Source organism: Squalius cephalus (genome assembly GCF_949319135.1).
Source record: "Squalius cephalus genome assembly, chromosome: 18".
Classification (NCBI taxonomy): Eukaryota; Metazoa; Chordata; class Actinopteri; order Cypriniformes; family Leuciscidae; genus Squalius; species Squalius cephalus.
Genome location: NC_137139.1, coordinates 15,575,967 through 15,855,722, shown reverse-complemented (window position 1 = coordinate 15,855,722; position 279,756 = coordinate 15,575,967). Strand labels below are relative to the sequence as shown.

Genomic DNA, 279,756 nt, shown 5'->3' with positions numbered 1-279,756 from the left:
TTCATATGAGATTTGAGAAAAATTTACATTTCAATGCTTTTGCATTCTTTCACAAAATAATTGAAATAATTTTTTCACCTCTCATCTCATATTTTTTTCCATCACCATGTCTCTAACATGCATTTTGAAAATAGATAGTGTGAATTTTCAATTCATGCCAGTTAAAAAATTTCTTAAATGAAATGCGCCCAATGCTTGAATTTTCTATTTCTGAACTTTGATTTTCAAAAGTATAATTCAAAATGATATGATCATTTTTAATCTGTTATATTCATTATAAACTTATAAAGAAGAGCAGATATACATTTGTTCCTCTATTCACTTCCCATTAACCATCTTTTTATATTATATCAAACACATTAGGCAGCTCAGACAAATCCAATTATTCTCTAAAATAATTCAACGCTATCTCACGACCAATTCGTACGAATTCGTACGAGTGATAAAAAAGTGGCTAATTCGTACGAATTCGTACGACCTCACTCGTTCGAATTTGTACGATTTGTCTAAACCCACGTGATGGGTAGGTTTAGGGGCGGGGTCAGGGGTAGGTCATTCGTATGAATTCATACGAATTGGGCAATTCGTAAAATATGTACGATTTAGCAAAAATCGTACGAGTGAGGTCGTATGAATTCGTACGAATTAGCCACCTCGTAGAATTCGTACGAATTGCCGTGAGATCAGGCTGAATAATTAGCATAAATCTAATGCCAAAACTGTCCATTACTGTCAGGTAACCTAAAAAGTGTGTTTCCTGTTATAACATCTAAATTAATAAAATGTTTTTGTTCGATATATTATTTAAAATGACTTAAGTGGCCGTTCACACAGAACATGTTTTTGCATTCCACTTTGCAGCTTTTCCATTGTTTTTCTAAACATGCGCTAGACGGACGCGTTTGACCTTTTGCGCTAAAAACCTGCAGCTCAACTTAAAGAAAATCTACTTTCAAAAAATATGTAGACCATTCCTTTGCTCCGCATCTCATGTTTTTAAACGCAGAATCATGTTCTCTGTGAATGGCCCCTTACTTCACCTGACTGCATTAATGCACACCGATGACAGTAATTTTAGGCTTAGATCAAGTAGAAAAAACTTCTGCACATTAGCAGCTGCACATTTCCCTTTTTACACCCATCACCCACCCTCTGTGCATAATAGCTCTCTCATCTTCCCAAAGGCAAATGCCAGGGCCATTATATTTCAGAAAATGATGACAAGTCCTCATAGATAAAACAATAAATGTGGCCTTTTGTGGCCTGTTCCTGAGCTGCCTACTGTACTAATGGAGCTGATCCACTTCTCATACACATAAAACTCCATTTTCCTCTCAGTGCGATTCTGTGCGGCCTGAACTCTCATGCCTCACCTTGCATTTATTCATAGAGTCGAGAATATTGATGAAGTGCTCAATGGGGGGAGAAATTGGCTGAATGCAGCCGTCTAAGACTGGATGAATTGCATAGGTGTGGAGACAAGAAACCAAAGGACTAATTTGTGGTTTTCACATGGATGTTTGAGAACGTTTAAACGTGGTTACTTCACATTCTTATAAGATAAATCAAAAGCAATCTTTACATTTTTTACACATGCTCTTGTGTAACATGTAGTTTTAAACACATGCACATCGGTTTGTGTGTGGAACTATGTGTAACGTTAAGAGTGAAGGTCTTTAACTTTCACATCCTCTTGAGTTAGATGAGGTTAAGTGATTGTGTTCAACTGTTGTTGACCGTGACCCTTCTCAAAGAAGAGAGGCAGGCCAACATCCCATCTCATTAAGAGGTCGGCCTTCCCGACCCAACCAACTTTCAGTGTTTCTTCTATTTTTATAATATCAGGAGTGATGGAGATTGGTCTGCTCTCTTTCACATCATTGGCAAACATAACTATTTTTATATTCTCATTTTTACTCGCACGAAGTTAATGAAGCTCATTGTGAAGTGTGAAGTTCATTGTAATCGCAGCTGTTTAATGCCTGCATTTTTTCTCTAACAGCTGTGCAATAAAGTCACCCAGAGCACAGCAGTGATTTCAGCTCATTAGACTATAACGATAATGTTTAGATGAGCAATAAAAAATACTTACATGTTTGCATACAAACCCAGACCGGGAATAACAGTTCCCTGTTCCTCAGTTCCTCAGTATATATATTTTAAATCATATATATATATATATATATATATACACACTACTGTTACACTGCTCATATAAATAAGCTACACTGTAAGAAAATGTTGTAGCTCATTATAAAATATATGCTTCTTAACTATCTGGTTTTACTTAAGTGATGCATATTATATAATGTGACTAAATTAACTGGACTATATTGGGTTACACCAATGTAAGTAGTTTTTAAGGGTCACATATGGAAGAACTAATTTTTCTAGGGTAAAAACTATTTTTAAATAAATGATGGGTTGACCACAAATATTTAGCTGTGAAAACTGTCTATAAATCACTTTAAGTATAGTTATTTCATGCTACCAAGAAACCAGAGATCAGGCATTGCTTTATATTCAGGGCAAAGGTTGAATGCATCCAAAATGGTTACTAATTCAACATTAGTATGTGTGCGTGTGTTTATGTGTTGGGTTCACTTTGTGTTAACTGGCATATCTTTACATTCACGCTCATTGTTACAAGTTGTTAACACTCAAGTGCACAGCTTTCTTTGCGGTCCCAGCCTCCCCAGTACAAACAAGGTTTGTGTGTGTGCGCAAGTGTGTTATGATTTAGTGTATGTGCCCTATATGAGTGTGTGTACAGCAGGCCTAAAACAATGGCCCTCTCAGATTACATCTCTCTGTCTGTGGAGGCTGTAAAGGGGGGCAGGAGAACTCCCACCGGCTAACCCTCCCGCCTCTTCTGTCCGGGCCAACGCTCTGATTGGCTCAGGCCAAGTATATATTTACAGCATGGGTTCACCAAAACTCACTACAACTTTCAAACTCAGCACAAGAACTATATACCGTCTGGAGGGCAGGAGTAACAAAACACTAACATCTGTGGGGATTTTATACTTCTGAAACATCCAAAACAAAGCCTTTTCTAACTTTTCCTTTTTTTCTCGCTTGTTTTACGATTCATTTCATTTGTGTTAGTGGTCAGTCTGTATTTAAAGTAACTTAAAGTAGCATAAAGGCGTCCTGGTGTTTCTTCCATCCAAAGACAACAGCTTGCTTTAACCGTGGTGGTCTTGCTGGAATGAATATATCTGAGTCTAGTTGCTGTCAAGAGGCCAGTTCTCAGCCCAGCCAGGTTGTGGAGCGCGGGACATGGGGTGCCTCCTCCAGCACTCCGGGCCCTGACCGGGGACATGGTTTTGACCGCAGCCGGACCACAGAGCTGGCGCCGGTGCCCGGCTCTGGAACGCGGACGGGGTCCCGGATCGGAGGGTCCGCTGCAGAGGCCAGGACGGGAAGCCCGGACTCAACCCGACCTGGAGCTCTGACCTTGGGCTCCGGTGAGGGGAAATCAGGGGGGGAGTCGAGGATCAGGAGGCCGATGAATGCCTTCATGGTGTGGGCAAAAGATGAGCGCAAACGTCTGGCCGTCCAGAACCCGGACCTGCATAACGCCGTGCTCAGTAAGATGCTAGGTAAGACATTCACTGTGCATCATGGGGGTTATGCTGGGGTCATACTAGTACTTCGGCAGGGTGCAATGTCACAGACGGAGCATATTTGAAAAGGGGTGTTTCAAAGTCAGGTTAAGAGTTAAAAAAAAAAACATTAATTGTCTGAGTTGCCTAATTTTTACAAATAACAAGTAATAAAATAAAATATTAAAATATATAAATTGATATAAAATAAATACTTTATTTTAAGGTGTCCTTGTTATGTTGAAATTATACAATGAAGTACTGAGTAATATTAAATAATAACATGTATTTACTTTAGGGTTAGGGTTTGTTTTAGGGTTAGTTGCATGTAATTATGCATAATTTACTGTTATTACTACAGTAAGTACATGTAACATATGTAATACAGTGTTGCCTGTTAGGTTAACATGAGGTTAATAGATTAATCATTTTTGGTCTTGGTCTTAAAATACTTCAAATTGCACTGAGTCCAGTAAACATCTTTAGAAAAGGTCCATAAAATGAAGGTCATAGTGAATATTTTTTGATCATTTTTGTATTTATTGTTAAAATTCTACTCGTGTTGCACAAAATCACGTACCGATTTGCATCCTGATACTTCTACAATCAAGCTGTTTTGTCGTTTAATCTAACTACAAGCTAAATGTTATAATCATGCAACGTACTTGCATTCAGTTTATTACTGTAAAACTGAACTGAGTATGCAGCTCAGATTATAGATGAGAAAACAAGCCTTGGGCACACATGAAGAAGTCATTTAAAAAGTTTGGGAATCTTGCACAATATTTGTATTTGGCTGTTTCTCTGGGAGACATTTTGATGTCCTTATTTTTTGAAATATAACAGGGCTGCGGGAGACACACAAGCTGCCGATTGTCTGCAGCCATTGACCCATTAATAATTCAAATACTACAACCCAACCCTGTGTGCCCAGCACCAGTTACATGTAATGATTCGCTCATGTCACACACGCTTGTCAGCTTGTGTTACGTACGTCTACTTTCGACAAAAACAAACGCTGCTGCAAATGTTATCATCGTGACAGCTCTTTTAAAAAGTTGTGCATGATTATATCAGTATATTGATTCCGGAGAGCTTAATGAAATACTTTTTATAAATAACCAAATGAATCTGACTCAATAACCTGGGACTTGTTTGTTTCTATATTTAATTAGAACAATTTCGATAATATTGTAGTGTTGAAAATCATATTTCTAAACCACTAAATCAAAAAGTAGCATGACTCCTGAAGCATTAACACTGATGTTTTTAGGTCAGTCCTGGAAGGCTCTGAGCACACTAGACAAGCGTCCGTTTGTGGAGGAAGCTGAACGGCTCCGCTTGCAACACCTCCAGGATCACCCCAACTACAAATACCGTCCTCGCCGCAAGAAACAGCCCAAGAAGATGAAACGAGTGGAACCGGGTCTGCTCCTCCAAGGCCTGGGCCACGGAGGTCCGGGACCCGGAGACGCCTACTCGCCGCACCGCCATGCCCATCATCTGCTGCCCCCTCTGGGACACTTCCGAGACCTCCACCACTCTGGAGCTCCAGAGCTGGAGAGCTTCGGCCTGCCGACGCCAGAGATGTCCCCTCTAGACGTGTTGGAGGAGGGAGGCGGAGATTCTGTGTTTTTCCCCCCTCACATGCAGGAAGATGTAGGTCTGACTTCATGGATAAACTACCACCAGCATCCAAACCATCAGACTGGCCACCACCCTCACCACAACTCCCATAACCTCCAGCATTCCCACCCACACCTCAACCAGAAGTCTCCGCTGGCCTGCCTCCCACTGCAGGAGAAATGCCTGGTGGTCGAGTCCACGAACCCTAACAGTCTCTACCCCAACATGAGCCTCCCAGAATCCTCCAAGGCTCCTCACACTCCCACACCTACAGGCTATTACGGTCAGATATACGGGAGCAGTCAGCCCCAACCCGCCTTCACCTCTCATTTGGGCCAGCTGTCTCCTCCGCCCGAGACCTCGGCTGTGGCTCAGGTCGCTCCGCCCTCTCTGGACGCTGTGGACCAGCTGGGACCCTCGGCTGAATTCTGGGGCGAAGTGGACAGGATTGAGTTTGACCAATACCTGAGCGCGAGCAGGACTCGATTGAGCAGGAACGCCCCTTGCGAGGAGAGCAGCGCTTTGATATCAGCCCTGTCCGACGCCAGCAGCGCCGTCTACTACAGCGCATGCATTACGGGATAAAACTGCGAACTCCACGCAGACCTGAAGTCTGGTGCACATACGAGTCTCAGATCTTTTGAATTATTCGAGTTACCTTCTTCAGGGAATCATCTTGCCCCGTTTCACGAATCACTGGAGGTTACTGAACTCTATACATGTCAAGGATGGTTCTCACAATATAGACTTCACTAAATTGCATTTCACAGTATGACTAGTCATTTCTGGTCTTGATAACCTGTACTTTCTGAGACTGTGGTCGAATTTAACCGATAATTTTGCTGACTCCATCCAGCTACTGTATGCTTACGGTCTCAAATGAGGGTACTGGGACGTGGAAGTCAAGAATGTGAATATTTTTTGCTATATATACATATGTCTTTCTATTTGCTTTTTATATTATTTCTATTTTTATAGACATTTTATATAAGGTTGAATGAAAATACGTTTTGCACTGGGTATGTGAAAACCACTCAAGACTCTTTTATATTGCACTTAATATCTTTCAAATACACTTTTCCATGACATCTGAAGTATTTCGATCTATTGGCGACTAATTTATCATGCATTCTTCCCTTTTTTGTGGCTGAATATGTTTGAATTGGGACATGTGGACATGAAATTTTGTAATCCTCTTAGCACTTGAGGAACATGCTGAGTTGGTAATAACTCTCCCCCTTTTGGTAATAATTATCTTCAAATAAAAAGAGTTTGCAATAAAAAATGTCTCAGAGCTATTAAATCAAAGCAATTAAATTGAAAACACACAATTGTATATAGTATTTAACTAACACACTTTCCCACACCACAGAGTGCATGTGCTTTTCTAGACAGTTTTTTCTTCTTTAAAAACGTTTTTAATTAAATAAATTGTATTACACATCAAAATGTATCAATGCATTTTTTTTTTTTTTTTTGCTAAATAAAGTTGTCACTAAATGTTGGGTGCTTGTCAAAATCATTACACATGCATTAGGTGCATATTTTCCTGATTTATGTAAAATGGTGATGTGGCTGCAATTGTTGTTGCCTTTTGAGAGAAACAGAGAGCGAGAGCATGAAGGGCCGCAATGTTTAAGTTGTAATCCAGTCTCGTCTCTCTGATTCCCTCCTCCAAGATTTTTGATCAGCCACAAAATGAGTTTGGCTCTTTAAGCTATTTTTTCCCCTAAAACCACGGACAAAAAGAAAACATTTTCGACTGAGGAGAATAAAACTGAAACTGTCTTCTCTTATGTCTTCATACAAAAAAAAGGCAGCTCTGAGATTAATGAAATGCTCCCTCATGTTGATTCATTCAATTCTTGAGAACAAAAAGATTGATATAAGAGTGTTTTTCAAGAGGGAAATTACTCTTTCCAAAGCATTTACATTTCAGTCAGGATGCCTAGTGTGTGTGTGTGTGTGAGTGTGTGTGTGTTCTTTACATCAAATGATACATTTCATGTGTTCTTTTCCCCCATATCATGCTGACTATATTCGGATGTCTGTTGAATGACACACCACAGATTCGCTTGCCAAGACGTTAAGTGGTCTCAGTTAGGTCCAGGTCAGCTGTCGTGCGGTAAAGTTTCATCCCGCCAATTAATTAGACATAAAATTAGCAGGAATGTCAAAACAGAGGAAGATCCTGGGGAAACTGGGGATGTTGGGATAGCAGGAATCTGTGTGTTGGAGAATATCTCCCTGCTTGTGCAGCAGGGGGAAGGATGTTAGAGGGAAGAGGAGCTTTTTTTCACCCCTGACCGGCTCCCTAAATGGAAAGAACAACACTGACCGATCATGCAGGTCCAGTAATTCTGAAGTCCGATGTGCAGGTCAGCAAAACGACGTGTATTTTGAGCTGCGCTCTATTTCGTGTGTGACAGCAGACCAAAAAAATGCTACTCTTGTGGTCGTCAATGGAATTGCGCCTTATCTTTCACAGTTTATGGGTTATTGGCCATCTGTGGCTTTGTGAAGGCAATGCCCCCCTGGTGATTTTTTATTTATTTATTTATTTAAAAACAATTCACATTAAACTGATTGTTAAGTTTTTGACTTTTTTGAAAGGATAAATAAGCAAAACTCAACTCTGCAGGCTTCAGCAATCTCAAGTTTAAAACAATGTTTCAACTTAAGCTAACAGACCTCTTAAGTCTTTGTATCTCATTATCAGTGAACTGACCAGTGTTTGTTTTCTAAGATTTGGGGCCTAAAAATAAAGAGGTTCAAAGCATTCTCAATGCCTTTGAACATTTTTGCTACGTTTTTGCTTACACTGTTTCTACACCTGCATAGTTCTGATAGAAGAGCTCCAGACAGAAAAATTAGGATGTTTTCAAGTTGTGTTGATCGTGGTTACAACATCCAAATAAAGTTCTCTTACGATTCAACCTTAAAACTGGATATCGTACGTTAAACAATAATATTTTATGTACAATATTTGATTATAATTTATTATAGAATAGGCCTCCCTTTATAAATTCATTCAACAAAACTTGTATCACGTATCTGTTGAAATATTTAGTAAATAGACTGATGTAAATCTCACAAATCTAAAATATACTATATATCACATTAACGGTTCCCCATATTTCAAATATGACCGTAAAATGACTCCGACTAGTCGGCTTTACAGAGATTAAACCACATATGGATGCACACAAAGCTTATACCCAACTATATTTTGAATTATTGTTGCATATGTTTATTTTTTGTCACACTTACTGTGAGTCAGTCTGGAACCCTACTATGCTAATATTAAGAATATAAAGGCTTATTGAGGAGAGGCATGCTATTTTATATATATATATATATATATATATATATATATATATATATATATATATATATATATATATATATATATTAAGCCTAGTTGTCTTTTTTAAATATATTTTAAAGTGATTAGATGTATAGTTTTGGCTTGGTAAATGATAAAAAATCATTTTAATAATGCTGTAAACTTACTCAGTACATTGAAAAGGGACCTGAATCCTCTGTATCTCTTTTTTCCCCAATTAAATTACCTCAGAGCATGCAGACGTCATGCAATGTGTTCATCTGTTCGGAGGCATATGTCTGATTTTTGGGAACGCAATGGTGTGAGACAGTTCGAGGAGGCAATTATTCCAAATCATTTTAATGACAGACTTTGGCTAAGGCATTTCAGAATGACTAAAACAGCATTTTATATTGTGTGCAATGAGATGAGGTTCTGTTTAGTCCACTTATCACATGATCTGTTGAGGCAAAGTCGCATGGGTTTTTTGTTGCGCATCGAGGAATTGGTTTAGTAAATGTGTTTTCGTAATGGTTTTTGTGCATGTCTTCTTATCGGATAATACAATTATCCACCTCATCTCATAAGTTTTTTAGGTTAGACTTTATTTCGATAGTCCACTATAAACATTCCAACCCGATCTCACGGCAATTCGTATGAATTTTACGAGGTGGCTAATTCGAGGAATTGGTTTAGTAAATGTTTTTCCGTAATGGTTTTTGCACATGTCTTCTTATACAATTATCCACCTCATCTCATAAGACCTCAATTGTACTCAATTGACGCTAAATCGTACATATTTTACGAGTTGCCCAATTCGTATAAATTCGTACGAATGACCTTCCCCTTGACCCCGCCCCTTAACCTACCCATCACCCGGGTTTAGACAAAGCGTACGAATTCATACGAGTGAGGTCGTACGAATTTGCAACTACATGCTACATACATTTTTTTTTCATTAATTTGCAACTACATGCCAACCAACTCTCAGAGTATTAGACTGTTGACATGTAGTTGAAAAGTAATGTCGGTTGGGGAGCATCAAAATAAAGTGTTAGCAGATATTAAGCAAACAGTATTATGACTGGTAGTTGACATGTAGTTAGTAGAATGTCTAAAGTACACTGAAAATAAACTGTTACCGTTTTTATGCACATTTTAGTATTTTATGCACATTTCTATCCAGCATTTTTTAAATGCAATATCCCAAAATGCTCATAAAAATATGTGGTGTGTTTTATGCGTTTGCACACGCGGGAGTGTTAGTGATTTCATGTGTCAGTAAGTAAGAAGGCGAAAGATCTTGACCTGTGTAAGTGTTTTATTATTGCAGCTGAAGAGTGCATGTGTGTGTGTGTGTGTGTGTGTGTGTGTGTGTGTGTGTGTGTGTGTGTGTGTGTGTGTGTGTGTGTGTGTGTGTGTGTGTGTGTGTGTGTGTGTTTTCTTCGCACACTTGCTTCAGCTTTTCCATCAAGCTAAACAACGGACTCTCCCCAAAACCCCGTCCAGCAAACCTACCGCATGATGTCATCTGTATATTTTCTGTTTCTTTCCTCCCTTCTTCTTCTTATCAGGAAGTGTGGCCCCTTACTATACCCTTACTCTTCCCCTCTTGGACAGGAAGTTGCTCTGCCTTCCCTTCCTGTGTAAGCAGCAGGACGTGGCGCATATGTGTGCGCGAACAAACATGCGTGTACCCGTAAATGCGTAAAGGAACCACGTATCTATTACGGGACACACTGACTCTGTTTACACCTGGTAGATGCATGATGTAATATGCATTTTATATTATATATCATTTTTGATATTTTTTTACTAGTGGGTGCAGGACACTGAAGTACAATAAAGTAAACTGTGAACAATTTATAAAAATTTGGGACCAAAAATTATTCAGACACTTTGACCTGACCATGTTTTGCTTACTTGTTTTTTCTTTAATTGCAGATGCGACCTTTTTACACCACAGACTGAACAAAATTAAGCATTGCTTGGTAATTGGTTGACCTAAATTATCTAATTGTGTACTTAAATTTTTACAGCTGACAGCTATTCAATTCATTTGTGAGACAGTCTAACAGAAAGATGGCCAAAACCAGTGAAATATCATCTGATTTGATAACTCTGAATTCTTGTATATATATAATGAGCTGCCTTTGTTACTCTGGCTGAAAGGATAACAGTATATAGTGAGATGGGAGAGACTGTATGGAGGCGGGTTTAGCGTAGTGCTGTGGGGCTACTGGCCTATTTACCCTAGCGGCCCGGCACGCTGTTAGCCCTGGCTCGCACTGGCACGACAGTGGAAAAGCGGATGGGGTCACTGACAGGCCAGTCTAGAGCTCAGAGGTGCAAGGAAGCAATGTTACAGTCAAAATCATATATTAGCTTCTGCTACTTCTCTACAACAATATTTGAAACATCTTGAGATCATTAGAAGGATATATTTGACATTTTAGCACTGATAGTCCTTTAAATGTTGCATTGAATAACTGCAACTTGATCCCAGTGAGTAGGTGGCTTTTTAATAGAATATTATTCCAGAGACAGCGCTAGAAAAAACAAAACTGCTGGTCGCTGGTTCCTGACTTCCTGTGTCCAATCTTTATTGTTAAACTGGAGCGTAAGTCTCCTCTGACTTTTTCTTTCCTGAACTGTCGGCATAATTTACGAGCGTGGCTGTGCACAGGCCTGGTGGTTTGGTGGCCTTGGGTTTGTGTGACCAGTGGGTTGTGGGTTCAAACCCAGGACAGGACGGTAACTGTGACCCAACCAAATGGACACATGCCATTCCAGTCTGAGCTTCAAACACAGGTTGCGATAGTTACAGTTAGAACAACCTGCTAAGACTTCATTGGCTATATTGGTGGTTATATAGATTGCAGACTATCTGATGCTTTAACACATTTGTATTTTTTAGTTCCACCTCCATTGGATGTGAAATATGTGCAATAAACAGGACTGTGCGTTTTTACAGTTGTAGTTCTACAATTTATTGCAATTAAATGATGACTGTATACTGAGACTTCACTGTAGGTCCAGGAAATTACTGTAATGTAGCAGTGCTACGCTGTAGAATTACAATAATTATCTGTCTGCATTACAGTAATCCTGACAGTATGTACACAGTGTTTAGGTTCTCAGCAAGTTCCCAGCATTTTTTCTATTTGCTGATTTATTGTGCTGCCTCTCCCCCCTCATCATTCTTTCAACCAGTGACTGCTCAAAATTTGCTCAAAAAGCTGATTTATTCTGGAATGAAACAAGTCATTGAATAATTGATTTAACCATTTAAAAAAAAAAAAAAAAACATTGAACCATTCTGGAACGAAACATCACTACTATGTGTATGTTCTTTTTAGGTTTAAATGAACCTGCCCAGAAAATACACTTATTTCTTCATAAAATATTATATCATTGATATAATGTTCAATATTGCAACATGTAGGTGCTAGTCTACACATGTAAAGTTGTAATTAAATAATAATGATATAATTAAATCACAATCACAAATAATAATATGATTAAATCACAATTAAAGTTACCTTTTTTTCTCTCATGCAACACAGTGCTACCAATTGTGTTCTGTAATGCTATTAGACAAACTGGAGAAAATAACTGATAGTAAGAAATAATAATGGTGTAATGGCATAATGGTGATTTTAAAAGAAACATATATTTACATGATTATCAATTTTCTCAATTTCACATGATACAGTTATTTTAAAAAAAATGTATTATTATTTGTTATGACTGTAAGTGAACTAGCTTGCATTTGTGTTACATTCTGAATAATGAACACAGAATATTTGAAGATATTACTTTAAAAATGTTGGCAATTGTTTACAGTGTGCTCTAATTGTCAAAGTATTGCAGTCGATTGTGTTATTTCAAGACAAGCAGCACTTGTGAGGGGCCATTTTCTCCATGGCTTTCTGCAGTTTCCATGACAGTGCCATAATTGACAGTGCAGCGTCTGTGAGACGGGCTGCTGACCCGGAGTGACGCCTTGCTAAAGATCGGGGAGCGAGCCAGCAGACTAAAACAGCCCTCATAAACGCTTCGTTCTTTTTTGGGGGTTGTTTTGGGTGTTTTTGATGTTTTTTCTGTTTCGAGGTTATTTTTTCCTTTCACACAATTCCCCTTCTCAGGTTTCCATTTTCTCTTTTACAAACATATCATTGTGAGTCTCCATGTCTGCAGAGTCAAACAGGACTTGGCCCTGAGAGTGAGTGTGTGTGTGTGTGTGCTCTCACCCACACACTCATCACATACTACTAAAGGGCTAGTCACTGCCCTGGCCCGGAGGTTATGAGGGCAATGTCTCCACTTGGTCTTTGACAGGGTAATTTTAATTGTTGACTCTCCATACACAGTCAATCACACACACACACACACACGCACGCACACACACACACACACACACACACACACACACACACACACACACACACACACACAGTAAACTCACTTCCCTTTCCCAGGACCCACAGTCTCTTAACCCGCTGGTGCCATGCGGCCGTTGTGTAACATCCACCCAGGCTCTGTATGTTATTTTATTCCTTTCTCATCCTGCCTGTTATTTGCCATCCATATAATTATAAAAAACAACTCTATGCTCTTGATGAGTGATGTTTTTTTCAAGTCTCTGTGATGTAAAGACACTACCACTTACTCACTGATTTATCCTCACTGTGTTAAATGGCTGTTTCCGTAGCAATGTGACAGGGCTCTGCAAACTGAGGACAAAACTCTTTTTTGTTTGCATTAAGTGGTTTTCTCTGGGAGAGAAGAAGACAGTGAGACCGCAAGTGTGGGGAGTGGCCATGAGCCAAGATGTGGGGGGAGGGTGGGGGGTAAATGAGGGTAGACAACAGAAAAGAAAGAAAGAAAGAAAGAAAGAAAGAAAGAAAGAAAGAAAGAAAGAAAGAAAGAAAGAAAGATTCAAATTACAATGAAACAGTCAAACCAAAAAAACACAAAACACAAAAAGAAAGAAAGAAACTATCAAACAACAAAACAATCACTAGAAGAAAGAAAGAAAGAAACAGAAAACAAAAACAAAAAGAGACTAAAGATCAAACAAACAATAACAAAACAAAGACTCAAAGAAAGAAAGAAACAAGCAAAGAAATTAAACCAAAACAAGCTAAAAAAAGAAACAGTCAAACAAAACAAACAAGAAAGAAGAAAAAAAGAAAGAAACTAACAATCAAATAAACAAACAACTAATCAAAGTCTCAAGCAAGCGAAGAAATTCAACCAAAACAATCTAAAAAAAAAACAGTCAAATAAAACAAACAAACAAACAAACAAACAAGAAAGAAAGAAAGAAAGAAAGAACAAAAGAAAGAAAGAAAGAAAGAAAGAAAGAAAGAAAGAAAGAAAGAAAATAAAACAGACTCAAAGACAGACACGAACAATCAAAGAAATTAAAACGAAATTAAAACAAAAACAAACTAAAATGAAAAAAGAAAAAGACAAACAAAACAGACAGAAAAAACATAAGAAACAAACAAACAAACAAATCCAAACAATCAAAGAAATAAACAGAAAAAGAAGCAGTCACACAAAAAAGAAAGAGAAATGTACAAAAAAGTAAACACTCAATAAATAAATAAGCAAAGAAAATATGAGAATTTTCAGGAAAAGCTGTTTTAGCTTTCGTCTTCTTGCTCTCTGAATATCTGCACACAACACACACACACACACACACACACACACACACACACACACACACACACACTTTGAGCTTCAAGCTGCATGGCACTATAAAACCTTCCTTTTTGTTGCTTTCCAAATCTATTTTCTGATTTTATTTTCACATGAAAAGTTTGTCAGCATATTCCACTTATTTATTCTTAATTTACCCCCAAAAATGTCTGGAAAGTTCCACCCAAAATTGAATGCGACAGGAAAACAAGATGAGGAAAGATGTTGCTTATGTGTCGCTTGTGAGTCTCTGAAGCGAACCACCCACTCCAGCGCTATTCGGCACATCAAAAAGAGCTTAAGTTTCTGATGGAAAGCCAAACATTTCCTATTCCTTTTTTATGGTCTCTCTCGTCTTCTGCAGCTCTCTCTCTCTGTGTGACCAGCATGTGAGGAAGCATGAAGCTACACAGCAGGGATCCTGTTCCCAAGATGTTTGCATTTACAGAGACATTTACATATTCAGTTAGATGTTCACCTTCCTATACTGTTATACTGAACATCAGAATGTTCTTTAAAACAGCCCTCTTGCTTTTGTGATATTGCTTAAATGTCAAAAATTTAAGACACTGAGTCGTAAATACAAATAAAGGTGAAATTATTCTGCTTTGAAATGTGCACATTGTCACCTGTAAAAATGTGTGTGTGTTCATTCGTATAGCAGATGACTCTGTTTCCTCTCCTTTGTTATTCCAGTTTCTTCCTGTTTCACACACTTTCATTTCACACTCAAAAACAGATTTAAAGAGAGGGAGTGAGATCAAAATATTTGTCAACGGGTTATCTGAAAAACAGGTATATCAAATATAGGTATATAGGTATGACAGGTATATTAGAAAGCCAATGTATTGTCAGTGTCTTTGAAGCCATGGCAGATGTGTGATGCTAAGAAAAGGCATTCGCTGCTGCTTTACTGTTAGCACTCAGCACAACATTTCCTATTTCTCAGTCTGTTCCATTTTTCCCCCAGTTGGAGGATGTTTTTTCCTTTTCCTGGTCACGTATTACTCAACATCACTGCTACCTCAAGGAGGTATTTCCCATTACTTTGTTAACTCAAATGTTCATTATTAGCATTGAACAGTGCACTGTTAAACCTCTGGACAAAACAAGGGCTACATCCGAAAATGCGTAGGCCTACTAAATGTAGAGTATTATGTCCGAATTCACAGTATTCATACAGTACTTTCATATAAAGTACCCGGATGACCTACTTCTGAAGTGCGGATCTGATGGACACTTTACTATCCCATGAGGCCACGGGAGAGGTGAATGGCAGTGCATAGACACAACTGATGCCGTAAGTCACATGACAATGACGACGTGGTCGTGGCGAATATAGTATGTCCGAATTACACACTACACACATTCATACTATATACTGTAGAATGTACTTTTTTAATGTTAGTAAGTACTTATTCAAAAGAAGTAGCTACCTAGAGAGTATGCAATTTCTGCCGAATATAATGCAGGCCGACATTTGTAAAATTGGGATTTAAAGAGAACACATGTTCAAAAAAGAGTTTAAAGCGCTACACAAAGTTTTTATGTGTACACTAGGGTCAGATGTGTAGTGTGCGTTATGTAAGTACAAGGTTCTCTCATGAAACTCTAGATGGCGCAGGCTGATAGGTTCTTAACTCAATCTGTTTGCAATCACATCGTTCTCTATATAGGGCACAGCTGATTGGTTCCTGCTATATCAGTAGCCAATGAGCTCTCTGCTCAACCTTCATATACTCCGTCAGCATTTGCTGTTGCGGTTTGCAGCACGCTTTCAGAAACCCTCCACCTTCCCCAGCTCCACCTGTATAGATCTGCTTTGGGTAATTCATGTACAGCTGCAGCGTGTCTTTCTTGCTCACAGCAGTGTGTCGTGCATGTATTGGCAGTAAGTCCCGTACTTACTCTGCAGCAGCAGCAGTGTAGCAGATCTGTTCTGCCAAGACCAAATATATCAACATTGTCATATCCATTGCCATGCCAAACACTCCGAGAGTTGTCATGACAGAAATGTAATCATCAGCATAGTAGACTTGTACTAACGGTGCATACTCAGTACACCCAACTCGCACATGTAGAGTTGTCAAAAGTACCGACTTCGGTACCAAGTCTGTACTGAAATTTAAAAAATGTGACGATGCCAGCATTTCCCTCTAGCATGTTAAGCGCTGTTGAATAGATTCTTAAACAACTCTGATTGGCCTTTGTGTTGACGCACTCCACATATATGTCTCTGATTGGCCATTGTGTTCACACACTGAATATATATGTCTCTGATTGGCCATTGTGTTCACGCACTCAACATATATGTCTGTGATTGGCCATTGTGTTGACGCGCTCAACATATATGTCTGTGATTGGCCATTGTGTTCACGCACTCAACATATATGTCTGTGATTGGCCATTGTGTTGACGCGCTCAACATATATGTCTGTGATTGGCTACAAAACATGTTGTCTTTGACGCTCTTCATAGAGCGCTTACACAGATACACACGGGAGTGTTTGAAAGAGGCGTCTATCAGTGGATCCGTCTATCAGCGGATATATTAGGAATCCTCTGATAGACGCCTGCTTTTAAACGCTCCCGTGTGTCTAAGTAAGTGCTCGGTGAAGAGCGTCAAAGATGTCATTGTTGATCTTTGTAATCAATCACAGACATATATGTTGAGCGCTTCAACACAATGGCCAATCAGAGACATATACACTCACCTAAAGGATTATTAGGAACACCATACTAATACTGTGTTTGACCCCCTTTCGCCTTCAGAACAGCCTTAATTCTACGTGGCATTGATTCAACAAGCTGCTGAAAGCATTCTTTAGAAATGTTGGCCCATATTGATAGGATAGCATCTTGCAGTTGATGGAGATTTGTGGGATGCACATCCAGGGCACGAAGCTCCCGTTCCACCACATCCCAAAGATGCTCTATTGGGTTGAGATCTGGTGACTGTGGGGGCCATTTTAGTACAGTGAACTCATTGTCATGTTCAAGAAACCAATTTGAAATGATTCGAGCTTTGTGACATGGTGCATTATCCTGCTGGAAGTAGCCATCAGAGGATGGGTACATGGTGGTCATAAAGGGATGGACATGGTCAGAAACAATGCTCAGGCAGGCCGTGGCATTAAGATGCCCAATTGGCACTAAGGGGCCTAAAGTGTGCCAAGAAAACATCCCCCACACCATTACACCACCACCACCACCAGCCTGCACAGTGGTAACAAGGCATGATGGATCCATGTTCTCATTCTGTTTACGCCAAATTCTGACTCTACCATCTGAATGTCTCAACAGAAATCGAGACTCATCAGACCAGGCAACATTTTTCCAGTCTTCAACTGTCCAATTTTGGTGAGCTCGTGCAAATTGTAGCCTCTTTTTCCTATTTGTAGTGGAGATGAGTGGTACCCGGTGGGGTCTTCTGCTGTTGTAGCCCATCCGCCTCAAGGTTGTGCGTGTTGTGGCTTCACAAATGCTTTGCTGCATACCTCGGTTGTAACGAGTGGTTATTTCAGTCAAAGTTGCTCTTCTATCAGCTTGAATCAGTCGAGCCATTCTCCTCTGACCTCTAGCATCAACAAGGCATTTTTCGCCCACAGGACTGCCGCATACTGGATGTTTTTCCCTTTTCACACCATTCTTTGTAAACCCTAGAAATGGTTGTGCGTGAAAATCCCAGTAACTGAGCAGATTGTGAAATACTCAGACCGGCCCGTCTGGCACCAACAACCATGCCACGCTCAAAATTGCTTAAATCACCTTTCTTTCCCATTCTGACATTCAGTTTGGAGTTCAGGAGATTGTCTTGACCAGGACCACACCCCTAAATGCATTGAAGCAACTGCCATGTGATTGGTTGATTAGATAATTGCATTAATGAGAAATTGAACAGGTGTTCCTAATAATCCTTTAGGTGAGTGTATGTTGAGCGCGTCAACACAATGGCCAATCAGAGGTGTTTAAGAATCCGTTCAACAGCTCGCAAAATACTAGAGGGAGATGCTGGTATCATCACATTTTTAAAATTTCAGTACCGACTTGGTACCGAAGTCTGTACTTATTGACAACTCTAGTACCTTTAATTTTTTGCAATAATTAGTTTGTCCACATGGTGGCAACACTGCACACTAGCGGTGTTTGAAGCAAAACATTGAAGTCAATTTCAAACCAAACAGCTTTCTGTTGGTCAATGTGGCAGATTCATGTGACCACCTTGGACATGAGCGAAATTTGTGTGTAATGTGTGGCAAATTGTGTGTGGTAACTTAAAGCATTACTCCTGAACGCATGGATTACTTTTGAAATGACTGTATTTCACCGAGCAACAGTAAATGTGACCGCAGCTTAAGTGTTTGCGTCAAAACTGAAGCAAACTTTGAAAGCAGCCAATGTTCCTTGTGAGCCTGATGATGAAATAAACATAGGCCTACATTTGGCATTTGATAGGTGTAGGTGTTATTTACTGTACCTGGTAGGCTATACATACTGTGTTCTATATTTAGTTGCAGCTGTGAAATGCGATGTTAGTGGGTGAACATAAGGGAATATTCTAGTATAGTGTTATGGGTACGGTTGCTGTGCTGGATCTCTTGGTGTTAACTGACCTGAAGAAAAAGCCTTGGCAACACACCATCTATGAATGATTCAGACGTCAATAAAACCCTATAGACCCATCGCTATTATTCTCACACACCTCCCAGTGGAGTATGTTTGTGCGTGTGTGTGTGTGAGGTTACCGAGGTTCTTTTGTTGGTCCGCAGAGACAGCTACGAGTTTGTATGAAAAACAGGAAACAGTGCTCATGGTGATGCAAAGAAACAGAAGCTTAGGAAGACGGAGAGAGAGACAAACAGCTGAGGGACAAAGAGGAGTGTGTAGAGCTCAAATCACTGTTTGTGTGCGCTCACATACTGTCATTAAAGGCATATCAAAAATCATTTAAAAAAATTCTGGGGGGTTGGGTCAAATATGGACGAACTTTGAATTTTTAAATAAAAATTTAAACCCAATGGTTGGTGTATACTTGTAAAGCATATATTATTATTATTATTATTTTAAAGAGACAGTTCACCCTAAAAATGTAAATTCTGTCATAACTTACCCTCATGTCATGACTTATTTTCTTCTGAAGAACATTGGGATTCAAACAACAATGGACTGCATTGACTTTTAATAAATAAAAGGCAACATGAAAATCTAGCTTAAAACACATTTTAGTTTAGGACTTATCATATTCATGACGGTCATGATGGATCCTCCCTACGATATAATTTCCTATTTTATGTTTTATTTTTAGAGGTCCAAGCACCAAAGGTGTCCGGGCGTCAGAGACTGTTAGTAAGAGAGATCTCAAACTTGGTGGGATAGTTCCAAATCCACTACTTACGGATTGCATTTAGAATTATTATCAAAACTTATATAGCCGGAAAATTCCATCAACGACAGAGAAGTGTTGTCATAAATGACGTAAAATTCTAAATCCTAAAGACCTTGATTCACTTGTTCAGGTTTGTTTGATTATTGGAGCAAAAATAAAAAGTTATTTCCTCTAAAATCCTTCTTCAACAACAAATCAGTTAATCATTTGCCCTCAATGACATTCTGAGGAAGCATTTCATGAATTTATGATTGAGTAATGGCTATGGGATTTCAATTGGAATGTCAGAGGAATGCCTTAATGCTAATATTGCCACATGTCTGATAGTTTTCTGAATGGTTGAATAACTTCACATGTAAAACATTAATGAATAGAAATGTATTTATAGAACCATTTTACACTTACAGTATCCAGAATTTAATGTAATTTGCACAACAACAAAAAAAGTGATCACCAAAATGCTTTAGATGGAATGTACAATGCAACTTAATCATTTTTCTGCATTGGTTGCACGAAATTACATTGATTTGTTGCACAAAACTGCTTTGCTGTGATGAATTAAAAATGAAATTTAATTCAGAAATCAAAAGCGTGCTCATCATAGAAGAGGTGAATTTAATATATATGTGAATAAATATAGATCCAGACAATAACTAACTACTAACTAACTAAATAAATGAATCAACAAGACATATAAATTCATGTTTTTTTATTGTTTTATTTATAGAATACGTTTGGTTATTCTTTGATTCATGTGCATTTACTATAAATTAAATAAATAACATTAACATATATATAAAATATGTACAAAACAGATAAATAAAAATGCTTATGGTATATGAAGACAGAAGATGTTTTCCAGGTCTCATATTCCTGGCTGGCAGATGCTGATCTCAGTGGTTGTGAGCGTGCAGGGCTTGTTTGGAGACACCGACGGTCATGGGTAATGTGGACAGTGAGGTCAGGAAGGTTTGGTCTCTGTGGTGTTGAATCTGTTTCTAATGGCCGACTATGAAGTGAGAAAAGCCACATCAGCCCAGTGGAACGTCCTCCAGTGGTGCACCAGAACCGCTTTATCTCTGTATATCTGACACTACCTTTCTCTCCTCCTCCCTCTGAAGGAAGCTCTGTGGCGTGGCGTGTTGCAAGCGGGAGCCCGTAAGAGCAGCCGTGCTGACCTGTTGACCACAGACCGGGCCGTCCCGGAGCTCTGTGCTATCTCATTCACACTGATTATACCTCACACTGCCATTAGAACAGCTGCCGGACGACTGACCGCTTGGACAGATACTTGTTTGTGTGTGTTCTATCTATTGATTCCACATACACACTGCAGCAAAATTCGCTTGACACTCCACTTAATGTGCTTAATCCAGTTCTTTCCATACACTACCAGGGCCGGATACTCTTATTGTGACAAAATACATTTTTGGCCCTTTCTGCACAACAGAGACAATATTTTATACAGTAAATTTAGGTCATTTATATAGTGTTTGTGTTACAGGTATAGCATTAGAGTGATAGGCCTACTAATAGAATTATAATACTATAATATTAGAATTAATAATAATAATAATAATGATAATTTAAAAAAAAAAAATTATTTCCACGTGCCTAGAATTCCTAAATCCGGTCCTGTATATACTATCACTCAAAAGTTTGAAGTCAGTTTGATTTTAAATACAAAACTTTTCAGCAAGGGTTAAATTGGTACGAAGTAGTCAGGGTATAGGTCATTCGTACGAATTCGAACGAATTGGGCAACTCGTAAAATATGTACGATTTAGCAAAAAACGTACGAATTCGTACGAGTGAAGTCGTATATGAATTCGTACAAATTAGCCACTTCGTAAAATTGGTATGAATCGCAGTGAGATGGAAGGTTCCTGCAAGTGAATGTTACAAGGAAGGTGTTGATTTTATGATTTTAGCTTGAAACTTGTTGCTTCCTGTATTAAACGGAAATTTATTCGTACAGCAGGTGTTTTAGTCTTTTTATCTCTTTTTCACACACACAATCCTTTGTCTAAACAGACACACACAAGCCTTTCCTGAGGGTCTGCTGACAGGATGTTCTCCCTAGACCCAGCGACAAACTTTACGGGAAAACACACACACATGCACAAACACACAAAAGCGACCATAATCATCTGGGGTGGCCTGCACAATCTTAAAACTCTGTTCACAACAGCTGCTTGTTGTTTTACCGTACAGTTATTGATGCTTATTGATTCATATCGTTCCAGCCGCAGTCTTACACCTGTTATACACATCTTTTTTGATCTCACGATGCCTGTGTGTGCTGTTTCACAATGGAGCACATCTATATTTGATATTATGTCTAGACAGTGTTATCACAGCTCCTCATCTCAACAGAAAGGAAGAGGTGTGCAGAGACTATACTCATTACTTTCGTGTACATGTGTGAGAGAGGATTAATTGATTGCAAGCATAGATTTGTTGCGTAAACTATCATGTGTAGCCACCACTAAAATTCACAGGGCCTGGGACGTTATTTTTATGTTGCCTTGGGTCGAATCAGTCAATTTCTTCAAAGAAATCCATATTTTTTGTCTTGATTCCAATAAAAATATCTAAACATACTTAAAACAAAATAAATGTTAAAGCAAAATTGTGTGATCAAATTAATTTACTTATTTATTTTCAGTAAATTGTTATTATTTAAGTAATTCACTTCCGATTAAAAAATGTGGGTTCGGTAACTCTTTTCTAATGCTCAACAAGATATTAAAATACAGTAAAAAAAGCACTATTGTGAAATATTATTACAATTTTAAAATGCAGTTTTCTATTGTAATATATTTAATTTATTCCTGTGATCAAAGCTGATTTCCAGCATCATTACGCCAGTCTTCAGTGTCACATGATCCTTCAGAAATCATTCTAATATGCTGATTATATGCTTAATATTTATATGCTTCATATTTTTGTGGAAAATATGATACTTTTTGGGATTCTATGATGAATACAAAGTTCGAAAGAACAGCATTTATTGTAAAATAGAAATTATTTTGTAACAATGTATAATATTTACTGTCACTTTTGATCAGTTTATGGTAGAGTTTATGCTAATATACACAGAGACATGAATAAAGAGGTTTGATCTTGAAAGGATACTTTGAAAAGTGAGGTCAGGCAAGACTGGATGAAGATGTGTTTTTGAGAGAGGACCGTGATGGACTGCTCTCCCCAGCAGAGGGAGTTCTGGGCCATATGGTGACTGTGAGTGTGGCATACGGACAGAGTGGACGTTTCATCACCAGTCCACATTCATTATAGTTGGACGTATCACACAACTTCTACACATTCTTCTTTTTTCTTTTTCTTCACACTCTCAGTTATTTAGTTTTTTTCATCGTAAACCTACAACTGCTATTTCGATTCCTCTCTGACCCGAAGTGATGGAGAGAAAGATCTTACCCTTTTGGCAGTATGCCACTCTGTCTCATTTGTCCTCTCTGTCTCTCTCTCAGTTGTTGTGTTATGTTGTGTTGGACTGGACAGGCAGCTGCAGCAGAGCTGATAAGAGCTCCTGACCTTGGCAGATGGAGTGACTCCTAGAGAGAGCTAATCATAGAACTTCCTCCTCCAGAGAGCGAGAGAGACGGAGAGAGAGAGAGAGAGAGAGAGAGAGAGAGTGTGTGTGTGTGTGTGTGTGTGTGTGTGTGTGTGTGTGTGTGTGTGTGTGTGTGTGTGTGTGTGTGAGAGAGAGAGAGAGAAAGAGGGGGAGAGAGCAGGTGTGCATTCTAATTTCAACCACAGTGTGGCAGCATCTCAGTGTGTCTTACATGTCCAATTTATATTTCATTGCACAAATACTCTACTGTTCAAAAGTTTGATGTTAACATTTCTTTTAAAGAATTGAATACTTTTATTCAGCAAGGACACATTAAACTGATCAAAATTGACTTTTATTTCAAATAAATGCTTTCTGTTTTACTCTCTATTCAATACATAATCCTGAAAAAAATCTTGTACACAAAATATTAAGCAAGAACTGTTTTCAAGATTGATAATAATAAGAAATGTTTCTTGAGTAGCAAATCAGCATATTAAAATTATTTCTGAAGCTTCATGTGACACTGAAGACTGGAGTAATGATGCTGAAAATTTGCATTACAGGAATAAATTACATTTTAAAATATTAAATAGAAGTTATTTTTAAATTGTAATGATATTTCACTATTGCTGTTTTTTAAATAAACGTAGTCTTTTTTTTAAACGTAAAAAAATAAAATAAAAAAATAATCATACCAACCCCAAATTTTAAAACAGTAAATGATTGACTCTTTCCCCGCCAGCGGTTTTTTTTTTTTTTTTTTTTTTTTTTTTTAATCATTTTCATGGTTTCATGGCCCCCAGAATATTTTGTTGTATGAATATCTGTATGCAATAGATATAAAAATAAAGAACAGACCCTCTGCTTTTAAACAAAAATGCTTCATGCATTCTTTTTTTTATCAAAACTTGAATGTGGGTAAGTTTGATTTAAAAAAAAAAAGTTACAATCTGAGCAAAAAGCAAAATCCCGTTTTTGTCAAAGACTAGGCCTACGTCAGATAGGGATTCAGAACTATGATCAAAAATGTAATGGAGTAGATCGAGTCCATCAACATCCCTAATGCTTGCACAGTCCTATAACTCGTTATGGGTTGACACTTCAGTAACATTAGGTAGTTTTGATTTATATGCTGTTTAATGTTGATCATTTATGCATAATATGATTGCATATGATATTGCATTCTGCTTCTTCTTCGTATGCGTTTTGAGATTCAGTAGTCTTTCAGAAGTTGGGGAATAACGCCCCCCCTATAATGTTGGAAATGTCTGTCAATGGCGGGGAAAGAGTTAATAAAATAGATAAAAGATCCATTGTATTATCTGTTCCTCACATTTTCCTGAAGGCCGCCTGTGAGTTGAGCTGTCCAACACCCTTTGCTGGATTTATTTAATTTATTATTTAATAAAAAATTGTGATTCCAGCCACACATTACACACACACACACACATGTATATATACACACAAACAACACTACCCTCATTCCTCATTACCGTAATGAAAAATACACATAAAGTAAGTGTCTTAAAACACATTATTGCGTAAATATATATGATTTTACTATATTAATATAATGAAAAATTGGTTGTTAAAAATAAACAGGACTTGATAGGACTATAAGACAATAAAACTTGAATGGACTGTACTTCCATCACTCTCAGACTCATTTTCAGTTACAATTTTATGTGACTGCAGCAGGGACATCGACACCACACAATCTCATCTGAGCTGTGCAGGTAAATCTCACTCTTTTGTCCTCTAGACTGGAGGGTTTAAGGTTCATAATTCTTCCTTTATGACATTACTGCGGGATGTCTGTTAGTTTCTGCATGCCATTTGAAGCAGTTTACATGGGTGCACTATGTACGGATGTAGCACAAGCCATAATGATATCATTCTGCTCATACATCACATATCTCTGTTACACAGTGTTCATACCCATGCTGACCTGCTCCTTAATAAAGACACTTTCTCATCCCTCTTTTTTTACTGTCACCTCGTTTCCTCATGTCAGCCAAGCAAGTGCTCTCTCTCTTTCGCTTTCTCTGTCCTCCTGGGGTTGCCTGTGAATGACGATAGTCTTCTGCTTCAGTGCTTTGATGAGATTTTGTGGTGTCGTTGTCACTGCTGCAGTCACACAATCATCCGTGAGCGTATATGTGTTTGCCTCTTTTCATTTCTTTCAGTAATGTCACCCCGCTTGCCAGATATTGGATCAATGTGCAACATAAAATTCAGCTTTAACTGCAAAGGTTGTAACATTGATGGCTTTGATCAATACTTGTGTTTGTTGTAAAAAACACAACCTTACGGGCTGATTTCTTTGCCATGCGAATTCTAAGCATTTCCCATTTGAAATCCTGAACAAAAGAAAACATTAAGAGAGACTTACAGTTGAGATCTTTACGTAGTTCTGCTCCAAGCTTCAACAAACACAGGGCTTCACAGCAAAGACTCTGATAAACTCTCTGAAGACTATAATCCAAGACCTTTGAATAATATATAGTTTACTATTAGTATCCATTCTTAAACCCATAATGTAATATATAACTGACATAATATTTTCTCTATCAATATCTTCTTTAGTCTAAACTCATTCATCAAAATGTCTGTGGCAGTTGAGTGCCATCCAAGTTATTGTAGAAATAGTCTCATGTAGCCTGACTTCTTCCAGCCGAGAACATAGAAAACACAGCTCATTTTGTTTTTATATGAGGTTAAAGAGTGGGTATTTCTGAGATAGTCCATACAATAATAAACCAATGTGGACAGACTGGGTTTTACTATTTACTATTTTATCGTAAAATAGGCCTACTCTAAAACATTTAGTTAACGTTTTAATTCGTGACAGGAACAGCAAGAGCAATGGGAAACTGTGGGAAGAAAACTGGTATAAGGCTGTTCCAGTTCATTAAATGCCAGTCTTATACAGTATATCCATGTTTGAAAAGTTACATCAAAACAGCTTTACCTTGTGGCATCTCGTCTTTCAGACATTTAAGTTTCAACCCGTCAAGCGCATAGCTCGACCACAGTCTATGCTCCACTGACTCAGTGAAGCACACGGTTACTTTTACAGATGACAGCGATGTCACGTCGTGTTTCAGTCCTGGTCGCACGTTCGTACGTTCGTTTGGCTGGAGGTGAAACTTCCATGGTGGCGCGGTCACGTCGTTCGCTTTGAGTGTATATCTGGTGTGAATGCTGCGTTTGTAAAAGGCTTGCGTCCCAAACAGACGTTAGCTGCGGCGTATATGTAAACAAAAATGTAAAATGTAAGTCTACATTTACCTATTTGTTGTACAGTAATAATTTGATATGGATGTAATACAAACCTTAATTTCATTCAGGAAGTTTCCCCTCAGAAACTTTTCTTACAGAACACCAACTGACCGTTGACAAATGTATCCAGTTTTAACCAGTTTGACTACCCAACATTGGTTTACACTGATCTAGCGCTGGGTAGGTATGTGAGGGGGTTCATCATTGGTATTGACAATAGCTAAAAATGACCCAGCAGCTACAGAAAAACTACACAGGACCTGGGTAAAATGATTAAAAAAATAAAATTAAAAAAATATTCATAAAATTACCCAACAGGCTGAACCCAGCATTCGGGTTAAAACAAAAACAAAAAAATAACCCAGCAGGATAGATAGATAGATAGATAGATAGATAGATAGATAGATAGATAGATAGATAGATAGATAGATAGATAGATAGATAAAAGAAAAGAAAAGAAGTATTTAATTGAAGGTGGTAGGCACAGGTTAGTGGCTTTTATTTAATACTCTTCAGTTAAAACACTTAGCTCTGAGTGCATGTGTGTTTTGTTCCCTCATGTAATCTCTCACATGCTGAGATGGTTTAACTGGACGAAGACACTTTTGATGAACCAGCAGCATCAGTTCTGGGCAGAGCCCCCTACAGCTTGCTTGAGTAATTAAACTAAAGGAATTAAAAAGGCAAATGAAAACAGAAAATGAAATAAATAAGGGAGCAATAACCGCCACTCAATAACGTGAGAGTGCTGAGTGTGGAGTCCAGGAGGTGTGCGTGTTTGGCGAGGAGAGCCGGGAGACTATTTTCATTAGGATATAGGCCGGAATGATGCAGAACTGCTGACTGGGGCATCCATAGATTCCTAAAGCTAATCTTCCTCACTTGATAAAAACTTCTCCCTCTGCTCTGTTAACGGCAGTTCATTGCGCTCAGCACTCCTCCCTCGCTTTCGCTGCCCTTCTGTCTTCCTGTCTCGCTATTTAACACTCATACTGCAGTGCTACCATATCCTGCCTCTACAAAAGGCTCTTGTCCATTACAATTAGTCATTCTGCTTTATTCTTCATCACCCTCTCGCATTAATCTCCTTCTCTTTTCTTCCAGGAATTATACTCTCCCTATAGAAACATACTTCATATAAACCTATGCCTGATGTGTAGCGTTATTTTGATGTAAATAGAAATCTACAATGTGACAAGAAAAGAGTCATATTATAATTAGAGTAGTGAGCTCTGACAACTCAAAATATGTATAGCCAAAAACATTTAATCTATCACTCTTAAAGTGCAGTGTGCAGTAAAGGCTAGCAAAAGCAAGCCAGAGCAGAGTCTGCAAAGCGCTTTGAGAGATGGCCTTGGTGGAGGGTGGAACGCAATGCTTAAAAAATGACCTCATGTCTCAAAGCGCAAAACATTACAATAATAATGAATGTAAACAACTTATTCATGGTTTTTGTTAGAACTCAAAGCGGTTTTGTAAAGGTGTGTTCACGCCATGTCGGAATTACCGTAATTACTAGATTCCGACTTTTAAAAAAGTGTTCATGTCATAATATAACTCAATTTGTAATTACAACTTGTAAACTTTGTGAACTTTAACAGTTCACTCAAAAATTATGGTTGAACCACAGGTCGCTTAATTGAAAAATTCCTGTCATTGACGTAATTTATCAGTGGTGGAAAAATCCGAAAACCATCTGTCATTTTGACAGATTACACTTAGGTCAATTGTAATTTGTATCTGTAATTCTCACCCGTGACCACTTGGTGGCAAGTGCGCTCTTGCTGACTATCAAGTTTATGGTCAACTCAACGAATGAAAGGCTATTCTGAGTAGCCACGTATACCTGACATTGTTTACAAGCTGTTTTATTCATGTATTTCTGCTGTTGAAACACTGATTGAGCGATTACATGAGATACATGTATGGCGTCATTTTTTAGTCAAATGTCATGAGCGTGTAAAGCCCTATTCGCACGGGATTAGTATTACCTGGCGACCTCTAGTAATTTGTAATAATTGCGGAGGTTGTCTGTGATCTTAATCCCGTGCGAATCGGCCATGTCTGTAATTTGTAAAGTAAAAATTCCCCCGCAAATGACCTACCATATTTCGGCGAACACCGAGGTCCTGTGATAATATTAGTCCCGTGCGAATCGGCATCTCTGTGATTTAACAGGGTGTATATAATTTTTTCAAGGTTTTTGTTTCTTGTGCGCTTTTTTATCCATCTTTCGTGAAGAATGGAGGCTGTGTTGGAGTGTTCTGATAGTATTTTGGGTGCTAGGGGTCATATCGCTATACACCATGATACGATACAACTATACAATTAGCAGAAAGAGAAAGCTGAAAACCATGATTAGATGGAGATGAATGACTTATACATAGGCGTAATTTGCGGGTGGGACATGATCCCCACCACTTTTGAAACATCTCGCGGCATGTACGAATGTACCAATACAAATAAATAAAACATCTCCAGTTAACTAGCAGAGCATTCATTTAGTTCGTTTGTAAGAGGCGATCTAGCGCTGAAATGTGTTTTTTAAATCAAGTGATCAAAGTGCTCGTTGCCGCTGCGATCAGTGGCGCGGATACTATATCTCTTGTGGCTCGCGTCTTCACTCGGACGCGCGCTTCAATCCGTTGTGGAGACTCTCTATTCGTCCCGGTGAAATTACAAAACAAAATGCATACAAACGTATGCTTGCTTGATATACAACCACTGATAAACATAATAAGTTTTGATGAGAAAAAACAAAAAAAACCTATACGAGTGTGGATTAGAACCCAGAACCTGACACGCTTGGCAAAAGTTCTACCACTAGACTATTTTAATACACTTTATCTAATGGATTTATCCAATTTATTTAAATCGATTGCTGGACATCGTAATGTTATTGTAGCCTACAGGCCTACATCGATTTATGATTTAGCATTCATAAATCCCCCCCTCCCCCGTTAAAACCCGTCCCACCCACTTTTTAAAACAAAGTTACGCCACAGCATATAGCAGCATGCGGTAAGGAACATTCTTCTGTTTATATCATACAGCTAGACCTATAATAACGACAAGTCATTTCCGGGAGATAAGTCAGTAAATTCGAGTAAAATCACAGGCTTCGGTTATCCCGTGCGAATGCACCACACGAAATTCAGACGTGGGGGGGTCATTTCTAAATCACACGGTCCCCAGATAATACTAATCCCGTGCGAATAGGGCTTAAGACATGCTCACGAGCACATTATGTTATTTCACGCGCGCAAAAATGAACCTTCAGCTGGCATGATAAAAGTACTCGCGCACAAATTCAACAACCGAGAGGTGTACAGGTAGCTGCGAGCGAGCGCCTGGCATACTCTCATAGGTTAACTCTGCTTGTACAGTGGAATCCTGCTCGCGCGCAGTGGATTTCTGCTCGCGGAGTGCTGTTTTGCTCGCACAGTGGATTTCTGCTCGCTCAGCTGATTTCTGCTCGCTCGAGTCTACATGACTTTTGACAATTTGGGGGCGGAAACCAAGGAGGGCACTGACCCTCTTATGATTGGTCACTTTCATCATGGAAAATCTTGGGAAATCCTAACCCCGCCCACCTTCAGACGCAGCGCGAGTCACTCAGCTCGTTCTGCTACTCCGGCTATCTCTGTATATTTTAGACAACGAAATATGTGATAAAACACCTTACTAACTATTTTCGTTTTCATTTAAAGAAATCTTAAACATGATAGCCACACAAATGTGGTTCATGCAACGCGTATTGATTATATTCACTGCACATAACGTTTGCCTATTAAAAAAAAAACTAAATATAAAACACAAACCTGCCTCTTTTCGTTTTAAATATAATATAAAAACATTAAACATTTTAATATGGTCCAGGCAATATGTGCATTTGTACTAAACAACAGATTTTGCAGTAAACAACATTACAGTTTTTAAATTTTTAAATACAATTATTACAATTTAAAATGACAAAACTCAACCCAGTCTCTTTTTGTTAAATTTCAGTTTTATCAATATTAGCCATGATAAAAGTATAAGTAAAAGGTATAAGAAGCTATAAGCTACAAATAAAGCAAACAATTCAGTCAAACATACAAAGTCAGCGCTCTTGTCTAACCATACAACGATGACCGGGCGCTCGGCACTCATGTACCCCGCCTGGAACAGCCTTTCCTCGGTTATAGTCTTTCTGACGTTCGCCGCTTTCGCTGGGGTCTCTGTAGTGGTTAAACATGAGATATAATTCGTCTTGTGTATATCTAACGGGCGATTTTTGGTCTCGTGAATCTATAATTTATTCCCTGGCCATTGTGGCCAATCGTTTTGGCTGAGGGGAAGTTTCATAACTTTATAAGCTATTTAACATTACCGTTGTATGGTTTTACTAGAGCGCTGACTTTGTGTGTTTGACTGAATTGTTTGCTTTATTTGTATAGCTTCTTATACCTTTTACTTATACTTTTATAATGGCTAATATTGATAAAACTGAAATTTAACAAAAAGAGACTGGGTTGAGTTTTGTCATTTTAAATTGTAATAATTGTATTTAAAAATTTAAAAACTGTAATGTTGTTTACTGCAAAATCTGTTGTTTAGTACAAATGCACATATTGCCTGGACCATATTAAAATGTTTAATGTTTTTATATTATATTTAAAACGAAAAGAGGCAGGTTTGTGTTTTATATTTAGTTTTTTTTTTAATAGGCAAACGTTATGTGCAGTGAATATAATCAATACGCGTTGCATGAACCACATTTGTGTGGCTATCATGTTTAAGATTTCTTTAAATGAAAACGAAAATAGTTAGTAAGGTGTTTTATCACATATTTCGTTGTCTAAAATATACAGAGATAGCCGGAGTAGCAGAACGAGCTGAGTGACTCGCGCTGCGTCTGAAGGTGGGCGGGGTTCCCAGATAGCAAGGTGACATTGATTAAATGTTGAAATTCCATCAGAATCATCATTTTGGTTGAGGTTGAAAATACAATGCTAAATAATATTGGATCAATGTTGAAAAATCAATGCTAAAATAATATTGGAACAATGTTGAAAATTCAATGTTAAAATAATATTGAATCAATGTTGATAATTCAATGTTTTTCGGTGTTGAAAAGACAAACATTGAATCAATGTTGATAATTCAATGTTTTTTAATGTTGAAAAGACAAACATTGAATCAATGTTGATTTTTGGTCAGCTTAAATTTCTCCACTGGTTGCCTAGACAATCCTAACATTGGTTGCCAACCGCCAATCAGATCGAAGCGTGGATAACAGTCAACAGAATTCAAACGCAGCTAACAGATTTCAAGCGCGAAACAGACAGACGAAGCATTCGGGCAACGACAGAGTGATTTTTAGAGGTAAGTTAATCTTAAATCTCTAATCTTTCATTTCTCATTTTTATGCATCTATATTTCTTACAACTTATTTGCTTTTCCTGGGTGAGTCGGAATGAACTGCTATGTTAAATTTATTAATAACATGAACAAACCAACGGCCGGGATTTTCCCATATTGAATTTCAATTTGTCTTTTACCAAACGTCATCGTGGGTAAAACTAACAGTGGGTAAATTGTTAATTTTCATTCTTGTGAGAACTAACCCTTAAGTCAAAAAAGGCGCAAAGAAGCGTGAGTTCATAACGTTAGTTGGGCACGCAAATGGGAGACGACGGGCACGACAGCTAATATAATTTTTGTATTCCAATAATAGCTAGCTATTTATTTATTTTTATCCATGATGATATAGCGTTTCCAGAACTTCCAAAAATGGGTAAAAAATATAGAAATAACAGCTGTAATAGGGTCTATACTAAAATTAATTAAGTAGTAAAATAAATTCAAATGATTTTGAATTCAGGGTATTTTTCAAAATTTCAAGTTTCACTTAATTTTGTAGTACATTTGTCATTTATAATTAGTCATATTTCCAAATATTTTCTAATTGTGTTTTGTTTTGTTTAGATGCCTTACAACAGCAGGCGGCAGAGGAAAAAGGAGGCCTCAGAGCCTCAGAGTTTATTTTTTTATGTTTCGGTACAAAGATGGCTCCGTTACGCCCCTGAACGGCTTGGGGGTATTGCTCGTGGTGGAAACCCCTGAGTTCATTAGAATTACGGTACGGTATTTTACCCAAGTAACGTTAGAGGTAAGTGTGCCTATTAGAGCAGCCCCTTCTCTGCCTACGTTTTAATTGTTTTAAAACCTACCCATTTTATTTAGTATATTGATTATTTTCTTTGGTTGGTGTTATTAATTTATATCTGAGTTCTGATTTCTGTTCTAGTTCTTTTTTTATGGTTACTCAGCTATGTTGCTCTTATTTTTGTTTTATTTTATAATGCATGTTATATCTTTTTTTTATAGAATGCATGCTATATTGTTTAATGTTGTTCTTCTGTAAAGTACTTTGGTCTGTTCTAAATGTGATACATAAATAAAATTTGAACTTGAAATATTTATCAGAGTAATGTTTCATTCTTTCTTACCGTAGTAACTTACTGCACTGTTTTTGTCTTTGTCACCACAAAATGCATTTTACAAATGAAATTTCATGTTCAGTTTTGGGGGCATAAATAAATACATTTGCTAAACTGAAGGATGTAGTTTACTTTGAATGACATTTTGATTAAAAAACATATTTAATTGCAACCCAACTGTTACTCCATAACACCTACATGGTTTCTGTCTGAAAGGAGTCATTTAAAAATGCACAGTACAAGCATGATAAACTAGCATAGAATCTTGCTGTACATGAAGTAAGATTAATTTTATGTTGATTCAATGTTAAATAAGTGATTTAATTATGGTTGAAATAATATTGATTTTATGACCATATTGATTGATTTTTCATCGTTGATATAACATTATTTCAGGGTGCAAACCTGATGAAAAATCAATGTTAAATTTCAACATTGATTCAATGATCTTTTGGTTAATGCATAAACATTGATTCAATGTAGATTCAATGTTGGTCTGCTATCTGGGTTAGGATTTCCCAAGATTTTCCATGATGAAAGTGACCAATCATAAGAGGGTCAGTGCCCTCCTTGGTTTCCGCCCCCAAATTGTCAAAAGTCATGTAGACTCGAGCGAGCAGAAATCAGCTGAGCGAGCAGAAATCCACTGCGCGAGCAAAACAGCACTCCGCGAGCAGAAATCCACTGCGCGCGAGCAGGATTCCACTGTACAAGCAGAGTTAACCTATGAGAGTATGCCAGGCGCTCGCTCGCAGCTACCTGTACACCTCTCGGTTGTTGAATTTGTGCGCGAGTACTTTTATCATGCCAGCTGAAGGTTCATTTTTGCGCGCGTGAAATAACATAATGTGCTCGTGAGCATGTCTTACACGCTCATGACATTTGACTAAAAAATGACGCCATATACATGATACGGATTTCGGTAAATTGGACCGTATCTTTCAACATATTTTCTGGTGTTCATTCATGTTTATTTCACTCTGTAAGGTAGGAATTAAAATAGGAAGGAATTGATCGCATTCACTCGCGGCGCTGAGGCGCTGGATCTCTCGCGCCACATTAAAAAGTGCCAAAACAGCATTTATTGTTTGAGTTTTGGACACATAATGGACATAATTTAAAAGATTCATGATGCAACTTGAAAAGTTGACCCACAGACTCTGTTCAACTTTCTCTTCATAAATAAATAAATGCATAATCTAGTCTATATGCTTGTCCTGTAAGTTTGTGAATAAAAATTAAAATGTGAACAAAAACAGAGTCTATTAAATGGCTTATTATCATTATAATATGAAAATTAAAATGAGTGGTAGGCCTAATAATAGATTATGACGGAATTTTGAAAAAAAAAATTCAAGTATAACGGGACCTCGTTTGAACCCTCATGTTATTACACACTTGTGTTGTGTGATTGTGGAACACAAAAGCAGAAATGTATCTGAAAAAAAGTGAAGGGAAAAATACAATGAAAACATCATATAAAAGTCCATTTAGCTCATGTACTGTCTTCTGAAGCCATAGTTTTGTGTGTGGAACAGACTGATTTTGAAGCTAAAGGGTTGTGATGTGGCCAATTGCCATTGATGATATAATCATTAAAGATCATACAAAATGTGACTCAACTTTGGATCTGTTAATCAGAAAGTGTGAATCATTCTTTCCAGAGCTTGCCAACTAGCAACACAGCTAAAGGGTTAAGAGCACATTTGATTGAGAAAATAGATGTGGTACCAACAAGCTGATATACTTATGATTGCTGAACAGATGTGACTCGTTTGGAGTTAATACATTGTTTAGACTGTTTGATACAACAACATATAATTCTGCACCATAGATCAATACTTATAAATTACACATCTCCCCATTTATTTACTCAGAAGGAGGGTCACACATTACATTGCTGTGTCCATGTGATGGTATAATCTAAGTGCTGAGTAAAACAAATAAAACAACATTTACTTAAAATGTAATAATTTGTAGAGTTAATTAAACATTCTTATTTGTGGTGCTTGCTAAGGCAGGAGTCAATATTATTATTGTTCAACTTATTATTGGTGCTGGTAAAAAGAAAAGGAAATATGGTAATATGTTTGGTATGCCAATGGTATGTCTGTGTTGTGTGTTCTGTTTTATCTCTTTAGGTAAGCTAGGACTGAGTAACGTGTGATTTTAAAAGCTCATCAAGAGAGCTGAAATGACCTACGGTTCATGTTGACAGCCAATGCTGCGTTTACACTGGCAGTCATTAAATCTCTGAATATCGTTGAGTTTCTTGCGACCTTCAAGTGGAGTCAGAAATATCATATTTACGAGTTCCAACTATGTAAATGATAAAGCAAAGTTATATAGTGTAATAATAAGTGTAATAAGTTGACTCATGTCCAATGTGAAACATGACTAAAGGCCCGTTCACACCAAGAACGATACCTTGATAGCTATAAACTATTTAGCATGCATGCACACCGACAGATGATAACAATCTGTTAATTATAAGCACGTGCTGCTATGTCATCTGCCACTTTAATGCTTGAGCTTTTTAAATGTTGTGATATTGATATTCTGTAATCTGCAAGTTATATACTAGTTGAAAAGATATGTTCCTCTTAATATAACCATGAAATCAATATATACAGTTCTTATTTCTTATGAAATTGCAGTATTTTTTTTTTTTTACGTGCCCTTGTAATCTGTAATCAAAATAACTTCCCTTCCCATAATCTCTTCTCTTCTCTGATGATGTGTTTATTGGCGCAAGGGCGGGACAACCTGTCACTCACATGACATCACAGCAATAGCAAACCACAACCATCCAATCAATTCCTGATGGGCAAAATCAAGTCCCGCCCAGCATTTTTTCTTGTAATAGAAAGAATTTAACTCGGATATACTTCACAATTATTAGGGAACAGTAGGCTTGTTTGAGATGACCAAAATCTGCGCATAACCGATCACTGGTGATCACCGTGAGATGCATGCCAGTTAGAAATGTGTCCAAGTGTCGATATTGATCCTCGTTTTATTTCTCCTTTTGTCCCAAAGTCTGCTTGCCATGGTCCATAATGTTTGAACGAAACAACAACAGCGTGAGCGCACCGCTAGACGTAACGCTGTTCTCCACGTCTGTCACCATAGTTACTGTGGCAGTACAAGTGGAATCCATAACGCGGATATTACGTCTTTGACAGGCGACAATGACCAGGGACGAGCCATTATTTAAAATCTTTGGGAACTTTTGGGATATTGTAAGTACACAACTGCAGAAAATATATCACACTGTGCAAGTGATTTTTGGATATTTTATTACAAAAATCTTACATATTGTACCTTTAAAGTAAAATGATTGATAAACACGTCTTTGGAATGGAATTAAATAACAAGTACTTTGGGTGTTTTGCTCATTATATTCATTTTCATATGAAAGCAACAGGACTTAAATTACATCCAGTTTATCATCAACACAGCGCATGAGTGTTAATCCCGCGATATCCATCTTTGATCTCGTAGGTGTCTGATCCACTGCGAGAAGAGAGAACTGTCCGTCTTCCCTGCACTTTTTTCACTCCTCCCCTCACTGCAGCCGGTTACTCTCGCGTACATTTCAGGCGAGGCGCGGCACATCTCAAACAAGCCTAAAGACTCGAAGATAAAACTGACTTCCGTCTCGTGCCGACTTTAAATAGTTTCCATGAATGCTATAAAAATCTTTTAACAGATGTACTTAATGTGCCAATCTTTTTTATTAGAACTAATTAATATTATTTAAAGCTGCAGTCTGTAGTTTTTCCTCTTTGTCGCCATCTCTGTTCGAAATCTGCAATTGCAGTTATTCACGGAATTATCAACTTTATGTGCATTGTGCCTCGACACGGCACAGCACGGATGAATCCAATGTTTTGAGGAGATTGTGCGACTGTCAGTCACCGCGCCGGTGTGGATACTGTCATTCATACTTTTTGGAAGTATGACCAACATAAGAATTGTCACCGTTGTCACTGGTGATTGTCGTTTGAACCTTTCTGAATCCGCCATCAAATTGATAAGTTTAATATATCAAGTGCTGTGAGAAAAGGCTACAAATCTCCAACAACCTCACACGCAATATAGCCTACTAGCCGAGACACCTTATTTATGTGTACAGATGTGACGTAATGACGCAAAAACATGCTCGAATTTCCCCCGGAAATCCACCAGTACCACTGGAATTAAAAAAAATATTACAAGCTTACCGTTTTGAATTGAGCTTAGGCAAGCAGATTTGAACACTGAACACTGGCTGGTTATGTAGGCTACTTGCTAAAAAAATTATTTTGGATCATTTTAACCCAAAAAAGTTACGGAATGCAGCTTTAATATAAGTGCATCAGCAAACCCTAACGCCATTAAAAGTCATTGTTAGTAGCTAGCTAAATACTTTTTCAAAACGGTATCTTAAAATGCTTTAAATAATGTGTAACTTGGCAAGCTACACCTCCAAAGTCAATTTGCTAAAGGTTTTCTTTACACTTCCAAACTTCTGTTTTCTTTGTGTCTTTCCTCTATTGGATTTTTTAGAGCTGACTTCAGTCGCTTCGTGGCTTTTCTTCCATCTCCCCCCAATGTAAGCCTGTTATGGCAGATCACCAGATCGGTGTGGCAGCAGTGGCTTGGCAGTCGTCTTACTGGGGTGAGAGGACCAGACAAGCGGAGAGCGGGCATGGCAGCTGACAGCCTGCACGAGATTCCTGCCACTGACATTAACAAACTGAGCATTTCAAACACGAGACTTGCGTAACGTCACATGCCTTCAAGCAGTAGAGTAATTAGTTTGGGCACATATCACGACCAACAGCCACTTAGAGAGCTTGGACTGTCGTATATGTTGGAATACATTGTATATATGTAAATTGGCACAATATCGTTAATTCATTCATAGTGCTGTGTGGATCACTGAGACCATAACTTAAACGTACCTGTGACATGATAACAGATGTGCTGACTCTTCACAGTGTATAGCTGTCACTAACAGAGGAGGAGACGCAGATTCAAATACTGGTTCTTTATTAGGGGTGGGAATCTTTAGGCACCTCACGACCCGAATCCGATACTGGGACTTTTTGTCATCAACTTTTTCAACTTTTTGTTGTTTTTTCTTATTAATTAATTTACCGAAATGTTTTTTTTTATTATTATTTATTTAATTACATATGTAATTATAAGTAGGCTACTTTTTAAAAAAAAAAATTTTTTTTTATTTTAAACATATAAACTAATATAGCTTCAAAACATAATAGCAAGGCGTAAATAATAAAGAGGAAGAAAAAAAAAACATTACAATAAACAAAGAGTGCTTTCTTTATTTAAAGGGGTGGTATAATGCCCTTTTCACAAGATGTAAAATAAGTCTCTGATGTCCCCAGAGTGTGTATGTTAAGTTTCAGCTCAAAATACCCCACAGATATTTTTATAGCATGTTAAAATTGTCACTTTTTGAGGGTGAGCAAAAACGCACCGTTTTTGTGTGTGTCCCTTTAAATGCAAAATAGCTGCAGCTCTCAGCACAGGGTGCGGAGCTTCAAGAGCTCCTGTCCTTTTACCTCACACAGACATGCACTGGAAATGTCAATGTTTATGTTCAAACCGTAGTCAGACAATGATGGAGAGACTCAAGAAGAAGTGACAACATGTAGAAGCAACAGGACGTTTCTGAATGGTTAGTTGATGAATTTATGTAGCTTATGTGTAGTTATCTTCTAGTCATTGATTAGCATATTCTGTCATGATAATCTATAAATCTTGTTCCCGGGGGCGGGGTTTATGTAAATGATAGGGTTAGTGATGTCACTAACCCAGGAGGAAGCTCGTGTAGTCCCTACCAGCTATTTGCTGTAGTCCTTAAAAAACGATTTCTTTAAAAGCAAATATCTCCCTTTGCTTTGAACTTTGAGCGTTGTAACTTTGCAGATGTTGTTTATGATCAAACAGCAACATTACACACTAACTAAAGTCAGAAAAGTGAAATCATAATCAACCACCCCTTTAAGAGTATCTGAATTTTTTCCATTCAAGAGCTGTGAGTGATTTTTCTCTTCCTCAGCTTTACTGTTGTAAGACATAACTGACTGTGTTTACATTCATTTAGCAGCATAAAACCATTTGGAGATGCAAGTAAGTTTAACCACTTACAAGGAGTCGCATGCGCAAGCACTCTTCACAAAGCGCACATGAGCATTTGAAACTGAAAGCAGCATTTTGTCAGTAAGTTTCATATTTTTAATATAAGCCCACTGCATTATAAATTACATAAATGATGCCTTCATATAGCATTTGTAAGGACTGTCGGGCGAGACCGCACACTGAAAGCGTAACATCAAGCAAAGTGCATGAATGATGCCCATGCAGTGCATATGATGTGCAATGAATCCCGTGAATGTCCTTGTAATTCGCTTCAACCTTTCTGAACTTTATGTGATTTAAAAGGACGCACACACACATAGCGGAGCATAACAATCATTGCTTTCACATCCGAACATCAGCATGATGAGACCCCACGATACAGTGATGGAAAGCTGAGGAGATGAATTTGAAATTCCGCTGACACAAGAACCAATATAGTCCGATCGAATTAATGCTAGATGTTTTGCTTTAAATTACAGACATGGCATCTGAGAACCATTTCTCATTTTTCTCAGTTATTTTGGTTTATTTCTAGATTCAATCATAGCTCGTTCACGTAGGCTACTTAGAGCACGTTCGCACATGCGCACTGTAGCGGCCCCTCGGCGTCGACAAACGAGACAGAGTTTCGACGGGTGCTTAATCTTCTTTATTCCGCTCGCTTTGAGCGCCATTAACCGTGACTTCGATAAACGTTGTGTTGTAGCACCGTGAAACTACATAAAGAAACAATATACTCATAAATAAAAAAACATATGTACAAATGACAGATTACTTAAACAAATACACATTTACAGATACCCAAAAGGCAAATAAATTATTACATACATGAGAAATTAACCAAAAGAGCTCGACAAATAACACTTGCCATACGAAATTATATATTACTTTAAAATACAACATGCAAACACACAATAAAGACACATACCTCGCTCCGCTTGCCAAAGGGGTACTAAAAGAACCAAAACGTAAAGTGCATCCACCTTTTTACAATATATATTTCAAAACTTTGTAAACACCACGTGAGAACCACAATGTGCTCCTCGTCCGCACCTCTTTCTTCTCCCTGAGTTACAGCTTACGTTACGTAGAGAGCGTGCGTGCGCGCACACAACACGTTTAAAGGGAAACACACACATACATATTTTGCGGTCATTTACACTCCCACCAATTATGAAATGATGAAAGAACAGGACAAACTGTGAATGAATCAGAACATGATTTCTGAACATCAATATGACCGCCTTCAAACAGTATATGCATGCGAAGTCTAAAATGTTAGGTTTTATAGAACTTAATTACATGGTCTGATGCAATGGAATCACAAAGCAGTCGTTGATTACTCATTTTCAATAAGTACCACCAATTTTTGGATGGGCCTTTCAATGACTGTGGGCTTGGAGCTTTGATTTTGTTTTCGCTCCCCTAACTGCAACTTGACTCGCCTTACAAGACCATCACTTCCTTCACTGGTTCCCACCACTCGGCCTAATTGCCACTGACCTCTGGGAAGCATATCGTCTTTGATGATTACAACATCATTCACTTGAAGGTTACGACGAGGAATATGCCATTTCTGACGTGCTGCAATGTTGAGAAGGTATTCCTTCTTCCAACGACTCCAAAATTGTTCGATTAGGTATTGAACTCTGCGCCATCTTTTAGTGGCATACACATCTTGTTTTACAAACTCTCCTGGAGGTGGAAGAGCAACATCAGACTTCATCATTATCAGATGGTTTGGGGTCAATGGTTCGAGTGAATTTGGATCATTAATCCCATCTACCGTTAGAGGGCGGCTGTTTACAATGGCCATTGCTTCATAAAACAGCGTTCTGAGTGATGCGTCATCAAGCCTGCCTGGGCATAAAGCAAGTGTGGCATTGAGTACATTTCGCACAGTTCGTATCTGGCGCTCCCAGACACCTCCAGCATGGCTTGCAGAAGGAGCATTAAAGACAAACTCGCATTGCCTTTCTGTAAGAAAGATCTCTAAGGCGTTGGTGTCAATCTCTTTCAGTGATTTTGCGAATTCATTTTTAGCTCCAACAAAGTTAGTGCCGTGGTCACACTGAAGTTTGCGAACTGCTCCTCTGAGGCTGATAAAGCACCTTAGGGCATTGATAAAGGAGTCTGTAGATAGGTCCTCAATCATTTCAATATGGACTGCACGAGATGATAGACAAGTGAATAATAGGCCATATCTCTTAAGCTCCTTACGAGCTCTCTTCACAATAAATGGCCCGAAACAGTCCATACCACAGTACGTGAATGGAGCGGAAACCTCAACACGTTCTCTGGGAAGTTCTGCCATACGCTGTTCTTCAGCTGGTCGTCTGAGTTTCCGACATTGCACACACTTGTGTATGAACTTGGCGACGGACTTACTGCCTCCAATGATCCAAAATCCATTCATTCTTAACTCCATTTGAGTTTGGCTTCTTCCCTGGTGACGAACTTTCGTGTGGTAATATGACAGAATTAGTTTAGTGATGTGGTTACCTTTTGGAAGTATTACAGGATGTTTTAGATCTTGACTGAGAGATGAGTGTTTTAGCCTCCCACCAACACGGAGGATGCCATTGTCCAAAATAGGATCCAGAGGGTACAGTGCGCTTGAATTTGGTAGAGCTTCTCCTCTTTCAATTATTTGCATTTCTTTTGAGAATGCTTGCTGCTGTACAAGCTTGATGACCACCTTAGCAGCTCTTTCACGTTCTTCAACTGTCACATGATCACCGTTGTACATCTGTTTGTGGCCCAATCTGTTTATTCTTGCAACCACCCTTAGAAGCATAGACCAAGAAGAGAATCGACTTAAGCGACTGAGGATGTCTGCTCCGTCTCTGACTGAGGTCACAAAGGTTTGGACTAATTTAACTTCAGGATCACCGACAAGCAGGTTCACAGGTGTGTATGGTGTTGCATTTACTTCCTGTTCCCACAGGAATTTGGGTCCTGATAACCACATTGATGTAGAGATGGCAGACGCATTAAGCCCTCTAGATGCATAATCAGCAGGGTTATCTGTTGTATTTACATAACACCAATGACTAGGATCGGTGACATCTCGAATCAGCTGCACTCGATTTGCGACAAAAACATGAAACCTACGGGCTTCGTTGTTAATGTATGCTAAAACGACCTGCGAGTCTGTCCAGAAGAACTCTTGGTCAATCTTCATTTCCAGCTCATTTTTCAGCATGACACTCATTCTGGCAGATATGACAGCGGCTGAGAGTTCTAACCTGGGAATGCTTATGACCTTTGTAGGTGAGACCCTGGCTTTAGCCATCACCAGACTGCAGTGGACTTCACTCTTGTCATTTTTGAAGCGGAGGTAGGAACAAGCACCATATCCTACATTACTCGCATCAGAGAAGTGGTGTAACTCTGTTCTGACTATGTCACTGAAGGTATGTGGGTGATAACATCTTGGTATCAATACTTCCTTGAGTTTCAGAAGATCGTTTTTCCAACCCACCCATTGAGAACGCAAGTCATCAGGAAGTTCGTTGTCCCATTCAGTACCTCTACGACACAGTTCTTGTAGGATACACTTTCCCTGTAGAATAAATGGGGCGACAAACCCAAGAGGGTCATATAGAGAGGCTATAACAGACAGAATACCACGGCGAGTCAATGGTTGATCCTTAAGGTCAATGCTGAAACTGAATGTGTCATTCTTTGTTGACCATTGAACGCCGAGTACGCGTCCAGCTGGTGTTGCTTCAAGATTAAAGTCAAGAGGCTTTGATGTTGTTGCCTTTTCTGACGGGTTTAAACAACTCAGAACGTCTTCCTTATTTGAGTTAAATTTGTGAAGCCGTAAACCTCCATGTTTACACACTCTTTGAGCTTGCATTATTAGTTCTTTGGCTTCACTGGTTGAGGGAACGCTGGTTAACCCATCATCCACATAAAAGTTCTTCTCAATGAATGCTGAGGCTGAAGGATAGTTAACCTTGTGCTGCTGTGCCAGGTACTTTAGGCCAAAATTGGCACACCCAGGTGAAGACGTGGCACCAAAGAGGTGGACCGCCATGCGATATTCTTGAGGCTCTTTCTCCAAGTCTCCACCCTCCCACCATAAGAATCTCAGGTAATTGCGTTCATCAGGTGGGACGAGAAACTGGTGAAACATCTTCTCTATGTCACAGGTAACTGCTACTGGCTCCTTTCTAAAACGGCACAGCACTCCCACCAAGGAATTGGTTAGATCAGGCCCAGTCAGAAGTGTGTCATTTAGAGATATACCACGAAACTTTGCTGAACAATCGAATACCACCCTCAGCTTGTTTGGTTTCTGAGGGTGGTACACCCCATGGTGTGGGATGTACCACACTGTCTCTCCACTTAATATAGCTGGAGCTTGTTCTGCATCACCCTTGATAATCATCTCTTCCATGAAAGCCTTGTAGTGATCATAATACTGTTTATTGGACTTGAGCCGTTTCTTTAGGTGTTGTAGTCGAGCAGTTACTAGCCCTTTGTTGTTGGGTAGTGAGGGTCGGCTGCTGCACTTAAATGGGAGAGGAAGCTCGTAATGTCCATTATCCTTCTGATGAATATTGGCACTGAGGTGCTGTATGAAACGAACATCCTCTTGTGACACACATTTATCCTCATAAGCTTTCTCATTGAAATCTGACTCAAGAATTTTCAGGATATCATTGGGCGATGGGACAGGTATTTCCTTTACTGCAACACGGTGGACAAAACTCTGATTTCCTTGTCGGTCAAGGTGTGGATTAGACAGGCCTATAATACTCCACCCAAGCACAGTTCTTTGCGCGAAAGCCTCATTTTCACCACCTATAATGGCTTCCAAGGGAGCTAGAGCAGATGGGCAGTCAAATCCAATTAAAAGTCCGACTTCACAGTTCAAAAGTGGTGATAGCTGACTTGCTAAGTGTCTGAGGTGACTCCACTGAAGCGCTGTGTGCTTGGTGGGAATATACGACTTGTCCACTGGAATGAAGTCTCTTGTGTATGCTTGCTGTAGTGGTATAGAACTTGCAGATTGTAGTCCTCTTACTTTAAGTCCACAGACTCTCTTACTGGCAGTGATCGTGTCAGCAGCTGTCATGGTGCTGAGCCTCAATTGCACAGGTTGTGAGACAACATTCAAACTTTCAAGAAGATCTTCCAAGATGAAACTTGAGTCGCTCTGGGTGTCAAGTAGAGCATAAGTTAGTACTTCTCTTTGGGGTTCGTCCACTGTAGAGATGAAAACTGGCACAATGCTGGAAGTAGCAGGAGAACATTGAGTAAGTGCGTGGGTCATGACTTTATGAACTTCCTCATTCGCTTGAACATTCGTAGATGCCCCTTTAGGGTCCTTTGAAGGAGCTTTATCCCTTTCTTCATGTAAGCAGGTAGGATGACTTCGACCACACGTACCACATGTATGTCTTCTTCTACAGTCTTTACTCATGTGTCCCTTTCTGAGACATCCAAAACAGAGGTGGGTTTCATGAATGAAGGCTTTCTTTTCTTCAATAGTCTTTCCAGCAAATGTAGAGCATTGAGCAATGTGATGTTTTTCATCCTTGCAGAAAAGGCACGATGTCTTTGGCTTAGAGATGTACGTCTCTGGTCTTTTTGAGCTTAAGTCGTTCACCTGAACCTTTGTACTGAGAGCCTTAGCACGTTTGGGGAACCTTTCATCTGTGTTCCTTTGATTCACAAATAGCGCAGAGGTTATAGGGTTACAAGCTATTTTTGCTTCCTTTTGCAGAAATTCTGTGAAGCATTTGAAACTTGGATAGTCACCTGATGTGTCTAGCTCTTCCACCACGATTCGGTTCCACATTCTCACAATCCATTCGGGGAGTTTCTTTAACAGCTTGTGGTTTTCTTCAGAATCATTTAGGATGGCTAATCCTTTTACGTGAGGAATTGCCTCGACACAACCTTGTAGGAAATCTGTGAAATCTCGTAATGCCAGTGGGTCATTTGCTCCAATTTTGGGCCATCTCATCAGCTTGTCTCGAAACGCTCTTTGGATGACGAACGAGTTCCCGTACCTTTCCTGTAACACTTTCCAGGCACCTTGATACGCATCCTCAGAATTTCTGTAGAAATATCCCTCCACCGCTTTGCGAGCTTCCCCAGCAAGGTAATTCTTCAGATAGAACATTTTTTCACCAGAAGGAAGAGGTTTTCGATCAATGAGGGCCATGAATGACATCTTCCAATCTATGAATTTTAAAGGGTCACCAACAAAGACAGTGGGTTCTGGAACTGGCAGCCGATGTGTGCTTAGTGAGTTTGCTATTTCTTGAGCTAGATTTGCAGTGTCCTGAGGTGTTGTAACTTTATATCCTTCACATGATGCTTGCTGAGGTAGGAACAACTGTGCTTCCGGGTTCAGTTGAGATGTAAGCTCTGTCCTTTGGCAGCCAGTGTGAATGCTAGGGCCTTCGTCATCTTCACAGCAATGAAGGTTGCCTTCCAAATTGTTATACACTTTGACACGAGCTGCTGCTACTTTAACGTCTTTGTCAACTTGTAGCTGTTGTAGCCGCTTCTTTTCCTCAACTAGCCTTAACTGCATTTCAGCCTCCTTCTGCTTTATGTCCGCTAACATTCTTGATTCACAAAGCTTCCAGTCATGCTCCATCTTATCAAGCTTAGCTTGTTGATTGTGAATTTCTTGTAAAGCTTTAGCTTGTTCTAGTTTCGCTGCAAATTCTGCCTGTGCATCAGCACGCTTACTTGAGACTTTAGAAGTCTTTGATTGGTTATCGGATCCCAGTGATGACTCTGAAACGACTGTGTTTGTTACTGTACATCCAAAGACGGATCCATATTCATCCTTATTCAGCACCTGCCTTACTCTTTCCTTCACAAGTTCTTCGTTGTAACTTTCATTAAATGTTTCCTGTCGTTTACTGACAAGATCAGTGATCTCTGCAGTTAGTGCAGCGCAGGCATCCATACGTTTAACAATGTCTGGAGTAGTAGTGTGGTTACGCAGAATCGGTTCATAACGCTGATAGACTGAATCATGTCTGCCTTGAATGTCCTGCTGTATTTGCTCCAGGTCTTCACGTGTACAGAATGTTTTCAAATTTGATCTAGCCTCTCTTGCAGCCTGCTTCCAGGACTCATATGTCTTATGGAAGGACCTTTCCTGTTTCTTTGCTTCGAGCTCATGCATCTCTCGACCTTTCTCTGTTAAGCTTCTTTCACGTGAGCTTGCTCTGATCTGTTGCACTGGTGAGTTACTTATTTCTTCAGCTGGAAGTGGCATCTCCTCAACTGATTCAACTTCCTTTTCAGGTGGGTTTTCCATGGCCTCTTTAATGTTGTTTGCTTCTTTAAACTGGGCAACTTAAGCTATAAGTGATACCATTTCCATCAGACCTCTAAAATGTAAGCACTCAAAATATTAGCAACGAGAATCAACACAAATGCAAACTGTAAACACTTTTAACATTTAAATATTTCCCTTGTAATAGATCAGAAATTTCAGTGTTTACAAACAGTAATAAAGTTAACTGTACTCTTTGTGTATGACTTTTTAAATGTCCAAGATAAATCTTCAACAATCAACGTTCAAATTTAACACACAAGTTTTTTATAGACTTTAAATAATCAAGTAAACTTGAATATTTTCTTGTGATTTGACATATTCAATTTAAATGTCTCTTGTAGTTTTATCCTTCAATTTAATAGTTCAAAAAAAATTCTTCTTTCCATTTGAACATGTCAACTTACAGAGTTCCAATGAATGGATGCAGCTCACGTGGGAATACGATTTAACTCACAGTCTCAATCTCATCTGTAATGGTAAACGGTGCCTTGCTACCACCTTGCGATCTTTCCCTTTAAGCAGTTATAATGACGTCACGATCCGCTGTGACTGCGCAGACGTCCGCAGCGCCGTGCTGATCCTCGTGCGGCGTTGTGATGAACTCTCTCGAACAGGGCAGCAGCGAAGCGATGCAGTCCCGATAAGCGTCGAGTTTCACTGTAGCGGCCCCTCGGCGTCGACAAACGAGACAGAGAGTTTCGACGGGTGCTTAATCTTCTTTATTCCGCTCGCTTTGAGCGCCATTAACCGTGACTTCGATAAACGTTGTGTTGTAGCACCGTGAAACTACATAAAGAAACAATATACTCATAAATAAAAAAACATATGTACAAATGACAGATTACTTAAACAAATACACATTTACAGATACCCAAAAGGCAAATAAATTATTACATACATGAGAAATTAACCAAAAGAGCTCGACAAATAACACTTGCCATACGAAATTATATATTACTTTAAAATACAACATGCAAACACACAATAAAGACACATACCTCGCTCCGCTTGCCAAAGGGGTACTAAAAGAACCAAAACGTAAAGTGCATCCACCTTTTTACAATATATATTTCAAAACTTTGTAAACACCACGTGAGAACCACAATGTGCTCCTCGTCCGCACCTCTTTCTTCTCCCTGAGTTACAGCTTACGTTACGTAGAGAGCGTGCGTGCGCGCACACAACACGTTTAAAGGGAAACACACACATACATATTTTGCGGTCATTTACACGCACTCTTCAAAAACGGGTAAATGCCATTTGTATGTATTCTAAATAAAATATATAGATTGTACTGAATGTTAGCTTGCTTATTTGGCTCAAGATAATGATTTATTGAGTCCACATGTCATTCAAACAAGAAACTATGCTTCTAACCACAGGTCGAGAGCTGTTGTTCCAACCACACAACTTTACGATGCTGTTTGCGAATGTTCGTTGGAACTATGGTTTCGGGAAACACTGACTCATTGAACTATGCTGATAACGACAGAACTTTCGACCATAGTTGGCTAACCATGCTTTTGGGAAACGCACCCCAGAATGGGACCGAGATCTTGTGCATGTTGCCCACTTGGGTCCCTAGTACCAAGTGCAATCCTACATGAAATCCATCCGGGCAATTAACATGGGGCCATCATGGAACTCGCGGACAATCCTATGGGGACCTTTTTTCAGCCCATTTCATACCCATATGGGCCCCACATACAAATGTTGGCTGGGCATTAGAGAGAGAATCGGGATAAATTGATGCATAATTTTTTTTTCTCACACCTCTATTCTTTATTATATCGTGTAAACAAGGAATGAATCACATAAGCAAACTGTAGCAGAGAAAGTCACTGAGTCACCACTTTCAATGAAAGTCTCTTTGTCCTTTGGAGGTTTAAGGGATAGAGCTTGTAGCTCAGAGAAAGACAATAAGGATCGAGGCAGGTAAACAGAGGTAAGTCCATACACACAGTGAGTGACGAGACCAGACCTGATCCTGAGGGTAGGTGAGGTGAGTGCTTATGTGTGTGTCTTGAGGTGATAATCAGTGGCAGGTGTGGGTGATGGCTGACTGAGTGCAGGTGAGAACCAGGATGGATGCTGGGAAATGGAGTCCAGAGTGTGTGTGAGGGAAGGAGGACCGGTGCACTCATGACATGGACATCTTGAACATATCAGTGTTTCCAGCTAAATGCCATCCTATGTTTACTCTAAAATCTCATTCAAGAAGATACATTTAAACTTTACATGTTGTAGTTGTTCACAAACATGGCATTTGACATTGACAACAATGTAATGCTTTAAATGTCTGAAATAGTATGAATGAGATTTTAAAGTTATAGTGGAGAGGCAGATTTTCAATTCCACACGCACTTATATTTCCAGTGACCCGATGACCTGATGAAAATATGAATTTTAGTAATGAAATCCTCTAGATGATTTGAATATGGCTTGACTTTTGAATCGAGTACCATGTAATGCTTTGGTACTGCAGAACAGAGTTTGCTAGTGACATATTCTATGAGTGAATTTGATGTAATAGGACGCACACACACATAGCAGAGCATAACAATCATTGCCTTCACTTCCGGACATCAGCATGATGAGACCCCACGATACAGTGATGGAAAGAGCTGAGGAGATGAATTTGAAATTCCGCTGACACAAGAACCAATATAGTCCGATTCAGTGGTCATATGTTTATGCCAGAGGGGTAAAAAAAAGCAGATGAAAGGAAGGTGCAAATGTGAGGCTTCTCACAGCAGGCTCTTCACACAACAATAAGTCTCACAGCATTCATCACACAACTGCTGGCAATGGAAACAGCAACATAGGAAAGCACTGACACACCTAAAAGAAAACTTTGATTAATGCTCATGTACTCAAGTACTCTGACCGCTCCAAACAGCCCATTATTCATACAGATGTTGGTGCATGTCTGCTATAGAGACGCAGTCAAGTCACTCATAAAGCTTTAACTGACACAGAAAAGGACAATTATGTCTTCTGAACCAAAAGGGGTGAGCTATCATTTACTGGACAACAGTATCAAAGGATTTTACACAGCTTTTGTGAACTTGTCTTTGATTTCACTGCATCCTTCTGACTGTACTACCAGGGTCAGAGTCTGTTCTGTGTCAAAGCGGATGCCGTATATCTGATTGTACAGTAATGCTAAGCGTTATTTATCTCTGTTGGAAGTTAAAGAGCCTACCCTGCAACTCTGCCAGTACGAATCCCAAAGCAAGCTAGAACGCTAATTGACTTAATGGAATAAGTGTAATTAGGTCTGCTGCTCATTTCTTACGGTCCACGAGCGATGCTTCTGGACTTCCGTTCTGTCAGATAAGGAGTTTTTAAGTTGAATAAAAAAAAAATCCATTGAATTGATTTTTCACCAATTCAAAAATCATAGGCCTATCCTTGTTTTAATAGCCATTTAAAGAGATACAGTAGTTATCCAAAAACCAAAAAGATGGTTAACCATGTTGTTCAAAATTTATGTTTTCATTTTATCTGTGAAACACAAAAGGAGAATTTTTGAAGAATCTTTGCACAGCTCTTTTCCATAACATGAAAATAAACGCACAAAAAGCACAATAATGTCACAATATATGTTGTCAATATGACTTCAAGTCTTCTGAAGCCCCATGACATAGAGGAAAGGGTTGAATTTTAGTGGAACTCTTTATATTGCTGCTCTCAAATTTCATTCTTTATTTTGCAAATTTGTGCACAATTTATTCTTCTTATTCTTATTGTTTAAAGTTTTATGATTCTCCCAGGGATGCCATGTCTGTGGTTTTCTTGGTTTACTTTTAAAATGTTGTTGCAGGTTGATCAGAACAAGATCCTACAACTGTAAATTTAATTTTCAAATAATCCCCCACCAAGGGATTTTGTTTATTGGGCACACAGATTTGGCAACCCTGGATCTTTTCCTCAGACTGAGCTATCATATGAAGCTATGTCTTCCTGAAGACTTTGATTAGGCTATTGTCCAAAAGACGTTTTGGTCACCATGACTGTCGTGTCAGCCGATATATGGAAATGGTCAAATTTAATATGACCAAGTGTGAGTCAACATCCACCAAAATTGCTTGAGCATTAGGGATGGTACATTAGATTTACTAGAGGGGGGTGGTAACATGCAGAGAGAGCGCGAGTTTGTGCGTCCTCCCCACTAATCAATAAACCATTTACAATCATTCACCACAAAAGCACAAGTGCTATCATTCTCCATTTATTAACCTGAGAGCACATGGAAAATATACAATGCATTAAATAAGCTGCGATGGATTGGCTAGTTTTAACCAACTGGTGCTCACCGCAGATCTAAATGACGTCCAGCTACACCTCTCTGGACATCATAGGGGATTAATGGGTGATCTATCTATCTATCTATCTATCTAACCAATACAATTGCAACTGATATGAACAATATTCTAAGAATTATTTAAAGAGTGTGCATGCTTGTAAAAATTGAATATCTTTTTGTTTCTTCGTGGGCACCCATGGAGAATTAGCCTTCCAGGTTGGCCTACAAATGACGTCACAAATGAACAGCTCTGTTAAATTAATGAATTATTCATCAGTAATTTCAAGAGCAATTATTAAAACTGCACTTTTTAATTATGACTGTAGAGATTTATTAAAAACCAGCTAAAATAAAAATGTTTTACCCTAAAGTAGTTAACTTTTCCCCCTAGAATGCATAAGTGGGTCTAAAAAATGATAAACAGGATACAATTTAGCTGCATTTCTTTATAATACTGCAAAGAAATAGCATTAATTCAAATAGTCTCACATAGTCATATGCATATAATAAGGTTTTCTGAATCCTAATAGCCCCTTTAAGGGATAGTTCACCCAAAAATGAAAATTTCATTTATTTCATGTAGAAAAAATAATTTACTCACCCTTGTGTTTTTCCAAACCTGTATGAGTTTCTTTCTTCTGTTGGACACAAAAGATATTTCAAGAATGTTGGTAAACTACTATGGAAGTCAATGTGTGCCGTCAACTGTCTGGTTACCACCATTCTGCAAAATATCTCATTCAGATAATAATAAACTCATACAGGTTTGGAACAACATGAGGGTGAGTAAATTAAGACAGAATTTTCATTTTTTGGTGAACCATCCCTTTAAATTACTTTCTATTTACTGTCTTATTACTAAATATAAATCTCCACATAATATTTCCCATTGTGCAGTATTAGACTAGATGTTTTTTATTATTCTTTTTTAAGGAAGATTAAGGAAATCCTGGAATGTCAGATAAAAAAAAATGAAAATGAAAATAACATTTTTGCGTTAAAGCGCAATTATTCACTAAGTTTAGATTAAATATGGTTGGATCAAGCTGTCATTCATTTTCATTTCACTTAGGTAAAATCTGCATTTTCACAGCTTTTGGTCGTTTATAATAAAAAAAACATTTCACAAGACCCAGCATATCATTCCAACGAAATGTTTGTGAAACAAGGCTGATTGTATCCCAGCACAAACCAATTATATCCCCGAGGTCTGTCCGTAGCCCCCCCCCCCCCTCCCCCCTCCCCCCCACTCCCCCCTCTCTCTCTCTCTGCTCTCGCTCTTTCTCTCCCTCTCTCCCAACTCTCCCATGAGCTTTCGCTCACACTCTCCAGCACACACACCACATCCCCCTCCCCTCTCATTGTACTTCGCTTTCCTTTGCCCACTCTCTTTCTACAACAAACATGGCCGCTAAATCGGATGGAGCAGCCGTGTGTGAGAGCGCTTCACGGTGTCTGCTTGGCCCTGAGCAGAGCGCGGCTCCGCTGCACCCTCACGCCGAGAAGCGCTTCTCGCTGCTGGACTGCTGCTGGGTGCTGTGCGCCCTCCTGGTCTTCTTCTCCGACGGAGCCACCGACCTGTGGCTGGCAGCGGACTACTACTTGAGGCGGGAGTATTGGTGGTTCGGGCTCACGTTAGTGTTTGTGGTGGTTCCCTCCGCGGTGGTTCAGGTGTTAAGTTTCAGGTGGTTCGTGTACGATTACTCGGAGATGAGCGCGTCCCCGACTGGGGACGGATGCGATTTCAGCACCAAGGACAGCGACCGGCGGAGAACCGTGCCTGCGAACGGCACGAGGAAATGCTGCAGAGTGTGCATGTGGCTCTTCCAGTCCGTCATTCACATCTTGCAGATCGGACAGGTCTGGAGGTAAGATGCATTACATCTAATACCCAGAACTTCTCTTAGAGACCATACGCGCAAGCAGAGCAGTCAGTGCTCATTTTCATCCATAGTGTCTGTTTTCTTGGAATGGATGTTACTCTTATTGTGGCTCTCATGCTTGGTGATGCTTTGGGAACAGATGGAAAGAGCTGCATCCTTGTCTGTCTACATCCCGACTCGCTCCTCTAGGCTGCGTGTCTTTGCCAGCATACTGTAGATGGTGTGCCAAGGTGGACGGAGCACCCGGTGCCATCTCTGGTGGCCCCATGGTCATGTCACCCTCAGGTTGTGTTGAAGTGGATGTTGTATTCGGCTTATGTTTGTCCTTTGGAGCAAACCATAAAGTAATAAGAGCAAATCAGTGGCCAATAAATGTGCATTCTGATTCTGAATACATCTGCTATGTGCACTGGCACCCATTTGTGTCCAATAAATAAAAACGAAATGAAATTTGATGCAGTGACCCAAACGGATTCTATTTCATATTGTCTGTATTGTATTTTCTTTTACTTTGCATATTTTCGTGGATGAGTATGCAACCTGCTCTTGTCATTAAGTTCAATTTAGACAAGAGACAATGTAATTTGACCGGACCCACAAACAGTTTTTTATTTGATTATTTTGTCAATTGCATTTTATTATTTGTGTACCTATCCGGGTCCTATCAGAACAGTTGAACCTCTGCCCTATAAAAAGAGACAGTTTCTGTTTGTACTTTACCAAAGCAGCATGGTCAAATCTCAGTTCACAGATTTAGAAATCATTGAAAAGTCTGAGCCCTCTTCAGACAAAATGGGCATTGTGCAACTCCACAGGTTCATTATTGGCAAAGAACAGGGAGTACAGACAACTTCCATGCTGGTTTTCTCCGGGAAGGATCATAACTTATTCTTGCATTGTCTATCTTCATCGCTGTGAGCATCATACGCTCTTCGAGGTGACACTGTCAAATGTAATGGGGAAACAGAATAGAAAGATGTTGTTTTCTTTATGCTTTTATGGCTTTTGTGCTTCTTGAGGCCTGGAATGGGCATGCAGCGCGTTTGTGAGAGACTCCAGACGGGCACTTGAAGGACCGAGCAGATTTGTTTTGCTAATGACAATTGAGCTCTACAGGCACTGCTGAAAGCACCCTGAGGAAAGAATGCTTTTCCCTTGTCAGATGCTCCTTTCCTTTATTCCAGAGCAGGGACAGAGGAAGCGATTCACTCCCACATGTGTGTGAGTGTTTTACTGGTATTTAAGTTCTGAATTATTAACACAGGGCCGAGGAGGACTGTGTGTCTCAGTGATTATGTGGGAGAGGATATAGCATTTCCTGCCATCATTCTCCACAACAAATTCCTGTTACCTCTCTTTCCTTCTCTGTCTTTCAACATCTCTCTCTCTCTCTCTCTCTCTCTCTCTCTCTCTCTCTCTCTCTCTCTCTCTCTCTCTCTCTCTCTCTCTCTCTCTCTCTCTCTCTCTCTCTCTCTCTCTCTCTCTCTCTCTCTCTCTCTCTCTCTCTCTCCCTCCCTCCCACTTGAATTCCCTAAATATGATTTATTATTGTGAACCGTTATAAACAGAATGCTATGTGAGTGAATTTTTGCATGGGTTGACGTGTACAGTATGTCTGTGTGAAAGAGGGAATTTTCATTTTCTGTCTATCAGCCGTGACCAGATCCACAAGGAATCTGCACCTGAAGAAGTCCTCCGGAATCTCAGATTTCCCAGCATCAACTTCGCCTTTGTGTGCTTGTTTATTAAATATTTGTGATTTGCCTGTTTTATGACAATATTTCTCAACTTATTTTATTCTTTTGTACTGTACACCCATAGCCCCATCAGTAAGGCTGATTATCTATTATTTTATAACCGCTTCTACCGAGATGTTGGTTTCTGTGTATACATATATATGTGTGTGTGTGTGTGTGTGTGTGTGTGTGTGTGTGTGTGTGTGTTAGTAATCCCCACAAAGATGGCCCGAAATCCTTGTCCTTGTGGGGACATTGTTTGGTCCCCATGAGGAAAACAGCTTATAAATCATACTAGGTGATGTTTTTTTGAAAATGTAAAAATGCAGTAAAAATGAGTAGGTTTATGGGTGGGGTTAGTGTATGAGAATAGAATATCCAGTTTGTACTGTATAAAAATCATTATGTCTATGGAAAGTCCCTTAAAACATGAAAACACAACATTTTTTTCAGTATATGGAATCTCCTTGGGTTCCCCTGTTGGGAATCACAGTTGTTTAGAGGTGATATACAGGTCTGATTTGAGAATGTGTGTGTGTTCGTTTACACAATATCATGTTACATTAGGACATCTGTGCAGTGCTTTATTGGTCTATTTGTTATTTGTGAGTGGATGTTTCAGTTGTCTCAGATGAAAGGCACATGACCTGAGCTCAAATTGAGATTCATAGAAACACCTCTATGGATAATTTTGAATATCAGGAGTCAAAAGTCCAACATCTAGCACAACTCTAGCACTCAAAAAGAGCAGATTAAAGACGCATAAAGCAACTGAGAACATTCAGCTATTGGAAATTCAGGAGCGATCAATGCACACCGCTCACATAAACCAGAACTGGAACAGCCTGAATCAGCTGCAGAGAGCTGGAACTAGATTTACAAAACAAGCCAAATCAACAGAGTCATCCTCGGTGATGCTGAGAAGAATGTGGTGTGATTGCAGCTTAGTACAGTTGCTCACAATGATGGAGATCATATGCTCCTTTTATATTGGTCTACTCTTAGATCACTGAATTGATCATGGTGATTATTTCTATCTATCTATCTATCTATCTATCTATCTATCTATCTATCTATCTATCTATCTATCTATCTATCTATATGTGTGTTTGTGTATATATAGCAGGTTGTACAAGTGACAATTGCCAACACTGTAAACAGCAGTAAAATGTATAAAAAGAGCTGCATAACTGAATTCTACAAGCTAAAATGCATTTGAGATGTATTCACTTTCATTTTGTTTTGTCATACGACAAAAAAAAAAAAAAAAAAAAAAAGATTTTTAGCGTTGTACACCATTAAACACATACTCTATAAATGTATTTTCTACCTAGGCAAATAATAACACTAGGGAGCAGGGAGGCTGGAGGCTGATAGTTTAGGTTCCCCCTTGGTTGAAATCGCGGGGGGCCCAGGGGCCCCTAGGATCTTCACCCCCCTTTCATCCCTCTGGCGACAGCCCTGCTAGGAAACTGTGGCAGCACACTAATATTTCACAGTAAACAGACTGACAGTTTAAATTTGAAGTGCAAGCGATTTTAGACGTTTTAATGAACACACCAACAAATAAAGTGAGAAATGTGCAATGTACAAGAAACTGACTGGAAGGAGACAAAACTGTTTTTATATTCTGTATTACAAACATAACTAAAAATACAACCAAAAGTTAAAAAAAAATTTTTTTAAAGCTGATAGAAGTTAGTTAGTATTAGCTGCCCACTCTTGATTTTCATCAGCCTCCTCAATACCCTAGCGTACATGTAATGTAGCAACAGCAAATGATAATTATTACAGTTGTTAATTATTAAAAATGACTTCTCAAAAAACAAACCTCTTTCACATGATTTGTGTGACCTTTATCATTGATAATGATAAACATTGTTTGTAATTCACATTAATTTCACATGATTTGATTTCTATTGTAATTTATCATTTTTAACATTGACGCTTACTGTATGCAAAACTAAATATATTATCCATTCTGTTCAAAGGTTCGGGGTCTGTAATTGTTTTGTTTTCTCTTATTTGATCAAAAATACAGTAACAAAATTATTATTATGATAAATTATTACAATTTAAAATGTAATTTATTCCTGTGATGAAAAGCTGAATTTTCAGCATCATTACTCCAGTCTTCAGTCACATGATCCTTCAGAAATCATTCTAATATGCTGATTTTCTGCTCAAGAATAATTTCTGATTATTATCAATGTTGAAAACAGTTATAATATTTATGTTGAAACCATGAAGCATTTTTGTAGGATTTTTTGATGAATAGAAAGTAAAAACATTTTTTTAAATGGAAATCTTTGTAACATTATAAATGTCTGTATACTGTAAGATTGATGGATTTTATCGTTCCCTTCAATATGGACTGATTCTGCATTGTACGGCATGGTTTGCAACCCTTTGTACAGCAAGTGAGTCACTAGACTCTTAGGCTACATCAAGTTTTCATTTTCTTAAAAAACACATTTTGCCAAGCATGAAGTAAAGACTTAGTTGGACCTGTTTTAACACCCTAGACACACACACACACACACACTCAGATGCACTCAAGCACAGAGCAGCTGTTGTGATATGTGTGTTGCAGGTGTGTAAGGCAGTGGAGTGTATCCGCTGGGCCATTAAGGGAGTTGATGGGGATATTCTCACCGAGCTGAAGGCATTACACCGCTGCCGGAGTGCGTGAGGAGCATTTTAAAGCAGAAAACAACTCACCCATCTCAACTACACACCTCAAAGTGACATTTTCCCAGGGCCCGGAATGGAGAAAATAATTCCTCATTAGATACGGCCGTCATTAAGAACAGGTTAGAGAATGGGTGGGTTGTCTTTTGTCTCCTCTCCCCTGCCATCCCTCTATCCACTTGTCAGTCTCTCCGTCTCATTCCCTTCCTAAAGATCCTGATGCTGTCTGTCTTGTCAGAGCTGACCCAGTTCTTCACAGCAGATGCTGGAAAAAATACTCACAATGGAGCGACAGACACACTGAGTGTGTGTGTTTGTGTAGGGGAGAGAGAGAGTGTTCACAGGTTTCCTAAAAACAGCAGCTGAATATAGATTACGCTGAGCGCCGTTTGTACTGTATGTGAATGCCTCTGTACACCCATCTGCTTGTCAGAGTGAGTTAGAAGCCCTATTCGGACGGGACTAGTTTAAAGGTAGTTTTCCGTGGTTTTTCAAGTATGGAGACGCTTGAAAAAGCATTCAGTTGCGTTCTAGACGCTGGGACAAGTCTGTGGCAACTCAAGTGTTTTCCACATACCAGATCAGAAAGAAGATCGACAGCACTTGTTAGAGGCACGAAACATCTTTTAGCGCTAAGTGCCTATTACCAACACAATCCAATCTGAAGTTAATTAATACATAGTTCGACCGGACATAACTGTTTTATATATATAAATATAGGTTGTTTGCGCACGTGATATCAGGAAGCAACGCAATACGCACATGACGGCAGGAGGGTGACGGCGATGCACAAATCGAGTCACTCCTCCCAGTTCTGCTAGTTTTACTCAGATATCTTATCCCGTGCGAATTGGCCATTAATATTACAGACGTCCTGTGGTAAAATTACATTACTCCATCTACCCTTGTAAAGTTAATCCCATCCAAATAGGGCTAAAGAGAGTTTTTGGCAGCAGATGTGTGGGAGAGCAGATTTAGGGACTGTACTTATGTCCAGGGATGTTACTTCAACTTCGGCTCCGACAACAAACAGCACATTTACAATATTGATTTAAATACTGGGTGTTTCTAAGAGCTAGCGGGTACTTCCTCCCAGGACTTATGCTCCAACTGCATTTGTGGTCCTACTCACACTGCTCCGAGAGGGATTCGAACCAGCGTCACCGGGGTGGGAGGTGGGCACGCTAAAAAGGATGCTAAAGACAGCAAGCCTCTACTGTCAGTTGCAAGTGTGGCTATTAAGGCCAGGGGAGTGAGGTTTACTCGCACAGCTCTTTGATTGCTGGCCTCCATTACAGCAGCATTAAAGCATAAAAGTTGTGATAGTCTTTTCTTCCCTATTGTGAAGTATATCCGAGTAAATCTGCTTCTTGAACTAGAAAAAAATGTAGGACGGGACTTGATTTTGTCCATTGAGAATTGGTTGGATCATTGTGGTTTGCTAATGGTGTAATAACATGTAGACACATACAAGACTTCACAATGAATGGCTGAGTGAACAGGGTTTATATAGGCTGGGCTAAACAAGGTAATGAGAAACAGCTGTAGACAATCATGGATGATGAGGCCGGGCATGAGTTATGGGTAATGCAGTCCTTGATGGAATGAAAATAGTCTGGGGTGGAATACCCTTTGGTGGCTATCAAGGGCACTCCAGTTGGTGATAGAGGCACCTTCACAATTAAGTTATAATAATTGGTCCCCTTGTTTTAGCTAAATCAAAACGAGGGAACAAATTAGTATACGTGGCCATGATTTAGTAAAACGAGGGAACTTATTATTATATTTTGCGCACAATTGACTTGAAACAAATGCATTTTTTAGAAAAATGACCAAAGCGCACTTTTAAAAGTACTTTTACTAAGTACATAGCCAATTCATATTTGTATAATTCATATTAATATTTATATTAATATAAGCTATACACTCACCTAAAGGATTATTAGGAACACCTGTTCAATTTCTCATTAATGCAATTATCTAATCAACCAATCACATGGCAGTTGCTTCAATGCATTTAGGGGTGTGGTCCTGGTCAAGACAATCTCCTGAACTCCAAACTGAATGTCAGAATGGGAAAGAAAGGTGATTTAAGCAATTCTGAGCGTGGCATGGTTGTTGGTGCTAGACGGGCTGGTCTGAGTATTTCACAATCTGCTCAGTTACTGGGATTTTCACGCACAACCATTTCTAGGGTTTACAAAGAATGGTGTGAAAAGGGAAAAACATCCAGTATGCGGCAGTCCTGTGGGCGAAAATGCCTTGTTGATGCTAGAGGTCAGAGGAGAATGGGCCGACTGATTCAAGCTGATAGAAGAGCAACTTTGACTGAAATAACCACTCGTTACAACCGAGGTATGCAGCAAAGCATTTGTGAAGCCACAACACGCACAACCTTGAGGCGGATTGGCTACAACAGCAGAAGACCCCACCGGGTACCACTCATCTCCACTACAAATAGGAAAAAGAGGCTACAATTTGCACGAGCTCACCAAAATTGGACAGTTGAAGACTGGAAAAATGTTGCCTGGTCTGATGAGTCTCGATTTCTGTTGAGACATTCAGATGGTAGAGTCAGAATTTGGCGTAAACAGAATGAGAACATGGATCCATCATGCCTTGTTACCACTGTGCAGGCTGGTGGTGGTGGTGTAATGGTGTGGGGGATGTTTTCTTGGCACACTTTAGGCCCCTTAGTGCCAATTGGGCATCGTTTAAATGCCACGGCCTACCTGAGCATTGTTTCTGACCATGTCCATCCCTTTATGACCACCATGTACCCATCCTCTGATGGCTACTTCCAGCAGGATAATGCACTGTGTCACAAAGCTCGAATCATTTCAAATTGGTTTCTTGAACATGACAATGAGTTCACTGTACTAAAATGGCCCCCACAGTCACCAGATCTCAACCCAATAGAGCATCTTTGGGATGTGGTGGAACGGGAGCTTCGTGCCCTGGATGTGCATCCCACAAATCTCCATCAACTGCAAGATGCTATCCTATCAATATGGGCCAACATTTCTAAAGAATGCTTTCAGCACCTTGTTGAATCAATGACACGTAGAATTAAGGCAGTTCTGAAGGCGAAAGGGGGTCAAACACAGTATTAGTATGGTGTATATATATATATATATATAATTGAAATAACACTTATTCAGGATTCAAAATTAATTTTATTTGTAAGAATACCCTTATAAATACTGCTTAACCTTTTTTTTTAAAATAGCCTATATATAATAAATAAATACTACTACAAATAATAATGATAATAAATTCACTCATGTATTTTGACGTTTGGGTTTGCTTATTGATGGCTACACCACTTGGTCTTTTTAGAATCCTTAAATCAAAACTTTTGTTGGAAATGGTATTTTGCATTTTTTGCAAAAACACACGAAACTGACATGAATAAAACTGTATTTCTAAGAGCTTGGCACATGCACATTTTATTTTTTAGGTTATTTTTCTTTTTTCAACAACCATGGACATGGTTATCAATCATTGGCCCAGCTTCTTTATGGATTAATTCTGGCAGGCCATCAGAGATCACAGGATGTGTTTTGTTTTATGAGTACACATGGGACGTGGGGTCAACTCAGCTGCAGTGAAACTTTATGATGCGTTCGGTTTAAAAGGCAACTCATGAATGTTTGAGTGTATATGAGGGGTGACGGGTTATTTATTGTCTCAATCTATCAATCAAACAGCAATCTGTGGCTGGCAGAAAATTACTTTTTTATCTAAAACAAATACGTTTATTAAAATTAGAATTTTAATGAAATCTCTCTTGATTGTCCTTGACTGATAAATAGGTTATATTTCAGATTTTAATATCCCCAGGTGAACGCACATTGATTTACCTGTTTGCTATGATGGTGTCTATTTCCCCTGTGCAATTACACCTGTCAATCGTATTACTGTGATCTGATTGGCTGAGGCAGTTCTGGGCAGCTCCACCGTTTTGAACATCTGGATTGGCAATGACCGTGGGTTAATTATGTTTACTCACAGAGACGTTTTTATACACAACCAGAGAGCTTTTTTCAGGTTTTATAACGTGATATATTGTAACCTGTTTCATGATGTAGTGATAAAAAAGTTTAATTTGTTTAAAAGATGGTGAAGAAATGATGCCTTGCTCTGTCAGCAGGTGTTGACAATCACAGTGTCCTAAAGAACCTTGAGGCATGAGAGCAACTCTTATGTATTATAAATCAAGCGCTAGCTGTTCTCTGTGTAGAGATGTGGAGTTGTGCATTGTGGGGGAATTTTAATTTCTGTTCTGAGTGAAAGATTTCCCCATTACAGAACGAGTGTAATAATGTCACATCAGGAGAAGAAGAAAAGAGAGCCCCCTAGGTGCGTAACCTCTCTTTGACTCAGTTGCTTGCATATTCATGTATGATATGTATATTCGTGCTGATCAGGGCAGAAGTTTAATTGAGTCTGCCACTGATTCTGTCTTGTTTTTTTTTTGTGGACTGCTGAAAAGCCTGAGTTGAGAATAGATGTGACACTGGGGTTATCTGTGAGAGTCAGCTGTTAGGATATATGGAGGATAATGTGCAAATAAGGATGTTACAGACTTATGTAACCAGACTTTTCACTATCAGTTTATTCTGGTCAAGAACTACGCTCCACACAGAACCCCATAGGATTGTTTTCCAATGTAAACATGCACTAGATGGACGTTTTGACCATTGTGCCTTGTATTGCTGTTTTTGCAGCGCCTCACACCTGAACGCTGCATTTTAGATGCCGTGACAAGACAAAAAAAAGTTCTTTTGACTTTTGACTTTGGATCGGTCACTGTGATTTTGCCAAGTAAGACATGGATCAACATGGATCAACATATTTTGTTGGTCCTGGAACAACATTCCTGTCCGACAAACATGTCTGGGTTTATTTTTTTTATAAAATGTGTCCATAATTGAACCAAATTTGGGTTTAAACAACCCAGCATTTTAAACTTGTCCCTCGAATCTGATTGGTTGATTGGAATGTTGTACTTGTTGAAATCAGGGGCACGTTCAAGTTCAAACCGGTGTGCAACATTTTGCTACGGTGTGTAATGGGGTTTGAGATACGTTTTCTCTTGTTTGGTGGGTGTGTCAAAAATGTCAGCCCAATCAGCAGCAACATGTCTATAAACAACGCGGTATTAAAGAGACAGCTCGTACAATGGGTTCAAGTAAAGTCATTTACTTGGTTTACAAATGTGTCCGCTGCAGCTCGGTATACGCAACAATTGAAGATATTAGAAGACAAGTTTGTCGTTTGAGTTTTATAGTAAAAATATAGCATATCAATGATCAGATTTGGAAAATAACTTTATTAAAGAACCGCTATAAAGCCAAAACAATCTCTGTTACCTTAAATTATACGTTTGTCTCTGTAAAGCTGCTTTGAAACAATCTACATTGTTAAAAGCGCTATAGCCTATATATATATATATGAAGATGACTTGACTTGAATCAGCAATAATGATAAGCCTAATACTCACAATAAAAATAATAAGGTCATATCATAACACAGTCTCGGAGGTAAGAATTGGTTTATCCTTCACCTGAAATGTTTGTCTTTTCATCCTGAAATGCGAGGCAAATGTTTTCACAAACCCCTTCACTCGATTGGGATGTTCTCTTTTATTCTGGACGGCAAGGGCAGTGACTGTAACTTCAAGCGTATTTTACAGTATTAAACACGTATTTATACCGATTTCATCAGGCTCCGAAAATTCTTCAAAAAGAATATAAGAATGACCTTCTCAGCTGCCATAGTTGCAACTCTTCATCAGAACAGGGTGTTCAGCGCACCACCATTTCCGTTTAAAAAACTTTTTGTCGTGGCTGAACACAGCCCAGGGCTGCGTTCAGCCCCGACAAAACGTTGCACAACGTTTTTTAAACAGAAACGGTGATGCGTTGAACACACTGTTCTTATGACGCAAGAGTTGCAACTATGGCAGCTGAGAAGGCCATTATTTGTGTTCTTTGTGAAGAATTTTCGGAGCCTGATGAAGTCGGTATAAATATGTGTTTAATACTACAGAATATGCCCGATGTTACAGTTACTGCACTTGCCGCCCAGAACAAAAGAGAAAATCCCAATCGAGTGAAGGGATTGCTGAAACTGAAATGGAAGCACACATCTTACCTAATTCAGACTAAAACACATCTATTTAGCCTCACATACTGACTTTATTTGTAGTTCATACTGTTTTAATACCCTGTATTTTCTTTCTCATTTTTAGGAAAAGCACTTAATTACCATTTTTTATTTCTATACCAAATGTCATACACTTGCAATGAAGCAAACAATATAAACAACTACATCATTATGTTATCATATTTTTACAATAAAACTTACGACAAACATGTCTTCTAATATCCTCAGTTGTTGCGTATACCGAGCTGCATCGAACACATTTGTAAATTACTTTCCTTGAACCCATTGTGCGAGTGCACTTTAATACCGCGTGCTTTATATACATGTTGCTGCTGATTGGACTGCAGTTCTGACACACCCACCAAACAAGAGAAAACGTATCTCAAACCCCGTTGCACACCGGTGCACGCCGTTTCCAGGAAACATGACGTTCAACCCGGAAAACCGTAGCAAAACGTTGCGCACCGTTTTGAACTTGAACGTGCCCCAGGTTCACTGACATGGATCACAACTCATCAGTGTCAAATTGGTCAAGAGTGGACCAATCGCAAGAGGCTGGGGCGGGGAGAGCATTGTAAGCGTGTTTAACTTTTGCTCTCCATTCTGAATGACATGTAAAGCATCCAATCAGTTTGTTTCGATTTTATGCGCTGTTTAGGGGAAGGCTAATTTGAAATATATTACACTACAATAATAGACTGTTGTGAAAAATAATAAACATAACAAACATTTGTAATAATACTACAGATGTCTCTGCTAAAAAAGAAAACACTGAAAAAATCATGAAAAAGACTTTGTGTGGAGAGATGACATGATCTTTCAGAAATATTCTTATATGCTGATCTGATGCTCAAGAAACATTTCTTGTTATCATCAATGTGGTAAAACAATTGTGCTGCTTAATATTTTTATGGAAACGTGATAAAAAAATTTCTGGATTCGATGACCAATTAAAAATGTTCTTTAAAAAAAAAAGTAAAAAAAAAAAAAGAAAATGTTGCCATATTTTGGCAAAGTTTATTTCATTCAAAAAACAGCAGAATATACTGTTCTGAACGCTATCTCACGACCAATTCGTACGAATTCGTACAAGTAATTAAAAGGTGGCTAATTCGTACAAATTCGTACAACCTCACTTGTACGAATTCGTGCGATTTGTCTAAACCCACGTGGGTAGGCTTAGGGGCGGGGTCAGGGGTAGGTCATTCGTATGAATTCATACGAATTGGGCAACTTGTAAAATATGAAAAAAACTTGTTCTAATTCGTACAAGCGAGTTCATATGAATTTGTACAAATTAGCCACCTCGTAAAATTTGTACGAATTGTCGTGAGATCGGGTTGATTCTGTCTGGTTTACTTGAATGCCCCAAATAAAACTGTTTTTTTTTTTTTCACTAACAAGGTACCTTGCAAATTCGGAAGACATGTTCTCAGAAGTTGTTTAAAGGGGTACTTTTATGCTTTTCCACTTTTTCAACTTTAGTTAGTGTATAATGTTTCTGTTTAAGCAAAGTAATAAAGCTCAAAGTCCACTCCAAAGAGAGATAATTTATTTAACAGAATCCACTTTCCAAGACCTACAACGAACGGCTCGTTTGGACAACACGTATTTTCCTGGCTTTGTGAAATCATAATGTTCCTCTTTACATAATCAGGTAATTCGCAAAAAAAGCGGACCTGGCCTGGATGAGCTGCTGCTATGTCAAAGAGACACTGTTTTCTCCACAAATAAATTTTTTTTTGACCTTCCTAAGGCTGACGAACTGGTTCAAATTGTGGTTAAAATTTATTTTAAACACTGTTCCTGAACATTATAATCCTGAAGTTTATCTGTGTGCTGCACATTTTACGGAGAACAGCTTCCAGAACCACAATGCAAGCTATACGCACAAAAGCTTCTCCTGAAACGGAGCAGTTTTCACTTCCAACATCTGACAATCTGTTGTTTGTGGATCACAACTTTTAAGTATGTCTTATTAATTGTAGTTGCGTTTTCTATTAACAGTTAAGTTTTATGCTGTAGCTACTCTCGCCTGCTAGCCAACATTAGTGTTGATATAGTGTTTACTGTAGCTTTTGTAAGCTCTCGTATTGTAAGGCTATTCACCGCCTATTAGGAAAATTAACCATGGTTTTCTGATTGATTACTAATTGTATTACTGACAAATTTCATGAATAAATGGTGTAACATAGTATCTAAAATGTATTAGATGATTACAAAAAATACTTGCTTGCAAAGACCGTATTTGAAATCCGTTTTGGATGCTCCTCTTGTTCGTTAACATTGTCAGGGTCTGAATCGGACTCGAATTGGTTTGAAATCGCCGCCATCCATAATATTTACACTAGAGTAGAGCTCACAGTTATAGAGGGGCGGGACATTTCCCGAACACGTGCTAAGCGCTGCCAATCACAACACACTGGGCCAGCTAACCAATCACAGCACATTTCGTATTTCGGAAGGAGGAGCTTCATCGAAAATGACATGTTCTACCAGACTGGGGAGAGGGGAGCTGTAATCATGTAAAATATGTGAAAAATAATGTGTTTTTTGAGCAATCAAGCATGAAAACATATTCTAGTACACCCCAAAAACAAAATCAAGACTTCGTAAAAGGACATTATAGGACCCCTTTAAAACCAGCCAGTCAGATCGGAGATGCTGATTTTCATATAGTGGCAATTTAGTGTGCTGTACGCATCAGCTGCCTGAAGCTGAAACTACAAAACATTGCAGCCCAAATGGTGCAAACACTCTTCAAAACACTCTTTGGCACGGCTTCATTCAGGTCCATACCACAAATGCATCATAGTGTAGTACAAAGGGTTACAGATTTGTCCCAATGAGCAGTATTAATAGTCATGCTTTTCTCAGCAAGCACCACTAATTATTTCCAACAATAAGGCAGAACACAGTGCCCATTAGTCATGCTATTGATTCGACATAACGTTTAAAATGACCAGAGTCCCTAGTTCACACTGTCCTCCACTTTCATAGTCTGATTCCTCTAAAAAGCCTCTGATTTAACAATTCAACTACACGCTCTCTCCGGCCCCCTGATGAATGCATTGAATTCCTTTTTTTCTCTTGCGCTCGCCTCATTTTTCTCCACCACTTCAGAGGGTCAAGGATGAAAAATGGAAAACAGAAGAATAGCCTGTTCCAGTTATTTTCCTGAGCAGCCACAGAAAAGGCTTTAGGAGACGATAACTCCGCAGAGGTGTGACATCCCGAAATAATGCCACTATTTCCACAAGCCATAATCAGCGGATTTCACCAGCGCTTTTTTAGCTCAGTGTGTCACAGTATTTAGAGTTTTACTCACAACACTGTTTCTTTTGTGCACTTTAAGAAAACTGTGTCAGCTGGAAACAAAAGTTGGTTGTGAAAGGAAACCAAAAGCGTCAGAGATAGAGTTTCTTTCCTGACATCTTAATCTTGATCTCGCAGTCGTTGCGCTTTGAACCGCTACTTACCACAAGTGCAGGAGTGTCGATTTAACAGGCGGCTTTATTGCAGGTTGTTTGAAAATATGCCGTTGTGAGATATACATTGATTTATATATAAATATAGTGGGTTACACATATATTTTAAGAGCGGGGAGGCGATACAAGGCGGGAGAGTTATTCCCAATGCTGCAGAGTTTGCTGTGGAAGCATTTTCACAGGCCAAACAATACAGAGTGAAGAGTCTGCATTTCACACAAAGCCACCGCACTCCCACACATACACACACAAAACACATAAACACACATGCAGACCTGCAAACTTTTGCTTGCACATGGACATAAAAATGGATATTCAAAAGCATGGCATTTGGTTTAGCCTAAAAAAATGACATATAGGCCTATATACAGTACATTTATAACTATGGCATATGCTGTAGGGTAGAGAAAGAGTAATTGTAACACATTTTTTGCTAATTTCTTCATTCCATGTTTAGTCTAAAGGCCCGCTCACACCAAGGACGATAACTATAAAGATAACGATAAAGATATAATTCTAAAAATCGTTCTCCATATTAAAGAATAACAGAGTTCACACCACAACTATAACGATAAAGATATGAGGAACGATATCGTTGGGATCACTTTCAGAACGATTTTTTTCCAGCTGTCGAACGATAAAACACTGACAGCCAATCAGAATCCATTCTAATTTAAAGGTCTCGCGCATTTAAAATGGATCTGGATCATCCGGGCGCGCGCGTGCTTAAAATAAAAAGACCGTTATCGGTCGCTGGTGTGGACGCATTTATAGTTATCTTTATCGTTATCTTTATAGTTATCGTGCTTGGTGTGAACGGGCCTTAAATCTTTGAGTATATGCCTTTAGCAGTCATTAAACATCTTAGCAGTCATTACCTGTCAATCAAATACAGTATATGACTTCAGAATTATTAAGTATTAATTAAATCTTTTGGAAAGGGAATTGAATTGTGTTTGCACAAGCCTGATGGTGCATTCAAGTATTATGTTAAATCTATTGAGTTTTACAACTATCCTTTTCTACACAAAAAGATTTCAATGCATCACTGTCTTCTGCCTTCAGAAATGTTTTTAATTCTGTGATATAACTAAATATAAGCCTGCATTTCCATCATCTTATGACAATGTTTATATTGATTACATTTGAATTCTGTATTATTCAGTCAGTATCTTCTTCAGCTCTGTCCTGAATTGTAACGAGTTTCCTGTCAAATTTGTCTGTCATAATCAGCAGGTTTTTAACAATAATTAGTGTGACGCATATGTGGCTGTGAGTTTTACTTTATTTAAAAATAAATTACTTTTCTGCATCAGATGTTTTTCTCCAAATGACTTGCATTGCATTCAAGGTATGCTTTTTTTTTTTTTTTTTTTTTTTTCATTCATGGGAATCAAACCCATGACCTTAGCGTCACAAGCGCCAAACTCTATGTTTGAGATAGAGTTTTGCAAGCACCTCTCACATTTGCTTTAGAACATTTTTAATATATAGTTTCTTTCTAATTTATTCATCAGCAGAAGTAAATACAAAATTCATGTACTGTTGCTATCAAACTTCATGTGGATGTGTTGTACAGGATGTTGCTTGATCTAATTAAGTTTTGGGATGAATCACTGCAGGTTTCTCAGGCAGAATAAATATCATAACATTCACACAGCATACTAACATAACCCTGAGCTATAAACTACATGAAAAATGTCAATAATCAATTTACTGCATTTGGATGATATTTGCCAGTTGCACAAAATTCGATTAGAAAAAAAAAAATTCTATATATATATGAGTGTGTTTCTGTTTCACCTGTATCAGGTTTCCCCAAACTGATAAGCTGATGAAATGCAATTAAATGTAAAATTAAAATAATTTTTAAAAATAAAATAAAAACAAAGACAATCAAATAAAACATTTACTAAAATGATTAAATATTTTATAGTGTACCTGCAAGTCATTTGATCATTTGTTGACATCAGATAACCATGAAACAGTTATTTTACTATTATTTATATTTTTATGTATTTATGAATATTATTTACTATTACAATTGTTATTGATAATTTGCATCAGCTGTTATTTTTGTATTTTCAGTTTCACTTTAATTTCAGTTTAATTTTTGGTCATTTTGTTATTGACATTTTTATTCGTTTTATTTATATTTAGGTTTAATTTATTTTTATTTAAATTTTAGCTTTCATTCCGTTTTACTTTTTATTTATTTCCATTTAGTAATTTCCATTGGTTACATTTATTTCAGTTAGTTAATTTAGATTCAGTTTTTCAAAACATTTTTTAATATATATTCAGGTTTATTTAATGGTACCCTGTCGTGAACATGCAAATATGTTGTTAAATTGAAATATTAACTTACAATCTCAAGTGGTTTAAAAAACCATTTGGGAATCCCTGACCTACATTATGGAGAAGAAAATGTCCGAACAAAAAAATGCTGTATAAAAATGATCAGTCTTAAGATTTTCAAAATGCCTTTTTTGCTCATCTAACCTCAAAAACTGTCCCTTTATAGAGAAAAATGGTTCTCAATGTTTGAAAATTCATTGAAAGAGGCATATGGATGAGAATATTGGATAGCAGCTTGCTGCAGTGGGGAAGAAATGAGATCTCACTGGAGCACAGAGATGACAAACTGTGCCAATACAGAGTGAAGTCAGAGGAGACCAAGAGCGAAGCTGCCATATTTAGTTCATTGATTCTGTAAGTGACGTACATCGTCTGCCTTGGCCCGAGAGCCTGAGACGTCTCAGGGCAGAGAGGCAGTTGATCAAGGAAGATCTCAGTGATACTGCCTTCTTTTCCGTCAGTCTATGATGTTCTTGTTTTGTCCTGGCAGCCTGTGCAACCTATACTATGTTCTTCCAACACTTGAATGTAGCAAATCGGTGGAAATTCAGCTTCGTTGCTGCCCTGTCTCATTTGCTTTAACACTGAGATGAAAGCTCTCTAATCAAAGCACCAGAACTGTGACAGAAAAAGAACGATGGAAGGGTAGTACGGTTCAGGCATTCATATGAAACACACACACACATGTGTGAGCGCTCATGCTGCAGGCATGAGAGTAGATCGAGGTGGAAACCACACTGGAAAACTGTTCAGCTGAGCTAATTAACCTCTCTATCTCTCCTCACACACACACATTTTCTGAATTTGTAACTCTGATGTATTCTGACCTACTAAAGATGTCACAGCATTCGCTGGTTGTGTGGAAATGGGGAGGTTTTTTGCTGGAACCGCTTCTTGTTATTATACACTATTAAGGAATGAAGTATTTGCTAAATAGCGCTTAAATCAAACAGTATGCGCCTGTGTCTTATCTTGGAGTGTCGCTTTTCAGCCTCTCGGCACTGCTATGCTTGAGAAGATAAAATAGCTTATGGCTAATTACAAGAAAAGGTTCTTGTCAGTTTTCTGCCAACAGTGCGAACAGTGAACAGTGATGTATTTTGACTCTAGATTTATTATTACAGCATAGAGTCAGCGACAGGGAAAAGCGAGGTGATGTACTGAACCATGCAGAAATCGATATTCATAATGTATATTGTATGTAATATATATTGTAAATGTGAATATCAAATCATGTAGAGTTTAGGGTTCATATTTACAGTATATAGAAAAGTGAACATATTTTAGTATTAAGAACAGAAAAAATAGTCACGGGTGAAACTATTCTACAGTCCTGGGCAAAAAAATGGGCAAAAATGGTCAAATGTAATAATAGTCTTAACCATTTTAATTACAAATCACTGGTCAGGAAGTTAGCAAGAATTGCAGAAATACTGTAGATAAAGTAACTTAGCACAGAATAGTCTTCCCCTTTGTATTCTTTAAATGTTTAAGCCGTGTGGGTAAACTTACAGACAGATTTTTGTGTTGTTAAAAAAAAAAAAAAAAAAAAGGTCTCCCAGGTCATTTGTTTAAAAATAAAATATTTTATCAATGTGCTGTGTTTCTGAAGTGAGATATTCAGTAGGGCAGGACTTGATGTTATTATTCAAGTCCTGCCCCACTGAAGCAGCAGATGGATATTTGTGCAGAAATTGACATCCATGAACAATATTGTATCAAAGGCAAAACATAAAATAATGCACAGGTTTCCAGTGCTTCCAAACATGTCACTACAGCTCCTCTTTTTCTCCGCAAAACATTTCTTTAGTGTACAAAGATCTGTCAGCTGGGATTGGCCTTGTTTGCTTGTGATATAAAGGCAGGCATAGTTTTCCAACGGCCCCGTTTCTAAATCACCTCAGTGAGAGCAGCACCAAACCTCTCCACGACCCATCAAACGTGCGTGCGTTCAGTCCTCGCCCGTCCCAACAATCTTCTGACACGCCGAGCATGACCAATAACTGACATCTCAATCAAAACACATTTACTCAAAATATGTTCTCCTATCCTGAGACAGACAGTCAGACAGAATAAAGGACAGTGATTTGAAACCTAAATTCTGTGTTGCTGGCACAAACAGTTCTCTTGAGTGTTGATTATCAAAGACAGAAATGAACTTCTAATTGAGTCTAAAGGAGAAGGCTAATCAAACAAATCGAGTGAAGAGAAGGAGAAAAGGAAGAAATTACACTGAATTAGATCAGTAAAGATTGTACAATAGTAAACTAGACTAGAATTTTATGAAATGTGAGTGGTGCTTTTTTAAATACTTGGGTGGTTGCCAGGGTGTTGCTATGCGGTTGCTAGGTGGTTATATACTGGCTCAAGTCTACAAGACTTTCTGGTCTATAAATATGGCTTATTCAATGTACACTACAGTTAAAAAAATACCAAAGTGGTAAGATTTTTTAAAACGTTTTCAACCTGTGCTCAACAAGGCTGCATTTATTTGATCAGAAATACTGTAATATTGTGAAATAAGTTTTAATATCTTTTAAAATGTAATTTATTCCTGTGATGTTAAAGCTGAATTTTCAGCATCATTACTCCAGTCTTCAGTGTCACATGATCCTTCAGAAATCATTCTAATATGATGGTTTGCTGCTCAAAAGAGAATAATAAATGTTTATCAATGTTGAAAAAAAGTTGTGCTGCTTCATATTTTTACGGAAATGGGATAGATTTTTTCCAGGATTCTTTGACTATAATAGGAAGCTCAAAATACTATTATAATATACTGTAGCATATACTAAAATAACACTGGTTTGTGTTTAATGAGACATTAAATAATTTTTTTAAGAATCATTTTCACTGATTCGTTAAAGCTGGTTCACAACTGAAACCAGTCTCACTATGCTTTATCGAAATATCTACAAATAGGAATAACGTTTGAATCTGTCTGTAGTGATTAACATTAAAATGGACTAAAACCAGCTAGTTCCACAACTGAAATGTTTTTTTTTTTTTTGTGAAAACCGCTGCCCTTCATTTGTTCTCTAACTGGCCTCACTTTTGTTACATCACCCTCTTGTTACGACAATCATGTCCTAATTGGTCAGGTAAACTAATCAGGGGCATGTGAGACGTGATGTCATGTGGCAGCAGCCATTTTGTGTTCTGACCCTGCTGAAATCACACCATATGCATGCTGGTGTCCCCACCAGGTTATTTACCAGCCTTATACCATGACTTACTAGAACTTACCAGCATGGAAATGCATGATGTTGAAGATTCTGATGTTGATAGTTGAATGTTGCATGAACAACTTAAATTATGCTAGACATTTCATCTTTTGGGTGACCTGTCCTCCCCACCATAACACAGACAACTCTTGTCATCTATTTTGTGGAGTCTATCAACATCCTGCAAGCTTGTGTTTAAAACCTACAACAAAATCAGTAGCGCCTTAGACTCTGAATGATTTGATTTCACCAGTCCATTAAACACAAATAGCGGTCCTATTCATCACTTGCTGAGAATGGTAGCAGGCACTTCATCTCAATAAGCAGCTGTAGACCAGATCTCACCCCATCCAATAACAAGCCAATGACACCAGGCCACCTGAAACCAACAGTGATGAGCGAGTACTGTATAAAGTGTGACCATAGTCATGCAGAGTCTATGACTCTTTTGAACCCATTCTCTTTAGTTAGCATTGCTTGTACAGAAGCAATAATAACTAAAGCAAAAATATGAATAAATATATAGGAATATATATTTATGTGCACACAGTACCATTCAGAAGTAAAAAAAATAATAATAATACTTTTATTCAGCAAGGATGCATTAAATTGATTAAAAGTGACAGTTAAGACATTATAATATTACAAAAGATTTATTTATTTATTTATTTATTTTTTATGAACTTTCTATTCATCATAGAATCCTGATAAAATGTATCATGGGTTCCACACAAATATGAACTATTTTCAGCATTGATAATAATCAGAATGTTTCTTGAGCATCAAATCATCATATTAGAATGATTTCTGAAGGATCATGTGACACTGAAGACTGGAGTAATGATGCTGAAAATTCAGCTTTGGCATCACAGGAATAAATTACATTTTAGCATATATTCAAACAGTTATTTTTAATTGTAATAATATTTCACAATACTGTGTTCCTGTATTTTTGATCCAATAACATTCTTCAACCTCAAAATCTTACTGGCCCCGAGCAGTATATGAAAAAAATCAAAATCATAAACCAAACGATTCTAATAAGTAAAGCTGTATTGATACCCAGTCCTATTTGCACATTTTTGAGTTGAGGAAGATGAGGTGATCATATCATTATGCATGTTTGGTTGCAAACATTGGCTCATTTTGTTTGATTCGTTTCTGGACAACAAAAGACAGAACAGAAACAATTACAGAGAACAGAAAGCCAGAAAATATTTGGACTTATTGCGGGAATGCTTATATTTCCCTCTCCTTCGCTGTATCTGAGGCACCTATGATTAAAGCTTGTTCACTTTATACAGGAGTCATTGGCTTACATTACAATAATGCATGTGCATAGTAGCTGACTATGTATGCACAAGTGTGTGTACCGTAGAGACCATTTTACACTTTGAGTTGAGGATTAATAAAAGAGTTAGTAAAACTAACCAGAACAGCTGGCAACCACCTACAACAACATTTTTTATTTTAGAAAAAGTGAAAAATAGTTCTTATACATTACTACCTATAGACTCAAACTTTTTTTACTGAATAACATGTTTTTAAAAAGTTATTTCTAAATGTGTGCTTCTTTCATTCCAGCTTAACACACACAATATTTGCAAATCAAACAGCATGCAATTCTTGCTTTGCAATTGCAAGGGTGTATTTATCCCCAGTCACAGATTATTTTTATTTATTTTTTTTTAATCTATCTGCCAATCATCTGCTGATAAAATAATCACTGGATTTTCCAGAAAACAAGTCAAGATATTCAGATTTTTTTGGAGCCATAAAAACAAGTTAACAAGTTATCATGAGCAAAACTGTATATTCTGTGTTTCTTAGTTATGTCATTTAAATATTCTTTACTTATTTTATGAGATGTAGTGTACCCGAGTGTGTGTGTAAACTCTTTAATGTGTGTGTCTATGTATTGAACCAATTTGCATAAATATGTATACTTCGTTTATTTTAAGTATACTTAAGTAAAGTTCAAGTGTATTTTTAATTATAATTTATGTAGTACTTTAAAGGAGCTGTATGTAAGAAATGTATTTCAATTAATCATAAAATGGCCCTGATATGTCACTAGACATTAAGAAATCATGTTCATTTCAAATACTTATATCACTGACAACAGTAGTATGGCTAGGATATTGTCATTTAAAAAGTGAAGTTGCAGCCCTCAACTGATGTTGATGTTGTCATCTTGTGTTTTGGCCTGAAGCGCCGCCCTCCATCTATCTACCAATCACGAAGTCAGTAGTGTTTCTGCATCCGGGTTGCCAGCTCTGCTCTAGTTACCACAGCTGCAGCTACAAACTGCAGCCTACGTTCCTGCTGGATCCTGCAGCCTATCTGGCAACCTCGAGTCAGGGGGAGGGGGAGGGGATACACCGCTCTATACAGTAATTTGAAAGTGATTGCAGTACCAGTTTTGGCCACAATCTTACATACAGCTCCTTTAAGTATGCTAATATCAATGTTCTGTACTAGTAGTATACTTGTAAGTGTACAATTTCAATACTACTTGGTACTATCTTGGCCCACTTTCTAGTGTATAAAAGTATACGTTTAAGTGTGCCTTAAATGTAACAGTAGTAAACTTTGAGTACACAACTAGTTTACAACTACGTTTTTCGTTTGTACTGCAACTATATTACCAGCCAACAATTTAGTCAAATACTTGTAGAACACTTTTTAGTTTATGAAAGTATACTTTGAAGTATACTTTCAGTAAACTACTGGTTTAGTCGTTTTATACTGCAAGTACACTTGTAAGTTTTCTTTAAGTGAATTATCCTTTTCTTTAAGTGAATCATCATTCTTATAGTTTGCTATTTACATATTATTTTTGCACTTTTTACTATGTTCTTATTTAGGTATATTTTTTATACTTGAAATTAACTGTACTTTAAGTAGATTTAAAGTAAATTCATTTGTACACTACCAGTGCACTACACAAATATTCACATACTAAGAATTAGGATCATATCTGTTTTCATTATAAATCAATATTTTCAAACAACGTAAGTTATAAGACAGTATGTAAAACTGTGTGAAAAAAAGTATCTAATAGGCTACTCAATCAAAAGAGTAAACACAACAACAAGCCAAGTTTACTTAGAATACTTGATTATACTTCTATATATAATAGTATATAAGTATATCTCGATAAATAGACTGAGTACATACAGTATAAAGCCCAAATATACTTAAACTTGTCTGTCAAGTCAAGAATCGTTAAGTATAATTGTATATATATTTCTGAGAAGTGCATAAAAAGTAGACTGTAATTGTAGTTTCCTATTTTTAGTTTAAAAGTATACTAATGGCACACTTGAATAAACTTATTTTTTGTTAGGGATTGCAGCTAATGAGAATTTAGATAAACAAGTGCCTGTAATTTCTGACACCAAATAACAAATTCTAAGTTGTTAATGAAATGGAAAATATAGATGAAGACACGAATGTTGGTGTTGCTGATGGTGTTAATGCCAGCGGACCCCATGATTAACAAGTGGAAAGTACAAACATAAAGTTTCCTCCGACTACATCAACACAGATGAGCTAATGGCATTCAGCCATGTGTTTCCTTCACTAATTTGAAGCCCCTCTAGTACTTAGTTCAAACACAAACACACACTTTCCTAATGTCTGCTCGATGGGCCCTGCTTGTTGATATTGTTCTGCTCTATTAACTCAATAATGATATATCATAAATCAAAGAAGTGATCGCCATGTTTTGTTTCCCCTGGTAATTATTTCACCCAGCTCCCAGTATGTGTTTGAAAGCACAAATAGCTCTCCATGATGAGTCAATTACTTCAGCACAACACCCCACTCTCTCTAACGGCGGCACTATTTAAATGGACAGTGAATAATATGCACATTTTGCCATTTTCAACAACAAATCATTTCAGAGATGTAACTAATATTCAAGAATTATACTGCACGATGGACATAGAGCAAACATTCTTGCCACTGTCTTTCATCACATGTGTGGCTTATGTGAGATTCATTGTGTTTTACATATCATTTTTGCAGTTATTTACTATTCAGCCCCTTGGGAGGTGAACATTTCCCTCTCAGAAATGTTTGTATGAACAATGCCTTTAGATAGTTTGTTAGTTTTATGATGATTTTGTGTCATTTTCAAAGTTTGAAAGCTCCAGTCCCGATTCATTGTAATTGCATAGAAAAGAGCTACCAGTACATTCTTCAAAATGTTTTCCTTTTGTGTTCCACAGAAGACAGTCATACAGGTTCGGAACAACATGAGGGTGAGTAAATGATGACAGAATTGTAATTGTTAGGTGTTTTAACTATCCCTATAACATATTTTATGTCCATCATGCACCTTTGGCTAATGCAGCAACTATCACTCAGAGACTGTCTCAAAATCAAGCCACAGAAGTTCATTTTTAGTAAGATCTCAGTGGTAAGGAAGAGGTCCCTGCTGCAGCCTCTCAGCCCTAACTGAAAAGAATGGACCTGTGAAACTAGACACTGACACAGACAGCCTCATTTCCTGGGATCTAATAGCGCTCAGGTGAATAATTGTGCTGATCGATGGCGATATACTCCAGCCTCAGCTCCGCAGAGTAAAAAGGGAAAGATTTGGCTCTACTTCAGTACTGAGAAAATATTTTTCACTTACAACCAGTCTAAGCTTTTTAAGCCATTTCCACACAATGCGCATTTCAGTCCTTGAGCAGCTTAGCAGCATTTTACACGTACTGCAGCTATCAAGTTATATTCATTTAAAGTGCACCTATTGTGCTATTTTAAAGGTTCCTAATTTTGTTTTCTATGTCTCCTTCAATAGGTTTACATGCATCCAAGTTAAATAATAATAATAATAATAAAAATAAAACAGCAGCAACTGTATCTTTAACTTTAACTAGATCTATTGTGATTAGTCTACTCTGTTCGGTCTAATTTGCTCTGATTGGTCAAAAGGCTCAGTCAGTTGTGATTGGTCTACTCTGCTCTAATTGGTCAGATGGTTCAGTCAGTTGTGATTGGTCTACTTTGCTCTGATTGGACAAAAGGCTCAGTCAGTTGTGATTGGTCTACTCTGCTCTAATTGGTCAGATGGTTCAGTCAGTTGTGATTGGTCTACTCTGCTCTAACTGGTCAGATGGTTCAGTCAGTTGTGATTGGTCTACTCTGCTCTGGTTGGTCAGATGGCCAGTCTATTGTGATTGGTCTACTCTGCTCTGATTGGTCAGATGGCTCAGTCGGTCTACTCTGCTCTGATTGGTCAGATGGCCAGTCTATTGTGATTAGTCTACTCGGCTTTGATTGGTCAGATAGCCATTCTGTTGTGATTGGTCTACTCTGCTTTGATTGGTCAGATAGCCATTCTGTTGTGATTGGTCTACTCTGCTCTGATTGGTCAGATGGCCAAGTCTGTTGTGATTGGTCTATTGATCTGATTGGTCAGATGGCCCAGTCTGTTGTAATTGGTCTGCCGCTTACAGTGCGTATCGGAAAAGAAATGGCCATTTCCATATCTGAATTTCAGCTCTTCTTCAGCACTTGTATTCACTGTGATACAAACAGTAACAATTGCATCTGTTTTACCATATCATTTGGAGTCCTCATCCTTTGGTTGTGCATGCAAAGTGGAGTTGCTTTGGCAGCGCAGAAAACAGTGTATTCTCATGTCGAAACACGAACCAAACTCTTCCAGGTCTCAGCTACAACTACAGTGTTTGAGGGCTGGTCAAAGTAGACATTGTTCATGGGCAACCATTGAAGACCATATGATAACATTATGGAAATTTGTTACAAACCTATTTGTTCGTGCATGAAGTAAGACTGGAATTACTGACGACTCGTTTCAGACAGTTCAGAATCGGTTCTTTCTATTAGGAGACAATAGCTCTATATCGTGCACTTTGATCTTTAAAATATTGCAGACCCTTTACATTCATAAAAGGTAGCTATATTACACTACATAAAAGGTAATATAGGGGCATAATAGGGGCACTTTGATATATTCATTCGGTAAGATATTGTTTGCTCTTTTCATCCAGTTCACTGAGAGTTAATACTAAGTGATTAAATAAAATATTCTTCTCTGCTATCTATCTGCACCTGCTCTTCATCCTGATGAAAAGGTACACACATTTGTTTGGTTCTTTTTGAGATGACTGCAGTAATGATTGCAATACACAGGTCTTAGGGAACAGATGGTGTGGTTCACAATTAATTGTGAACAGGTGATTGATGGAGCCATGTCAGTTTGTTTAGTTTGTGGGCTCTTGGTGATCCTAATGTTGTGAGTGCTGTATATGTTACCATATGTTAGTATACCTAAATTAGCATAGTGGCTTGTGGATATTGTATGAATCAGCCATTAAGGAAGTCAGGGGAAGGTCATTTAAAAGGCTAATATATATTTAATTGTAACCACATTTGTGTTTTGTTAGAGCACATTTTTGACATTGTCTACTTAGGCTAAAGTTTAGTCAAGTGCAAAAATTTTATTGTATAAAATGTGCAGTTGTAGTGTACTTCAAATAAATTAATAAAACAAAAGGCTACTTACAGTAAGTGTACCTAGAGAGTACACTTTCATGATTGTTTCATAACACACTTAAGTACACTTACATTAAGTGCACAAAATTGCTTTTTGTAAGAATGTCAAATTAAAAGTTTTACTTTTAGGTGCATTTTAAATAATTGTTTAAAAAAATCTTGTTTCAACACTTATGTGTTAACTAACATCCTAAAGCACATTTAAATTACTTGACTTTAATTTTAATTTTGTTATTTAATATTACATTTTATTATAATTCAAATGTACTAAATTGCAACTTTATCACACAATGTGTAATGACAAATATATTTTACATACAAGTTAAAATGACGTATAAATAACATTAAAGTATATTATAGTTTACCATAAATATGTGTCAGTACATTCAACAGTAAACTTAAACCATTTCAAAGACAATAGATGTGAAATAACATATAAAGATTTAATATGGGTCAAAAAGCACTCTAAAGTTAATTTATTTAACATAAAGTTAAACTATAATATTTTCATTTGAATGCAATTGACATGCAATTAAGTTTCAGAAAACATTACATCAGTTTATTTTAAAGCATATTTTTCCATAATAAGTACTCTTATTAAAAGTACACTTATTTTTTACACATTTGACGACATGCTTAAATTATATTAACATGCCATAAACTGCATGTTGCAATACTTACATTTAGCGTATGTTAGCCTTGTAGTTAGTGGATATTGTATGCATTTGCACTTGGCATTGAGACTATATATATAATAGCTTTTATCAGCGATATGAGTTGAGTAGGTGCTTCAGTTTTCCGAGTGTTGAGAGGCAATCCAGAGGATCACCAGTGAGGTGAAGCGCGTCCAAGGGCACTCACACAAAGAGTAATGAAGCCAAGAGGGATGTTGACGGCTAACTGTACTTGAGTGTGTGTGTGCAAATACAAAGGTATGTGAATGCAAACACGTGCTTCCAAACCTGCATGTGTGTCGGAGGGGAAGTCACACTGTGGTTGACTGGGCAAATGGGCCAGCAGCTTCAGGAGAGACAGCTGATTCATACTGAGTGGCACTGAAGGAAGAACTATTTATAGATGCATACACGTAATCTCAGCACTTCAGATATACCTGCACACACACTCACACACTCTGCCACTGACCAACTGAGTTAATACAACAGTTAAAACGGATGAAAAAATGCTCTCTTCTATCCCAACATAGAGACATCACGGAATCAAAATTTGTGATTTTGTAGCAAATTAGTCCTCAATATTAATGAAATAATTATTGCAAATACACACATTTAAAATTGAGTGTTAAGAAACTTATTTACAAACATCAATTCCCAAAAGTTTGGTCATTATTTTTGCAGTTCTGTACTCACACAGGGATCAACATATTGGCATACATTTTGTTAATTAACTGAGATGTAAAATACTTACTTTTATTCTCTTTCCAGATAGATGTGGAAAGAAATTGAGTGAGAAAGAGAGGCTTTTCACAAACACACACCATCTTGCAAAAGGACACATTTGAATAAGATAGTCATTGTGTTCGGAAAATTACATTGGAATTACATTGGTAAAAATACCTCCGCTTTAACAATCACATAACTATAGATAGAAGTTTATATGACAGCCAACATCAAGCTTTTTTTTTGTTTTTAAAAAGCATTAAGGAATACATCTATTGGAATACTGCTGATTCAAAATCTATGCTTAACTTAAGGAACACAGTTCTTGCTTAACTTAAGAATTGAACCCATGACCTTGGTGTTGCTAGCACCATGCTCTACTGTTTGAGATACAGGAAGGCTATACAATCAGATTCCTTCTGGGGAAAATTTAAATGGATATGCTTTTTTTTTTAGGGGGGCGGGGGGGGGGGGGGGGTGAAAAGCCTCTCTTTTCATATTTCCTTTTTTTTTATATTTAGTGGGGACAATGATTTTTATACTGTACAAACTGTATATTATATCCCCTAACACGAACCCAAGCCCTAAACCTACCCATCAGAGAAAACTTTCAGCATTCTTAGTGTGATTTCTAAGCTGTTTTCCTAATGGGGACCAAAAAAATGTCCTCACAAGGACACTGTTTTCCTCATAGGGACACATTTTGTACCCATACACACACACACACACACACACACACACACACACACAGCAAGGTAAGCTGACCATAGTGTGATTTGTATGCTACGTTGATGCATGTATTTGCTCATCCTGGGGATCAGAGCTGCCATACGGCCAACCAGAGATTTCTGTATCCATGGCAGCATCCGAGTGAACCTTTTATCATCTCGGCAAACACATGCACACACAGAGCACACACCACATGCAGGGGTGTTAAACTTTCTATGGCTTTATCCATTCAGTCCAGAAGGCTTGCTATGAGAGTCATCCATCTATCCATCCATCCACCCACCCACACCCACACCCACACACATAGTCTCGCTCACTTTCTAAACATGATACAAAGCATTATTATTGTCATGTGTTGCATGATGTGACATAACCAGTAATCTATATCTTGCACCTAAACTAGGTTTAGTGACATTTTCCTGCACAGTAATATCAATGAGGAACTGTATGTAACACTTTTGTATCATAACAAATCAATTGAAAGATGATGTAATGAACATAATATAATTTTATGTTCAGTATATAATCAATCATAAATTACAGCCAATCAGAAGGGCTTGTTGGCAGGCTCAGTCCGTCAGAAGTTTGTCATTGGCCTATTCTTGTCATTCCTCTACAGAGAGGAGACCACAGCAATCTTCCAGTGAAAATGGAACACACTTGAAGATCAAGAGAGCGGTAAATTGATAAGTTAAGAGGGATCGTATGAAATATAGATTGCAGCTGAAGTCTTGACTGAATAAGTTCAGATTTAGGACTAACAGTGCTTATATTTAAGTCTAGTAGAGTCGGATAGGCTTATGTTCACTTTTGCACTAATTTAAAAGGATTCTTTAAAAGGAGTCTTGACATTTGTTTGATGGAATAGCATAAGCTAGCTAATCGGCTAGTGTTGTGCTAGGACGCAGTGAGTGTGCTTTAGAAATCAGAAATGGTGAGAGAATATTCTGCTTGGTAAATCTTTTGTCTTCAAACCAAACTTGGGTCTTGAGTCAACAAAGTTTAAATCCCGTCTGGCTGGCGCACTTCCCATAATGTTTATGCATCTTTTGTGGCTGATCGAATGCATTCAACAACATGAGCGTTTACAGTATGAAAGCAGTCTGGCCAAATGTGTTATTGACCACCTCTGGAAGTAATCGAAAGTGGACAAGCTTTTTAGACCCCATTTACACCTCAATTTAGCGTCATCCACTTTTATATTGTTACATTGTGTATGTGTATAACTTTTGTATTGTGTATGTGTATAATTGTGTTTTTTATGAGAAGCTAAAGGAGAATTTCCACATTGGAGGACAATAAAGTCAAATCAATCAATCTACGAAAATGCTTCTTAATACCATGTGTAAACAGGGACTAAGAAAACACAACGAACAAGAAATGTTTAATTTAACAGTCTAAAATTTTGGTGATATAATTTTGTATTTAACATAAATGAAAAGATATTCATATTGGTTGCAGTAATATACAGTAATATACAATAGAGTATCTATATAAAGTTGTTGGGCCCTTGGTGGACTTGATTCAGCGGGTGGACTGAATCGTTCATGACAATGAGCGGTCTGCGAGTCAGCCACAATCTGTTTCAGGCAGCAGACCTGGTCAGGTTTAACTGAGCGATGTGATATTACTGTCAGTCCATAGGAGGCATGTGAGCGTAGTATGTGTCACTGTTTGTATTGGCCACCTGTCCCTCTAATTTTCCATCTGTCTCTTTCTCTGTATGTCTGCCTGCTGTTTTGCTTATTCACTTGTCATCCTGTCTATTGTAGCTTGAGTTTATTTGCCCTTCAGTCAGCACATTTGCCTTATCAACTCTCTTTCTCTGCATGCTATGGACCTCAAACAGGCCTGTCATACTGGACCAGGACGTTTTTATTGCTCACAGTGTATGTCATTGCTGTCCCCCTGTATGGCTAATGTCATACCTGCGACTTCCAGTGTGAGAACGCTAGGTGCGCTTGTGCTGCCGCTTCACGCTGGTACCTGACTGTTACGTTTGTTTTTGGATATGTTTTTTTCTGGGAATCGACATTCTTGGATTATTTCCTGGACTACTTTACACTCTCAAAAACTTTTGGATAACTGACCCGGCAGTCTCTGTGATCCTGTCACACAGATCGGCTGCGAGCTTTATCTCTTTATCTTTTTGTGGTGTCAATCCTTGTTGTGGTTGGGTAGCCTTCCCTTCTGTGGATTCTGGCTTACGTTGTAAAACCGATAAAATGTTGTGTGGGTCACATTGGTCATCACTGGTCATGTCGTTGCGTATCCACTTGCGGGTTTTGTTTTTTGGTCTTTTTGTGCTGTTTTTGGATGACGTTAATCAAATTACTTTTCCCAAGATAGCTTTACAATTTTCTGCTGCTCAACTCAGAAGACCGCTTGGCTCTGGACACTTATAAATGGTGTGAACAACTTGGAGTTTTACACCGACCTCACTACATACACTGTTCGCGGAAGAAACTTCGGATTTATCACTGCTCGTCTTCAAATAATATTACAGTTGTCTGTACCAACACCCGTGCTTTGGGTAAAACACAGCAGGAAAATCGACTTATCAACTTTGAAAATCTAAGATCATTGTGTTTTGATCCCGACACTCGGAATCGCAGACGCGCATCTTCAGACTTGCGATGTGCGCTGTTGAACACTCGCTCTTTAACTGATAAAGCATCAGTGTTGAATGACATAATCATTGACACAAACCTGGACATGCTATTTTTGACGGAAACCTGGCAGGTGCCTAATGACCTTATCAACTTGAACCTTTTAACACCACTTGGGTACATCTATTTCTCTCAACCGCGTCTTCATCGTAGAGGTGGAGGGCTGGCTGTAGTTTGCCGTGAGACTATTAAAATTTCCAAGATCGAGTTTCATGATGTTGCAGCATTTGAATACCTAGCGCTGAAAATGACTGGCCAAACGTCACTGTAATCTTAATTTACTGACCTCCAAAATTTCCCTCTTACTTTTTCTCTGAGATTAGTGAGTTACTCTTGTCTATGGTAGTCATTCATCTGTTATTTTGCTTGGTGATTTTAATATACATGAAAACACTGCAGAATGCAAAGAATTGACGTCTGTGCTGAACTGTTTCAACTTAACTCAACATGTAACTTTTGCTACTCACTCCAGGGGTCATAGACTGGATCTCATATGTACATCTGGCTTATATAATATTCTTGATAGTGGCTCTGACTTTGCTTTCTCAGATCACAAACTCATAAACTTCAGTTTTAGTTTTCCAACATCTATATCACCACTGAAGAAAATGCTCACCTCTAAAATCAATTCTGTGAATCCATCTTCTTTCTCTGTTTCAATAAGGGCTTCAACCTTGTCCAAACGTTTACTATCTAACTGTCCGTCAGAAATCTGCTGTATTTACAATAATGCTTTTTCTCAAATACTTGAGAGGCATGCTCCTGTTAAAACTAGACTGGTTCCATCTACTCGTGCCTCACCCTGGTTCACTCCTGAACTTCAGACGATGAAAACTGAGGGTTGCCGCCTAGAAAGACTATACAGGAAAACTGGACTCATTGTGCACTCTCTGGCTTTTAAAGAACATTTGCTCAACTACAGTACAGCCCTCAACGATGCAAGATCCTCTTATTTCTCCTCTACCATTAGGAATTCCATGTGCAGGCCCAAATCACTCTTTGCTATGGTTAACAAACTCACTAATCCACCACAACATGTTATTTCGGGCTCTGGGGTGCTTGTGAATAGCTTTTCCCAATTCTTTTCAGACAAATTGAAGTCAATCACTGAATCCATCACCAAAGACACCCCTCATACAAGTGACTCAAATATTCATTTGATGTTATCTGATTCAGCTCACTCAACAAACTCTCTCTCTGCTTTTACTCTGACTACTCCTGCTGCCATAAGTGATTTAATTGTGAAGTCGAATTCCACATCCTGGCGGCTTGCTTAAGATGTGTGTCCTCGAGGTTGCACCCTTCATAACACAAATGATAAACTGTAGTGTGGCTTCCGCCATTGTCCCAGCAGAATTAAAAATGGCTGCGGTGACCCCCATTCTTAAAAAAACAGGCCTTGACCATCTAAACATGGACAATTACAGGCCAATATCTAATTTAACATTCTTAAGCAAAATCCTTGAAAAGGTTGTGGCATTGCAATTGCGATCTGAACCTTTTCAGTCAGGATTTCGCCCATCTCATAGCACTGAAACTGCTCTTCTTCGGGTGGTTAACGACATTCTTTTGTCTGTGGATTCAGGGTTAATAAACATACAAGGGTATAGATCTGCCACTGCTTCGGTTACACAAGGTGTTCCTCAAGGTTCAGTTCTTGGCCCACTATTGTTTATCATCTATATATATCCACTTGGTGACATCTTACGCAGGCATGGACTTCAATTTCATTGCTATGCTGATGACATTCAAATTTATCTTACCACCTGCTCCGATAGGTCATCCCTCCCTGACTCACTCACTGCATAAATTTCCTCAAATTAAATAATAAAAAAAAAAACTGAGATATTGGGGATTGGCTCTGCTGCCTCAGTCAAAAGGATGGACCTGTCCATGGAGTTCATGTTAAGCCTTCGTCATCTATTCGTAACCTTGGTGTCTTATTCGACTCAACTCTATCTTTTGGCTCTCATATTTCTTCTCTTGTTAACTCTTTTTTCCATCTTCGTAATATTGCACATCTTCTCTCACTTTAGCTGATGCTGAAACCTTAATTCATGCATTAATTACATCACGTCTGGATTATTGCAATGCTCTATTTCTTGGTCTGCCTTATTCTTTTAATACAAAGTCAATGAAAGTCATCATATAATGATTATAGATTGTAAAAAATGACACCTTTATTTAATTTCATGATTAATTCTGTTTCACTGTCAATCCCACTATCCCCTATGCAAGACTTGTCTTGCTCCCATAAATAACACAATTGGAAAGGTCCACTACTGCTAAACGAGAAGAGCTTGAAAGGAGAGACTGTGAGTTTTAGAGGAAAGAAGAGAGTGAGGAAGAAAGAGCGAGAGACAGAGGAAGAGAGATGATGAGGGTTTATGCATAGAAAATGTAATGACACTCATTAAACACTCAATAATAGTTAGTTCCAGTCCATAAATTTGATTGGCTGAGCATTTTAAGAGTTACAGTAGAAACGTGTGCTGATATGTCACATTTCTGCAATGATTAACATTGTAAATCTCACAAACTTTTTTCAAATTTAAAAAAAAAATTTAATATGATGATACTTTGTGTTATATTACCCTGACATTAAATAACAACAACAACAACAACAACAAAGTAACGCTGCATTAGTGGTGGGGATTAAGGCAGTTGGTGGCAAATAAGTGTCTGTCTTTATGAGCGAGTCATTGAATCACTCACTCAGCCGATTTGTTCAAACACTCTGATTCATTCAGGGACAAAACAAGTGACTGTTTGTATGAGTCATTGACTAATTCACTTAACTAAAGTGATTAATTCAAAAACCATGGCTGCATCCAAATATGCATACTTCCCTTCTACTATGGCGACTGGCGAGATTCTGATGTGTGCATCAGATGGACATTCTACTATCCCTTGAGGCCAAAGAGAGGATTTGTGAATGATATGAAGCGATGCTGGTAGGTCACACGATTATGACAACATGATGGATATAGTACATCAAGATTACATTCATAATACACACATTCATACTATAAAACATTTTTTTTTAACATTGCAAAGTGAGTACTTTGTGTAAGAGTATGTGATTTTGGACGCAGCCCCTACTGTGTTGCTGAGAGATGTTATAATTAATTCTACTTTGATTGTGTTTGGAACTATTTTCGTCAGTGGCAAACAAACTAACCAGTATTATCTGAATATAAGTTACCCAATTTTAACTTCTTGATTCTTGAAATGTTTTGTAAAAGCAATATCATACGCACAAATCTGCTGTTGGTTTGAATATCATCTCCAACACTAGACCTACAGCCAGGTGATAATAAGAAAAACACACAAAAGTGATTTAGCTTATTTACTTTTATTCAGCAGCACTATTTCGTCTTATCTCAAGGACGTGTGTGTGTGTGTATGTGTCTTTGGTCCTAAATGAGAATTGATTTTAGTCTTGTCTGTGACTGACCTACTTGTCACTTCTTTTTCACAATATGCCCATTCAACACTGTGACAGCTACTTGGCAGTCTGACTTTTACACACTTGCGACTATGATAGACCAATATATAAGTATAAACACGTGATCTAATGCAATTACTGACGTGCTTAACACAAACATACTATGCAGTGCACATTTACTTAGATGTGTGCAGCTTTTTTCATGTCTGATTTATTTTGCAAATGAATGTGTACGGCTCACAGACAGATCCTATCAGAGCTGAAGAGGTTGACAGCACACATTGATCACTTGCCCTCGATCCTCCTTGTCTCTCTCGCTTTAAATACCTGTCTTTCTCATTCTGTCTTTCGCTTGCTTGGTCCTTCTCTGACTTTCCCGCTCTCTGATGCCCCCTTGATGGATAGATCTTTGGGTTTTCTAATGAAAAAATAGATGACTCTAACACACAAACACTGGTTGGTTTCATCAAAGCATTAGATGTTGAGAGTTCCAAGCTCTTCCTTTATTGCTTCACTCACTCACTCACTCTCTTTTTATCTTGGTTTTCTGAAATACCATATAATATGAAAACACCACGGAATGGACACGATGTCATTCAGTATCATGTTATATATCAAAGTACTATCTTTTTTTGGACATGTACCATGGTAATACCGTGTATTTTGATCATATTTTTTTTCTTTTCATTGGATTCATCCTCTCCACTAACAGTTTTTGTTACATATTACCATGGTAATGCCACATATTTTTGGCATCTATCAAGGTACCATAGGTACAGTATTATTTAGGTTAGAGAAATATTTAATTTCCATGGCAAATTGCCAGATTTCTGGACATGTATGCTACTATGCATAATACCATGTTTTATCAAGCCGAATTAATTTAGAATGAAACTCTATTAAGTATATAACAATATATATTAGGATATAACAAATATTATAGTTTTTTCCCCAAATGCTTTGACATGTCTAATTTAGTCAGTCGCATCTAATTTACTTTAAATTGAAAATTTTGTCATCATAAATTGTCCAATAAACTGAAATTAAGTAATCAAAACATTACATTTTTTCAATTTTACATGAATATGGTATCATTCAGTACATATCAAAGTGCCATGGCATTTCCATCATGTAAAATCACATTATCTTACAACCACATTACTATAGTAAGGGCCATTGAATGGTGGATGCTTGCGAAGAGCAGCCACGCTGGAATGTGGAGGACCTGTGCAATGTTTGAGGCACAGCTATATACCTGAACAGCTCCTCTGGAACAGCTCAGTTCTCCAGACATGTTAATTATTAAAAGAGCAAGTATGCCACCACTCTCACATCTCCATGGAAACAGCAGAGGTCATGGTAGCAGATGACATCAAGTGGCAGACAGCAGGGATAAGAGGGAGAGAGCAAGACGTGGAGAGACAGATCAAGACAGACTTTGGCAGTTCATATGTCTGTGGTTGAGTGCTAAACCAAGTTTGCCCAGTCCCACAGAGAAAAACTAAACCAGTTCAGTCTGATCAAGACCACCGATGCTGTCACTTAATACTCCTCTTTTAGGATCTGTAATCCTGCTTGTTGGCTTTGAGAGAGGATTATGGAGCCTCTTACTTTATGATAGCATGCCATATGTAAATTTGGTGCCGCTTTTTCCCGGTTTGGCTTTTAATAGTAGATAAATATGAAATATAATAGCTTAAAGGGGTGTTCTGACTTCAATCAATTTGAGTTTCACAGAGAGTTTAAAGGGATAGTTCACCCCAAAATGAGCATTCTGTCATCGTTTATTCACTCTAATGTCATTCCAAACCTGACTTTCTTTCTACTGCAGAACACAAAAGAAGATATTTTAAGGAATGTTTCAACTGTTTGTTTCTGCACAATGAAAATCAATGGGGTCCAAAACAACACTGAACCCCACTGACTTTTTTTTTCTTCAAAATATCGTTTTTTTCTGTTCTGCAGAAGAAATGAAAAAGTCACATAGGTTTGGAACGGTGAGTAAATGATTTAATTTGTTTCATTTTCTATCCCTTTAAGCAGAGAAAGTAAGCCATTGACTGTGACTGTGCAACAGGTTAAAAGAAATGCATAAAGACTCAGATCTGACTTCCTGCTAGCAGCAGTGTGCCAGTTATAGAGCTCACTACTGCTACTGAATCAAAGCCTGATGTCTCTGCTGCTGCCTGTAGCACTAGTTCAGCATATTAGTTCAACTTTGTGCGCCACTGGTTGATGTTACCCACAGGCATCATACATTTGCATACTTGCTAAATATCTTGCTTTAGACTTGCGTTTAGATTTAGGACTTGTATATTTAACATTTATTGGACTGAACATGTATATTTAACATTTATATATTTATATTTAACATGTAGATTAGATTTAGTTTGTATTTAAATATTTACTTAACCCTATAGACATTTTTAAAGAAATGATTAATGCCCTCTGATAGCACTGATTAGTGTGTGTGTGTGTGTGTGTGTGTGTGTGTGTGTGTGTGTGTGTGTGTGTGTGTGTGTGTGTGTGTGTGTGTGTGTGTGTGTGTGTGTGTGTGTGTGTGTGTGTGTGTGTGTGTGTGTGTGTGTGTGTGTGTCATTGATGTGTAACATTCTATATTTCCAGTGCATTTTAATGAGGGAAGAGCTAGGGTGGGAGAAAAACACTGTGGCTAATCCCGTAAAGACATTTTGCGCGTCTCTTTGTTCCAGACCACTGGCCTCACTAATTGGAAAGATTTGCTCTGTCTGAGAGAGAACTAGATAAACTATTAAGGAGAGAGAATCATACCATTTTAAAACCAAACCGTCACTTGACCTTGACTCTACAGAGGGTTAAGTTAACTTTGGAAGTAAAGTAAACTCTTTCCGCCAGCGAGTGACTTTCTGATAACCTGCTGTTCTGAAATCTTGTTTGATGATGTCACCAAGCCTTCTGTCTCCATGGCGATAATCAGTGTTTTTGATTGGCAGGCGAGCAGCATGAGAGAAGGGATAGATGGACAGATTGTGGGCTTGAGTGGGATTGTTTCACAAAGTTGGTCTTTGTTCCGTTCTCTCAAACATGCAAGAAAGTGACAACTGAAGAAGACAACAGAAAAATGAAGATCATTTTGAAGATTGAGTCATTTCAGCTTTACATAGTTTGACATGATTTTTCTCTTTTTCTCTGTCTTTATCGCTCTCCAGCTCTTTGTTCTTCTGAGTTTTGTCTTTGCTGTCTGGGCAGAATAGAGGGAATGAGACGGACAGTGAAACAATCCAAAACTTGAGCTGCATATACAGTACTCACTCACTCATGCACTAATACACATATTCACCATAAGCAGGAAATAAAGTATGAAAATGGCATTAGATACTGTTTAGGGTTTATAATAACACTGGAAAAATATAAAGTGATTTTTTTACCCCCCTTCATTCATATCCGAATATGATTTTTCTTACTAAATTTACTTCTATTTTCCGCTGTTGGTTCCTCTTTGTTGGAGAAAATGGAAAATGTATAGGTTATATGTTCCCCTTTTAACTCCATTCCTTAAAAATAGCACTGGTATTGCAGAGGCTTATCTCTCTCTGGAGCGCTGAACTTTATGAAAGTGTAATTCAAAGCCTCATGGCACAGGACAGCTGTCAATCAGATTCTGGACTTCAAGTCTCAATCTTTATCGCTATGCTTTTTTTGACAGTGCTGACTACTGCTGACCAGTGCTGGACAAGACAGAAAGAGAGAGACAGTGGTACAGCAAGAGAAAGTGAGAGAGTTGATGTGTATGTGTGTGTGTGTGTGTGTATGTGCGTGCATCACATCAATAAACATTCCTGAAAATGTGTTTACCTGCATGAGAGAATGTTGTGCTGTGCTGCTACATACATAATGCATGCAAAAGCAACTCTGCATCTAAGTAGGAATATTTTTCATGCATTTTTGCTTTTTAATCATCACTTTTTTAACCATATACTTCTCAGGGTTAATATTTTGAACAAACCCCTAATCCTTAGTATTATGCTTTAGCGTGTGTAACATCCTGCACTATTTGTGTTACGGATGTGAGATGTGCTATTCATTTTCCAAGTGACTGATGACTTTTTCATGGTAGACAGGGAAAAAAATTCTCATCAACTTTAATGGAAGGACCAGAACATCATATACTTGAGGGCACCTTTTTTGCAGGTACACAAACACCTGACAACCACCCAGAATGCTCTAGTTTGTGGCAACACATTTGTGCACAGACAAGCACCACTCATATTTTCTTCAGAAAAACTAGTCTAATTGTATTGACCCTGACATTGCAGCTGACCCTTCGAATATTTTATTAAATTGTGTATTTCTAATTTTCATTATAGTATTAAAAGAGCAACTAGGGTTGGATCGTTGTGATTGGCTGCATTATGTTTGTCCAATTAGTTCCATTTTGTGTGATTGGCTGTCATGTGACTCGTGGGATATCTCTGTATAGATTAACTTTGCCTCTGGCTGATTTATTATGTTTTAAAAACACATTTTAATCATCTTGATGTGAATACATTTAACTGAGAAAAACCATCTTCAGTGTGTGTCTGTCCTGTTTTGCTATCTAATATCTAGCTTTTTTTGTTTTGTTTCACAGCTCGAGGGTTTGATACTGTGTAAAATTTGATTAGCTGGTAAAGTTTCATGATTAAAAAGCAAAAATGCATTGACCAACAAACAGCTAATCTTCTCTGGTGCTCTTCAATTGGCGGTCAAAACTGAACGATTTTTTTATTTCAATGAAATGAATGTACCATATTATAATTTGATGATGTTTTTTATTTAATATTTTGTATTTTTAGGGTATTTTATGGTACTAAATTATATTTATGCTGTAGTTATAAATCCATTTACTCACTTTTTGAGCATAGTTACATTTTCAACTTTAACTGTCGTAAATATATATATTTCATATATTTCAAAAACACTTTTTACTCTAAAACTGCAAGAAAATCAAAGCCATAAATCTAAACAAGTTGTGTTCCAAATTTGAGCTTGATATCTCAAAAAATTAGCTTTCAGTAAGATTTTGTTTGGCCGTAGTACTAAAAGTTTCCACTAGATGATATTCGTCTACCATTTATTTACAATGCGGTAATTTTTTACCACGAAGAAATACATTTGAACTTGACTTAAGTGCACTTAATAAAATAAACTTGAAGTATACTTATTTTTTGTAGGATGGCTATAACATAGAAATGTCAATATATCTAATGTTAGAAATAAATGACCGTTATTACGTAGACGAAATGCCAGAATATTTTTTTGCAGAGTGAAGGAAGAAGCCTGTGGTTTGGAGTAAGAGCGTAATGTTGTAATTCATGGAGCTGTGCAGGTGCGTGCTTGTTTAGGCTTACCAAAGGAGGGCTGGACACTTTTTCATCTGCCTGTTGGCAGAGAGAGATTTACTGCACTCAGGTTTATGTATTAATGTATTGTATGGATGCCATCACCTCATCAGCTTCTTACTCAAATCATTTTAAAATGACGCAGTGGTGAAAGAATGTTTGCACACTCGATATTCACGACATTCACTGTGTGCATTCACTGACATCACATTAGGGAAGAAACTGACACACACATTTGTTACTGGCAATAATATTGACATTATTTATGAATTGTTTTTGACGTCTCTGAATGTCACCAAAGGAAGTTTTTCTCTGATTCAGCTCACTCCTGAGGGAAGTTTTGTTCCTAAACTATAGCTAAGTACACACACTAAATATTGATGATGTTTCTGAACTGTAATTACTTAGTGGGTTAAATTTACAGTTTAAGTAAAGTCATTCAGACAGTCACTCACCTGGGTTTAGTGTATAATCCATGGCTTAAACTGGACTCTCTCCATTCAAATGGGATAATTACCCTCATTTAGTTAAACCACATGCAGCAGTTTAGTTTTCTAACTGCTCGTTTTCTTTCTTTCTTCCTCGCTCTGAGTACTTTATATCTTCCATTAAAAGTTATTGCAGCTGTATAAAGCATCCTGACAGAGAACTTTCCACTTCGAATTACGAAAGAGTTCAAACAGGTCAAAAAACACAAGAGAGTCCCATTGCTTAAGAGTGAACTTCACAAAGACATCTGGGTCATGTGTCAGTACAGTATTGAGAATCAGGGCGTCTGGAGACAATTTTTTTATTTTTTATTATTAAAATCTGCATAAATTTTAAGTAATATTTCAAATTTGATGATGTATATATTCTACAATTTAAAAAGTATAGTTTTTTTAGCATTACATTAATGAGAACTGAAGGGAATGTCACAATACAAAATTATATATTTGTAATTTTCATTTCAAAATTTTTTTTTGGGGGGGGGGGCATAAAGATATTGGTAAAAACAAAATATGTTTTACCTTAAAAATATTTTAAACAGTTTTGAAAGTAGTTGACTACACTCAGATCTACTGTATTCAAGTTCCAAGGAAATTATGTTATTGCTCTTTACTTGATGGTTACGCCACATGACATTTTTAGATTTAAACTTTTCTTTCTTTTTTTTAAATGGCATAACATTTTTCAAAACCATATGAAACCAACATTTCCCAAGAACTTAGCTAGAACTTTCCAAGAATTTGTCATTAACCCATAAAATTGGCTTAATTTTCTTTTCATCTTTTTTTTTAATTATTAATCTTTAGTTTTAAAACTCATAAAATCAAGTAGAAATTAGAGAAATTATGGTGTCAAGTGAAAAGAATGGAAACAAAGATCTCGATATAATGACAGAAGAGTTCACTTGAACTGAAATTTGTGTGTGTATGTGTGTGCAGACGTGTATGAAGCTCAGGTGTGTTTAAAGAGGGCTTCATTTCTGTGTGAGGAGGATTATATTTGCTTCTTGCTATGGATAAACATGTTGAGTAAAATGTTTTCCTATTCAAACCAGGACAGATTTCTTTTATTGAAGCTCAGTGTGACGTTTGAGGTAGAATTGGCTGATTTCTTATTCAAAGCAGCCATAATATCATTGAATATCTTGTCAAGTCCTTTCAGTCAGGCTTTAATGTGGCGGCAGCTGTTTTATGTATGTATGTGCGGATGTGTGAATGTGAATGAGAGTGAGAGAGAGAGAGGCTCTTCACCTAGAACCCTGCGCGCCAGCTGCATCTTCCCTGCTTCCGTATTTTGTGGGCTCTAAGCCTCGTTTAGTGTAATTAGCTGTATTTGGCTGAGTTAATGAGTTCCCTCTCCATTCTGGATACTTGTTTTCAGAGGAACTCTGTCAGTCAGAAAAAGACTCTACCTGGGTATGGCAGACTCCATTTGGTGTGTGTGTGTGTGTGTGTGTGTGTGTGTGTGTGTGTGTGTGTTTTTTCTGGCAGTAAAAACCTCCCAGGCCTCATTCACACTCAATATGAGCATTAATCACGCTAATTACAGCAGCTCTACCCTAGGGGTTGCTGGGATGGTGGAGGACTAAGGTGGGGACAGGCTGATAGACAGGAGATGTTAGTCACGCTGCTCGTTGCTTTGCAATGCTAATGGAGTCGCGGGGAACTTGCCATCCTGTCTTTGAAGCAGCATGTGGCTCATATTGAGTAAAAGCAGAATAGCATTAGATTTTTCCATCCTTGACTCACTCTAAATTGAATCATTTACTTGCGCAGATCATGATGTTAAAGCAAGCCACAGTATGCACAGAACCATCTAAGACCAGCCATTATAAAAATATAATTCCCCCTCGGGTCAGTCCATATGTGTATCTCCACAGGGTTTCTCCCTACAGGTAGGACATGGCCTCAGTAGCGCCCTTTCCATTAGATTAGGGATGCTTCCCCAGTGTTAACAACACTGGTCATGACTAAAAAGAAAAATGGGAAGCCGAAGCACTCTTCCCAGTAGTCTCAGCCTCAGACGCCACGCCCACGGACTGCTGGCTGAACGTCTGATGCATATGGCACACTTTTCTGGAAACACTTCAGGAGTTTCGAACTCGTCATCTGATTGGTTGAATTCTACAGGATGTCTGGGTGACGTGCGTGTCGCGTTCTTTATCGGTCCACCTGGAAACAAATGTCGTGACGCCAAAACCGTGGAAGAAGAAAGCTGTCGTGTTTACAACTGTAACAATGAGCGCTTATCTCAATCAACTAAACGCTGGATTTTCAAAAGTATGTGAAGTTCGCGGAACCATTGTTGCATTAAACTTGCACAACGTTCTTGAATGAATTATTTATAGATGAACGCCGGTCTGTTATTGTAGGGACTCAACATTATATTTGCACGCCCCTAAAAATGATGCAGAACAAAACAAACTGTGATTGGTTGCGTTACATCTCAGTCAAACATCCTCTTGGGCGGTCCTTGGCCAAGAAAAGTTGTGATAGAGTCCAGACCTTCTGTCGTCAGTCTGAAGGTCTGGCTACGTGAGACTACCCATGAAGAAACATATCTAAGGAACAGTAGCTATGACCGTCTCCATGGAAAGCCCTGTCCCTTCCCCCCCGTTGGTTGGAAAACTATCACTGGGGGCTTACATACAGTGCTATGCATAAGTTTAGACACCCATGCTAAAGTTGACTAAAAAGAGGAATAAAAAATCATCTTTTGGAAATTGAACTTAATGCCTTAATTAAAAAAATTAGGAAAAATCCAACCTTTAAGGACACGAATGAATAATGTATCGTAAATAAATAAATGTTCTTCCTTAAAATACAGGGTGCATAAGTTTGGACACCCCTATGTTAAATTCCCATAGAGGCAGGCAGATTTTTATTTTTAAAGGCCAGTTACTTCATGGATCCAGGATACTATGCATCCTGATAAAGTTCCCTTGGCCTTTGGAATTAAAATAGCCCCATATCATCACATAGCCTTCACCATACCTAGAGATTGGCATGGTTTTATTTCAGTTAGCCTAATAGCTGGTTTGATTTGCATTGAGAGATGATCTTATGGAAAGTACTCCATGCCAATCTCTAGGTATGGTGAAGGCTATGCGATGATATGGGGCTATTTTAATTCCAAAGGCCAAGGGAACTTTATCAGGATGCATAGTATCCTGGATCCATGAAGTAACTGGCCTTTAAAAATAAAAATCTGCCTGCCTCTATGGGAATTTAACATAGGGGTGTCCAGACTTATGCACCCTGTATTTTAAGGAAGAACATGTATTTATTTACGATACATTATTCATTCACAAAGAAAATTGGTGTCCTTAAAGGTTGGATTTTTCCTCATTTTTTTAATTAAGACATTAAGTTCAATTTCCAAAAGATGATTTTTTATTCCTCTTTTTAGTCAACTTTAGCATGGGTGTCTAAACTTATGCATAGCACTGTAGGTCACTGGATAGATTACAACTTAAGAGAGCAGCTGTCGAAAACTGCCAGTTGTTCAGCTTGCCAGTATCTGCGTCTCCAACACTCATAACACAGTTCAGTAGTTGTGGCACTTTCCATGGGACCCCATTTGTCAGTCATTGACATAACGTTGAACATGACTGACAGATAGGGAACATCTTGGTTATTGTCATAACTCTCATTCCCTGATGAAGGGAACCTCCTGCCTCAACCCTGAATTATTCAATGGCGGGGACCATGTCTCGGCTCTTGAGCGGATGCCAGCCGCCATCTTATATACCCGTATGTACGGGGGAGTAGCTTGGCATGCAAATTCCACTCACCAGTTCCATTGGCCTCGAGGTGATTGGGGCTCCCAATTGACTCTTCATTGGTCATTCATCGACATAACATCTCTGTTCCCTCCATCGGGGAACGAGGGTTACGACAGTAATAAGACGTTTTTTCAACAAATTTTGCACATATTTTAGAGCATGCACTTTGGAATCCCTGTGTATCTGAGAGGCGATTGATGTGCTTGTGTTTTTTGATTCCACATGTTCACAGTTTGGCACAAGTGTTAACCTTAAACACCCACACCAGCTCTCGTTCCAAATGGGAAAAAAAAAAACAGGTCATACCATCTTAAGCAAGGATGGATTATTGACCGAGCCAATGGGGCCAATGCCCTGGGGTCACTGACTGCAAGGGGCCTCCAGACTCCTGGAAACAAGCCACCACAGATGTATTATCGATATAGATAGATGAAGAGCACTTGAACGTGTGCCAGTGAGCATCGCCACAGTGTGAAATAAGGAAAAAAATGAGAAATGTTATCTATTCTAAGCAGTACTTTTGCAGCTTTGGTGTTGTATAGAAGTTTTTTTTTACAAATGCTAGGACACATTTCTCAACACTTAGGTCACTTTTTCAAAACTCTTCACACAGTTATCAAACTAGCCCCTTAACGCCTACTGTCGCGAATTTGCAACAAACCCCTTCCATTCAGACTGCAGGCGAGATAGCGTGTGTTTTCCCCCAATGCCTGTTTGTGCACATTCGATACATACCTAGGAACCTTTTGCACGCACTGGTTTCTCGTAGGAGCGGTCGGAGTGGGAACTACATCCGGTTCACGGAAGCTAATATTTTGGTTTGCAAAATCCGCATATCAAGGGCGCAAATGTGGAGAAATTGCCCAAAATGAGTTAAGTTGTGCTAAGATAAAAATATGTACCAGATTATTGATTGCTTCTATAGCTATGTTATTCATATAGACTTCATGTGACGAATATTTTTTACGTACTTTGTAGATTTCGGTTTGTAGCAAATTCGCGACATTCGTCCATAACGGCTGGATTGGGCTAATGGCTACATATAACAATGCTGTATTTAGATGGTTTCAGCCAAAAAAAATTTTTTTTTTTTTTTTTTTTTTCACAAAAAATAGCATGTTAAGATATAACACTATAAGAATATATAATGTATGCACTGGAGAAACAAGGAAAGCGTTAAACAGAGTGTAACATGGAATGTATAAAAACTACTGTCAATGTTAGGGAGTAGGAGAGTGTTTTGTTTCTTGCTGTTGTCAAGATTCATTAATTTGTCAATTAAAGTTTATAAGTTCTAATAACTTTGTGCCATGAATAAAATCTACATACCTGAGATGGGAAAATGTGTTTTATTAATTTTACCATTTTGTAAAAAAAATTACCCTAAATGCCTGTTGTCGCTAATTTGCAACATACTTAAATTTATATCTATTCTATATGGTATAGACAAATTAACAATCTCAACTTAATTTAGCATCAGCTTGGAGCCAGAAACACACATAATACATTTTTTTATTTAATTGTAAATAAATTCAGGCGTCAAGGGGTTAAGTGCAGCAGGTCACCCTCACACTCGTCAGCGTGGCTGTCCATTGTTGTTGCATCTCCAGTATAGTTTGTTGTTGTTGTTAATTTCCTAGCACATGAGTAAAAACCAAAGTAGACTTTGTGCTTAAGGTGAAATGGAGGTCTGAGGGTTGTACACTTTAATGAGGCTGACTGAAACAGCAGGTTTTTGCACAATGCAAGTTCATTCCCTCTGTGTGTGTGTGTGTGTATTGCCATCACATTTAAAACTGCACAATAAATGTAATAATCATTCGAAAGTCAAATTTGATCAAAACATTGGGTTAAGTAAGTAGACGTAGTTTCAGCACATTTTCAGTGTATAGAAGTTTGACTTGTGGGTCTGTAGTAGAAAATTGATGCTGTGGTTCCAGACAGGACCAGTGGCTAACTATGAGAGCAGAAGGGACAACATGGCACAGATGCATTGCCTTTAGTGCTCCCTCGGAGTACTCCCCATAGACCTGGAGTGGGAGAACTGGAAGATGAAAGGAAAATTATGGATAAAAAAAGGATTAGGAGGGAATGAGAGCAGCATTCGGTTCCTAGAGCTTCCTGTTACTTCGGTTTTAATGCAACGTTAAAGGTCCAGTGTCGCAATCACATAAATGCCACAATCACAAAAAATATGTTATGTCTGATAGTGAAAGACATTTATTTTTTTTTTTGTCTAATACAGATTGCAGGAAATGAGCCGAGCTGGACTTGGCTGAACCAGTGAATTTTAGAATTCTTTATTCTTTATTGGAATCAACTGAATTAGAGATCTTCTGTTGATTTCAGCTTTGAGAAATTCAGATTCAATTGAATTTGATTTGATTTTAACGCATTCCTTCATTTCTTTACACAGCAGATGGCACATCTGCTAATAGACACCCGATAATAATGCTGTTTACTGCTGAAATTCGGACGGCGTTAAATAGTGTTGACTGTAAGCGTGTTAGACAAGAATGCTTCTCGGCGGTCTCAACAGGGACAGGGGTGCTAATTACTGCAGAGGATACATTAACCACACGCATACATGCTCAGTTTCTCTTTCTCTCTCGCTCTCTCTTTCTGTCTCTCTGTATAGTTCCTTAGATGGAACTCTCTGCTTTCCTTCAGGTCCTGTGTATAAAGTAATCAGGGTTCACTATGCCAGAATCAATGCGCAATGCAATTGAAGTCCTTCATACTGTAAAGCTTGGCTGCTTTAGTCTCTTCTCTTTTGTTCTCAGGTTCATCTGCAATGTGTTTCACTGCTACATGTTCTTCCGATTCTTCATCAGCCTCAAAAAGGCATTTCTCTAAGATATATTTGTAGAAAAACTAGATTCTTGCTGCATCTGAGGTGGTTCTCTGATTTTGCTCAGGCTTCATCGCTCCAAACCACTCCAGAGCCCTGGAGACCTCAAGATGAATTCATCCTTTTGATAATGGATGTGCTGGAGCGCACATGCTGGCTAAATGTCTGTCTGAGACACCACACACACACAGACAGCACAAATTGTAACATATTGTTTATGATTGTATTTTTTATTTCGCATGTCTTTGCTTTCGGTTCTGTCTTTCTCTTCTCTCTCTCTGATAACATTTTTTACATTCACTTCGCATGGAGCACTTGGCAATGGATCATCTCAAAATCTCCCATAGTGCTATACAGGCTCAGTTCCCTTAAAACCTTTAGCCTATCAGAGAGGAGCATGAAATACAATATTTGGCCCCCATCGCCTATCATGAAAAAATCCCTCCCATTGCAGGCTGAAAGTGTAGAGCTCGGGATAAAGTATTCTTCTGCAGCCTTTAGATAATGTAGCTGGCCTGAACCTGGTTAGAGCCGAGATAAGAGCGAGGTAGAAAGAGAAAGAAAAATAGAACAGGATTGAGAACAAGAGATTGAATTGAATCTGAGAATTATTTAATTGAATAAATTCTACATATTTCCATAATACATAATTTATTTGAATCAAATGAATTCACAAATTCTGCAGATGATTTTGAGAGTTCTTTGATCAAATCAGTGTTGAATTGTTTAACTGAACCAATTGAATTTCAGAATTCAGCTTGAAAGTGCAATAGAAGAAAGATTAAAGGAATAGTTCACCCAAAAATTATTATTTACACACCCCCAGGCAGTCCAAGAAGTATTTGACTTTTTTTTTTTTCCTTTAGCCGAAGAAACTTTTTTGAGAAAAACATTCCAGGATTTTTCTCCATCTATTGCAAGTGAACGGGGGCTCACCGTAGTCCATTTTTGACTGTCCAAAATACATTTTTAGGCAGCTTCAAAGGGCTCCACATGACCCCACACTGAAAAAAAATATTTTTGCTGCTTGTTCAAATTGCTTAATTAAAATGAGCTTAAGCAACACAATTGCTATACATTTTGTCCTAACCTAATTTGATTGTGTTCAATCTGCTTAAATATATGTAAAATTTAAGTTTACTTAATCCGTTAGTGTTGGATTACATTAATGATGTGTGTTGCATTAACTGAAACTGGGCGGTGCTTGTTAGTTTCCAGCATGCTTTGCATATGGCTGAATTAAGAGAGAATAAATGTTGAAATTAAGTGTTATTTTATGTGTTCCAATTACATTGGAATTATTAGAACCATTTAAATTACAGTGGGTTACCATTGTGATGAAAAGTGGAGCATTTGGTTAGGCTGTGGACTTCTTCTACTGCTTTGGCTGAAAGAGTATGTAAATCTTAGCATTTAAGATGCCACTAAGTGCTAATACTAGCTAATGGCTAGCAATAGTCTATCAAAATATATGAAGTCTTAATGGATGAACGAATGTATGAATTTGAATGCCTGGCAGGGAGCCTTTTAAAATTCACTTTGAGACTACATAATTCCATGATGTTGAATTTACAAGAACAAATTATGTTTAACTTAATTGATTCATGTGGAACCGATGTACACTATTAAATCATGTAAATCCAACACACAATTTTTTTCAGTGCAGGCAATGAATAAGGGTTTTCTCTAGCGATTTTTCTGAAAAATATAAAAATGTATATACTTTTTAACAACAAATGTCCACCTTAGTCCAGCTCTGCGATGCGCGTCCACCCAACCTCTCGTGTGACGTATGCACGTTTGGAGGGACACACTTCAAGTTGGCAGCAAAACTTGCCCCCAAATGATGATTATTTATGTGACAAGCAGGGGTGAAAACAGAGCGAGGCTGTTCGAGTGGTGAGTCCGCACCACACCAGTCTTGAGTCCCACGGAGGAGCTCCGGAAGGATAAAAGGAGGAGTGACGAAAGTGAAGGATGAGAGAGGACTAGACCTGGACTTTATGTTGTTGTTTTGTTTTAGTTTATGCGGTAGTAGTCCATGAGGGGCTACCGCTTTACTTTTGTTTTGTTGTTTGTTTAATTGGTGATTAAAAATACGTTGAACGGTCGTCGGTTCCCGTCTTCTTCTTCCCTGAGCCTTTAACATTACTCCAATTCAGTTGAACTAATTGAGAATCGAATTGATTATTGAAGTAAATAAATCAATTTGACAGTGAAAAGGAGAAAGAGATTGAATAGAATTTGAGAAATGAATTTGAAAATTGTCTAAAAGAGAAAGAATCAGTCATTCAGTTATCTTTGTCCATGGACACATTCAGTGCATCCTTTCTGAAAAAGAAAAAAAAAAGAAGATGGCTCAAGCTTGTGCTCACCGCATTGACCGTGTGTGTGTATCGGGTTGTGTCTTTTTCTTCTCCTGCCAAAAGCTGCTGACAGGTGAAAAGTGCTTAGTGCCACTCTCCTGGTGTCATATTGTGATGGGCACTTTGACAGTCAGTTCGCTCAGCTCAGCCAAAACTTGTTTAGGTATTAGACATGTCTCACCTACTTGCCATTCAACCAGGTTTCCACCAGAATTTCCCCACAGTAGTTTGAATTTACCATGTAGTAATTTTGTCATTTTACAGGCTTTTTTATAGATTGGCCAAAGAGAGAGAAAACCCTCCTTTCAAAAAAGCCACAACTCAAATGTAACAACATTTAATGCCTACCTCATTAAATATTCATGCAGTTTGTGCAAGTCACAGAAACTGTCACACTCACTCACACACTGTGTTTAGTTTCAGTGTCTGAGGGGACGAAGTTAAAAATGTCAAAAACAGTGATGGCAAACGCATTAACTGAACTGATAGAGAGGCAGTATTGTTTTTGTGTTATATTTCAAGAAATATAAGACAAATAGCTGATTTATGTAGCAATGTTTCACATATGCAAATATTCAAACAGGTTGCATCATGTTCATGTCCAATCAATGTTATTAACCCCATGAATATGCAAATAAGAACGTTAATTTAAATAAAACCAATATCATTTTCTAGCAGCAGTGTCAGAAGTTATTCTCCTCAACTGGAATTTATTTTCAGCTGCAGTTTTTACCTTAAGGCATGTTTTTGGAACCATATAAGACACAGCAAATACTTCATTTGAATGAATTAATTGGAATTCTAAATCTAAAAAATAAGTGCTCTGCTAGAGCGGACTTTAAAATCAGTCCAAAACTCTGTTAGATTACACAGTAGAAAGCTGTATGAAATAACAAACAGACAGCAAGGGAAAACAGTGCTGAATTGCAGAGAAAAGGCGGATGAGAAAGGCTGAGCATCCAATTAAACTAAATGGTAAATTTATCAGTCACTTTATACTGTCACTAATACAAATATATTTGGAGAAAATATTTGGCCCAGTGTTTGTTTTATGTGTTTGGCTGGTAAATCAGACTTCTGCTGTTGTTTATGCATTTTCAAAATTGTTAATTTTTCATGTCATATGTGTGCATATTGCTGGGCTTATGCAGTTCTTAGTAATATCAAGACATTTTTGTTTGTACAGTAAACCATTTTGGTGCATTGGTGGGATTCCACCACAGCAGAACAAAACATTGTACTAAATGCTTCACTAAATAGGCCTGAATGTTTGAAAAAGTATTAAATACATTTAATTATTGAATAATTGGCATTTTGAAACCCTGGTTAATTTCTGACCCTTACCTGCAGTAGTCCAACTGTTAATGTATATCGTCATTTGACCTTTAATTACTGAACCTAAATAACGACTTGACATTTCCCCTCTGCGTTTTTCTAGGTACGTCCACACCTTGTACCTGGGAGTGCAAAGCCGTTGGCATAGCGACCCGGGTCAGCGTCATTTCTACTGGCGTCTGATGTTCGAGAGCGCTGACATCAACATGCTTCGGCTGCTGGAGGCTTTCCTGAAGAGCGCACCTCAGCTTGTGCTACAGCTTAGCATCATGATCCACAGCAACCACATACTGCCCCTACAGGGTGAGATAACACACACACACACACACACACACACACACACACACACACACACACACACACACACACACACACAAGGTTTCCCATGAGATGCTTTTAGTTGTGCATATATAATGGGAAGTGTTGAGAACAAGAGAGAGAGAGGACAGAACACTTGTGCGATTGTGCTTTGATCGTCATGACTTATTCATCTGGCCACTCCTGAGAAGAGTTTTGCTTGTGATGAATTAAACAAAACGTTTAACATGCTCCACTCTGTGCGATGGCATATGAAATGACTCTGACACCTCAGAGACAATATATAAAATAATATTATATATATATATGTTAATATAAAAAATTATATATATATATATATATATATATATATATATATATATATATATATATATATATATATATATATATATATATATATGTATACAGTGCAATGCATAAGTTAATACACCCATGCTAAAGTTGACTAAAAAGAGGAATAAAAAATCATATTTTGGAAATTGAACTTAATGCCTTAATTTAAAAAATTAGGAAAAATCCAACCTTTAAGGACACCAATTTTCTTTGTGAATGAATAATGTATCGTAAATAAATAAATGTTCTTCCTAGAGATTGGCATGGAGTACTTTCCATAAGATCATCTCTCAATGCAAATCAAACTAGCTTTTAGGCTAACTGAAATAAAACCATGCCAATCTCTAGGTATGGTGAAGGCTATGTGATGATGTGGGGCTATTTTAATTCCAAAGGCCAAGGGAACTTTATCAGGATGCATAGTATCCTAAAAATTAATTTAAAAAAAATACTTAAAAATAAAAATCTGCCTGCCTCTATGGGAATTTAACATAGGGGTGTACACACTTATGCACCATGTATTTTAAGGAAGAACATTTATTTATTTATGATACATTATTCATTCACAAAGAAAATTGGTGTCCTAAAAGGTTGGATTTTTCCTAATTTTTTAAATTAAGGCATTAAGTTAAATTTCCAAAATATGATTTTTTATTCCTCTTTTTAGTCAACTTTAGCATGGGTGTATTAACTTATGCATTGCACTGTGTATATATATATATATATATATATATATATATATATATATATATATATATATATAAAATAATCAACAGTTTAATAATAAAAATGATAAACAATAATAATAAAAGCACACTACCATTCAAAAGCAAGGATGTATTAAATTGAATAAAAGTGAAAAAAAAAAATATATATATATATATATATATATATATATATATATATATATATGAAATAAATGATTTACTTTCTATTCATCAAAGAATCCTGAAAAAATTAAGTTTCCACAAAAATATGAAGCAGCATAATTGTTTTCACCATTGATAATAATGAGAAATGTTTCTTGAGCATCAAATCATCATATTAGAATGATTTCTGAAGGATCATGTGACACTGAAGACTGGAGTAATGATGCTGAAAATTCAGCTTTGACCAAAGGAATAAACTACTATTTTAAAATATATTGAAATAGAAAACATTAACAATTTTACTGTTTTTATTATATTTTGATTAAATAAATACAGTCTTGCTGAGCATAAGAGACCAATTCCAAACGTTTGGATGGTAATGTATAAATATTTTTTTATATATATTTTATATTCTTATTATATAGAAAAAGATTTAATGATGTATAAATCATTAAAGTAAAGTAAAAAATGTACAAAAAAAAAACATGGGACTTCTTTGCTTCCTCAGAAGTCCACCACACACCACTGGGAGAGAGAACAGCACTCAGGAGACAAAAGATGAGAGCAAAATGATAGTCAGCAGAAAAAGACGAGAAGATAGAATGAAAGAGAAAGAGAGAGGGGGGGGGGATAAGGTGTATAGCAGCCGGACGGAGGGCTCAGAGGGACACGCTGTTGGACTGAACAGACTCAGAGATGTTCTGATCAATTCTGGGTCATGGGTTTGGTTTCCAACTACCAAACAAAGGCTTTTCCTTTGTTTTTTCATCTGATCTCAAGGCCCTGCCTGTCAGTCTGACTCAGACCTTTGACCTTTACATTGTGTCAGCGAATTCCATTTGAAAGAGAGCATCTGTATGCCGCACTCACTGTGGAGAGCAGAGCACTTGAAGTGAGCACTGAAGGGTGCAGTCTCCTATTCTATGGCAATGCTGTTTTATTTAATGATTCTGATGGGATGATTATTGTTTTTCTATAACTGCACTGCTATGAAGTACAGTAGAATCTAGTTTGTTGAGCACATTACAGTTTCACTTAACTATAGTTACTTAACTAACGTACTCAATGTTTAAAAAGGACATATATGTCCTTTTTAAACAACTAAGCTTCAAATGAATGGACCTACTAGGAATATTAAAGGCACAATATGTAAGATATTTGAATACAGTATACAAAAATCACTAGAACAATGTGATATATATATATTTGTTGACTTGTGTACTTACATTATCCCAAACGTTTCGAACGTTTAAATCCAGAGAAATCAGCAATCTTAACCAGGACAAGGACCATGTCCATGTCATTGCGTCGCCTGTCAATGAAGTCATATCCGCGTTTCCCTCAATTTCCAGTTTTTCACGAGTTTGTTTGCCCATATCTTTAAGCTAATAAGGTTTAGCGTATTTGGCTTGCTGTCCGCAGTGGAGGGGCTCGAGGAAGCAACGTCAACTCGAGCTTAGATATACCCCCCAGTGGGACTACTAATGCTTGGATGATGAGTATGGTAACAAGATGCCTAATTATGTTGGTGGAGTTGGGGAGGTGGAGGGATGCTAAAATAGGGATGCCAATTGCTTTCCATCGGCTGTGGAGGTGAAGACGACAACTCCCATGTATCTATACGCTCATTCACGGCATCATCAAGCTACGCCTTTGTTTTGAACAAGCAACCTCTAGTGGCGAATTTTACATTTTGTCCCTTTAACAATATATTCGCTGTGATTTTCCTGCCCATAACATTGTAGTGAGCTTCGGGAGGGCTTTTAAAATGCTTTTTATTGATTGATTTTTTTATATACAGTATAAGCTTCCTAAAGAACATAAGTTTCACATTCTTGCAAGTTTTAAAAGCATTAAGATGTTTTATTAACTCTGATTTAACATACCTCTTCAGAAGCAAAAAAAAGTGGAGTTGGTTTGATTTATTTACGTGAAATTCCGATCTGCGCATCACTAATATTTTATATTATATTATATTATATTATATTATATATATATATATATATATATATATATATATATATATATATATATATATATATATATATATATATATATATATATATATGTACACACACACAGTATATATATATGTGACCCTGGTCACATGGGTCAATTTTTTGAAATCGAGATTTATACGCAAGCTGAATAAATAAGCTTTCCATTGATGTATGGTTTGTTAGGATAAGATAATATTTGGCCGAGATACAACTATTTGAATGTCTGGAATGTGAGGGTGCAAAAAAATCGAAACATTGAGAAAATCACCTTTAAAGTTGTCCATTTATGTTCGCGACTGTGCTGCATTCACTCACAAAAACAAATGTTTTATATATTTACGTTAGGAAAGTTACAAAATATCTTCATGGAACATGATCTTTACTTAATATCCTAATGATTTTTGGCATAAAAGAAAAATCAATAATTTTGACCCATACAATGTATTGTTGGCTATATTGCCACAGATATACCCGTGCAACTTATGACTGGTTTTGTGATCTACTGCAGGCCTGTTACAAAAAAAGCAAAAGACAACCATTTTTTTCCTAGCTACACTGTAAAAAGTGAATAGTTGTATCAACTTAAAAAAATTACTTCAATTGGTAACACCTAAAGAAATTAAGTTCTCTCAACTTAAATTATCACGTTTTATCGTGAAAAACGTGATAATTTAATTTGAGAAAACTTAATTTCTTTAGGTGTTACCAATTGAAGTAATTTTTTTAAGTTGATCCAACTATTCACTTTTTACAGTGTAAAAATACTGTAATAATGTGAATAAATCACTTAATGGTTGACAACCAGAGCAGCCACAGGTAATCATGAACACTCTTCTCTCTCATACAAACCCACACACACAGAAATGTGTTTCTCTAATGCTTAAAACAAAACCAAATTGTTACTTGTTCAAACACATTACTTTCAAAACATAGGTGATGCTTTTAAACTAGTAATGGCGGCTTGGGCTGTTTTTAAGCAAGATGGTTATTCACTAGCATAAGAAAGTAATTCACAGAAGAGCATTTTAGAAAATGAAACAACACAGACATGGAATGCAAATTAACAGCACTATCAGTCAGCACAATTCATTCTTTGTGAATTCCCAATTGTGTGTTTTAAGGTCTTTGAGGTCTTGTAGAGAGTCTTTGTTCTTTGAGGACTTGATTGTAACTGCCATGTAGTCATTTAATTCAATATAAAGCACAAACACTGTTATTAAAACGCATTATCCAAACATCTCCTGCACTTTCTTCCACCACATCATGTTAAATGCAGGTGCAGTAGCAACTTAAACTTCCCTCTTTCTCTCTCTCTCTCAGCACTGGCAGTGCTGGGCTTTAACTTGTCTTATCCCTTTCTCTTTAAACTGCATTCTAATCTGAGACAGTCTTTGTGGCAGTGGGCTTGCGCTGCGTCTGATGTTTGATTTAATTAAGATTGCCAGCGCATTGCTCCATGAGAGCCTCTGAAAAGAGGCCGGGAGAGAACGAGGAGAGCATGCGGGCAAGCTGGAAGCGGAGCGGGAAAATGCAGACCAATGCTTTGAGATCTGTGCTAATTAAGACCTCACTTAATCTGGATCTGAACCAAATGAGTTGCTCAGAATGAGGGCTGAGAGAGAGAGAAAAAGTGAGTGAGATACAGAGGAAATGAAATGCAAGAGTAAACACTCAATAAAAAAGCAAGGGTCAGGCTTGTGCAAAATGAAAAATGATTTATGCTAGTGGTTGACATAGTCAATATATAATTATCGCCATCAGCTGATACGTTTTTCTGTTTAGTTGATGAGCGACTTTTATTTTGACAGCGCTAAGAGCACCAGTGCCTGAGCGCAGACTCATCCTCTGTAATAGCTCCGTTTAATAAATTAGTATTCAGAACTGTTTAACACAGAAAGTAAATGAAAAAGTATAATTTTTAGCATGTTACTTTCTATTATAAGTAGTGTGTATGTATATATATATAATATATAAATAAACATCTCCCACATTCTTCTGGCCCACATACCACATGGATGATGGCGATAGCAATAGTACCACATACCACATGGAGTGTGGCTGGCAATAGCATGCATATCTGGGCCAACTATGGCACATATGGCTCAGTTCTGGCAGCGGCAAAGGTCACATGGGCCACACACAGCAAGCCACAACTCAGACTTAAACCGGCTTGGGCTGCGTTTCTCGAAACCTTCTTAACTCTACGGCGTTCTTAAGTTACACCTTAAGCTGTACCTTATCGTTAATACATGTTTCCCGAAACGTTCTTAGTTAAGTATACATTATGTAAGTCATACGTTCAGAAGGTTGGTCTGGACCTCTCTTAGCTTTACCTTATCACTGTTGCAGGTCTATACGAAAATAATTCTGAAGTTTTAATACACCCAGACAGTGTTCAATTAGGCTAATTCAAGTGTTTTCATGCAAATAATAAAATTGTCATTACACTGATTGTTGTTAGATTTTTAATTATATTATCCAAAGGTACATCAGCTGGCGAACCATTAAAGGCTTAATAGTCTATTTAATGGGAATGATTGTGGTGGGGAGTTTGCTCAAACTATGGCAGCGATACAGCGAATAGTTGTTCTAAAAGACGGCGCCGTCTGCGGAATGCTTTCAAAGGCCAGTGAAAGCATTCTGTCAGTTAAGTCCTTTTAGGATGCTATTATTGTTTATCATGGGCTCGTACCGTATTTTAAACATTTACAGCGGTAAGTCAGTGATTTTATTGCCATCCGAATCCATAATATCAGTGTTTTTTCTCACCCAACCCATGTAAAAATCCCTGCCCATGTAAACTTTTGTTACTCAAATGCCGGAAAGTATTTACAAGAACACTATTTCATCTCAACTCCACCTCAGCGAACAAAAATGGGAAAGAGAAGAAAGCACGTAAAAATTTTGAAATGGTTATTGTGGCAGCAATATATGATACAATTTTAAAATATGTAGGTTAGGCTATTATATATGGAAGCTTGTTTCCGCCACAAAATAAAAAAATAAAAAGATAATTGCGACTTTTTATCTCACAATTGCGAGTTTACATCTCGCAATTCTGACTTTATTTCTCAGAATTGCGAGATATAAAGTCAGAATTCTGAGATATAAAGTCAGAATTGCGTGAAATAAAGTCAGAATTCTGAGATATAAAGTCAGAATTGCGAGATATAAAGTCGCAATTGCGTGTTATAAAGTCAGAATTCTGACTTTTTTTCTCGCAATTGCGACTTTATATCACGCAATTCTGACTTTATATCTCAGAATTCTGACTTTATATCTCAGAATTCTGACTTTATATCTCAGAATTCTGACTTTATATCTCAGAATTCTGACTTTATATCACGCAATTGCGAGATATAAAGTCAGAATTGCATGATATAAAGTCGCAATTGCGTGTTATAAAGTCAGAATTCTGACTTTTTTTCTCGCAATTGCGACTTTATATCACGCAATTCTGACTTTATATCTCAGAATTCTGACTTTATATCTCAGAATTCTGACTTTATATCACGCAATTGCGAGATATAAAGTCAGAATTGCATGATATAAAGTCGCAATTGCGTGTTATAAAGTCAGAATTGTGAGATATAAACTATTCTAAGGTAAAAAAAAAAAAAAAGTCCGTCTTTTTTTTTTCCTTAGAATTGGACTTTATATCTCACAATTCTGAGAAAAGATGTCAGAATTGCGAGATATAAACTCGCAATTGCGTGATATAAAGTCAGAATTCTGAGATATAAAGTCAGAATTCTGAGATATAAAGTCAGAATTCTGAGATATAAAGTCAGAATTGCGTGATATAAAGTCGCAATTGCGAGAAAAAAAGTCAGAATTCTGACTTTATAACACGCAATTGCGACTTTATATCTCGCAATTCTGACTTTATATCTCAGAATTCTGACTTTATTTCACGCAATTCTGACTTTATATCTCAGAATTCTGACTTTATATCTCGCAATTCTGAGAAATAAAGTCAGAATTGCGAGATGTAAACTCGCAATTGTGAGATAAAAAGTCGCAATTATCTTTTTATTTTTTTATTTTGTGGCGGAAACAAGCTTCCATAATTATAGGCTATTATAGTTTGGATTATTTTTTATAATATCCCATGAGTCCTAATAAATGCAATTTCAACTATTTCTGAAGTGCTTCTTTTATAAAGAACACCGCTTTCTCACATAATGCAGTGAAACGGCCCCTGCACGAGAGAATAATTGAATCTCAAGCCATTGATAATAACCAATTCAGCACCATCGCCACGGACAGCACCGGGTAACGTCGCATGTTAGAAGGTATATCTTAAGCAGCTTCCTAAGGTATGGTTCGGGGAACACGCCTAGTAATCGTAAACCTTTTGTTAAGTTATACCTTAAGAGTCTTAGTAGTGCGCTAAGAGACAACGTTATCGGGAAACGCAGCCCTGATGTGTGTGGGCCAGAACTTAGCCATATGTGCCATTTTTGTCCCAGATGAGGCCCGGATATGTATGCTATCTGGGTAGGATTTCAGCATTGGCCAATTAAAAAAAAATCCATATTAGTCGATTACTAATTTGAACCAGGATCAACAATCAAAATTCATAACTAGAGCAAGTGTGTTTCAAGTTTTTATCTGTATATTTCATTCTCACCTGCTCCAAAAAATTAACCAGCACGGTCCATGCGCACATATTTCACCATGTCTTCTTCTAATAAAATATATGTGCAAAAAGGACACTGATACAGATGTACGTCTGATCATGAATGCGATGACAAGATGGATTGTTCTGATACACCGAAGACAATGACGTAGGCCGAAAATTCAAAGAAGAATGGACAAAAAAAGTAACTATGCTTTTATTCTCACTGTGTTAAACTGATGTGTCATGTATTCATACGCTGTAGTGCTCGTAATGTAATAAAAATATTATTAGACCTTTTAAATGTTCTTGCTCGTTTTTAGACGGATAGCTCTGCAAAGTTAAAATGCTGATTTGTTGATATTTTTAAGAATAATTTAACAAAACGTATCGTATTTGATTTGTTCGTGATAGTTAATAGTCTCTAATGATACGATTTTTGTGAGTTTGTTGTCATAGGGTTATATTTTTAAAATACATCAAGGTGCCTCCAAATCTGTTGTTTGTTTGTTTTTCTACGCTCATATTTACATATTCAGTCTGATGAAGTGTTGGCTTCCTTCTTCCCTCCCTCTACACTCCCACTTTTCCACAGCTTTACACACCCATTATTTGAGGCTTTTTCAAATCAGAGGTGTGAACAAGCCGTGCTAAAACAGGGGGTTTCATGACACTTTAAATGGGTTGAAGTAAGTGTGTGTGTGTGTGTGTGTGTAGTAGGACAGGAGAGGAATCAAGCACCAGAACAAAGCCAATCTGCCACGACCCACCAGATACACAAACATGTAGTGGGCTGTATTTAAGAGCTGATCCCCATGATAACATCAGCTCAGTCTGGAAGCCTCCTGAGATTGCTGCACATCTCTCAATCACACACACTCACACACACCTCCTCTTCACCTTTTCACTCTACCTTGCGCTTTAGGGTACTACTCGCAAACACAATATAAAGCGCCTGTCTGTCTCCCTGTCAGCAAGTCAAACACACACACTCACACTCAGTCTCTCTAGAGAGACATCCTCTCAGGCAGTTGGGGAACAAGCCCTGCGATTTGTTGTCTCAGCAGGTGTTGTAGCTTCTATGAAATATTATTTGAAATCTAAAACAAGAGCAACAAACGTTACAAAACTTTGAACCATTTCTTTTTTCCTGCCATCACCCTTGAAAGAGCAGCTCTCGCATCTCTGCCAGCTCACGTCAGTTTGTGTTTCATAAGAGCCGCCGTGATGTCTGGAATTAACATCGCTTTGCTTCTTTGCCTCGTAAGAATATATTCTCTCAAAATGTATCCGTCATGATGCAAGGTATATTCGCACATTCATATATTATGAGTCCAGAGAGGCAAGCGACATCAATTAGGGCCTCAATTATTCATGTTTTGAAAGTTAATTATTCAATCGCATGTTCATTTAGCAATGAATCATATCTAATTAATTATTGAAGGCAGAAGTCTGAGAATGTGGAAATGTAGTGATTCTTAATGATTTTGATTAGGTTTTATATTTAGTACTTGCTTTTTACAGGCTATTTAATTGGCTACTGCTGTAGAGGATCTTCATGCAACACTCGGGTTTCTGCCTGTTGTAAAATAAAAAAGAATTTCATTAAGTTTAGTGACAACATGTTACAAAGCTTCCATGGTACAATAACCAGTAGCCTATACTGTTTTTATTAGTGCTGGACAAATTTCACAATTTCAATTCATAAGCTTGTGATACGATTCCGATCTTCATTCAATATCAATTCATTTGGATATATATCAAGTACAGTAGATACATGTATCAAGGAAAAAATCTCTCAACTAATGCAGTAAACATAAGCCCTGTCAGCTGGTATTATTATTAAAGATTCAAATTAACAACTAAAATTAATAATAGCTATCTTTGACGTGTAAATCTGCTTTGTGTGCACAAATACTATATGCACAGGTGGGGGTCAGCAGCTTATACCGTGACCTTGCATGATGTGTGGTACATTTTTGTGATTAAAACCCATACCTTGTCAATATGTGTGTTCGGCCCAGATCCGGCCCACATCTGGTACGTGTGGATTCCACGTGTACCAGATGTGGGCCGGATCTGGGCCGAGACTATGTTGCTGTCTGGGTTTACTTGGGCAGCGTGAGAGAGTGAGACTCTCATGCTATCACACGTGCCTCATTTGCCTCATTTGCCTCATTTCTGTATACATAAGATACCTACACTATATACTGAGCTATAAACTAACCTTTTAGACAGACTTAAAATGTATTTTCAAGGTTTTATAACATCCATTTACATTTTGTGCATCATTTCTACAATTTGTGCGGTTTAAATGACTGTTCTTTCAAATGACCTGTCATTTTCACACTCAGACCTGAAATCTGCTGTATGCATGTGTGTGAATGCAAACGCTTCTAGCTATGCAGGCTTGATTTCATGCATCATTGCCTTTGCATTTCCTGCTGAAAATTTTAAAAAGAGCTGGTCACCAGCATGTGTTGTTTTGTTTGCTGGACCCCAGCATGGGATCCTGTTGTACATGGGATCCAGTGGTTTAGCATCATCTATGGCTAGTTTAATGTCATGGTGTGGCAGCAGTTTGAAGGGAATCTTGCCGAGCATGTTAGTTAAGAATTAGTTAAATGGTTGACATTTATACTGCTACATGAACAATAGCAAATCCTGTTTAATAGCACAGACATTTAAAGGTAACTCCATTGACCCTAGAGTAAGGTTTGTTACCAGCACTGTAACGCAAGAAACATCTATGTAGAACATTGCTAGCAGTGCAATGGCCAAGTTTATTATGCATACATTTGTAAAGTTTTTTCTGGCTTTATGCTTCATTACTTAAGCTGTCTCTCTGTATATCTTGCTCTGTCTCTGTAGGTCTCTCTGCATCTGCCTCATTGGTTTCACTCGCTTGGATGATCGCTTCCTACCAGAAGGTTCTGCGCGACTCTCGTGACGATAAACTCCCCATGTCCTACAAGGCTGTGATTGTTCAGATGCTCTGGCATCTCTTCACCATCGGTGCTCGAACCATCGCCTTCGCCCTCTTCGCATCAGTCTTCCAGCTTTACTTCGGGATCTTCATCGTGGCCCACTGGTGCGCCATGACCTTCTGGATCATCCAGGGCGAGACCGACTTCTGCATGTCCAAGTGGGAGGAGATCATCTACAACATGGTGGTGGGCATCATCTACATCTTTTGCTGGTTCAACGTGAAGGAAGGCCGTGCCCGCTTTCGGCTGGGTGTGTATTGCTGCGTGACCTTGGTTGAGAATGTCGCACTCACCACCGCTTGGTATATTCACAGGGGACCTCGCACTTTGGACTTCTACGCCCTGATCGTCGTATGTGTGGTTGTGTGTAGCTACGCTTTGGGAACGTTCTTTATGTTCGTCTATTATTGCCTGCTCCACCCAGACGGACCCATCCTGGGCGCTCAGTGGAGCTGTAGGGAGGAGGGAATGGGGGTAATCGGCCTGGGAGGCGTTGGGGATTTGGGGACACCCTTGCCCCAACCGGACGTGGTTACTAGCCCTCCCAGAACACTCCAGAGGACTAATGGTGGGGATCGGGAGATTGGGGCCGGGGATAGAGACAGTTGCCTGCCTGTGTTTCAGGTAAGGCCTCCTAGTGTTCCCCCAGCTTCTTCCCCACGTCCATCAAGAACTGAAGGTCCCGTTATCCGCATCGACCTGCCAAGAAAAAGGTACCCGGCCTGGGACGCCCACTTTATTGACCGTAGGCTGAGGAAGACCATCCTGGTGCTAGAGAATACGTCTCCTGTGACGCCCCGAATCCAGTACCAGAGCTTCAGCAACCCCAAAGAAGTGACGGAGTACGAGACTACGGTATAGTGTTGTTCATACCTCCACCTTCCATATGGCATTTCTATGCAGAGGTGAGACTCAGGAGGCAGATACCACCATGAGGTTACGGTCCGATCCTTGATGGTCGGCATGGTGCTACACGGTGGGACCTCAGCATGTTTGGCAACCGGATGCCTGGGAACGCTTGACTGGTCCAAGAGTGCACATCAGGCTGGATGGGAATAACGTGGTGTTTACATGACCTGCATGGGAAGTGAATCTAGGAAGGGGACTTAACTTTCTGCCTATGCACTGAACATTAGAAAAGAGTTTAACTGACAGTGATGTGAAGAAGTGGACATTTGTAAAATATAGATAAACTGACCAATCAGTATTTCTCAGGTTCATCCTGAGTGACTGTTTTGGTCTAAGTTTAATGTTTCAGTGACCTGAAAACAGTACAAATTGTGTATTATTGCTTCTGTGAATGGTGAGGTTAGCGAGTTCAATCAATCATCCATTTCCTCAAAAGAGTTCTTCTGTAATTATTGACTTATTTATTTATTAGATTTATTTTTAATGACTCTGTGGCCATGTCTTTGATATAATTCTTCTAATTGAATATTCATAAATATATATTATCTTTTGTTATATGTATACAATAGAATGGTGCCAGTGTGTTGGTATGAATGTTTTTTTTTTTTTTGTGGGGGGGGGGGTCTGTATGTTTGACTGGTCATGCTGCATTGTTTATCTGTAAAGATGAAGAAAATATGTCATATAGTAAGACAAAAAGTTGTGATCAAATTGTAGTTGGACAAAAATAATGCTGTAAAAAAAATTATTCAGATGACAGCCTCGAAAAAGTAAAAAAATAATTGCATATGCGTGTTTGAGTATTTCATGAAAATGTTTTTGGGACATCTGGAACCAACAAACTTGCAAACGTCTGAGTGTTTGTGTTGCATTTCGCACAGAGAGAACACAAATGATTGACAGTGAATTCTAATGGTGTGTGTGAGCTCTCTTTACAGTAACTAAAGCAGCGAGTATTGGTTTGCTCCGTCCGCAAGCCTCAAAACCCTTTTACATCTGTATGTGTTCATTTCACTCATTATTTTGTTATTTGGAAGGGGCGGCCATTGCTGTGGTTATGATGATTTTAGATTCTGAATTGATGGGGGTTTTGTGGTTTGGCAATTGTGATTGCTCTTCTTGGCCATGAAAAGCTGCACTTAATGACTATTGGGGACAAAAATGTGTGTGTGTGTGAATGCTTACTTGAGAGAAAGAAAGACTTTTTTGTCACCTCATAAAATGTTAAGATCTCTTTTTAGTTTAACAGCTTGTCCTACTCAGCTCTGTTCCAGGGCTTTTTTGAGTAACGACAATTGTAAAGAAATCACCCCAATAACAAAACCAGCAAAAGACATCAGCTGAAGTTTTTCTCTCTCTTTCTTTCTTCGTCTGTGAGGTCTTTCTTGCTGCTTTTATATTTCCATTGCCTGGTTAAATACCAGGCAGAAAAGAAAAAAAAAAAGAAGAAAAAAAACAGAGTCATGGTCGGTAATTGCCAAAGGCAAGAATCCTGCTGTCCAGTCTGAAGACACTGATGGAGAGCAAATGATGCTTGGGGGCTGTAATCACGCTGTCTCATAGTGGGATGTTCACACTTACAGTGATTTTATTGCAGGAGGTTGTGGAGTTACTGTGTTGTTGTTTGCAAAGGCCGTTCCCTTCTGCTAGATGCTTTAACCTCATTGGTGGTCTGCACACCTTGCTCAAATCTGATCTCATTACTGGTAAAATAAGATGATTCTAATTTCAAGTCAAGTCCAGTAAAAACTTCACAAAACAGCTGAAGACCTCTTCCAGGAGCACTTAACTAACTAGCCTTTGAAGAAGTCAGCCCTTCTGCACTCTAGCATTGAACTACTCTGATACTTTGGAAAGTTGGCATAGTGGCACTACTTGTGTAGAGTTTGCCTTTCGATTAATTCCTTCTGCTTGAATTATTCTCACTCTGGGTAAAAGTTTCTGATTAAGGAATAAATTTAAATGTAAATGTAATTTGACAAGGCAAAAAAACAGCTAAAATTAATTCAGGAGTTTGTAGAAATTGTCACAGTCATCATAGAGTGTCATGAACAGGATGAACAATAAGCAATGAATAAATTGAAATGCTAACAACTTTTGACATGAATTTCCATGAATCTTTGTTTAATTATAGCCCTGTACATGGGCATAAACAAATCTTATAGATCTGCAAAATCGCACCTAACAATAAACAAGTTTTACAGTATCACTGTAAACTACAAAATGTCACATGATGAATCACATCCCATTTCTTGGATCTCTGAGAGTTGCTGCTCATTTGCATAATCACGCCCATATCACAACACCAACAGTAACTATCATTTGTTTTATTATTTTACTTCTATTTGATATACTTCATCTGCACATTCTGAGGATCATGTTATGTTTGAACCAGACAAGACCAATTCAGATTGAGTTGACTAGACTCTCTCCGACCGGATCATTGAATCAGTGCTTAAAAGGTGCAGTAAATGATTTCAGAGAAACATTGTTGATATTTGAAATTCAACCCAAACAAACACGCCTCCCCTCCTTGCTCCGCCCCCAAAATGCATGAACAAGCAACCCAGACAGCAACATAATGTCGGCCCAGATCCGGCCCACATCTGGGGCGACACTGTGTTGCTGTCTGCAAGAGTGGATGTCTCTTTATCAGTGAAACTGAAGCAAAATAATGCTTCATGAAAAATAAAGTGAAGCCGACAAACGAACAACAAGGAAGAACAAAAAATGAACATGCAGTACACAAGAGTATATTCAAGCAAAAGTTTGTTGTTAGTCGCCAGCTGCACACCAGCTCCAGACAAACAATGACACTCAAAACTGTCCAGTTACAGCTAACATTACAACTTGGTTCTGTGAAACACAGCAAAAACTCTCAATTACTGTACGTACAGATCCTGAGGGCCATATTTACTAAACGGCAAATTAGCGTGAAAGCGCAATTCCAAAAAAGCGCCGATGGGAGTGGAAAGTTCTGCGCATGATCTACTGATGACACGCAAATTAAAGAACAATGACGCAGCCGGATCATTTCCATAATGACCAACGCAAACTACCAAGAGCAGCGCAAATTAGCGTCTAGTTTAAGACGTGCTTTTGGCGGGTTTAAATAATGGAGCAAATACCAGTAAGTTGATCCTTTCACAGGTTGCCATGGTAACGGCAGGATCATTAAGCAGGGCTACAGGTATATGTGCTGTGTGTGTGTGTGTAAGTGTGTTTGTAGTCTAAGAGCTTTTCAATGTGGCCCCTCTTCTGGAAACTGACCCACCATTAACTCTCCTCCCTTCTCCACTCATACCCTTAAGGGGGTCAACAGTGACCTCGTCTACTGTAACAAGCGCACACACACACATAGAGGACACGCACAATGAGGCTCTCCAGGTCAACAGTACACTCAAGAGAAAACCCTTCAGGTACCACATGTACAGTACATGGCATGCAATGCAGTATAGCATTTGCATTATCTTTTATATTTCTCTAATATGATGTAATAGCTTCAAGTGAAGGAGGATATTCCACCGGCTGGACTTGAATATATAATATTTGAGTTCCATAGCAGAATGAAGCCAAATCTGAATGTGTGTTTCAGTGAATTATAAAATGCTTTTTAAAAGGCTTTCTGACCAGCGCATGAAGGTCAAATTCAACCTTGAGCATCAAATCCAAATGTTAACACTTTTTAAAGTGTATTGTAAATTACAGGGTTAGCTATTGGCAAGATTTTAGTCAGGCTGCATTATGTATAAAGGAGCCTAAAACAACGCCTATAGCTATTTGACTAACAATATTTTCCCAGCCTGGGATCTGCACAGCCTGGGTCACATCAGCAAAGTATTGTCCTTCAAAATAAGACTAAGAACAATTATTAAGAAAGTTTTGATTGCACAATGACTTCAAATGCACTAGTACACTGCTTACTCCTCAGCGTCCCCTATGTCCCAGATCATCTGCCTTTGATTTTCAGGGTCTGTTGGCCTCTGTCCCAGTATGACATTGGGTTTATGTTCCCTCTTAAACTGAGCTACCAGTACGTTCCCCTGGGCTGTTTAACAATCCAGATCAATCCAAGCACAATGTCTCTGACAAACTGCACATTTCTGCATGACTTTAAGAATAATTCAACTTACCCTCATGATAAAGTTTCATTAAATCCCTCTATGTCATAGGGTGTGGAAAAAAACTGCACTGTTGCACTGCACTGTACAATCAAATAGGCAACTCTCTCAATTCGACAAAGGTAAACAGGCCAAAAACCTGCCAATGCTAATTTAACTCTAAGACACTGTTCCTCTACAGAGTATAAAGGATATAACCATAGACTGTGGATATAACACAGGTTTTCATCCAGCACAAGGCAATGAGCGAGCATGCCGTCTCTCTGCAAGTGATTAGCTATCTTCCAGTGTTGCCTCACATTGAAGTGCCACTCCCCATTGAAGCTCAAGAGCTGAGCCACATTGCCTCCTAGTGGATGCTTTGAGTAACTGCGAGTAACATTGATATGACTGAGCTTTAGTGGGTAAGGTCAAATTCAAACCACTGAGAATTGTGTTGATTATTTTTTTAGCACTCTGGGAACATAGTGAAATGTTGTAATTTCTTCTACATCAGGGGTTTCCACAAACCCACAAATATGATCATCCTCATGTTAGGGACCCCATCCTAAAAATTCAAATGCATCTATCTTTTATAAACACCCAATTGAATCACTGAAAATGAATATTATAACTCCAAAATTAGTTTACATTTTTATAAATTTAATACTGTTATATATAGGCCTATTATTTATTCATTTATATTAAAGGTACAATATGTAAGATTTTACATCTGTAATAAGATATCCAAAAATCACTTGTACAGTGTGATATATTTCCTTCAGTTGTGTACTTACAATATCCCAAAAGTTCCCAAAGATTTTTAATTTCGGAGAAATTCCAATTTTAAATAATGGCTAGTCCCTGGTCATTGTCGCCTGTCAGTGACGTAATATCTGCATTATCCCTGGTTTCCACTTGTACTGCCATAGTAACCATGGCGACAGATGTCAACAACTGCATAACGTCTAGGGTTTGTTTCGTTCAAACATTATGGACCATGGCAAGCAGACTTTGGGACAAAAGGAGAAATAAAACGAGGATCAATATCAGCGTGGCGTTTTCGAGATGCCGAGAGCTCCGCGTCCACGACTAACTTCGACTTGACAGAACAGCTTGTAAAGAAACTTTAAAAAAAACAAAAAAAAAACAAGGTGTGAACGAATCGGGACGTTTTTGCCAGGAATGTCAAAATTTAAGGATGTGACATTTACGCGCATTCCCGGGAGACTACACACTATGACACAAATTACAAATTAATGTGTAACGTGGTATGTGTAAATGTCTGAAACCTAAAATAAATATTATGTGGTTGAAAACTCTTAATAGTTGTGATATGACAAGCGCTGAGTGCGTCCGTCTCTGGCTCATCGCCAGCCAAAGCGCGAATCGTGATTCATCATGCACATTTGAATTTAGCAGTTGATCACGTGATGCACAATCACACCGCTGTGATCGTACACGTCAACGGGTTAAATGTGAACAAAAGCCTAAATTCAGTCTGTTCATCATATAAACAATCGAGTCTCTTCAGAAAAATTGGACTAAACCGCTCAATTCATATGGATTAGTTTTACGATCTCTTTATGAAGGTTGAAGCATCAAACTCTGTCAGTTGCGTATCTGTCATTGGAGGTAACTTAGCCTATAGAACGCTTGTGATTTACCGCATCAAAAATAACTTAATTTGTGTTCCGAAGATGAACAAAAGTCTTACGGATTTGCAACGACATGAAGGTCAGTAAATAATGACAGAATTTTAATTTTGGGTTAACTATGATGTAAGGCTTGTTTACTGAAATCATGTGACTTTTGGCCATTTGATACGCAATGGTATAATAAATTATGGCGTCAAATGGTGGACAAAACATATGCAAACGCATAAACACAGTGCGCAAGTGAATTACAACAGTGTGAGCACTAAATAAATGATTCGCAAAGGATTCGAAGCTTCAAGAACCGTGTTTTGAAAGCTCCCATCAGCTCCCTTTCATCGCAGTGCTGCCTCTTGTATGTAGAGTTAGCCTACTTGTTTACAATTTGCAGCCATTTCCCCCACAGCATCTCAGTGCTGTTGCTTGTTTACAATTTACAGCCATTTGCTGTTGTCTCAGCACCGTTGATGAGCTTCTTATAATTGAAATCATTTGCTACTCGTTATAGTGACACACAACTTTTTGCTGTTTCGTTTTTGGATAATTGTGTAATTGAACTCTTTATGCTGTTCAGGGTCTTGTGATAAATTAAACCCAGTCATATTAAAGTTCTTTAGACACAAGCCACTTTTTTTATATTTTAGTCAAACACATTTTACATAATGTTACTCAGCATTTGGGTCACGTTGAAGTGCGTCCACAGTGCTGACATGTTCACCTGTTAGCTTATCCATGTTGAGTGCACAAAATAAATGCAAACAGTCAAAACTTGACATCAGTGAAGTGATCATTAAAAGTGACCCTTCAAAACCATTTCGACCAAAACCGAAAACACTTTTTTGTTTTGCTGCTGAAATGTTGGAGCATCACTAGTTTTCTTTCTTTTGCTACTTGCAGCCGTTTTTTGTTGTCTCAAGTCTATTGCTAATTTGTTTTGTTTTTTTGTTGTTGTTTTTTTAGATACTAATTTGTTTCTTAGCACTGTAGCAGAAAACACATTATGATTAACAATAAGGGTCAGAGAGAGGGTGAAAAATGGTTATAAACCAAACATATGACTCTTAACACTCTTTGTGTGTGCATGTGTGCGACCCCATTTTGTGTACTGTATGAGTATGTGTTATCAGTACTTTGAGAGTGGAGGTGCTGAGGATTTTAGATCAGACTCTCTGGTGGAGTTTCCTGTCCAGCAGGAAGTGTGTTTCCTGCCCAGTCATGCCTGGCTCCAGAGGGCTGAGAGGAGATTGGGCCTGTCCTAAACAGTCACACACACAAACACACACTCTTGGACACAGCTAGCCATCGGGCTGGTCAATATGGACTATGAGCCCAAGCGAGCCAAGAAGGTAAGTTGTTTTGTCACATTATACATTGAAACTAGCTGGATGTGTATTTAGGAATATTTGTTTGTTGCCAAGTATGTTGTGTATTCTATGTGAACCTGATCATGTGACAACTTATGTTTACATTTGCATGTACTGTATGTGTGTACCACATCACATGATATGATCAAATTCCAATGTAGGATGATAGCTGTGCCAGTAATGCTGTTTGCTGTGGTGTTTGCAAAACGCGACAACTCATTTGGAATTTAATTTCTTATATGCATGTACATTGATAGAGGCCTATAGTTTGTTGATTAAGAACATATGAAGTTTTCTTGAATATTACGATTTTACTTGCTTTACAAGCAAATTATCAGACTTTTATCAAAAGTAAATTACAGCGCACTAATTGCAGAGACAATCAATCGTAACATTCCCTTCTCCATCCCTAATCTTTATCTGATATGCCATACAAATGTTTTCATATTCATGTACACAAATTCATTAATCTTCGTCTTAATCTTCTATTGTACAGTTTTGCGTCCACGCATGAGTTTTTTCTTCATCAAGAATCTGACTGAGTATAGATTTGATGCTCAAGAAATATTTCATACTTTTGAATTATAGTGTATAATTTTCTATCACACATATACATCAACTCAGTATATTTACATTTTATTACATTTTTATCTTTCATTGTTTCATCTGAGGTGCAGAGCCTAGCATTCTTCTTTTTTTTTAAGTGCTGATTGCTTGAGGCAACAAAATATCCCAAATGTTTTAAAATATTTATATTGACTGTGTTCTTTTTAAGTAGAAAAAAACCCCAAAGGTATCATAATGTGTACCAGAGAGAGTTCAATTATTCTATATGGCAATATGCAGTGTGCTGGATACCAATTCTTCTGAGGTTATGTTTCCAAAGATTGCAGTTCTGAGCCACATCTCTGTTCAAAGCGTCGTCTCAGAGGACTGAAGCTCTCTGGTGTAACTGTCGTAGGCCAGTAAGGGCTGTGTGTGTAAACCTCACTCCCCTGATCTCAAGAGGCGTCCTTGTTAGCGCGCCCGCCTCCCACGCCAGAGACCCCAGTTCGAATCCCGCTCGGAGTGGGTCAAGTTACACTGGCAGCAGGACAAACCTGAACATAAACTCAAGAGATTTCCTAAACAGATAACTGTAGTCTGAAGGCTACTGCATCCATATGCAACATCATCAGTGGCATCCTGTGCTGATCAAATCAGGAAAAAAATACTAAAGTTTGAGGATTTTGAAACATTTAAAACGAAGATATTGTAGCGTGAAATGGAAAACAAATCTGCTCTATTTCTGAGCCACTAATTAGATCGCAAATCCTCTGAGCCATGGGACACTACAGTATAAGAAGGCCAATTAAAGCTTCATATTGTCTTCAAAGGGTTCACTTATTATGTGTTTCTGTGAAAAAATCATTGTAGCTTAAGTTAGTAATGGAGTTGTGTTTAAGTTTAATGATGGAGTCATGGTTGATGGAATGATTATTTTGTATTGCCTTCTCTTAAACTGAATGCATTTTAACTAACACACTGAAAGCAGTCGTGATGATTGATAAGCCCCATTAGATTACACACCGTTCCCGGCAGGATGTGATTGATTCACAGCTTTACGCATTCCTTACATATTTTACTCTTTTCCTCACACGCATAAACACACACCTAGCCTACTGAATAAATCAGCAGGTTGTCAGTTGGTCATGTTGTCTCTAATCTGTCTTCCACGTCGAACAGCTGTCTCGCTGATGATGTCAAAGTTGGAGCAGCAGGCTGATGTGTGTTACATCATCATAAAAGCAGATTTAAACAGGCTTTCACAAACCGACGTCAAGCAAGTGAACTTAAATTCTACGCATTGTGAAGACTTTTTGTGCATGCTCATGTTCTGAATCATTTCAAATCTGAAAAGGGTTCCTGTAGTGTTACTAAAACAAAACTTGCAATATATGGACTTTTTACTAAGAATATACAGAGTTTTTTTGTACTTTGCTTTGGATATGGAAACCTGTTTCTGCCTGAGAGTAAAAAATATATAAAGGAACTCATGCTATAGGCTATTGCAACTTTATATCTCACACTTGTTATTTTTTCCTCATAATTGCACCTTTTATCTCTCGTTGTCACTTTATATCTTGCTTTCCTCTATCCAATCTCTTCTCTCAGGGATTTGTGTCTCCGATAAAGCGTCTGGTGTTCCCTAAATCTAGCCGGCGACAGGCGGACAAAGGCAGTGTGTACCGTAGACCCCTTCACACCGTCCCCCTCTATCCACCCGACTACCTCATCCACCCAGAGAGACTCATCTACGATTATGTGGAGAAGGAAGTCAAGGTTAGTCTGAAAATTCAAACATATCAAAAATAACACATTCACATTAGACTTTTGTGAATGTTTGCAATTGTTACCAACAGTTCCTGGGACACCTGACATGGGTGTCATGTTCCCTGAACCCATCGAGCAGAGACGAGCTGCTCCAGCTTCTGGACACAGCCAGGGTGAGAGCGATTCCTCAAACCAGAGTCATTGTAATGTTGTTTTTAGATTCAGAAGATGGCATAAATTATGCATTCTGTCTCTCTCTTTCCATCCATAGAAGCTGAGGGTTTTGCCTCTGAAGACCAGTGTTGAACAGGACTCTATTCTCAGTCTGTCTGCTCGCTGTCTGCTGCTTACGTGGAGAGACAATGAAAAACTGCTGCTGAGAATCCCCACACATGAAATCGCCGCAGCCTCTTACCTGCGGGATGATGCACTGCACCTACTGGTGCTCAAAACTGGTCAGTAGGAAGGTCAGGAAGGATGAACATGTAACATACCGGAGTTTACCCTGGTTACCATCTTTTCTGTTTTAATAAATAGTTGTAGTAAGAACAAATGAATGCATACAATTGTAAATGTCTGTTTCTTTAGTAGAGTAGATTGTTCTTAATTTGACATTCATTTATACATTTTAGGGATACAGTACATTGCATATTTCTAATTTACCTTTATTTATTTATTTGAAGCAGATAAATATGGGAATGTAATATCAAAGTCTGAGACACAAAACAAAGTTTAAGGCCTTGGCGCTAACAACGCCAAGGTCATGGGTTTGATTCCCAGGGAACACATTAACTGATAAAATCGATACCTTGAAGTAGGTCACTTTGGATTAAAGCATCTGTCAAATGCATAAATTTAAATGTAAGTGAGACATTTAAGTGGTAATTGGTTTGAATTTCCAAGGTAAGCTTTTGAAATAAATAATATGCAGGATGGGAGGGATCTTCGTTAATGTATTTGTCTTCTCAGGTCTGAATGTGGACACTGTACTGGCTGTTAACAGTCTGGAGAACAGGCCCACTGGTCTGGAGAGCCGCAGACAAACTATAAGCAACACTGACCCAAGGCCTGCAGGGGGCACCATGGAGCGCCGCCACACCATCTGTGGTGTGGACTGGAAGCTCTCTTCCCGCCATGAGCCCAAACAGGGTAGCGCGGGTGGAGGAGGTGGGACTGGGGGCGGAGGAGTTGGGACTGGGGGCGGAGGAGTTGGGACTGGGGGCGGAGGAGGCGGCGGTGATGGTGGCAGCCTGGAACGGAAGCGCGTGAGCGGGAGTTGGGAGCGTAGGCAGACCAGGAAGCCGTGTGGAGGTAGCTGGGAGAAACGGCCAGTGAGTGGCAGCTGGGACCGGAGACCTGTAGGGGGCAGCTGGGAGCGTCGGGGAGGTGGTGGGGTGGTAGGAGGTAGCTGGGAGAAGAGGCACGGGACTGGAGCTAAATCAGGTGGAAGCTGGGAACGGAAACACACGCCAGGTGGGAGCTGGGAACGCAGGCAGGCTTGCACGGGAAGCTGGGAGAGGGGAAAGTCCTATGGCAGCTGGGAGAGGAGGAACCATAATCCTCTGGAGCCCATGCCATGCCCTGATGCCTACTGCAACCTCATCATACTGGCTGTGGAAAACAGGGTGAGGTTAATGAGCCATTTGGATGGATGGATGAATGGATGGATGGATGGATGGATATATTATTAAGCAATACTTGTGGTTGGATTAATAAGCAATGGATGTTCATTGATAAATGGGTTAAAAATCCATTAATATGGATGGATGGAAATTTTCAAAAGTGGTGGATGGATTAGGAAGGGTTAACAAGAAATGTCTGGATGAAAGGATAGAAGTCAGGGATGGGTTAAAATCCATTAATGTGGATGGATGGATGGATGAGTTAATATGTAGTGGGTGGGTAGAATGATAGATGGAGGACAGGGTTAAAGGGATGGGTGGATGGACAGTGGATGAAAGGGTTAATGGATGGACAGATGAAAATGTTAAGTGATGGATGGATGGATGGATGGATGGGTTAACAAAAAAGTCCTGGATGGAAGTGAGGGATGGGTTAAAACTCCATTAATGTGGATGGATGGATGGATGGATGGATGGATGGATGGATGGATGGATGGATGGGTTAACAAGAAAGTCCTGGATGGAAGTGAGGGATGGGTTAAAACTCCATTAATGTGGATGGATGGATAAATGGATGGAATGAGTTAATATGTAGTGGGTGTGTAGATGGATAGATGGAGGTCAGGGTTAATAATGGATGGATGGATGGATGGATGGATGGATGGATGGAAGGAGGGGTTAACATGAGATGTCTGGATGGAAGTGAGGGATGGGTTAAATGCCATTAATGTGGATGGATGGATGGATGGATGGATGGATGGATGGATGGATGGATGGATGGATGGATGGATGGATGGATGGGTTAACATGAGATGTCTGGATGGAAGGATGGAAGTGAGAGATGAGTTAAATGCCATTAACGTGGATGGACGGACGGACGGATGGATGGACGGATGGATGGACGGATGGATGGACGGATGGATGGATGGATGGATGGATGGATGGACAACACAAGCTTTCAAACCTTGTTTTTGTGGCATTTAGATAAATACATAATTGCTTTTGTATATATTTAAGATGATTATGAAGAGTGACTTTATCTGTGTAAGTCCTATTCAGTGTGTGTCAGCATCAGGAGTAAGAATGCTCCCGGTGAGCTGTAGCTGTGCTCCTGCTGACGAGATGAGTTGTGTCAGCTGTGATGTAAACACTGCGCTCAGAGTAGACTCCCCTGTGATGTAATGCCCAGACTTATGTAACAGCATGCTGTGTCAGTGATCTGTGCGCCTCTGTGTGTGCCTGCGGACATTAATATGGATGGGATTGTGTTGACCCACATTACAGTCTGGCTGCTTTTGTGGGTGTGCAATATATGTATCTGTGTGAGACAGAAACGCAGAAATGTGAAAGCATGTAAATGTTGTATGTGGCTGGATCCCTGTTTAGCACTAGAAATTTGATTTTCTCTTTATTTGATTCTTGTATTGATCATCTATACACACACAGGATTCTGCAGAGGAGTACTGCGCCCTCATCTGTCAAATGTTTCAGATCATCTATGGACATCAGACCATTGAATGTGTCGACAGGGCGGGATATCACTACACCATGCCTGAACGCTATTGGCTGCAGAGGAGTGAGTGACAAGCCAGTTAGCAGGCGTTTTTAGCCTTTCATCAGGGGCACAGGCCTCATCAAAAAAGTGTTTTTAAATCCTGTTTTGGATATAAATGGATATAAATTGTCTTTAACTGCAATATAGAGTTGTTCAGAAGCTCGTGTCCTAGTAAAAAGGGTCTAGTGACGCCCTAAATTAATCCCATTTGGAAACTATTGATTTAAATCAAGGGTTTTCAAACTTGTTGATGCCAAGATCCCATGAATATGATGATCCTTGTGAGGGACACCTTCCTTAAAAAAAACATAAATTATGAATGAAGACAACATTGTTACTAAATGAAATAATTGGACTTTGAAGCAAAATATTATCTGTAAAATATTTACTTTGTAAAGTTGTAAAAGTATATTTTTTCTGCTCAATATTAAATCATAATATATTAAATTTATAATAAAATTATGTCTGTTTTTCTCCATCAATTCTTGTCCAAGGTGACAGCTGCCTTACTGACATGACATATGGCTATGACACAGACTTCAGCTGCTGCAGTTCATAGTGAGTGTCTGTTTTATAATTCGCAAAATCTGTTTATGAATTATCATTACATTCTTGCACTCTATTAGGTTGTACATTTTGATTTTATGAATTGCCTTCTCAGTCACTAGCAGCTCAAAAGCTATTATAAAATAACAACCCTGTCTACCATTGTTTGGACAAACAGGTAGTCCCATCACACCCATTTTTTTGATTGACTAACATATGCTGCAGTCTGTTTTTTGCCTATTTTTAAAAAAAACCTATATGTATTTGAGATAGAAGGGGGTATGTGCAGTGTTCAAAATTGCTTTGAAGCTCTGTCATATCTGACTTCATGAACTGTGCATGTGTGTTATCTCTCCACACAGTGATGGTTCACAGGAAGCATTTGATCCGTATTATAGTGAGAACTACAGTGAGAGCTCATCTCTCTCCTGCCATGAGTCACGTCGAAGCCTGGCCTCCACACACAGCGACCCTGAGCCCTCTAATGCCAGTTTGCAGGAGTACATGATCATTGTAAGATGCTTACGCACATAAAATTATGTAATTATGTAAGGACAGTTCTACTAAGAATGAAATGAAAATGCCATCATTTACTCTCCCTCGCAAACCCATTTAAAGTCCCCCTGTAGTCAGTAATTTTATCCCTTAAAACTCATCTTTGATCACCAAAATTACATATTTAAACATTTTTTCCTTGAAAATCATGCCTTAAAATAGCTTGAATGTAACTCTAGGCCCTTGCCTCGTTTAGTATACGCGGTTCTATGAATATGCAAATCAGCCCCGCCTCCTCTCACTCAAACCAGCTCAGAGATCCACTGGTTGACGATCACACGTTGACCTGATTGGTTACAAGGTAGTTTGTGACGTCAGAAACACCAGCGATTTTAAACCACGTTTTTGAGACTGTCTTTGGTTCACTGCAGTTTTAAGCAGAAAATACTCAGCAATGGTGTTGTTGACTTATGAATTTGTACATGGTTTGTCTTAAAGCATATGAAAAACACCACTTAGACATATAAACAATATTAAAATCTTTTAAAAACACAGGAGAAATCATCATAAAATTTCTCCATAACATTTGTGCTACATTTCAAGTCTTTTAAAGCCTTTGTGTGAGGAACAGACTGAAATTTAAGACAAACATTCAAAACTAACATTTCATTAGCACTTCACAAATAATCAAGTTATTATTATTATTGTTATTACCAATTTATTTTAATTATTAGTTCAGGGGTTTATTAGTTTTACAGTATTAAAACAAGTTTAAAATAAAGAATCTCACAAATCTAGATCTTATATTACATTGAAATTCTTTGGCTGGTGCTAAAAAACATAAAATCAAGATGTACAGTGAAATAATATTTCCTAATTTATAAAGTTAAGGTATAAGGGAAGGGACAGGTTCGGTGGTATATGAAGGTTTAAGGGTGAGTTAAGGGGTAAAAGGAAGGGTCAACAGTGTAAAAAGAGATGTAATTACAGAAATTAGTGACAGCTTTAATTACATTCAGGTATTTCTTAAACAATGTAAAAACGTACACAATAAGTGCATTGTATCAAATTATTAATTTAAATATTACATAGTAGGTAAAGACACCTATATATATATATATAGTGGGACCAATGTGTTGTTTTACCAATACTCCCAGTCTGAAAACAAGCAACTTTGGGAGGTTGAAATAACCTGAAGATGAGTGAATGACGAGCATAATTTTCATTCAGGGATGAATGATTTCTTTCCCTGCAGTTATCCTTAATAATTTTGTCTCTTTGTTGTTCTGTTGCATTGTTTTCTCATTGTTTAGTTGAGGAGCAAGCTGACGCCTCAGGAGATTCAGCAGTTTGCTCTGTTCCTGAGAGAATACAGACTCGGTGCTCCGATAGAGCAGTTCTGCACTGACCTGCTGCAGCTCTATGGAGACTCACGCAAGTTCCTGCTGCTTGGTGAGAAACACACAATACAAAAGTCACCATTCTCTCTCTCTTTCTCTTTCTTTGCTGCTTTTGAACAATTTGAGTGCCTGTTTAAATTCTCAAGGGGCTTGTTTGTACGACCGGGTTTATTTCATGCTGAGATCCTCTCTTTATACAAGTCATATTTCAAAAGTCATGAATTATCAGAACTGGCATTGTATTCAGGGTCTGTGTAATTGCTGCCTGTCTATCATTAGCTCATTAGAGGGATTAGAGTAACATAAAGCCTAATGAATAGTCATGAGCACCTTGCTTGCACTGGAGCAGTCATGGCCTGACAGCCTTTCCAACAAAATCACACTTTCACAGCGTGACAGAATTACAAAACTCACTAAAACAACACCAGTCGCTGTGGAAAAGAAACATGACACAGACTATAAATAGCTCTATGACCACGATTCACAACTATAAATAACTACCATCCCAAATATATCTGTGTCTAATACATATTTAGAATATGAGTCATTAAATAATTCAAATGAATTGTACAGTATTCCCACTGCGAGGCAAACTTGTCCAAGTTGATTAAAACACCTTGTGGATACGTGAGTTGGCAAAGGATAAAGCAACTCGCAACAATAGTGTACGACAGACACAATTACATAACACTCACTGAGCCACTTATACCTCATCTATCCTGACACTCAAGCAAAAGGCTGAGTCAGCTTAATACTGGTCTGAATGAGTGTGAGACTGTCCGCTCTTTGACTGCAATCACCATTCAGTATTGTTAGTGTCAGTTGTCAGTTGCAGTGCTGAATGGAGACAATTCATCACAAACATGTTTGAATGCAGTCACATTCTCAAGGGAAAAAGCAGTTGAAATGGAATTAGTATGTTTATCTGGTCTAGAGATCTCATAATGTGAAGTGGATTTGTGTGTGTGTGTGTGTGTGTGTGTGTGTGTGTGTGTGTGTGTGTGTGTGTGTGTGTGTGTGTGTGTGTGTGTGTGTGTGTGTGTGCCCTTGTTTATATTACATTGTGGGGACCAAATGTCCCCATAAGAATAGTAAAACTGCCGTGCAAAGGCAAAAGACCGTAACTTCGTTTTTGGTCGAAAATGAGTTATTTATATTTTTGGCACATTCAAGACCTTCTTTATCATGTGGATAAGTATCTTGAATCAATTCCGTTTATTTTTCGAGAAAATAATGATTTGTCTTAACAGTAACTTCCAAAAGCCCATGAGAAACCAAGGCAGAACACCGTAACATCAGTTACCGCTCTTTGGCTTTGTTTTGGAACGCTCAAATTACGAGTTACGGTGCTCTGCCTTTGTTTAGCCGCGCGTCAATATGAAGTTACGGTGCCGGTGTTTAATCAAATAATGCTACCTACCAGGTTGTAAGGTTATCTGCCTTTGTTTTAATGTCCATTAAAATTAAAATTACGGTGTATCCTGTGTACTTTGTACAGCTGCCATCAGTCGCTCTAACTTCTGATGTCCTCAGAGCGGTCAGAACATTTAGTATGGTCTGCTCCATCGACAAACGTGCGATATCGATCGCGAAGGATTATGCAGAGTTGACAGAAAAACGTTACACATTGCCGTATCAGATGAATACATCCATGAATACAATTAAAGCTCGCAAACTAGCTGGCAGAGTGCCAAAACTTCGCCTTCAGCCCCGCCCTAAACGCGGTTGAGTCAACGCTGGACTAATAGGAGGTATTTTGTCATGTCAAATGTATTAATAATGCCATCAGAATGCAACCAAAGCACAGGATAGCAATAAGTAGATGGCTATAAATAATTGTAAATCATACAAAATAAATGCCATGATCACTAGATTTTATACAGGTGTGTACAATAATGATTTTGTTAATGGTGATCAGCAACTAAATATTGATAATGTGGAAGTTACTGCCTTTTGCCTTGGTATGACCTCTCACTTTTTGCTGACAATACAAAGGCAGAGTACAGTAACTTTAAAATAGTGGTCAAAAGTCAAGTTTGAGCTCAAGATTTTTTTATGTATATAATTTCCATTACTAAAACATCTATTTGCCAAATTTCCAGTGTCCTACCTATAATTAATTAAGCGGGACAACTAAAAATCTTTAAAGTCATTTTTCTCAGTTCCACACTCTAGCGACTTAAGGTCTTTTGCCTTTGTAGGGCAGAAAACCTCACCTACATTGTGGGGACCAGCCAGCGGTCCCCACTTTTCAAAAGGCTTATAAATCACACAGGATGAGTTGTTTTGAGAAAGTAAAAATGCAGAATGTTTCCTGTGATGGGTAGGTTTAGGGGCAGGGGCAGTGTAAGGGGATAGAATGTACAGTTTGTACGGTATAAAAACCATTACGTCTATGGAGAGTCCCTACAAAGATAGTGAACCAGACGTGTGTGTGTGTGTGTGTGTGTGTGTGTGTGTGTGTGTGTGTGTGTGTGTGTGTGTGTGTGTGTGTGTGTGTGTGTGTGTGTGTGTGTGTGTGTGTGTGTGCCCTTGTTTATATTACATTGTGGGGACCAAATGTCCCCATAAGAATAGTAAAACCTCACCTACATTGTGGGGACCAGCCAGCGGTCCCCACTTTTCAAAAGGCTTATAAATCACACAGGATGAGTTGTTTTGAGAAAGTAAAAATGCAGAATGTTTCCTGTGATGGGTAGGTTTAGGGGCAGGGGCAGTGTAAGGGGATAGAATGTACAGTTTGTACGGTATAAAAACCATTACGTCTATGGAGAGTCCCTACAAAGATAGTGAACCAGACGTGTGTGTGTGTGTGTGTGTGTGTGTGTGTGTGTGTGTGTGTGTGTGTGTGTGTGTGTGTGTGTGTGTGTGTGTGTGTGTGTGTGTGTGTGTGTGTGTGTGTGTGTGTGTGTGTGTGTGTGTGTGTGTGTGTGTGTGTGTGTGTGTGTGCGTGCGTTTGGTTTATATTACATTGTGGGAACCAAATGTCCCCACAAGGATAGTAAAACCTGAGATCACCTCCATTGTGGGGACCAGCCAGCGGTCCCCATGAGGGGAATGGGTTAATAAACATACTAAATTATATTTTTTTGAAAATGTAAAAATGCAGAAAGTGTTCTGTGATGGGTAGGTTTAGGGGTAGGGTTAGTGTAAGGAGATAGAATATACAATTTGTACAGTATAAAAACCATTAAGTCTATGGAGAATCCCCGCAAAGATAGTGAACCAGACATGTGTGTGTGTGTGTGTGTGTGTACCTACATTATGGGGACAAAATGTCTCCACATAGATGTCAATATCTGAATCCATGTCCTTGTGGGGATATTTTTTGGTCCCTATGAGGAAAACAGCTTATAAATCATACAGAAATATTGTTTTTTAACTAAATTGCATAAAGTTTTCTGTGATGTGTAGGTTTAGGAGTGGGGTTAGTGTAATGTAAAGTATAAAAATCATTATATATGGAAAGTCCCCAAAATATGAGAACACGGCATACCAGTTTTTTTTTTACCACACATTATGTGGTAAATTATGAAATGTTTAAATAAAAATTACATTTTATTATACTAATATATAATAATTCTAAAAATGATTTTATATTATTTCTAAAAACATGTATACTATTCATAAGTTATGCTCACCAAGGCTGTGATTATTTGATCAAAATTACAGTAATATTGTGAAAAATGTTGAAAACATTTGTGCTTCTGAATATTTTTCAGAAAAAAATCAGCATTCATTAAAAACAGAAGTTTTTACTGCCAATTGTGATCAATTTAGTGTGTCCTTGCTGAATAAATGTATTCATTATTTTATTTTTTTTAAATCTTACTGACCCAAAATGTTTGAATAGTGATTTTTTTTAAATATAAAAATCTTTATAATGTATTTATTTTAGTTAACATTTTATAAGACAATTATTCTCAATTATAATCCAACAAATTCCTACTCTCTAGAATACAAGACTATGGTGCATTCTCACGTATTTCCTCTCCCCTGTAACCAGGCATGAGGCCCTTCATTCCAGATAAAGACGTAGGAGTGTTCGAGACATTTCTGGAAGACATTGGGATCCGAGAGGGTGGGATTTTGACGGACAGTTTTGGCCGGATCAAGCGTAGCATGAGCAACACGTCGGCCACAGCAGTCCGTGACTATGATGGCTGGACCCTCCCCTCCGGGTCCCAGGATTTTAACCGCAGAATTGATGACATCACACACAACATTGAGGCTTTGGGATTTGAGGAGGGGAATGGAGACATAGAAGAGGAGGACTATTACCTGTGAAACGTACAGAAAGAACTGAGAGAAATTTTATTAGGAAACCTTTCAAATAGTTAAACATTTACAGTATATGCACTTTATTAGGCCACTAAGTTGCCGTTCATGAAAAAAGTCTTTGCATCAGATTTGCATTTGTAAATCTGCGTATTATTTGCATGCAAGTTTGGTTATGTTTTGTGTGAATGATTTACAAAAGAGCTTCAGTGCAGTGAGCAAGTGCCACAAAAGAAAACAAGAAATGACATTATTTGGAGAAAAGGTCACTTAGATATAAAAGAAGAAAATGAGAAATATGATGATGATGATGACAATGATGATGATGAAGAGTCTGTTTCCACCCAGTGTACAGCACACAGTAACCTGCTGGAGCCGAAGGGTCATTGACAATGGCTGATGTCTGCAGGGAGAACAACTCAGCCTTGACATTCTTTCCAGTGACAGTCACCTTGCCACAATCTGATGCCCTTCCCCTCTCTACCCTCTTGTCTGTGCCAACCACAGGCGGTTGATGGGCACTGCGCCCAGCATTAGGGGTTATCAGAATGGAACATACATCTGTCAGGCTAAACGTTTGTTATGTAATGAAACCAGACAGAAGAACAGGCGGGCCAGGCAGGGTTTGGATTAAAGTTAAACCTATTCTCACACCCAAATAATCTTAGTACACAAACCAGCAGGGGACAACTGGGAACAAATTTTTCTCCCAGGCCCTGTGACAAGGGGTCAACTATGTCCTCTGTGGAAAAGCCTAGTCATTGAGTCAGAGGATGGAGAGCTGATACATTATTACATCATATACAGCCTTGACTCAAAAAATGACTAATTTGGAGACTTATAGACTGTTATAATTATGTAAAACAATCTAAAATATAATAAAGTGAAATATTGTGATACCTAAAATGTGATTTGAAAGGACACATTTTGCTACTCTGCAATGAGGCATTTAAAGTAAGACTAATATCAGTCGGCTTTAGATATAGGCATTTGATCTATGAATATGAATATTTAAAATAAACATAACAACAAAACAGCAGAAACTGCATCAGCCCTTTATTTTTTCTCTCTCCTCTTCCTCACAGAGCGCGCCTGATGCTTCATTTCAGACGCTTTAGGACTCATCAGCCAATCAAATTCACGCATGCTCGATCTATTTACTAAAATCCTGTATTCCAAGCCAATCAGATAAGAGTGGGCGTGTCCGGATGAGTCGCGGCGGGGTAGAAACAGAATTGAGCATCAGCGGACGGTTTATTTCACTCGAGAATGGCGGCTGCTGCGTGCAGTCCGCAGAGTTCACTGGCCCCATGCACTGGCAAACTGCACAGAGAGCATCTGCGGAAAAGTAAAGACTCGCGGAGGAGACAAGCCGCGCTTTTATTTCTCACTAATATATCCCTGGACGGACGGCCTGTGCGGAGCAATGCGAGTGCAGCGGGACCCCAGCATGCCGAGTTTCAGTGCGCTGACATCGGCGCGACTGTGAACGAACTGCCCGCTGCTGCTGCTGCTCCAAGTGGTGATGGGACCTTCTCCAGCCTCGCTGTGCCCAGACTCGGGCTGCTCAGTGTCCCGCCCATCCTGGTTCTGCCGTCGGATTCTGAGTTCAGTAACGTCGGGAGCACCGAGGTGTTCCTGGAGAGGGAGAGAGGCTCGTTCTCCTCGCAGAATAACCTCCTGTCCCCGTGCAGTCTGCAGCCCACTCCTCTCGGGGCGCGGAAGTCTCCGACGCTGCTGTCCGTGCAGAGCTGCGGCTCCTCGCTGGACTCTCGACCGCGGTGGGTTCAGCTCAGGTTTCTGAAGAAAGCTTTCACTTTAGAGGCTATGCGAGCGAGATAGCGCGGTTTAATGCACTCATATAGTTTACATGAACTTCTGAGAGAGACAGTCCACTTGGGTTGTGTCTCAAAATCTAGCGAGCTGCCTACCTAGACAGCGTATTTGGGCATCAAAAGGCATTTAAACTGTCAAGGTGGCATTTTTTTGATATTATTCGACTTTTTATCTAAACGTTATTCATGCTTACATTTATTTTCTAGAAATGCTGGACCCATTGTATTTTCTCTAAAATTGTTAATATTAATTAGTATTAACCCGATATTTTGAGTTTTATGGTCCAGCACTTTACTATAATATTTTGTCAAAAAGTAAGGGGACAAAGTTGGTTCTGCATATCAGATATTTTAAAAAGTGATTTTAAAAGTTAAAACAATATCGATAGATGCATTACTTAAAATATTTAGCATAAATTAATTTTCACAGTAATTATAATTGCAGAAGTATTGTATGATTAATGAACAGATCCAATACTAGTATAAATTCCTAATTATAAAATATATGAAAAGGTTCTAATGCTACATTTACATTAGGCGAGTCAGAGAAGGCATATTTTAATATGGCTTTTATGCAACACTGCATAACACATCCATTTAATGTACTGTTTACTTTGTGACACTCGTTCTTATGATACAAAGACATTCACAGTCACACTTTACATCAGTGTTCTTTTTTACTTATTACATAAGTACTGAGTAATGCTGTTGAACAATATAAAATGAATGTGTAAATATTTTTTGGAGCATTATAATTTGCATTTATTGCTTTTTTAGTTAAATATTACAGCATAGCTTGGACACATGATGTAAGGTGTTAGTCATTACTCTGACCAGTTTTAATAAGCATGTTTTGTAGCAAATTTGACCCAACCTACATATTTAGTGGGAGAGACACCATAGTCATTCAGGCTAATGATACGAGGAGTTGGAAATGTTTATGAGAGATGACTTAATGTTGTCAACCTCATCATTCACTTCACATTTTGTAAATTCTAAAGAACCGTTTACAGCATACAAAACGCAAGTATGTTATGCACTAGTATTTATGGTTGGAGGAGCATTTAATGTTTCTTCATGTGATTTTGAGTGAGTAATATATACAGTATATCTGACTTGTGTTTTAAATATAAACCTCTCTTTACAGTGAATGAACCAGTTACGTACTTCTGTAGGTAGCTGGTTTAATTGAAACACACCTTTTTCCAGTTTTCTTCCAAATTCCTTTCCAAATATCACTATTACCAATAGTTCTTTTGAAAAAAAAAATGTTTATGAACTTTCAAGTTTCAGACTGAACTACTGATAGGCCGAGGCTGAAGTGACTGACAAGCCACCTCTATAGATTTTATCTGCTTGACTTTTAAATGTTGTTCGAGAGACACAAAAGTATGTGAAAAAGACTGTGTTTTCATTCTCACTAGTACACTCATTGACCACAGACTGAACAAACCCTTTTCTGGAATCCAGATGACTTCACAGCCAAATAAACGTTGCCTAAAAATGGCCATTTATTTGTGCATGAACTGGGTTGGTTTATCTCTCCCCATGAGGAAGTGAAAACACTAGTGAGAGAATGACGTTTGTTTTTGCTGTTAATCTCAGTAATAGTTCATTGAGCAGTAGGAGGTCTTTATTCCCTTGACTGTACCTCCCCCCCCCCCCAACCCTCTTCCCCTTTTTACTTTAAAAAGGGTGTGACAAGTAGATTCAAACCAGACTGAGAGCCAAGGCAGTCGTTAGCTTTATCAGTTGGAGCTTTGAGCTCAGTCCGTGCTGCATATAAGGGTGGTGGTGTTCTTCCAGCGCTGCACGCTACTTTGTGCACACAGTACCTGCAGAGATTAAAGCTCAAGACATTCTGTCATATTCTCAACCCTTCAAAGGGTCTCTGCAGGCCTGAGGGAATGAACCGTCTCCGCACTGGAGAATAAATCAGGGCTACATAGCATGAACTTGCTTGATTCAAATGTTACGGTTTCTTAAAATAGTTCCAGAAAATGCATCCAGCAGGCATTTAAATGGACCTTTCCTTGCTTAAAAACCACCTTTCAGGATAAATTATATTTGTGGAGCATAGAGAATTTGAATAAGTGTTTATAACAGTTCTTATCATGGTTTTATCATCAAAAGTCAAATGCAGTGAGTGATGTGACATTCACAATAAAGTCATAAAGATAGTCTGAATAGTCCAACAAGTAGGAGCTTGTTGACCACTCTTGCCAAATTCTCAGCCTCGTGCATTTTCAGAATGCTTTGAGGCTTTAAACTGTTTATGTAGTTGCTCAAAACAAAGCTGGTATGTAATGTTTAGCTGAAATATTTTTGAGTTTGCATGAGGGATGTTTTATCTTACAAAGATGTTGTATCCAGTCTCTTCATTCAAGATGTTCTCACATTGAGCTCTACTACCCATGTTTTTCTGATGAAAAGATCATGTTTGAAGAAGACATTCTCCAACCTTAGGGTTAGTCATTCAAAAATGAAAATTCTGTCATCAGTTACTCAACATCAGTTCTTCTTCAAAACAAAGATATTTTTAATGAAACCTGAGAGATTTCTGAACGTCCATTGGAAGTCTGTTCCACCAAAACTATGATGCTTCAAAAAAAAGTTCCATTTACCATATTTGTTGTGCTCTATTTATGCGTTGATCAAAGTTTATATGTAAATAAAAGCCAAAATTTGTTCATCATATATAGAAATTCAGTCTCTATGGAAGACTTTGATTAAAGCGCTAGATTCATATGGTTTACTTTCAGTATCCCTTGATGAACTTTTTGAAACGTCAAAGTTTTGGTGGAATGGATGGAAAGAAATCTCTCAGGTTTTACTAAAAACTTCATTTGTGTTTCGAAGATGAACTTGTGGGTTTAGATCAATATCAAAGTAAATGATTACAGAGTTTTTGGAGGTTATGTCTTGCTATTGACCCTCAACATATAGGCTAGGCTATATTTTGAGCAATCAGCTTTCTTTAATTCAAAATCATTCACTGGTTGATGTTTACTTCTTATTGTTTTGCGCACAGTAGCGGAAAGTTTGGAGAGAGTGTATATACCTGATGAATTATTCTATTAAAAACAATTTATTATCGCCAAATTGTTAAAAAGACAGTCAAGCATATTTTAATTTTTCATATCCACGAGTAAAGCTGATGGTGTTTCTGATCAAAAGATATCCCGAGAAGATGGAACTGCACAATTCTGCTAATACTAATTTAGGATAGCAGACACGAATATGGAAGCTTGTTGCCACGGAATAAAACAATTTAAAAGATAATTGCAACTCTTTGTCTCACAATTGTGACTTTTTTTTCTTACAATTGCAAGTTTATATCTCACAAATCTAACTTAGTAACACGCAACTGCAAGTTTATATCACGTAATTCTGACTTTATAACTCTCAATTGCGACTTTATATCACGCAATTCTAACTTTATAACTCGCAGTTGCAAGTTTATGTCACGCAATTCTGACTTTATAACTCGCAATTGCAAGTTTAGATCACACAATTTTAATTGTATAACTCACAATTTGACTTTATAACTCACAATTGCAAGTTTATATCAATTTATACTCCATATCAGCCAATACTCAATATTAAATAATTTGGTTTGGGGGCCTAAAAAACTTGATTGGGACATCCCTAATTTGGTCTACCACTAGTTGACACGTTGAGTCTGATGATTACTTGTGGATCACATGACTTCAGTCACTCCTGTTCTGTACATGCCAGGAGTAGAAAGAAATAAAAAACAACATCTCTGTGTGATGACCGTTATGTGAAGTCATCTGTAATGGCTAAATAAAATTGTAATAATTTGAATTTCAGTGAAAATAAAGTGAAACCGTAGCTTGAATCAACATCATCTGACAGTGGAAACTATTGCTTCTCCTTGTTCATGCAAGTCCTAACATGTGAGCTAATAGCTGGACTAGTAATGAGTGTATCCGTGTTTGCTGACTGACCTTGGCTCATGCTCTTATGTCAGTAGCACCCTTAGCACAATCAGAAATTGAAGCTGAGGTACTCTAGAAAAACACTCTTCAGTGTGAAGGGTGCTGCTAATAGTGTCATTTGGCTGTCCTCTACCATTGCTATATTAGATATGCTAAGTATTACTAGATCTGATGTGTTATAATATATAAATAATGCAAAAGGAAGCTCTTCTACACATTGCCATTGAAAACAAATGTTATTCTCGGCATGAATGATGGTGAATGATGCACCATTTTGACAAATTATTTACACTACTTTTCAAAAGTTTGGGGTCAGTAAGAGTTTGTTTTTTCGGATGGAATGAGGCCAGTCAGATCTCATGGAAATCAACTTTTTCCTTAAGAGAACAACTTGTATCCAATTCTGTCCCTCCTGACGTTGAGCGGACTGTGCCAAAACTCACCATATATCCAATTAGAGGATATATTACTCATACGTAGTTGCACTACCATTATAGTCTGTAAGATTTTGTAATGTTCTTCAAAGAAGTCTCTTATGCTCACAAAGGCTGTTAGTCTGGCTATCACCAGACCAAGCTCAGTCTTTTAAGATTGAACATTGGTCTGGGGAGTCTGCTATGTATTTTCTACTGCACAAGAGGCGTGATAAATGGGTATAGTTTAAATGACTCTGTACGCAATTGGATAGGCCTTTTAACCAATCAGACCAACTATCCGGATGACGTACTTTGCAGCGAAAACTCCAGGCAGGAAACGTGTCAACAAACGTGTTGCTCTGGAGCATTGATCAGTGGTTTGCAGAAGCATCAATGGCATAGAGTGAATTATTATTATTTTTTCAGGTTGTGCAAAAAAACCATGAAAGTGAGTGGTATTTACATCCACTCGAGCGATTTGTTTGCTAAACTAAATTTAACATCAACTAACATTGAGCATCGTCGAAAGGTTAAAAGGAATTGGATTGGATTAAACCCACCAATAGCGCGCCAGATGGATAAGCCAGTTTGTGATTGGTCCCCGCAGATTTGTAACGGAGGCAGGAGAAGAATCCCCCCCCCCCCCGCTTTCAATTCTTTTACTTCAATAATATGTTAAATTTTTGCATTTTTATTTAAAATAAAATATCAAAAGGATAAACAATGCAGATTTATTTTTTACAGCCATCTTTGATAATATTTACCAAGGGGGCAAATAATTCTGACCAGCAATGTATATTTATATGTATTGTCTAAAACAACATGATTCTACATACAGTTGTTTTAGATAATGCTACCAAACTCAAATATGGCCTCACTCATAAATTGTGTTGTAACCCGTAGCACCTCCAACACACGAGCCCACTGATTGAGGCCTGACATTTCACCCACTCGTTTCTCTGTGGCACTTCCTCTTCAGCCTGTAATAGTGCTTCGACATTTTTCACCAGTGCCTGTAATCTAGCCAAGCCTTTCGTCCCTGCATGTGTGCTATTGGAACATTGAAAGCATGGAATCAAGCCATATGTTCTCTTAGCGCTTTAATACTGTGCATGTCCAGTCCTCGCAGGATTACGCCAGGGTATTTATTCAAAGCCTTGTGACGTGACTGTGGCCTGAGTCTTACTGCATCCAGTTGGCTAGGAACAGTTATTGATCCCCTGGAATGAGGAGCAGGGATCTACTGGACCTGGGATTGTGAGATATATAACACATGTGGTATATAAAGAGAGAGGAGCAGTGGTACACTACATATAGGGAGAGAGGGTTAACATTCCCTCTAGCTCTTGAGTTGAAACTTGAGTTATTCCAATAGGATTGTACATTCTTTCTTAACTGTTTGTTTATCTTTGCCAGCCTGGTGTATGAGAGTCATCCTCTCTTGTGCATTTTACCCTAAAAGTTGTTTCACAATTGTGATTAAAAGTTTTTATTTGAAAACACTTTAAAAAGTAATCTTTTGGCTGAACAAAGAAATTCAGAGTTTGAAGAATTAGTTTAAGGAATGTTTCAAATGTCATAACACACACAGCTGTCATAATATTTCCAATATGCTATGCATTGTGTGCACAAAAGAGTTTAAACATGCTTTTTACAGTTTGAAAATAGCAGAAAAGTTTAAATAACCATCATATTTGGATTTTAATAACAGCAGCAGTGACTAATGTCTGTTAGAATGTGCTTTTTTGTTAAATGAAAATTATTACAGGACTTAATAGTAAAATATATGAAAGGATTAGGGTTGTCACAGTACCAAAATTTCAGTAGTCAGTACTAATACCAGTAAAATTTCATGATTCTCTGTACCAATTTTCATACCAGAGCAAAAACTGTTGTTGAATTAAGTACTTGAAAAAATTGTATCCCGTTTTCTCTCGTCTATTGGTTATCACTGTCAGTCATCGCCATTTCCGGTTGTCAGTCCTCAAACTCGGCAGTGTTCTCAGCAGCATGAAAAACTAAACTTGTATTCAGATTGTGAAAGGATAATGAAAAGAAAGAAAGAGAAGAGAAGAGCCTCCCTTTATAATCACTAAGGCTGTCAATTTCTAAAGTGCAAATTCACTGAATTCTGCACTCGTGAAAACTCCCATTATAATAAAAAAAAGCTGTCTTAATTGTACAATGAATATTTATATCGTGTTTACACTTTGTTGGTCACAGTGAATGGATTCGCAAGCATGTGGGTCACGTTGAAACTTAATGATTAAAACTTTCTGACTAGCACCTCTGATAGGCCATTGCGTTCATGCGCTCAACAGATATGATTGGGATTGGCTACAATGCTCAATACTAGGGATGCACCGATTGGGAAATTCTGGGCCGATACCGATACCGATGTTTAACATAACAACTTATGGCCGATTGCCGATGTTTTTTCTTTTTGTTATTTATTCCTTCTTTTGTGCCACGGAAACATATAAGTCTTTCAGCTCTTGATCACACTATACTAGAATGAGCACAAATTCAATCAGACCAATTTATGAAACAAAAACAACCTTTAATGTCACTTTTTGGTTGACATTAGTTATAACCTTATTTATGACAAGTTCTTTTTCAGTGGTTATGAGGAGCAATATGAGAGAGAAATTTGGTAATCATTGTCTGACCCAACAAAAAAACATTATAATATTCATTTTATTTTTTGTGTTCGCATTTATGAGGGAAAAAACAACGTGTCAGTTCTCTGTTACGGACCGTAAGCGCTCTGAAAGCGGCATTTAACTTTCACAGAGACAAACAGAACAGCTGCCTTTCTTTAAATTGAATTTCGTTTTGAATTAATTATATCTTAATTTTAATCAATGTTTCATGAACTAATTGCCTGGATTTAATAAATAAGAATTAAATATAGCAGAATCAAGACATGGAGGCGCCGGCGAGTGAACTGGAGTTCGTCTCATAAATGAACCAAAACTCAGCGTATAATGCACATTCACATTCACAGCGTATTTAGACGCATTCATAATCATTACTTTTACCGGTTCTTTGTGGCAAGCTTTATGCGTGCGGTCGTGCGCTTGAGTGCGGCTATATTACGTAAACGCTCATTATCCTGTAGGCTATATAAGTAATTAAATTAATATAAAGGGGCGATTTGTCCACGAATGACTTAAATGAACAACTAGCCTACTAGTCGACTAGAAAAAAACTTTTAGTCGGAAGCAGCCCTTATTCCACATACCAGGCAACAGGACATCTGGGTTGAGTGAGCGACCCTGCGGAATGAACGAGCTAATTATTGACAAAATTAGAATATAGTAAAAGTTTTTTTGTTTGTTTTTTTTTTTTTTACGTTTTTAAGTTTTGGGTGGGCCTGTTGAAAAGTGGGGCCGTGCCTGAGCTACAGGACATCGTCTTTTAAAACATAACCTGCTCGAAAGAGAGAAAAAAATGAATGCGTCATTGTACCCAGCACTTCTGAAAATGCACTTCCGAATGCGTCTCTGTCCCCAGCACATTTCAAACCAAACTGACGCCCATGTGACATCGGCGAATGTTATTTTTATTTCCCGATGGCCAATGGCAGTTAACGAGGCAAATATCGCCCGTTACCGATGTTCAGCCGATGCATCGGTGCATCCCTACTCAATACTTGTAAAAACACACTGTAAATAGAAACCTTTGACGCTTAGAGAGCGCTCGAACAAACACGAACAAGAGCGTTTGAAAGCAGTGTCATCGGGTACAGAATATACCCAGTACTCGGCAGAAATGCTAATACCGTCAACTTTTTTTCTTTCTTTTTTTGTACCGACTGTATCATTTGTACTGGTGCGTTTGACAACCCAAGTAGGGATGTAAGATATTTGTGCCACATGAGCCTAAACTACAAATTTGTATGTATTTATTTTTTTTATTATATTGGTCAATATTGTATCTTTGATTGTGCATTGCTCATTTAACCCATTTTTTACATTTAGATTTTGTTTAATGCCATCATCTAACATTCACTAAAGATAATTTTTAAAAGCACTATTAATTTAATAATGCAATTTTTAGCACCTCTAAATGAATATCCATTTCCAATACTTTGCTGTGTTTTTGTTTTTAATTTATTTAAATAAAATTGTTTAAAATTTTCAGCCATAATGTGAAAAAATTTCAACTTATAATAACAGAATTATAATTAATGTGCCTTATGTTATAAGTAAATATGTTATGTAAATGTATTTGTTTTCAAAGAAATGGTTGTTGTTTTTTTAAGTGGCATCATTGCTACACATAGTGAAAAGACCTGATTAATCAATAATTCATTTTTTGTTCCAGTGAAAGCTCTTGTGGATTGTTCATCCAAACATATCCATCTTTCACTGGGCACGCTGCCCACTCTGATTGTGTCTGTGATTCGATAAGACCTTTAGTGTCCCGCCTCATCAAGCTTATGTCTTAGTTTCCTCTCCATCCCATTTTCTGGGTTTGAGTTGGATGCAAATGGATAGAGGATTTACTAGGAAATAAAGAGAGAGAGAGACACAAAAAATTACAAGTTGGAATCAAGTGAGTGACAGATGGGCCGAGAGAGAATGAGGTTTACGCAAAGCTGGCAGCCGCTTCAGAGTTCATCACCTTTTTCATTCTGGAGATAAAGAAAAGGGTTGTAAGTCATTTGTGTTCGGTCACAGTCTTCAGTTTTTCTTTGCTCTCTTCTTCTCACTCGCCTGCACACAGGTGCGGTTCCTCGCCCTGGGTTATGATAACAGTCATTTGGATTCTGATGGAGGGTGTATCACCACACAAATGGCGGAGCAGATGGAGAGTGCGTGAAGGGGGAGCTGTTTGTGTTTGTTCACACACTAGGGTTGTGTAATACTTTTCAAACCAAACAGAACGAAGATGTGGCCTGGTTTTGTGCCCAAAGCATGTGGCAGGAATCTGTGATGCTGATGTAGGTAAAGAGGGGTTTAGAACACGCACAGATGAGACATAGACTGAAAGTTATGTAACTGTAGTTATGGTAAGAAAGAAACATAATCCTACAGGCTGATTTTTCAGCAGGATTTTTTGAGGATTTTTCTGAGAAATGAATTTAGTATTTGTTACACATCATGTTTGGGCTTCCTTAAGTCAGACAAGTTGAAGTGTCATTCAACTATAGACTTAGTAAATCTATCAAGTGAGATTTGACCAGCGATCTGGCACTTGCTATTTGGTCTTTAAAACTTGATCTCCTTTAATGCTCCATAATCCAAAGAATTGCAGAGCTCTTGGCACTCTTGTACTGTACATTCTTATGCATGTAACGCTTAAGTAGATTGAAAAATAAATAGTAAAATCACTAAAAAATGAGGAGTCAGAGCTGTGGCATAGCAGTTTGCACACATGCTCCTGACATGATGAGCCATGGTTCTGGTGTGGGTAATTTAGGTTTGAACCTGACACATCTTGACCCCGTTCACCCGAATAATCTTTTGCCATATTGTCTCCACTATATAAATATGGTAAAAAATAAAATAAATAAAAAACAACAGCAAGAAATCACAGAAATGATTTTCTATAGGATTTTAAGTCGATGTGAAATGAAAATTGGCCATATTGTTGGAGCCGATTGCCTCATGGGCAGCTCTCCGACACATTGTGTGTTTGTGCTTCGTGCGACTTGGGCTTTTAGTCTTGGCTTGTGGTACTTTCAGATCTTATCCCCTCTCTCACACATTGCATCCTGTCAGATCTTTATTATCCTATAATAACAGCAAAATACCAGAAAAGTAAATCTTAAACCATTTAATATAAAATGATACATTTATTAAAGATTCCAGGCTTCATTTTGAATGATTAATCAATGCACATTATTCCAAAGGAAATTGTCTCAGAGTGTAAGAATTTGCCTAAGTAAAATGTGAATGTAGTTACAAGTTGATTGAGCTATGAGCTATAATGAAGGTACAATGTGAAGCAAGTCATGGTCAGTTTAGTCACACACTTCAGCTACATTTAAACAGCACATCCCATTAACAGTGCTTGGCTTAACATGAAGAAACCAGGGAACAAATTGAATCAAATGCTTAATAGGTCAGAACTATTGCAAGCTGGAAATCTGTGATGGGTTCTTTCCGTTAAAGTGAAGTCGTTAGGTTTGGGTTAAATACTTGTGGGCATTTGGGCTGTTTTGCATAGTACGTACTACTACGTAGTCACAGCAACATGTATTATAAAAGTTGTGTGTTGTCTGAAATCAGTGGTTTACATAACAATGAAGAGGTGAAGCCTAATATGATAGACTAAATGCTTTTCTTAAATATGTCCAAATGTGTTTCATGTTTTGTCCCTCAGGAGTCGGAACCTTTCTGGCTCTCCTCGTCCACGACCCGTGAAGAAAATCCACTTTATTAAGAACATGAGGCAGTACGACACCAGGGGCAGCAGGTATTGTTTATTCTCTTCTCTCAGTGTGGGGGTGGGTGTGTGGGTGTGGGTGTGTGTGGGTGGGTGTGTGTGGGGGTGGGGGTGGGTGTGTGTTCGTGCCTGTCGGTCTGTCTTTTCCACACTATGTAATGTTTTCCTCTCTGTGTGCTTCAAAACAAACAATCTGCCTCCCGTCATCATTATTTTCTCAGTTTGAAGGTGATCCGTTACACTTGCTTTATGCTGTGCTTATACGATTCATCATGTGAGGTTATCATATCTGACAGTTTGAACACTGAAGAGGGGAAGTTATTTTTTGAAAGGATTGCAAGGGCACATGAATTAAAAAATAAAATAAAAATATGATGTGCTCAGATAAATCATTTGTAATAAATACTGCAATATTTCATAAAAAAAATAAGAATTGTTGATTTTAGAATACAAAATAATGGTGAGTTTTGGCACAGGCCGCTCAACATAAGGATTGTTTGTTGTTCTCTTAAGGAAGTGGTTCCATGAGATCTGGCCTTTTTCCATTTGAGGAACAGCAGCTATGTTTACTAAGTCTCATTATAAACTGCCCCAAATAGACAGCGGCCCTTATTTTCCACTTGTGTTCCCAGGCTTTGGGTTTTCACACACACATATGCATGTTCCTCACATTCACAGGGTCACAGACAGGATTGGGGCAAAATAGAACCGATAGGATATTTTCCACTGGATGATCACAGATCCAGATAAGCTTAGTGTTCAGTGGTCTCATCTATCGCATAAATGTGATACGGCAGAGTGTAAAAAAAAAGGGCCAGCAAATGCTGTAGACTAATAACTGTTCCCTGTGAGAAACAAAGGGGCACTGTAATAAAAGTCAACATAATATCCAATTATAATGTTACACTATCTAAAGTCAGTTCAAAATTTGTAACTTATGAGGTCATATCCTATTTTTTGGGTTTAATATAGTTGGCATTATTCAATAAAACCTGTTCTAAGTTTATAAAACAATCTGAAATAGTGAATCCTCCATTGGGCCGCATTCAGATCTTAAGATTTTTTTATTTTTTTTTTGTACATGAAAATTATGCTTGTTGAAATCTATTAATTCCAAAGATTCCTGTTGAGATATAAGTGGAATCTGTCTTTGATATCTCTAGAAAATGATTCAGTTAATGGCCAACTCGTACTCGGCTCGCTATTATTTCTGGTGCCGTTTCTCCACTGTCATGAGACTATTGACGAAAAAAATCCTCTTGGCTGCTGCGGCAGACCCTCAGTTTCATGTTAACTGCCATTTTACCACTCTGTCACAATTCTATGGTTAAAATGCAGTCACACACCCATAGCTAACACAGATACCATCCCACTTCCTGTGTGAAAGAAGTGAGAGACAAGTGTACACCGAGGCTGATGATGCAGGTGTTCTGGCTCTGTGTGTGTGTTGTGGGGACAAAATATCCCCAAAAGGATGGTAATACCAGAAATCTTTGTCCTTGTGGTGGTCCCAATGAGGTAAACAGCTTATAAATCATACTAAGTGATGTTTTTTGAAAACGTAAAAATGCAGAAAGTTTTCTGTGATGGGTAGGTTTAGGGTTTGGTTACAAAATATAGTGTGTGTGTGTGTGTGTAGAAAAAGTGTGTAATGTTAACTTGTTTGTGTTCGCCACTGCAGGATCGTCCTTATCTGTGCCAGAAGGTCTTTGTGTGCCGCCTTCTCTGTGCTGCCGTATGGAGAGAGCTTCCACATCAGGTACTCAAACACACGCTCGCACATAAAAAAAAAACTTATTTAAAACTAGGGTAGGCAATTTCGGAGAGGCTAGCAATAGTGAGCTAGCTTTGAAAGCAGAAGACCCCATCCCTTCAAGCGTCTTCTAAGCCACGCCCCCTTCAAAACACATGACACTGCCAGTGCAGAGTCTACGAAGCCTCAAAGCACAAAACATTACAATAATAATTAACTAAACATCTTAAAGAGCTCTTACGGTACCACCTGGCTGCTGCAGATTCATTTCGGCGTTGATATTGTTGACATACAAATGCATAAATCCGGTTTTGAGGACAGCTCAGAGTACTGTTATTCATTGTATTTATTTTTTCAGGACATATATTTATGTTATTGATCTAATTTGAATGATTCATCTGTGCATATTTAATTTCTTTTTATTTATTTATTTTTTTACCTTCTTTAATCAAAAGTTCATTACTAGACCTCAGACCTAAAACCACAGACTTCTCTCTGCTTATGTATACAGGACTTCTCTAATCATTTGGTCCGATTTAACCCTGCCCCAGGGTTTTACCAAAAATATTATTGTTTTTGCTTAGTATATTTGTTACTTATTTAGTTAGCAGCAGTTATTCACACTTGGTTGACTGGTTTAAAGTTTCTATACTAAAATATACTAATAAATTAAAAGAATCATTGATTATTAAGGATGCAGAGTTGTTCATTGGGAAAAATTGGAATTTCCTTGTGATTCTCATTCCTAGCCTTCACTTCCACGACACTTGTCCTTACATGATCTTTAAATAGACAGATAAACACAAAGAGATATGTGCAGTCATTTGGGTTCCTCTGCTCTCCTCTGGGGATTCATATCCAGGATGAGATTCAGGGAAAATGAGGAAGGAAGGAATTTTTCCCACATCCTTGAGCTGGGCCTGGTATGACACGAACGACAACACCCTCTCCTTTCCCACCATCTCCATTACAGTTCCAGAAAATGCTGAAATAAAAAAAAATTAAGATTGAAACCATGTGAAACTTTCTCTTATCCACCTTTTTTCCTGACCGTGAAGTCTCGCCCAACTCAAAGCGGAATTATCCTTTACATTTCCGGTCTCCGGTGTTTCTAGTCACATTAGGGTATTTTCAGAGCTGATAATGTAATGTTAAACCTATGAAAATGGTTTTAAAAAAGCACATGGCTCCATATTACCATCACGTTACAGTGTTGCTGTGACCGTCTTTTGTTAGTGTCTCACCCGTCAAAGTTTAATGAGTGCGTAGATGATATGAAGCTGCGCAAAGTTAGCTACATTAAAAAAAGATGTGCGCTCATATCCTGCATACAGCTGCCTATCAGTTGAAGTTAAAAATGATAAGAGCGCACATATAGGGTTGAACTCAGGTTGATTGGGAAACTTTTTCCGTCATCTTTATGGCAAAAAGCAACCCAATCACCATGAATTCACCCTACCGTTTATGGGGAGCATTTTAACTTAAGTGCTGCAAGCTATGGCTGTTTTCCCTTGTCAGTCTTTGGCATAAAATGCAAGGCACATGGCGCTGTAAACGGACATTCTTTTCAGATTTATTGGTGCTCAAAACACATACTTTCCAGGAATTTCTTCAGTCGTTGTGGCAGTCAACAACAGCTGAGCTTAACCCTGTGCTCATTTTAACTTTAGTAATGTTCAAAAAGTTTGTTTATTTATTTGTTGCTCATTTACCCCATTTTAACAATGGGTTCCTATGGAGACAGGACAGCATCCAAACGGAAGTTAGAATCCGTTATGGCGGCGCTCATCATTTGCTCATCAAAAAGGTGGATACATCACATTTCTGAAAGAGAGAAGTAAAATGGCACAGTCATGCTCTGCAAGGCGGTTTGAGACTGTAGATAAGGGATGCTAGATGAAGGGGATATATGTGTGTGTTCTGCTAAATATTTAAGAGCAGAGCTGTACACAACACTCTCAGTTACTTCTTGAAGGAAAAGCAAATGATTGGGTTATCGGGTTGAATTTGTCTGTATTAGGTGAATTAGACCTGTGATTGTTGAGTTGAGTTCATTATTTCTGTCTTACAATAATTCACAGAAGTACTGGGAAAAACTTTTATAGTTTGTAGATAAGCACTGATGTCTACAGTAGAGATTAAAATGGAGTAAATCACCTTTTGAAAGTAACTTGATGCTTCAAATAAAGATTTCATCAATTATAGATATAATCAGTAGGTGGCAACAAGTGACTGTTAAAAAATGTATTTGTCATTGAATCATTCATTCAACAGATTGGTTCTAAAATGCTGATTCATCCAGTAATGAAACATGTGAAGTCTTTATAAGTGAGTCATTGAATCATTCATTAAAACTGATTAAAAAAATATTCAAATTAATTAGATACATTTTTAATAACTGCAGCAATTAACATTTTGTCAGAACCTCTAGTAAATTACATGTTATTTTGTTTCTCCACAATCGTGGAAGAACTTGTGATCTCTGTTTGAAACAATAATAAAAAAATGTGATTCTTAATTTATCCAGAATCGTGCAGCTCTTAGCTCATCTTGAAGGACTTTATTTAGCCAATAGATGTAGTGTTAGTCAAAGCTGGTCAGAGGTAGGGTAATAGGTAATGGGTAATGGTAATGGGTGGAAGGACATTATAGAGATCATTTGATTGGACAGTTTTGTGAGTGCAAGATGAGTCATCAATATTTTTGGCCCGTATTTTTAGAAGAGGAAAAGGAAAATTTGAATTCACATATCAAATAAAATACATTTTGTCAACTAAAAGGAGTACACTAAAATATGGATGACCTCAGAGTTGTTAGACATATATTTATCCCTAAAGTTTATTTATAATATTTTTAAAAGCTTTCTCTCAGTCAAAATTGGTTTTACATGATCATTGCATGCTTTCTCTGATCCTTAGAATTGAACAGGGTTGCATTTTCCTAAAGCATCATAAGCCTAAGTGGATCATAGAACCATTGCCACCAGTTACCACCGATGCTTTTGAGAAATGCAGCCCAGGCTGTTTTTGCTGCTGTACCTTTAAGACTTCTATAAGTAAATCACCTCAGTTATGGTTATGTAATGTTTGCTCTTAAGCTCTCAGGGTTTAGGGTTAGCTGGTAAAAAGCTAATAATTAATTAAATGTAAAGTTCAAAAATAAAACTCTTCCTAAAAAATATCTATAATATTTTACTTGTTTACCTGCATGTCATGTGACAATTATCCCACTTTAGAGAACAGTGAATGTGCAAACGTGTCTATGAAAATCTCAATTAAATATGAATCCCTGTTCTTAATTATCGATTTAATCAATGAAAACCAAGCATTTGTCTGTCTGTCTTTGTCTCAGTGACCCTCGTCTGGACGGTCAGCGGCGGAGGCACTCATCCGGAGGAATATCCACCACCCTGGAGATGCTTCCCGGGCTGGAGGGGGTGGAGCTGGGCATGTACGGCAGGGTAAGAGCTTGTCATTCTATCACTCACCTGTCAATCAGTCAGTCAGGGAATGTCACAGAGCATTGTTCTCAGTGTACCAGTCGACCTGCTCAGAAATGACAGGTTTATATCGCCTCATTTGACGCACCCAGGGGCTGTCAGGATGTTTCAGGCTGACAGACAGCTTGTTATGATCTTATGTGTTTTGCAGACGGTGTCGTACGCTCAGTTCCTGTACCCCACTAACGCTCTGGACCGTCACAAGCCCGCTGTGGATCTCGCTCTACCCCTGCCCTATTCCAGAAACAGCATCACTCACAGTTTCCCTCCCTCTCGCCTCAACAGCACCGTCGGTCTGGACCTGGGTATGTCACACACTCATAAACACATACACACTACATCTAGACTTGTGAGGACCTCTCATAGTCATCTACTGTATTGCTGTAGACTAACCCTTACCCTACCCATTACCTACACATCCTTGGCTTTATTTGGTATTACTTGACCAATTTAAAACCTTTATACTTTTTAATTGTGTAATAGGTTATATACAAGATATTAATACTTTTATTCAACAACGATGCATTAAATTGATCAAAAGTTGCAGTAAAGGCATTAGCAATGTTATAAAAGAATTCTATTTCAAATAAATCCTGTTCTTTTAAACTTTCTATTCATCAAAGCATCTTGAATGGCTTTCCTGAGGTAAATGTAACATTAAGCTGTTTTATTTCCGCGGTTGAAATACTGATTGAGCAATTACATGAGACGTGATAAAAAAAGTTCTATTATATCTTTCAACAAACCTTCTGATGTTTATTCATGTTTATCTCTTGCAATATTTGGTCCTCACACATGTAACAAAATTACACGCACCCTTTCTCTGCTCAGTTCTGTAACCACTTAAATCTCAGCCACAGTGAAATTTGACAACATCTGTAACTCTTTTCTGTGGCGGATTCCTTTGCTTGTGACCTTTTTTGACTTTGCTAGACTTTAGATGTAGTGTGTGCGTGTGCGTGTGCGTGTGCGTGTGCGTGTGCGTGTGCGCGTGTGTGTTTGTCTACTTGTACAACTATCTTTGTGAGGACCTGTTTGAGTTTTAGACCATCGGAGTGAGGAAATTCTGACCAGTCCCCACTTTCTGAGAGGTTTAGGTTAGGCAGTTAGTTGTGATGGTTAGAGTAAGGAGCAAGAGATTGTACTGTCTGTGAATATGTGTGTGTGTGTGTGTATGCGCGTATGTGTGTCATAAGGCCTAAAAGCATTTTAAAGCTAATTCTGGACTGGACATGGTGAAATTCTCTTTCATGCATGTCTAAATGGTGACATTAAATCACACAAGCATGCGACACACATACACACTCACACTCAGAAAACAAACACTCACTTGCACAAAGAAGTGTGTAGTAACTGATGGGAGCTTAATAAAGGTTTTAATGCTATATTACTCACAGAGTGGGTAGGGACATTTCAATCAACTTGATAGACACAGTCATTATCACAGTATTTCAGGCACAGATGTGTGAATGTGCAAGTGTGTGTGTGTGTGTGTGTGATAATTACTAATATTGCTATCCCTTCGGTCTAATACTTAGTGAGTGTGTGAGTCATCAACACAGCTCTTTCAGCTCTCTCTATTCTCGTACCTTATTTCACAAACCTACATTAGCTACACTTGTGTCAGCCAAGTTGTTGCTGATTGTAAGTACTGAGTACAAGTGCTGTTTATGTGTGTTGTTTTAAAGGGGTAGCTTCCCCCCAGAATGAAAATTCTTTCATCATTTACTCACCCTGACAGATGTTTCTTTTCTGGGTGAACTATGCCTTTAATATAGCTCTGCTCAGTCAGTGCAGAAAGATGCACCATTATCTCAAAAACATGTATACACGTCGCATTCAGTTACTGTATGTTATCTGTGGTTTGATTGGCTCATTTGACAGCTGTTTTTTTTTTTTTTTTTGTGTGTGTTTATGTTTGTTTTTTCAGGCATAGAAGACACTGAGTATGACCCTAATATGCTCAGTGACCCCCAGTGGCCATGTGGAAAACACAAAAGAGTGCTCATCTTTGCCTCATACATGGTGAGATGGAGATATATATCCATTATTCTATTGAACATATACAGTATACACAGTGAGGAAAATAAGTATTTGAACACCCTGCTATTTTGCAAGTTCTCCCACTTGGAAATCATGGAGGGGTCTGAAATTGTCATCGTAGGTGCATGTCCACTGTGAGAGACATAATCTAAAAAAAAAAATCCAGAAATCACAATATATGATTTTTTAACTATTTATTTGTATGATACAGCTGCAAATAAGTATTTGAACACCTGTCTATCAGCTAGAATTCTGACCCTCAAAGACCTGTTAGTCTGCCTTTTAAAATGTCCACCTCCACTCCATTTATTTTCCTAAATTAGATGCACCTGTTTGAGGTCGTTTGCTTCATAAAGACACCTGTCCACCCCATACAATCAGTAAGAATCCAACTACTAACATGGCCAAGACCAAAGAGCTGTCCAAAGACACTAGAGACAAAATTGTACACCTCCACAAGGCTGGAAAGGGCTACGGGGAAATTGCCAAGCAGCTTGGTGAAAAAAGGTCCACTGTTGGAGCAATCATTAGAAAATGGAAGAAGCTAAACATGACTGTCAATCTCCCTCGGACTGGGGCTCCATGCAAGATCTCACCTCGTGGGGTCTCAATGATCCTAAGAAAGGTGAGAAATCAGCCCAGAACTACACGGGAGGAGCTGGTCAATGACCTGAAAAGAGCTGGGACCACCGTTTCCAAGGTTACTGTTGGTAATACACTAAGACGTCATGGTTTGAAATCATGCATGGCACGGAAGGTTCCCCTGCTTTAACCAGCACATGTCAAGGCCCATCTTAAGTTTGCCAATGACCATTTGGATGATCCAGAGGAGTCATGGGAGAAAGTCATGTGGTCAGATGAGACCAAAATAGAACTTTTTGGTCATAATTCCACTAAACGTGTTTGGAGGAAGAAGAATGATGAGTACCATCTCAAGAACACCATCCCTACTGTGAAGCATGGGGGTGGTAGCATCATGCTTTGGGGGTGTTTTTCTGCACATGGGACAGGGCGACTGCACTGTATTAAGGAGAGGATGACCGGGGCCATGTATTGCGAGATTTTGTGGAACAACCTCCTTCCCTCAGTTAGAGCATTGAAGATGGGTCGAGGCTGGGTCTTCCAACATGACAATGACCCGAAGCACACAGCCAGGATAACCAAGGAGTGGCTCTGTAAGAAGCATATCAAGGTTCTGGCGTGGCCTAGCCAGTCTCCAGACCTAAACCCAATAGAGAATCTTTGGAGGGAGCTCAAACTCCGTGTTTCTCAGCGACAGCCCAGAAACCTGACTGATCTAGAGAAGATCTGTGTGGAGGAGTGGGCCAAAATCCCTCCTGCAGTGTGTGCAAACCTGGTGAAAAACTACAGGAAACGTTTGACCTCTGTAATTGCAAACAAAGGCTACTGTACCAAATATTAACATTGATTTTCTCAGGTGTTCAAATACTTATTTGCAGCTGTATCATACAAATAAATAGTAAAAAAATCATACATTGTGATTTCTGGATTTTTTTTTTTTAGATTATGTCTCTCACAGTGGACATGCACCTACGATGACAATTTCAGACCCCTCCATGATTTCTAAGTGGGAGAACTTGCAAAATAGCAGGGTGTTCAAATACTTATTTTCCTCACTGTATATATATATATATTTTTTTTGTATATAATCTGGACTTGTTCTTCAAAGGTTTTCTGAGAATCATCCCCCTATAACACAACTGCTCAGCCATTTACAACCTAACCCTAACACTTTTCACAGATGTTTGTGTTTTGGGAAATTTAATGCAGCCCAGTTTGGTCATGTTTCTTGTTTTTGGACATTAATTTACCCATTAGACACATTTGTAGGGATGAATGGCTATCTGTGTGATTTAAGGGTCTGTGCTCAAACCAGGGCAGTCTGACCAACAGACACGGATAAACATAACTTATCCAGCTGACGTCATTACTGACCACTGGAAAATACTGCTAATACTGTAATTCTTTGAAATGTTTTTATTGCTGAATATCTTACTAAACATGTAAATCCTCAGTGTTTACTGTCACTCTCTTTCTCACACTGTGGTTCTCTCACAGACTACAGTAATAGAGTACGTCAAACCATCAGATCTGAAGAAGGACATGAATGAGACTTTTAAAGAAAAATTCCCCCACATCAAACTCACACTGAGCAAAATCAAAAGGTACACACACATTTTAACTCTTATTTCAATAACTGTTTACATGCACAGGAATATTCCTATGTTAATCAGAATATGGTCATATTGTTGTATGCGCGAACATGTTAACCCGATTTCAATATCCAGTTTAAGCCAAAATTCTTTAAAAGACAGCTTTAACCTTTGTGAAAATGAAGTACACTGTAGCATACTTGTAAAAAGAGTACTTATAGAAATAACATGCTTTAAAAGAAAATGCTCAAGTGCAAACTGCATGTAATGTTTTCGGACACATAATTGCATGTTCTTGCCATTAAATGAAAATGTATTATTGACTAAATTTATTTTAAATGCAATTTGCTGAACTTCCGAGTGCTTTGGGGTAGGGCTGAACGATATTCTGTTTTAACATCGACATCGCGATGTGCGAATGAGCGATAGTCACATCGCCGGAACATGCGATGTGAAGGGTAACGTTACGTTAGTAGCACCCATAGTGTAAGAGAACTGTAGCACCAGGGTAGCACACATTAAACACGAGTTTGTTGTATGGCTTTTTGCTGGGGTGACATACTCGTTCCGCGTGCCTGCACAGTGATTGGTTCGCTGTGCCGCGCTCACCGCTCACAGCCAACATTCACTGGCAATCCTATAGCTAAAAATGCGTGACGAAGAGGATCCGCCGCAAAAAAAGTCAAAATCAGCTATTTGGGACTAGCCTATTTCGTCTACAAAAAGGAGGATGTTGACCAAAAAGAGGTAGGCTACTTTGCTGGAGTGTTATAAAGTTGTGGATGGTTGTCTTTTTAAAAAAAGTCGTTTCGTGTTCGCATTTATGAGGAAAAAACAATGTTACGTGACATTACGGACGCGTCACGCGACCGTTATGAAAGCGGCACTAAAAGACTGCTTTAAAACTTTCACAGAGACCTCAAACAGAAAGAACAAAGCCTTTCTTTAAAACGAATTTCGTTTTGTATTAATTGTATCTTAATTTTAATCAGTATTTCATTATCCAATTTCCTGGATTTAATAAATTGCCTAAAAATTAAATATAGCAGCCAGCGCCTGAACTGGAGATTAAGCTATCATCCATGAACCGAAACTCAGCATAAAAGGTAGCCTACTCGCCTCACACACCTAAAAATAACAATAATAATAAAAAAATAGAAATATAACTATTATCTACAGAAGAACCATTAAAAAAAAAAAAAATTAATCTGTATGAAAAGTGCATTTCTCCCGATCACTGCTGCGAAGATCGCAAGTCAGTATTGTCAACTTCATCTTTACAGAAAACACTTGTTTATTAATAAACAATTAAAATGTCTCATTGTAATATTTTACATATTATTAATCATTACTTTTGCTGGTTCTAGGTGCCGTTTACATGAACGCGTCACTGAATCAGCACAGAAAACATAATTTTTCGGGTCCTAGAACCCGAAGAACGTTAGGTCCTGTGTAGAACGTTCACCGAATTCTGAGAGAAATATGTTTCTGGAATAAAATATTAAGTGGCCTTTTTGTGACTTGTAATGAAGCTTGCTTATTAGTGAAATTATTAATAACATGGAATGGTAATTATTGACTTTAGCCTGGATTGATGGCTCGCAATATCGCGATATATATCGTTGGGAAAAAAATATCGCAATGTAATTTTTTTTCCAATATCGTGCAGCCCTACTTTGGGGTATTTTTGACCCACTTTGAAAGTACATCTTTTGAAAGTACGACTGTTTGAGCACATTCGACTACATGAGCGAAAGCAATCTGGTCGAATGCGTTTTCGACTACCTCTGGAAGTGGTAGTAAACACTCGCCTGTATTTAGCGTCGTCCACTTGCGATCTGAATGATGAAAATACTACTTAATACCAGGTGTAAACAGGGCCATAGCTCTTGCACATTCAATACAATGACAATTATTTTGTCTGTTTAATTTCTTCTCTTTATCTCTCCTAACATCTCTGTCATTCCCTCTCGTCATCAGTTTGAAGAGAGAAATCCGTTCAGTGGGAGAGGAGTCTTTATTGCAGCCGGTCACCATTGCCATGGCATTTGTGTACTTCGAGAAGCTGGTCCTACAGGGGCGTCTCAACAAGCAGAACAGGAAGCTGGTGGCGGCCGCGTGCCTCCTACTCGCTGCCAAGATCAGCAGCGATCTGAAGAAACAAGAGGTCAAACAACTGATTGACGTGAGTGATGCTTTGCCACACACTTTCCAGTCAACACACATTCACTACCGTACAAGAAGTCTCTCATTCTCATCAAGGCTGGATTTATTTGATCAGAAATATAATATAAACAGTATTATATTGAAATATTATTACAGTTTTAAAACAACTGTTTTCTGTTTTAATATATATATTACAATTTAATTTATGCAAAGCTGCATTTTCAGCATCATTACTCCAGTCTTCAGTGTCACATGATCCTTCAGAAATCATTCTAATATGCTGATTTGATGCTCAAGAAACATTTCTATTATCAATGTTGAAAGTAGTTGTATTGTACTAAGCAGCTGCTTAGTATTTTTATGGAAACCTTTATACATTATTTTGGGATTCTTTGATGAATAGAAAGTTCAAAAGAACACATTTTTTGAAATATAAATTTAGAATTAAAAGTATTAATAAAAAAAACAGTGGTGTACAAGCCTTTAATAGAGTAAAATAAATCTTTATAGAGTGCTGTATCGGCCAAAAATGGAAACTTTTATATGCAGATTATGTACACTATATGTGTCAATGCAAAAATCCACTCGCCCTTGTCAAAGTTGTCAGTGTTTATTGTACATCTATCTGTTGTTTTTTTTCTCTGCCCTCAGAAATTTGAGGAGAGGTTCCGGATTAGCCGTCGGGAGCTGATTGCTTTTGAATTCACCATCTTGGTAGCGCTGGAAATGGCACTTTACCTTCCGGAGAGTAAAGTCATGCCTCACTACCGTAGACTGGTGCAGCAGTCGTGAACATGCAGATGAGATGCGTAAAACAGCCGAAAGTGTGGGACAGGTATCAGAGCGTGTACACATCAACACAGGAAGAACTGATGTTCCAAATGATGCTTTTTATAGTCATCGGGCCTGGAGCATTTGTTTTCGTGGGTGTCTGTTTTTGTGACCACCATGGGAATACTGCTAAAGGAAAACAGCAAGGATTTTCTTTTATTGAAAACATAGGGTTTTTAACTCTCAGACGACAAGGGAAGAGTTTAACTCCTGCTACTTCACTTGTGTGAAATGTACAAGTGTGAATGCATGTTTTTAACATTCCATTTCTATTTTCCAAAAAGAACTTTATTTAATGTGGATCTCTCCTTTTATACAGAACCACCTACCATTCACTGTAACACTAAAGCACTTTTTTATCTATACATGTATTTTATCTAAACCTTATGCAATTATAATAATATAATCATTAGCACAGATTACATAACATATATGCATTTAATTTAGTAGCGTACTCTTGAAAGCGTTATTGAGTGACTAAATCTACCTTAGTATTCAAACCCAATATGTTCTTTGTCTTTGGGGCTTCATTTTAATGTGAAGAGTGCTCTATATTAGAGCTGGTTTCAAGAAAAGCACATTTTCAGTGCTGTGTGTTGTTCTCACTTTTTTCTTTTTATAGAATTAAAAAGAAATCCACCTTTTTTTTTTATTCCACAGAAGAAAGAAAAGCCCTGATGATGTAAATGAGTAAAGTATGACAGAAGTTTTTTTTGTGTGTGTGTATTTATGTATATATATTCAGCAAGGATGCATTAAATTGATCAAAAGTTACAAAAAGGACATTTAAAAAAAATATTAAGCATCACAACTGTTTTCAACATTGATAATAAATAATGTTAATAATTAATGTTTCATCAGATCATCATATTAGAATGATTTCTGAAGGATCATGTGACCCTGAAAACTGGAGTAATAATGCTGAATCTCTGCTTTACCATCAATAAATTACAATATAAAAATTACATTTTAAAATATATTCAGAATAGCTATTTGAAATTGTAACAATATTTCTGTTGTTATTGTATGTTTAATCAATTAAATGCAGCCTTGGTGAGCATATTTATGCTATATTCACTGTTTATTTATTAACTGCCATAAAACATTGTGTTCAGTCTCAATTTTCATTGACAACTAGTAACCATATACTGTATCATGAGAATGATCAACAACAAAAAAAAAAAAACTTGTTACTTGTAGAAATGCTAGTCTTTGTGTTGAACTTAAACAAGTTTTCATTTCTTCCAGCACCCACAACCTGTGCAATATTTTTAGATGCTTTTTGTCCAATTTCCTCACAAAACATCCCATTCCCAATTCAAATCACACATTTCTGCCTGATATTATAGATTATATTTCAGTGCAGGCTGTTGTGAAAAGGTTTTGTGTTGTGTGTCGGTAGCCAGTTTGCTGCTTTGTCCTTTATAGACGGATGTATTTTACATACTGTGGTCTCAATCAATACATCCTTGTATTTACTTAGGCCTAGATAATGTGCTGGTAATATTGTCTACAAACGTCTATGATGTATTTTTTTTTAAATAAGACTTTGTTTTCCAGTAATGTTTTCTTATTCAGATATTGTGCTAAGCGAGACATTTGCACTTTGAAGCAGCGCGTGTGCTATGGCGCCATCTAGAGGAAGCGATTTACAATCACATGTCATTAGAAATGTAAGGAAGTGGATTTTGCTAGATAACCAGCTCATTTACTCAGGAGATATCTATGTAAATCACACATAGATTGGCAATTTTTCCAGGTTTTGTTACTTTGTTTCCGTGTGTGCTACTTTTTGAGACCGAGAGCCCCAGAACAAACTAAGATAGCAGGTATTAATGGATAGGGTGAACTTTTACACACGTTCAATCAAAGTGCCTAGGAATGTTTGTAAAGAATAATTTTGTGAAGAGAGAAAATGGAAATAAAAGCAATTTAGTTTATTTACACCATTATTTACACTGTGATATTTTTATAGCCTCCAATGTTGCCAAAAAGGCAAAACGGTACCAGTTTCCTTTATCTTTTTGTCAAGATTTTATGTATTATTTGAGATCAATATTAACACTCAATTTAATTAGAATCTGAGCATACAAATCATATTCTGAGAGACCTGATTTTGTTTTATTTTTGCACGGCATCAGTTCAGTATGTGTTTATTCTGCTCATCGTGATTATATTTCAGCTCAGTGGATGGTTTCAGCTGTTGTGATCGTTCGGTGTGTGATAAGTGTTATATCTCCATTGGATGTTTCAGTTGTGTCGTTGCCTACGGTACCACTGTCGTTGTTTGTTTCAAAGGTCAGAGGTGAAGAAGAATGAATCCTCAAGAGAACAGAAAACAGACTGCATAAAATGCATTTCCTTTGATCTCTTCCATGGAGTTGAGCAGATTTAGCTAATCTTCCATTTATGAATTATGATAGGAAGGCTGGGAAGGACGCCAGCAGTAGATAAGAGATATGGCTGTATTGTAGTGCTGCTGAAATCATTTGAGCATTTTTCATCTGCTGAGGTAGAGATATATCTTCTCTCTCTCACTGATGTCTTGTAAAACAGTACAGTGAGTACAGCTGTCTTTCCATGTGCTCTCTCTCTCTCTCTGTGTCTCTCTGTTGTTTATCCATGTATTTACAGGTGACATTTATTTAGCTTGTCTATGAAAATTTTTATTTGTCGGTTAATTGTCATAATTGTTGAGTTATCATGCACTTTCACAAATATATTTTCTAAAATCACTGACTACTTGTGCAAGTGACTTATTTATATGTTTGGATATTGTTAGGACAGAAAGATCATCCTTCTGCACAATATGAAGCCTGAATGAATTTATAACCAGAAGTTCGAAATTGTTCGAATGAAACTGAAGCAAATTATTTCACAATAATCCTGTACTAATCAGCTGTCTGACTGAATAGAGGTGAAGGTTGTTTGTTTATTTAAAGTTTGCATATGCAAAACAATAGATACTGTTTGAGATGCTGAAGCATGACAGTCATTATTACTGGAGGCAATAGTTTCACAGTGGGGATTCCTTTCGTGTGGGATATCCTTACCACAATGATTAATACATTCAAACAAAGAGGATTTCCTTTACCCTGAACACAGAGGAATCCCTCATATCATGCATCAAGTTTAAACAGAAAGTCTGAACAGAAAATAAAACTATAGAATTGAGATGAAAAATAACTATAATTTGACATCGTGTTGGAATCTGAACAAACAGCTACACAAATGTACAGTTTATATATATATCATATTATCATGCACAAAAAAGAAAATCAGTAGTTTATTTGAATACGTTTTATTTACTTCTATAAGAAGAATAGATCAGCAAAAATAATGAATAATATATATATATATATATATATATATATATATATATATATATATATATTCAGATATGTATAACATGTATATCATAAAACCCCAATCCCTTCAGAGAATGGTTTGGCTTTGAGAAACATTTAAGAAAAACATTTAGAACATTTTGATTTAAATAAATTGCAGTTCAGAGATATTATCAAAAATTCACGTTATTCAGCTGAATATGTCAATAGCAGTTATGTTTGTTTTGTAAGCTTTATCTCTTAACACACACACAGCCTAATGAGACTGTGACGTTTTTTAATTCTAATACATGGCGATTGTGATTATGATGGCCATCGCAACTCTGTCTGAATAACATTTTGAAATCTTGTGAAATCTCCTCTAGCTCTGCCCCGTTTTCACACTTCTCACATTTGGCATAACTGTATGTCTGAGGGGTCCTGTAGATATCACGTTTTGATTGTCTGTGAAAAGAAAGAGTCATAAGTGTTGGAGAACTATCACAGATCATATTTCTTTATCACCATCGCAGCTAAAAATTATGTTAGTCCCATCCTAAAGCAATTAAAGTGTTATTTATGTATTCATTTATTTATTTTTGTCCACACAATGAACATCCAAACATATGAATAATTGTTCAAAGTATCTTCTTTTGTGTTCCAGAGAAGAAAGAAATAATAAAAGTTTGGAATGATTTGAGGGTGAGTACATGATGGGTGAACTGTTCCTTTACTACCCAACAACCTCTCATCTAACATTACACACACAAAAAATATTACTAGCATAAGATGAATTGAATGTATGAATACTTACTTGCACCTCCATTTAGGATTTCCATTGTTTGAGATGTCGATATTTCTGCATTGTGGAATACTCATGATCTTGGTGAACTCCTCTGTAACATTGTGCCATTCATCCGCAGGGCATGGGTTATTGCAGTCGGAGCAGCGAATATTCGCATAAACACGAGCTGACATGACAGCAAAAACAAACACCTGTTTTAAACACAAGCACAAGTTAGTGGACACTCATATACACCAAATAACACACACACACACACACAATATATATATATATATATATATTGAACAGTAGTATTTCTAGATTTACTCACCCACAGAGCAGAGATATTCATTTTTCAGTCTCTCAGTGTCACTCTTAAACTGCAAGGCAAAGTAGGAATATTGCTATAGTGCACTTCACACAGTCATTTTATACCTTGAACTTCATTATTTTGACTGACGTAATCCACCAACCTCTTTCCTACATGACAAATTTGCATGGAACAAACAGTGGCGGAGCTAGTGCCTTCTCTGTTTTTCCGTATACCTGTGGCTATTCAGGTGAGGGAATGGACCTTTTCCTCCTTTTGTATTGAGTGTGATGTAGTCACACACACAAAGCCCATCGAAAAGAACAAAGAGCAACTACAATGTTGTACTGACAGTCATGATGCTCCAGGGGAAATGAGCATAAGTGTGCTCTATAAAGACATAATGCATTATTCTTACCAACGCTGTGCCTTAGAAATGCATTGGGTGAAAAAGCTGTATAGATATCTTTTTTTTTTTTTTGCATTGCATTGCATTTTGTTCTATTGTATTGCGATGTGCAGTACATTATAGTGCAGTGCACAGACGATTGCATCGATTGGATAGTTTAAATGTATCTTGAACTTTTATAAGATGTTTGCCTTAAAATTCCATATTTAAACAACAAAACACACATTCTCTTTTTGATGGACATACAGATTAAAGGACATGATAAATGTTTCAGGAGGACAAAATCTTATCAATTGCTCGAAATATTTACTGTGGTGAAATGACATGTAGGGTACTTGTGAAAAATGGAATAAGTACATGAACTATTTCAAACCAATATACATAAATAAATCATTGTTTTGTGTTTAATTTGTCTTTATCTGAAGATTAGCATATTGACGATACCTTTGGTAATATTAAATGCCAATATTGGTGAGAACTAAAAATACTTTTTATAGTATTGTTTCTATTAAATTTATAGCATTTCTGAGTGTAGCAGAACAGCATAGATAGACTAACTGTTAATGTTGTTTTGTTTTTCAGATGACATATGCAAAACAATACGTACGCCTCCGAGCTATCATATAAACCATGATGGGCAATATTGTTATTATGGAAGCTATTGTTCCATAGTGGGGATTCCTTTTGTGTGGGATATCCCTACCACAATGATTAATATTGCTAGAGAAATCCTAGACACAAAGACGATCTTCACTGCATTGCCTTGACAGAAGTTCCTCACGTCATGTTTAATAAGCTTTTCCGTTTCACACTTTTACTTTTATTACTCAGCAATGTAACATTGCAAAATACTCACACATGATTTAGTGTCTTAGCTAAATGTATGGACACTTGAATAATTTGCTACTAATGATAATGGAGAAGTTATATTTCATATTTCCCTTTTAAAGAGAACTGTCTGTTCTTTGGACCGTTTCACTCTATTTACAAAACAAGTTGCTTTTAATTTAGATAGTTTGCTTGACTTATTCCTAAATCAGTACAGAAGTGAGACAGAAGTGAAATTGTTTCATTTGAAATTGTTCGAATTATTATTTCACAATACTCTGTACTAATCAGCTGTCTGACTGAATAGAGGTGAAGGTTGTTTGTTTATTTAAAGTTTGCATATGCAAAACAATAGATACTGTTTGAGATGCTGAAGCATGACAGTCATTATTACTGGAGGCAATAGTTTCACAGTGGGGATTCCTTTCGTGTGGGATATCCTTACCACAATGATTACAGTTTTTCTTGATTGCTTAAACACTATAACCAGGCTTTTGAACTAAAATTTCAAAACCATAATGCCATTTATCAAAAAGCACACCCATTTCACTAAACTATAAACACTATTCCCTGTTTTGACACATGAGTCAGATTTGTTGAACTGTCACTGCAAAACTCTACACACAAATCCCTTCATTTCTCATTGCTTAGACCATGTTGTCATTAGGAAGCACTAGCATTCAAAATTGTTCACTCAATTCAGCACAGCTTCAACTCAGTTAGCACACAATTACCCAGGTGGAAACACTAAGAGTCAAAATTTAACACACATCAATCAGAACCTTCAATAGATATATAAAAGGGCCCAAATCAGTTTATTGCGTTTTGGAACAATGGATCCAGAAAGACATGAAGGAAGAGGGATAAGAATGAGGAGGAGGAAGGGAAAGGACAAGAAGACAAGCAGTCTCAGATGAAATTCAAGCCACTCTAGTTGCCCATGTCTTTGTCAATGTTATGACTATGAGGGAGGCTTGGCTACGAGTAAGGCCAAATTTGAGTCGCTTTACCGTCGCCTCGAAAGCCTTCAGGGAGGTGTGGTGGCAAACAAAATTCTATCACTGAATAAGAGACAAACATTTCCAATAGTCTTTGATGAGGTTTATTTTCTTGCAAGAAAAGGCCAGCAGTCGTACAGTCAGACAGTGTGGCTGCAGAGTGTGACAGTGAAGGCATCCTTTCTCCTTTATAGTCTTGACTCCCAGAATGTTATCTTTCTAGGCAAATGATGGTATTTCAACCATATGTGGAACATTCTTAGACTTGTTCATCATATTGTATCCTTGAGTGGAGGCCATCCTGTCACGTACCAACACTCTTTACCATTCCAATACAATTCGACTTCCATATGGTTTGTGTGTGCTCTTTTACTGTCATATGTTGGTCACACACATCTTACTGTAAGTAAATATAAAAATTAAAAAAATTTGAGGAGAGAGTAAAAAAAAAAAAGAGTAAAAAAAAAAAAAAAGTAAAAAAAAATATTTTTGTGTGTGTGTGTTTTCTGTGTATGAATAAAAATGTGCCAATGTATCCACTGGTTGTGTCTTTTGTGTTCATCATGTGAAAAGGTTTGTGATGGGGGGAACCACAAGCAACATAACTTACCAGTTTTGGAAATGTTGTTTTGAATTTATTGCACCAGTGTGTTAGACTATGTTGTAGTGTGTGTGATTTTGAGGGCTTGTGTGTCCTGTCTGAGGGCAAAGTTTGGTTTTTCAGCAAGAGTGAATGGTTTTGAGTGTAGAGCTTCATTTTGACCTGAAAATAGGATGTTTGGAGAATTGGGTGAGAAGTTATGGATTTGTGTTTATAGTTTTGAGAATACGAGGCATAGTTTCAAGAAATGTGTTTAAGCAATCGATAAAAACTGTAATACATTCAAACAAAGAGGATTTCCTTTACCCTGAACACAGAGGAATCCCTCATATCATGCATCAAGTTTAAACAGAAAGTCAGAACAGAAAATAAAACTATAGAATTGAGATGAAAAATAACTATAATGTGACAAAGTGTGGGATCTGAACGAGCAGCTACACAAATGTCGTTTAAAAAAAAAGTTTTATTGTCATTTTTCAGATATGTATAACATGTATATTATAAAACCCAAAATCCCTTCAGAGAATGGTTTGGCTTTGAGAAACATTTAAGAAAAACATTTAGAACATTTTGAGTTCAGAGACATTATCAGAGATATACATTTCATGATTCACATGTTATTCAGCTGAATATGTCAATAGCAGTTGTGTTTGTTTTATAAGCTTTATCTCTTACCATGACGATGTCACATATGCTGCGTAGATGATCCACACGAACAAGATGATGAAGAGGAAAGTCTCTTTAATTAATTCACAGCCACAGTCATAAAGTGTGTCACAGTCTTATCAGTGCTACTCTCACACACACTTAACATAAACAAGCTTCATGAGCAGCTTAATGTTTCATAGATAAAACATCTTCAGGACCCTTTGATGAATAAAATGTAAACAGAAAGAACAGCATTTATTTGAAAACCCTTCGGTTATGGTGGTATCCTTGGTTCCCTTTCAGGGAAACTCGCGCTGTGTCGATTGACGCTGTGGGAATGTTTATACCCACACAGCCATAAAGATAAGTGTCTATAGTGTGAAATCAATGAGAAAAGCACTAAGACGAGAGCACCTGGCCCTCTGGTGTAGAGCTCAAGTCTAGGTTGTAAAACCTCACAAATGTGTGTGGTGAGGATCAGCATCACAAACTTCTTGAAGTGATACTCCTGATAGAAGAGGCTTAGAGGCAGCCATACTCCTAGTAGAGACCCTGATTATGTAATCTGAATATGGGTACACGTTCTATGGTCTCTTTCTGACGATAATGACGGTCCTTAGATCTGTCTTACCCCTCGAAAGCTGTGGTTGAGAGCGCCTCCCCAATCCCCCTTCTCTCTGGGGGGAGTTCAGGTAGCGATGCTCTGATTTTGGGTGGCACGTTGTTAGGAGTTTGCTTTAGATGTTTGGGGCTGCTCCCGCTCAGCAGCCCCTGAGAGCTGAGATCAGCCCTGCCAAATGTCGCCGAAGAGGCCAGGAAGCGATAGTGGGGTATCCATGGGAAAACTCTTGTCTTCCTCTTTAAACCTTTAACGTGCATTGTAAACGCACGGTTGACCTTTTTTCACAATCAAATTGCTGTCATTTAAACTCGCCCAACCCCATTTTTGGCTCTTTGTCAATTATATCCACTGGGTGGCAATGCTGCTAAAATATATTGTTACTTAGAAGCTGAAACAAAACCGGACGTGTATTGACGCGACGCCTCTCTTCAAACACTGTCTGAAATTGACGCTAAAAGTTGAGGTAATATTTTTTTTAAACCGGTTTTCATGTTAGACATCCTAACAGTATATTGTCTTGAATGGCACCAATGTGGTGATAAAAGTTAGGCCAGCTCGAGTTGTCCAGTTTGGGTAAATTGAAATAGACACTAGCTAGCTCAGCAACACGACCATAACTAAATACAACGACAGCCTTCCAAGAAGAGTAGAAGCTGTTATATATGCAAAGTAAATATCCAACTCAATATTAATGTCTATTTATTTAGAATAAAGTCCCTTTTGGTGTAATGGTCAGGTGTCTAAACCCGCCTTCTTGGGGAGAGAAAGATCTGTGGCCCGACACATCTCTGTGACTGTGTCAGGGCCAATACCCCTGCCCTCATCAAGGTCTCCTAGCAAATCCGCCTGGGAGGCTTACAGCAATGACATGGTGTGTAAACATGCTGCAGCCTGACCTGACGCTGTGTATGCTTTACTCACCGAAGCCGAAGTTCTTCTGACCGGCTTGGTGGGAAATGTCGGGGCTTTTAGGGGCGATGCAGACTGAGGGGAGAGATAGCTGGCTAGCGTCTCTTCTACCTTTAGCATCGCCCCATAGCTGTGCCCTTTTATAACCAGCTATCGATGAATAGTTTGTGTACACGCGATAGGAGACTGGTTTCTTCCATGATCTTGACACCTCAGTGTGAAAATCGGGCAAAAAAGGCAGGTCCCGACGAGGAGGCGGCGCTCGCGAGGGCATGAAGTGTTCATCCAGTTCACTCTTTGGATGAGCGTCCTGCTTCTCAGCTGGCCAGTAAATTTTTAACCTGGCAACACCAAAAGTGTCACAACCTCCACCAGCTCCTTGTATGCAGGAGAGTGAGGTGGCGAGTCCTCAGCAATATCCTGCCTCGATGCTTACAACATCTAACTCCCAACAAGAACATACAATCTAAATTGCTGCTTGCTCACTACAATGTATATATAAATGCTTATGAGGGAAAGACAACACCAAATAAGACAAACAATTTCACAGAGAGCGCTTACTGAAGACACAGAAGCTAGCGTTGCATTGTTTGGGAATGCTTTATAGTTTCCTGGTCCATGACGTCACTCGCCTCTGACGTCTCGTCACGCCAATCAATCACCAGTCAATCGACGCAAGTTCCCTTTAAAGGGAAATAAATATTTTGTAACATTTTAATTGTCTTTACTGTCACCTTTGATCAATTTAATGTATCCTTACTGAATTCAAGTTAATTTCTTAAAAAAAGAAAAATCTAATTTCTTCTCCAAAACTTTTGAATGGTGAATATATATATACACTGCTCAAAAAAATAAAGGGAACACTTTTTAATCAGAGAATAGCATCAAGTCAGTTAAACTCCTGGGATATTGATCTGGTCAGTTAAGTAACAGAGGGGGTTGATAATCAGTTTCAGCTGCTTTAGTGTTAATGAAATTAACAGTAGGTGCACTAGATGGGCAACAGTGAGACAACCCCCAAAACAGGAATGGTTTTACAGGTGGAGGCCACTGACATTTTTTCCCTACTCATCTTTTTGGACTGTTTTTCACCAGTTTTGCATTTGGCTAGGGTCAGTGTCACTACTGGTAGCATGAGGCGATACCTGAACCCTACAGAGGTTGCGCAGGCAGTCCAGCTCCTTCAGGATGGCTCATCAATACGTGCCATTGCCAGAAGGTTTTCTGTGTCTCCCAGCACAGTCTCAAGAGCATGGAGGAGATTCCAGGAAGACAGACAGCTACTCTAGGAGAGCTGGACAGGGCCGTAGAAGGTCCTTATCCCATCAGCAGGACCGGTATCTGCTCCTTTGTGCGAGGAGGAACATGATGAGCACTGCCAGAGCCCTACAAAATGACCTCCAGCAGGCCACTGGTGCGAATGTCTCTGACCAAACAATCAGAAACAGACTTCATGAGGGTGGTCTGAGGGCCTGACGTCCTCTAGTGGGCCCTGTGCTCACTGCCCAGCACCAGGGAGCTCGATTGGCATTTCCCATTGAACACCAGAATTGGCAGGTCCGCCACTGGTGCCCTGTGGTTTTCACAAATGAGAGCAGGTTCACCCTGAGCACGTGACAGACAGGAAAGGGTCTGGAGAAGCCGTGGAGAATGTTATGCTGCCTGTAACATCGTTCAGCATGACCGGTTTGGTGGTGGGTCAGTGATGGTCTGGGGAGGCATATCCATGGAGGGACGCACAGACCTCTGCAGGCTAGACAATGGCACCCTGACTGCCATTAGGTATCGGGATGAAATCCTTGGATCCATTGTCAGACCCTATGCTGGTGCAGTGTGTCCTGGGTTCCTCCTGGTGCACAACAATGCCCGGCCTCATGTGGCGAGAGCATGCAGGCAGTTCCTGGAGGATGAAGGAATGATACCATTGAAGGGCCACCATGCTCACCTGACCTACGTCCAATAGAACACCTCTGGGACATTGTGTTTCGGTCCATCTGACATCACCTGGTTTCACCTTAGACTGTCCAGGAGCTCAGTGATGCGCTGGTCCAGATCTGGGAGGAAATACCCCAGGACACCATCCGTCGTCTCATTAGGAGCATGCCCCGACGTTGTCAGGCATGCATACAAGCACGTGGGGGCCATACAAACTACTGAGTACCATTTTGAGTTGCGGCAATGAAATTTCAGCAAAATTGACAAGCCTGCTGCATCATTTTTTCACTTAGATTTCCGGGGTGTCTTTGAATTCAGTCCTCTGTAGGTTGATCATTTTCATTTCCATCAAACGATGTGGCATCCTTTCGTTCATAACACATTACCCAGTCCATATTAGTATAGATATCCAGCATGATATTTTTCCCCATTGAGATCTGATGTGTTTTCAAAGTGTTCCTTTAATTTTTTTGAGCAGTGTATATATATATATATATATATATATATATATATATATATATATGTATATGTATATGTATGTATATTGAATATATTATAAAATATATAAGAAGATTTAAACTGTTTTATTTTGATAATTGTTTCTATTTGCAATTTAACTTTTTATCATGTTTCATTGATCATCAAATTTTTAAGATCTTCAATTGAAGTGAAAGATTCAGCCATTGTAGCCCACACTTCAACCTACACGTCTTCTCCAGAGCATTATAGTCCAAATGCAGCTGCAGTGTGAATGCCACCGCTAGAACTGCATTGTGTTTGCTTGTTTTGTTTAGGATTTGTTTATTCTATTGAAAGGTCACATTCACCATATAAGTGTTTATGTCATCCCACCTTAAACCCACCTTTTCTTTGAAACATGGAGATAAGCATGTGCATATCTGTAATAATCTGAAATGACTTATTGTGACCATTGTGGCTCCTGACCGTAAATCATTTAGGTATAGGGCAGATTCTGGGTCTTAGCAACAGTTTACGATAAACATTGTAAATGCTGAACACACGCAGAACACTTTTTGCAGAGGTTGTGTTGCCCTGTGGGCCTGAGGGTTGCGCTCTAATGTTGATTGACAGGCTTCAAATGGATAGTTCACCCTAAAAACCCTTCTTCTTTCTTTTATGGACCACAAAAGGAGAATTAAAAAAAAATACCCTGCTCTTGCTCATCCATCCTTTTTTAAAAAGCTTGATGCTGGCTGCTATTCACTGCCATTATATGGATGAGCACAAGTGGGACATTTAAAAAAATTAAATAATTTTGTGGTCTTAGACTTAATTTTCATCTTAGGGTGAACTATCCCTTTAAGTTCACACAACACTAGAATTGCCTTAATATTTATTGCTTTTAAATGTTGTTTTAAAATATTACAAGTTGTGGCGGAATTCCAGTGAGGAAAAGCAAATCAAATCTCAAACATAAAACTAACACAACATATCTATCTAAAGGCTTTTCACATACAGGATAAACTACAGGATTGATACTTTTAATTAATTTTGATTCGCTACTCCACATAGGAAGAATAGACATGCAAACTAGTTGCTGACCTGGTGCAGGCACAGCTGAAGCGAATTGATTCCGTCTTGGTCTGGAGCGAGGTTTACCCCAGCAAACACAGAACGTTCCCCTAAATTTAGTATTTGGTTTCCATTTGGTTATTTTTTTAAAACCGAATAATAACGTTCTTTATAGGTTTTATTATTATTATTATTAATTTTTTGCAATAAAATAACGTTCCTAAAACATTGCAGGGAGGTTATTTTTAAATAACCTAAAATAACTTATAGCCTACAGAAGGTTCCCAAATGGTTATTTTTATTTTGCAACCATAAAATAACATTCCCAGAATGTTGCAGGGAGGTTATTTTTAAATAACCTAAAAAATAACTTATACAGAATGTTCCCTAATGGTTATTTTTAGAATATTATTTCACGACCCTAAAGAAATGTTGCAGGGAGGTTATTTATAAATAACCTAAAAATAACTTATACAGAATGTTCCCTAATGGCTATTTGTATGTTATTATTTTGCATAAGGGTAGTTATAGGCTATTTTTAAACAACCTAAAAATAACTTATACAGTTCCCTAATGGCTATTTTTAGGTTATTATTTAATAATCATGTAAAATAACCTTCCAGTTAAAACGTGCATATGGCCTAGCCTATACAGAGCTTTAAAATTAGAAAATTTAAATGAGATCAGTCAAAACGCTTTATAATGATCAGATGAATCCAACTTTATAACTAAAATATTAAGCCAGGGTGCTGGATAGTGTAAAAAGCATCATAAATTTGTGGGTTTGTTTGTTTCTATCTTCATTTACTGCACGCCTCTGATCTGCATGCGCTTCTCATCATGCGCTTTCTCCTGTCTTCCACAGAAAACCATGCATTCGCGTAATTTAAAAATGAAATGTCATTTTGTTTTACTGGACTGACTAACTTTCATTTATCGATCTCTTTACTGAATAATTACTTATAATTATGTGAGAGTAAATAGGATTTCGGATAGACTTGACACCCTTATTGAGAAGAACGTCTAGATTACGACTGTAACCTCTTTCCCCTGAGAACAGGGAACTCACACTGCGTCAATGACGCTATGGGGAATGCCCTCCATGTGAACCTGTGTCTGAAAAGCTATCCAATCACGGTAATCGAATTTGACCGGCGACAGCCTATGACGCCACTACTAGTGCGACCTGGAAGTATAAAAGGGGCGCCTAGAGAACATGTCATCCACTTATTGTCTGAAGGGACTGTTCAGCAGGTATCCCCGAGGCATGGCTAACGACGCAGTGTCTCGTTCCCTGTTCTCAGGGAACAGAGGTTACAGTCGTAACCTAGACTTTCCCTTTCGAAAGGGAACTTGCACTGCATCGATGACGCTATGGGGAACGATGTACAATCCCACCATGCTGAGGGGAGTGCATGCCAATTATGGCTCGTGACAAAATGTCAGAACTGGCAGTTTGAACCTGAAATGCCGAGAAAATACTCCCCATTCGGCTGTCAGTGACATTATTCCCTACGGTCACTGCCCAAGCTATATGCCTCAAAGAGGCCTCCAAACAAGGAAAAGCCTACCAAGGCCGCTCAATGGCTTGAAACCAACAGCTTCCATGGAAGGGGGTCCGAAAGGAGTCCCGTCCAGTCACTTTCTGAGGGGGTATAGAGTCAACCCCACATGCCACCAGGGAGGCTGACCTGATCAAGTCTACTGACCTAGTCTTGCCAACAGCCTGTCTGTTTTCCTAAACAGAGTCTCTCACATTTTTTAAACCAGAACATAGAGACGGGCATCCTGAAGAGTAGAACTCAACATAGCGCTTTATAACCCTTGCAAACAAGATGAGTAACTCTACTTAATCCTGGATCTACACAGTGCTTTGAAACACTGTGGAGGCTGGGTACTCTTACAAGGGACCCTAGATAAGGGGAGACCCTAGGGCTGATACAGCTGGGAGGCCTCATGAGAGTCCTTCAACCTTCTAACCAGACTTTGGTTTAGCTTGGAAAAAAAAAAAAAAAAAATATATATATATATATATATATATATATATATATATTTGACCAGGCTCTGAGCTAGGATCAGGAAGGCTCAAAGGGAGCCTACAACATGATGATCTTATTTATTGCTAAAATCCACAAGATGGTGGAGCCACCTTCAAGAAGGCCTGTGAAGGCCTACTACTTGATAGCGATACTTGTTCGCAGAACTTGGGTGACCCAGTGATTGGCACCACCTACTACATAAACCTAACGACTCTATCAGAAGAGGAGGCCTATGATAAGGTATGCAAGCCTACCTATAAAAAAGGGAACTTCAGGACCCTAATTTCCTATCACACATACCCCTTAATACTTTCTAAACAGGGAACCGAGGTCTAAAGTTAAACAATCTTATAATAAAGACCTACCAAGATCATCCTGGTGCTCGTAGAGTGGCGGCCTAAATTGTATTATTTGAATGAAGGCCTATCACCCAAAAGCTAGAAAGGACACACTCACTTACCAAGCCCGACTCCAGACCTTCCGAAGCATTAAGTTTAATGGGAAAACATCATCATCGGTCCAGGCCTCAGGCCTGATGTAAGAAGTGCCTGGGGTAAAGGAAATAGGGGGGAGAGGAAGAAGAGAGGAGAGGGTGGTTGTTATTCACCCTCGGAGGAAGGGGATCCTTCACTGACACTGGGAGCGCCTGTGCTGGATCACCTCCCTCAGATCCCTCCTCTTCCTTGAGTCGCGCATCCTCTGCGACCTACTCCTTGTAAGAAGAGGAGGAGCGCGAGAGGCGACGCTGAACCTCTGGCACTGTCTCCGATCCTCAAACCGGGATGGGCCAGGATCCCCTGGCTGTCTGGGCATGGATTCGCTGAAGCAAGGCCATGACACATAAGACAAAGGAACCAATCAGGACATGACACATGAACTAAAGGGACTAAAAGACAAGATCAAACGAGAGGCAAGGAATCACATGGCAAACAGGAACCATGACTATGATAATTTCAAAATAAAAGACATGAAAACAACCACAAACAACTTAAAACAAAACCACAAAAGAGACGTGACATATCCCCCCATCAAAGGGCGCTCCTGACGCCCTAATGGAACACCAACCCCAAAAACAAAACAAAACAGTCCAGGAGGTTGAATGAGCAGAGGCAGTCTAGAAGATGGATGGCCCAGGCCCGTGAAGAGGAAGAGGACCTGGATCATGGCCAGGATCGTGGGGCAGTTGCGGACCTAGATTGTGGAGCAGTGGTGGACCTAGACTGTGGAGCAGTGGTGGCCCTAGAGTGTGGAGCAGTGGTGGGCCTAGACTGTTGAGCAGTGGTAGACCTAGACTGTGGAGCAGTGGTGGGCCTAGACTGTGGAGCAGTGGTGGACCTAGACTGTGGAGCAGTGGTGGGCCTAGATTGTGGAGCAGTGGTGGGCCTAGACTGTGGAGCAGTGGTGGACCTAGACTGTGGAGCAGTAGTGGACCTAGACTGTGGAGCAGTGGTGGGCCTAGACTGTGGAGCAGTGGTAGACCTAGACTGTGGAGCAGTGGTAGGCCTAGACTGTGGAGCAGTGGTGGGCCTAGACTGTGGAGCAGTGGTAGACCTAGACTGTGGAGCAGTGGTAGGCCTAGACTGTGGAGCAGTGGTGGACCTAGACTATGGAGCAGTGGTAGGCCTAGACTGTGGAGCAGTGGTAGGCCTAGACTGTGGAGCAGTGGTAGGCCTAGACTGTGGAGCAGTGGTAGACCTAGACTGTGGAGCAGTGGTAGACCTAGACTGTGGAGCAGTGGTGGGCCTAGACTGTGGAGCAGTGGTGGACCTAGACTGTGGAGCAGTGGTGGGCCTAGATTGTGGAGCAGTGGTGGACCTAGACTGTGGAGCAGTGGTGGGCCTAGATTGTGGTGCAGTGGTGGGCCTAGATTGTGGAGCAGTGGTGGACCTAGATTGTGGAGCAGTGGTAGACCTAGACTGTGGAGCAGTGGTAGACCTAGACTGTGGAGCAGTGGTGGGCCTAGACTGTGGAGCAGTGGTGGGCCTAGACTGTGGAGCAGTGGTGGGCCTAGACTGTGGAGCAGTGGTGGGCCTAGACTGTTGACTAGTGGTGGGTAGAGCCCTGCACGGGCCTCAAATTTAGGCCCGAGCCCGGCCCTGGCCCGAGACGCTCAGGCCCTAGCCCGACCCGTGTCCGACAGCTCATCAGAATTATCAGCCCGAGCCCGACCCGAGCCCCTTTTTTTTTTTTTTTTTTTTTTTTTTTTTTTTTTCTTTCATTACACAGCGGCAGCCTGCCCTATTTGCAGCCATTAAAATAGCTCAGTTTTGTTAGTTATGTTTCTTTGTTAGTTATGTAAATTAATGTTTCTTTTCATTTCTTTATTAGGTTAATTTAGACAAATGTTTGGAGCATTTTTTTTTTTAAATGACGACCAAGCAAACCGAGCCGACAGCAAGTAAAACGTTTCGGTTACTCACGTAACCTCTGTTCTCTCTAGAAGAGGGAACGAGTATTGCGTAGTTGCTACGCTACGGGAAAGCCTTTCTTTCTCGAGATACTGAAGCCAAAAATTATCCTTAATTTTTATAATCTTGTCAACGCAGTGCGGCAGCCTGCAGACCTAGGGCGAGCTACTAGCGTGCCCATTGGCTGCCCTGCGGCAACTGCAGCAGCCTACCGCTGAGCCCTTGGCGTGACGTCACGACCAATGAGCGCGCTTGGCGCGCTTACTGTGTCACAGCCCGCGAAAAGGGGGGTGTGGCTTAGCGTATATAAACAGGGCTCGGAGGCTGCTTCTCTGGTTTCTGTCGCATGAAGCGAAATGAGCTCGTGGCGCGAGCACGGCGGGCTACGCAATACTCGTTCCCTCTTCTAGAGAGAACAGAGGTTACGTGAGTAACCGAAACGTTCTCTTACGAGAGGTTCTCTCGTATTGCGTAGTTGCTACGCTACGGGAACGCCCTTGTCAACGCCGTGCGCGCCCAGCATCCACTGAATGAGTCCCAGGGAGAGCCCGGGGAACGTGATAGCGGAGAGCCGGGCGGCCTAAAGAGGGCTAGCGCCGTACATAAGCACACACTAGGGGGTTTGGAGCGGCACGGCCGGTCCGAACTGACAATTCCCTGCATAGTGCAGCTCAACCAGTAGAGCTAAATCACACACCGTAGCCCGCGCACAGATAGTGGGCCGGCATACGCGAGACTTAGACTGATAACACTTTCGCCTGCAAGGCGGGAACATCCAGGTTGTAAAACCTAACAAATGTAGAGGGGGAGGCCCAGCCTGCCGCTGCACAAATGTCATGAATGGGAATCCCGCTGGACCACGCCCACGACGAGGCCATGCCTCTGGTGGAGTGAGCTCGAATGCCCAATGGGCACTGCAGGTCTTTAGACGCATAAGCCACAGCAATAGCGTCCACTATCCATCTGGACAGGCTGTGTTTCGAGGCGGCGAGACCCTTGGTGCGCCCACCAAACGAAACAAAGAGCTGATCCGAGCGCCTGAAAGCGGCGGACCGTGAAATGTAGTTCCTCAACGCCCTGACCGGGCAGAGGAGATTACCATCGGCCTCGCTGCCATGCGTTGGCAGGGCTGAGAGGGAAATGACCTGTGCTCTGAAGGGAGTGCCCAAAATTTTGGGAACGTACCCATGCCTCGGTCTGAGAATGACTTTGGAGTCATTAGGTCCGAACTCGAGGCACGCGGCGTTAATAGATAACGCGTGAAGGTCTCCCACTCGTTTGACTGAAGACAGTGCTATCAGAAAAACGGTTTTGAGCGTGAGGTATTTCATATCCACAGTTTCCAAGGGTTCGAAGGGATGCGCTCTCAGGGCCTCCAAGACCAGAGAAAGATCCCACATAGGAACCGCGGGGGGTCGCGGGGGGTTCATCCTCCTGGCTCCCCTAAGGAAGCGGATGACGAACTCGTTCCTTCCTAATGCGCGGCCCCGCTCTGAAACAGAGAGCGCTGAAATGGCCGCAACATAGACTTTGAGCGTGGAGGGGGACCTGCCCGCGTCCAGTAGCTCTTGAAGGAAACACAGAATTCGCGATACCCCACATGTCTGTGGATTGAGCCCCTTAGCAGTGCACCATCTGTTAAACACTGACCATTTCGACATGTAGAGCCGCCTCGTAGAGGGGGCTCTAGATTGTATGATCGTGTTCATGACCCCGTCTGGCAGATCAGCCTGTAATCGTTGAGGCTCCACGCATGCAGAGACCAGCGCTCTGGATGGGGATGCCATATCGAGCCGCGGGCTTGAGAGAGAAGGTCTCTCTTCACCGGTATCGGCCAGGGGGCTGAGTCTGCCAGCTGTATTAGATCCGGGAACCAAGCTTGGTTCTCCCAGCATGGGGCTATGAGGAGCACTGAGTGGCGCGCTTCCCTGATTCTCTCGATGACCTGAGGCAGCAGAGAGACCGGGGGAAAAGCGTACAACGGGCCGCTGGGCCAGGTCTGGGCCAGCGCGTCCTCGTTCTTCGAGAAGAACTCTGGGCAATGAGCGTTGTCTTTTGACGCAAAAAGGTCGACTTTCGCTTTGCCGAAACGGCGCCACAGTAACTGGACTGTTTGGGGGTGTAGAGACCACTCCCCAGGGGGAACGTTGTCCCTGGACAGTCTGTCGGGACCCTCGTTCAGGTGGCCAGGCACATGCGCGGCTCTCAGCGAGCGCAGAGAGTGCTGAGCCCACACGAGGAGGCGTTCCGCCAGGGTGCAGAGCGTCTTTGATCTGACACCGCCCTGGCGATTCACATAGGCCACTACCGATGTATTGTCCGTGCGGACTAGAACATGGTGACCGTGGAGGAATGGGAGGAAGTGTTTGAGCGCTTTCTCGACCGCGAGCATCTCTAGACAGTTTATGTGTAGGAGATTCTCCTGGTCTGACCAGCGGCCATAGACCGGTCTGCCTTCGAAGAGCGCTCCCCAACCTAGGTTGGAAGCGTCTGTCGAGACAACTTTCCGGTGTGAAATCACTCCCATAGTCACTCCCGTGAGATACCATTCGGCTGCCAGCCAGGGCTGCAGGGCTGAAATGCAGCCCTGATTCACTCTGACTCGCAAGCCGCCGGCCGCCCAGGCTCGGTGGGGCACGCGCGCTTTCAGCCAGCGTTGAAGCGGGCGCATGCGCAGTAAGCCCAGCTGGAGCGCTGCTGCAGCTGAGGCCATATGCCCCAAGATACGCTGGAATGTCCTCAGCGGAACCCGGCTGCCTATTTGGAGGGATGCGGCGAGGAGGCGGATGCGGCGCGCGCGCTGCTCCGACAGTCTGGCCGTCATAGCCACCGAGTCCAGTTCTATTCCAAGAAAGGAAATTGACTGACGGGGCGATAGCGAGCTCTTGGTCCAGTTGACCGAGAGACCCAGCTCCTCCAAATGGCTGAGAAGCGCTGTTCTGTGAGACACAAGTTCCGTCTCTGACTGCGCTAGAATAAGCCAATCGTCCAGATAATTCAGTATTCGCATTCCCTGTTTTCTCAGGGGAGCGAGGGCCGTGTCCATGCATTTCGTAAATGTACGGGGTGCCAAAGACAGGCCGAAGGGCAGGACTGTGTACTGATATACTCGACCGTTGAAGGCGAATCTCAAGAATGGCCTGTGACGGGGAGTTATCTGGATCTGAAAGTATGCGTCTTTTAGATCGAGAGAGATAAACCAGTCTCCTGGGCGAATCTGCGCGAGGATTTTTCTGGTTGTGATCATTTTGAACGGCCGTCTCATGAGGGCTTTGTTCAGATGTCTCAGATCTAAAATAGGTCTTAACGCTCCGTCCTTCTTGGGTACGAGGAAGTAGCGGCTGTAAAAGCCCGACTCGCTCAGAGAAGGATGAACCTGTTCTATAGCCCCTTTGCGCAGCAGCTTCGCTATTTCTGCTTGAAGCAGGTGCGCAGCTTCTGAACTCACTCTCGTCTCCGTCTGTGCTGTAAAGCGCGGAGGGCGACGAGCGAATTGAAGCGAATAGCCGTGTTTTATAGTATTCAGCACCCATTCTGACGCGCCCTGAATCGCTTCCCATGCTTTCGCATGCATAGCTAGGGGTCGAATGGTCTCTGGGTTCAGATCGCCGCGCTGCGCGGGATGGGGAACCTGTATCAGAGAGGATGGAGCGGCGTGCGCGCCGCTGGTGCTCGAACACGGGGGCTGGTAAACAGTATTGGCCGACTGAACAGCATTCAGTAGCTCGGTCCCATCGGATGGAGCGTGATTTGCTGTCAAACATCCCAGGCGCGAGAGTGGCGTGGGGATTATAATGTCTAAAAGTGAGTGCGCGTGCTCGTGAGCGGGCGCAGAGTTTACACTTATGACATGGCCAGTGTTTGGGAGCTTTAGAGGGTCTGTGACCCAAGGTAACTGACTGGCAGAGCGAACAGCGGGTAGGTGTGAGCACAAGGCTGTGGGCACATTTTCTACACTTAATACTCGAGCGGCTTGCGTCCGCTTCATGAGAGAGCGCTCTGTGCGCGTTACCATGGGGACCCTGTTTGTGTGAAGCAGTGAGCACATGGGAGTGGGCACATTTTCTACACTTATAATACTCTCGGCCTGAGCCGTTGTTGCCCGGGGTAACCGAGTGACAGAGCGAGTTACGGGTAGATGTGAGCACAGAGTTGTGGGCACATTTACTACACTTAGTACTCGAGCGGTGTGTGACCGCTTTATGAGAGAGCGCTCTGAGCGCGTTACCATGGGGACCGTGTTTGTGTGAAGCAGTGAGCACGTGGGAGTGGGCACATTTTCTGCACTTACAACACCTTCGGCCGGAGCCGGAAAACCCGAATTTACACTCTTTCTGAGATTTATTTGGGCCGCCGTAAAAACGGCGTTTGTGTGCAGGCGAGCGAGTGGTATTACTGGCTCGTTGGCTGCGGTGTAAGCTGCTGCAGTAGCCTGTACTGAGGGGACTGACAGAGCTGGGCGTTTTGATGGCGGTCCGGCCGCAGCGGGACTCAGCCATCTTTTCCTCCCTGCGGGTGCTAGGAGGACTTCGCGGGCTCAGACTTCAGCGTTATCTTGGGACGCGGACCCCGGGGGGGCGGCGGTCTGTGACGGCTGGTTGAGCGCGACCTAGGGCGGCCGCCCTGGCGTCGCTGCGAAGCAGTTGGTGGCCGAGACGAGCGCTGTGTGGAGCTGCGCGCAGGAGGCTGAGCTTGAGAGCGGCCTGCGGCTGGGCTCGAGCGGCGGGGCAGGAAGAGATTCATAGCCTGCGACGCCTTCTGTACTTCAGAGAAGCGGTCCACAATCCCGCTGACCGCAGGGCCGAAGAGGCCAGTGGGCGAGAGCGGGGCGTTGAGGAAAACAGCGCGTTCTGACTCACTCATATCCGCCAGCGTCAACCATAAGTGTCTGTCGATGACGGTGAGCGCGGCCATGGATCTGCCGATGGCTTGTGCAGCGGTTTTGGTAGCGCGGAGCGAAAGGTCCGTCGCGCTGCGCAGATCTGTTAAGGCTGTGTGATCCGAGCCCTTCTCGTCCAATTCACGGAGGAGGTCGGCTTGCAGGATCTGGAGAACAGCCATCGAGTGCAGGGCGGAAGCAGCTTGGCCGGAGGCGGCGAATGCGCGGCCGGCGAGAGCTGATGTGGTCCTGCAGGCTTTGGACGGCAGGGCAGACTTTGAGCGCCATCTAGCAGACGGCGGGCAAAGGTGCGTTGCCACCGCTTCCTCAACGGAAGGGATGCCGGTATATCCTTTCTCGGCGGCCCCGTCCACCTGGGAGAGGGCCGAGGAGACAGATGAGCGGAGTCTAGCGGAGAAGGGCGCGTTCCACGACTTCGATAGCTCCGCATGGAGCTCGGGCAGGAAGGGTGCTGACCTAGAGGCTGGCGCTTGGCGGCGGCTAGGCAGAAAACACCCGTCGAGTCGGTTCGGCGCGGGCTCCTTGGGTGGGGACCAGTCCAATCCCAGTCGGTCGACCGCTTTGGTGAGGAGGCGGATAAGCTCCGCGTCAACACTGGAGCGGGACCTGCCAGACTCTGGAGTCGAGGAGGCGGAGCGGTGAGAGCCCGACCATTCCTCGCTGTCCGAAGCAAGCAGAGAGCAGCTGTCAGCGGCGTCATCTGCTTCATCCCCAAAGGCGACGGCAGTGCAGGCAGTGGCCGGCCGCTGCGCGTCGGTGAAGGGCGGGGGAGAAGGAGAGAGCGAGGCTCGCGGGAGGGGCTCCGGCGAGCGCTCAGCTATAACCACCGGCTCGGGAGGCCTTTGAGAGCGGCGTTTCTTCTTTCGCGGCCCTGAAGAGGCAGCCGGGGAAGGTGGAGGATCATCAAACATGGCGAGTCGAGCCCGCAGGGTCGACATCGGCAAGTCCTCACACTGTTCGCAGCCGCCCGTGGAGAGGGCGCGGGCTGCGTGGTCGAGGCCCAGGCAGAGAGCGCAGACCACGTGGCGGTCTCCGTCGCTGAGCGAGGCTCTGCACGAGCCACAGGATGAGCGAGGCATTTGCAACAACGCCTCGCGCTCTTTTAGATGCAAAGTGTGTCGCGGGGCGAACACACACACACATACAACACAGAGCAGTAAAGGATATATTCGCCGGATAGCGAAGCAGGCAGGGAAGGCTGAAGGCGGCGAAGGCGGCCGGCGTCCTCAGGCTGAGATCCTCGGCGTGCTGGTCGCTTGATTCAACGGCGGCTTCCTCGGAGAGCAGCGATGCGAAGAGCTTCGCTGAAAAGACAGAAATCAGAGAAGCAGCCTCCGAGCCCTGTTTATATACGCTAAGCCACACCCCCCTTTTCGCGGGCTGTGACGCAGTAAGCGCGCCAAGCGCGCTCATTGGTCGTGACGTCACGCCAAGGGCTCAGCGGTAGGCTGCTGCAGTTGCCGCAGGGCAGCCAATGGGCACGCTAGTAGCTCGCCCTAGGTCTGCAGGCTGCCGCACTGCGTTGACAAGATTATAAAAATTAAGGATAATTTTTGGCTTCAGTATCTCGAGAAAGAAAGGCTTTCCCGTAGCGTAGCAACTACGCAATACGAGAGAACCTCTCGTAAGAGAACATGTTTGATCAATTGAGCCTCTCAAATCAATGCTATAATACTTCACTTGTCTACAATAAAATCAATAGATATAAAAAACTTCAAGCATATCACACACACACAGACAGTTAGTTTAATAAATGTTTATTTATTAAACCACAGTGAGTAAATTTTTTTTTTTTTGAAATACTGAGGCAGGCTCAAGCTGCTCGCAACAGCGCTTGCAAACGAAATGAGCAATAGCCTATTAAATTAAATAAATTAAAAACAAACTTGCAGATTATCTTACCTCAAAAATGCACCACAGAACATGGCCATTCTTTTTTTCCAGTGGTTTCCAACAGTTAAACGAAAACAAAGTCCAATCAAACGAAAAACATCAGAGGTTTCCAACAGTTAAACGAAAATAAAGTCCAATCAAACGAAAAGTTAGAACAGTCTCTAACAGAGCATCGTGGAGAAAAAGAATAGCTAAGCATCCACAGTGGAAGGTTTTAACCCAGTCCTCCTTTCTTCTATCACGAATTCTTCTCACGCACGCGATTTTTCTCTTAATATTCTCCATTATTTGCACATGAGGTGAATCGTGGGTCGCGCTGACGGGAAACCTTCTGTGTGCGTGCGTGAGACAGACTGTCATGTCAGTCATATGTCAGTGTAATTTTAAGATTAGCTGATGGCTATAATGGCCAGTATTTAAAACACGTTTTAAGTGCAGGGCACGTCCAGTTCCCGCGCGCGAGCAGAGAGATTCGCGCTCGGCACATTATATTCCGTGTGCGAGCAGAGAGATTCGCGCTCGCGCATTATATTAATGTAGCCTACTTTCACGCTACAATAATGCGCTCTCGACATTTGACAGGAAAAAAACGCCATAAGTTATGAGGTTACGAAATGTCTTTCTATGTTTGTTTTTCTATCGTCAACGTCAACTTCTCATATTTTTTTTTTAATTAATGTCTAAAAATATAAAAAGCAGGATAACCCAAAAAAGGCCCGAGGCCCGGCCCGCATTTTAACTATGACGTGAAAATTGGCCCGAAGCCCGGCCCTAGGGGCGTAAAAAAGTCGGGGCCCGTCGGGCTCGGGCTGAAATGCAGGGCTCTAGTGGTGGGCCTAGATTGTAGAGCAGTGGTAGACCTAGACTGTGGAGCAGTGGTGGACCTGGGCCGCGGAACACTGGACGAGAATATAGACTATGGAGCAGTGGACAAGACCATGGAGGATCAGATGGCCATGGTAGAGCCAGCATTGAAGGGGGCAGAGCTGGCAGAGGCGATGACCACCACAGTAGATCAGTAGATCACCATGGTGGATTCAGTAGGTCAGGAGGCCATTGCCGAGCAGGAACATGAATGTCCTTCATGACCGTGACGAGGCAAAGAACATTCTTGAACGGCCTCCGTGGCTGTGGAGCAAAGAGAGTTCATGGACGGTCTCCTTATCCACGGTAGAGGATTTATGAATGTCAGTTGAGTGACGTAACTGACGCTGGTCGGTCACATGATAATGACAACATGGCATTCATACTACACAAACTCATACAATTTGATAAGTCAAATCCTTGCTAATCATATTAAAGCCAGTACGATTAAAGGTTACTTGTTATAACAGTTAGCAGATGACACCAACCTCTTTCTCCAAAATGATAACCAAATGTGTAACCAGTGCAATTAAAGTAATAGAAGAGTTTTCTAAAGCATCTGGTGTTTATCTGAATGTGAAGAAGTGTGAACTTATGGCGGTCAAAGAATGTTCAGTGGCTTCTTATTGTAACATTCCAATCAAAACAGAAGTCAAATACCTAGGAATTTCAATAAACAAGGATAAAAAAAAAAAAAAAAAACAGAAGTTCATTACATTTTAGCCCTATTATCAAAAAAACTCAGAGGACGTTTAATCAGTGGCTTTTAAGAGACTTTTCATTAAGGGGGAGAGTTCTGATTTCCAAAGCAGAAGGTATATCCCGGTTAACTTATACAGCTATGGCTCTTCAGGTTGATGATAAAATATCAAGGGAGATTGATAAGAGGCTCTTTGATTTTGTTTGGAAAAATAGGATACATTATATAAGAAAATCACACATGAACTAAAGGGATACAAGATACCATGTGGGACAAGGAATCACATGACAAACAGGAACCATGACATTTCAAAATAAAATACACTGAAAACATAAACTTGAAACAAAACCATAAAACAGATGTGACAGCATCACTGTCAATGTCTATTTATATGAAGATGTTAGAGGTTTAGATGGTCGATTGGAAAGGCTTTCTTTTTGAAATGTATTTAAAACTCACTCATAGTCATAAATAAATACTCATTTTGTTTTTGACATATTGTATTGAGTTGTTCATTAATAAATAATATAGATTTGAATTTGAATATCTAAATATCAAGGGTGAGATTTTATACATTTATGTCTGCATGAAATTTACTCACTTTGTTTTCTAAGGCAGAGTATGCAAAGCAGGGCTTTATTTTCCTCTGACTGTATTTACTGCTGACGGTTCATTCCAGTGCATGAATAATCTCCTATTTATTGCTATAACAAAGTAGTTGGTGGGATTTCCTCCTTTGTGGGGTCTAATTATCACACCAAGTATAAAGTTAAAATTGTTAGTTATGATGAATGTAAATATTCATCACCAATTAGATATTTCATTATGGTTTTGACTGTTATTTTTCTACAAGGAAAGCCCCCTTAAAATGTCATTATTATCTGACATCTGTCATTTATCTGTTTATTCTGATGATTACTAATAAAAGATAAAATGGCCCTGCGTATGTCTTATGGAAAACTGAATAATTAAAAAACCATAGTAACATCATAATATTGATGGGGACTGTGGGAGGATTAGCAAAATGTTTGCCACACTGTATATTTGCATATATTTTTTATATTTCCCATAATGTCACCTTATAACGTGCAGGTGTGGGAATGAACGCCTTCACAGGGTCTTTCACTTTTTCCTCTCTGTGCATCGATTTGAGTGACATTTACACATAAAGCAGAAGAAAAACAAAGAGTAAATACAATGCTGTGCTGACAGTGATGATGCTTTAGGCCAAGTTCAAGTTTGATCTATTAAGACATTATCATTTAAGGTGTAAAGTCAATGTGAAACAGTGTCATTTGAAGGCGGCAGAGGAATGACTGAGAGGATGGAATTCCCTTTCTCTCACTGTATTGTAACTCTGATGGTCTGTCAGAACCCACAAGTTGTTCGCATCTCCCACAGACTCTCGTAATGGTATTCTGCCGCAAGCCGGAATCTATTGTTTAGCATTTGCCACATGAGAAAACAGCAGGTGTGAAATAGTTATTCCTCCAATAAATAAATAAAAACACTTGTAGCTGCTCATAAAATAAAGCATAATGTAATAATTTCACATAATGAAAGATGTATTACATTATTAATAAAATGTTTAATAATTTTGTCAAAATGTATTAAATCTTGTATAATAAAAATGTTACAATGTAATAAAGATGTTTCACATTATGTAATAGGTTATTGTATGAGAAATGTATTACATTATGAAGGCACTGTAGCAACTTATAATGTAATCACAGTTCATAAGGTAATACCAGTACATATAATGTATAAGTGAAACAATGTTTACAAAATAATAATGTAGCGAGTTCACTGTAGGCGAGTTTGCAGAACCCAAGTGCAGTTTAATTTTTTAAACAAAACATGTTTAACCCAGAAATACATTTTAAGATTTATGCACAAAATGTAAAAAATTGTTTCTGCTTTCAAGAGTTTTTAATCATTTTTGAGTTATAGTCATTTAAATGGTTGCCATAAAAACGTACTCGGTTACTAACGTAACCTCGGTTCTCTCTAGAGAGGGAACGAGTACTTGCGTAATATCTTACGCTAGGGGGAAAACCTCTTTTCCTCGAGATATTGAAGCCAAAAATTATCCTTAATTTTGCAATAATGTAAAACGCATTGCAGCAGCATGCAGACATGGGCGAGACAGCTCGCGCGCCCATTGGCTGCTCTGCGGCAACTGCACCAGCCTATCGAGAGAGGCCCCTCATGACGTCAGAACCAATGAGGGTGCTTCGCGCCCACTACGTCATGTCCCGCCGAAAGCGGATGGGGCTTGGGCTATAAATACGGCCCCGAGAGGCTGGTTTGGTCAGTTTTTCATCGCCGAAGCGAATCAGAACGTGACGCATGCACGGCAAGATACGCAAGTACTCGTTCCCTCTCTAGAGTGAACCGAGGTTACGTTAGTAACCGAGTACGTTCTCTTACGAGAGGTTCTCTCGTACTGTAATATCTTACGCTAGGGGAACACAGTGTAAAACGCCGTGCGTGCTTGAGATACAACACTAAAGTCCCAAGGGCAGGTACCCGGGGCTCATATAGTGCCTAATCACAAGGGACTCACAGAGAATCCGGGAAGAGGGGCTAGAATAGCATCATTCCTATAATATAGAGCTCTAATAAGAGCAGATTATATCAAGTGTTCCACACAGCCAGGGCGAACTCGGCCTGGACTGATTAATATGGAGGACTTACGCACTGCCCACAGAAGTATACAGACGATCAGTGATCGACGCTCTATCAGTTTCAGCATCCTGAGCCGATAGCATCGGGCAGGCAACACTGAAAAATTAGACCGAGAGCAACTTAGCTTGTAAAGCGGGAACCTCGAGGTTATAAAACCTTATAAATGTAGACGGGGAGGCCCAGCCTGCCGCCATACAGATATCTTGCAAGGTAATCCCACTAGACCAAGCCCACGACGAGGCGCCCACGACGAGGCCATGCCTCTTGTGGAGTGCGCTTTGACACCTAACGGGCATTGCAGGCCCTTGGATGTGTAAGCTAGCGCTATAGCATCAACTATCCATCTGGATAAACTCTGTTTTGACGCAGCTAGTCCCTTAGAACGTCCGCTGAACAAAACAAAGAGCTGCTCCGTCTGTCTGAAAACAGATGAGCGAGACACATAGGCTCTTAACGCCCTGACTGGGCAAAGGAAGCCTGCGTCCCCTTCCTCTTCAGATACCGGCAGGGCCGACAGGGAGATCACCTGTGCCCTTGTAAGGACCACCCATTGGCCCAATGACGGAATCCAACGGCCTGGCGAAGGTTTAAAGCGTGTATGTCTTTTCAGCGCTCCAGTGAAGTTCACTTAATTTATTGGAACTTAGTTTTAGTATTACTTTAGCTCTACGCTTAATCTGACTCCAATTTCAAATGATAATCAAATTTAGATCGTATTTCTGATTAGAAAATAATCATAAATATTGATTATGAATTAATTTAGATCTTTGATTATTCTGATTATCCCATACTTTCAATTATTCGTTCATTACGGACCTAGTGTCGCTTTGAGACGTCACGTCGCGACTGCGCGCTCACGATCACAAACTAGCCAGTCCTGAAATAGTCAGAGGGTGCAGTGCAAGTATTTTACCCTATGCAGTCGCGCACTACAGACTCATAGGCGTAATTTTTTATAATATTTGCAGCATACAACATGCTAAGTCAGGGAATAGTCAGAAATCAGGAGGTCTTCCTAAGATGTGCCCCATGGTCCATTCAAAGTGCCTCCAGTTTGATCTATTCTGGACAAAGTTTTGCGGAAACACCAGACTACACATTAATCTACTGGAAATAATGATTTCAGAAGAATGCAGAATAAATCAAGATGTAACATTTATTTGTCAGGTAAAAATATATCATGCCAATTACAGAAGTAAATTATTAAAAGCCAATTCAAAAATATATGACATAATTTACTCAAAGATGACTCTAAAAGTAAGCAATGTTTTCCTGACAAAGACACAGTAATGTGTCAGGGCTTTCCAACCGGAAAGCACTGAAACATCACTATGGGGGATGATCCTGGTAAAAGAGTCCCAAAGTGTGTTCTATTCCCTCGCCTTAAATACCAGACCAGAACAAAAGGGGTTAAACAAATGTTGTTTAGAGTTGGTTGGGCCAATCCATGTACCCCAGGGGGGTAGCACCTGGTTTCTTGAGATATCGTAAAGAGATATCAGCCAGAGAGGAGATACAGGATTCTCCTAAGTTCTCAATCTTTTTCATTAAACCAATGACTGCAATGAAATTAAGACCATTTTACCAATCGCACTGAGACACTTAAAATGATACCAAACATGAAAAGGAAAAAACAACACATTCACAAGATACACCATATGCGATATATAGACATTCTTAATTTAACTTTTAGTGACTTGAGGAGGGAGAAGAGGAGGGAGAGGGGGGATGAGTTGAAGTCAAACAAAGGGACAAGGAGATAAGTTTGGGCAGGACAAGGTTCTGTGCTCTGTCTTTGCTATCTGCTGTCCAGGGGGCATTTTATGGCGTTATTGCAGGGTGAGTTTTGTTTTAGCAGGAAAATCAGTTCTTACACCCTAAACGGTGTATTGAGGGATTTAGGAACATATCCGTGCTTTGGTTTGAGTATGACTCTCGAGTCATTAGGCCCAAACTCCATACATGTCGCGCTCACTGAGAGCGCTTGCAAGTCCCTTATGCGCTTCACTGAAGCGAGAGCCAGAAGAAACACTGTTTTGAGAGATAAGAGTTTCAGGTCTATTGACTGTATTGGCTCGAATGGGGCACCTTTCATGGCTTCCAGAACCGTGGAAAGGTTGTAATGGAAATTTTACATTTAGATGTGTTTTATACTTTCAAATGTGTGCAACTTGTGTTAATGTTGAACATTTATTTGTACTTATAAGCATTTAAAGAAATATAATCATATAGGCTTGCAGGGGCAAAATGTTCTGGGTAGCAAAGAGACTATGTGTACTTCAAGTGACCTATTGTATACTTCAAGTGTGAAAAGTATGTGCGCAGCTTTGATGAAAATAGAGATAAGCAAAATGTGTGAATAAGAGCAGCAGCTAATAACAGAAAACTTTTGCAGACATGGTATATTTTTGCAGACATGGTATTGTTCTGTCTAGATAGAATTTATGTTAGACGAGATCTCGAACAAAGACGTGTTGCCTTTTAAGGTAAACCAAGGCGATCTTTTGAGACAGACCAGGATGTGTTAAGGGTATATAAGCTGGGCAAAAAGGAGAAGTCAGCGCCTTCTCTTATCAGACTCTGACTGATGGGTGAACAGCCTTTCTTGCAAGAAATAAAGATCTTTATAACTTTTGAAATTTCCAGCTGTCTTCCAATTATTATTTAAAGTTGTGAAAGTAATTTCCACGACAAGGTCCCAAACGGGAACCGAGGGAGGTCTGGGAGGATTCAGCCTCTTAGCTCCTCTAAGGAAGCGAATGACCAAATCGTTCCTTCCTAATGACTGGCCAAGCGGTGGTTCAGCGAACGCTGCTATGGCCGCCACATAAACTTTGAGCGTGGATGGGGCTCTGCCCTTATCCAGAAGCTCTTGTAAAAAGGAAAGAACCTCCGGCACCCCACAGTGTGAGGGTGAAGTGCCACGCGCTGTACACCAGCTAGTGAACACAGACCATTTTGAGGAATAGAGCCGCCTCGTAGATGGAGCTCTAGCTTGCGTGATCGTGTTTAACACTCCCGCTGGGAGGTTAACGGGTACCCGTTGATGGCCCACACATGTCGGGACCAAAGCTCCGGGCGAGGATGCCAGATCGAGCCGTTTGCCTGCGAGAGGAGATCCCTCCTCACCGGTATCGGCCACGGGGCGGTACTCGTCAGCTGCATCAGGACTGGAAACCAGGCTTGGTTCGTCCATAATGGGGCGACGAGTAGCACTGGGCATCCGCTTTCCCTGATCCGCTCTAACACCTGGGGTAGGAGCGTGACAGGGGGAAACGCATAGAGCGGGCAGCGGGGCCAGACGTGGGCCAGCGCATCCCTGCTCTTGGAGAAAAATTCCTGACAGTGAGCGTTCTCTTGAGATGCAAATAGGTCTATTTACGCTCTGCCAAATGTCCTCCATAGCAGTTTGACTGTCTGTGGGTGTAAAGACCATTCTCCTGCCGGAAGATTGTTTCTGGACAGTCTGTCTGGTCCCACATTCAGGTGGCCGGGCACATGCGCTGCTCTGAGCGAGCACAGATTGTGCTGAGCCCAGACCAGGAGGCGTTCCGTCAGCCTGTGAAGGGTTCTGGATCTGATACCTCCTTGGTGATTTATATAAGCCACCACTGACATGTTGTCCGAACGGACCAGGACGTGGTGTCCTATATTATTTGGGGACAAAAGCGCCTCAGCGCGTTGTCGACTGCCATCATTTCCAGGCGGTTTATGTGTAGAAGCTTCTCCCGTTCTGACCACTGGCCGAAGAACGGTCTGCCCTCGAGCAGCGCTCCCCATCCCGAGGTTGAGGCGTCCGTAGACACCACCTTCACACTCGAGGAAGTCCCCAGGCTTACACCTGACCGGTACCAGTCGGTCGCTGTCCAAGGTTTCAGAGCTGCGACGCATTTCTGATCGACCTTGAGGCGCAAGAGACCGGAGGTCCACGCTCTGCGCGGCACGCGCGCTTTCAACCAGTACTGCAGTGGGCGCATGCGAAGCAGACCCAGCTGAAGCACTGAAGATGCTGAAGCCATGAGACCCAGCATTCTCTGAAACATTTTGAGCGGGACTAAAGTGCCGTGGCAAAAAATTTCTGTCATGCGCTGAATACTTAGTCTGCGCTGCGGCGACAGTTGTGCTGTCATAGACAGCGAGTCCAGTTCTGTACCCAGAAAAGATATTTTCTGACTGGGAGACAGCGAACTCTTCGCCCAATTGGCTTTGAGACCTAAATTCTCGAGGTGATCGAGTAACATGGTCCTGTGTTCTATGAGCTCTGACTGTGATCGAGCTAGAACCAGCCAATCGTCCAAATAATTCAGCACTCGTATGCCTCTGAGCTTGAGGGGTGCGAGCGCTGCATTCATGCACATCGTGAATGCGCAAGGTGCCAGGGATAGGCCAAACGGCAGGACTGTGTACTGAAATGCCTGGCCCTCGAAGGCGAATCTCAAAAATCGCCTGTGACGTGACGCTATTTGTATTTGAAAATAAGTGTCTTTCAGATCTATCGACATGAACCAGTCCCCTTGGCAAACTTGCGAGAGGATTTTCCTGGTCGTGAGCATTCTGAACCATCGTTTCAGAAGTGCTTTGTTTAGTCGTCTTAGATCTAGAATGGGTCTGAGACCCCCATCTTTTTTGGGTACCCAAAAAATATCTGCTGTACATGCCCCCTTCACTCTGAACTTGTGATAAGGGTTCTATAGCCCCTTTGCTCAGTAACTTCGCTATTTCGGCTCGAAGTAGGTGTGCTACTTCCTTTTCCACCGTAGTTTCGATTCGCGCCGCTTGGCGTTGCGGGCGTCGACCGAACTGTAGCGAATAGCCTCTTTCTATAATGTTCAGCACCCACTCTGATACCCCGGGAATCTCTGCCCACGCTTTCGCGTGAGTGGCTAGGGGTAGAATGATATCTGGGCTCTGGTCGCGACCTAGTGGCGAGCGGAGAGCATCGGTGTGCTGTAACATGAGCGCCGTGCTTGCAGCGTGTGAGACTGGGGGCGCGCTGATCACAGCGGGCAGCCTGCCCGCGCTCAGTTCTCCTACAGCGGTGTGCTGAGAGAGAGCGAGCGGGGTGAGCCCCGTGGGGTTTATTATGTCTGTGAGCGAATGAGGGCGCGGGACAGCGGGCCCATTCATAACGCTGAAAACACCGTCTGTTTGTGCAGACTGTATGTGTGTTCGTTTCGTTTTTACAGAAACCGTGAGACATGTAGTGTGTAGTGTTTGCGGGCACTGGGACGTGGGCACAATCACTACATTTGGTGCACAACCGACATGAGTTGATTTTATTTGTGCGGGCCGTGTGTGGCAGGCCGTGTTTGTGTGTAGGAATGGGCACTGGGCAGTGGGCATTTTTACTACACTCATAACACCATCGCCCGTGGCCGGAATACCAGAAAATACACTCTTTATGGGATTTATCTGGGTCGCCGTAAAAACGGCGTTTGTGTGCAGGCAAGCGGGCTGTGTTGCCGACTTGTTTACTGCAGAATACGCTGGAACAGTCGCAATTACTGGAACTGAGCGAGCGAGAAGTTTCGTTGGGAGTCCGGCCGCAGCGGCTAGGAATACTTTGTGTTGCCATAGAAACAGTGTTTGGGCGCAGGCGAGCGGGTTGTACAATGCGCTCGTTGGCTGCAAAATACACATCTGCAGTCGCCTTTAAGGGAACTGACAGAACGAAAGCATTGACGGCATAATTTTATGTGCCAGTAAACCCGGGATTCGAACACGGGTCTCTCGTGCGAAAGCCTAAGATTCCCCCACTGAGCCACAGGGGGGAACCCATAAGCTTTCAGTTAGCACGAGCATATAAGATAGCGTCAACATGTATGCTTCGGCGTTTCTTTGCAGGCGTGCGTATATTTATAACAGGCTCGTTTGCTGCAATATTGATATTTCCAGTCGCCTGAACTTCAGAGGGGAATGAGAAATGGAGACTGGTCCGGCCTCAGCGGGACTAAAAGCACTCTCTTTTCTCATTTCGCCAGCGACACACGCGAACCACAGAAACGGTGTCTGGGTGCAGGCGAGCGGGTTGTACAACGCGCTCGTTGGCTGCAAAATACACATCTGCAGTCGCCTTTTAAGGGAACTGACAGAGCGAAGCATTGACGGCATAATTTTGTGTGCCGGTAGACCCGGGATTCGAGCACAGGTCTCTCGTGCGAAAGCCTTTGATTCCGCCGCTGAGCCACAGGGGGGGAACACATAAGCTTTCAGTTAGCATGAGCAATGGAGGTTAAGTCCAGCCTCGGCGGGACAAAAAACACTCTTTTCTCATTTCGCCGGTGAATGGGGCGCAACTAGGGCGGGGTAGCTTTTCTTATAACGTAAAGAAAAAACTAACCCCGTGACCGTCCGCTTCCGGTCTCCCTTGTGAACGGCGCAGTTTGCGCGGCTCGAACAGAGGGAGAGAGAAAGCTAGCCCCGTGACCTTCCGCTCCTGACATCCCCTGTGAACGGCGCAGTTTGCGCGGCTCGAACAGAGGGAGAGCAGATATCATCCCCCCCAGACGCGGCTTCTTGGTCTACATCCACGACGGAAGCGGCGGCACGCGGCGGCCGCTGTCCATCAGGAAGAGACTCAGCGAAGCAGGCGGGCGCACCGGCGAGCTTTGCGGGCTGGGGGAGGTTCCGGGACCCGTTGAGTACGGCGCTTTTTACGGCGCGGTACCGCGGCGGGCGGAGGTGCAGTCTCGGAGAAGGATGCCAGGCGAGTCCTCAGAGTCACCATAGGCATTAGCTCACTGAGGGCAGCGCCGTCAGCGAGCGCGAGAGCTGTGTGATCCTTACCAGGAAAAGGGGTGTCTTGAAAAAGACGCCCGGCTCTTTTAGTGCAATGAGAGTGTGTGTCGTGGCGGCGAACACACACACACATACACAAAACACAGTAGCAGAGAAAAGGATATGTACGCCAGAAAGCGTGAGCAGGAACGGCGACTGAAGGCGGCTAGTTGTCGACCAGCAGCTTCAGATGCAGCACTAATCCCGCTGAGTGCTTCTATCAGACGGCGCGGCTTCTTCCTCTCGGGATCCAGCGATGCGTGAGCTTCGCTGAAGAGATGAAAAACTGACCAAACCAGCCTCTCGGGGCCGTATTTATAGCCCAAGCCCCACCCGCTTTCGGCAGGACATGACGTAGTAGGCGCGAAGCACCCTCATTGGTTCTGACGTCATGAGGGGCCTCTCTCGATAGGCTGGTGCAGTTGCCGCAGAGCAGCCAATGGGCGCGCGAGCTGTCTCGCCCATGTCTGCATGCTGCTGCAATGCGTTTTACATTATTGCAAAATTAAGGATAATTTTTGGCTTCAATATCTCGAGGAAAAGAGGTTTCCCCCCTAGCGTAAGATATTACGCAAGTACGAGAGAACCTCTTGTAAGAGAACTTGTTTATATTCTACAAAAATGTAAAATGTATTTATGATTTTGGCTATTGCCACATATTGCTGGTCAGTAAACATGATGAAGGGGATTCACAGAGTCTTTAATTTACATCCAAAAATACTTCAAGATGTCAGAAAAATCTTACAAGAACAGCTGAGATTTATTTGGAGTTAATCAGAGTCACTTCAGGTGAATACAGACATGTAGTATTATGAGCTTGATTATTAGTTAATTCTGAAGTCATTTTTTCAGTGGCATTGCATAGGCTGTAATTTTACATTAAAGCTGGAAAAGTTCAGATTTTATTGATCATTCTTTCTTTCTTTCTTACATCACTAAACCAAACTGTTTTAACTGGGATGGGTAGACGTTTTATAACCATTGTACATGATGTAAGTTGTGCTGTATTTTTCAACATGCCCTCTGATGTACATTCAGGCTTTGATTTGCTGTAACTTGTATTGAAGTGAAGAAATGTTTGCTTAACTTGCTCTCCGTGCTGCTGTTGACTGAAACAGATAATGTGATCAAACACACGTTTTGGGGTTTTTTTGTACACAGTGTTGGTATTTAACACTGTTTGTCATTTAACAGTATGTATACCTTATGTATATAAGAAGTAATAGTTGTTACAGAACAGAGACTCAAGCCAGGGATGAAGTCAATTGTAGTTTACAGATGGGCAATAAGTAATAGAGGGGAGCGTTTGCGGACAGTGATAGTAGTTTGAAGAGGAAATTTGAAAGATACTAACAGTGTCTGTTCAGTTTCTTGCAGGGCAGGTGCATCTTGATGTCACAGGCGGAGAGCCCAATTTTCTGTCCCAGTTGGGTGTTTCGGCTCTCCGGGCATCTGCTTGAATTCTTTGCCTGTGCACTGCTCTCTGCAGATGTGGTGTGCAGCATCCCAGACCCTCTCACTCTCTCTGAACCAAGATTCGACTGATGGGTGTCATAATACACAAAGCGGAAGCAAGGATGCAAGTAAACTCTTATTTTAGTTGGTCAGAAGACACAAAACTCAGTTCAGAATCACGGGTGGGCTGGTGGCGCAGGGACAAGATGGTCAGCGTGCCGGTGAAGAGTGGTGACAGTGAATCCAGTGCAGGTGAACATCCAGACGAGACGAAATCCACGAAGACACCGAACAGGAACTCGAACCAGAAACAGGACTGCAGACAGGCACACGACGAACACTCACTGAGGACACCAAACAACGATCTGACAAAGAGAGAAGAGTGCGATGAGTCCTTATAGGTGAGTGAATTGGCAGCAGCTGGTGCGGGGAATGAGATCAGCTGGCACACTGATCAGCTGGAACGAGCGGTAACCCCCACTTACACACACCCACACCCACACACACAGAACAACAAATACACGAGACACGAAGAAAACAGTGAATTCATGAACCGTGACAATGGGCCATCCAATGGTTCCCCAGACCACAGGAGCAGGAACTCTCTCTCTCTCTCTCTCTCTCTCTCTCTCTCTCTCTCTCTCTCTCTCTCTCTCTCTCTCTCTCTCTCTCTCTCTGTGTGTTATTTCTAAATGTATTTACAGGTGACATTTATTTAGCTTGTGTATAAAGAATTTATTTTTCTGTTAATTGTCATAATTGTTGATTTATCATGCACTCTCACAAATATATTTTCTAAAAATCACTGACAAATTGTGTAAGTGACTTTTTTTATATTTATGGTTATTGCCACTGAAAGATTATCCTTCTGCACAATATCACAACTAATACAAGTAGGGTAAGTGTACCCATTAAGCCCACCAAAATCTACGTTTAAAAGTTTTTCATAGATATTGACATGGTTTATAAGAAAAATAATTTGCTAAAATGCATGATTTATCTCTCATTTGAAAAGGTATTAGTTAGTTAATTTACATTTTAGAATATAAAATGAAGATATATTATGAATAAAGTCAGAAGTCTGGCATGGGCATAATTGGTACTTTAGCACCATTTAAGCCTGGAAGTGTTCCAGAAGCCCACATCATGATTTTTTCACAAAATATAAAACTTTATTGATTTTAAAGAAGTAAAACATCTTAAAATATATTTATTCTGTTTTATTTATTCTGAGAAATTCCTTCTCAAGTCCATTTTGGACTTTGTCCATTTTTGAGGATGACATTCCCCCAGTGGCGTCTGAGCTTTATTCGTGATGGTGCATCCTGCTTGGGATGGAGTTTCACAAAATCAGCCTGTCGTTTCCTGTAGGTTTCATACTTCCAGTGATCCATCGCGGTCAACTTTGATCTCTCTGACTGACCACAGTGAGCCCAAGTGGGCTTGGGCATCTGCCATGAAGCCCCTGGAGCCCTGTCCACCAGGAGCTGGAATTTTTCTAAGTCCAGACTTCCAGAGCTCCACTGCGGTGGAAATTGAATTCTATGCCCACCTAGACTCTCAAGGGGAGGCACCCTCTTGTGCACCTTTCGCTGAAAACAAATGATACACATTAGCAGACCAATGGTGCTAAACAGTATGTAATTTGTAGGCTTATCTAAATTTAGTTGTAAATTAAGGTAGTAAGTAAGGTAAGGTGAAAGGTTAGAGTAAAAGCACATAAATAACTGTTATCATTAAACACTTTCACTCAGAAAATTGATCAAAGTTTGTAATTAGAGGGATTTCTCATTGAAACACAGGTGGTTCCACAGTGAGTAATGGTGAAAAGACAGTTTTTCTTTTAAAATGTAAGATATGTTTACAAAGACATGAATGGAGCTTAAATATACTGTGGACTAAGAATCTTATTTGACATAATATCAATGTACTTACCAAAGAAATGGCTAAAATTGCATAAATGTGTTCTGCGGGATCCCGAAACACCAAAGTTTTTGGGTGTCTGAGGTCCCCTGAGACAGCATGCACATGTGTGGGGCTTATCAGCTTATCATTGCCAAATGTTATTGGTGTGTAATAAAAAAAAAATTCAGGGAACAAACACATCACTGGATTTGTTCAAATAATGAGCTGCATAAAATATGATTTTTTTTTTTATTTGACTTTGATTTAAAAGTAGGTTTAAAGGGTATGTGGGCTTGCTTAATGGGTAGACTTACCCTACTTTTCTTTCCACCATTTACAAAAACATAGGATATGGTTATAAAAGGTGTGTACTATGAATTAATCTATAACCAGAAGTTCCTTCACCTAGAACCAGTCCCTTTATATTTCATTATATGTATAAAAGTGGGACATTGGCTGGATTTTAAGAGTTCACGCTTCTGCTCTATTCTAGAATGAAATGTATGAAACTAAAACAAATTATTTCACAGAAATACTGTACTAATCAGCTGTCTGACTCAAAATAGAGGTGAAGGTTGTTTGTTTATTTAAAGTTTGCATATGCAAAACAATAGATACTGTTTGAGATGCTGAAGCATGACAGTCATTATTACTGGAGGCAATAGTTTCACAGTGGGGATTCCTTTCGTGTGGGATATCCTTACCACAATGATTAATACATTCAAACAAAGAGGATTTCCTTTACCCTGAACACAGAGGAATCCCTCATATCATGCATCAAGTTTAAACAGAAAGTCTGAACAGAAAATAAAACTATAGAACTGAGATGAAAAATAACTATAATGTGACAAAGTGTGGGATCTGAACGAGCAGCTACACAAATGTACAGTTTTTTTTATCATCATGCATAAAAAAGAAAATCAGTCTATTTTATTTGAACAAGCTTTATTCACTTCTATAAGAAGAATAGATCAGCAAAAAATAATATTGTCATTTATATAATATAAAACCCAATCCCTTCAGAGAATGGTTTGGCTTTGAGAAACATTTAAGAAAAACATTTAGAACATTTTGCTTTAAATAAATTGCAGTTCAGAGATATTATCAAAAATTTCATGCAGGCATGATTCACATGTTATTCAACTTAATATGTCAATAGCAGTTATGTTTGTTTTGTAAGCTTCATCTCTTAACACACATACAGCCTAATGAGACTTTGACTCGTTTTAATACGAGAATGCGATCATTATGGCTCTCGCAACTCTGTCTGAATAACATGTTGAAATCTTGTGAAATCTCCTCTAGCTCTGCCCCGTTTTCACACTTCTCACATTTGGCATATCTGTATGTCTGAGGGGTCCTGTACGGATCACGGTCTGATCGTCTGTGAAAAGAAAGAGTCATAAGTGTTGGAGCACCACCACAGATCATATTTCTTTATCACCATCGCAGCTAAAAATTATGTTAGTCCCATCCTAAAGCAATTAAAGTGTTATTTATGTATTCATTTATTTATTTTTGCCTATACAATGAAAGTCCAAACATATGAATCATTGGGTAACACTTCAGAACTCTAAACACTTTAGAATAGTCACTATGCAGGAACTTAGTGATCTGGACCATTATTTTAAAGTGAAAAAGATGTTTTTCACTTGAGCAATTAGTGATGCATTTTATGACCATGTTGACTAAACATTGCACACACAAAAAAATGATAATTGCTAAAGTCTCAGATAACGTCAATGCTGTGATTAGTAATTAATAAGTAATTCTTTATAATTTGTCATAATTAGTTCTTAATGATGCCAATCTCATTAAGTAATTATTGATTGCCTAATAAGGAACTATCTTAGTCCTAATTTTGATATTACTTACTGATTAGTTAAGCTTGTTTCCATATTAGTTAATAGTATCTGAGGTGTTAATGTAGTACTAATCATTAGTCCTGCATTACTTCCTGCATAGTTATATGACGGACCATTATTCTAAAGTGTTACCAATAATTGTTCAAAGTATCTTCTTTTGTGTTCCAGAGAAGAAAGAAATAATCAAAGTTTGGAATGATTTGAGAGTGAGTACATGATGGGTGAACTGTTCCTTTACTACCCAACAACCTCTCATCTAACATTACACACACAAAAAATATTACTAGCATAAAATTAATTGAATGCATTGTATGAATACTTACTTGCACCTCCATTTAGGATTTGCATTGTTGTAGTAGTTATTTATGCATTGTGGAGAGGTCATGGTATTGTTGAACTCCTCTCTAACTTTGTCCAGTTTATCTGGAGGGCATGGGCTATTGCAGTCGGAGCAGCGAATATTCGCATAAACACGAGCTGACATGACAGCAAAAACAAACACCTGTTTTAAACACAAGCACAAGTTAGTGGACACTCATATACACCAAATAACACACACACACACACACACACACACACACACACAATATATATATATATATTGAACAGTAGTATTTCTAGATTTACTCACCCACAGAGCAGAGATATTCATTCTTCAGTCTCTCAGTGTCACTCTTAAACTGCAAGGCAAAGTAGGAATATTGCTATAGTGCGCTTCACAATCAGTCACTTTTATACCTTGAACTTCATTATTTTAACTGACGTAATCCACCAACCTCTTTCCTACATGACAAATTTGCATGGAACAAACAGTGGCGGAGCTAGTGCCTGCTCTGTTTTTCCGTATACCTGTGGCTATTCAGGTGAGGGAATGGACCTTTTCCTCCTTTTGTATTGAGTGTGATGTAGTCACACACACAAAGCCCATCGAAAAGAACAAAGAGCAACTACAATGTTGTACTGACAGTCATGATGCTCCAGGGGAAATGAGCATAAGTGTGCTCTATAAAGACATAATGCATTATTCTTACCAACGCTGTGCCTTAGAAATGCATTGGGTGAAAAAGCTGTATAGATATCTTTTTTTTTTTTTTGCATTGCATTGCATTGCGTTTTGTTCTATTGTATTGCGATGTGCAGTACATTATAGTGCAGTGCACAGACGATTGCATCGATTGGATAGTTTAAATGTATCTTGAACTTTTATAAGATGTTTGCCTTAAAATTCCATAACTAAACAACAAACCACACATTCTCTTTTTGATGGACATACAGATTAAAGGACATGATAAATGTTTCAGGGGGACAAAATCTTATCAATTGCTCAAAATATTTACTGTGGTGAAATGACATGTAGGGTACTTGTGAAAAATGGAATAAATACTTGAACTATTTCAAACAAATATACATAAATTAATCATTGTTTTGTGTTTAATTTGTCTTTATCTGAAGATTAGCATATTGACGATACCTTTGGTAATATTAAATGCCAATATTGGAGAGAACTAAAAATACTTTTTATAGTATTGTTTCTATTAAATTTATAGCATTTCTGAGTGTAGCAGAACAGCATAGACTATCAGGCATTCATTTTTGTTTTGTTTTTCAGATAACATATGCAAAACAATACGTGCGCCTCCGAGCTATCATATAAACCATGATGAGCAATATTGTTATTATGGAAGCTATTGTTCCATAGTGGGGATTCCTTTTGTGTGGGATATCCCTACCACAATGATTAATATTGCTAGAGAAATCCTAGACACAAAGACGATCTTCTGCCTTGGCAGAAATTCCTCACATCATATGTCATGTTTAATAAGCTTTTCCGTTTTACACTTTTACTTTTATTACTCAGCAATGTAACATTGCAAAATACTCACACATGATTTAGTGTATTAGTTAAATGTAAACGGACACTTGAATAATTTGCTATACTAATGATAATTAATAAGTTATATTTCTCAAGATTGATTATATTTTTTATTTTTAAAGAGAAAAAGTCCTGTTCTTTGGACTTTTTCACTACAAAATAAGTTGCTTTTAATTTAGACAGTTTGCTTGACTTATTCCTAAATCAGTACAGAAGTGAAACACAGTTTAGGTGCACATGACTTTTTATTATGATTTTTTGTTTCCAATAAACAAATGATAAATAAACATTTTTGGAATTATCTATTCACGATACCGTTTGAAAGTTTGGGGTCGGAAAGACATTACATTATGATCCTAAACACCATCCATCTTTGCACACCCTTGAATATGTATACCAACTCATATTCCTTAAAACCACTAATGCCATGTAATGAGTGAGTAGAAACAAGTGAAAGTTAACAGATGAAATAACAAAAACAAATTGTCATTTATGAAAACAACTGAACTAATACTCCACAGTGATGAATCCTAAAACACTGTCAGAAAGAGACAGACAGGTTTAAGTGAACACTGTGTTTATTAAAAGCAGAGTGGTGGTGGAACAACAGGAACAGGACGAAGGTGAGAGGATGGTGACTTGAAGACTGATGATGGTGACTTAGCTGGCGTTGAATGAAGTGGATATCTGTGCAGGTGACGAGTGAACACGAAGACCAATCAATGTTTAACCTGGCAACACCGCGAGTCACAACCTCCACCAGCTCCTCCAGGATTGGATTACTGTAATTCTTTATATGCAGGAATATCCCAGTTTTCCATTACCAGGCTTCAAATGGTTCAAAATGCTGCAGCCAGATTTCTAACTGGGGTCCGCAAACATGAACATATTACTCCTATTTTAATGTCTCTTAACTGGTTGCTGGTGCGTCATAAATTGATTTTAAAATATTGTTGTTTGTTTTCAAATCTTTAAATGGTCTTGCACCCTCTTACCTATCTGAACTTTGAACGTGCCCGGTAGGTGTCTACGGTCCACAAGCAGTTATAATCTCTCCCAGCCACATCCACGATTTAAAGCTACACTGTGTAGGATTTTCTCCCATCTAGCGGTGAAATTGTTTATGACTACCAACTGAATATTACTTTCTAGCCCCTCCCATTCTGAGGGCGTTTTAACTCCTACGGTGGCCGTATTATTTCAAATCTGCTGGCAGTCGCGAGTAATCTCCCCCTTGCATTCGTCACGGTGCCACTGAGTGTAAAAACGCGAAAGGTGAAGCTTGAATTTTCAGGTATGTCCCTCTTTGGCAAATGTATTTTCAAGATGGAGGCGCAACATGGCTGCCGCCATTCGAGCGGCTCGCTCGTATGTATTCTAAATGGCAGATTCAACGCTTACGAGAATACTTGATTAGTTGGTAGAAGTAATTACACATTAATGAGCACATATCATTTTGAAAGAACAAAGTGTTTTTTGCTAAGAATCAACTTAAAAAATGACACAGTGTAGCTTTAAGTCGAGAGGGGATCGTGCTTTCGCAGTTGTCGGTCCTAGGCTATGGAATAGCCTCCCCTTATCCTTGAGTTCCATGTCCTCTTTAAATGAGTTTAAATTTAAGCTAAAGTTTTATCTTTTTGACCGAGCATTTCACTAAATCTCAATTGTGGTTTTATTACATTGTGTTAATGGTTTATTTAGCTCCTTCTTTCATGTTTCCTGGACTTTTACCTTGTATTACAGTGGTCAACTTCTGTTGTGTTTATTTGTGCTACTGTACAGTATATAAAAAAAAATTAAATGAAAATTAAGTGAATCCAGGAGAGTGAGGTGGCAAGTCCTCAACATCCCCCGCCTTGATGCTTACAACATCTAACTCCTCAGAGCTAGATAACTGTAGCACCGGTGCCTCTAACGTCTCCTCACCCTTTTGGACTGATCAAACATGCTTCACGACGTAATCACACAGAGCGTTCCTACAGAGTCAATCGATGCAGCGCAAGTTCCCTTGAAAGGGAAATAAATCTTTTGTAACATTTTAATTGTTTTTACTGTCATCTTTGATCAATTTAATGTATCCTTATTGAATAAAAGGTAATTTCTTTAAAAAAAAAAAAAAATCTTAGTGACCCTAAACATTTGAATGGTGTATATATAAAAATAGGCCTATATCTAACAGTAATGATAACATAGGCTATATTACAAAATACATAAGAATTGTATCATTTAAAATGTTTTGTTTTGATAATTGTTTCTATTTGCAATTTCACTTTTTTATCAGTTTCATTGATCATCAAATGTTTTTATGATCTTCAACTGAAGTGAAAGATTCAGCCATTGTAGCCCACACTTCAACCTACACGTCTTCTCCAGAGAATTATAGTCCAATAAAAATGCAGCTACAGTGTGAATGCCACCGCTAGAACTGCATTGTGTTTGCTTGTTTTGTTTAGGATTTGTTTATTCTATTGAAAGGTCACATTCAGCATATAAGTGTTTATGTCATCCCACCTTAAACCCACCTTTTCTTTGAAACATGGAGATAAGCATGTGCATATCTGTAATAATCTGAAATGACTTATTGTGACCATTGTGGCTCCTGACCGTAAATCATTTAGGTATAGGGCAGATTCTGGGTCTTAGCAACAGTTTACAATAAACATTACTGTAATCACTGAACACACGCAGAACACTTTTGGCAGAGGTTGTGTTATCCAGCCTGAGGGTTGCACTCTAATTTTGATTGACAGGCTTTAAAGGGATAGTTCACCCTAAAAACCTTCTTTCTTTTTTGGACCACAAAAGGAGAATTCAAAAAGAATGCCCTGCTCTTGCTCATCCATATAGCCTTTTTTTAAAAAGCTTGATGCTGGCTGCTATTCACTGCCATTATATGGATGAGCACGAGTGGGACATTTTTTTTTTATTATTCCTTTTGTGGTCCATAAAAGAAAAAAGGGTATACGGCATTAGAACAACACCAGGGTGAGTAAATGATGACTATTTTCATCTTAGGGTGAACTATCCCTTTAAGTTCACACAACACATGCATACAACGCTAGAATTGCCTTAATATTTATTGCCTCTAAATGTTGTTTTAAAATATTACAAGTTGTGGCGGAATTCCAGTGAGGAAAAGAAAGTCATGTCTATTCTCAAACATAAAACAAGCACAACATATAAAGGCTTTTCACATGAGCATGTTTAAACTAAAGCAGGGGTGTCAAACTCAGTTCCTGGAGGGCCACAGCCCTGCAGAGTTTAGCTTCAACCCTAATTAAACACATCTGATCAGCTAATCAAGTCCTTCAGGCTTATTTGAAAACTGCAGGTGTATGTGTGTTGAAGCAGGGTTGGAACAAAACTGTGTAGGGCTGTGGCCCTCCAGGAACTGAGTTTGAAACCTGTGAAGTAAGGATTGATACTTTCATTAATTTGAATGCACTACTCCACATAGGAAGAACTAGTTACTGACCTGGTGCAGGCACAGCTGAAGTGAAATGATTTCATCTTGGTCTGGAGCGAGGTTTACCCCAGCAAACACAGAACGTTCCCCTAACGTTACAATTTGGTTCCCGTTTGACTTTTTTTTTTTTTTTTTTTTGAGAACCAAATAATAACATTCTTTTTAGGTTTTATTTTTATTTATTTATTTTGCAATAAAATAACATTCCTAAAACGTTGCAGGGAGGCTATTTTTAAATAACCTAAAATAACTTCTAGCCTACAGAACGTTCCTCAATAGTTATTTTTAGGTTATCACTTTGCAACAGGATAGGCTACTTTTAAACAACCTAAAAATAACTTGTGGCTACAGAACGTTCCCTAATGGTTATGTTTAGGTTATTATTTTGCAACAGGGTAGTTATAGGCTATTTTCAAACAACCTAAAAATAACTTCTACAGAACATTCCCTACTGGCTATTTTTAGGTTATTATTTAATAATCATGCAAAATAACCTTCCAGTTAAAACGTGCACATGACAGTGACACGTTTTGGCTGATGAAGCAGACAGACAAAGCTTGATTTCAAAATATAACAAAGCTTTAATGTACACAGGCAGCAGGGGCCTGTTTCAGAAAGGAGGTTAAGTGAAAACTCTGAGTATGTTGACCCTGAAATGAGGGAAACTCTGAGTTTTCTGTTTCAGAATGGGAGGTATGTCAAACCTGAGAAAGCAGAGTAAGTCAAGCCCGTTTCTGAAAGAGAGGTAACTTATACTCAGAGTCAGTTACCATGGTAACTTACTCTGTGAACCTAACCTGGGGTGCGTTTCCCGAAAGCATCGTTGGCCAACTATGGTCGCAAGTTCCGTCGTTACCAATAGAGTTCAATGGACATTGCGATGAACTTGCGACCATAGTTGGCAAACGATGCTTTCGGGAAACGCACCCCTGGTCGGGAGCAGGTTTTCTTCGGTAAACCCAGAGTTTCTTTCGGTCTCCTCCCCTTTTTTAAAGAGGAAGTGGTGTTTAAACACCTCATTCATTCTTTCAGCACATTTTTATTAATAAAATTAATCTTTTATTTATAAATAAAATATTGCTATTTTTACTGCTGTTTTTTTCTATTTTTTTAATAAGATGAAGTCTATATAACTCCTTAACTGGCAACTGAAAATACAGTAGTAGATTAGAGTTACATAATGTAGTTCTAAACAAATTCTACAGAATTAAACTGTGGCATTTACTGAAAATCACTGAACTGTGTTCATCTGTGCACCAGAAGTTGATGGACCGTCCTCCTGCTGTTCTTCCACACTCTGGGGGTGGGGGGAGAGATAAGAATACCTGTTTATACTTAGATTTAAACTTAGATTATATAGGCTACTCCACATAAAAATGTGAAAAAATGTGAAAAAATGTGAATGTGTAGATTGTTTTATGTGTAGACACATAATATTAACATTATCTCTGTAGGCGTCTCTGTGGCAGCAGAAACTTTTTCTTTATCCCCATCGTCCTGTTAAGATGAGCATTTGGTCGAGTACACTTTATAACACTATTTGTCATAATTTCTGGTGTATTGAATAGGCGATTTACAACTGCCTGGGGTTCTGTTGGGACAGGAGGCTCTAAAAGACAGATATTACCATCAGAATCTGTTGGGACCAACAAAAAACCCAACCCAAAGTAAAATAAATGAAAATATCAAAAATAGCCTATATTAAAAATAACACATATGTAAACATCTTACATTTTATGAAGGCCCTTGGATCTTCGGGAGTGACTTGCTCTGAAGTCCCTCCAGGAATTCCCTCAGCCAAAAATGCTGCTGCACTGCTAGACACTGGATGCTTTAGTTATTTAATATGTCAAAAGTAAAGTCAGGTAGCCTACACCCATGATGCTCAAGCCTTACTTGATTGAATTATGTTTTTATATTTAATTTTCAGCTGCTGCCATGTTCTTTTAATGCCTACAGGATTGCACCTACATGAAAATTAAAATTAGGTTGAATAACATACTGTTCTTCCAGTTTCACCTCTGATATTATAACAGCTGGGTAAGTTACTTGTATTACTAACTACAAATGACATCTTCAACAGTGTAATTAAAATAATGTAATAATGACTATCTTTAGAAAGTATTGGTCTACTTATTACTAAATCCCATATCAACCTCAACCACTTGAACAATACAAGGAGAGACAAGAAACTGCACTTTTAATGCTTTCAAATAAACAATATACAATTGCATGAATTATTCTTAAATTGACCAAAGTGTGTGGAGGGAGAAGGTTACATTAAAAATATACCTTTTAAAAATGTATGTTAGGCTAAATATACAGAATTGTTCTATAGTCTAATGCAATTACATCAGATTTTACTTTGAATTACAGAAGAATTAAGAGTAATCCCTTTAATTAAATTACAGTATTTAGATTACTTGATAATTAATTACACCCATCACTGTATAACAGTAATTAAAATGTAAACGTACGCATTGACTCGAGCAACTATTTTCTCTCTAGCTAACTCTCTGTCCTTCGCTGCTGGAGCCGATATTTAAAAAATAATAATAATATGTGTTCGTACTCTCCATATGCTTGCAGAAGCACATCTAGTTCTGCTGGTGAGAAAAATGCAGACCTCTTTTTGTCTGGCGCTGTTGTCATGGTGACTCATAATATCTGCGCTCCATTGATAATGGCTTTTTATAGTTGTGGTGCACGCGCTTAACTCAGAGTCAGTCAACTCAGAGTTGATTGAACTAACTCACTTCAGCTGTTCTGGAACCGAAAACTCAGAGTTTCCCATCTCAGGGTAAGTCAACTCAGAGTTCAAGTTTTAACTCAGAGTTGGTTGAACCTAGCCTGGCAAGCCAGACCTACATCAAGATGTTAGGTCTGGAAACTCACCATAGACACGGCTCAATCCTAGGGGCGAGATAAACAGCTGTCTTTCAAATTCCCTCTGCACGCAATAGGAGTGCTTCAACCAACCAAAGTGTTTGCCCAACAGCGGAGCTGATGTTAGTTGATAGATTCAACTTTTGAATCTGGCCGCCAAAACTACGAACACATCTTCCTTTTTTAAGAATGACTTAAGTGCCGTTCTTTGCTCTTTTCTCAAAGAAAAGCTTAACTCCAAGTCCTCCAGAGTCGCGGCCAAAGCCGATTCGAAAGACTGTTCGCCAGCAGTAGCAGCCATTCTTTGTTTTCAAGTAGCAGGGAACCGTCGCAACTCTGTCGTTATTCTGTTAAGCCCGCCCCGCCAACTCTATACACGACGTGATTGACCTGACCCAATTTAGGTTTTTACAGCTCCGAAAGTCAGTGGAGAGTTGCTAGACTACCCTGGCTGCAAAATACATTTTGCTGCCGCTAGGGTGCGTCTAGATTTCTAGGCTAGGTTGAACCTCCTTTCTGAAACAGGCCCCAGGACGCAACAGCATGTATACAAACAATAACCGACAAGGGACTGAACTGAAGGGGGAGACTATATGCACAGGGTAAATGAGGGAACAAGACACAGGTGGATGAAGGTTAACTAATCAGGGACTAACAAGAACAGGTGCAGACAAGACAGAACATAATTGTGACACATAGGCTACAGAGCTTTAAATTTAGGGAATTCAAATTGAAATTAGATAAATCAAAACGTGTTATAATGATCAGATAAATCCAACTTTTTTGCTAAAATATTAAGCCACGGTTATGTAAAAGGCACAGAAATCACAAATTCGTGGGTTTGTTTGTTTCCATCTTCATTTACTGCACGCGCTTTCTCCTGTCTTCTACAGAAAACAGCGCATTCGCGAAATTTTTAAATTAACGATCATTTCGTTTTACTGGCTGACTGACTAACTTTAGTTTATCGATCTCTTTATTGAATGATTAGGCTACTTATAATTTATATTAGCCTGACTACATCAGACTTCGTACTTCCGCTCAATTTCATTTCGCTTCTGTACTCAGTCTGAGATAGCGACCGTTTTCCCCGTTTTCCTCCGGCCTGAAAACGGCCAATCAACGAACAGAGGGCGGGCTGAGAGCCGTGACGTAGACGCTGATTGTACCGTGGATGCGTAGATTTACTTCACATAATCTGCAAAAGTCGTTCACAGCCATGTTCACTCCGGTATTTCGCTTGATGGTTTTGTTTTCGCATCATACATGTGTTTACAGTGGAAGTTAGATGCGGCTGAGCATGCGCATAACACACGCTATAACCAAACGTTATGTGATTGGCTTACGGCAGGGGTGCCCAATCCTGCTCCTGGCGATCGACTGTCCTGCACAGTTCATCTCCAACCCTAATCAAACACACCGGAAGCAACCAATTAAGGTATTCAGAGCACGTCAGGATCACTTAAAAATTAAAGGCAGGTGTGTTTGATTAGGGTTGGAGATGAACTGTGCAGGACAGTCGATCGCCAGGAGCAGGATTGGGCACCCCTGGCTTACGGGTAACCAATGATTTTAAACTTCAGACAAGCGAATAATGATAATGATATCGGAAGAGGTTAGGGGAACATTCGGGGAATGTTACAATAACGTTAGAGCAACATTAGGAGAACGTTAATCTAATGTTAGAATAACGTTCTACACACCAAAAACAACAATGTCAAGTGCATGAATAATAAATCATATTGATGCTTTTACCCCATCTGTCTATTTTGAGTGCTATTATATATATAAACAACTGCATCAAAATAAACCTTTTTCAGTTGTTTTTGCCTTTCAGAACTCCTGGAAGTATTACCATCACTATCATCCCTGAAAGTTATGAAGTGAAATGATATCAAATAGGCCTGTATTATTATCATTATTATTGTTAAAGAAGTATCAGGTATGGGGCTTCTTTGCTTAATATTTTTAAATTAAGATTATGAGAATATGAACATAATGAATTTGAATAATAATAAACAATGTTGCTTTGTGTGCCCTACTGTAACATCTCAGTCAAAAAAAAAAAAAAAAAAAAATTCCCTACAAGCTGTTTGTTTTTAGCATATGCAAAACAAACTAGAGCGATGATATGGCTATCAGCTCTCACCATGACAAACATGATTCCCAACATGGAGAGAGTTGATTCATTGTTGGGATTCCCTTAGGTGAGATGATGGAGAAATTCTGTATAAAGAAAATCTCCTCCCCCCCTGACCAGAGAGGAATCACCTCTTATTATGGCTAGTTAAAAGAAGACTTTTATTTCTAAACATGATCAAGTGTATATGTGTAAATACATTAATTAAAAACTAATAAACATATTTAAAGGATATTTTAATGCATATTATATATTCCATTACATTAAGACATTTTGTTATATTTATTTTTAAGGCTCTTAAAAGTGTGAAATATGTAAATGTGTTCAGAACTGAGCACACATGACTACATTTGTCTGTTTGGTCACACTTTATATTAGGTGCCTTCAACTGTACTTTACTTAAAGGAGTCATAATGTTGTTTTAACTTTGGTACCCAATGCTCTATTATAGTCTTTCAGGCACTTCTAAAAAAGAAAAGTGGAAAAAAAATCAACACAGAGCCCCTCAGACCCTTATTTCTAAAGGCATTATTGTCTCGCGAGATCTGATGCGATGTTTTGGCTGTCGTGGACGGTCATTATAATAATGCAAATGAGGGGCGCGTTGATTGGTTGCAGGAAGGAGGGGGGTTGACACCGCAGGTAACTCTTTAGCATATCATTACAAACTGACATCATGGCGAAAAGTGTCAATGAACCCGACCCGGCCGCGACATATGGGATTCAACCGTACATGTTTGAGCCGGACTCTGAACCAGAGCTGGAAAGTGAAGATGTAGAGTCGATGGAAGGACGTTCTACATCAAGATGTCTTTGAATGGTAAAGACAATCATTTTGACTGAGACATACATTAACATCAGTAACGAGCAAAAACGTGTGTTGCTATTTTCTCCCACATAAATTTACCTTTTATTTAATGTAGATTACATTAACGGAGATGTAGTTGTTGTTTTTTTATCAGCTTACAGTGGTTTTGAGATTTTTACTATCATGTGGTGTTTTTGCCTTGTTTCACGTTGTGGTTATTTAGACATTCAATATTTTTCTTCTTTAGACATGCAACGTGATGTTATACTTGCATTTAAACAGTTTTAGCCACTGAGCATGGACTCCTGTACCGTCACTACTGTAGATGCTAGTGTAAAACAAAGTGGAAAGATGTGGCTAGCATTCGTAGAGTCCATTCCCCGTGTTTACCTCGAAGGTAACGTTACATACAATAGCCGCATTAGCAGTTAGCTGCTATTTGTTAACCACAGTAGAGCAATACAAACACAGTCTTACCTTTTCAATTTCTGGCAAGTCCCTGATGGTTGGGATGGCACCTTTTCCCAAACGGAGCTTCGAGGCCAAGTTCGCCTGATTTTGCCCCAAATTTGTAAATGATTCCGGTGTAAAATGTTTAGCACACACACCTAACGATACGCCACTTGAAAGAGTTGTTGGGACAGCGTCATTAAAAATGAATTTCCTCCACTGTTCCCTGATAGTTTCGTCCGTTTTTGGTAGATAAAACACATTTGCATGTTGTTTGTGGCAGTCACGCACAGAGCATCTCAGGTGTGCCTCGGTTTCTCCATCTTTCTCGAGTCGACTAAACTGAATCTGAGGGGGAGAGGGGGAGAGTGGCGGGCTTCCCGCGGCATAGGTTTGCGGTGTCCATATTTGGTATATCCTCCCCCGTCTTGACGTCAAGAGGGGGAAGAAATCAAAATCTCGTTTTTTCGTGCGCGTGCACGTGGCCTATTTTACAAACCCTGAGGTAAACAAACGCTTCACTTTTAAATATCGGCTTCCCGGCCAGTGTACAATCATTATGCAATCATAACATACATTGATTCTCGTGGAAAAGTGAAATTTCTACATTATGACTCCTTTAACTGAAAAAATAAATAATTATTTGATACAATGTATTTATTGTGTTCATGTTGTATTGCAAAACACTTGTGCTGCTATTGGGATACAGGTAAGGTTAAGGACAGGTTTGGTGGTAAAGGAAGGGGTAAAGGAAGGGTCAACAGTAGCTGCGTTTATATGGACCCTTATAATCGGATTGACGGTTCAATCGGACTGAAAGACCTTCATGTAAACACCTTAATCGATCCGATTGTGACATTTTGAGGTTTTTGAGTTCTGTTTTTGAATCTTTTTCAGTGTTTTCAGTTTTTGTGATTCGTTTTCCCCTGTCTTTGTGATTTTGGTTTAGTCCTGTTAGTTTTTCCCTGTCTGTTTGATTAGAAATTCCCATCACCTGTGTTCTGTTTATTATCCCATTAGTCCCAGTTCATTTAAGCCCTGTGTTTTCCCTCAGTGTTTGTTGGTCGTCGTCATTTCATGGTTGTGTGTTTTGAAGTCCTGGAGTTTCCTTTCCCTTGTTCCTGTATGTTTATAGAAGTTAAGTTTGTAAATAAATTACCTAAACCGCAGTTCCTGTGTCCTCGTCTCCCTACACAAACCTGACAGAACGACCAACCTTAAACAAAAACAACCCTAAAAGAACCAAGAATGAGCCAGAGGAGATGTAACCGGAGGAAAAAGGTGAATCCATTTAACACACCTATCCTCTTTCAAGGTGAACGCTCACTGGAAGAATATGCGGGGCTTTACCTGGATCTCTACGATGACGTGACGTGGGAAGAAGAGGAATTGACACAGAGTTTCTGGGGTGGATTAAAGGACCCTCTTGCCCAGCTGATTCTGGTAGAAAATCTCGATCAGATTTTCCTGAAGTTCGTGGACCACACGCTGTGGGTGTGTGGGTCGGACTACGTGGTGGAGGATTTTCCATTCAAACCAGTTCCGAATCCGGTATGTCCTGAATCCATCGTCAATCCGCCAGAACCAGAACCCATAGTCTGCCCACCTTGAAGCTGAACCCGTCACCTGTCCGCCAGAGATTGAGCACGTTGCACGTGAGTCCACTCAAGAAGACACAGCGCTGATTGTGATGTCTGCGGCGATTCTGTGTGTGTGGGCTACACACACATCAGTTCTGGCCCATGAGTCCAATCCCGAATTCCCCAAGATGCTGGTCCCGTCCAGTCCCGAGTCCCATGATGTGTTGGTCCCGTCCAGTCCCGAGTCCCATGATGTGTTGGTCCTGTCCAGTCTCGAGTTCCCCAAGATGCTGGTCCTGTCCAGTCCCGAGTTCCATGATGTGCTGGTCCCGTCCAGCATAGATCCCGCTGATCCAGAGCCCGAGCCCGTTGATCCAAAGCCCGTTGATCCAGAGCCCGCTGATCCAGCGCCAAAGCCCGTTGATCCAGAGCCCGCTGATCCAGCGCCAAAGCCCGTTGATCCAGAGCCCGCTGATCCAGCGCCAAAGCCCGTTGATCCAGCGCCCGCTGATCCAGCGCCCGTTGATCCAGCGCCAGAGCCCGTTGATCCAGCGCCAGAGCCCGTTGATCCAGCGCCAGACCCAGCTGATCCAGAGCCAGAGCCCGTTGATCCAAAGCCCGTTGATTCAGCACCCGTTGATCCAGAGCCAGAGCCTGCTGATCTAGATCTTGCTGATCCTGCGCCAGAGCCTTCTTCGCCGCTGGTCCTGCCCAGCTCAGAGCCTTCTTCGCCGCTGGTCCTGCCCAGCTCAGAGCATTCTTCGCCGCTGGTCCTGCCCAGCTCAGAGCATTCTTCGCCGCTGGTCCTGCCCAGCTCAGAGCCTCCTTCGCCGCTGGTCCCGTCCTATCCTGAGACAGTCCTCGCCTATTTCCCCATGGAAATTTTGGGGGGGCTCAAACCGGGTTGTACCCTGTCGGCACCGCCTCCATGGTCCAACAACAAGCCTGAAAAAACATCTCCGCCATGGCCGCCCGAAGAGTCATCTCCGCCATGGCCACCCAAAGGGTCATCTCCGCCCTGGACGCCCGAGGGTCCAAAAGCTCCGCCCTGGACTCCCGAGGGCACGACAGCTCCGCCGTAGTCACACCCACAGCCTGATCCACTGTGGCCACGCCCACAGCCTGCTCCGCCCTGGAGACTTCCTGCCTTGTCTCCCCCATCAGCCTCCAGGGCTTTTGAGGTTTTTGAGTTATTTTTTTAAATCTTTTTCAGTGTTTTCAGTTTTTGTGATTCGTTTTCCCCTGTCTTTGTGATTTTGGTTTAGTCCTGTTAGTTTTTTCCTGTCTGTTTGATTAGAAATTCCCATCACCTGTGTTCTGTTAATTATCCCATTAGTCCCAGTTCATTTAAGCCCTGTGTTTTCCCTCAGTGTTTGTTGGTCGTCGTCATTTCATGGTTGTGTGTTTTGAAGTCCTGGAGTTTCCTTTCCCTTGTTCCTGTATGTTTATAGAAGTTAAGTTTGTAAATAAATTACCTAAACCGCAGTTCCTGTGTCCTCGTCCTCGACTCCCTACACAAACCTGACACCGATTGAGCTCGATCCGATTGGAATTTCGATCCGATTGAAAGGGGTGGTTTGTTTTGTAATCCGATCGAGAGAACATGTAAACACTTGATCGGATTGAAAACCAAAACTGAATGGACTGCGCATATGCAATGACGTTGAAATAGCGTAATGACGTATGACCTGTCTTTGATGAACGCGGCTTGATAGGCATAGCCCTGGCAAGCGATGCTCTCAAAGATGTGGGCGTTTTAAGAACAAACGCCGGCGAAAAGAAGCTCTTTTAGGGAGAAATATGCTCTGAGTCTCACCTGATAATTACAGAGCAGCACTGTTCGTTGGGGAATCCCCTTGCTGCAGGGAGAGTAAGACATGCAGGATGTAAACTGGCATGAGGTCAAGCCCTATTTGGACGGGATTAACTTTATGGAGTAATGTAATTTTACCACAGGACGTCTGTAATATTAATGGCCAATGCAGAAGTGGGAGGAGTAACTCGATTTGCGCATCGCCGTTACCCTCCTGTCGTCATGTGTGTATTACATTGCTTCCTGATATCACGTGCGCAAACACATATAACCTATATTTTATTTATAAAACAGTTATGTCCGGTCTAACGATGTATTAATTAACTTAATTAATAGATTGGATTGTGCTGGTAATAGGCGCTTACCTAGCGCTAAAAGATGTTTCGTGCCTCTAACAAATGCTTTCAATCTTCTTTCTGATCTGGTATGTGGAAAACACTTGAGTTTTGCCACAGACTTATCCCAGCGTCTAGAACGCAACTGAATGCTTGTTCAAGCGTCTCCATACTTGAAAAAATGCAGAAAACTACTTTTAAACACGAAATGACGAAATATTTACGTACATGTTTACAGTGGGTCTATTCACACGGGATTAGTATTACCTGAGGTAATTTTTCCAGACCTTTTTACTTAAGGTAAAAGTCGCCGTAATCTTAACTGACATTGTCCGTAATGATTACTGAGATGGCACATTCGGACGGGACTAAATCACAGAAAAGCTATGGTAATTACTTTACCCCACCTCTCCATGTTAAACTAGTCCTAGCCTAATAGGGCTTCACTCAGCCCATTGTAACTCCATTGTTTCTTTAGCCCTATTTGCACAGAATAAGTATTACCTGGTGACCTCTAGTCATTTGTATTTTGCGGAGGTTGTCTGTGATCTTAATCCCGTGCGAATCGGCGATGTCTGTAATTTGTAAAGTAAAAATTCCCCCGCAAATTACCTACCATAGTTCGCCGAACACCAAGGTCCTGTAATAATATTAGTCCCATGCGAATCAGCATCTCTGTGATTTGACGGGGTTGTATATAATTTTTTCAAGGTTTTTGTTTCTTGTGAGCTTTTTTATCCATCTTTCGTGAAGAATGGAGGCTGTGTTGGAGTGTTTTGATAGTATTTTGGGTGCTGGGTCATATCGCTATAGGCTACACCATACAACTATACAATTTGCAGAAAGAGAAAGCTGAAAACCATCAGAAGAGCAAAAACCAAAAGAATGATTAGATGGAGATGAATGACTAGCAGCATGTGGTAAGGAACATTCTTCTCTTTATGATATTTCATACAGCTAGACCTATAATAACGACAAGACATTTCCAAGCAATAGCCTATAGCCATCATATCCAGGAGATAAGTCAGTAAATTCGAGTAAAATCACAGGCTTCGCTTATCCCGTGCGAATGCGCCACACGAAATTCAGATGTGGGTGGGTAATTTTTAAATCACACGTGGTCCCCAGATAATACTAATCCAGTGCGAATATAGCTTTTGCCTCAAGCTTGAGAGAAAGAAAGCGATCCGTGCTCACTCTCGTTGAGAGAGCGTCTGTCTGTCTTCAGTAAACGCGTTTTTGGGGGGCGGGCCCGGCAAGCGACGCGCTCATAGATGCGGCATTTTGAAACAAATGGCGGTGAAAAAATGCTCTTTTAGAGAAATAAGCTCCGTTTTACTCACCTGATAGTTGCAGGGCAGGAGCGTCATTCTCAGCCGCTGAATGTCAGAGGAATGCACAGAAAATCACCTTTATAGCAATAGCCGGATAGCCGCAGGGAAGATGCTGAATCAGCTTGCCTGCACAGTGCCGCTGAGTCAACTTGATCTTCTGCGTGGCTTCTAGGGCTGTCGCGATAACCGCAATATCGCAGTACCGCGCTACTGACAAGCCAACCGCAGAGGAATTCAAGTAACCCAAGTAACCGCAGCAACCGCGATATTCACGTGTTTTCTTTTTTCATAAGGCTATAACGTTACCCTTCTTGTTTTAAACTTCGTGCATGTGTACTGAATGTTAAATAAGTTAATAATGATAATAAGACGTGGTGATCATGGTTTTATCATGGTGATTTGTACAGAGGCTTCGTGGATTTGCACTTAAGCCTAAACAGACAGTGAATGAGAGAGATCGACTAAGCGCGTGCGATTACCTGCGTCTGTCTTTGAGGTCAAGTCATATTCGTGAAAAGGTTGCCGTGTCCAAGGAAAGTTAAATATTTGTCCTGTCATCATTTTAACGTTTAAAATAAAGGGTATTTACCATGAATGGCATCAGCGACAGCGCTGGTCAGCATCCACAGCGCGAGGAACTCGCGGTCGCGGGAAACAAAACTCAGTGAGTCACGCATTGAATCAATGCCATTTGTCTCTATTAAGTGAAGCTTCAGCGTTACCTATGCAACGCATTGCTGGTCAGCTGAGCCTTGAAAAGTGGAGCTCAAAGTTAAAAATAATTAACCTTGTTTCATTACTATCTTTTAATGAATCAATCAGCGTTTTTGAACGTGTTGTTGAATGAATGGTTTAATGACTCACTCAAAGACAGTCCGTTGCCGTAACAACTGCGCGCTGAGTGACAGGCTTTCAATGCACAGATACGCTGTTTAGTTTCGGTTTATTGGTTACTGAAAATGTACTCGTTTTTGTGCATGCTGACCACATCGTAACACTTATTTATATAGCAACAAATAAATCAAAATAAATCAAAATAAATTAATAAATGCGGTAAAACCGCATATCGCGCTATTGAGCCACTCATAATTACCGCAAGGGAAAATCCTTCACCGCGACAGCCCTAGTGGCTTCTTTAAACGGCGAGAAAGGCTGCTTCAGTCTCGGAGTTTCAACGAAGAGAAGTTGATTGTCGCTGAAGGAGAATTAATCTGATTCCCTATGACAGAACGCCAGCTTATAGAGAGGGATTATCCCTGCGGTCAGTTGGCGGGCTATGGCGAGCTTTCCCATAGGTTTGTGCTGTTTCACTGCATTATTCTAGCCAGGAAATCCAGACCTAAATCTAAAAAATTAATGGTCTGGCGTCGACTAATGAAAATCGCCCAGCTCGAGGGGCGGCACCAAGCGTGCATTTGAAAATCTCGCTGCACGCAATTGGATAACACTATGACCAATCTAGTGATCGACCGATATATCGGTCGGCCGATATATTGGGCCGATATTTGCGGGTTTTACGTGTATCGGCATTGGCTGATACGTGGCTGCTGCGTTCGCCGATAGTTTTTTCCCGCCATTATTTACAGACAGGCGTCCGCGCGCGGGCAGCTCTGTGTTGCTGGAGACGCTGCCGTTCACGTGCAGCCCATGCACTGCCCCTCCCACACTAGCAGAGTGCTGGAAGCCTCTTCAAGACAACGGCAAGTTTTAAACTTTCAAAGCATCTTTTAACTGTTTGACTTAGCTGAAATATTGCCATACACTTTGAAAGTGGAAACACGTTGCTCTATATGTGCGTGCAACTATAGCTAAACAAGTTTGTGGGTCCAAATGGAAAACGCGAATGCCAAATGCCTCATATATAAAACTGCTTGTCATTGTATTTAGGGAGCTGCAAATAGCTAAGTTTGAGGCTATCCATATGCAAATGACAGCTGTTACGAACACTGGTCAGAGGATTAAATAATGCCGACGTTGTTCCGTGATATTTGTGGGAGTTTTATTCAGTGACCACCTGGCTGAGATTTGGACGTGTGCTCATAAAACAAGCGACGCGGTTGCGACACGCATGCTTTGTCTATGCACGCATGCGATGCAGCCCGCTCGTTTGTCCAGGCGCTCCTTTGTCCAGGCGCTCCTATGCCGTGGTGAGATGAAAACATTTAAACTTTTCAGAATGCCGCAAGCGCACGCAGGTCATGTGAGAAAAAACAACTGACCTTTCCATGACAACATCGAAAGCTCGGCCGAACAGCTGATCATAGCTGGACAGGGTGGGTTTTTATTTCTCATCTCCATAAATATATGTAGTCGTAAAGGGCTAGAAATAAATTAATCCTTACTTCCTCGTCATCATGGAGATCGCAGTTCATGGTTGCATAGCAAGTTAGCAACAACAGACGGCACGGGAGAAAGGAGAAAGCTGCGCGGCCGTGCTTTCCACACGTTTTTTTTAGACGCGATATGTGAACAGTCCCTAATTCATAATAAACTGAGAATCTATTTGGTTTAAAATCGTTTTTGTTTTGTTTAAAATGGAGATCACGATTACATATATCAGACAACTACACAGAATAACATGTTCCAGTCTATTTATAAAAAAAACCTAATTTGAATCATTAATTCAAACACGTTTAAAACGTACTCGGTTACTAACGTAACCTCGGTTCTCTCTAGAGAGGGAACGAGTACTGCGTAATATCTTACGCTAGGGGAAAACCTCTTTTCCACGAGATACTGAAGCCAAAAAATTATCCTTAATTTTGCAATAATGTAAAACGCATTGCAGCAGCATGCAGACATGGGCGAGACAGCTCGCGCGCCCATTGGCTGCTCTGCGGCAACTGCACCAGCCTATCGAGAGAGGCCCCTCATGACATCAGAACCAATGAGGGCGCTTCGCGCCCAATATGTCATGTCCCGCCGAAAGAGGGTGGGGCTCGGCTATAAAGAGGCTCGAGAGGCTGGTTTGACCAGTTTTTCATCGCCGAAGCAAACCGGAGCGTGATGCATGCACGGCAAGATACGCAGTACTCGTTCCCTCTCTAGAGAGAACCGAGGTTACGTTAGTAACCGAGTACGTTCTCTTACGAGAGGTTCTCTCGTACTGCGTAATATCTTACGCTAGGGGAACACAGTGTAAAACGCCGTGCGTGCTTGAGATACAACACTAAAGTCCCAAGGGCAGGTGCCCGGGGCTCATACAGTGCCTAATCACATGGGACTCACAGAGAATCCGGGAGGAGGGGCTAGAATAGCATCATCCCTGTAATATAGAGCTCTATAAGAGCAGATTATATCAAGTGTTCCACACAGCCAGGGCGAACTCGGCCTGGACTGATGAATATGGGGGACTTACGCACTGCCCACAGAAGTATACAGACGATCAGTGATCGACGATCTAGCAGTTTCAGCATCCTGAGCCGATAGCATCGGGCAGGCAACACTGAAAATTTAGACCGAGAGCAACTTAGCTTGTAAAGCGGGGACCTCGAGGTTATAAAACCTTATAAATGTAGACGGGGAGGCCCAGCCTGCCGCCATACAGATATCTTGCAAGGCAATCCCACTAGACCAAGCCCACGACGAGGCCATGCCTCTCGTGGAGTGCGCTTTGACACCTAACGGGCATTGCAGGCCCTTAGATGTATAAGCTAGCGCTATAGCATCAACTATCCATCTGGATAAACTCTGTTTTGACGCAGCTAGTCCCTTAGAACGTCCGCTGAACAAAACAAAGAGCTGCTCCGTCTGTCTGAAAAAGGATGAGCGAGACACATAGGCTCTTAACGCCCTGACCGGGCAAAGGAAGCCTGCGTCCCCTTCCTCTTCAGATACCGGCAGGGCCGACAGGGAGATCACCTGTGCCCTAAACGGTGTATTGAGGGATTTAGGAACATATCCGTGCTTTGGTTTGAGTATGACTCTCGAGTCATTAGGTCCAAACTCCATACACGTCGCGCTCACTGAGAGCGCTTGCAAGTCCCCTATGCGCTTCACCGAAGCGAGAGCCAGAAGAAACACTGTTTTGAAAGACAAGTGTTTTAGGTCTATTGATTGTATTGGCTCGAATGGGGCACCTTTCATGGCTTCCAGAACCGTGGAAAGGTCCCAAACGGGAACCGAGGGAGGTCTGGGAGGATTCAGCCTCTTAGCTCCTCTAAGGAAGCGAATGACCAGATCGTTCCTTCCTAATGACTGGCCAGATGTTGGTTCAGCGAACGCTGCTATGGCCGCCACATAAACTTTGAGCGTGGATGGGGCTCTGCCCTTATCCAGAAGCTCTTGTAAAAAGGAAAGAACCTCCGACACCCCACAGTGTGAGGGTGAAGTGCCACACGCTGTACACCAGCTAGTGAACACAGACCATTTTGAGGAATAGAGCCGTCTCGTAGATGGAGCTCTAGCCTGCGTGATCGTGTTTAACACTCCCGCTGGGAGGTTAACGGGTACCCGTTGATGGCCCACACATGTAGGGACCAAAGCTCCGGGCGAGGATGCCAGATCGAGCCGTTTGCCTGCGAGAGGAGATCCCTCCTCATCGGTATCGGCCACGGGGCGGTACTCGTCAGCTGCATCAGGACTGGAAACCAGGCTTGGTTCGTCCATAATGGGGCGACGAGTAGCACCGGGCATCCGTTTTCCCTGATTCGTTCTAACACCTGGGGTAGAAGCATGACAGGGGGAAACGCATAGAGCGGGCAGCGGGGCCAGACGCGGGCTAGCGCATCCCTGCTCTTGGAGAAAAATTCCTGACAGTGAGCGTTCTCTTGAGACGCAAATAGGTCTATTTTCGCTCTGCCAAATGTCCTCCACAGCAGTTTGACTGTCTGCGGGTGTAAAGACCATTCTCCTGCCGGAAGATTGTTCCTGGACAGTCTGTCTGGTCCCACATTCAGGTGGCCGGGCACATGCGCTGCTCTGAGCGAGCGCAGATTGTGCTGAGCCCAGACCAGGAGGCGTTCCGTCAGCCTGTGAAGGGTTCTGGATCTGATACCTCCTTGGTGATTTATATAAGCCACCACTGACATGTTGTCCGAACGGACCAGGACGTGGTGTCCTATTATGTGGGGACAAAAGCGCCTCAGTGCGTTGTCGACTGCCATCATTTCCAGGCAGTTTATGTGTAGAAGCTTCTCCCGTTCTGACCACTGGCCGAAGAACGGTCTGCCCTCTAGCAGCGCTCCCCATCCCGAGGTTGAGGCATCCGTAGACACCACCTTCACACTCGAGGAAGTCCCCAGGCTTACACCTGACCGGTACCAATCGGTCACTGTCCAAGGTTTCAGAGCTGCGATGCATTTCTGATCGACCTTGAGGCGCAAGAGACCGGAGGTCCACGCTCTGCGCGGAACGCGCGGTTTTAACCAGTACTGCAGCGGGCGCATGCGAAGCAGACCCAGCTGAAGCACTGAAGATGCTGAAGCCATGAGACCCAGCATTTTCTGAAACTTTTTGAGCGGGACTAAAGTGCCGTGGCGAAAAGTTTCTGTCATGCGCTGAATACTCAGCCTGCGCTGCGGTGACAGTTGTGCTGTCATAGACAGCGAGTCCAGTTCTGTACCCAGAAAAGATATTTTCTGACTGGGAGACAGCGAACTCTTCGCCCAATTGACTTTGAGACCTAAATTCTCGAGGTGATCGAGTAATATGGTCCTGTGTTCTATGAGCTCTGACTGTGATCGAGCTAGAACCAGCCAATCGTCCAAATAATTCAGCACTCGTATGCCTCGGAGCTTGAGGGGTACGAGCGCTGCATCCATGCACATCGTGAATGCACGAGGTGCCAGGGATAGGCCAAACGGCAGGACTGTGTACTGATATGCCTGGCCCTCGAAGGCGAATCTCAAAAATCGCCTGTGACGTGACGCTATTTGTATTTGAAAATAAGCGTCTTTCAGATCTATCGACATGAACCAGTCCCCTTGGCAAATTTGCGAGAGGATTTTCCTGGTAGTGAGCATTCTGAACAGTCGTTTCAGAAGTGCTTTGTTTAGTCGTCTTAGATCTAGAATGGGTCTGAGACCCCCGTCTTTTTTGGGTACCAGAAAATATCTGCTGTACATGCCCCCTTCGCTCTGAGCTTGTGATAAGGGTTCTATAGCCCCTTTGCTCAGTAACTTCGCTATTTCGGCTCGAAGTAGGTGTGCTACTTCCTTTTTCACCGTAGTTTCGATTCGCGCCGCTTGGCGTTGCGGGCGTCGACCAAACTGTAGCGAATAGCTTTCTATAATGTTCAGCCCCCACTCTGATACCCCGGGAAGCTCTGCCCACGCTTTCGCGTGAGTGGCTAGGGGTAGAATGATATCTGGGCTCTGGTCGCGACCTAGTGGCGAGCGGAGAGCATCGGTGTGCTGTAACATGAGCGCCGCGCTTGCAGCGTGTGAGACTGGGGGCGCGCTGATCACAGCGGGCAGCCTGCCCGCGCTCAGTTCTCCTACAGCGGTGTGCTGAGAGAGAGCAAGCGGGGCAAACCCCGTAGGGTTTATTATGTCTGTGAGCGAATGAGGGCGTGGGACATCGGGCCCATGCAAAACGCTGAGAACACCGTCTGTTTGTGCAGACTGTATGTGCGTTGGTTTCGTTTTTACAGAAACCGTGAGACATGTAGTGTGTAGTGTTTGCGGGCACTGGGACGTGGGCACAATCACTACATTTGGTGCACAATCGACATGAGTCGATTTTATTTGTGCGGGCCGTGTGTGGCGGGCCGTGTTTGTGTGTAGGAATGGGCACTGGGCAGTGGGCATTTTTACTACACTCATAACACCATCGGCCGTGGCCGGAATACCAGAAAATACACTCTTTATAGGATTTATCTGGGTCGCCGTAAAAACAACGTTTGTGTGCAGGCAAGCGGGCTGTGTTGCCGACTTGTTTACTGCAGAATACGCTGGAACAGTCGCAATTACTGGAACTGAGCGAGCGAGAAGTTTTGGTGGGAGTCCGACCGCAGCAGCTAGGAATACTTTGTGTTGCCATAGAAACAGTGTTTGGGCGCAGGCGAGCGGGTTGTACAACGCGCGCGTTGGCTGCAAAATACACATCTGCAGTCGCCTTTAAGGGAACTGACAGAATGAAAGCATTGACGGCATAATTTTATGTGCCAGTAAACCCAGGATTCGAACACGGGTCTCTCGTGCGAAAACCTAAGATTCCACCACTAAGCCACAGGGCGGAATCCATAAGCTTTCAGTTAGCACGAGCATATAAGATAGCATCAACATGTATGCTTCGGCGTTTGTTTGCAGGCGTGCGTGTATTTATAACAGGATTCTTTGCAGCAATATTGATATTTCCAGTCGCCTGAACTTCAGAGGGGAATGAGAAATGGAGACTGGTCCGGCCTCAGCGGGACTAAAAGCACTCTCTTTTCTCATTTCGCCAGCGACGCACGCGAACCACAGAAACGGTGTCTGGGTGCAGGCGAGCGGGTTGTACAACGCGCTCGTTGGCTGCAAAATACACATCTGCAGTCGCCTTTTAAGGGAACTGACAGAGCGAAGCATTGACGGCATAATTTTGTGTGCCGGTATACCCGGGATTCGAACACGGGTCTCTCGTGCGAAAGCCTTAGATTCCGCCGCTGAGCCACAGGGGGGGAACACATAATCTCTCAGTTAGCACGAGATGGAAAAAAATGGAGGTTAAGTCCAGCCTCGGCGGGACAAAAAACACTCTTTTCTCATTTCGCTGGTGAATGGGGCGCAACTAGGGCGGGGTAGCTTTTCTTATAACGTAAAGTAAAAAACTACTCGCTACGGCTCGAACAGAGGGAGAGCAGATATCATCCCCCCCAGGCGCGGCTTCTTGGTCTACATCCACGACGGAAGCGGCGGCACGCGGCGGCCGCTGTCCATCAGGAAGAGACTCAGCGAAGCAGGCGGGCGCACCGGCGAGCTTTGCGGGCTGGGGGAGGTTCCGGGACCCGTTGAGTACGGTGCTTTTTACGGAGCGGTACCGCGGCGGGCGGAGGTGCAGTCTCGGAGAAGGATGCCAGGCGAGTCCTCAGAGTCACCGTAGGCATTAGCTCGCTGAGGGCAGCGCCGTCAGCGAGCGCGAGAGCTGCGTGATCCTTACCAGGAAAAGGGGTGTCTTGAAAAAGACGCCCGGCTCTTTTAGTGCAATTGAGGGTGTGTGTCGCGGCGGCGAACACACACATACACAAAACACAGTAGCAGAAAAAAGGATATGTACGCCGGAAAGCGTGAGCAGGAACGGCGACTGAAGGCGGCGAGATGTCGACCAGCAGCTTCAGATGCAGCACTAATCCCACTGAGTGCTTCTATCAGACGGCGCGGCTTCTTCCTCTCGGGATCCAGCGATGCGTGAGCTTCGCTGAAGAGATGAAAAATTGGTCAAACCAGCCTCTCGAGGCTATATTTATAGCCGAGCCCCACCCTCTTTCGGCGGGACATGACATATTGGGCGCGAAGCGCCCTCATTGGTTCTGATGTCATGAGGGGCCTCTCTAGATAGGCTGGTGCAGTTGCCGCAGAGCAGCCAATGGGCGCGCGAGCTGTCTCGCCCATGTCTGCATGCTGCTGCAATGCGTTTTACATTATTGCAAAATTAAGGATAATTTTTTGGCTTCAGTATCTCGTGGAAAAGAGGTTTTCCCCTAGCGTAAGATATTACGCAGTACGAGAGAACCTCTCGTAAGAGAACAAATTAATTCAGTCTCAGCAGTAAAGCAGTATCGGCTCCAAATATCGGCCCAAGAAAATCGTCAAAAAAACAATTATTCAAGAACAATTAACAATTATAAACAATTAAAAAAGTCATTCCATTGACTCCCATTCATTTTGGCGTCACTTTGACAGCGAATAACTTTACATCTGAGGTGTTTAAAGACTCCATTTGTCCATTATTTATTTCTAAAGAAACACGAAAATGTATAAAAGGCTCCATTACCTTGTATCTTATGTTATGGCCCCGTAGAAGCAGTTTTTGTAAAAATAGGCTAACGATTGCGTCATAACCACGCGTCGCGTCTCTCTGTCGCACAGTAGAGAAATTACCGTATGGACAGGAGGAGAAGCTCACGGGCAATCGGGGGGGCGTGGAGGCAAAATTACAAAATAATTCATCAGAATACTTAGCAAACGTGGCTCCTGCTCCTAGCTCATGGACACCTCCTACTCACACTCTCCGTCTCTGCAAGTTTCGGAAGGGAATGATTCAGATTTCTCTTGGCACAGCTACTAGAAGACAAACGGGTTGCTCACGTCACATCTATGTCGTCAAACTCAGTTTGAGTCTGCGCAGTACACTCAGCCATCAGGAAGTGAGTGCTTCTAATTGAATTCACTTTTCTCCGTTGAATCCAATGGGGTCGCTGTGTCCATTTCTTTTACTGTCTATGTATCTGGTCGGGGAAACAGCAAAAACGTCCTTCTTGCAAAGGAACGATTCGAGCGGCGTCTTCTGTTCCTGTTTTAGATAAAAAGCCAAGTCTAACTCGTTCATTGTAGCGGCCAAAGCCGTTTCAAACAACTAGTATTCATCCATAGCCATCTTGCAATGTTTAATGACTTTGACGTCACAGCGCTGTCGTCATCGGTTTAGCTCACCTCTAGCCCACCTATATCAGATAACCCGATGTGATTGGTGCAGCTCAGATCGAGGGGCATATTTAATGAGCATCATTATTCGACACCAGAGTAACTCGCTGTGCAAATTCAGCTTGTGCTCTCGCAAGAACTCTGGATTACCAGGGTAGCATTATTCTAGAAGAATCTTCAGTAATGGGAAAAAAAAGGAGTTTTCCCATTGCGTCTAGCGTCATGTGACAGCATCACTTTTCAATGCCTGTTTACTGTATGAAGATGTTAGATGGTCGATTGGAAAAGTTTTCTTTTTGAAATGTATTTAAAACTCACTCATAAATAAATACAACCAATCAGAGCAACAGAGTAGCCTAAGTGACGTAGGCTATGTTCTTCATTCATCTTTCCGATCGACAAATGCCTTGATCGCGGTTCTCTGTTCCTCTTTTAAAATGAATGCGCTGTCGATATCATCTATAACAGACGCGATGGCGGAATCTACACATGATGTTTCATAAACAAAGTTCGAGAGGAGCACGTTCAAATAATCAATCCAATCAATTTGTCATCAAACAATTACCATTTCTACCCTACCAGCATGAGAGGAAGCATTCACTCTGTCAACTCACCTAACATTCCTTGACAGTTTTCAGCATCCCTCCACTCACTCTTGGCCTGTTCTTCCACAGCCTGGAATACGGGGGGAGTAGCCTACTTTGGGTTCGGGCCGAATACCGAGCCCAAGCCCTCTCCTCGGACAGCACGCCAAATAGGCCTATGTCACACTTCCTGCTTCCGGAGCGCGGAGTAGGGATTCAGAACTTCCGGCCAACGGTATTTCTCCATAAGGATTTTAGATTATCAGCCATGATGTCTAAACCATCCGAGGTAGACTGACCAGGAGCTATGAGGTTGTGAAACGAAGGTTTTTGCTCCTGTAGAAGCTATAAGTTCGTATGAAATCAACCTTGTTTTAGGAAAAACATGTTTTATCCGCGATCTTATGAAAAAAAACTACACTACCCACAATCCTAAGCGTAGCAGCAACGTCTGCTGATTGGTCCAACTCGCTGTTACCATAGAAACGTTTACCTTACTGGCGAACGGCCCGCAGCTGTTGTTGTAGTGCACCGGGTTGCTCTGCGTCAGGACGTAGACAGCCATAACTCAGCTTTCACGCTTTTCCACTTGAGAGTTTTCATTTACCATCCGAACCACATCGTCATATGTGACTTCAGGCAGGTTGCGGAGAGATTTGGTCCAGCTGTATCTATCGGACTCCGCCATTGTAAAGAACTAACCGGAAGAGCCGTATCCCTACTAAAAGACGTACTTCCGGTCTTCAATTTTTTCGTGATATAGGCCTATATGCATTTATTCTGTCTGACTTATTTGTAAGTGTGAACTCGTGAAATCTCAATTCTCCAGCGGAAGTCATCTTTGTTGTTGACGAATTCAACACAAGCGCTCTTTAATGACGAGTCGTTGGTGACGTGGATGATTACTGTTGATCATCTGTCCATCATCGTATAGCCGCCCGCCCTGACAATTTGATTAGTCCGAACAGCTTCGAGCATAATAATTTCCTCAGTGCACAACTTACATTCCACGAACATATTCTCCATCTGTAAATGTTAGAAAGTCAAGCAAATATTTCCATTTTGCGGTCATGAGTGGACGAGCCTAAACTTCCGTGAAAGAGCGCTGCCGCGAGCATGCGCGCCGAACAGACGGAGCGCAATAATTCTGACTAATATATACATTAACAAATATTTATAATTTATTAAAATATTTATTGTTGAATATTTGTTGTTGTTGGTGAACAAATGTGTAAAATCATTTCAAACCTACAAGTGTATTTTTATGATATCAGTTTTGTTTTTATTTCTTTTCATTTTAAGTTTAGTAAATTTAACTGCTTCTTTAAAAAGCATTATTTTGTTTTTAGATTGTAATGTTGCAATACTGTAATGCTGTAATGTGATTTGACCCATTTTTTGGATAGACTGCAAGGTTACATATGTTTGTTTTCAATGTGAACATTGTTTGTAGGACAATATTGATCAGGATATGAAATCATATTTTTTTAATTAAATACATATATTTTTTATATGTAAATACTGAGATTATACATTGCCATTAATTTGGCAATTGGCCATTGCCCAACCCTACCTTATGGCTTGCTTTAAATGCAGAATTTTTCTTTTTTAGCTAAGCAGTAGGCTAATGATACATTATTATCACTGTTAAACGGTTATTTAACATTTAGCCTACATTCAGTCCAGCATTAATAATTCAGTTTGTTTGTCCACTTTTGACTGTTATTTTTCTACAAGGATGGCACCCTTAAAATGCCTGTTACAAGATAAATGGCTTTAGCCTATGGACAAATAAATAATTGAAAAAACATAATGGGACTGTGGGGGGATTAGCAGAAATTTTACCCACAACTGACCTTTCTCATTTACCACAACCTATCAACACATTGAGCGAAGGCCTGCAACAGATGACATTATTTACTTTTTTATGCTTCTTTGTTTATGATTGTGATTGTCACACTCACATTGCCTTAGGCCAGTGTAGCAGAATAGATATGAGAGGCAGCTCTCTGATTCCATTATGGAAACTATAAAGCATGAATCTATCCGCTGGAGCCTGTAACATATGCAATTTGTTTGGAGAAACACGTCAGTGGATCACGTCATTTGTTGATGGGTCGGCTCACGGTGAATATGTATCTCACAAAAGGGAGGACCGTACACCCCTCACATTTCAGCAAACATTTTATTATATCTTCTCAAGGGATAATACTATAGAAATGAAACTTGAATATATTTTAGAGTAGTCAATGTACTGCTTGTATAGCAGAATATATTTACTGTCCTGTGAAAATAACTCAACATACAGCCATTATTGTCAAAATAGCTGGCAACAAAAGTGAGTACACCCTAAGTAAACATGTCAAAACTGTGTCCAAAGTGTCAATATTTTGTGTGAGCACCATTGTTATCTAGCACTGCCTTAATCCTACTGGGCATGGAGTTCACCAAAGCTGCACAGGTTGTTGCTGGGATCCTCTTCCACTCCTCCATATAATGACATCATGGAGCTGCTGGCTGTTAGACACATGGCACCTCTCCACCTTCCGCTTGAGGACGCCCCACAGGTGCTCAATAGGGTTCAGGTCTGGAGACATACATGGCCACTACATCTTCAGCTTTCTCAGCAAGGCATTTGTCATCTTGGCGGTATGTTTGGGGTCGTTATCATGCCTTTCGGACCAGTTTCTGAAGGGACAAATCCGTTGGAATCCATGTTTCCCTCAATGAAGCTCAGCTCCCCAGTACCAGCAGCACTCATGCAGACCCAGACCATGATGCTACCACCACCATGCTTGACTGTAAGCCATACACAATGTTCTTGGTACTCCTAGGGCATCGCCACACATGCTGGACACCATCTGAGCCAAATAAGTTTATCTTAGTCTCATCAGGCCATGGTTCCAGTAATTCATGCTCTTGGACAGGTTGCTTTCAGCAAACTGTTTGCGGGCTTTCTTGTGAGCCAGCTTCAGAAGAGGCTTCCTTCTGGGATGACGGCCATGCAAACCGACTTGTTGCAGTGTGCAGCGTATGGTCTAGCTGAGCTTCCGCTTCTGCAACCTCTAAAGCAATGCTGGCAACACTCATGCGTCTGTCTTTTGAAGCCAGCTTCTGGCTTCAGCTAAATGTAACTTTGTACAGAACTTAAATAGTTTTCAATGAACAAAGACATTTTCATTTTTTTTATTTGAGTATTTATATGATCTATATTGATTGGGAACATTTATTTACATGTTTATTCATAAATTCATAATTTTTTTAATAATTTTTTTTTATATATCCATGTGCATTCGTTCCCAGTATGTTGATCTATGATACAAGATGAAGGAATAGGCCCGTTGCTTTTTAGTTTGTTTATAAATGATTTGCCACGTTGTTTTCCAGATACTGAATGTCAACTTTATGCTGATGAAACTTAATTTACTTATCTGATATAAGTCATCTGCCAAAGTTGCCACAATTTTAAATGAACAAATGGAGAGGATATCCATGTGGCTGCAGGAAAATCATCTTACTTTAAATGTTAGGAAAACAGTTTTTATGTGTTTTTCTAATAAAAAACTAAAAAGAAAATATAGAGTACATAAAGAAGAAATAGAGGATGTAGACACGTTACATTTTTAAATCTTTCAAAAATGGTAAGGATTCATCTAAATAGTTTTAAACTTATTAGACAGTAAATCTCAAATCAGGCAGCTCATCTTTTTATACATGCAATGATTTTGTCTCGTATTTCTAAATATTTCTTAAACAGACTTGGGAAAACTATAGGTCAAAGGACTAAACCAAACACACAATGAAACATAGGATACATGTAACAGAAGTATCCCTAAAATGTTTTTTTTAGTGATTTATAAGTGTTTGTATGCATCTAGTTACAAGTTGGTAAGCAGGGCTGTTTTATATCTATATTTATATCTATATCTATATATATATATATATATATATATAATTTGTTTTTTATTATTATTTTTTAAAGCCTTTCTAGAGACCTGATACGCAAATTAGCCTGTGTTATATATGTGCAATGCATATTTTTCAGCTTTTGGCTGGAATCATGTTTTCTGTTTCCCTACTGAAATAAACCAATAAATAAAAAAAAAATAATAAAAAAAACAATTATCATTTAAGGTGTAAAGTCAATGTGAAACAGTGTCATTTGAAGGCGGCAGAGGAATGACTGAGAGGATGGAATTCCCTTTCTCTCACTGTATTGTAACTCTGGTCTGTCAAAGCCCACAAAGCTGTCGCATCTCCCACAGACTCTCGTAATGGTATTCTGCCGCAAGCCGGAATCTATTGTTTAGCATTTGACGCATGAGAAAAACAGCAATGAGAAATGGAGCAGATGTGAAATAGTATATCCCTCCAATAAAGGACACTCATAAGAGGTGGTTGTATCCGTGGGATAGTGTTTTGTTTTGTTTTTAAATTAAATTCCAGTGAATTTTTGTTGAACTATGTAGGCTATAATGTAGGCCGCATTTGAACTACTAAACAGCTTGTGACAGGGATAACTATACAATGTCTGCACATGCACAATCAACTGTAAAGGTTAATATTATTATATATTTGAATATTTTTCAAAACTTTAATGCTTCCACCCATAGCCTACTTTGAGATGACTGTATGGTTTATTTACTCATTTTCAATTTCATTATCTTATACTAATTATATTTAACAAGAAATTAGTATTTGGATGGAACTTTTTGTGCATGCATATTAAAAACTTGTGACAATCCAAGAAGGAAGGCTTCACCAGAAGATATCATCCTCATTCTTTAAACATTGCTACTATTTTTTTTTTTTTTTTTGCATTCATAACAGAATTCTGCTTCGTTTGAAAATGTGGTGTCCAGTGTTTTTAATTTAATAAACTTGATTAAATGTGCTGTTCTTGCTTTTATCTGTTTTTACAATACTGACACATTTTTATATTATCAGAATAATATCAGAATTCAGGTGTAGTCTGGACATTGAATATTATATAGCCTAGAATAAAATTGAACTAATAGGTATCACCATATTTTCCTCATTAATCACAACACATTAAGAAAAGGGTTTTGTACTACAAGCTTTTTTTAATGTTATGTTAAATATGAAAATGATAATCTGAAAATTGGATACAGCTAGGTTCAAATTATACATCTTTTTAGTAAATGTCCTTTAAAGATAATTTTTTTATAAATTTAGTTCAATTACAGACAAGTACATTGCAAGACAAATATAAGGCATTGTAGTTCAGTTCAGAGTATGTAAAACAGAGAATGACAACAACTAAAATAAAAAATTAACATAAAGCCTATATGTACAAAAATACAAATACTTAAAAATTAAAAATACTGGGATAAAAAGTTCTATATACTATTAGGGCAGTTACATGAATTTTAAAAGCTTTAAAATCTGTATTGTTGTTAGTTTAGAAGCTTTGTGTTTTGTGATGTCTTTAAAAATAGATGAAAAGACAAGCCTGAAAGATGTGGAAGCTTGTTTCCGCCAAGGAATACAAAAAATGAAAAATGAAATTGCGACTTTTTCTTTCACAATTCGGACTTTTCCTTTTACAAAGGTTTGTTTGTAAAGTTTCTCATTTCGGCACTGATGAGAATAAATATTTCTTCTGGTAAATAAAAAATTGCACTCTTATCCTGTCTTTCCTGTTACGTCACTTCCTGACCCTTTCTCCTTCCTTTCCGCGTCGGCCATTTGTGAAATTCGGTAAGAACACCATGAGCTCTAGCTTATTGTTATATTTTTTACTGCTTCAAGCCAACTTTTTCAACGTTTTTCTTATACCATCTATGCACGGAAGTGTTCTACACAAGGTGTATCAGATATTCGCGTTTTCTGCGCGTTGTATCGTGAATAACTCGGGGCTGAGTCGCTACACATGTGGAGAGCAGCGCTCATCGCGGCCGCTCTCCAGACCCTTCAGTTCACTGTCTGCGATTGAAATACGTGTTTAAAAATATAAGAATCAAATCCGCCTCCAACTTGTAAAGAATGATGTTTGATTGACTGATTTCTTTGTTTGATGCAGACTGAGCTGATTGACAGTCATCAAGTAAAGTCAAGATGCAGAACGATGCTGGTGAATTCGTGGACCTGTACGTCCCCCGTAAATGGTGAGTTCACATGAAGTTTGTGAAAGGTTCAACCTTCGATCAAATCCCTATATTAATAATAATGAGAATTGTCACTAGCTGTCTTTTGTTGTGTGCTAGAGTTCAGTTTTACCTTTGATATAGTCACATTGGAACAGTTGGTATACGGTGAGTGCCCAAATCTTATTAAATTTGCCAATATTAATTTTTTTTAATGTTATTCCCAGCTCTGCTAGCAACAGAATCATCGGTGCCAAGGACCATGCCTCTATCCAACTCAACATTGCTGAGGTTTGACACGATTTTGACCATTTGAAATCTGGTTTTTGTAGATATGCATTTATGAATGCAATTTGATAGGCTATATACAAGCAAAATGCTATTTAATTTCAGCAAGTGTACACAAAATATGAACACTTATTTTACATTATTTACTCCATATTTTGCTAAAAACAAACACAGATTTTTTTTTCATTGGCAAAACTGTTGGTATTGAAACTGATGTAAATGCGTACAAAGTAAAATGCCATTTAATTGTTTGTTCACTTCACGTACTCCATGATCTTTAGACAATATTAACTCTGAAAATGGAAAACGATGTGTATTTTTCCTTGAACAAAACTGTTGTATATTGTGACACTTTCGTTAGATGCCATTCATTATGAGTCTATTATAATCGCACCAAGGAAACCTCAGAGTTGTGATTTTTAATGAGCCTCTCGATCTGTTACAGGTGGACAGGGCAACAGGCAGGTTCAATGGCCAGTTCAAGACGTATGCCATCTGTGGCGCCATCCGTAGAATGGTACGTGTGTTCAATCACACTTATAGCCCATTTTACTGTGAAATTTGGAAGGTGTTCATATAAATGTATGGTGTCGCATCTGTTGTGGTCTCAAGAGGTTTGTGTTGTCATCTACAGGGTGAAGCTGATGACTCCCTCCTGAGGCTTGCAAAGAACGACAGCATTGTGGCAAAGTAAGCTCCTGTCAGTGGACGACTAATGCTGCTGCTGTTTTTTCCTCTGAATTTCCTGTCGGCTTGTAAATGCTCTATAAAACAACTAGTGTTTAAAGTGTTGCTCCATTATGATTGTGTGGAGAGGAAAAAAAATGTTTTTCATTGTAAGAAATTTTTCCTAGTCATCATTATTCAGTGAACTTCAGTGAGAACATTTATAGGTTTATTTCACCCAAAAATGAAAATTGTCATCTACTCGCCCTCATGTTCCTAACCCATAAGACTTTAGTTCATCTTCGGAACATGAAGTTCTTTTCGATGAAATCTGAGAGATTTCTATGGTGCCCTCCATAGACAGCTACGCAACTGACACTTTGAGGCTTCAAAAAGTTCATAAAGTGATCAGAAAACTTATCCATATGAATTGAGCAGTTTAGTCCAAATTTCTGAAGAGACTCGATCACTTTATATGATGAACAGATTAAATGTATGCTTTTATTCACAAATAAACATTGATCAGCGAACATAAAACCGCTCAACACAACCTGCAAGAACAAACCTCTTGTGGAAGCTCAAACATGCTGTGTAACAAGAATAAACTTAGACTCTTTATGAACTTGTTAAACTGTCAAACTAGTTGTGTTGCGGTCTATGGAGGGACACAAATCTCTGATCTCATTCATTTGTGTTCCGAAGTTAAGTCTTGCCAAAGCAAATATTTTTTATAATAATGCAAAATACTTTAAAAAGTCTTTTGATTGTAATAGTTGTTGATCGAATGTGGTTTAATTGCTGATCTGTTTAAATCAGACAGCCGGATGCTGATTATGATTCTAATGATTGCGTTCTTTCTTTACAGGAACATCTAACTTTAAGGATGGGATCTGGAAGTTTCTTTGTAAAATAAAAAGTAAAATTGGACTCCTGTGTTTGTTTTTAATTATGTGAGTGCATTAGAGTTGTTATCAATGACTGTTAGGCTCCATGCGACTAATTAAAATGAAGTATTTGAGGAGTATTATGATTAAATTAAAACGGAATTTAATTAAACATGGGTAAAGGAAACCAATTGTGGTGTTGAGACTATCTGTTCTGTATTTTATGACAGGACACAGTTTCCTAAGATTCACTATTGGCCAATGTGTCTTTTGAATGAGCATCAGTTAAAGCAAGTGATATATGTGTGGTACACTGTCAAAGCAAGCTTTTGGATAAGTTTTAACTTCAGTAGAAATAATAGCCAGATAAAAGATCATCTAGCCACTAAAAGATAATCAGTTAAACATATAAAGCATCCAAATATGCACTAAAATAACAGCCTGTAGCGCACTTTTGTATATAGCAGAGGTGGACAGTAACAAAGTACATTTACTTGAGTACTAAGTACACTTTTTGAGTATCTGTACTTTACTTGAATATTATTTATTTCTGGAAACTTTTTACTTTAACTTCACTACATTTGAAAGACAAATATCGTACTTTTTACTCCACTACATTCCCTGACAGAACGTCAGTCGGGATGATTTTGGTTTGGAAATGAAAGTCGGGTTGACGTAAAAGCCAAAAAACTTCAAATAGGGCACTATTTAAGGGAACAGCCATTTGGTTGTCCGAAACCATTGTGAAAATTGAGTCCACTTATTCAATCTCACATTCAATCCCACTACTGGAACTGTGTTCTAGAAATACATTTGATTGTGATATTGATATGAGGGTAGGCAGGCATAGATTGAGAGGCATAAGGTACTGTAAGTATTACTTGCAACAATGCAACAATAATAAAACAATGCATTGACATTTACTTTTGATATTCAAGTACTTTTAAAAACGAGTACTTCTGTACTTTTACTTAAGTAAAAATCGGTCTTGACAACTTGTAACGGAGTAATATTTGACCAGTAGTATCTGTACTTTCACTCAAGGAAGTTTTGCACTTTGTCCACCTCTGGTATAAAGTTAAAAGTGGTTTCAAATCAGATTAAAAGTGGTTGGGGTTTTTATTTATATTTATTTACAAGAATTCACGTCAGAATATTTCGCGTCATTGACAACGATTGTCCTCCCCCCAGTAGAGGTCGTTGTGAGCTCAAACACACTCGTGCATCTCGTGCTGTCATTTCGCGCATTTCTTTCTAACGGCTTCAGGCCGCCTAGGGTTCGTCCTCTAGGGGGCGTTTGGCGGCCCAGAAAACCGGAGCCGCATTGTCATTCTATTTATTTTTATTTTTTTAATTGTCTTAAGACCTTAACAACATTTAATAATAAAATATATGATATACCGGTTTTTGAGAGTTCCTTTTGCAACTGTTTTGAATATCTTTTTTAATGACTCCTTCTTTATATAGGCTACAATATATTATAATAAGAGAGCAGCAATTTACAAGGTTGTTTTTTTTTAAGAGTTGTTACCATACTTGAAAACCCTTTTGATTAGAAGACTAAAAGTTGCAAAATCTCCAAATGTATTGTCTGAAAGGGGATCAAAATTTCATTTGTAAACACTTGACTTGAATAGATTTCAAATAAATCAATTTACATTTACTAAACACCCCAACTTATTGGTGTTTAAGGGTTCACCCAAAAATGAAAATTCTGTCATCATTTACTCACCCTCAAGTTGTTCCAAACCTGTATGAGTTTCTTTCTTCAGTTTTACACAAAAGAAGATATTTTAAAGATAACCAAACAGTTGACGGTAGCCACGGACTACCATGGTATTGGGAAAAATAACTATGGAAGTCAATGGAACCCATCAAGTGTTTGGTTACTGACATTCATCAAAATATCTTATTTTCTGTTCAGCAGAAGAAATAAATTCATACAGGTTTTGGAACAAATTGAGGGTGCGTAAATTAAAGAATTTCATTTTTGGGTAAACTATCCGTTTAATGATTGAATTCTGTCATAGACTTTTTTAGTTTGTGTATTTTAAAAAATTTGCTCGGGCCTTTTTTCTTGTTTGCTGAATATAGTATTGTATAAGTATTTTTCTTTTTTTAAATAAAATGTACATTGTGAAGGAGCCAATAAGAATCAACATCCGGTACGTTAAGCCCCGCCCATCAAAGAATTTACGATTATCGGTAATTTGCCATTCTAGCCGTTTACATTATTTCTACTCTTCAATGGCTGTCCTCTTGCAGACACACCGAGGATTTGTAATCCACGCGTGGAAGAATGAATAATATCATACTGCATGCACGGCTATTTTAATTACATGTCTGACTCGGTTACAGGCTACGTTTTCTCTCAAATGCGGGGAATTATTTCCAGCTTTAATCGACCTTGCGTAAGATAACCTCCAGTTAAAGGAGACCTGCTGTCTGACAGCTCTCAAGTGCATCTTAATTTTTTATACATATATATATGTGAGACTTCTTCTAAATCCAAACTTACTTTTTTATTCCGTCTAACGTTAGTGTCGTTGGAGCAACATTTCGAGCTTGCTTAAAATAGTAATAATTATTTAAAGTGCAATTTATAACGCGTTTCGGACAACTCGTCCTTGCAATCTGAATCCGAATCGCCGCTTCTTTATTAAAACAAAAGCAGCGCATACACATCTAGATTTAAAAATAAATCTAGATTTTATTCTCGTTTTGTTAACAGTTTCAGGCTCTAATACACACGGCGCCGAATGGGAGTGAAACTCCCCCACACGGAAGTGACTTACACACGTTAGGCCAGTGATCACTGTGTGTGCTTTCTTACTGTATTTGTATTAGTTGCGTTTATTTAATTGGTTATTAAAATGATCCCTGATAAGGCACCAGGCGAGGACGTGTTACATGCTTCAGAGGACTTGAAGAAAGAAGCGCACATCCCCAGTTTTGAGAAATACAAAGAGCTCTACATCAACTCTGTCGATTCCCCTGAGGGTGAGTTTCATTCTTTTGGGCAGGTTATTAACAGGTTAAAAACGGATATTTTCGACAAGAAAAATAATAATAAAAACTTAACATGGTTGTTTTTTTAAAGCCTTGTGCCCTTGGTAGACAGCAGTTTGTATCTATAACCACCTATGCTCTATTTTGAGTTACGGTTAGGTGTATTATTGATGTTGTAAACTTTGCTTTGAGTCTTTAATTGTTATCTATAGCCAGCAAAGCTTCATGTAGCCTTGTATTTATATGTAATGTATAAAACAGAATATATTAGTTTATTTTTTTAATAATTATACATAATCTATGTATTTATTGTTGTTGTTGTACTTCTTTAAACGATAAAAATCCATACACAGACCAAATGACTCAATTTAAACATCTCTGTACATTTAATTATTATTATATATATATTATATTATATATTATAATACTTCATTAATGTATTCATTATTATTATTGTGGATGTTTTTAATTTTTAAAAACATTTTGAAAGTTTTTTTTTATTTTTTTAGTATAGTTTACTAGTACCATTGATAGGTAGTGAATTTGTCTGTGGTTTTGCTCCGGTTCTCTGTACACAAGTTCTGAATCAGCATTTGTTTGTCCCGTTGTGTCCAGAGTTCTGGGGAGATGTCGCCAAAGATTTTTTCTGGAAGACAAAATACACTGGGAAGTTCCTGGACTACAATTTCGACGTGACCAAGGGTGAGATTTACGTGAAGTGCATGGAAGGCGCCACAACCAACATCTGCTATAATGTATTGGACCGCATCGTCCATGAGAGGAAACTCGGTGACAGAGTGGCTTTTTACTGGTTAGTATTTGTGAAGCATGTGGTTTAAATCTTTCAGTTTTCCTGGAAGTTGTGCACGTGACATTAAGAGTCTTGTTTTTTATTTTGAGAATGGTGATATCAGTGTTTTGATTTTCATCTACTTTGCCAATATTATTATACAAAACAACATATTACAGTACACTTAAAGTGCCCCTATGATGCTATTTTAAATGTTCCTAATTTTGTTGAAGGTCTCCTTCAATAGGTTTACATGCATCCAAGTTCAAAAAACGCTTTCAATTTTTTTTTTTTTTCATATTATACATTGAAGCATCACCTCATTTCTCAGAATCTGAAAAAGGTTTGCTCGAAGATTCAGTTTTCTAAATCCCTCCTTACCGCCAGTCTACTCTGCTCTGATTGGTCAGACGGCCCAGTCTGTTGTGATTGGTCTACTCTAGGGCTGTCAAATAAAAATAAAAATTTCGAATATTCGTCGAATTTAAAAAATAAACTGCACATTCGAATACAAAAACCGTGCATTCGAAGTTTTGGTGTGTCTAAGGGCGGAGTCAGAGTCGGACACATCGTTCAGAGCTGAGTGCGTGTTTTCATCAGCACTCACTGCCGATCAAGTTGACCGTCTGGTGTTTTTGACGAACAATATATGTAGATGTGTAGTAAGTAGAAGTGGATTGATTCTGAATTGCAGTTTGCTATTTTGTGTTCATGTAAAGTTATGCATTACGCTGTCTGTTGAAGTGTGTTTTCTCAGGTTACTGATGCACTTACAGTTTATATTGTAACTAATTGTCCTTGCATACACATTAAGGAAATTATATTTAATTTAAGAATGATTGTTTCAAAAGTTAAAGGAGAACTCCGGAGTAGTACTCCGAAGCCCACAGTAGTCGATTGTCGAGTTCGGGCGAATGATCGTACGTACTAAACCTATGCGCGTGAACTCGACAATCGATTACGGTGGGCTTCGACCGAAAACAGGATGTAAATACAGGTATGTGCGCTGGCTGAAATAACATCATTTTTATTCATATCTTGCACATCTACTGCAGTCAGATTCACCCGCGTTCACTCTGAAGGAATCACTCACTCACATGGCTGGGCACTTGTAATGACACATCAAGGATGTTAAGAGGCTAAAAGCAGGTTTAAAACTTGCCCCATTGAAGTCAACAGGGTGCAAATTTTAAAAAGAGGATAACACGGTGTAGGCAACACCGATTTTTGTCGTTGTTTCTCTGTACTGACAGCACTCCAAATTTACAAAAAAATGAGCTCAATGTTAAAATTGACCGGAGTTCTCCTTTAATGCACTTTAAAAAGTTAATGGCATATAATTTCAATGAAAGATGCGATGCTTGATTTGGTTTATATTTTCTTATTGCGCTCGCTTATGGGCATAGGAGACAATGCAGTACTTTTTTCCTCTATCGCCTGTAGAATTTGAATATAATTCCAATTCTGCTAATATTTAAGAAAGAATTTTGAATTTAGGTTTTCAGCCATTTAGACAGCTCTAGTCTACTTTGCTCTGATTGGTCAGATGGCTCAGTCTGTTGTGATTGGTCTACCCTGCTCTGATTGGTCAGATGGTCCAATCTGTTGTGAATGGTCTATGAAACTAAACAGCCTTTACCATATCTGAATTTCATCCCCAGAGCTTCCTCAGCACTTAATATACGATGATACGAACAGTAACGACTTCACCGTTTTTTTTTTCTGAATCCAGCGCAAGTGAAGTGGATTTGCAGCACTGAAAACAGCGTCTTCTCGACATTTCGACAACACAAACCAAACTCTTCCAGTCCTCAGTTACAACTAAAGATTTTGAGGGCGGGTCAAAGTAGACGTTGTTCGTGGGCAGCCAATGAAGACCATAAGCAGGGATTTTGCTCATTTGTTACGTAGGTGTGTAACAGGGAGTGAGACTGGAATGGCTGATTACTTGTTTCAGCAGTTCAGAATCAATTCTTTCTTTTAGGAGACAATAACTTTATTTGTCGTGTACTTTGATCTTTAAAACTTTGCAGACATTTTACATTCACAAACAGCTTTATTACACACTGCATGAAAGGGAATATTCGAAAAAGCATAATGGGGCACTTTAATACCTCTAAAATTACATTGGTTTATGATGATTGCTCATGGTTCGGCCCTCACCGAATTTCTACAACCTTTCAGTTACCAGCCCCGCACTACAACCACTAGGTTAAACCACACTTGTATTTAGGTTAAAACCTGTATATTAAGCCACATACCTACATGGTTTAGTCCACTTTCAGATTACCTGAGTTGATACACTATTGCTAGGCTGTTATTATATTCATATAATAATTTAATACACAGGCTTGCTGACAGACAGGGGCACATTGGAGCTATTTTAGTAGCTTGAACCAGGTCCCGCCAATAGCGGTCCACCCAGAATGAAGTGTTGCATCTTCATAGGCTTCATTTGTTCATGTGCATTGCAGTGGATCAGTTTATCTGTGCTGAATGCTGTCCATGCAGTTCATGAGGACTTTTTTTGGCAGTCTTTGTTCATTAGAATTCAGATCTACAAAAATAGCCTTCAAGCGCCTCACGTGTAACGAATGTTGCTTGGGGCAGTTGCTAATTCTCTGCTTTTGCAATGCCAGTTTAGCAACTGTAAAGTTTTCCATCATTTCTCATTTCAACATAAGTTCAAATCATTGCAGAATTCAGTTTGAAACACTCAAGCTTGACTCTTTTCAGCAGTTGTGGTCTTTTACCGGGCTTCTCCTTTCTGTGTCAGAACGCAGCTATATTTTAAGAAGGTCTGCTGACACATCCAAAGTCAAGGGGAAAAAAAAGTTACACGTTAACTTGTAGGGGACATTTAAGGGCACATCTCATGCCAAAATAGTGTTATCAGAGGCTTACAGTAATTGGAACATTGTCAGAAACAAATACTGAAAGTTAAAATTGAACATGCCGGTGAATCTAGGAGATGCACATCTGTTTTTGTCAACTTGCTCAGTGTCTCTCAAGTTCATACGTTACCATTGAACATAGCATCAGTACTTAAGGATCAATATGGTTATGACTGTGCATGAATGAACTTAAGTAAGAAAATATGTCTATGAGAAATACACTACCGTTCAAAAGTTTGGGGTCGGTATTGATCAAAAATACAATAAAAACTGTAATATTGTTTGAATAGATTTTAAAGGGGGGGTGAAATGCTCATTTTCACTCAATCTTCTGTTAATCTTGAGTACCTATAGAGTAGTATTGCATCCTTCATATCTCCAAAAAAGTCTTTAGTTTTATTATATTTATAAAAGAAAGATAGGCTGTACCGAGTCTTTCCGGAGAAAAACGAGCGTCTGGAGGCGGGCCGTGTGGGCGGTGTGCTAAAGCTGTGCTAACCGAGCTAACAACACACAGAGACATTTGAAGCAATTTTACTCACCGCCTGCGACCGCGAACCTTTATCATTGTGACTGCTCGATCCTTAAGCATTAGACGATCTGCAAATCCGTCGATCTGGGCTTTGTTTATAAAACAATCATCGTCGAAATGCAGGGAACAAACAGTCTTGCACAAAAACAAACAGTCTCTGAAAAAACAAACTCCATCCACTGGTCCCTTAGCGCTGGGTTCTTTAGGAATCTGTGCAGGGTTGTCTTGCCCTGGCAACCAAAAACCCACTTCTTTGGTGACATTGACTTCCCTAAAGCCTCAGCCGAGCAGAGCGCTTAGATGAGGTACTGCTTTCGCTCTCTTCTCTCTCTGTCTGGTCTACGAGTGCGCGCGCGCCCGCGGAGAAGTGCCCTTAGGACCCATATAAGGAAATTCCGCTACATCTGACGTCACACATGCCCATACTCGAAAAAAACTTTCAGAAACTTGTGACAAACCGGAAGGACAATTTTTGGCACAGAAATACTCCTTCAAACGTACAATTTAATTTTTGAAACTTTGTCCATGTTTAGCATGGGAATCCAACTCTTTAACAGTTTAAAAAACTTAGTATGCATGAAATAGCATTTCACCCCCCCTTTAAAATGTAATTTATTCCTGTGATGCAAAGCTGAATTTTCAGCACAATTACTCATTCTAATATGCTGATTTGATGCTCAATTATTATTATTATTATTATTATTGTTGTTCAATTGTTAATAATTACCAATGTTGAAAACAGTTTTTGTTGCTTAATATTTATGTGGAAACCATGATAATATTTTTCAGGATTCTTTGAATAGAAACTTTAAAAGAACAGCATTTTATAATTCTTTCTTTCTAAAAAAAAAAAATAAATAACCCTTATAACATTGTAAAATATGCCTATTTACTGTCATTTTGATCAATTTAATGCATCTTTGCTAAATAAAAATACTTAAAAAAAATAAAAATAAAAATAATTATATATATATATATAGATATATATAGATATAGATATATATTAATTATACAAACTTTTGGAATGTAAATGAGTAACATTTCTGGCATTGATTTGTATAGGGAGGGTAATGAACCTGGAGATGAGAAGACGGTGACCTACAGAGAACTGCTCCAGCAAGTCTGCAAGTTTGCTAATGTCCTCAAGTCACAAGGTATGCTCACACACATGCTGTTGAACTGGTTAAGAATGGTATAATGGACCAGCAGCAGGTTAAAGATTTGACACCGATGTAGTGTATTAAGGCAATGTCCTCTTGTCGTCCCTTGCTCTCTTCCTCTCTCTGACTGTGCAGGAGTGAAGAAAGGTGACCGTGTGTCTATTTACATGCCCATGGTGGTGGAGCTGGTGGTGGCCATGTTGGCCTGCGCTCGGATTGGAGCGGTTCACTCTATTGTGGTCAGTCCTTTGTCATTTGAGACTCATTTCCTTTGTCTTCCCTTGGAATTTAGCTGTAGCACTGAATTGACCAATTAGCTTAAAAAAAAAAAAAAGAAAAAAAAGACGCACCTATACATGTTTTGCAAGGTGTGCTAGAGGTTTTTTTTTTTCCTTCTTTTTTTCTCTCTTTCAACTAGTTGGACTGTTTGCCGGTGTATCAGAAATGTTATACAAAGGAGAAATGTTTTTGCAACATTATATTTATTCACGTTTTTGTGTTCATATCCCAGTTTGCCGGTTTCTCCGCCGAGTCGCTGTGTGAGAGGATCATGGACTCTCAGTGCTGTCTTCTTATTACAGCCGGTAAGAAAAGCATGGCAAAAAAATCTAACGTAATTTACTCAAAGTATATAAACTCTGCTAATCCCAAAGTTAATCTGCTGAGTTTCCATCTACTGCAAAAGAGTGCTGTATTTCACATTGTTCACAAGTCTGTGGATTGAAAGTGGCAGTAATCGTATTACTATCAAAAGCTATTTAGCCCGTGAATTTTTAGTAGTAACAGGGAACTCCACTCCAAGAGTTTGACATGTTTAGAAAGGGGAATGAGTTTTTGGGAGAAATATGACCTGGATGAATCCCTCATTAAGCTATTTTTGAAGGCTAGAATGGTGCTTCATAATAAGGGACAAACTGATAATCACTATTATTTTCTTAAATTATAATCAATTGTTAATCACAAATAATAGCCAGATATTCCAGGGAACGATCAGTTAAAGGGGGGGTGAAATGCTCATTTTCACTCAATCTCCTGTTAATCTTGAGTACCTATAGAGTAGTATTGCATCCTTCATATCTCCAAAAAGTCTTTAGTTTTATTATATTTATAAAAGAAAGATAGGCTGTACCGAGTCTTTCCGGAAAAAAACGATCGGCTGGAGGCGTGCCGTGTGGGCGAAGCTAAAGCTGTGCTTACGCGCCGAGCTAACAACAACACACAGAGACATTTGAAGCAGTTTTACTCACCGCCTGCGACCGCGAACCTTTATCATTGTGACTGCTCGATCCTTAAGCATTAGACGATCTGCAAATCCGTCAATCTGGGCTTTGTTTATAAAACAAGCATCTTCGAAATGCAGGGAACAAACAAAAACACTTGCACAACTCCGTTGATGCTCTGTAAAAATAAACTCCATCCACTGGTCCCTTAATGCTGTTTTTTTTTGGTAATCTGTGCAGGGTTGTCTTGCCCTGGCAACCAAAAACACACGTTGGTGACATTACGCTCTCTCGCTCTGGTCAGTGAATGTCTCTGCTCTGGTCTACGAGTGCACGCGCGCCCGCGCCCTTCCGAGAGAAGTGGCCTTAGGACCCATATAAGGAAATTCCGCCACATCTGACGTCACGCATGCCCATACTCGAAAAAAACTTTCCGAAACTTGTGACAAACCGGAAGGAGTATTTTTGGAACAAAAATACTCCTTCAAACGTACAACTTAATTTTTGAAACTTTGTCCATGTTTAGCATGGGAATCCAACTCTTTAACAGTGTAAAAAACTCAGTATGCATGAAATAGCATTTCACCCCCCCCCCCCCCCCCCCTTTAAACACACACACAGTGGCTCCTAATCGTAATTCCAAATGTTGCATTTTTACTTTGTATTCTAGCACATAGTTGCAAAAGTGCATTTATTCATCAATGATTGCACACAATGTAGTCGAGATTCATGTTTGGATTTATTACAGTTTGTCACAGAAAAAAGTTTCCCCTGCAGATTTAGTAGCAGCAAATCGCACACGTGGCCTCGTGAAGGAACGCAGACTGGCTGTATGACACTTTTATTCCAGCAGAATTTCACAATGAACACTGCTGAACTTCAACTTGTATGTTTGTCGGTGTTGTCAGATCATCAGCGCTTTTACTGGGCAGGAATGTTAAGTACCGGTAAAACACGGGATAGAAAACATATCCTTTTAAGAGAAAAGCTCAGTTTGGGGGATTTATTCTCTTGACATCTGGCAACCCCAAGCAGGAAAGATAATGGAGGCTCGTCGTTACCAGTGCAAGATAATGAAAATGTCAAATTGTCAAAACGTTTTCAGGACAGACGTGTAGGTAGCGCCGAAGTCTTTGAGCTTGAGAGTGGACTATAACCATAAAATAAACATTTCAGCCATGATAAGATCAACATCTGTTATCACCTAATAAACATTTACTGTCTTTGTCTTTTCGGGATTTTCTGTGAAATGCTCAAATAAGTTGTTTTATTGTGTTTCTTTCTCTCCCCAGATGGGTTTTACCGCGGTGATAAGCTGATCAATCTGAAGCTGATAGCCGATGAAGCGCTACAGAAATGCAGGGACAAGTATGATAAACTCTAGTTAAGTAGTAGTGCAATGCTTATCATGTGCATGTAAAAACACAGTGGCAACTTTATTAGATGACTTTTGTCAAATGTGGATTAGTAGCAGTAGAGGGCCATTCTTGAAGACTGGAAAAATGTTTGGATATGATTCAGTTCTCAACAATTTTTGTCTCTAAATGTTAATTTTGAGGGAGAAACAGTAATTCCTGCATTTACTGTCTTGCAGCAGCCTTTGGTCACACAGTGAGATTATTTTAGATTCAAACAGAGCTATAATAACAATTCAGGAAATATTATTACAATTTAACATGCCTGTTTTCTATGTGAATATATTTTAAGATGGCAAAGCTGTATTTTCAGGATCATTACTCCAGTCTTCAGTCTTTTTTTTTATGTATAAAGTTCAAAAGAACAGCATTTATTTGAAATGGAAATCTTTTGTAACATTATAAATGCATTTTGGTCACTTTTGATCAATTTAATGCGTCCTTACTGAATAAAAGTATTAATTTCTTTAAAAAAAAAAAAAAAAATCTTACTGACAACAAGCTGTTTAGTCAGTTTTGGAGAATGGAAGTGGGTTCATATTGGAAACGATTTTGAGGAAGAAATACTGGAGCCCTAATAAAGTGGCCACTGTATACATGCTTAACAGTGTCTTTTCTGTTCACTTGATTCTCTAATGTCTTTCACACCGTCAGGTCTTTCACCGTGGAGAAATGTATAATGCTAAAACACCTGACAAAGGAAGAGGAGGCCTCGCCGCCAGGCTCGCAGTCACCCCCAGCGAAACGCTCCTGTCCCGACCTCCAGGTAAAGCTTAGTCTCTGCACCTCAGCCATACAACTAACAAACTTCATTCTTCATTTTTTCATGCTAATATGTTTCTTACTCGTTTGGACTTCTCCATATTGCTACAGGTGTTTGTTTGTTTTTTTATCTCAAGCTTATCTTAGAGTCCCAGAGCTGAGTTTTTTTTTAATTTGATTATATCTGTTACAAATGCATTTTGTTTGGTCAAAAATAGATTAAAGCAAGAACAATGTTTTTTTTTTTTTTTTTTTTTTTTTCAATTGCCGATACCAATAGAGACCAGGGTGATCAATTTAAAGATAGACACTACCGTTCTATAGTTTGGGGTCTGTATGATTGTTTTAATGCTTTTATGCTCACCAAGACTGCGTTCATTAGAACAAAAATACTGTAAAAACTTGAATTTTAAAAATCAGATTAAAATAATTATAAATTTTTGAATTATAATACTATTTTATTAAATATAATAAAAATAATCAGTTATTCCTGTTATGTCAAAGCTGAATTTTCAGCATCATTACTCCAGTCTTCAGTGTCACATGATCTGTCAGAAATTCTAATATGATGATTTGCTGCTCAAAAAATATTATTAATGTTGAAAACAGTTTTGCGGCTTAATATTTATGTGGAAACTAATACATTTTTCTTAGATGAATAGGAAGTTCAAAAGAACAGCATTTATTTGAAATGGAAAGCTTTTGTGACATTATAAATGTCTTACTGACGCTATTAATCAATTTAACGCATCCTTGCTGAAAAGTATTAATTCAAATAAAAACAAACTTACTGACCCCAAACTTTTGAACAGTAGTGCACACAAAATTGCTGAGATTATAAAATACAAAATTGCTGAGATTATATTTTAAAACACTTCTTTACTAAATAATTACTCATAATACATGAATATAATTGCAGACAGAGAGGAAGGAATGATATCAGAACAGATGCAGACCAGGTTCAAAACTGTGTTTCCCTCCTGAGCACATGGCTTTGAGACTATTCTGAGGTTTGATTTAAGTTAAACAATAATGATTATTATTGCACCTGAATCAATGGATATCTGTCCATGTTAGTGGGGAATAGCTTCAGATGAAAAAATGACTGCAGTATCCCTTCTTTGTTCTGGTCTCTCAAATGTTAACTCTTTTCCTGTACATCTCCTGAGGAGATTTGAGTCTTGCATTGTCCTGTGTGTTACAGATGTCTCTTGGTTATTTAACAAAGGCTTTGTGTTACTGTTGTAAATCCATAAAGGTCTGGTGTGATTTCTCTGATTGTGCCGAAGACCTTTGAAGCAGTTGAACTTTTTATGTGTGTGTCGCTCACCTATGCAAGCTGACCCCTTTTAAACCTGTAATTCTAACAATGTCAATTTGACTTTTTATGCAAAAGATCATTTTTTTTCTCCATCAATGTGGGTCCATGTCTGTGTCCTTTTCCTCTTTCGGTGTGAGTAATCTCTCCATTAACCCCCTTTAGCAGGAGAAACAGAAAAGAGTAAGGAAGGTCCGTCCCCCCCCACAGGTATTTCATGTCTCCTTTGTGCATCAGTTGTGTGTGTGTGTGTGTGCGCGCTTTGTCTTATTAACACCTGTTTGTGTGTTCATGGGCGGCTCTCTTGCTCTTAGGGGCGGCTCGAGACCTTTATCACTGTCACACATTCTCACACAACACCATGTTTGTGTGTGTTGCTGTGTGTTTGCTTTTGAAAATACATTTCACCATGTACACACTCATCAGACTTGGCGTTCAATTATAAGGCCATAAATTAAAGGCATATTCTGACTTATTAACAACTTAATGTCTTCATAATGTCTTAAAGCATGGCATCTGTTGTATCGTCGATTACCTATGATAATTGACTTGTTTGGACTTTTTATTTCTTTTTACATAAACTGTAAAAACTAAGAGATTACTAGAAATAAACTGTTGTAATTTACAGCAGACCATAGATGAGGTATTTAAGTTGACATTAAGTTGAAAATAATTTAGAATGTTCTTTTTGATTTTTGTTTTTTACAGTATTGTGAGTGTTAAAAATGTTTGTTTTCTCCTCAGAGTTGTAAATGAAAATGTAATTACAATTCTCACAATTGTGACATTACTTCTCATAATTGTGACTGTATTGCACAATATGACGTTCACAGAGTTCTCACAATTACAACTTTATACACTGCTGTTCAAAAGTTTGGGGTTGGTAAGATTTTGACAGAAGTCTCTAGTAAGGCTGCGTTTATTTGATCAAAAATACACTATATAGTAATATAGTGAAATATCATTGCAATTTAAAAGACTTGTACATTTCTATTTTAAGAATAGAACCACATATTTTAAAATATAATTTATTACTATGATGACAAAGCTGGATTCAGCAGCCATTACTCCAGTCTATTTGGAACTTAATAAACATTTCTTATCATTATTAATGTTGAAAGCAGTTGTGCTGCTCAATATTTATATGGAATTGTGTGTTTTCAGGATATTTGAATGAATGTAGAGGTTTTACAGCATTTATTTGATAAATAGTTTAGTAAATAGTAACATTAGTAACATTCTAGTATCATTATAAATGTCTTTATAGATCAGCCTTGAAGGGATAGTTAAAAATGGCATCTACTCGCCCGCATGTTGTTCCAAACCCGTAATATTTTCATTCATCTTTGGAACACGTGAAATGAAGCAACAAATGAAGATCTTTTTGATGAAATCTCAGAGCTTTCTATCCCTCCATAGACATCTGCACAACTACCACTTTGACGCTTCAAAAAGTTCATAAAGACATTGTAAAATTAATCCATATGAATTGAGCTGTTTAGTCCAAATTTTTGGAAGAAACTCAGTCGCTTTATTGAATTTAGCTTTTTATTCACATATAAACATTCATCAATGCGCACATCAGTTGTGGTAAACAGAAGCTCAAACATGTCCGCTTGACGTATGATCTCTTTGTGAACGTTTTGAAGCAATAAAGTGGTAGTTGCGTAGCTGTCAATGAAGGGACAAACAATCTCTCAGATTTCATCAAAAAGATCTCGATTGGTGTTGAATGAAAGATGAACGAAAGACTTATGGGTTTGGAACGACATGAGGGTGAGTAATTGATGTCAAAGTTTTTCAAGTTCGATGTTTTCATTTTTGAGTAAACTATCTCTTTAATGCATTTCTTATTTTGCATCATATTTCTTATAAAATGCATATAATTTTTCAGGGGTTTTGGTTAATTGAAAGTTCAAAAGAACAGCATTTTTTAGATGAAAATGGTTTCGTTTAACATTATAAATGGCTTTACTGGTACTTTTTATCAATGGTAAGCATCCGACTTGAATAAAAGAAGAAAAACTTTTTTTTTAATCTTACTGACCTCAGACTTTTATATTGAAGTGTTTGTCATGTTTATTTCTTTTTTTAGATTTCTTTTTTTTCCAAGACTGAATCAGTCTTTCATTGTCTAGTATTGGTTTGTTCAGTAAGTTACACTTCATAAAAATGTTCATTAACATCAAAAACATTTGACATATATATATATATAAAATATTAAATTTAAATTATTAAAACTTAATACCTCATTACAATTAGAGATGTAAAAAGTTAGAAATGTCAACTACTGACCTGTTTTGTTAATGGTTGTTATGAAGTGTTTCACTTGATCGCCAGTTCTGATCCATGAGCTAGCAATGAAACCTTTTACTGTTCCTAGTAAAAGTACCACATTTCTGTTAAATGACAAGTGTGTCCATGTCCTAAATGATCTCCTCACATACGCTTTGCGATTTTATCACAAATGTATCTGGGAAGCTCTCATGGTAGTGACTAGACTAAACGCTCGGTGTTAGCAGTTTTATGTGCTAAACCTTTTCCGCTCAGACCGTCTAATGGATTTGATGGTTCTCTCTGTGTAGTCAAAGACTAACTCTCACCTATGAGCTCCATGCTAATGCTCTTGTCACTTAAATGAACTATAGTGTTCCCTCTGTCTCTGAACTGCATGAAAAACTAGATCTTTAGAGTTCTCTGTTGCGTTCATGTCTCTTTTTGTTTGTCCGTCTAGTGTTTTTGTGTTAACTAAACCTGATCTTTTCAGATGCTTTCTCTTTCAGTTTTGAAAACGGCTTTGGCTAAAGCAGACGGACATTTGTGCTGCATTCACTTTGGTTAGATTGAACTGAATCTGTCTAATAAGTCTGACTGAAATAAATACCAATGTGTGCCTCTAATTAACGTATTATATGCTTTATTTGCATACAATCTTTTCATTTCATCTTTTGCTGCTTTTCAAGTCATTCTGGAATAGTTGGATTTACGAGATGAACGAATTCTTGACACCACAATGATTTTTCCATTATAAAAACAAATAGAAAACGCATTGTAGTTATAGAGTGATTACAGTAGAAGTCTATGGACTTTACACCTCTGAAACCAACCAAAATCACTTCCCATGACTTGAAAGCAGCATTTGTTCTGTTCAGTCCAGCAGTTTATAACCTTCACAGACTGATTTGATAACATCAGGTTCCCTAAATTTTGTATCGTTCTCTGAAGTGTGACACCAGTCCAGGGTTCATAAAGTAAAAGTCCTGCCATATGTTTATTCCACCCATGAACTCCGCCAGCTGAATTCACTAATTATCTCCTAGCTGAAAAACTGTGCTAATTAGCAAATCCAGGTGATTGGAACAAAATAATGAGGAGGATTTTTGCTTTCTGAACCCGGACTTTACACCTCTGTGTGACACCAGGAAGAGTGAACAAAGTTACACGAGCCGAGTTGACTATGAGCGCTCGCTGTGCTGTGATTGGTGCAGGTGCCGTGGAATCCTGAGGTGGACATGTGTTGGCACACTCTGATTGGTGGAGCGTCAGAGGAATGTGAGCCTGTGTGGTGTGATTCAGAAGACCCGCTCTTCATCCTCTACACCAGTGGCTCTACTGGGAAACCTAAGGTAGATCCTCCAAACAACCCAGTCCTCCTTGAACTACTTAAGTGCGTTATTTGCTTTTCATACAGTATACAGCTCTTATTTGTCCCTCTTTTTCTCACGCTCTACCACTCCACTAGGGTGTGTTGCATACCGTGAGTGGCTACATGCTCTACACTGCGGCCACCTTTAAGCTGGTGTTTGATTATCACTCTGATGATGTGTACTGGTGCACTGCGGACATTGGTTGGATCACCGGTCACTCATACATCACATATGGGCCCATGGCCAATGGCGCAACCAGTGTGTTGGTGAGGGGAACATCCTGATTTTGCTCTTTGAAGTCACTGTCTTTACGTGATTGAAAGCATATTGACTTATCTACAAAGGCCTTTATGTTGTATAATATAAATTATTATTTTTTTATCTTCTGTTTCTAGTTTGAGGGTCTTCCAACATACCCGGATGTGAGCCGAATGTGGGAGATTGTTGATAAATATCAAGTCTCCAAGTTCTACACAGCACCCACCGCCATCCGGCTACTGATGAAGTACGGCAGTGAGCCCGTTCAGAAGTGAGTCTATGGTCTATGGTGTCTGTACACTAGAGAGGGTTTCTGTAGTCATGGGAAATTTCAGACCGTTTTCATAATATCAGACCATTTTAAAATTGTGATTTACAGGCCTGGAGAAATCATGGAAATTAATCAAATATTAAAATAATTTTTAAAATCTTTACAATGGAAATTATTATTATCATTATTTTTTTAAAGAAATGTAATACTTTAAAGTGACTGTTAATACATTTATAATAGGGATGCACTGAAATTTAAATGCTGGGCCAAAACCAAAAAATTCAGGATGCACTTGGCTGAAAACCTATTAATTAATCAAGCTTTAATCAACACTCAAATAGCTAAATGTAGTTGTATAAACACTTAAATTGCACATAAGGCGGTTTTTATATCAACTTTAATAACAGAATTGTTTCTACTCTAGTTTGTTGGTGAAATATAAACATTTAAACGACAATAAACTAATTATTTGTTTTCATGACAGATTTATTCAAACATTAAATCATAAAGACATCACTAACAGGTTAAGTAAAAAATATAATGAATATGTAATACAGTTCATATATTTAGCCAAATGCTCTTCTTTAGAGTTATTTTTTTTCTAGTGGTGCATCCCTAATTTATAATGTAATGAATGAATGAATGAATGAATGCTTTATTTCGAACATAAACATAAAACAAGTAACAAAAGAAAGTAAGCTGAAAAAAAAAAAGACAAACAAACCAAACAATTAATAATAATAATATGAATGAATATGAATATGCACCCACCGCCATCCGGACTGATGTTACAACCGATTATTATAAATAAATGATGTTCTTTTGAACTTTCTATTCATCAAAGAATCCTGAAAAAGATGTAAGTAAAACTGTTTTCAACTCTGATCATAATAATACATGTTTCTTGATCAGCAAATCATCATATTAGAATGATTTCTGAAGGATCATGTGACACTGAAGACTGGAGTAATTTGATCACAGGAACAAATTCAATTTTAAATATATTAAAATAGAAAACAGTTATTTTAAATTGTAACATTTCACAATATTACTGTTATATTTGTTCAAATAAATGCAGCCTTGTTGAGCATATGAGACTTCTGTCAAAAGTATAAAACAATCAATCCTACTGACCCCAAATAGTCATCCCCCCCATTGTTATGTTCAGCTATCAAAATATTTATGACCTTAAAATAGTTTTCTGTGAAATTCTTACCCAGTAATATTTTTTATTGACACACTGTGTGTAGTGTGTGTGTATATAATATTATGTTTACATTATGAAGTATAGTGTTTAGGAATAAGTATTGAGTCTATTGACAGTATTATGAATGTTTATTTATAATTGCCATTGCTTGGTAATGTTATCTATCTAGGACACTTTCTCCCATTTCCAGATAACACTTGATGTAACTTTATGATAACTACTGTAATGATATGATATAGTTACACTTGATAGTATTCGTCTCTTTGTGTACAAAGTCTGCTAACAGAGCCACGTTTATACGTCCATTCGTGCTGTGCGTTGTGTGCAGTGTGTTTTTGCATACAAATGGTGCCAGTATGTGTCAGCTTTCTGTCCGCAACCTTTATACAGTACCAATAGATGCATTTCCCCAGTCTTTATTACTATTTACCACATTTTACAAAAATAGTCAAGTTTACAAAACTGTGCAATGGTTTGTGTGGTCAGGTATAAGCGGACCTCCCTGAAGATTTTGGGGACAGTAGGGGAGCCCATAAACCCTGAAGCCTGGCAGTGGTACTACAGCGTGGTGGGAGAGAAGAGATGTCCGGTGGTGGACACCTTCTGGCAGACTGAGACGGTATGAACTGAAGCCAGAGCAGTAACATCCATGTTGCTTTGAAGCCGTCTACCATAAGGTCACTTGTCTTTTTTTGTATGTTCCTCAGGGTGGGCACGTGATGACCCCTCTGCCGGCCGCTACGCCCCTGAAGCCTGGCTCTGCCGTGAGTGAACTTTGTGCTATGAATAAATAATAAAAATGTAGCAATGAATAAAAACATACATTAGTGGTCAAAAGTTTGGGGTCAGTAAAATATATATATATATATATATATATATATATATATATATTACTATATATATATTACTATATATATATATATATTACTATATATATATATATTACTATATATATATATATATATATATATATATATATACTATATATATATATATATATATATATATATATATATATATATATATATATATATATATATATATACGTATATACTTTTTTTATTTGTATTGCATGTATTTGATCAAAAAAAAATATGGTAAAAACAGTTATACTTTGAAATATGATTAGAATTTAAAGTAATTTACAATTTAAAATGTAATTTATTCCTGTGATGCAAAGAGTTTTCAGCATCATTACTCCAGTCTTCAGTGTCACATGATCCTTCAGAAATCATTCTAATATGATGCTTAAGAAACATTTCTTAATAGTTTTCTTGAAACTGAAAAGAGTTTAATTGAAATAGAAATATTTTTTGTAACATTTTGAAAAATGTCTTCATTATCACTTTTTAATAAAAGTATTTATTTAAAAAAAAAAAAATCTTACTGACCCTAAATTATTTTACAGAAGTGTATATATTTGCACAAAGTAACCATTTAAGGATACAAGTTGATTAACAGCATTTGTTACGTGAAATTCATTACCACAGTTAAAGTAAAATATTTTCTACAAAACAGAAGCATACATGTTAATTTGAGATTAATGTGGTAGAATCGCTTACTAACTTCTGTATGTTGGTTAATGTTTGTAGACATTTCCCTTTTTTGGGGTTGTACCTGCTATTCTGAATGAGTCGGGGGAGGAACTTGAAGGACCGAGTGAAGGCTATCTGGTACAGTGATCTTTTTTGTGTGTGTGTGTGTAATTTTTTTTCCTCATACTTTTGTATTTTTAGTTAAGAGATGATTTGATTACCAAACATTTTGTTTGATTTCCATGTTAATTTTAAAATTCTTAACACTATTTAATCATGTAAAAACTCAAGTTTAAAACACAAGAGCTGTTGTGTGTTCACTCCTCTCTTCCTCAGGTGTTTAAACAGCCTTGGCCAGGTGTGATGAGAACAGTGTATGGAAACCACCAGAGGTTCGAGACCACCTACTTCAAGAAATTTCCTGGATATTACGTGACTGGAGACGGTAATTTGTGCTGTGATTCGTTTTCAGTTTTACAGTAAGTGTGCTTCATATAATTGTGAGAAGTGAGAGTTTGTGCTTTAGTTAAGCGTGTCTTGTCTGTCCAGGTTGTCGTAGAGATAAAGACGGGTACTACTGGATCACTGGAAGGATAGATGACATGCTGAATGTGTCTGGTGAGTAGAGGATGAGGACATTTTGTACGTTTGTTGATTTGTACAAAACCCATCAACAACAACTAAAGTCTCCTGTTGTGTAATTTCCCCCAGTGTGGAGAGAGAGAATGTGTGGCTTGGACCTACAGATGTTGAAATAATGCAGATTAAAGGGATAGTTCACCCAAAAATGAAAATTCTGTCATCATTTACTCACCCTCAAGTTGTTTCAAACCTGTAAGAATTTCTTTTTTCTGCTGAACACAAAAGAAGATATTTTGAAAAATGTCTGTAACCAAACAGTTGATGGACCCCATTGACTTCCATAGTATTTTTTTTCCTACTATGGAAGTCAATGGGGTACATCAACTGTTTGGTTACAGACATTTTTCAAAATATCTACTTTTGTGTTCAGCAGAAAAAAGAAATTCTTACAGGTTTGAAACAACTTGAGGGTGAGTAAATGATGACAGAATTTTCATTTTTGGGTGAACTATCCCTTTAATGAGTTACGAAGACAAGTTGATTAAATTCAGGACACACATTACAGACATTTGTCTCTTGCCTGCTTTCTATCTCTTTACTGATATGACTCTAGAGATTTTCAAAGGGTTGAAGTAGCTTACATGCCAGAAACCATACAATAAACAGCCTGTAATAGAGCAAAAGCTTATATTGCTGGTGGATCTGTTTGTTCCAGGACACTTGCTGAGCACTGCAGAGGTGGAGTCGGCTCTGGTGGAGCATGAAGCCGTGGCGGAGGCAGCGGTTGTGGGGAGACCACACCCTGTCAAAGGCGAGAGTCTCTACTGTTTTGTCACCCTCAATGATGGAATCAACTACAACCAAAAGCTGGAGGCGGAGCTTAGAAAGCAAGGTATGCGTGCTTCAATGAATGGTTCATGCAAAAACTTTAATTCTGTCATAATTTATTCACTCTTATGTAAGTCGGACCCCATATGATCCTCTTTCTTCTATAAAACACAAAAGTAGATGTTAGCCAGAGTGTTTGAACTGCTCTTTCCTATACAGCGAAAGTGATTTTATATCATCAAACTTAAAGTATCATAAAAAACAATCTGTACAGCTTATTCGCTAAGTCTTTTGAAGTCATACAACTGTTTTTATTTATTTTATTTTATTTTTTATTTTTTTTCGTTTTTGCTTTGTTTTGTGTTGCTTGTTTTGTTTTGCTTTGTGTTGCTTTGTTTTGCTTTTGTGTTTTTTGTTTTTTTACTGATTATCTCTACTGATAATCTGCCAGAGTTCGCACATTTTCCTATTTTAATTCTAGTATTCCTATTTTATAAACTATTTGTTGTGTTTTGAGCTTTTGTCTGCTGTTTAAATAATAACTTGACAAAGCATTGAATAATGATTTTTGTTTAATCATAAACTCTGAGTTTATATAAAAACAGTTTCATAAACTCTAAATAACGGCTTTCTTTTCATTTCTTTTTCCAAACAGTGAGAGAGAAAATTGGTGCCATAGCTACGCCTGACTACATTCAGAATGCACCCAGCCTTCCAAAAACCAGATCAGGTATTAATATTGAATGGTTTATTTGTTATTTATTTAATTATTATTATTATTATTAAAAGGTTTTTTTTTTGTTTTGTTTTTTTAAAGGTAAGATAATGCGTCGCGTCTTGAGGAAGATAGCATGTAATGAACGGGATTTAGGTGACGTGTCCACATTAGCAGACAGCTCCGTCATTGAACAGCTGTTTGAGAACCGCTGCTGTTCTGCTGTGTGACCACCAGGGGCATCCAACACAACGCCACTGTCTGGCCCCAATACAAGCTTCAGTTCTGGAAGGAGAAGGATGAGTCTGAGCTTAGAATGGAGTTTAGGATGATGCTAGTGGGCAGACAGAATGAAAAAATTAAAGACTTAAGAATCTCTAGGAAAACCCAAGGATTGGGAGCGGCACAGTTTTAACCACATTATTTTACAAGAATCACCTGTATATTAGAAATCATTGTTTCCCTCAAATGTTTATTTTTTATTTGTTTATATCTTCCTCTTCCTTTTTCCATGTTCAGTTTATTCATTAATCTTTATATGACTACACTGTCCAGCTTTCAATGTGCCAACATAACCTAAAGCAGGTTATCATTTATTTTGTTTTTATCTCCTAAAACGGTAAATAAGACCGTCATGTCACAATTTTTGTTGTGTACTCTGAAATAGCACTGTGTTAAATCTCTGCTTTGGTCGAAGGTTTAATTTTTTCAATTTAACTTTCCTAACAAGCCAAAGCATGCATTAATATTTACCAAAATAACATGGTATCATGCAGGTGTTTCAATATGTTAAAGCTGAACTATGTAGGTTTTCCCCTGGAACAGTTTGTGACTTTGATGAAAGTTTGTGTGTGAACTGATATTATAGTTCTCCAGGAAAGTTATGAATGAGCTTTGGTTGACTGCATAAAGGCTGTATGTTTATTTGAAAACATACTCAAATATAGTAAATGGCATTTCTGACCATGATGGTCTTGTTATAGACAACACTTAGATCTGTTCAGTGGGCTTTCCATTTATGAAGTCATATTTGTGTTCAAGTCTGTCATTTTATATTGTGAAGGTATCCTCTCATAAAATAATTTCTGGAGAAAAGTGATCAAATTCCTGCCATTTCATGAGTGTATTACGCTCTCATGCACCACTACTGGATTGTATTTGTTATCATTGTCAGATTGATTTCTTCCTGCTTGGCATTAATTGTGTTTGTTTTGTTGGTCGAGTTTTGAATTTCATAGCTCTTGATGTGGATGATTATTATCTGTCAGTGCTTTTCTCAACCCTCTAAACACTCACTAGCCTATATATGAACTTTAGATAGTTTTTTTGTTTTTGTTTTTCATTAATTTCCTTGTAATCAATTCATCTGTGCAGAGCAACAAACAGAACTGGGTGAATTAAAGTGCTGAAATTTTAAATAGTTTTTGTGCTCTTGTGTGCTTTACTCTTGCAATGTTTATTATCTGATAAATTATGTGCCTGTACTGCAGGGTAATTTAATTTATTTTATTTTATTTTATGGTGGAGCTGCTCCTTAAAGTCTCAAGGGTTTGGGGTCTGTATTATACAGTGCCGCTCAAACGTTTACACCCCTTGCAGAATAGACTATTTTAACGAAATAAGAGGGATCTTACAAAATGCATGTTATTTTTTTATTTGGTACTCTCCTGGATAAGATATTTTACATAAAAGATGTTTACATATAGTCCACAAGACAAAAAGATTTATAAAAAGAACATTGGGCGGTTTAACTGCTCAGGACAAACAAGGGACTCAAGAACAACCATCACAAAACAAAAACAGTCATGGATCATCCAGGTAACGACACACAGTATTAAAAATAAAGGGTACATCTTTGAACAAGATCATTTTTATAAATGTAGCTTCTTTTTTTTTTTTTTGTCTTGTGGACTATATGTAAACATCTTTTATGTAAAATAGTTTATTCAGGACAGTACTAAATAAAAAATAACATGCATTTTGTATTATCATGTTACATATATCTTATTTTGTCAAAAAAAATTCACAGATTCTGCATGGGGTGTGTAAACTTTTGAGCAGCACTGTATAAACAGTAACGATGCATTAAACTTAACAAAAATGACTGTAAAGACTATAAATGCTAATTTTTATTCCTCAGAATCCTGAAAAAAGTTTGGCTATTGTGACATCAACCCGACTTTCATCTCCAACCAAAATCCAAAGTCTGTCCGACGTCGGATGGTGACGTCAACCCGACTTAGATTTCCAACCATGCAACAAATGCAACCCTTACTACTTTCTACTCGAGGACCTTGAAAGAAATGTATAGTGGAGTAAAAAGTACAATATTTGTCTTTCAAATGTAGTGAAGTTCACACAGAAACTTCTCAAATAAAGTAGGCTACAGATACTCAAAAAGTGTAGGCTACTTAAACTTAAGTAGGCTACTTGTACAGTACTCATGTACTTTGTTACTGTCCACCACACAATTTACAATTCTTGTTTCGTGCACCAAACCAATTTTGTCACATGGCAATTCACAAGCCAGTTTTTGCTGCTGAAACTTTAAGACTTAGGCTATGTGAATAATATTCTTGAGTTGAACTCATTAACCAAATCAGTAAATGAATCATTCTTTTGAGTCGGATTTGATCCGGATTGTAATTTTGGATTGAACGAATCATTGGTATTTCGTACACAGTTCAACTGACCGATTCAGTATGGCCGCAGCGTTTTTGAGTTAATACCTGGTTTGAAAGATCATCAGTAATTAATTTCGGTCTGTTACTCACACAAATCTATCATAATACAGCGTCAAGTCGTATGGTCAGCTTTTATAGTACTTTTTTATTCTTATTTTGTTTTGTTGCTTTTGTTATGGAGATAACAGCTGTGGCCACAAACTGTTGTTGAATGGAAAAGACGTGTAAATGTGTACATTTTTGTTCCACAGAAGATTCATACGTTTTTGTAACAACATGAGGGTGAGTAAATAAAGATTTACATATAAATTGCATATAATATAATTTTATATACGTCGTGTATACCATTCTATCTTGTTTTTTTATTTTTTTTGGTCCATGTTCCAACTACACATAAGATCAACAATCCTCCACAAGATGGCAGTGATTCCCAAGTCTTCACTTCAGGAAGACAAAGAGAAAAGAGGTCCTCTCTCTATAAGGATCCAAAAAGCAGGTTTAATGTCATTTTCCATTACATAACACCCCTTTTCTGCCTTAAATACACACGTGTCAATTTAATTAACCCGTAAGTTCGTGTTTTGGTGCTCTTTTCCTGGGGGAAAAGCCCAGTGGCCATCTGGTATTCAAGCCGTGTGAAAGTGATTGAATAATTCATGCCACACTGCTCAGTTTGCTGTGAGGAGCAGAGGGCAGTCCACTTCTTTTCCTTTGTGTATCTGTGCGTGTATGAGGCCAGGGAGTGGGTTAATGATACTATTTTTACTTTCCTCACATATGCATTTTAAACAAGACATGATGAAGTGATATTCATAGGACAATGAATGGTTTGATAAGTATGGAAACAGATGAATCTGTGCATTTGGCGACAACAAGATAGAGTGCTTCATATTCAGTTGGAGTATATTTAATACACAACATTTGTCAGCAGCTGGTAAACTGCTCACTTCATGAATCCCATGTTGATGTTATTGATCTTCATAACACAAGGCTGTGTAATTCTGTTCAGTTCAGGCCATTTCGGCAGTATAATTAACACTCTTTCACACGACAACAGATTTTCTCCTTTAAGATTATAACCACTTCATATTTCCTAATTTCTCCTTCCATTCATGTCTCTTCATCATTTCATCTTTAGGCAGTATTGTTCTGTGGTACTTCAGGGAGGCAACAAGCCCTGTGTCAGATAATAGCTATAGTCTTCAGGAGGTTTAGCGGTTCAGCTGAAAGCTCTACGGCCTTCTTGTCTTTTGCATCTGTATGGCTGAAGGCTGGCAGGTCTCGTGTTTGTGTGCGCTGGGATTTACTGCGGCAAGAGGCAGGTGAAAATGCACAGGACAACATGCGGTTTGATTCACTTGAGGCTATTTCTTTGTTATTGGAGGTGTTTTAATAAAAAAGAAAGCCTCTTTATGTTACTTCATTGTCAGTTGTAAGCGATTATAAACAAACACATTTCAGTTTGGTGTTCCATGTGGTAAATATAGTTTACATAAAGATTACAGACAGCTTAAAGAAGAATTGTAAAAGTGTGCCTCTTTTAAAGGGATAGTTCACTTTGAAATTAAATTTTGGTATGTTTTAGCTTACCTCAAGGGTATCCAAGATGTAGGTGTCTTTGTTTCCGCAGTAGTTTCAATTTTGATATTTTTAGGTCAAACCGTTCTTGTCTGTCAGTCATATAATGCAGGTCTATGGTCACTATCTCAAAGAGCATGCACAGAGAAGTCCCAATTAAAACAATTCCCCATCGTAAGTACACATTGATGAAAACGTGTATTTATATCGTTTTTACCTCTTATACACAGCCACGTCCAAGTGATCTGAGGGCGCGCGCGCTTCCTGGTGTGTGACGTGTGCGGGCATTCTGGCTTAGTCTGCGCAAGCGCCGGAAAGTGTACAAGAGGTAAAAACAATATAAATACTGTTCGTTTTTTTCACACAAACCGCTCGTTTCGTGTCTTAGGCCATCAATGTGTACTTACGATGGGGAATTGTTTAATTTGGACTTTGTGCATGCTCTTTGAGATAGTGACCATAGACCTAAATTATATGACTGACAGACAAGAACGGTTTGACCTAAAAATATCAAAATTGAAACTACTGCGGAAACAAAGACACCTACATCTTGGATGCCCTTGAGGTAAGCTAAAACATACCAAAATTGAATTTCAAAGTGAACTATCCCTTTAAGGCTATTGGTTTGTGAATTTTTGGAGGATTGTGGGGAAATGCTCTCTATATAGTTGGTGACGTTGGTAAGCAAATTTGTTGAAAAGGTCAGAAATCTAGAACATACTGTTCAAAAGTTTGGGGTCAGTAATATATATATATTTATATATATATATATATATATATATATTTTTTTTTTTTTTTTTTTTTTTGTGTAAAAAAAAATACAGTAAAAACAAATATTGTGATAAGCAGCACAATTGTTTTCAGCATTGATAATAATCAGAAATGTTTCTTGAGCAGCAAATCATCATATCAGAATGATTTCTGAAGGATCATGTGACACTGAAGATTGGAGTAATGATGCTAAAAATTCAGCTTTGCATCACAGGAATAAATTACATTTTAAAATATATCAACATAGAAAACAGTTATTTTAAATTGTAATATTTTACAATATTACTGTTTGTACTATATTTTTGATCAAATGAATGCAGCCTTGGTGAGAGAATAAGCGTTATAAACGTTAATAAATGCTTACATTTTGGTAAAAATTCTGTAAAGTTTTTGTGTAGATGTGTAGATCATCCTTTTAGTGATAGGACTGTGAAAAAGCTGTTGTCCTATCAATACATAAAGAAAGCATGCAGTAATTTGTCTTTACAAAATTTGGCATACTCTACTAATTGATATACGATTTTTTTCATGCACATATTTGTGTTTTACATGCTTTATACTATTAAACATGCCACTTTTCTACACTAATATGAGACATATGGTAGGAACTTACAAATCAACGATTGGCAAAGAAGGCAGATGCTTATGACTTAATATCCATCAAGATTCTTGCATATGGATTAATCATAATAACTGGCTCTGATATTAAGATTTATACTCTGAAACTAATGATTTACCTTTAGTTTATGTATTCGGCCTGACAAAAATGTCATGGTGCCATTGTCAGTGTCATGCACGACCCCCACACCCCGTTTATATCCTCAGGTTGAGCCTCCTGTTGAAGCTGTCTGCATCGTTTCGTCTGGCAGACTGTGGGACACCCAGGGAGGTCTCTGGTGGGTGTGTGTGTGTGTGTGTGTGTGTGTGTGTGTGTGTGTGTGTGTGTGTGTGTGTGTGTGTGTGTGTGTGTGTGTTGGCCCAGCTGTCATCTACATTTGACCACTGAACATATGCAGCACGGAGCTGCTGCCATTGTTTCTCCTAATGGGCCTTCATTATACACACACTTGTCACACTCCAGGATTCAGACAGGCCTGGGACAGGTGGGAAAATGGAAGGGCCAAAAAGATAGAGAGCAAGGAACAAAAGGAGTCATAAGGGATGCGATAGCCAGAATGCTACATACTAAGAATACAGCAATAACAGTGATGGATTAACAGGGAGGAGAAAAGAGCACAATAATTATGATAAAAAAGAATTATGATAAATGAGATTTTCAGGGAAAAACAATGAATAATATCCAAAATTCAATGTAATACAATAATATTTTAATACATGTAAAATTATTTTTTTTAATAAAATGACCAGACTTCGTGGACTTATTTTGAATAGGATAAATCCTCAAAAAAAAAAAAAAAAAAAAATTATATATATATATACACTCACCTAAAGGATTATTAGGAACACCTGTTCAATTTCTCATTAATGCAATTATCTAATCAACCAATCACATGGCAGTTGCTTCAATGCATTTAGGGGTGTGGTCCTGGTCAAGACAATCTCCTGAACTCCAAACTGAATGTCAGAATGGGAAAGAAAGGTGATTTAAGCAATTTTGAGCATGGCATGGTTGTTGGTGCCAGACGGGCCGGTCTGAGTATTTCACAATCTGCTCAGTTACTGGGATTTTCACGCACAACCATTTCTAGGGTTTACAAAGAATGGTGTGAAAAGGGAAAAACATCCAGTATGCAGCAGTCCTGTGGGCGAAAATGCCTTGTTGATGCTAGAGGTCAGAGGAGAATGGCTCGACTGATTCAAGCTGATAGAAGAGCAACTTTGACTGAAATAACCACTCGTTACAACCGAGGTATGCAGCAAAGCATTTGTGAAGCCACAACACGCACAACCTTGAGGCGGATGGGCTACAACAGCAGAAGACCCCACCGGGTACCACTCATCTCCACTACAAATAGGAAAAAGAGGCTACAATTTGCACGAGCTCACCAAAATTGGACAGTTGAAGACTGGAAAAATGTTGCCTGGTCTGATGAGTCTTGATTTCTGTTGAGACATTCAGATGGTAGAGTCAGAATTTGGCGTAAACAGAATGAGAACATGGATCCATCATGCCTTGTTACCACTGTGCAGGGTGGTGGTGGTGGTGTAATGGTATGGGGGATGTTTTCTTGGCACACTTTAGGCCCCTTAGTGCCAATTGGGCATCGTTTAAATGCCACGGCCTACCTGAGCATTGTTTCTGACCATGTCCATCCCTTTATGACCACCATGTACCCATCCTCTGATGGCTACTTCCAGCAGGATAATGCACCATGTCACAAAGCTCAAATCATTTCAAATTGGTTTCTTGAACATGACAATGAGTTCACTGTACTAAAATGGCCCCCACAGTCACCAGATCTCAACCCAATAGAGCATCTTTGGGATGTGGTGGAACGGGAGCTTCGTGCCCTGGATGTGCCCTGGATGTGCATCCCACAAATCTCCATCAACTGCAAGATGCTATCCTATCAATATGGGCCAACATTTCTAAAGAATGCTTTCAGCAGCTTGTTGAATCAATGCCACGTAGAATTAAGGCAGTTCTGAAGGCGAAAGGGGGTCAAACACAGTATTAGTATGGTGTTCCTAATAATTCTTTAGGTGAGTGTATATATATATATATATATATATATATATACGGGAATAACAGAGATGGATTAACAAAGGTGTATAAACAATGACAAAATATATATATACTGTATATATTTTCAGGGAAATAACAATTAAATTCTCAATTTAATATAATACTATTTTTAAATATTATATAAATAATGTTTTTTTAAAATAAAGTGACCAGACTTTGTGGACTAATTTTGATAAATTGTGAATAGTCTTGTGAAATTGTAATGGAAAACCCTGTATAAACAATATCGATGCAGAGACATGTGTGAGCCTTTTTCTCATGAGAAAAGTCTCTGTTTGCTCTCCGTTTGATATCATTGCTGTCTAGAATTACTTGAGATAATAAAAGGATCTCATTTGTTTTCCAGTATCCAGGTAATCCCCAATAAGACTCCAGTGGAGTTTCCCGTTCATTTCCCCAGAACAGGGTGTCAACAAGAGTGCTGATATTCCCATAAAACCACAGTTTCAAAGATGAGGAGGAAAAAGCCCCATTACAAATCACATCTTTCACTTTCCCCTATTGCTTTTCTCCCTCTGTTGAAGTCTAAGGGAATCTGAAACTGAAAATTAGGCTGATATAGAGAAATAGGGTAGACAGGAAGAAGAGGAGAGAGAGAGGGGTGCATATGAACATGAGAGCAGCTGGTGATCTCAGCTGGATATCTGCAACCCCAATCACAGCACAGACTGTTCACTTCACTGTCTGCTGTCACTGACGGCCTTCCAGCTCTCTAAACTCAACTGATCCTGCAGGTGCTTAATAGCTGCTCTTAGACTTGTAAACAGAAATGATTTACTTCACTCCTGTTGCCCTCATGTTAACCTAATCATCTATAACTCTGACTGTAGACAGCTTTGTTTATTATAATTGGAGTATCCAAGCTTTGTTGTGTCAGGCCGCTGGAATTGTCATTATGTGTCTTAAAAGTAAAGTAAAACTCATCCCAACATTTTTAAAAAATTATAAAAATGCATTTACAATGGAAGTCTATGGGGCAAAGCATTGCACCTGAATAAACATTAAAAATGCACATTATATGAAGTATAAGTATTTAATCACAAGTGTGATTAAATTTAACCTAGCATGGTTAGTAAATGATTTTATGTTTTAACTCCTATCAAATACATATAAAGGCAGTTGGCAACTGGCTGGTTTTGCTCCATACACTTGCATTGTAAGATTAATGGAAACACGTTTAATAATCTATTGCGACTGATATTACATGCAGTCAAGTATTCCCTTCCTTTTAAGAACAAAGCAATGCATATGAGCACATCAACAGCTGTTTCTCATTCCTAAATCACAGAATGACTGAACTTGTCGACTTACATCAAAGAGTGAAGAGTCTTTAAAATGTAAAATCTTGAAAGAAGCTTGATCATGACTTTAGAGGTAGCTTATTTCCACATCTGAGTGACTCAATGACGTAGATGTTTCCAGTAGGGTGTTTCAGAGAAGCTCACAGCATCTGTGCAAACGTATCTGCAGTTAATCATCCAGGTTTCTCTCTCTCTCTCTCTCTGAACCTGCTGAATCAGCAACTTTATTTTCATGCGTTTACATTTAAGAACAGGCTCAAATTGGAGCTGTTGAAATTGTAAATCGTATAAAATTCTGAGCAAAGAAAACCTGTACTCATACTGTATTAGACAAATGAAAAATGATAAATGGCAAATGTTTTTTCACATTTGTATTTAATTTTTTTAATAGGTTCAGGTACAGTATTGGTCAGAATTATTGGTACCCCTGGTAAATATGAACAAAGATGGCGATAATTGAAAGCGGAGGGAAAATCACATTATGAAATAAATGCTTTTCTCCAAAACACGTTGGCCATAATTATTGGCACCCTTTTATTAAATACTTTTTGCAACCTCCTTTTGCCAAGATAACACCTCTTAGTCGTCTTCTATAATGCCTGATGAGTTTGGGGAACACCTGACAAGGGATCAGAGACCATTCCTCCATACAGAATCTCTCCAGATTCTTCAGATTCCCAGATCCATGTTAGTGCTTCTCCTCTTCAGTTCAGCCCACTCATCTTCTATAGGGTTCAGGTCAGGGACTGGGACGGTCATGGCTGAAGCTTCCTTTTGTGTTCAGTGACACATTTTTGTGTTGATTTTGATGTTTGTTTTGGATTGTTGGCATGATGGAAGATCCAACCACGACCCATTATAAGATTTCTAGCAGAGGCCATCAGGTTTTGATTTTTTTATCTGTTGGTATTTGCTTGAATCCATGATATCATGTATCTGAACTATGTCCAGGACTCTAGCAAAAAAATAGGCCCACAACATTAAAGATCCAGCAGTAAATTTAATCATGGCCATGGGGCACTTTTTATCCCTGTTTGCACCAAACCCATCTGGTGGGTTTGCTGCCAAAAAGCTATTTTTTCTTGTTTCATCTGACCACAGAATCCAGTCCCTTTTGAAGTTCCAGTCGTGTCTGACAACTGATTATGCTGGAGTTTGTTTTTGGATGAGCGAGGAGGATTTGTCTGGATACCCTTCCAAACAACATGTGGGGATGTAGGGGTTGTTTGATGTTTTTTTTTTTTTAATAGGCTTTCTGACCCCAAGGCTCAACTAATCTCTGCAGTTCTCCATCTGTGATCATTGGAGAGTCTTTGGCCACTCAAACTCCTCACCGTGCATTAAGACAATATAGACACACGTCCTCTTCCAGGCAGATTCATAACATCTTTAGTTAATCGGAACTTCTTAATTATTGCCCTGATGGTGGAAATGGGGATTTTAAATGCTTTAGCTATTTTCTTACAGCCACTTGCTCTTTTGTGATGCTCAACAATCTTTTGCTGCACATCAGAACTATATTCTTTGGTTTTACTCATTGTGATGGATGATTAAGGGAATTTGGCCTTTGTGTTTCCTCATATTTAAACTCCTGTGAAACAAGAAGTCATTAGACAATTTCATGTTCCTAGTCACCCTGGTGTGCTAAAAATGGGAATATTATATTATATTAAGTATATATATAAATTATATATACTTCAGAGATATTTTACTCAAAAAAAATTCCAGGGGTCCCAATAATTGTGGCCAATGTGTTTAGGAGAAAAACTATTCATTTCATAATGTGATTTTCCACCCACTTAGAATTTCTTTACTTCAAGGAAAGGTTAGATTTTTGCGCATTTTTTTAATGAAAGATCAAAAGAATAAACAAAGCAGATTTATTTTTACAGCCGTCTTTGAACATATTTACCAGGGGTGTCAATAATTCTGACCACAACTGTATAATCTTGATCTTCCATGCCGTGTTATGTGAAAGGAAGTGGCATGTCGGAGCTGTAGGCCTATTTATTTCTTTATGTAAAATTTCTATAGTGAGAGAAAGTCTCCATATTGAAGAGTATCACTGATCTGTATCCAATACCATTTAAAAGCATCATTACTGATGATCAGTAGAAACAGAATATTGATCTACTGTATTGAACACAGATACTGTGGATGACTTCCAGTTAGTGACTGTATGCAGAGTTACAGACCCAGAATAAGACATGGAAACCCGACGCCCCTTAGCCCTACTAATATTCATCAGGGATTTCTTACAAACCGTTTCGAGAAAGAAAACTTCTGTTTTATTGCACCATCCATCTATTATTTCTATCTATTTCTTTCTTACTCTCTTTGTTTTGTCTCTTCCTAACAGGCTCCTTTCATTCTGACTTTCTGGCTCATTACCTCATGGGAAACATCTCCGGATGTCAGCCATGAAGTTGTCCGTGCCGGTGAAAGACATTCCCTGGCTAGGAGACTCTGCTGTTTCAAGGCAATTGATTCTGACAGCTTGAAGGCAGTGCACAGAGAAATTGTGCTTCCCACCAAACTGTTAGTGTAGCATTGTAACTAGGGCTGTGAATTAAAAAAAATAATAATAATGATGTATTTATTTATTTATCCATTATTTTATATATTATTACTGTTCAAAAGTTTGGGGTCGGAAAGATTTGCTGTAAAAACAGTTATGTTTTAAAATATTATAAATTATAATTTATTGATGTGATGCAAAGCTGAATTTTCAGCATCATTACTCCAGTCTTCAGTGTCACATGATCCTTCAGAAATCATTCTAATTTGCTGATTTGATGCTTAATAATGTTGGAACTGTAACAGTTGTTTGTGTAAAGAGTTGAGCAGAGGTCACTGGTCATTGAGTTCACCTTCCCTGTTTGTGTAATCATCTTTGCAACCAATGACCCACTTGAAAGAACAATTATGATCTATTCACTGAGAGGAACACATGCCAAAAGGAATAAAAAGACATTCTGATGGCATTTTGTCCAATTAAAGTGTTAAGGAGCTCTGTCTGAACAAAATTATTATCACTTCATTATTTCATCCATTATTTAATCAACTGATGTATGTTATTTTCTACATATTTAAACACAGAGAGGAAACTTCCTCCATTTGAAACTTTATAGTATTTGTATATAACTCCACCTGGTTGTTTCACTGATTAGATGCGATCAGATTTGCTGTAGCTGGGACACAAATACAAAGTTCTGTCATGAAACTCTAGATGGCGCTGACTGATAGGCTCTTATCTCAACCTGGTTGTAATCGCATCATTCTCTATATAGGGCACAGCTGATTGGTTCCTGCTGTATCATTAGCCAATGAGGTCGCTGCTCAGTCTTCATATACTCCGTCAGCATTTGCTGTAGCGGTTTGCAGCACGCTTTCAGAAACCCTCCACCTTCCCCAGCTCCACCTGTATAGATCTGCTTTGGGTAATTCATGTACAGCAGCAGCATGTCTTTTGCTGCTTTGCATGTAACATCTTTAACTAGTTTGAAATAGTTCATTTAGGATTTAGGAAGCATTTAGATATCTTAAATTATTCAATACTACGCAATTGTGCTAGCATATATATGTTGTTGTTTTTTTGTATTGTACTCTGTGCTTCAGTAATCTTAAATATTCAGGATAGTCCCACCAATTCCACAAGGACTCATGCGTGACCATCCATGAAGGTCATTGTACTTGAGGAATGGGAAATCAGATGATGGTGGCCAGAGGCAGTTTGGCTTTGTTCCATTTAGAGGGCCTGTAAGAGAGAAGTAATTAAGAATAGATTATTGCTTTGCCTTCATGTCACCCTTACAACTGTCTTTGAGTATGTTATGACTGTAGGCGTCTACCTTTGCATGTATTTTCCTCCAGAGGATGATTTGATCGGACAATGGACTGGAAAGAGTGTTCCGAACTAAAGATGTCTTTGTGGCTCAGGTGAGCCCGAGCTGCTCAACAGCGTTTATGAATTATGGATGGTGTTCTAGAACCTGAAAGAGAATAACTAAGAGTGCTGAATTTTATCTGCCGTGAAGTAGACTGTCTGCATATCAACAACTAAAACACATCAAAAGGTGAATGTTTTGATTATATATATATATACACTCACCTAAAGGATTATTAGGAACACCATACTAATACTGTGTTTGACCCCTTTTCGCCTTCAGAACTGCCTTAATTCTACGTGGCATTGATTCAACAAGGTGCTGAAAGCATTCTTTAGAAATGTTGGCCCATAATGATAGGATAGCATCTTGCAGTTGATGGAGATTTGTGGGATGCACATCCAGGGCACGAAGCTCCCGTTCCACCACATCCCAAAGATGCTCTATTGGGTTGAGATCTGGTGACTGTGGGGGCCATTTTAGTACAGTGAACTCATTGTCATGTTCAAGAAACCAATTTGAAATGATTCAAGCTTTGTGACATGGTGCATTATCCTGCTGGAAGTAGCCATCAGAGGATGGGTACATGGTGGTCATAAAGGGATGGACATGGTCAGAAACAATGCTCAGGTCGGCCATGGCATTTAAACGATGCCCAATTGGCACTAAGGGGCCTAAAGTGTGCCAAGAAAACATCCCCCACACCATTACACCACCACCACCAGCCTGCACAGTGGTAACAAGGCATGATGGATCCATGTTCTCATTCTGTTTACGCCAAATTCTGACTCTACCATCTGAATGTCTCAACAGAAATCGAGACTCATCAGACCAGGCAACATTTTTCCAGTCTTTAACTGTCCAATTTTGGTGAGCTCGTGCAAATTGTAGCCTCTTTTTGCTATTTGTAGTGGAGATGAGTGGTACCCGGTGGGGTCTTCTGCTGTTGTAGCCCATCCGCCTCAAGGTTGTGCATGTTGTGGCTTCACAAATGCTTTGCTGCATACCTCGGTTGTAACGAGTGGTTATTTCAGTCAAAGTTGCTCTTCTATCAGCTTGAATCAGTCGGACCATTCTCCTCTGACCTCTAGCATCAACAAGGCATTTTCGCCCACAGGACTGCCGCATACTGGATGTTTTTCCCTTTTCACACCATTCTTTGTAAACCCTAGAAATGGTTGTGCGTGAAAATCCCAGTAACTGAGCAGATTGTGAAATACTCAGACCGGCCCGTCTGGCACCAACAACCATGCCACGCTCAAAATTGCTTAAATCACCTTTCTTTCCCATTCTGACATTCAGTTTGGAGTTCAGGAGATTGTCTTGACCAGGACCACACCCCTAAATGCATTGAAGCAACTGCCATGTGATTGGTTGATTAGATAATTGCAATAATAAGAAATTGAACAGGTGTTCCTAATAATCCTTTAGGTGAGTGTATATATATATATTGTTGTTGTTGTTCTACATTTGCTAATTTTAAATATGTGGAAATACTAGAAATAATGATGCTTTCTGTGCCATCAGTACAATACAATACAATACAATTTTATTTGTATAGCACATTTAAAGACAACTGGCGTTGACCAAAGTGCTTAACAAGGCCAAAAGATATACGATACAAATACAATATAAACATAAGACACAGAAAGCAGAAGACACACGCATCAAGATATATTAAAAGCTATTGAAAAGAAATGCGGTTTCAAAGTAGACTTAAAAATGGACAAAGTTTGGGCAGACTTTGATTTCATTTTTTCCCTACAGTGTCTATCCCTTTTATAAATCTCTATCAATGTATTTTTAAACAGCAATTTCATCCCCATCAACTCATTTCTCCTGTCATTAACAAGCTTCACTTGGAAATCTGCCTGCGGTTTGGGTTTGTCCAGCTGCCAGATTCTGATAATAGTGCTGAGACAAGAAACCTGTCCTGAATTGAATGTGTTCACAGAACTGAGAGTAGTCTACTTTCCTGCGATTTAGTCATGACTCATGTTCTCTTCTTACATGCCACTGTATCTGTTGTTTTAATGTATTTGTAATTTACACAGTTTTTGGATCATGGATAATGGTCCCATTTAATAAGCACTTTGCTGAAATCCCAACTGTAGTATTCATAGAATCGCAATGCTCAGTATGGTTCAGAAGATATTGATAAATTATTAAAATGTGTCCTTTTACATTTATGGGGAGATCAATTGTTCTCAAGGGGTTGTAAATGGTCAGAGGGAGACGTACCAAATACATTTTGAAAATTCACAGAATTTCTTTACATTTGCAATGATTTGATTTTTCTGTTATATTTTTTTAAATGTAACACTGTTAATGATATCTGCCACGTCTTCTATTCCTTTAGTCGCCCTTCTCGCTCTGAAACTAAATTATTCTGCAGCTGAACGGTTGATCTGCCACTGTGGGATGATGGTTTTTTGGGCAATTAGCAGATTGTGTGAGTGTCTGTAGCACAGATGTGAGAGGTAATGGCTTTTCATTTACGCACACATACAGGCTTGTTAGGTTTAATTCTCTTTCCCTGTGTCTCTCTGTCTCTTTATCTCTTTTCACCATTCTGTAAGACCTTTATGATTGTTTCTAAAGAACAATAATTGGCACAAAAGCAGAGCTGTCATACGGTGTGGCACAGCTAGGGGGAGCTCTGAGGTTAAGTTTTTCTGTGAATGATTTTTCTTTGTGTTTGGTTCAGGGTAAAAGAGAGAGGGAGGGATATGGAGCTTAAATGGTGCCAACTGGATGAAATAACAATGTTTAAAATTATGGGCTGACACTTTGAAGAATTACTTGATAACAGATGCTGCATTTCCATTTCCCCTCTCTGTCTCTCTTTCTCTGTGTGAAGCGAGAGCATTTTTCACAGGTCAGATCAATCTTTCATCTTTCGGCCCCCTTCTGCGTCTGCATATAACACATTCGCAGCAGTGCCAACGGCGCTCATGTGCACAGATATTGTGTTATGGGTAATCCTCGATCTCACATACAAGTCTCTTCGAAACTACAGCATTTATCTCAGTCAAACAAAAGGCAGGGCTGGTGATAGATTGCAGTTCGAGGAGCTCACCCGTGGCAGCATGTCCTTACATGGCTCTTATAAACGCAGCGCTGTTGTTCTTCTCACTCGCAGTCGCAGACAGCTAGAGTGTATGGGGTTTATGCTGTTCTGTTGATGCTTTATTATTCTGGAGGTGATGTGAACTCTGCTTTGGCTAGATCTTTGTCTCACTATCTCTCTTTCCCTCACTGTCTGCTTCACACACACACACACACACACACTCACAAATGCATCAGATCTCCTGCCCTGCGTGTCTAGAGAATGCCAGGCTGTTGCCGTGGCAACCAGGACACGTTTGTGCATCAAGCTCCTCCATCCCTGCTGAGCCCGGCAGTAAAGAAAAAGAGCAAGACTGTATAGCAGAACACAGGCGGAAAAACACAGGGAAAGACCCATAGAGTCATGGGAGACCTTCAGAGAGAGACTTTCCCTTTTAGACTGACTGCAGTTATATATAATAATGTCTATAATAATAATTCTCTTCAGCCCATTGCCAATAAACTGTAAATTATATGAATATCATGTGTGCATTTGTTAATGTGTGTATATGTTAATCAGACTGCCGTAATTATGATTATAAATATGTTTCTCTCTGTCTATATGCACACACATAAAAATAAATGATATATATATATATATATGGTAATATTCAAGTTATTCCCATCTTATACCACTAACGTACTTGTATGCTATAGTCAAACTCCAGTAATACGCAAGCCTCCATCTAAAACATACAAAGAAATCACACGCCACCGCCATGATCTGCCCATTTAGACTGGAGTAACATTTATCCATTATAGCCTGGGGAAAATCATAAACCTTAATAAACGCTGATGCAATTTCATCCTCTGTCAACTCAGTGCTGTGAGAGTGTTTGGTAAAACCATAACATGTCAGCTCTGACTGAGCAAATGGCCACGGGCAAAGCTCCGAGATGAGAGCCATCTCACAGCATCAATAAAGTACGACACCACCTGTCTGACGGAGATTTATGACGTGACAGAACCAAAGCCTGGTACATCAACACCTTCAACCATTTTACAACTGCTTACATTGTATTTGTGAAGTTGCATTATGGATTTGATCTGAATATGGGCTTTTAAAGACCTCCCGACCGCTCTGTTTATCACAACAGTCTGGAGCCGTCAGCTGAGCCATATGGCTGTGCAAACAGTCTCATCCAGGCGGATGGGACTCGCTATTTCCTATTCAAGTCACTTGTCACAGTGTCTGTGTGCTTTTCAGATGCTGCTTGTTGAGGGGAGGAGGCGGATCCCAGTCTGTCATTTTCAGCATGTCACCTAATTATTATTGCCGTATGAATTGCCTTTTGTTTTGATGAGAGGTTTGCTTGAAGTTTCATGTTGTCTTGTATTGGGGATGTCATTGAAATTATAGCAGTCTCACAATCTAAAGCGACTTGCCATGAGATGTATAACTGTCTCACTGTCCTGCTGCTGGAACTGAATTCTTTAAGGGTTAAATACAGACACAGTGAGCCTTATAGACCTGTCATGCTGTCCTCTCCTCCCTCTCGCGGCTGTCCTTTTGTGTTCCCTTTAGTCTAGCGTGCTTCCCTGGAATGATACAGTGCAAGGTCAGCAAAAATAAAGCTGAATGTTTTACCCTCACCCACCATCTCTCTCCTCTCTCTTCCTTATTAAACAGCTTTGACTTTCTACTGAAGCATTCAGGATGCTGTCTGTTTTAACATGCACTGGAAGGCTTTTTGCACAGGACCATGGGAAAGTCCTAAAACATATCCAGCATCAGCCTAAAGCAATATTAAACTCAAGTGTGCACTACGCTATGGTGATGATTCATGAAAAGGTGCCTTACTGCAGGGAGTAATACAGAGGAAAAATAACAGCTAGTTTGAATGATGGCTATCAACATTTCCTGAACCCTTCTCCCGATCATTTCATTTCCTCTCTCTATATTCCTTACATTTACATTAGTGGTTCTCAAACTGGGGTCCGTGAATCACTGGTCATCTGTGAAGGAATCCAAGTTGATTGGAATAAATGATTATAATTGACCTAAAAAGCACCAACATTAACTTATTGATCGATTAATTAGCTAATTGTGTTCAGTGTTATCGTTAAACCTATTAAAATCATTTGTGTTAATTGAAAAAAAGCTGAAGTAAAATAAAACATGAATATTAGATTTTTGTCTTGGCAGCTAACTAGTAATTACTAAGTACTAGAACTTCAAAAAATAAAACTGAAAGAAAAAAAAAACTAAATAGAAATATTCTAAAGAAAAATACTAATAAATGACAAAACACAACAAAATAATAATAAATGCACAAGGGATCATTTTGATTCTGTCATTAATTACTCACCCTCATGTCGTTCCAAACCCGTAAGAGATTCGTTCATCTTTAGAATACAAAAGAAGAAATCTGAGAGCTTTCTGTCCCTCCATTGACAGCCTACGCAACTAGCACTTTCAAGCCCCAGAAAGGTAGTAAAGACATCATTAAAGTAATCCATGCGACTCTAGTGGTTCAACTTCAATTTTATGAAGCAACGTGAGTAAAAAAAAATTGAATTGACCACTTTATTTCCAAAATATTAATTTCCAATGCGCATTCACTTATTTTGTTAATTTGTCGGTAATTTTTCTTTTACTGTTGAAGTGGCCTGCCACCTTAAAAAATAACCACTGTGATGCATTAAAAAGGTGCTTTAACTGAATGAAAATGTGGATGAATAGTATTAGCTTTTCAACCAAAGCCAGTATTTTATACACTGTCCATTGATAATTTACCACCATTGTAAATCAATAAAAAACTGTATAAAAAACTAAAACTGTATAAAAAATAAAAAACTGTAATGAATGGCATTGTTAGTAATGTGGGGGTACCACATGACCAATAATGACATTCATTACAGCTTTTTCAAATTACTTACAGTACACACAATTTCTGAAACTATGGCTCAATTTCTTGAAGCTCTACACACAAAACACGCACACAATGCAAAACATCAGACATCTCTTGCAAAAGTAAACACATAATTTAAAACTATTTTAACTCCTCCAAAAATGGTGTTTTTGCGTAGTAACTCTACACACAAACATAAAATGATTAGCCACATGCACGCCAAACTACACACGGATGTGAAAAATATAAAACACTTCTCTCTTGTGTCTTTTGCTTGCTCAGTGTGCAGTGGAGTGTACAGGAGTTTGTCACACGTACATGTGCACTGTACAGTATGTATGCACAATTGATGTTTTACAGTTATTGAACTGAACTGAAATGATTTGAGCTGAATATTAACACTATTGGCTTGTTGGCCAAGCTGCTTCTGAGGCGATTTAGAAATTGTTACTAATGTGAAGCTGCTGTGAAACAATCTATTCTGTAGCTTGTATGTACATTCATACTGTATATATATATATATATATATATATATATATATATATATATATATATATATATATATATATATATATATACACACACACTGAATAATATGCATACAAGCCAAGTCAGAAAGTCAACTTTATTTCTAAAGCGCTGCATGTACGTGTGTGTGTATATATGTATATGCACACACATAAATATATATAAATACATACATATATGTAAATATATATACACATATATATTTACACTATAAACAGAAATTCAAGGGTGTAAAAGTAATTTCTTTCTTTCTCAAAACTGAGTTTTGATTTCTATGTGATCAATGTATGTATATGTATAATTTTCACACATGATCATTGGGTGTAGGTCACCTGTAAATGAGTGTGGCATGTAGAGAACTGTGTTTAAAGTTTGTTTTTCAATTTCAAACTGAGTGTAAAGCATATAATGTGCTTGCAGTTTTGCAGACTTGATTAGGTACACTGTAAAAAGTGAACAGTTGGATCAACTTAAAAAAATCTTAAAAAAACGTTTTATGTGATAATTTAAGTTGAGAAAACTTAATTTCTTTAGGTGTTACCAATTGAAGTAATTTTTTTAAGTTGATCCAACTGTTCACTTTTTACAGTGTACATGAGTGAATGGTTTCACTGAGTGAGCCTCAAGTTCCACTTTTAGTGTGTAAGCAATTTGAAAAAACTGTAATGATCTGTATAGTGACCCTTGCCTTGTGTACTTACAAACATATATTCATGTATATTAATACAGTAACCATAATGATGGACATTTCAGAACAAATGAACTGTATATGCAGCTGCTAATACATTGTCAGGGTTTTTTGTTTTGTTTATTATCTACTTCATTAGGCTTCTGAGGGAAGATACATTTCCATCCAGTTGTGCCGCTGCATGTATGATATCTTCTGTGAATTCCTTTGGATTCTGTTGGGTGAAACTGGCCAGGCAGTCTGTGCTTTATTTCCTCTCTCAAGCCCTGCCTGGCACTGAGATACTTGTTTTTGCTTCTCTTTACACAATAGTAGAGGTCGGAGAAGTTTACCTCTATATGTTTCCATTTAAGGAATCCTCCCTTGCATCTGGATCATGCACCTTGCATCATGTAAACGCAGTGTGCTTTGCTGACAACATCATCCATCTTTATAGGAATGTAGGATCCATACAAACTGTCCCTTAGATCTGGTGCAAACTATAAATATGAATGCCTCCAAAAATAATTCATGATGAAAGAAAGTTTTTGGTTGCCTTCCAACCACTAGTAGCTTAGTATTGTTTGAGGAGAATCACACTTTGAACTCTTCCCCAAGTGAACATGAACACAGAGCAGCACGTTTGTTTTGTTTTGTCTGAACGCAGCTGTGTGTGAGACTCTGAGGGGCATCAAGGACACACTGATGCTTTCAGCTGCTGAATAGACATGATTTTGCCACACGCTCTCTTACATAACTGAATACAGCAGCTCTGTTGTCTACGGCAGGGGTGAGGTCGATGAGGTCAGTGCTCAACACACACAGGACAGGACACAATGTTATCTGCAAGACAGGAAATAAAGACACAGGCATTGCCCAGCTGCAGACTTTTCTTGCATTTTCTGCAAATGTGTAAAAATTGTTCCTTTAGGGGTACAGTAGCTTGTCACTGGGGCAATACACATCTTACACAGTACACATCTTTGTACCTCAGCTGCCCCTAAAGAGTGCATATTAGTATTTTAGAGTAGTAAAATTAGGTATAACTATGAACCTTTTGGGGGTAAATAAGCTCCATCCACACAAAATAGAATCATCCTTTTTTAAGCCACTACATCAACACCTCTCAAAATGGGAGTGGCGGAACTGGATTGTTTGCCGTCGGATTCTGTTCCCCCCATTTTTCTTACACAAAGAGATTCTAATAAGTATCAAACTGATGCTGGTTAAGCTCCATCCACGCAAAGAATTGAATAAACATCCTTTAAGCCACTGCATCAACACCTCTCATAATGGGAGTGGGGGAACGGATTTCGACAGCTGGTTTGTTTTACTGTTGGATTCTGTTCCCGATCCCGATCCTGATCTGGTCCTGATAGCCTAGTGGTCAGTGCACTGACATTTGGCACTAATGGGCTTTGTGAAACCAAAGTTCAAATCCTGTCTTGTTTTTCTTTTCTTTTCTTTTTTCATGATACCATACTGTCCTATCATAATAAAAGGCAAAAAATAAATTCTGATGCCAGTTAAGCTCCATCCACACAAAAAATAGAATCAGCCTCATAATAGGAGTGGGGGAATGGATTTCGACAGCTGGATTGTTTGATGTCGGATTCTGTTCCGCCCTTGTTTCTTACACAGTGAGGTTCTAATATTTCTCAAACTGATTCTGATTAATTGGCCCTGAGAGTGGTCAGTGCACTGACATTTGGCACTGATGGGCTTTGAGTGATCCAAGGTCAAGTCCCAACTAGTTGTTTTTTTATTGATCCCATACTATCCCTATCATAATAAAAGGCAAAAACTCCCAAATTTTTCTTTTTTTTTAAACTAAGCTCCATTCACACACAAAATAGAATCAGCCTTTTTTTAAGCCACTACATCAACACCTCTCATAATGGGAGTGGGGGAACGGATTTTGACAGCTGGATTGTTTGCTGTCAGATTCTGTTCCCCCCATGTTTCTTACACAAAGAGATTCTAATAAGTATCAAACTGATGCTGGTTAAGGAACTTCCCCAGTGACAAGTTGCTGTACCACTAAATGTACAATTGTTGCAAAATCTGTGGAAATAGTTTTGAGCATAGTAAAATTGTGCTGAGAGTAATAAACATTTATTGGCAGTTGAAATAAAAGGGCTCAGAAGTGTACTTACCATAGGAAATGTGCTTGTAAACCTGACCAATACTGTCTAATTACACTCTCGTCTAGAATGAAGTATTTGCACATTCCAAAATTACCTGTTTGTTTTTGGCACAAAATAAAACAGAAGAACAAAACGAAAACCCATAACAAAGCAAGACAGAAAACCAAAAGAAAACAAATACCACCAAAACATTTATTTAAACAAAAACAAAACAAAACAAAACAGAAAAAAAAACAAGAGAGAAAACCAAAAGAAAATAACACTAAAACAAACAATAAACAAAACCGTAAACAAATGTGCAAAAACAACTGAGACAAAACAAAAGAGAAGAACAAAAACAAAAGCCCATAACAAAACAAGGCAGAAAAACAAAAATAAAACAAACAAAACCAAATACAAACCAACCAACAAAAAAAGAAACAAAAGTGTAATTAGATTATAAGTAGAGTATAAGAATGAAAGACTTGAAAAT

At 39.2% G+C, this 279,756-nt stretch overlaps 6 protein-coding genes and 1 long non-coding RNA gene across 13 annotated transcripts; 6 read left to right on the top strand and 1 right to left on the bottom strand.

Moving 5' to 3' along the window:
* Positions 1 to 2,940: 2,940 nt before the first annotated feature.
* Positions 2,941 to 6,732, top strand: sox18 (SRY-box transcription factor 18). Its single transcript, XM_079848685.1, has 2 exons — positions 2,941 to 3,605; positions 4,882 to 6,732. The coding sequence occupies exons 1-2, from the start codon at positions 3,212 to 3,214 to the stop codon at positions 5,817 to 5,819; spliced, it is 1,332 nt and encodes a 443-aa protein (XP_079704811.1). The 5' UTR covers positions 2,941 to 3,211; the 3' UTR covers positions 5,820 to 6,732.
* A 45,378-nt stretch (positions 6,733 to 52,110) lies between these two features.
* On the top strand, positions 52,111 to 116,099 carry xkr7b (XK, Kell blood group complex subunit-related family, member 7b). The gene is made up of 3 exons (XM_079849445.1): positions 52,111 to 52,652; positions 103,401 to 103,600; positions 114,310 to 116,099. The coding sequence occupies exons 1-3, from the start codon at positions 52,189 to 52,191 to the stop codon at positions 115,284 to 115,286; spliced, it is 1,641 nt and encodes a 546-aa protein (XP_079705571.1). The 5' UTR covers positions 52,111 to 52,188; the 3' UTR covers positions 115,287 to 116,099.
* Positions 116,100 to 120,889: 4,790 nt separating this feature from the next.
* ccm2l (CCM2 like scaffold protein) lies at positions 120,890 to 135,675 on the top strand. Of its 6 annotated transcripts, none has more exons than XM_079849464.1 (11): positions 120,891 to 121,171; positions 122,204 to 122,435; positions 124,608 to 124,775; positions 124,856 to 124,939; positions 125,038 to 125,221; positions 125,736 to 126,391; positions 127,880 to 127,964; positions 128,438 to 128,501; positions 128,852 to 129,002; positions 130,298 to 130,436; positions 134,391 to 135,675. In XM_079849464.1, the coding sequence occupies exons 2-11, from the start codon at positions 122,406 to 122,408 to the stop codon at positions 134,669 to 134,671; spliced, it is 1,842 nt and encodes a 613-aa protein (XP_079705590.1). In that variant the 5' UTR covers positions 120,891 to 121,171; positions 122,204 to 122,405; the 3' UTR covers positions 134,672 to 135,675. The 6 variants fall into 6 exon arrangements, with proteins under 6 accessions (XP_079705589.1, XP_079705590.1, XP_079705588.1 ...); XM_079849462.1 differs by having other exon boundaries at positions 120,892 to 121,069; positions 122,217 to 122,435; positions 127,835 to 127,964; XM_079849460.1 differs by having other exon boundaries at positions 120,892 to 121,171; positions 122,217 to 122,435; positions 127,835 to 127,964.
* A 19-nt stretch (positions 135,676 to 135,694) lies between these two features.
* cables2b (Cdk5 and Abl enzyme substrate 2b) lies at positions 135,695 to 161,560 on the top strand. The gene is made up of 9 exons (XM_079849467.1): positions 135,695 to 136,443; positions 147,209 to 147,301; positions 148,953 to 149,030; positions 152,376 to 152,484; positions 152,675 to 152,828; positions 154,454 to 154,548; positions 156,646 to 156,752; positions 158,721 to 158,925; positions 159,558 to 161,560. The coding sequence occupies exons 1-9, from the start codon at positions 135,932 to 135,934 to the stop codon at positions 159,696 to 159,698; spliced, it is 1,494 nt and encodes a 497-aa protein (XP_079705593.1). The 5' UTR covers positions 135,695 to 135,931; the 3' UTR covers positions 159,699 to 161,560.
* A 37,750-nt stretch (positions 161,561 to 199,310) lies between these two features.
* On the bottom strand, positions 199,311 to 200,819 carry LOC307145865. Its single transcript, XR_013819009.1, has 3 exons — positions 200,766 to 200,819; positions 200,458 to 200,636; positions 199,311 to 199,653 (listed from the first exon to the last, which is right to left on the bottom strand). It is a non-coding gene; the product is annotated as an uncharacterized lncRNA (long non-coding RNA).
* A 31,791-nt stretch (positions 200,820 to 232,610) lies between these two features.
* Positions 232,611 to 234,954, top strand: rps21 (ribosomal protein S21). The gene is made up of 6 exons (XM_079849482.1): positions 232,611 to 232,687; positions 233,010 to 233,094; positions 233,301 to 233,364; positions 233,807 to 233,878; positions 233,996 to 234,051; positions 234,893 to 234,954. Exons 2-6 carry the CDS (start codon positions 233,045 to 233,047, stop codon positions 234,900 to 234,902), a joined length of 252 nt encoding a protein of 83 aa, XP_079705608.1. The 5' UTR covers positions 232,611 to 232,687; positions 233,010 to 233,044; the 3' UTR covers positions 234,903 to 234,954.
* A 2,181-nt stretch (positions 234,955 to 237,135) lies between these two features.
* Positions 237,136 to 258,475, top strand: acss2 (acyl-CoA synthetase short chain family member 2). Of its 2 annotated transcripts, XM_079849457.1 has the most exons (19): positions 237,136 to 237,911; positions 238,536 to 238,731; positions 243,199 to 243,290; positions 243,432 to 243,535; positions 243,808 to 243,880; positions 245,809 to 245,884; positions 246,586 to 246,697; positions 248,177 to 248,221; positions 251,500 to 251,637; positions 251,754 to 251,924; positions 252,054 to 252,187; positions 253,881 to 254,013; positions 254,102 to 254,158; positions 254,987 to 255,067; positions 255,266 to 255,374; positions 255,479 to 255,547; positions 256,227 to 256,403; positions 256,995 to 257,069; positions 257,157 to 258,475. In XM_079849457.1, the coding sequence occupies exons 1-19, from the start codon at positions 237,785 to 237,787 to the stop codon at positions 257,282 to 257,284; spliced, it is 2,097 nt and encodes a 698-aa protein (XP_079705583.1). In that variant the 5' UTR covers positions 237,136 to 237,784; the 3' UTR covers positions 257,285 to 258,475. The 2 variants fall into 2 exon arrangements, with proteins under 2 accessions (XP_079705583.1, XP_079705584.1); XM_079849458.1 differs by lacking the exon at positions 248,177 to 248,221.
* The last annotated feature ends 21,281 nt before the right edge of the window (positions 258,476 to 279,756 follow it).

Excerpts from the sequence above, each read along its gene's own strand:
- xkr7b (XM_079849445.1), top strand. The coding sequence starts at position 52,189 with ATGGCCGCTAAATCGGATGGAGCAGCCGTGTGTGAGAGCGCTTCACGG. Across the intron at positions 52,653-103,400 it reads CAGATCGGACAGGTCTGGAG|GTACGTCCACACCTTGTACC; the intron begins GTAAGATGCATT and ends GCGTTTTTCTAG. Across the intron at positions 103,601-114,309 it reads CCACATACTGCCCCTACAGG|GTCTCTCTGCATCTGCCTCA; the intron begins GTGAGATAACAC and ends CTGTCTCTGTAG.
- acss2 (XM_079849457.1), top strand. The coding sequence starts at position 237,785 with ATGATCCCTGATAAGGCACCAGGCGAGGACGTGTTACATGCTTCAGAG. Across the intron at positions 238,732-243,198 it reads GACAGAGTGGCTTTTTACTG|GGAGGGTAATGAACCTGGAG; the intron begins GTTAGTATTTGT and ends TGATTTGTATAG. Across the intron at positions 251,925-252,053 it reads ATGGCGCAACCAGTGTGTTG|TTTGAGGGTCTTCCAACATA; the intron begins GTGAGGGGAACA and ends TTCTGTTTCTAG.
- rps21 (XM_079849482.1), top strand. The coding sequence starts at position 233,045 with ATGCAGAACGATGCTGGTGAATTCGTGGACCTGTACGTCCCCCGTAAA. Across the intron at positions 233,095-233,300 it reads CTGTACGTCCCCCGTAAATG|CTCTGCTAGCAACAGAATCA; the intron begins GTGAGTTCACAT and ends TGTTATTCCCAG. Across the intron at positions 233,879-233,995 it reads GTGGCGCCATCCGTAGAATG|GGTGAAGCTGATGACTCCCT; the intron begins GTACGTGTGTTC and ends TGTCATCTACAG.
- cables2b (XM_079849467.1), top strand. The coding sequence starts at position 135,932 with ATGGCGGCTGCTGCGTGCAGTCCGCAGAGTTCACTGGCCCCATGCACT. Across the intron at positions 136,444-147,208 it reads TCGCTGGACTCTCGACCGCG|GAGTCGGAACCTTTCTGGCT; the intron begins GTGGGTTCAGCT and ends TTTGTCCCTCAG. Across the intron at positions 154,549-156,645 it reads TCATCTTTGCCTCATACATG|ACTACAGTAATAGAGTACGT; the intron begins GTGAGATGGAGA and ends GTTCTCTCACAG.
- sox18 (XM_079848685.1), top strand. The coding sequence starts at position 3,212 with ATGAATATATCTGAGTCTAGTTGCTGTCAAGAGGCCAGTTCTCAGCCC. Across the intron at positions 3,606-4,881 it reads CGTGCTCAGTAAGATGCTAG|GTCAGTCCTGGAAGGCTCTG; the intron begins GTAAGACATTCA and ends TGATGTTTTTAG.
- ccm2l (XM_079849462.1), top strand. The coding sequence starts at position 122,406 with ATGGACTATGAGCCCAAGCGAGCCAAGAAG. Across the intron at positions 124,776-124,855 it reads ATGTGGAGAAGGAAGTCAAG|TTCCTGGGACACCTGACATG; the intron begins GTTAGTCTGAAA and ends TGTTACCAACAG. Across the intron at positions 124,940-125,037 it reads AGCTTCTGGACACAGCCAGG|AAGCTGAGGGTTTTGCCTCT; the intron begins GTGAGAGCGATT and ends TTCCATCCATAG.